At 45.9% G+C, this 288358-nt stretch overlaps 4 protein-coding genes across 6 annotated transcripts; all 4 read left to right on the top strand.

Moving 5' to 3' along the window:
• Nucleotides 1-78579: 78579 nt before the first annotated feature.
• LOC141176147 (uncharacterized) lies at nt 78580-248366 on the top strand. The gene is made up of 9 exons (XM_073660145.1): nt 78580-78640; nt 176172-176311; nt 176441-176620; nt 176704-176827; nt 176911-177008; nt 177207-177301; nt 177664-177669; nt 194178-195370; nt 246267-248366. The coding sequence occupies exons 2-9, from the start codon at nt 176234-176236 to the stop codon at nt 247430-247432; spliced, it is 2940 nt and encodes a 979-aa protein (XP_073516246.1). The 5' UTR covers nt 78580-78640; nt 176172-176233; the 3' UTR covers nt 247433-248366.
• On the top strand, nt 79779-99868 carry LOC141176135 (uncharacterized). Of its 2 annotated transcripts, XM_073660132.1 has the most exons (7): nt 79779-79897; nt 91045-91097; nt 91593-92140; nt 92224-92347; nt 92431-92528; nt 92724-92814; nt 96942-99868. In XM_073660132.1, the coding sequence occupies exons 3-7, from the start codon at nt 91886-91888 to the stop codon at nt 98369-98371; spliced, it is 1998 nt and encodes a 665-aa protein (XP_073516233.1). In that variant the 5' UTR covers nt 79779-79897; nt 91045-91097; nt 91593-91885; the 3' UTR covers nt 98372-99868. The 2 variants fall into 2 exon arrangements, with proteins under 2 accessions (XP_073516233.1, XP_073516234.1); XM_073660133.1 differs by lacking the exon at nt 79779-79897 and having other exon boundaries at nt 91045-92140.
• On the top strand, nt 112112-130689 carry LOC141176142 (uncharacterized). Of its 2 annotated transcripts, XM_073660141.1 has the most exons (8): nt 112159-112197; nt 114015-114150; nt 123613-123752; nt 123882-123986; nt 124069-124192; nt 124276-124373; nt 124570-124660; nt 128188-130689. In XM_073660141.1, exons 3-8 carry the CDS (start codon nt 123684-123686, stop codon nt 128976-128978), a joined length of 1278 nt encoding a protein of 425 aa, XP_073516242.1. In that variant the 5' UTR covers nt 112159-112197; nt 114015-114150; nt 123613-123683; the 3' UTR covers nt 128979-130689. The 2 variants fall into 2 exon arrangements, with proteins under 2 accessions (XP_073516241.1, XP_073516242.1); XM_073660140.1 differs by lacking the exon at nt 114015-114150 and having other exon boundaries at nt 112112-112197.
• LOC141176161 (oocyte zinc finger protein XlCOF8.4-like) lies at nt 240570-243247 on the top strand. The gene is made up of 5 exons (XM_073660158.1): nt 240570-240650; nt 242389-242526; nt 242656-242835; nt 242919-243042; nt 243126-243247. Exons 1-5 carry the CDS (start codon nt 240597-240599, stop codon nt 243245-243247), a joined length of 618 nt encoding a protein of 205 aa, XP_073516259.1. The 5' UTR covers nt 240570-240596.
• Nucleotides 248367-288358: the final 39992 nt, after the last annotated feature.

Here is a 288358-nt window from a genome sequence, read left to right as displayed (position 1 = left end):
GTGTTTGGGGTCATAAATAAATGCAAACCGGATGGAATAGCATGCCGCTGCAAGTTGCTGTTGTAGCCATGCTGGTTCAGTATGCCTTCAATTTTGAATAAATCCCCAACAGTGTCACCAGCAAAGCACCCCCACACCATCACACCTCCTCCTCCATGCTTCACGGTGGGAACCAGGCATGTAGAGTCAATCCGTTCACCTTTTCTGCGTCGAACAAAGACACGGTGGTTGGAACCAAAGATCTCAAATTTGGACTCATCAGACCAAAGCACAGATTTCCACTGGTCTAATGTCCATTCCTTGTGTTCTTTAGCCCAAACAAGTCTCTTCTTCTTGTTGCCTGTCCTTAGCAGTGGTTTCCTAGCAGCTATTTTACCATGAAGGCCAGCTGCACAAAGTCTCCTCTTAACAGTTGTTGTAGAGATGTGTCTGCTGCTAGAACTCTGTGTGGCATTGACCTGGTCTTTAATCTGAGCTGCTGTTAACCTGCGATTTCTGAGGCTGGTGACTCAGATAAAGTTATCCTCAGAAGCAGAGGTGACTCTTAGTCTTCCTTTCCTGGGGCGGTCCTCATGTGAGACAGTTTCTTTGTAGCGCTTGATGGTTTTTGCAACTGCACTTGGGGACACTTTCAAAGTTTGCCCAATTTTTTGGACTGACTGACCTTCATTTCTTAAAGTAATGATGGCCACTCGTTTTTCTTTACTTAGCTGCTTTTTTCTTGCCATAATACAAATTCTAACAATCTATTCAGTAGGACTATCAGCTGTGTATCCACCTGACTTCTGCACAGCACAACTGATGGTCCCAACCCCATTTATAAGGCAAGAAATCCCACTTATTAAACCTGACCGGGCACACCTGTGAAGTGAAAACCATTTCCGGTGACTACCTCTTGAAGGTCATCAAGAGAATGCCAAGAGTGTGCAAAGCAGTCATCAAAGCAAAAGGTGGCTACTTTGAAGAACCTAGAATATAAGACATATTTTCAGTTGTTTCACACTTTTTTGTTAAGTATATAATTCCACATGTGTTAATTCATAGTTTTGATGCCTTCAGTGTGAATGTACAATTTTAAAAGTCATGAAAATGCAGAAAAATCTTTAAATGAGAAGGTGTGTCCAAACTTTTGGTCTGTACTGTATATTGCAATAATTTTGAGTGACAAACTCTTTACTACTAATATCCTAGCTGACTTTCAGTTCAGGGACCACTGAGTCAATCATTTTTACATTTTGCTACTATATTTCTAGTTTTAATCGTGAAAAAATAAAAGTTAATTTTTACCCTTTACTCCAATTGGATTAGTCTGTGAATTTTGGAAATATAAGTTTTGGAGATATATAATAATTTGTCAGAGCAATGAGTGGATTTACAGATCTGGGCAGTTAACAGTCAGCATCTACTAATCCCAGGGGGTAGGTGGATCCTCCAGGTTGTAAATTCTATAGAAAAGGACTTTCACAATTTCATAAAGTCATTTGAACAGTTTTAGGTGGAGGACAATGTTGTACTTTAACGGCAAAATGGTGATCACATGACCAATAAAGCAGCCACAGCCGGTGTCTGAGAAGAATCTGTGATTTCTCTGCATTTAGTGGTTAGTACTCACCTGGGTAGTCATATGTAGGAATCTCCTCTTTACACCGCTCATCACCCCTCACATATGTCTCTGTAGTATTAATATGGGTCAGATCTTCACCCTGAAACAAATATTGTAAAAGTCACAGACAGATGGAGAAGTCCCATCTATGATCAGCTCTAATCCTGCCATCTCCACCGTTCTCATTACACAAGTATAAAACATGTAATACTGGTGGATAAAACAAGACTGAACACAAGACCTTCACAGCCGTCTACACATCATAGGGGAGATCTCATGACACCTTCTCTCCATCTACCTGATGATCCTGAGGAACATTGGGATCTTCTTGTTTACAGTCCAGTGGAAGAAGAGGACGGGGACATCTCTCTGGTGTTGTCCTCTTACTGGATAGATCTGGAGGAAACACATACAGGGGCTGAATTCATTCTTTACATACAGATAATTATAGGCCATGTGTATTTAGTCCTGTCTATTACCTGGTGATGTGAGGGGCTGGGGAACCTCCATCATGACGTTCTTGTACAGATCTTTGTGTCCTAAATACTCCCACTCCTCCATGGAGAAATAGACGGCGATATCGTGACACCTTATAGGAACCTGACACATACAATGATACTGTCATCCCTCAATCCCTTCATAGCGTTACTGTATAATGTCCCAGCATTCCCAGCAGTGTCACCTCTCCAGTCAGCAGCTCAATCATCTTGTAGGTGAGTTCTAGGATCTTCTGGTCATTGATGTCATCATGTATCAGGGGGTGAGATGGAGGTCCGGTTTTTGGGCTCAGGGGTCTTCCCCATCCCTCAGACACAGGGTCCTGACAGCGCTCTCTAGAGGTCTTCTTCACTACTGTGTAATCCTGGTTATGGAGAGACACATTAATAAATCTCCCTCCAGACATTTCCAGAGTCCTCACCTCTCCAGTTCTGTCCATCTGTTATTCCCATAGATAAGAATGATGTAACGTGACGTCATCAGAATCTCTCACCTCTCCAGTAATACGGAAGAGGATCTCTAGGGTGAGGTATAATATCCTCTCCGCCATCTAGTCTCTATCCATATCCATCCTTGATGGGTAAATCAGAAAAATTTGCTTATATAGAAGATATTCACTGAGAGGATCTGATATTGTAGAGATCTGAATGAGAAGATGATGAGCAGATGTAACGTCATAAAAATCCTGTGTAATAATACAATTACTGGAGATAATAAGGGAAACATATGAGGAGATTTATTATTTTACAGTATTTAGTTTTCTTATATACATATACTAATAAAACATATATAATTTAAGCCACAAACAACAAGCAGTTTCTTCCTCGGAGTCTGTAGCTGAATACGTTTCTCATAGACTCATCTTCCATAATGCTAATTCTCGCCTCATTTACAGACACCGGAATCGGCATTGGTAATACTGCAGGAGATTTTACACGTGACATGAGAAATAACTACTTCATGATGAGGACATCTTCATCTTCTACTTTGGTTCTAGAAACATATTTGGCCAAAGTCCGTCACTGACTACATCTCCACCGGCCGTCTATATGAATGTTTCCCGTCTTCGAACTGTAATGTTCTATCACGTTAGATCTCAGGTCTGATTCAGACATAGAAATTTGAGACATTTATAAAAGCTTGTTTGTAAGAACACAAAGACAAGAGATATTTAATGCCAAATACTCCATGTACAGTGTATTTTTCTCTCTGGATATGATGGGATTTTTTTTTAGCATTTTCGCATAGGTTTCCATATGATACATGAAAAACACCCCAAAAAAATAAAATTGGGGATGGAGGTACCGTCGAAATATTATACAGTGTGTGGGTGGATGGCGATACTAGGGGAACAGTATACTGTGTGTGGGGGCCAAGAAAGGGGCACTGTACTATGGGAGCAATACATGATTCCTTCATAAAAACACCCTAAATGTAACATTTTTAAAACAACCCCACAATTTGTGAATCTTCAGGGTAAATCGCTATCTAACCATTTGATTAGAGCTGATACTATTACGCTAAAGTGTCTAAACAGACTTTCTTTCAGATCCATAAAGGGGCACTTTTCCGTGTTTGTCATGTCAGAACTGTTGGAGGATTATTACAGGTGACAGTTTTCCCACCAATTAGAAGGGACACCTGTGGAAATTGGTGTTTTTTTACCAGCTACAGTTCTGATGTGATTTACTCTGTAAAGTGCCTTGTGGTAAAGTGGACAAAAGTCATGATCAATTACAATCAGACTGAAGGAACATCGCTCCTCTATTCAGCTCTATGAACCTAGGATGAAATCCACTGCGGCCACTGCAAGAAAAAGAATGAAGAAGAGCAGAAGTTTGGTGAGACCACCGTGGCCAGACATTTCTTGGATGGTGATAAAAGTTCTGATCTCCGATGGTCGGTGTTAGAAGAGACGACCCCCGCAGATTCACAATCACAACGCAGTAAACTTCTACAGAGATGTGTTCTGAATTTACTCCCTGGAATCACTTTCTCCCAAAGGGTTAAATGACGTCTGTAACTTCATTGTCTTTCTATGAAGCTTCTTCTCTGAACTTTATTGCTCTGTTTTCTGAAGTATTTATATTACTCTCCAGAGTTCAGGAATGTATTAAGTCCTATATAAACTTCTGAGTAATAATTCTCTCTAATTCTGTGTTTCCAGGATTATTCTTGTGGGAATTGGCTGCGATATCCCCTGAGCAATATATTTCTAGTATTAACCCCTTTACGACCTTGCCTGTAATATTACGTAGCTGCGCCCTGGGCTTTATTGACCAGCTATGTACTATTACGCGTGCGGTGATGGGGCCCGCACACAAGCGGTGCGGGGCGATCGCCGCCTGGTGTCAGCTCATGGTCACAGCTGACACCCGGTGCTATGTGCAAGGAGCGGTCCCGCACCGCTCCCGGCACATTAGCTCCCACAATGCTGCAATCGAAGTTGATCGCAGTATTGCGGAAGTAAGAATCGGTACTCACCTCCTCTCCCGGCGTCCCGTGGCATCTGAGTCTGGTCTCGGATGTTGTCATGACGGCTCGATGTCGTCATGACAACATCCGGGTCAACAGGAGGCAGGAAGTTACTTTGGTCATGCGCAGTGCATGACCAAAGTAACCTCCCTGTGTGCAGCGCTGACAGGCTGCATAGCATAGGGAGCTGCTGCTGTTCTCTATGCTATACAGCCGATCAGGCTGCAAAAAGTGAAAGTCCCATAATGGGACAATGTAAAAGCAAAAAAAGTGTAAGAAAGTTTAAAAAAAAAAATTAAAAGAAAAAAAATTGTAAAAATATAAAAAAAAAATGAAAAAAATAATACCCAAAAAATAAAAATATAATATACCCATCAATAAGTATTATTATGAAAAAAACAAAACAATAAAAAGTACACTTATTTAGTATCGCCGCGTCTAGAATGACCTGACCTATAAAACTGTCCCACTAGTTAACCCCTTTAGTGAACACTGTAAAAAAAATTAAAAAAACTAAGCAAAAAATGATGCTTTATCATCATACCGCCAAACAAAAAATGGAATAAAACGCGATAAAAAAAACGAATGTAAATAAAAATGGTACCGCTGAAAACGTCATCTTGTCCCGCAAAAAAACAAGGCGCCATACAGCTCCATCAGCCGAAAAATAAAAAAAGTTATAGCTCTCAGAATAAAGCGATACAAAAAAATTATTTTTTTTATAAAATAGTTTTTATTGTGTAAAAGCGCCAAAACATAAAAAAAACTATATAAATGTGATACCGCTGTAAACGTACTGACCCGAAGAATAAAGCTGCCTTATGAATTTCACCATACGCGGAACGGCATAAAAAAACAAACCAAAAAACAATTCCTGAATTGTTGGTTTTTGTTTATTCTGCCTCCCAAAAATCAGAATAGAAAGCGATCAAAAAATGTCACATGCCTGAAAATGGTACCAATAAAAACATCAACTTGTTCCGCAAAAAACAAGATGTCACATGACTCTGTCGGCCAAAATATGTAAAAATTATAGCTCTCAAAGTATGGCGATGCAAAAAATAGTCTTTGCAAAAAAATGCATCTTTAGTGTGTGACACCTGTCAATCATAAAAACCCGATATAAATCTGGTATCGCTGTAATCGCACTGACCCGAAGAATAAAGTCGTCTAATCACTTATACCGCACAAGGAACGGTGTAAAAAATAAACTCTAGGGTTAGGGTTGTGCTAGGGTTAGGGTTCCGCTAGGGTTGGGATTTTTTCAAAAGTAAAAAAAAAAGAAAAAAAAAATGATGACGATATGGCGACTAGTGTTGAGTGCCAGGTGCTTCGGTATGCACTGAGTATCGCGGGTGCTTGACTAACATGCTCGAGTTTCCGCCTCATATGCTTCGTGGCCAAAAAAACTCGCGGGGATTGCCTGCCATGCATGAGCGAACCCCGCGTGTTTTTTTTTGGGTGTCTAATAACCGTGAAACATGCGGGGCGGGGACTCGAGCATGTTACTGCATACCTGGTGCAAACTCAAGTAGCGAGCACTTGCGCTCAAGACTGATGACAACTTATTCAATATGATGACTTAATGTTATCAAATTCTGTGTCGTACCTCTGGGTTCAAAATGTTCACTACACCCCTTGATAAAATCCTTGAGGGGTTTAGTTTCCAAAATGGGGTCACTTGTGGGGGGTTTCCACTATTTAGGCACATCAGGGGCTCTCCAAACGCGACATGGCGTCCGCACTCAATTCCAGCCAATTTTGCGTTCAAAAAGTCACACAATGCTCCTTCCCTTCTGAACTCTGCTGTGCGCCCAAACACTGTATTTTCCCCACATATGGGGTATTGGCGTACTCAGGAGAAATTGCACAAAAGTTTTTGGGGTCCATTTTCTCCTCTTGCCCTTGTAAAAATATAAAAATTAGAGCTAAAACATAATTTTTGTGGAAAAAGTTTGATTTTTTTATTTTCACAGCTCCGTGTTATAAACTTCTGTGAAGCACCTGGGGGTTCAGGGTGCTCACCACACATCTAGATAAGTTCCCTGGGGGGTCTAGTTTCCAAAATGGTGTCACTTGTGGGGGGTTTCCACTGTTTAGGCACATCAGGGGCTCCCCAAACGCGACATGGCATCTGCTAATTATTCAAGTAAATTTTACATTCAAAAAGTCAAATGGCACTCCTTCCGTCCAAACCCTGCCATGCGCCCAAACAGTGGTTTTTCCCCACATATGGGGTATCTGCGTGCTCAGGAGAAATTGCATAACAAATTTTGTCCATTTTTTCCTGTTACTCTTGCGAAAATAAAAAAATTGGGGTGTAAAGTAACATTTTTGTGAAACAAGTTAAATGTTCATTTTTTTCTTCCCCATTCCAAAAATTCCTGTGAAGCACCTGAAGGGTTAATAAAGTTCTTGAATGTGGTTTTGAGCACCTTGAGGGGTGCAGTTTTTAGAATGGTGTCACTTTTGGATATTTTCTGTCACAAAGACCTCTCAAAGTGACTCCAAATGTGATGTGGTCCCTAAAAAAATGGTTTTGTAAATTTTGTTGGAAAAATGAGAAATCGCTGGTGAAATTTTAACCCTTATAGCTCCCTAACAAAAAAAAAATTTTGGTTCCAATATTGTGCTGATGTAAAGTAGACATGTGGGAAATGTTATTTATTAAGTATTTTGTGTGACATAGCTCTCTGATTTAGGGGCATAAAAATTAAAATTTTGAAAATTGCACAATTTTCACCAAATTTCCGTTTTTTTCACAAATAAACGCAAGTGATATCGAAGAAATTTTTCCACAATCATGAAGTACAATATGTCACAAAAAAACAATCTCAGAATCAGGGGGATCCGTTGAAGCGTTCCAGAGTAATTACCTCATAAAATGACAGTGGTCAGAATTGTAAAAATTGGCCTGGTCATTAACGTGCAAACCACCCTCGGGGTGAAGGGTTTAATGCGCCAATAATGGGGGTCTCCACATACCTCCACCTGCAGAGCCGCCACCACATATATGGCTGCTCTGTGCGCACAGGAGCTGTGATGAGGTCACAGGAGGGGAGGAGTCAGGGGTCACATGATCAGGGGCCTCAGTGGATGCAGGACTCTGCTGTGCTGGTTGTCATGGTGCTGGATGAGCTGAAGTTTATGTGTGGGGTCAGGAGGGGTTTACAGTGTGGATGTAGCAGAGCCGCGTGTGTACGAGGTGTACGGAGCGGAGCCGTGTGTGTACGAGGTGTACGGAGTAGAGCCGTGTGTGTACGAGGTGTACGGAGCAGAGCCGTGTGTGTACGAGGTGTACGGAGCAGAGCCGCGTGTGTACGAGGTGTACGGAGCAGAGCCGCGTGTGTACGAGGTGTACGGAGCAGAGCCGTGTGTGTACGAGGTGTACGGAGCAGAGCCGCGTGTGTACGAGGTGTACGGAGCAGAGCCGTGTGTGTACGAGGTGTACGGAGCAGAGCCGCGTGTGTACGAGGTGTACGGAGCAGAGCCGCGTGTGTACGAGGTGTACGGAGCGGAGCCGTGCGTGTACGAGGTGTACGGAGCGGAGCCGCGCGTGTACGAGGTGTACCGAGCGGAGCCGTGTGTGTACGAGGTGTACGGAGCAGAGCCGTGTGTGTACGAGGTGTACGGAGCAGAGCCGTGTGTGTACGAGGTGTACGGAGCAGAGCCGTGTGTGTACGAGGTGTACGGAGCAGAGCCGCGTGTGTACGAGGTGTACGGAGCGGAGCCGCGTGTGTACGAGGTGTACGGAGCGGAGCCGCGTGTGTACGAGGTGTACGGAGCGGAGCCGCGTGTGTACGAGGTGTACGGAGCGGAGCCGCGTGTGTACGAGGTGTACGGAGCGGAGCCGCGTGTGTACGAGGTGTACGGAGCGGAGCCGCGTGTGTACGAGGTGTACGGAGCGGAGCCGCGTGTGTACGAGGTGTACGGAGCGGAGCCGCGTGTGTATGAGGTGTACGGAGCAGAGCCGCACGTGTACAATGTGTACGGAGCAGAGCCGCGTGTGTACGAGGTGTACGGAGCAGAGCCGCACGTGTACAATGTGTGCGGAGCAGAGCCGCGTGTGTACGAGGTGTACGGAGCGGAGCCGTGTGTGTACGAGGTGTACGGAGCGGAGCTGCGCGTGTACGAGGTGTACGGAGCAGAGCAGCGTGTGTACAAGGTGTACGGAGCAGAGCCGTGTGTGAACGAGGTGTACGGAGCGGAGCCGCGCGTGTACGAGGTGTACGGAGCAGAGCCGCGTGTGTACGAGGTGTACGGAGCAGAGCCGCGTGTGTACGAGGTGTACGGAGCAGAGCCGCGTGTGTACGAGGTGTACGGAGCCGTGTGTGTACAAGGTGTACGGAGCGGAGCCGTGTGTGTACGGAGCGGAGCCGTGTGTGTACGAGGTGTACGGAGCGGAGCCGTGTGTGTACGGAGCGGAGCCGTGTGTGTACGAGGTGTACGGAGCGGAGCCGTGTGTGTACGAGGTGTACGGAGCGGAGCCATGTGTGTACGAGGTGTACGGAGCGGAGCCACATGTGTACTAAGTGTAGGGAGCAGAGCCGTGTGTGTACAATGTGTAGGGAGCAGAGCCGTGTGTGTACGAGGTGTACATAGCGGAGCCGTGTACGAAGTGTACAGAGCGGAGCCGTGTGTATACGAGGGTTATGGAGCGGAGCCGGGTGTGTGCGAGGTTTTTGGAGCGGAGCCATGTGTGTACAAGGCGTGCGGAGTGTAGCCATGTGTATAAGACATGTACAGAGCAGAGCTTTGTGTATAAGACATGCACGGAGCGGACCCATGTGTGTACGCTGTTTACGGAGCAGAGCCGTGTGTGTATGAGGTGTGCGGAGCGGAGCCGTGTGTATACGAGGTTTATGGAGCGGAGCCGGGTGTGTGCGAGGTTTTTTGAGCGGAGCCATGTGTGTACGAGGCGTGCGGAGCGTAGCCATGTGTATAAGACGTGTACGGAGCAGAGCTTTGTGTATAAGACATGCACGGAGCGGACCCATGTGTGTACGCGGTTTACAGAGCAGAGCCGTGTATGTACGAGGTGTACAGAGCGGTGCCGCGTGTGTACGAGGTGTACGGAGAGGAGCCGCGTGTGTACGAGGTGTACGGAGAGGAGCCGCGTGTGTACGAGGTGTACGGAGCAGAGCCGTGTGTGTATGAGGTGTACGGAGAGGAGCCGTGTGTGTATGAAGTGTACGGAGCGGAGCCGCGTGTGTACGAGGTGTACGGAGCGAAGCCGCGTGTGTACGAGGTGTACGGAGAGGAGCCGCATGTGTACGAGCTGTACGGAGAGGAGCCGTGTGTGTACGAGGTGTATGGAGCGGAGCCGCATGTGTACGAGGTGTACGGAGCGAAGCCGCATGTGTACGAGGTGTATGGAGCGGAGCCGTGTGTGTACGAGGTGTACGGAGAGGAGCCGTGTGTGTACGAGGTGTATGGAGCGGAGCCGTGTGTGTGCGGAGTGGAGCCGTGACTATAATCAGCTTTTGGGGGCTAAATGGTTTTCTAACCTTGAGGGGCTTACTACAGTTTGATTTGCACCAAGAACGGTGATGAATGGAAAATAGAGTTTTTAACGTCTGAGGGTTTACTCGATAATCTCGTTCTGCTATTTGGATTCTCCAATGCACCAACAGGATTTCACAGCTTTCTGAATAATATTTCTCTGATTACATTGGGAGATTTCTTGTGATTTTCCTTGATTATATATAATTTTTTCTCGTGATTTGGATTCTCATCAGGAACATGTCCGTGTTTCTTCTCCAGAACCTACATCCTCCAGTCTACCTAAAGGCACTGCGGTTTTCTGTGGTATCCTTGGAGTTGGAAGCTGAGATCCGTAAAGTCCAGTCATTGGCCCCTTCCGCCACTTCTGGGTCCAAATTATTTGTAGCTTTGTACCTAAGATTGCGTCTGTTGCAGGAGTTTCATGATTCCATCTTGAATGGTCATCCTGAGGTCACAGCTATGCAGAAAGCTATTGCTAGGCTTTTTGGTGGCTATCTATGAATAATGATATGAAAGGTTTTGCATCCACTTGTGAAGTTTGTGCACACGATAAAGTCTGTCATAACTGACCGGCCGGTAATTGGCTCCATTGCTAATTCCTGAAAGACAGTGGACTCATCTGTCCATGGATTTCATCATGGATTTGCCTCGGTGTGGTGAGAAGACTGTTATTTGGGTTGTGGTTGACTGATTCAGTAAACAGGCTCATTTTGTTCCTTTGTCAGGGTTACCTAATGCTGAGACACTCTCCAGGTTGTTTATTCGTCATGTTGTGAGATTGCATGGAATTCCTCTTAACACTGTGTCTGATAGGGGAGTACAATTTGCTTCCAAATTCTGGAGAGCGTTTTGTAAAACACTGGGGATTGACTTGTCATGTTCCTGTGCCTACCACCCTGAAACCAACGGTCAGACAGAAAGGATAAATCAATCTTTGGAACAAATTTTAAGGTGTTTTGTTGCGGCTCAGCAGGAGGACTGATCTTCATTCTTACCTATTGCTGATTTTGCCTTTAAGAGTCAGATCAATCAGTCCACTGGAACCTCACTGTTTTTTTCAATTATGGTTTTCATCCCCATTTTGGTGTATTTTATAAGATAAGTTCTGAATGTCCTGGGGTGGAGAACGCTATACAGAAAGTTGGGGATGTTACCTATGTTGAAAAAAGACCTAAGTCCATCAAGTTCAAGCTTTCTCCACCAATTATACATTTGTTGTCACTAAATTATCTATAATCCACAATGTTATGTTTACTGAGGAAATCATCCAGCTCTTTTTTAAAAGTTGTTATAGTGTCTACCATTACTACCTCTTATAGTAAAGCGTTCCACAGTCTGACTGCTCTAACTGTAAAAAGCCCTTTCCTGTTTGCCGGAATGATCATTCTGCCACCTGTAATGAGTGCCCACTAGTCCTTAGCATCTTTGGAAGAAATAAGTCCGCTAGAGACTTATTCCTTATACCATTGTGCTGTCCAGAGACCCCCGAGCATACCCTAGGTATAAGAGTAAACGGCATACAATGGGTCCCATATTTAAATAAATTTATCTAATTACTGCAGCAAGAACTTCAATTGCTATTGCAAACAGTAAGGAAGACAGGGGGCATCCTTGTCTTGTACCTCTGTGCAATAAAAATCGATTAGTGATAGAGCCATTCGCTCTTATTTTAGTCTTTGGGTCTGAATAAAGCAATTGCACCCATTATATAAATTTGTCACCAAAGCCAATCTGCCTCAACGTAGCCCACAAGTATTGCCATTCTACACTGTCAAAGGCCTTAGTGGCGTCCAAAGACAGGATCACCCTTTGACCAATATTATCAGCCCTTGCTTGCATATTAATATAAAGCTTTCCGAGATTGATCGTGGTGGACATATTGGGCATAAACCCAGACTGACCCAGATGTATTATTGAGATCACTTTTCAGAGTCTGTTTTCTAGCACCAGGGTCGGCTCCAGGTTTTCGTGGGCCCCGGGACGAAAGAGTGGGCCCCTTTAATACTTACCACAATTCATGATGCACAGATAAGAAATATAAATAGTACAATGCCAAAGATTGTACTATTTGTCGCACAGTGTGTGCCCTGGGGGGAGTCAAACGTTTTCATTTTAGACCGGACAATATAGTCCTCCATACAGTATAATGGACCCCAAATATTGCTCCATACAGAATAATGGACCCCATATAATGCTCCATACAGTATAATGAGCCCCATATAGTACTCCATACAGAATAATGGACCACATATAATGCTCCATACAGAATAACGGACTGCATATAATGCCCCATACAGAATAATGGACCCACATAATGCTCCATACAGAATAACGGACCCCATATAATGCTCCATACAGAATAATGGACCCCATATAATGCTCCATACAGAATAATGGCCCCCATATATTGCTCCATGCAGAATAATGGACCCCATATATTGCTCCATACAGAATAATGGACCCCATATATTGCTCCATACAGAATAATGGACCCCATATAATGCTCCATAGAGAATAATGGACCCCATATATTGCTCCATACAGAATAAGGAGCCCCATATAATGCTCCATACAGAATAATGGGCCCCATATAATGCTCCATACAGAATAATGGGCCTCATATAATGCTCCATACAGAATAACGGACTCCATATAATGCACCATAAAGAATAATAGACCCACATAATGCTCCATACAGAATAACAGACCCCATATAATGCTCCATACAGAATAATGGCCCCCATATATTGCTCCATGCAGAATAATGGACCCCATATATTGCTCCATACAGAATAATGGACCCCACATATTGCTCCATGCAGAATAATGGACCCCACATATTGCTCCATACAGATTAATGGACTCCATATAATGCTCCATACAGAATAATGGACCCCATATATTGCTCCATACAGAATAATGGGCGTCATATAATGCTCCATACAGAATAATAGACCTCATATAATACTCCATACAGAATAATGGACCCCATATATTGCTCTATACAGAATAATGGACCCACATAATGCTCCATACAGAATAATGGGCCTCATATAATGCTCCATACAGAATAAAGGACCCCTTATAGTGCTCTATACAGAATAATGGACCCCATATATTGCTCCATGAAGAATAATGGACCCCATATATTGCTCCATACAGAATAATGGACCCCATATATTGCTCCATACAGAATAATGGACCCCATATATTGCGCCATACAGAATAATGGGGCATCATATAATGCTTCATACAGAATAATGGACCTCATATAATGCTCCATACAGAATAATGAGCCCCATATAATGCTCCATACAGAATAATGGGCCTCATTTAATGCTCCATACAGACTAATGGACCCCAAATATTGCTCCTTACAGAATAATGGACCCCATATAATGCTCCATACAGAATAATGGGCCACATATAATGCTCCAAACAGAATAATGGACCCCATATAATGCTCCATACAGAATAATGGACCCTATATATTGCTCCATAGAGAATAATGGACCCCATATAATGCTCCATAGAGAATAATGGACCCCATGTATTGCTCCATACAGAATAATGGGCGTCATATAATGCTCCATACAGAATAATGGACCCCATATAATGCTCCATACAGAATAATGAACCCCATATAATACTAATTACAGAATAATGGGCCACATATAATGCTCCATACAGAAAAATTGGCCCCATATAATACTAAATACAGAATAATGGGCCACATATAATGCTCCATACAGAAAAATTGGCCCCATATAATGCTCCATACAGAATAGGCCCCATATAATACTCCCTACATGATGGGCCCCATATCATGCTCCATAGAAGATGGGCACAATATAATGCTCCATACATGATGGGCCCTCTATAATGCTCCATACATGATGGGCCCCATATAATGTTCCATGGAAGATGGCCCCCATATAATGCTGTGTACATGAAAAAAAATCAAATACTTCCCTCTCCTCGTTCCTTGCTGGCTGCAGCTCTGGACTCCTCAGCGTCGCCATCTTCCTACTCTCTGTGATGCTCATAGCACAGGGTGCGCTGATGTCATCGCTCCCTCTGACTTGAGAAGTCACAAGTCAGCAGACGCGGAAGAAGCTGGAGCTGTGGGGAACAGGGAGAGGTAAGTATTCCAAGTGCTGGCAGCCTGAGCAAGTGCGGCACTGGCACTGGGCTCTCCCAACTCACTGGCCCCATAGAGCGCCAATGTCCCCGACGGTGAGTGGGCCCGCCCCGCTGGCTCAGGGCTGACGCCAGCCCTGGATGGCAGCTTGGGAAGAAGTTTGACTTTACTGTTAAAAGAGGGATGGGTCTATAGGATGCCGGCAAGCTAGGGTCCTTGCCTTGTTTACGTAACACCATTATTATGGCTTCCTGCATGAATGTGGGCATTCATACAGGAAGCCATACAATTGCCTTCTACCCTCTTATCCCTCTATCCCAGTGAGAGTCCGGTATATTATTAAAGTCCTCTATTATAATATAGGGGATTTGTGAGAAGCCGGAAATAATAGTGAGAATTTTATGTATAATTCTCCTGGAATATAGTGGTGGTATGTAGATAGATTATATTAATAGAGATTTAGTAATTAATTTACAGAACAAACATATCTAGTGACCCTCTGTATCTCACTGTAAGACGCTCACATTGTGCACTAGGGTGTACTAATATACTGACTCCCCGAGAGTATGGAGAGCGCGTGGAGTGATAGTCGGCTGTAATCTCTTCTTGTTTAGTAGATGAAGTTTCTCAGAGGTAAGATGTGTTTTTTCCATTTAAAGATACTGAAAGATCACCTGTCTTTTAACACTAGAAGAAAGACCCCTTACATTCCAGCTATTTGCACTGACCCTGCCATATTTAATGTAGTAGATATGTCGTTTCCAATATCCTATCAGCAGAGCATTTCTGTTTTACATAGATAGTTAAGCGCTAATTACAAGATTGTCAACAAAATAAAACATACCCCAAAAAATAAAAAAGACCTCCACCCATAAAACCCCAACCATAATAGTCAGATATAAAACACCTTTCTCCGGGTGAGGGACTGGGCGAAGTATTTCCATTTTTAAAGTATAAAAAATGGCGGCTCAGTCACTGTTGAACATATGGGAAAATCCCCCCTAGAATTTACGTCTCCTTGGGAGATAATTCAACCCCAATTATACATAAGGACTGTGATAAAATCATAATAGAACCTGAAGAAAAAACAACATTTGTAAAGAACTGTCCAACAAGCAGGGACACACTTCTTCCCATATACTCACGGATCACTGTGGTTTTGAAGAATTAGTGTTTGTACCACAGGATCTACAACTTGTAACATCCTGAATGTGATCCCGGTGTATTTCATATTTGATCCTCTCATTCATATCCAGCCAGTGAAGGGCTTATGAAGCTTGAATAAAGTGCACAGTACCTCGGGCTAGCACCCTTAACTTGGCAGGGTAGATCATTGAATATCAGGATCTGGAGATATTTGTGGATACTTCCCAGGCTGCTGGTTTATTCAAGACGTCAATTCAGAAAGGTTTATTAAATTTCTGTTTTTATTCGAGGAGTTTCAAAGTGACAAGCACTTCTTCTTCAGGAGACAACCACATACAGACAAAATCCTGCAAGACAATGTGAAGGCTTGAGGTTTGAATTAAGACACCAAATCAACACATGACTGTCTGAGTTGTGTCAAAGTTCACTGGATTGGCAAACGATTACATCGGAAAATAACAAAATTGTGTGTATTTCAATTATACAAAGAAATTCCTCCTAAAAATGTATCACGATTCATATACTATAAACCTATTCAGCATTATTTAAAAATTGTATATATATAAGTTCAAATGTTCACTAAAATAAATGTATTTATTCACTTATTCTAATAGCAGGAGTTGGGCTAGAACCTATGTCTCTATAGGGAAAACCACTGTGTCCTGTGTTCTTTACTCGTTAAGCCGCTATGTGTATTTAGGAATTAACAGAAGATTAAAAAGAAAAGCAAATCCAAGGGTCGGAGAAAAGTGTGTAAAAAAACTTGTAGCTCATTGTATGTCAATAAATTCTTGATTTATTTTATTTAATGTCTTTTTGATGAGCTAAAATGCTCTTATCCGAATTCCTCTAAATATTATTTTAGTTTATTATATTGGTTACAGGCCATTTGTCATGTTTCATATCTCAGAATATTATTTTGTGTCATTATACTGATATCAGTGTGTTTTATCAATTCCTGTATAATTTTATTAGAGGAAAAATAAATATCATTATAAATAATTTCCACGCTTCCTTTTTTAATTAATTAGTTTCTCATACAATGTGATGGTGAAATATGGGGAGAGTGTGGTTTACCTCTGTCCGTGAATACGGCCGCTGGAGTAAATATATGGCCATGTGCTTAACTTGGAAGGATTTCATCTGCTGAGGGGTCACCTAGGGCAGTGGTGACGTCACGGGGGGATCCGGTCAGGGAGATCTTTCTTTTTACTACAAGCCTTCGTTATCAGGGACTGTAGGTAATAGAGGACGGGGAACATCAGAGGAATCCCGTGCTTGCTACATGGATTCTCTCAGAAGGTAAAACGGTAGTGACTGGAATTACAATGAGTGGAGTTTTATACTCTGAGAAAAAAAGACAATCACTTCATGGAGATCTAAATGCTCGATGTTCCGGGAGTTTGATAAAATTGTGACATCTAAAAAATATACAGGGTGGGCCATTTATATGATACACCTAAATAAAATGGGAATGGTTGGTGATATTAACTTCCTGTTTGTGGCACATTAGTATATGGGAGGGGGAAAACTTTTCCAGATGAGTGGTGACCATGGCGGCCATTTTGAAGTCAGCCATTTTGATCCAAACTTTATTTTTTTCAATGGGAATAGGGTCATGTGACACATCAAACTTATTGAGCATTTTATAAGAAAAACAATGGTGTGGTTGGTTTTAACATAACTTTATTCTTTCATGAGTTATTTACAAGTTTATGACCACTTATAAAATGTGTTCAAAGTGCTGCCCATTGTGTTGGATTGTCAATGCAACCCTCTTCTCCCACTCTTGACACACTGATAGCAACACCGCAGAAGAAATGCTAGCACAGGCTTCCAGTATCTGTTGTTTCAAATGCTGTACATCTTGTATCTTCACAGCATAGACAATTGCTTTCAGATGACCTCAAAGATAAAAGTGTAAGGGGGTCAGATCGGGAGACCTTGGTGGCAATTCAACTGACCCACGACTACCAATCCACTTTCCAGGAAAATGTTCAAGTAGGAATGCTCAGACCTGACACCCATAATGTGGTGGTGCACCATCTTGTTGGAAAAACTTAGGGAACATGCCATCTTCAGTGCATAAAGAGAGCAACACATCATCATGTAGCAATTTCAGATATTCAGTGGCATTGAGGTTTCCATTGATGAAGAATGGCCCCACTATCTTTGTACCCCATATACCACACAATACCATCAATTTTTGTGTTCCAACAGTCTTGGAGGGATCTATGAACTGTGCGCTAGTGTCAGTGTGTGGTTTTGTGTGTGGTTTTGTTCACCATTCACAAAAAAGTTTGCCTCATCATTGAACATAATGTTCTGTGTAAACTGAGGATCCTGTTCCAATTTTTGTTTTGCCCATTCTGCAAATTCAGTGCGCCGATCTGGGTCATCCTCGTTGAGATGCTGCAGCAGCTGGATTTTGTAAGGGTGTCATTTGTGAGTAGCTAATATCCATCGAAGCGATGTTTGACTGATGCCACTCTCAGGTGACATGCGACGAGTGCTACGCTGTGGGCTCTTGCTGAATGAAGCAAGGACAGCCACTGATGTTTCTTCATTAGTGACAGTTTTCTTGCATCCACATTTTGGCAAATCCAACACTGAACCTGTTTCATGAAATTTGGCAAGAATTTGCTAAATGTAGCATGGGAGATGGGTGGTCTCATAGGGTGTCTTGCATTGAAATCTGCTGCAATGACCCGGGTACTGCATTCACCAAACATCAACACAATTTCTATCCGCTCCTCACGTGTTAACCTCTGTGACATGTCAATGGCTGTAAACAAAGAGAAACTTGTAATAACTCATGAAAGAATAAAGTTACGTTAAAACCAAGCACACCATTGTTTTTCTTATGAAATTCTCAATAAGTTTAATGTGTCACATGACCCTCTTCCCATTGAAAAAAATAAAGTTGGATCCAAAATGGCCGACTTCAAAATGGCCGCCATGGTCACCACCCATCTGGAAAAGTTTTTCCCCTCCTATATAGTAATGTGCCACAAACAGGAAGTTGATATCACCAACCATTCCCATTTTATTTAGGTGTATCCATATAAATGGCCCACCCTGTACATAGGATATTAAAAGATTATCATTGTACCATAGTTAAATGTCTTAATCATAGGAAATATATCTATATAAGAACGAAATATTAAAATTTGAAAGGTCGAGGGTTTTATCTAAAATAATTAATTTATTTTAATTGGTTAATAAAACCATGTCACAGATCATGGATAATATTGTAGTAAATAGATATTACAATAAAATATCTTATTAAAGATCATGTAAATTATTACAATTAATACTAATGTTAAGGGAGCTTCCACATCAGACTTTCTATCTCCAAAATGACCATATATGTAGATTTCTTACCATCTAAAGCAATGGTCTCAAACATGCGGCCCGCGGGCCACATGCGGCCCCTGAGGCAGGCATCTGCAGCCCGCGGTGCACCACAAGTCTCACCCTAGCAGAGAGGATGAGTGCGCCGCTCTGTAGTGGCTATGGCCCTGCGTTATGACATCCCTCTGGCGCTGCGTTATGACATCCCTCTGCAAGGAGGTGAGCACTGCTATAGAATAGTGAGCAAAACGGGGTGCTACAGTAACCTGATATAATAGTATAATATAGTTTGGAAGAAAAAAGACTCAGGATATACAACCGTGCACACCCAATATTAGAAAAATGAAAAAATCTTTATTACATGATTATTACATGATTACACACTGACAACACAAGAAAAAATAAAAACATTTAAAAACAGACAAGGCATAACAATATTCATGGGGGAAGAACAATAATAGTGTTCCAAAGCAATAAATCCCCCCTTAGGCCACAGGTATAATATATATAATTTTAATATCTCATAATACAATAATGGTTTTTAACCAAGCTATGTCGCCCTAGTGGAGGGTAGCACACCAGTAAATGAAAAGTCCTCATTTATACCCCTAGGGGCCACTGTATCAAGAACAAAGATCCACCTAGATTCAGATCTCAATAGATCCTTGGTGTGATCTGAATTACGAGAATTGGGCCTCATCTTCTGGAGGCCCATGACTCGCAATTTATTGGGGCTACCAGCGTGGCATTGGAAGAAGAGCAGAGCCACCGAAGAGATGGCTTTGCCCTTCTTCAAATCCTGTTCAGCAAGATGGATGTTGGAAACATGTTGCTGTACCCGTCTACGGAGTTCCTACGACGTTTGACCAATATAAACCTTCGGACAGGGACAGGTCAATGCATATACAACATTAGTGGACCTACAATTGATAAAGTCCCTCAAAGGGTATTGATGGTTGTCAATCGGATTAGTGAAAGTTTTACCAGAAGAGAGAAATGGACAAGCAGAACAATCGCCACAAGGGAATGAGCCCTTAAATTTACTGCCGCCCGAGGTACTACAACTGGGGCGTGTATAGTGGCTATGCATAAGTTTATCCCTTAAATTTGGGGCGCGTCTAGCCGTCAACAACGGTCTCTCTGGTAAAATGCTAGAAAGACGACTATCCGTCTTAAGTATATTCCAATGTTTCCGAAATAGACTACCCACTTCATTCCATTGATTGTTAAACCTGGTGATAAATCTAATATGTGTATCCTCCATATTGACACGTGATTGTAGCAACATCTCCCGTGGTTTGACCAAAACCTTCTGGTGAGCCTTGGAAATTACCGCTTTAGGATATCCGCGCTCCCGAAAACGTGAGGTTAAATTGCTGGCCTCGGTTTTGTAATCCTCCTGTGTTGTACAGTTCCTTTTGGCCCTTGAGAATTGTCCCACCGGTATGCTGTCTCTCAAGTTTCTAGGATGAAAACTTTAGTAGTGTAAGAGACTGTTTGTGGCAGTCGATTTCCTATGTAATTTGGATACAAGTGAGACACCCACTTTCCTGATCTCCAGATCCAGGAAGTTAACTGCAGAGGAAGATATACAATGGGTAAGATGAATGTTAAAATCATTAACGTTCAGCCTATCAATGAAGGTAAGTGCCTCGGCTTCCGTGCCCGTCCAGATAATCAAGATATCATCTATGAAGCATAGCCACTTGAAGACCCCCCGATTGTATGCCTGTGAGGGGTACTGTCACGCTGTCTCCGTATACTGGAGGTAGGGGGCCTAAGCTGACCCTAAGCTGGGACCCTGACTAATCCCTCAACCTGGAGGTACTGTTAAAGGTACAGAGGTCCAGGCCGCCAGTGTAACCCCTACCTCCTGAAGATCCCTGCACCACAGTAATCTAGTCCTGAGAAGGACCCCGATCACAACCAAAGGGAACAAGACATAATATGCCCAAACACAATACTTAGACGAACGAGACAGTACAAGGGAAAAACCAAAACCACCTTGCATACAAACAACTACTCAACTACAACAGAGGGAAAACCAACGGGAAAGGAGATAAATGATAAAGCGAGGAAAGGGAAAAACACTTCCAAATACACTTATCTCAGCAACTCCAAACACCACGATCCGCTCTGTCAGTCTGAATGAAATGCTTTCACCGACACCTCCCAAACAGACCAGCAGGTATATGAAGGAGTCTCACTACAGAAGTATTGATTGCAGCTGGGCGAGGCTGGACCTCATCTAGCCCAGAGAGAGAGAGAATTAACTCCCTCACTGCCGAGAGACACAAAGCACCAACAAGTCAGCTGCGAGAAGTCAGGCTGTGTACTCGTGACGATCTTCGTGGCAACACACCCGTGACAGTACCCCCCCTTCTACGAGGGGCCTCCGGACCCTCAGGGCCAGGTTTATCCGGGTGAGTCGTGTGGAAGGCCCGAACTAATCGGTCTGCGTTAATATCCGACGCAGGAACCCACATCCTCTCCTCAGGACCATACCCCTTCCAATGAACCAGGTACTGAAGGGACCGGCGATTAAAGCGTGAATCAATGACCCTCGATACCTGGAACTCCAAGTTACCATTGACAACCACTGGAGGGGGAGGTAAAGGTGACGGTACCACCGGCGCCACATACCTCTTAAGCAATGATCTGTGAAACACGTTGTGAATTTTAAACGTAGGGGGGAGATCAAGACGGAATGCCACCGGATTAATAATAGAACTGATTCTGTACGGCCCAATGAACCTGGGACCCAATTTCCAGGAGGGAACCTTAAGTTTAATATTCCTGGTAGACAACCATACCCGATCGTTCACAGTTAGGTCCGGACCAGACACTCTCCTCCTATCAGCCATACGTTTGTATCGGTTCCCCATAGTATTCAGATTCTTCAGCACCCCTCTCCATACTGAAGCGAGTGATGAGGAAAATCGTTCCTCCTCAGGAACCCCCGAAGAGCCCCCCCTACTGAAAGTACAAAACTGGGGGTGAAAACCATATGCCCCAAAAAACGGGGACTTACCAGTGGACTCGCTCCGCCTATTATTAAGAGCAAACTCTGCCAGAGGTAAGAAAGAAGCCCAGTCCTCCTGGTTCTCTGACACAAAACACCGGAGATATGTCTCCAAGCTCTGGTTCATACGTTCCGTCTGACCATTGGTCTGAGGATGAAAAGCCGAAGAGAATGACAACTGCATCCCCCGCCGTGCACAAAACGCCTTCCAGAACTTAGACACAAACTGAGACCCCCGATCAGACACCACCTCGGAGGGTACCCCGTGAAGCCTCACAATCTCCCCAATGAACACCTGCGCAAGAGTTTTAGCATTAGGGAGAGCCGGAAGAGCGATAAAATGTGCCATCTTGCTGAACCTGTCCACTACAACGAGTATGACCGTTTTACCCGAAGACGGAGGGAGGTCCGTAATAAAGTCCATAGACAGATGAGTCCAAGGATGCTCCGGGATCTTCAAAGGTAAGAGGGCCCCAGACGGACGGGTATGTGAGGTTTTAGAGCGCGCACAAACCCCACAGGATGCGACAAAAGTTACCACCTCCTTATGTAAGTTAGGCCACCAAAACCGACGCGAGAGGAGATCCACAGTTGCTTTACTCCCCGGGTGTCCTGCAAAAACAGAGTTATGGTGTGCCTCGATCACCTTTTGTCGCAACTGATCTGGAACAAACAGTCTCCCTGGAGGTCCAACAGGGGCGTCCCCCTGAGCCTCCAATACCTCCTCCTCCAGCTCAGAGCATACTGCCGAAACCACCACCCCCTCCTGAAGGATAGGAATCGGGTCGTCCGTATTCCCGGCCCCCGGGAAACTACGAGATAAGGCATCCGCCTTTACATTTTTTGACCCAGGACGATATGTAACGACAAAATTAAACCTGGTAAAAAACAATGACCACCTAGCTTGTCTGGGATTCAGACGTTTCGCGGACTCCAGATATAGCAGGTTCTTGTGATCGGTGATGACGGTGACCGGATGAACTGCCCCCTCCAAAAAATGGCGCCACTCCTCAAAAGCTAACTTAATGGCCAAGAGTTCCCTATTGCCGACATCGTAATTCCTCTCAGCGGACGACAATTTTTTAGAGAAAAAGGCGCACGGATGCCACTTACCAGGGGACGAACCCTGTGACAATACTGCTCCCACCCCTACCTCAGAAGCGTCTACCTCTACAATGAATGGCTGAGACGCATCAGGTTGAATGAGTATGGGCGCCGAGGCAAAACATTTTTTCAAAGAGGAGAATGCTTGACAAGCCTTGTCAGACCACCTAGAAAAATCCGTCCCCTTTTTAGTCATGTCTGTGAGAGGCTTAACCATGGACGAGAAATTACGAATGAACTTCCGGTAATAATTAGCAAACCCCAGGAAACGTTGTAGTGCCTTAAGATTCTCTGGCCGATCCCACTCAAGAACTGCCCGCACTTTCCCAGGGTCCATACGAAAACCGGACGCTGAAACCAGGAAGCCTAAAAACTGGAGTTCCTGTACGGCGAACACACACTTTTCCCACTTGGCATACAGTTTATTATCCCGCAAGATCTGTAACACCTGCCTAACGTGCTCCTGATGAGACACCAGATCCGGCGAGTAAATTAAGATATCATCCAGATATATGACAACAAACTGTCCCACCAGGCGGCGAAAGATGTCATTAACAAAGTGTTGAAACACCGCCGGGGCATTAGTCAGACCGAATGGCATGACAAGGTTCTCATAATGCCCCTCCGGAGTGTTAAACGCCGTCTTCCACTCATCCCCCTCTTTCATCCTAATCAGATTGTACGCCCCCCTGAGATCCAACTTAGAGAACCATTTGGCGCCCACGATCTGATTAAAGAGATCGGGAATAAGTGGGAGCGGATACGGATCTCGGACCGTAATCCGATTAAGTTCACGGAAATCCAGGCAAGGGCGTAGGCCTCCATCTTTCTTCTTAACAAAGAAGAACCCCGCAGCCACCGGTGAAGATGAAGGTCTAATATGCCCCTTAGCCAGACTTTCTGAGATATAATCCTTCATGGCCTGCCTCTCAGGACCAGAAAGGTTATACAACCTAGCTTTAGGTAACTTGGCCTCAGGGAGCAGTTTTACAGAACAGTCATACACGCGATGAGGAGGTAGTTCCTGACACCCTTTCTCCGAGAATACATCCTCAAAGTCCGCCAGAAATGGAGGTAAGACCCAAGGAGTAACCGCACCAATGACCGTGTTCATGCAGTTTTTATTACAGAATTTACTCCATTGGCTTATCTCCCTGGTTTGCCAATTAATAACCGGGTTATGCTTAGCTAACCAAGGAAGGCCCAACACAATAGGAGTGGGAAGACCCTCCAACACGTAGCAAGACAACAGTTCTTTATGTATTGCCCCCACTTGAAGTTTTACGTCATGCACAGCTTGCAAAAAACTTCCCTGACCGAGAGGCCTGGCATCGATCGAGAATATGGGGATGGGTTTAGCCAACTCACTCAACCGCATACCTTGGACCCGGGCAAACCGAGCATCAACCAGATTAGCCCCGGCCCCACTATCCAGAAGAACAGATATCCTCTCAGTTCTCGTACCCACCACCACCTCCGCCGGTACGAGAAACTGAGACGAACCTAGGGACGAAATACCTACTCCCAGATTGCCGTCCACCACACAACCTGGGATTAACAGTTTTCCGACGACTCTTCACTCTGCAAGGGACGGGATGGACACCCCCCAATAAAATGTCCCTTTCTCCCGCAGAAGAAACACCTTCCTGCCTTATGGCACACCACCGGTCCCCTCCCCCGAAATGATGTCCCTCCTAATTGCATAGGCTCCTCTGGACTGACCAGGGGAACCACCATATGAGGGGACCTTGTAGGAGGTGGAGTCATCACAGGGGGTAGAATTATCCCGCACCTCTCCCGAAGCCGTCTGTCCACGCGAATAGCAAGGGCCATAGCGGCTTCCAGTGACACGGGAGAGTCATACTGTGCCAACACATCCTGTAATTTGTCGGATAAACCATGACAAAACTGGCTCCTAAGAGCCGGGTCATTCCACTGGGTGTCCGTGGCCCACCTACGGAACTCCGAACAGAATTCCTCCGCCGGACGATCTCCCTGCTGGATCCTACGTAACTTAGACTCAGCAAGGGAGATCCGATCTGGGTCATCATATACGAGTCCCAGAGCAGCGAAAAACCTATCCACTGCCTGGAGAGCCGGGGAACCCGGGGGAAGAGAGAACGCCCAGGATTGTGGGTCCCCTTGTAGGAGCGAGATGACAATTCCCACCCTTTGTTCTTCACTCCCCGATGACCGAGGCCGCAGCCGAAAGTACAATTTGCATGCCTCCCGGAAAACAAAAAACTTGTCCCGCCCCCCAGTGAACCTATCAGGGAGAGCTACTTTAGGTTCTGGTCCGGCTTGCTCCTGAGGATGCCAAACCTTGGACCTAACGTCCGCCAGCTCCATGGACAAACTCTGCAATTGCCGAGCTAGACCGGCTACTGGATCCATGGTAGCTGGAGAAAAACTAAGTTGGGTCGGTGAAAATGTCACGCTGTCTCCGTATACTGGAGGTAGGGGGCCTAAGCTGACCCTAAGCTGGGACCCTGACTAATCCCTCAACCTGGAGGTACTGTTAAAGGTACAGAGGTCCAGGCCGCCAGCGTAACCCCTACCTCCTGAAGATCCCTGCACCACAGTAATCTAGTCCTGAGAAGGACCCCGATCACAACCAAAGGGAACAAGACATAATATGCCCAAACACAATACTTAGACGAACGAGACAGTACAAGGGAAAAACCAAAACCACCTTGCATACAAACAACTACTCAACTACAACAGAGGGAAAACCAACGGGAAAGGAGATAAATGATAAAGCGAGGAAAGGGAAAAACACTTCCAAATACACTTATCTCAGCAACTCCAAACACCACGATCCGCTCTGTCAGTCTGAATGAAATGCTTTCACCGACACCTCCCAAACAGACCAGCAGGTATATGAAGGAGTCTCACTACAGAAGTATTGATTGCAGCTGGGCGAGGCTGGACCTCATCTAGCCCAGAGAGAGAGAGAATTAACTCCCTCACTGCCGAGAGACACAAAGCACCAACAAGTCAGCTGCGAGAAGTCAGGCTGTGTACTCGTGACGATCTTCGTGGCAACACACCCGTGACAGGTACACGTGTGTGTCCTCCCACCAACCCAGAAAAAGGTTGGCAAAGGAGGGCGCACACCGTGCCCCCATGGCGGTCCCAGAGATTTGTCGATAGAAGATATGATCAAACACAAAATAATTGTGGGTAAGAATGAAGTTCAAGAGGTCCACAATGAAAGAGTCATGTAAACGATTACCTCCACTTGTAGCATTCAGAAAATAGAGGACTGCTGCTATGCCATCTTTGTGGGCTATATTTGAATATAGCGATTCAACATCAACAGTGATGAATAAGAACTGGTCAGGTAAGCAAAGAGAGTTGAGAGTCCGTATCAGATGAGATGAATCTCTGAGATAAGAGGGTAAACTGGTAACGAGGGGCTGCAAGAAAAAATCTATGTAAATACATGCCTTTTCACAAATGCTTCCTATGCCTGACACAATAGGTCGACCCGGTGGACATTCCAGATTTTTGTGGACTTTGGGCAAGACATAGAAAGTGGGTATGGTAGGTTTCCTCACTATCATAAATTCCCTCTCTTGTTTATTAATGGTTCCCAAAGAGAAAGCCTTCAAAAGTAGTCGTTCAAGCTTAGCCGAGAAGACCTGTGTGGGGTCCGAGGGAAGTCTCAAATAAAATCTGGTGTTATTGAGCTGTCTATGTACTTCAGCAGTGTACATGCCACGAGGCCATAAAACAATATTTCCCCCTTTGTCTGCTTCCTTTATCAGGAATTCCTGGTTTTTCTGCAGGCAAAGGAGGGCACGCCTCTCCATCATGGTTAAATTTTGATGAGATATGTTATTGACAGGTAATCTCCTGATCTCATCTTTCATAACCTCAAAAAATGTAGAAACTGCTGGAACCAGGGGCGGAACTACCGCCCGTGCAGCCGGTTCATTGAACGGGGGCCCCGAGGGAGAGGGGGCCCCTCCAGCCTCCAGCAGGGCCGGCATCAGGGCATGACTGCCCTGACTCTAGTATGGGGCCCGGCCGGTAGGGGCCCCCTCGGGGGCCCCCCTCTTGTGCGTCTCTCTCCTCATGGGGCCCCCGGCCCCATGCTATGCGCCGGGTCCGGGACATTTCAGCGCTGAGCTGCGCTGTTGCAGCAACGCCTTCATGATTCCCCTGACTTCCGGTCATGTGACGGTGCCGTCACATGGCCGGAAGTCAGGAGAACCTGCTGTCAGCGATTTGGACGAGCGCCAGGATTCTGCAGGGATCGCATGGGGGTAAGTATAACAAGTTTTATTTTTTTTAAAATACAATTAACTAGGAGTGGAGAGATGGGAGAAGCACATGTGTGTGTGTGTGTGTGGGGGGGGAGATGGGAGATGCACATGTGTGTGTGTGGGGGGGGAGATGGGAGATGCACATGTGTGTGGGGGGGGGAGATGGGAGATGCACATGTGTGTGTGTGGGGGGGGAGATGGGAGATGCACATGTGTGTGGGGGGGGAGATGGGAGATGCACATGTGTGTGGGGGGGGAGATGGGAGATGCACGTGTGTGGGGGGGGAGATGCACATGTGTGTGGGGGGGGAGATGGGAGATGCACATGTGTGTGGGGGGGGAGATGGGAGATGCACATGTATGTGGGGGGGGAGATGGGAGATGCACATGTGTGTGGGGGGGGAGATGGGAGATGCACATGTGTGTAGGGGGGGGAGATGGGAGATGCACATGTGTGTGTGGGGGGATGGGAGATGCACATGTGGGGGGGATGGGAGATGCACATGTGGGGGGGGGGATGGGAGATGCACATGTGTGTGGGGGGGGATGGGAGATGCACGTGTGTGGGGGGGGAGATGGGAGATGCACATGTGTGGGGGAGATGGGAGATGCACATGTGTGGGGGGGAGATGGGAGATGCACATGTGTGGGGGGGGGAGATGGGAGATGCACATGTGGGGGGAGATGAGAGAGGTGCACATGTGGTGGAGGGGGATGAGAGAGGGGCACATGTGGGGGAGGGGGATGAGAGAGGGGCACATGTGGGGGAGGGGGATGAGAGAGGGGCACATGTGGGGGAGGGGGATGAGAGAGGGGCACATGTGGGGGAGGGGGATGAGAGAGGGGCACATGTGGGGGAGGGGGATGAGAGAGGGGCACATGTGGGGGGGAGGGGGTGAGAGAGGGGCACATGGAGGGGGATGAGAGCTGCACATGGGGGGGTTTGAGAGCTGCACATGGGGGAATTGGGAGTAGGGGGATAATGAGCTGCACATAACGAATGTGGGGTGGGGGAGAGTAAATGATAAATGATGATGGGGTGGGGAGAGCACGGACATGATATAATGAATTGGGGCAGGGGGTGCATGTAAATATTGAATGCGGGGAGCAGGAAGTATAGAGTAGGGGGCGTTGCGGATGCAGGAGTGTGACTGGTAACAAATTGGCGGAAAGAGTAGAGGTTCTAATTAAATTATATATTAAGTGCCTATTTACAGTTAATGGGGGCACAGTGGTGGATTACAATTTATATTTGGAATGGTAGGTTGCCTAATAACTAACCATATATTGATGGTGGATGCACGTCTGTATTCAGCTGCGTAATGTAGAAGTTGGGGAATGTGCTCTAGATAACTGTGTTATTTTATGCAGAGACGAGTCCTGGCTGGAAGACGTGATGGCGGTCTGTGCTGGATGAAGGAGAAAAGCGAAGATGAAGGACTTCACCTAGAGACGTCACCGGTGAGTCAGTCTATTACATGTACACTGTGTATAATGTCACTGGTGATCACTGTATTACCTGTACACTGACACTATATACAGAGCTCCTGTGTATAATGTCACTGGTGATCACTGTATTACCTGTACACTGACACTATATACAGAGCTCCTGTGTATAATTTCACTGGTGATCACTGTATTACCTGTACACTGACACTATATACAGAGCTCCTGTGTATAATGTCACTGGTGATCCCTGTATTACCTGTACACTGACACTATATACAGAGCTCCTGTGTATAATGTCACTGATGATCACTGTATTACCTGTACACTATATACAGAGCTCCTGTGTATAATGTCACTGTATTACCTGTACACTGACACTATATACAGAGCTCCTGTGTATAATTTCACTGGTGATCACTAGATTACCTGGACACTTACGTTATACATACCATGTATAGAGCTCCCGTGTATAATGACACTTATGGTAATATTAGTAATGTGGTGGTAATATTAGTAATGTAGTGGTAATATGTGGTCTGGTCATGGTGTGGCAGTTTTTCTCCCTTCTGTGTGGTATTATTCGGTCACTATGTTGTGGTAATATGTGGTCTGGTCATGGTGTGGCGGTATTCCCTGTATGTGGTATTATTGGTCATTTAAAAAAAAAATGTATATGACACATTCCCTTAAAGAAAACTAAATAAAAATATATCTAAAAAGAGTATTGGATATTTTAAGAAAATTTTAATAGGTTAGAGTAGGGCCCGTCCAGAAGAGTCTACCTTATCGTGGTGGCGGCTTTAAAAATCTTTTGGCCAAAACAAAAGCTGATGGCTATGTATGTGGCGCCGTCACATGGCCGAACGTCAGGAGAACCTGGTGGCAGCGACGTGGACGAGCGCCAGGATTCTGCAGGGATTGCATGGGGGTAAGTATAACAAGTTTTATTTTTTTTAAATACAATTAATTAACTAGGAGTGGGGGGAATCAGAGATGCACGGGGGGGATGAGAGATGCACATGGGGGGGGTGAGAGATGCACATGGGGGGGTGAGAGATGCACATGGGGGGGTGAGAGATGCACATGGGGGGGATGAGAGATGCACATGGGGGGGATGAGAGATGCACATGGGGGGGATGAGAGATGCACATGGGGGGATGAGAGATGCACGGGGGGTGAGAGCTGCACATGGGTGGGATGAGAGCTGCACATGGGGGGGTGAGAGATGCACATGGGGGGTTATGTTTACATAACTTTGTTGCCTTATGAAGGGCAGGGGGGGCCCCCCAAAATTTCTTGCACAGGGGCCCACTACAGTCTGTGTCCGCCCCTGGCTGGAACCAAAGACAGGGATGGTAGAATATTAGAAGGTAATCGATGCGGAAACTTTTTCCTACCTTGGTGTGACTGGTTGTCCTCTAGGAGTTCAAGTAAGTCACGGAAGACCTGTTTATCAGTAGGGGAAGAGAGGTCTGAGAATGAATCAGATTTAGTGTAGATGACTTTGAGAATAATTCTCCTACAAAAAAGATACAAGTCTTTTAGCAAGATAAATTTATCGACCGGTACCATGGGAGAGAAAGAGAGACCCTTCTGTAATACAGACCTTTCAACATCATTTAATGTATAAGTAGAAAGGTTGATGATCTGAAGTTGGTCAGAGTTCTGACTTAAAATCTGTTCCTCTTCTTGTATATCCTGGTGGCCATGGTCCTCACAGAATTTGATCCTGTTTTTTTGCTGCCGTTGCTTACATTTCCCCCGTCTCGGCCGCCGTCGGTATCGCTCGTTTCTGAGCTTAAAAAATGATCACTATGGCCTATACTTGACAGAGATCCTCCTTCCGTATATTTTACAGATGAAGGTTTACGCAAGTTACCCCTATGTTTCCATTTATAGGCTTGGTTCCTGTCATAATCAGCTTTATCCCTGTTTAACTTTGCTCTTTTCCTCTCCATGGTATCTTTATCAAGACGATCAATGGTGTCCCTCAACTCAGTTTGGAAGGGCACTATAAATTTATTATAATCATATTTGGACATCTGTGTTTCCAATGATTTAATACGAATTTTCAATGTCTGAAAAAGATCCCTGTCATGTTGGATTAGCATATTGACTAGGACATTAGAACACTGTGATAGACCTGATTCCCATGTGGCCTTAAATTCTGGGGTAGGTTCCCAGGCTGGAAATATCTGGACTCTCAATCCACGTGGATAGATAGAGAGTCTCTGATATTTAATTGTCTCGCACGGGATTTGACGGATCTGCACAAGTCAGTCATACGAGTCTGGTGGAACATATCTAGCCTTGAGGAATATCAGAGACTCTCTATCTATCCACGTGGATTGAGAGTCCAGATATTTCCAGCCTGGGAACCTACCCCAGAATTTAAGGCCACATGGGAATCAGGTCTATCACAGTGTTCTAATGTCCTAGTCAATATGCTAATCCAACATGACAGGGATCTTTTTCAGACATTGAAAATTCGTATTAAATCATTGGAAACACAGATGTCCAAATATGATTATAATAAATTTATAGTGCCCTTCCAAACTGAGTTGAGGGACACCATTGATCGTCTTGATAAAGATACCATGGAGAGGAAAAGAGCAAAGTTAAACAGGGATAAAGCTGATTATGACAGGAACCAAGCCTATAAATGGAAACATAGGGGTAACTTGCGTAAACCTTCATCTGTAAAATATACGGAAGGAGGATCTCTGTCAAGTATAGGCCATAGTGATAATTTTTTAAGCTCAGAAACGAGCGATACCGACGGCGGACGAGACGGGGGAAATGTAAGCAACGGCAGCAAAAAAACAGGATCAAATTCTGTGAGGACCATGGCCACCAGGATATACAAGAAGAGGAACAGATTTTAAGTCAGAACTCTGACCAACTTCAGATCATCAACCTTTCTACTTATACATTAAATGATGTTGAAAGGTCTGTATTACAGAAGGGTCTCTCTTTCTCTCCCATGGTACCGGTCGATAAATTTATCTTGCTAAAAGACTTGTATCTTTTTTGTAGGAGAATTATTCTCAAAGTCATCTACACTAAATCTGATTCATTCTCAGACCTCTCTTCCCCTACTGATAAACAGGTCTTCCGTGACTTACTTGAACTCCTAGAGGACAACCAGTCACACCAAGGTAGGAAAAAGTTTCCGCATCGATTACCTTCTAATATTCTACCATCCCTGTCTTTGGTTCCAGCAGTTTCTACATTTTTTGAGGTTATGAAAGATGAGATCAGGAGATTACCTGTCAATAACATATCTCATCAAAATTTAACCATGATGGAGAGGCGTGCCCTCCTTTGCCTGCAGAAAAACCAGGAATTCCTGATAAAGAAAGCAGACAAAGGGGGAAATATTGTTTTATGGCCTCGTGGCATGTACACTGCTGAAGTACATAGACAGCTCAATAACACCAGATTTTATTTGAGACTTCCCTCAGACCCCACACAGGTCTTCTCGGCTAAGCTTGAACGACTACTTTTGAAGGCTTTCTCTTTGGGAACCATTAATAAACAAGAGAGGGAATTTATGATAGTGAGGAAACCTACCATACCCACTTTCTATGTCTTGCCCAAAGTCCACAAAAATCTGGAATGTCCACCGGGTCAACCTATTGTGTCAGGCATAGGAAGCATTTGTGAAAAGGCATGTATTTACATAGATTTTTTCTTGCAGCCCCTCGTTACCAGTTTACCCTCTTATCTCAGAGATTCATCTCATCTGATACGGACTCTCAACTCTCTTTGCTTACCTGACCAGTTCTTATTCATCACTGTTGATGTTGAATCGCTATATTCAAATATAGCCCACAAAGATGGCATAGCAGCAGTCCTCTATTTTCTGAATGCTACAAGTGGAGGTAATCGTTTACATGACTCTTTCATTGTGGACCTCTTGAACTTCATTCTTACCCACAATTATTTTGTGTTTGATCATATCTTCTATCGACAAATCTCTGGGACCGCCATGGGGGCACGGTGTGCGCCCTCCTTTGCCAACCTTTTTCTGGGTTGGTGGGAGGACACACACGTGTACCCCTCACAGGCATACAATCGGGGGGTCTTCAAGTGGCTACGCTTCATAGATGATATCTTGATTATCTGGACGGGCACGGAAGCCGAGGCACTTACCTTCATTGATAGGCTGAACGTTAATGATTTTAACATTCATCTTACCCATTGTATATCTTCCTCTGCAGTTAACTTCCTGGATCTGGAGATCAGGAAAGTGGGTGGCTCACTTGTATCCAAATTACATAGGAAATCGACTGCCACAAACAGTCTCTTACACTACTAAAGTTTTCATCCTAGAAACTTGAGAGACAGCATACCGGTGGGACAATTCTCAAGGGCCAAAAGGAACTGTACAACACAGGAGGATTACAAAACCGAGGCCAGCAATTTAACCTCACGTTTTCGGGAGCGCGGATATCCTAAAGCGGTAATTTCCAAGGCTCACCAGAAGGTTTTGGTCAAACCACGGGAGATGTTGCTACAATCACGTGTCAATATGGAGGATACACATATTAGATTTATCACCAGGTTTAACAATCAATGGAATGAAGTGGGTAGTCTATTTCGGAAACATTGGAATATACTTAAGACGGATAGTCGTCTTTCTAGCATTTTACCAGAGAGACCGTTGTTGACGGCTAGACGCGCCCCAAATTTAAGGGATAAACTTATGCATAGTCACTATACACGCCCCAGTTGTAGTACCTCGGGCGGCAGTAAATTTAAGGGCTCATTCCCTTGTGGCGATTGTTCTGCTTGTCCATTTCTCTCTTCTGGTAAAACTTTCACTAATCCGATTGACAACCATCAATACCCTTTGAGGGACTTTATCAATTGTAGGTCCACTAATGTTGTATATGCATTGACCTGTCCCTGTCCGAAGGTTTATATTGGTCAAACGTCGCAGGAACTCCGTAGACGGGTACAGCAACATGTTTCCAACATCCATCTTGCTGAACAGGATTTGAAGAAGGGCAAAGCCATCTCTTCGGTGGCTCTGCTCTTCTTCCAATGCCACGCTGGTAGCCCCAATAAATTGCGAGTCATGGGCCTCCAGAAGATGAGGCCCAATTCACGTAATTCAGATCACACCAAGGATCTATTGAGATCTGAATCTAGGTGGATCTTTGTTCTTGATACAGTGGCCCCTAGGGGTATAAATGAGGACTTTTCATTTACTGGTTACTTGGCTTAAACTCCCATGGTATCCTTGCTATTGGAATCCCGCTTTAGATTGAGGGCTCTCTGGTTCAACCTTTTTCCTCTTTATCCTTTTTATCCTTCCATCTCTTCTCGTGTGGCTGGCTTGTGCATTTCCTCCATCCCATAACAAGTTAATCCCCAGCATTCTTATCATCTTAAATGCCAGGTCCTTATTTATAATTGTACGTATATCCATATATGTTGCTGTTTGGCTTCATTAGCCACCTTTGTAATGGCCCACAATTTGTACATGATTGTTGTTTGTTCTATGTTTGTTTGTGGTTGGTTTGTCTGGTAAGTCTTTTATGTTTTTGTTTGTATTGTTATTATTGGTCACACTTTTATGCACATTTGGTGACTTTCTGACTCCAATCACACTTTTCATCTTGCTCTTTGGCCTGGCCAGGCACTTTCCTTGATCAGGGCCAGCCCTCTTTTCTTTGTACCGGTAATTTTTTGTAGCGGACGCGCTACTTCCGGGGGTATACATATATTTTTTGCGTTCTATCTTCCCCGGGAATGCCAACTTCTTTCCTATTGTGACCATCCCAAGGGACTACATCCCTCTTGATCTCTGAGGGGGCGGTTTCCAAAACCGGATATGATCTTTTACCTAGTTCCGGTTGCGTTCCACCATAGCGTCTGGGTGGAACGCATGAGAGATAGGAAGGGGCGGCGGTTCGCCGACCGGATATGACGTCTTATCCAGTTCCGGTTGCGTTACATCACAGCACGTGGGCGGCACGCTGTGGAAACAGGAAGTTACCGTCCGATTTGCCACGATGCTGGAGAGACTTTCTGAGGGCATCTATACTCACCTGAAGGGAATCACACTAAATTGGATAGATTATTTAATGTACACATGTGTTCACTGACAACATACCCCTGACGAAGCTGCGGTCCAGCAGCGTAACGCGTAGGGTCTTCGGTGCCAACAGGTAACTATGTCAATTTATTATTTTTGATTTATCCCTTGACTACTCAGGAGTGCCCGTTTTGCCATACATGATTTAACTCATGATCCGATGTCGTACCTTACGTGGGATGACACTTTTTGGTAAATGCTGATACTATACGGGCCCCTAGTGCTAGCAGGTTATTACTCCCACTCATTCCTTCATTCCTTGATCTATTATGATGTATAGTCTGATTATTTGGGAGTGCCTGGTCCATTACCTATGTTTGGTCTAGTGGTGCTGTGCTACCCTCCACTAGGGCGACATAGCTTGGTTAAAAACCATTATTGTATTATGAGATATTAAAATTATATATATTATACCTGTGGCCTAAGGGGGGATTTATTGCTTTGGAACACTATTATTGTTCTTCCCCCATGAATATTGTTATGCCTTGTCTGTTTTTAAATGTTTTTATTTTTTCTTGTGTTGTCAGTGTGTAATCATGTAATAAAGATTTTTTCATTTTTCTAATATTGGGTGTGCACGGTTGTATATCCTGAGTCTTTTTTCTTCCAAACTATATTATGACATCCCTCTGGCGCTGCGTGATGACATCCCTCTGGCGCTGGGTGATGACATCACGCCAGTGCACAGAGAGCAGAGGCGTGACTTTCCCCCACATTGCTGGATTTTGTAGGTGACATATGCTGTGGCTGTACATGTACAGCAAGATGATAGCGCCGGCTCACATGCAGAGCCGACCCTATCATCCGCTGAGGTAAGCTGTACATCACAGCTGACAACCTACTTTAATGGCCACAATTGGTATTAACACCGATCGCAGCCGTTTAACCCTTTAGATACCGCCATCAATTGTGACAGCGGCATCTAGATGGCTATTTTCAGGGGAGGGGCTTACTCTTAAGCCTATGGTAACCTGAGGCCAAGTAATGGCCTTTAGGTTAGCCATCTTTGGGGCCTGGAATATGCAGGGTCCTACATGTGAACTGTCAATATAAGACAGACAGACAGACCTAATATTCTGCAGTACAGAAGCATTGCAGGATATTAGATCAGTGACTGTAAAGTAAAAGTTAAAAGCTACATAAAAAAATCTAAATAAAATATGAAATAAAAGTATTCTGCTACTAAACTTGAAAGTGAAAAAAAAAAGTACACATTTGTGGTATAAATCTGTACCATATCCCTGGCTTACTGTGCCTTCACATTACGCTCAATGTCCCCATCGGGGCATACGTCCGGACCCCCCCACAAAACGGGATTCAGACATATGTGCCTATGGGGCCATATACTGTAATGGTGCCGACACAGCGAACGTGCGTTCTGCTGGCATCATTTTCGGAAGTGTACACATACTGGAAGCGCACATTCAGATGCAGTCTATTATGTCTGACTGTCCGCCTCCTGTAGGCGTGCACTCCCTAAAAAATTATGCAGAGCACACGTTTGCTCTGCCGGCATCATTACAGTCTATGGCCCTGTAGGCACAAATATCCGTATCCCGTTTTCTTGTAGGGTTTGAACGTATGCCCCAATGGGGACATTGAACAAAAGCGTTTTTGCAGCGTTTTTCACCCATAGCAATAAGAAAGTGGGAAAACACTGATTTTGCAGGTTTTTTGGTGAATAAAACTGACTTTATTAAACGTACTGTAGATTCCTATAATCTCCACCAAAAAACGCCACAAAACCTGTTTTTTAGGCCGGTTTCGCATATATTTCCGTTACCGGAGATATCCGTTTTACATGTTGCATCCGTGTGCGGCCCATGTGCTGCATCAGGATCACACATACCGGCACCAGGGAATCAGCGTACAGCTAACGCTGTTCCCAAGCGCCGGGTGCTGAATGCTGCACTCATCATGATTCCTTGCCTGCGCTGCAATCAGCACCAGCAGGGACAAGGATGAGGGTAGTAGTAGTGTCTGCTCCCGCTGTGTCCCTGTGTAAAACAAAGAATAAAACAATAAAATCCATATACTCACCTCTTCTAGGTGTCCCCCGCTGTAATCCTCTGATACCAAGGAGCCAGGGAGAATGAGTGGCTCCGGAGCTGAGCTCAGGAGCCGTGTCCTGTCACTCACTGAGCGCAGCTCCAAAGCCGCTCATTCTCCCCGTGGAGCGCACTGACACATGGTCTGTGGAAACACATTGAGATGTGCACAGACCAATTCATTCATCGTGTATCGATGTCTCCAGCACGTGTGGAAACTGTCTCCACTCGTACTGGAGATACTGACGTGTGAAAGAGCCCTTATAAGCAAGAGCAAATTTTGGTTGCAGAGAAAACACTGCAAAAACGTAATGTATGATCATAGCCTCATGATGAATAAAAAATAATAAACGCACCAAAAATGTAGCTTTTCCATCATACTGACAGAAAATAGAATAAAAAATGATCAAAAAGCCATATACCAAAAATGGTATAGCTGAAAACGTCAGATACAGGAATAATCTGCAGGTAAATAGTGTTACAACGTTTCCTGGCAGCTTTTCTAAAAGTTCAGCTGCTGGGACACTGAACTATATTTCTTTCAAGAGCCATCGGCTTTCAGTCATGCAAGGAGTTGCTTAAGCCGGCTTACTACACTATGAGTAGTTGCTGTAAGCACGCTCCAGCACTTGGATTGCCAGCTCAGTGTGCAGCGCATCTGTGCGGAGAAAATCAAAAGTTCTGGGGCGTGCTTACAGTATAGTGAGCAGTGCTGTGAGCCATGAATGTAACTTCTATGACTGAAAGCCCATAGCTCCCGGGAGGAAATAAGTTACTTCTTTCCTGGTAGCTGCACTTACAGTAAGACGGCCATGTAGCATTGTAAAGATATTTACCTGCAGATTGACTCTATATCACCAGGTAAATAGCGTTTTCTGACATTACAGGTTCTCTTTAATATTGACATGTATGGCATTGCTATGGTGAGAAGCTACATAAAGAGATTCTGCAGGACTTAAAGGGATTGTCCATTGCTTTTATATTGATGGGCTATCCTTTGTAATGGCTGCAACTGGGTAATGCAAATCTACGCCTAATCAATAAGAGTGGATATGAAGGGCCCAGCCGTGGCCACTATGCAGTTGATGGAGCTGTGTAGTTCCCTCCGCAAGTGAGCACATACCACGGGCACCGGGAACTGCTGATCAGTGGGGGGAGCTGGATGTTGCATCCCACCGATCAGATATCAATCACCTGTTCTAATGATAGGCCATCAAAATAAAATTGTCTGACAACCCCTTTAATGATTAAATGGCCACTTCATTGAATAAATCAGTGATATGAAATCAGTGGGGTGCGGGCGCCCGGCACACCCCTTTATCAGTTGAAAACTGCTCTGGCAGTGAACTAAGCAATGTATGGGCAGAACACAGCAGCCTCATATATTGCTGATGCCCCTTTCACATTGTGTTCTTGCCCATGTGTGTTGGTCCCGTCGGGGCTTATGTCCGAACCAATATAAAATGGGATTTGGACATATGTGCCAACGAGGATCATAGAATATATAATGGTGCTGACAGAGTCAACGTGTGCTCTGTCCTGCATCATTTTCGGGCGTATACACCTACTGGACGCAGTCTACTATGTCCGAGTGTCGGCCTCAAGTAGGCGATGCACGACAGAGCGCATGTTCACTCGGCCAGCACCATTATAGTCCATACTCTGCATACGCCCGCAGACTATGATGCATTTCTATGGGAGCAGGACGGAGTTGCTAACAGACATATTTTTCTATACACAGAGCACCAGTTTAACATCATAAATGGCATCGTCATCAAAAAAAGCGCAAGATTGCTGATGAAAAACGAATATTTCAGGAAAAGTGGGAAAACTTATATTTTGTCACAGAGGTCGGAGAGAGAGCCCAGAGTCTGATTTGTCTTCATTTGTCGCAGCTTAAGGACTACAATGTGCGTCGCCATTACATGACGCAGCATGGAGGACAGTATGGAGCAATGTCTGGCAAACAGAGAGGAAAAGCTTCAGCAGATGAAAGTGTCTCTTCAAAAACAGCGAAACTTCTTCCCAAGTATTAACGGGTCAAGTGAAGCTTCTGGAAAAGCGAGTTACTCAGTAACATGAGAGCAAATCATTCACGACCATTTACTGAGGGTAACAGATACTCCATACTGTGCTGTGTTCATTCGTGGGGTTGATGAAAACCTAAACATAACCGAGGAATTATTGGATTTATTACCAATGAAAGGCACAACGACCGGTCGGGACATTTTTAAAGAGCTTGAAGGTTGTATTAACCCAGCAGGACCGCCATGGGATAAACTGGTGTCTGTGGTAGCGGATGGGGCACCAGCAATGTGTCCTGAAAACATTGGTGTTGTGGGATTATTGAAAGCAAAACGAGGCCAGCGTTCATTGTCAGGTCCTTTCAGTGCTATACACTGCATTCTGCATCAGGGGGCGCTGTGCGGAAAAAGTGTACAAATGAAAGAAGTTATGGACTTTGTGCTTAAGACTGGTAACTTTATACGGGCAAGAGGTCTTAACCATAGGCCGTTCACTTCATTCCTGTCTGATCTGGACTGTGAATATGGAGACTTGCCTTAGCATACCGAGGTCAGATGGTTGAGTCGGTGAAGAGGGTTGGAAAGATTTTTTGCTTTGAGACAGGAGATAGATTTTTATGGCGCTGAAAGATAAAGACGCTTTCCAACTTTCCTTCCCAGCTTTTCTATCTGACTTAGCGTTTCTAACAGATGTCACAGAACACCTCAACGCACTCAACCTAAAGCTCCGAGGCCCAAAGCAGATGATTACAATGATGTTTGCTGGTATAAAAGCAATCAGATGTAGCTGTCTTTGTGGCCCAGCAGCTGCAGTCAAGCAATTTGCCTCATTTCTCAGCTATGCAGTCGCTGGTACGAGCTGAACCAGAACGCTTGAACTACTCTTCCAATATAATTTCTCAGTTACTACAAGAGTTTGATAGACGTTTTCATGGGTTTCAGGATCTTGAAGCTGAATTTACACTCTTTGCCACTCCGTTTGCGGTAGACATTGCTTGTGTTTCAGAAGATCTGCAGATGGAGATTGTGGACTTGCAATGCGACGCTGTTCTTAAACAGAAGTATATGGTCCCCACAGCTCCCTATGCATTGCATAATGGTCCCCACAGCTCTCTATGCTCTGTATGAGGGTCCTTATACACTTTATGATGGTCCCCACGGCTCCTTATGTACTGTAAGTTTCAATATCTGAAGTGTTCCCTCCAAGCAACAAATACCGTTGAGTATCCCCTTTAAGTAATAATGCCCCCTTAAAGCCACAATCAAACTACACCCAACTACAAAGTTCTTCTTCAAGTCTATGGACGATGATTTCTGGGAGGTGAAAGAAGAAATTTCTGATGATGCACCCATTTAAAATAAATAATGTCCTTAGTGCCCCCATAGCACCCTGTATATTGTATGATAGTCCAACAGCTCACTACACACTGTATGATGGTCCCCACAGCTCCCTACGCTCTGTATGATGGTCCCCACAGCTCCCTATACACTGTATGATGGTCCCCACAGCTCCCTAGACACTGTATGATGGTCCCCACAGCTCCTTAGACACTGTACGATGGTCCCCACAGCTCCCTAGACACTGTACGATGATCCCCACAGCTCCCCCATGCACTGTATGATGGTCCCCACAGCTCCCTATGCATTGCATAATGGTCCCCACAGCTCTCTATGCTCTGTATGAGGGTCCCCACAGCTCCCTATGCTCTGTATGATGGAACCCACAGCTCCCTATGCACTGTATGATGGTCCCCACAGCTATCTAAGCTCTGTATTATGGAACCCACAGCTCCCTATGCACTGTATGATGGTCCCCACAGCTATCTACGCTCTGTATGATGGTCCCCACAGCTCACTATGCACTGTATGATGGTCCCCACAGCTCCTTGCTCCTTAGATACTGTATGATGGTCCTCATACTTCCCTATACACTGTATGATGGTCCCCACAGCTCCCTACACACTGTATGATGGTCCCCACAGCTCCTTAGATGCTGTATGAGTGTCCCCACAGCTCCCTAGACACTGTATGATGGTCCCCACAGCTCCCTATGCTCTGTATGATGGTCCCCACAGCTCCCTATGCTCTGTATGATGGTCCCCACAGTGCCCTATGCACTGTATGATGGTCTTCACAGCTCCCTATGCATTGTATGATGGTCTCCACAGCTCCCTATGCATTGTATGATTGTCCTCATAGCTCTCTACGCACTGTATGATGGTCCCCGCAGCTCCTCATGCACTGAATGATGGTCCCCATGGCTCCTTATACACTGTATGATGGTCCCCATGGCTCCTTATGTACTGTATGATGGTCCCCGCAGCTCCCTACGCTCGGTATGATGGTCCCCACATCTCCCTATGCACTGTATGATGGTCCCCACAGCTCCTCAGGCACTGTATGATGGTTTCCACAGCTCCCTATGCATTTTCTGATGGTCCCCACAGCTCTTTACGCATTGTATGATGGTCCCTGCAGCTCCTTATGCACTGTATGATGGTCCTCACGGCTCCTTATACACTGTATGATGGTCCCCACGGCTCCTTATACACTGTATGATGGTCCCCACGGCTCCTTATACACTGTATGATGGTCCCCACGGCTCCTTAAGTACTGTATGATACTCCCCACAGCTCCCTACGCTCTGTATGATGGTCCCTACAACTCCCCTATGCACTGCATAATGGTCCCCACAGCTCCACATGCACTGCATAATGGTCCCCACAGCTGCCTACGCACTGCATAATGGTCCCCACAGCTCCCTATGCACTGCATAATGGTCCCCACAGCTCCCTATGCACTGCATAATGGTCCCCACAGCTTCCTATGCACTGCATAATGGTCCCCACAGCTCCCTTTGCCCTGTATAAAGGTCCCCACATCTCCCTATGCACTGCATAATGGTCCCCACGCTCCCTATGCACTGCATAATGGTCCCCAAAGCTCCCTATGCACTGTATGATGGTCTCCACAGCTCCCTATGCATTGTCTGATGGTCCCCACAGCTCCCTATGCACTGTATGATGGTCTCTATAACTCCTTATAACTGGCATGATTGTCCCTACAACTACCTATATCCTGTATAATGGCCCTCACAGCCCCATATATACAGTACTGTATGATGGCCCCCGCAGCCCAATATATACTGTATGATGGCCCCCACACCCACTTGTACACTATATTATGGCCCTTACAGCTCCCTTTATACTGTATGATGGCCCCACGGCCCCTTATAAACTGTATTCTGGCACCCACTCCCCATTTTATATAATATGATGGCCCCACTGCCCCTTATATATAGCATGATGACTCTCATAGCCCCTTATAGTATGATGGCACCCACACCCCTTATATATACAGGTGCATCTCACTAAATTACAATATCATTAAAAAGTTTATTTATTTTAGTTCTTCAATGGTGAAAATGAAACTCCTATATTCTATAAAGTCATTACAATCAAAGTGATCTATTTCAAGTGTTTATTTCTATTAATGTTGATGATTATGGCCAGGGGCGCACATAGAAATCATGAGGCCCCATAGCAGAAGCTCTAATTGGACCCCCCCCCCCCACCAAAAAAATAAAGAAATATTTGTCTGTGTCACAGAAGAGCCGATCTCACAACTTTCCAGCCTTTACTTCGTTTTTCTAATTTTCCTCCTACTGAAGTCCTAGATCCCTCTTTCATTGCCCCCATGAAGTATGATGCCAATAAAAGTGCCCCCCAAACACAGTATGATACCCCATGGTGCATTCCTCCACATTAGCCTCTACATGAACAGTATAATGACCTTATTGTACCCCACTTCAACTCCCAAGGCAAAGTATGGTGACCCTAACACTGTATGATTCCCCCAACTGTGACTCCCACACAGCCCTCCATACAGTATAATGGGCCTACATATAGTATAATGGCCCACACTAGCCCTCCAAACAGTATAATGGCCCCACACAGCCCTCCATACAGTATAATGGACCCCACACAGCCCTCCATACAGTATAATGGGCCTACATACAGTATAATGGCCCACACTAGCCCTCCAAACAGTATAATGGCCCCACACAGCCCTCCAAACAGTATGATGGACCCCACACAAACCTTCACACCGTATAATTGCTTTCATACAGTATAACGGCCCCCCACATAGCCCTCAAAATATCATAATGACCCCACATAGACTTCCATATAGTATAATATGCCACCCATAATCCTCCATATAGTATAATGCACCCTCCAAAATCCTCCATATAGTATAATGCACCCCCCATAATCCTCCATATAGTATAATGCACTCCCCATAGTCCTCCATACAGTATATTTCACACCCCAAAGGGTAAAATGCAGCCCTCATATAGTATAATGCACCACACAGTCCTGCAGTATTATGGGCACCACATACTCACTGATTTTAAAATACCATATGTTTTAAATAAGACGACCCGAGTATAAGCTGAGGCCCCTAATTTTACCACAAAAAAACTGGGAAAACGTATTGAGTTGAGTATAAGCCAAGGGTAGGAAATGCAGCAGCTACTGTAAAATGTCACCATCCTGGTATGTATGGCTCCCTCATCACCAATCCTGGTATGTATGGCACCCCTCATCCCTCAATCCTGGTACATATGGTACCCCTCATCCCCCAATCCTGTTATGTGTGGCCCCCTCATCCCCCAATCCTGGTATGTATGGCTCCCTCATCACCAATCCTGGTGTGTATGGCACCCCTCATCCCCCAATCCTGGTACATATGGCACCCCTCATTCCTGAAAACCCCTTTAATCTGACTTTATAGAAAAAGTCTATATCCGGCTACTGTCCTCCCCTCATGTATCACAAAATATGCCAAGTGTGAACAACTTCTGTCCCCAAATGAGGACTTGCAGGCGATCAGTTGATAGTCGGGGATCTGGCAGTGAACACCCTCAGGCCACACCACTGCTATGTAGCACGTGAGCCTCGGGGCAGCGAGGAGGATAGGTGAGTATTGGGGGGTGGGAGGTTGCGGCGGCGGAGGAGCGAGCACACTCAGTAGCGGCTGCTGTAGCTACCACGTGTGCCCGCTGCTAAAGGGACATGAATATTACCTCTTCTCCACTTCCATGGGCGTGGAGAAGAGGGAATATTCATTCTCTTTAGTAGCGGGCACGCAGGAGCGCTGAGCCGTGGCTCCTGCTTACAGTGCCTGCTACTAAAGAGAATGCATATTCACGCTTGTCAATGCTCATAGTCCCGGCGTGGAGAGGAGTGAATATGCCAACAGGTGAACGGCTCAGCGCTCCTCCGTGCCCGCTACTAAAGAGAATGAATATTCCCTCTTCTCCACGCCCATGGAAGTGGAGAAGAGGTAATATTCATGTCCCTTTAGCAGCGGGCACACGTGGTAGCTACAGCAGCCGCTACTGAGTGTGCCTGCTCCTCCGCCGCTGGAACCTCCCACCCCCCAATACTCACCTATCCTCCTCGCTCCCCCGAGGCTCACGGGCCCCATAGCAGTGGTGTGGCCTGCCATCATTGGCGGTACGCCACTCATTATGGCTTATAGCCAATGAAATCACAAAAGTCATTATCTCAGTAAATTAAAATACTTTATAACATCAGCTTGAAAAATGTTTTTAAAATCCGAAATGTTGGCCTACTGAAATGTCTGTTCAGTAAATGCACTCAATACTTGGTCAGGCTCCTTTTGCATCAATTACTGCATCAATGCGGCGTGGCATGGAGTAGATCAGCCTGTGGCACTGCTGAGGTGTTATGGAAGCCCAGGTGGCTTTGATAGCAGCCTTCAGCTCGTCTGCTTTGTTGGTTTGGTGTCTCTTATCTTCCTCTTGACAATACCCCATAGATTCTCTATAATAGATTCTCTATGGGGTTAAGGTCATGTGAGTTTGCTGACCAATCAAGCACAGTGATACTGTTGTGTAAACCAGGTATTGGTACTTTTGGCAGTGTGGACAGGTGCCAAGTCCTGCTGGAGAATGAAATTTCCATCTACAAAAAGCTTGTCAGCAGAGGGAAGCATGAAGTGCTGTAAAATTTCCTGGTAGACAGCTGCGCTGACTTTGGTGTTGATAAAACACAGTGGACCTCCACCAGCAGATGACATGGCTCCCCAAACCATCACTGATTGTGGAGACTTCACACTAGACCTCAAGCAGCTTGGATTGTGGCCTCTCCACTCTTCCTCCAGACTCTGGGACCTTGATTTCCAAAGGAAAATTGGAACTCTGGGACCTTGTGGATGGTGTCAATGACTGCCTTCTTGGCATTTGTCAAGTCAGCAGTTTTCCCCATGATTGTGGAGCCTACTGAAACAGACTATGGGACATTTTTAAACACTTAGGAAGCCGTTGCAGGTGTTTATGTTAATTATTCTAATTTACTGAGATAATGACTTTTGTGTTTTCATTGGCTGTAAGCCATAATCGTCAACATTAAAAGAAATAAACACTTGAAATAGATCTCTCTGTCTGTAATGACTCTATATAATATAGGAGTTTCACTTTTTGTATTGAAGAACTCAAATAAATTAACTTTTTGATGATATTCTAATTTAGTGAGATGCACCTGCATATGATGACTGTTGCCCCCAGTGGAATATGTGCGGTGTCTATTTTGGGATATTTTAGTACACCCATGATGATACTATAGACAGCCATTATACCTGGAATGGCCCCTTCCTTGCGTGCCTTGCTTTTTTTGGCTTACACGTCTAACAATCACATATGTGTTGCGTCTCTTCCCCCATCATCTTATTGTTCTATTGCTGAATAAATATGATAGATTTTATACTCCCTGGACTCCTTTGATGGTCTTTTACTCTGCGGGGTTTTCTTTCATATATGGACTCACTGTGTGGTGGTGATGGTAGAGGACATTGTGTAGCAGGATCATTTTGGCCTTGTATAGTAGTAATTTTGGTAATATTGGTCTTTGTATAGTGTATTTTAGATTAGTAACAGTGGTATACTGTAATTATACAAGTATAAATCCTCTTTTAAGTGGCAGGGAGGTTATATGGGGAAACATGTACTTTGGGGCTGGGGTCCCTGATCTCTTAGGACCCCAGCAACGCTCCTGCACTGGGGAAAAGCAGGGTCTGGAGGCCACTTTAATATCATCATTTTATGGATATGACGCCAAAGAAACTAATGAAGTGCTTTGCAAAGTGCCATAATTAAAAAAATAAAATGGCGCAATTTTACAAGACCCGTAGCGTCTCCATTTTTTGGGATCTGGGACCGGGTTTATTTTTTGCACACCGAGCTGAAGTTTTTATTGATACCATTTTGGGGTAGATCCGATGTTTTGATCACCCGTTATTGCATTTTATTGCAATGTTGCGGCGACCAAAAAACATAATTCTGGCGTTTAGAATTTTTTTCTCGTTACGCCATTTACCGATCGGATTAATTCTTTTTTATATTGATAGATCGGGCGATTCTGAACACGGCGATACCAAATATGTGTATGTGGGTGGTATTTTTAGAATTTTATTTTGAATGGGAGGAAAGGGGGGTGATTTAAACTTTTATATATTTTTTATTTTTTTTTAATATTTTCAAAAACATTTTTTTTGTACACTTTTTGCTTGCTTCTATAGTCTCATTAGGAGGCTAGAAGCAGCAACTGTCCAATCACCTCTGCTACATAGAGGGGATGAGCAGGTCAGCTCTATGTAGCAGAAATGCTCCTGTGCTATGAGCGCCGACCACTAGGTGGCGCTCATAGAGTCAGTACATGACAATCACTGGGGTCTGCTGCAGACCCAGAGTTGTCATGCCCACCCATCAGTGACCCGCGATTACGTGACGGGGTCACCGATGGGCGGGGTAAGTGATGCGCTTCCGGCGCAGCGCTGTTAAATGCCGCTGTCAGAGATTGACAGCGGCATTTAACATGTTAACAGCCGCGGGTGGATTGCGATTCCACCCGCGGCTGTTGGGGGCACATGTCAGCTGTATAAATCAGCCGACATGTGCCCGGTTCAGTGGGGGCTCAGCGCCGGAGCCCTCACTGAACCGGGGGTGATAGCCTAGTGCGTACTATTACGCCCCATGCTTTAAAGGGGTTAAATGGAGTATAATATTTGACAGTTCCCAAAAATTTCAGGATGTTTACGGCAGTAATATGAGATCACGTCTGATGACCACGGTTTTAGGCACTGGCCTTGTAGTGTGGTATTGGTCTGTGACCAAGTGTGAATAGGTTCAAGAAAACACAGCTGGCAGACTTTAAATGGAGAGTAGTATTTGGCACGCTCCACAAAATGTCACGGTTATTAGGTAAGGTGTGTATAGGAAAATGTTATTTAAGGAAATAAAATGTACATTTTATTGGGGATTCCACCGCAGTCAGTGATTTTAGTCCAGTGTTTTCCTGTAACTCACATAGCAGTAGAAGACAAAGACAGAAACACAATACACAAATCCCCTACAGTAAAATAAACCGCAATAGTGCATGAAAATAACAAAGGGGACTTAGTTAACAGAATTGTGATCAAAATAATGTGAAAGCCATCGGTAAAGTTTTAAATATTAGAGTTAGGACTGTCCCATAAGGGTCGCCGTGACGAGGCGGGATGGCTTTCGCATTATTTCAATCAAAATTATGTTAACTAAGTACGCTTTATTATTTTCATGCACTATTGCGATTTATTTATTTACTGCAGGGTGTTTGTGTATTGTATTTCTGTCTTCGTTTTTTTTCTGGCTAGTGGCCATGTGTGAACATGCTCTTACATGCTGCATGCACGACAATTAAAATTCCAGTTCAGGTCTCGAGTGTTTTTCATATAGCAGTAGATTATATGGATTAAAATAAAGGTTCATTTAAATAGCTGTCATGAATTATAACATGGGGCTGTGGGATATTTGCAGTCTGTGACTTTTTTATTAAGTAATTTATTTCCTGAAGTGTAAACTTGATACATAAAACAGCAGTGTCTGTTATGATGACATCACAAAGCACATTACAGCACCGAGAACATGACATCATAGACCTCACATGACATCATAACTGCTACAGAATGTACAAAGTTCTATTCCTGAGCCATCTTGTGTCACAGCTTGAAGAGGACCAGTCCAGGTAAGTAGCTCATCACTGAACGCTGGGGATCGGGTCACATCGGAAAGGGAGGAGGACTGGCTGCACAGCATTGTGTCACAGCACAAACAGCAGAGTAGGATCAGGAAGAGATCTGCAGTGTGTGCTGTATGGACTGTGTCCTCATCCCCATGATATTTCCAGATGATTATTAGCTGCATTGTTTTCTTTCTTCCTGACCTTCCTCAAGGCTGTTCTGAGATCTGTGGAGTAACTATCATACGTCTGGCAATTATCAAGTGAGTAGACTTTTTGGGATTCAGCAAGAAGGTAGGTGTGCGTGCATGTGACTGTGTGTGTAGGCACAGCATTGAAGGTTTGTGTGACCCCAGATCTAAAGGGAAGTGTGTCTGTGACCCCAGCACTAAAAGGATGTGTGTCTGTGACCCCACCAATAAAGGCATGTGTGTCTGTGACCCCAGCACTAAAAGGATGTGTGTCTGTGATCCCACCAAAAAAGGGATGTGTGTCTCTGACCCCACCAATAAAGGGATGTGTGCCTATGACCCCACCAATAAAGGGGTGGCTGTGTGATGGTTTGTGTGTCCCTGCACTAATGGGGTGTGTGTTTGTGTTCTCAACACTGCAGCACTGAAGGGGTGTGTGCACGTGTGTTTGGCACATGTGTACATGTCCCTGACATGCAGCACTGAAGGGATGTGTGTGTGGCCCCAGCACTGAAGGTGTGTGACTGTGTCTGTTTGTGTGACCTCAGCACCAAAGGGATGTGTGTCTGTGACCCCAGCAATAAAGATGTGTGTCTCTATGGCCCCATCAATAACGGGGAGGCTGTGTGATGGTTTGCGTGTCCCTGCACTAATGGGGTGTGTGCTTGTTTCCTCAACACTGCAGCACTGAAGGGGTGTGTGCACGTGTGTTTGGCACACGTGTACATCTCCCCTGAAATGCAGCACTGAAGGGCTGTGTGTGTGGCTCCAGCACTGAAGGTGTGTGTCTGTGTCTGTTTGTGTGACCTCAGCACCAAAGGGATGTGTGTCTGTGACCCCAGCAATGAAGGGCTGTGTCTCTATGGCCCCATTAATAAAGGGGTGGCTGTGTGATGGTTTGTGTGTCCCTGCACTAATGGGGTGTGTGTTTGTGTCCTCAACACTGCAGCACTGAAGGGGAGTGTGCACGTGTGTTTGGCACACATGTACATGTCTCCAGAAATGTAGCACTGAAGGGCTGTGTGTGTGGCCCCAGCACTGAAGGTGAGTGTCTGTGTCTGTTTGTGTGACCTCAGCACCAAAGGGATGTGTGTCTGTGACCCCAGAAATGAAGGGGTGTCTCTGTGACCCCATCAATAAAGGGGTGCATGTGTGATGGTTTGTGTGTCCCTGCACTAATGGGGTGTGTGCTTGTTTTCTCAACACCGCAGCACTAAAGGGGTGTGTGCACGTGTGTTTGGCACATGTGTACATGTCCCTGAAATGCAGCACTGAAGGGATGTGTGTGTGGCCCCAGCACTGAAGGTGTGTGACTGTGTCTGTTTGTGTGACCTCAGCACCAAAGGGATGTGTGTCTGTGACCCCAGCAATAAAGATGTGTGTCTCTATGGCCCCATCAATAACGGGGAGGCTGTGTGATGGTTTGCGTGTCCCTGCACTAATGGGGTGTGTGCTTGTATCCTCAACACTGCAGCACTGAAGGGGTGTGTGCACGTGTGTTTGGCACACGTGTATATTTCCCCAAAAATGCAGCACTGAAGGGCTGTGTGGGTGGCCCCAGCACTGAAGGTGTGTGTCTGTTTGTGTGACCTCAGCACCAAAGGGATGTGTGTCTGTGACCCCAGCAATGAAGGGGTTGTGTCTCTATGGCCCCATTAATAAAGGGGTGGCTGTGTGATGGTTTGTGTGTCCCTGCACTAATGGGGTGTGTGTTTGTGTCCTCAACACTGCAGCACTGAAGGGGTGTGTGCACGTGTGTTTGGCACATGTGTACATGTCCCCTGAAATGCAGCACTGAAGGGCTGTGTGTGTGGCCCAGCACTGAAGGTGTGTGTCTGTTTGTTTGACCTCAGCACTAAAGGGATGTGTGTCTGTGACCCCAGCAATAAAGATGTGTGTCTCTAGGGCCCCATCAATAACGGGGAGGCTGTGTGATGGTTTGCGTGTCCCTGCACTAATGGGGTGTGTGCTTGTTTCCTCAACACTGCAACACTGAAGGGGTGTGTGCACGTGTGTTTGGCACACGTGTACATCTCCCCTGAAATGCAGCACTGAAGGGCTGTGTGTGTGGCTCCAGCACTGAAGGTGTGTGTCTGTGTCTGTTTGTGTGACCTCAGCACCAAAGGGATGTGTGTCTGTGACCCCAGCAATGAAGGGCTGTGTCTCTATGGCCCCATTAATAAAGGGGTGGCTGTGTGATGGTTTGTGTGTCCCTGCACTAATGGGGTGTGTGTTTGTGTCCTCAACACTGCAGCACTGAAGGGGAGTGTGCACGTGTGTTTGGCACACATGTACATGTCTCCAGAAATGTAGCACTGAAGGGCTGTGTGTGTGGCCCCAGCACTGAAGGTGTGTGTCTGTGTCTGTTTGTGTGACCTCAGCACCAAAGGGATGTGTGTCTGTGACCCCAGAAATGAAGGGGTGTCTCTGTGACCCCATCAATAAAGGGGTGCATGTGTGATGGTTTGTGTGTCCCTGCACAAATGGGGTGTGTGTTTGTGTCCTCAACACTGCAACACTGAAGGGGTGTGTGCAAGTGTGTTTGGCACACGTGTACATCTCCCCTGAAATGCAGCACTGAAGGGCTGTGTGTGTGGCTCCAGCACTGAAGGTGTGTGTCTGTGTCTGTTTGTGTGACCTCAGCACCAAAGGGATGTGTGTCTGTGACCCCAGCAATGAAGGGCTGTGTCTCTATGGCCCCATTAATAAAGGGGTGGCTGTGTGATGGTTTGTGTGTCCCTGCACTAATGGGGTGTGTGTTTGTGTCCTCAACACTGCAGCACTGAAGGGGAGTGTGCACGTGTGTTTGGCACACATGTACATGTCTCCAGAAATGTAGCACTGAAGGGCTGTGTGTGTGGCCCCAGCACTGAAGGTGTGTGTCTGTGTCTGTTTGTGTGACCTCAGCACCAAAGGGATGTGTGTCTGTGACCCCAGCAATAAAGATGTGTGTCTCTATGGCCCCATCAATAACGGGGAGGCTGTGTGATGGTTTGCGTGTCCCTGCACTAATGGGGTGTGTGCTTGTTTCCTCAACACTGCAGCACTGAAGTGGTGTGTGCACGTGTGTTTGGCACACGTGTATATTTCCCCTGAAATGCAGTACTGAAGGGCTGTGTGGGTGGCCCCAGCACTGAAGGTGTGTGTCTGTTTGTGTGACCTCAGCACCAAAGGGATGTGTGTCTGTGACCTCAGCAATGAAGGGGTTGTGTCTCTATGGCCCCATCAATAAAGGGGTGGCTGTGTGATGGTTTGTGTGTCCCTGCACTAATGGGGTGTGTGTTTGTGTCCTCAACACTGCAGCACTGAAGGGGTGTGTGCACGTGTGTTTGGCACACGTGTACATTTCCCCTGAAATGCAGCACTGAAGGGCTGTGTATGTGGCCCCAGCACTGAAGGTGTGCGTCTGTGTCTGTTTGTGTGACCTCAGCACCAAAGAGATGTGTCTGTGACCCCAGCAATAAAGATGTGTGTCTCTATGGCCCCATCAATAACGGGGAGGCTGTGTGATGGTTTGCGTGTCCCTGCACTAATGGGGTGTGTGCTTGTTTCCTCAACACTGCAGCACTGAAGGGGTGTGTGCACGTGTGTTTGGCACACGTGTATATTTCCCCTGAAATGCAGCACTGAAGGGCTGTGTGGGTGGCCCCAGCACTGAAGGTGTGTGTCTGTCTGTGTGACCTCAGCACCAAAGGGATGTGTGTCTGTGACCCCAGCAATGAAGGGGTTGTGTCTCTATGGCCCCATCAATAAAGGGGTGGCTGTGTGATGGGTTGTGTGTCCCTGCACTAATGGGGTGTTTGTTTGTGTCCTCAACACTGCAGCACTGAAGGGGTGTGTGCACGTGTGTTTGGCACATGTGTACATTTCCCCTGAAATGCAGCACTGAAGGGCTGTGTGTGTGGCCCAGCACTGAAGGTGTGTGTCTGTGTCTGTTTGTTTGACCTCAGCACTAAAGGGATGTGTGTCTGTGACCCCAGCAATAAAGATGTGCGTCTCTATGGCCCCATCAATAACGGGAAGGCTGTGTGATGGTTTGCGTGTCCCTGCACTAATGGGGTGTGTGCTTGTTTCCTCAACACTGCAACACTGAAGGGGTGTGTGCACGTGTGTTTGGCACACGTGTACATCTCCCCTGAAATGCAGCACTGAAGGGCTGTGTGTGTGGCTCCAGCACTGAAGGTGTGTGTCTGTGTCTGTTTGTGTGACCTCAGCACCAAAGGGATGTGTGTCTGTGACCCCAGCAATGAAGGGCTGTGTCTCTATGGCCCCATTAATAAAGGGGTGGCTGTGTGATGGTTTGTGTGTCCCTGCACTAATGGGGTGTGTGTTTGTGTCCTCAACACTGCAGCACTGAAGGGGAATGTGCACGTGTGTTTGGCACACATGTACATGTCTCCAGAAATGTAGCACTGAAGGGCTGTGTGTGTGGCCCCAGCACTGAAGGTGTGTGTCTGTGTCTGTTTGTGTGACCTCAGCACCAAAGGGATGTGTGTCTGTGACCCCAGAAATGAAGGGGTGTCTCTGTGACCCCATCAATAAAGGGGTGCATATGTGATGGTTTGTGTGTCCCTGCACTAATGGGGTGTGTGTTTGTGTCCTCAACACTGCAACACTGAAGGGGTGTGTGCACGTGTGTTTGGAACACGTGTACATATCCCCTGAAATGCAGCACTGAAGGACTGTGTGTGTGGCCCCAGCACTGAAGGTGTGTGTCTGTTTGTGTGACCTCAGCACCAAAGGGATGTGTGTCTGTGACCCCAGCAATAAAGATGTGTGTCTCTATGGCCCCATCAATAACGGGGTGGCTGTGTGATGGTTTGTGTGTCCCTGCACTAATGGGGTGTGTGCTTGTTTCCTCATCACTGCAACAAGGGGTGTGTGCACATGTGTTTGGCACACGTGTACATGTTACCTGAAATGCAGCACTGAAGGGCTGTGTGTGTGGCCGCAGCACTGAAGGTGTGTGTCTGTGTCTGTTTGTGTGACCTCAACACCAAAGGGATGTGTGTCTGTGACCCCAGAAATGAAGGGGTGTCTCTGTGACCCCATCAATAAAGGGGTGCATGTGTGATGGTTTGTGTGTCCCTGCACTAATGGGGTGTGTGTTTGTGTCCTCAACACTGCAGCACTGAAAGGGAGTGTGCACGTGTGTTTGGCACACATGTACATGTCTCCAGAAATGTAGCACTGAAGGGCTGTGTGTGTGGCCCCAGCACTGATGGTGTGTGTCTGTTTGTGTGACCTCAGCACCAAAGGGATGTGTGTCTGTGACCCCAGCAATAAAGATGTGTGTCTCTATGGCCCCATCAATAACGGGGAGGCTGTGTGATGGTTTTCGTGTCCCTGCACTAATGAGGTGTGTCCTTGTTTCCTCAACACCGCAGCACTAAAGGGGTGTGCGCACGTGTGTTTGGCACACGTGTACATATCCCCTGAAATGCAGCACTGAAGGACTGTGTGGGTGGCCCCAGCACTGAAGGTGTGTGTCTGTTTGTGTGACCTCCGCACCAAAGGGATGTGTGTCTGTGACCCCAGCAATGGAGGGGTTGTGTCTCTATGGCCCCATCAATAAAGGGATGGCTGTGTGATGGTTTGTGTGTCCCTGCACTAATGGGGTGTGTGTTTGTGTCCTCAGCACTGCAGCACTGAAGGGGTGTGTGCACGTGTGTTTGGCACACATGTACATGTCTCCAGAAATGCAGCACTTAAGGGCTGTGTGTGTGGCCCCAGCACGGAAAGTGTGTGTCTGTGTCTGTTTGTGTGACCTCAGCACCAAAGGGATGTGTGTCTGTGACCCCAGCAATAAAGATGTGTGTCTCTATGGCCCCATCAATAACGGGGTGGCTGTGTGATGGTTTGTGTGTCCCTGCACTAATGGGGTGTGTGCTTGTTTCCTCAACACCGCAGCACTAAAGGGGTGTGAGCACGTGTGTTTGGCACACGTGTACATGTCCCCTGAAATGCAGCACTGAAGGGCTGTGTGTGTGGCCCCAGCACTGAAGGTGTGTGTCTGTGTCTGTTTGTGTGACCTCAGCACCAAAGGGATGTGTGTCTGTGACCCCAGAAATGAAGGGGTGTCTCTGTGACCCCATCAATAAAGGGGTGGATGTGTGATGGTTTGTGTGTCCCTGCACTAATGGGGTGTGTGTTTGTGTCCTCAGCACTGCAGCACTGAAGGGGTGTGTGCACGTGTGTTTGGCACACATGTACATGTCTCCAGAAATGCAGCACTTAAGGGCTGTGTGTGTGGCCCCAGCACGGAAAGTGTGTGTCTGTGTCTGTTTGTGTGACCTCAGCACCAAAGGGATGTGTGTCTGTGACCCCAGCAATAAAGATGTGTGTCTCTATAGCCCCATCAATAACGGGGAGGCTGCGTGATGGTTTGCGTGTCCCTGCACTAATGAGGTGTGTGCTTGTTTCCTCAACACCGCAGCACTAAAGGGGTGTGTGCACGTGTGTTTGACACACGTGTACATGTCCCCTGAAATGCAGCACTGAAGGACTGTGTGGGTGGCCCCAGCACTGTAGGTGTGTGTCTGTTTGTGTGACCTCAGCACCAAAGGGATGTGTGTCTGTGACACCAGCAATGAAGGGGTTGTGTCTCTATGGCCCCATCAATAAAGGGGTGGCTGTGTGATGGTTTGTGTGTCCCTGCACTAATGGGGTGTGTGTTTGTGTCCTCAACACTGCAGCACTGAAGGGTTGTGTGCATGTGTGTTTGGCACACATGTACATGTCTCCAGAAATGCGGCACTTAAGGGCTGTGTGTGTGGCCCCAGAAACTGAAAGTGTGTGTCTGTGTCTGTTTGTGTGACCTCAGCACCAAAGGGATGTGTGTCTGTGACCCCAGCAATAAAGATGTGTGTCTCTATGGCCCCATCAATAACGGGGTGGCTGTGCGATGGTTTGTGTGTCCCTGCACTAATGGGGTGTGTGCTTGTTTCCTCATCACTGCAACACTGAAGGGGTGTGTGCACGTTTGTTTGGCACACATGTACATGTTCCCTGAAATGCAGCACTGAAGGGCTGTGTGTGTGGCCCCAGCACTGAAGGTGTGTGTCTGTGTCTGTTTGTGTGACCTCAGCACCAAAGGGATGTGTGTCTGTGACCCCAGCAATGAAGGGCTGTGTCTCTATGGCCCCATTAATAAAGGGGTGGCTGTGTGATGGTTTGTGTGTCCCTGCACTAATGGGGTGTGTGTTTGTGTCCTCAACACTGCAGCACTGAAGGGGAGTGTGCACGTGTGTTTGGCACACATGTACATGTCTCCAGAAATGTAGCACTGAAGGGCTGTGTGTGTGGCCCCAGCACTGAAGGTGTGTGTCTGTGTCTGTTTGTGTGACCTCAGCACCAAAGGGATGTGTGTCTGTGACCCCAGAAATGAAGGGGTGTCTCTGTGACCCCATCAATAAAGGGGTGGATGTGTGATGGTTTGTGTGTCCCTGCACTAATGGGGTGTGTGCTTGTGTCCTCAACACTGCAGCACTGAAGGGGTGTGTGCACGTGTGTTTGGCACACGTGTACATGTCCCCTGAAATGCAGCACTGAAGGGCTGTGTATGTGGCCCCAGCACTGAAGGTGTGTGTCTGTGTCTGTTTGTGTGACCTCAGCACCAAAGGGATGTGTGTCTGTGACCCCAGCAATAAAGATGTGTGTCTCTATGGCCCCATCAATAACGGGGAGGCTGTGTGATGGTTTGCGTGTCCCTGCACTAATGAGGTATGTGCTTGTTTCCTCAACACCGCAGCACTAAAGGGGTGTGTGCACGTGTGTTTGGCACACGTGTACATGTCCCCTGAAATGCAGCACTGAAGGGCTGTGTGTGGGGCCCCAGCACTGAAAGTGTGTCTGTGTCTGTTTGTGTGACCTCAGCACCAAAGGGATGTGTGTCTGTGACCCCAGCAATAAGGATGTGTGTCTCTATGGCCCCATCAATAACCGGGAGGCTGTGTGATGGTTTGCGTGTCCCTGCACTAATGGGGTGTGTGCTTGTTTCCTCAACACTGCAGCACTGAAGGGGTGTGTGCACGTGTGTTTGGCACACGTGTACATGTCCCCTGAAATGCAGCACTGAAGGGCTGTGTATGTGGCCCCAGCACTGAAGGTGTGTGTCTGTGTCTGTTTGTGTGACCTCAGCACCAAAGGGATGTGTGTCTGTGACCCCAGCAATAAAGATGTGTGTCTCTATGGCCCCATCAATAACGGGGAGGCTGTGTGATGTTTTGCGTGTCCCTGCACTAATGAGGTGTGTGCTTGTTTCCTCAACACCGCAGCACTAAAGGGGTGTGTGCACGTGTGTTTGGCACACGTGTACATGTCCCCTGAAATGCAGCACTGAAGGACTGTGTGGGTGGCCCCAGCACTGAAGGTGTGTGTCTGTTTGTGTGACCTCAGCACCAAAGGGATGTGTGTCTGCGACCCCAGCAATGAAGGGGTTGTGTCTCTATGGCCCCATCAATAAAGGGGTGGCTGTGTGATGGTTTGTGTGTCCCTGCACTAATGGGGTGTGTGTTTGTGTCCTCAACACTGCAGCACTGAAGGGGTATGTGCACGTGTGTTTGGCACACATGTACATGTCTCCAGAAATGCAGCACTTAAGGGCTGTGTGTGTGGCCCCAGCACTGAAAGTGTCTGTGTCTGTTTGTGTGACATCAGCACCAAAGGGATGTGTGTCTGTGACCCCAGCAATAAAGATGTGTGTCTCTATGGCCCCATCAATAACGGGGTGGCTGTGTGATGGTTTATGTGTCCCTGCACTAATGGGGTGTGTGCTTGTTTCCTCATCACTGCAACACTGAAGGGGTGTGTGCACGTGTGTTTGGCACACGTGTACATGTTCCCTGAAATGCAGCACTGAAGGGCTGTGTGTGTGGCCCCAGCACTGAAGGTGTGTGTCTGTGTCTGTTTGTGTGACCTCAGCACCAAAGGGATGTGTGTCTGTGACCCCAGCAATGAAGGGCTGTGTCTCTATGGCCCCATTAATAAAGGGGTGGCTGTGTGATGGTTTGTGTGTCCCTGCACTAATGGGGTGTGTATTGTGTCAACACTGCAGCACTGAAGGGTTGTGTGCACGTGTGTTTGGCACACATGTACATGTCTCCAGAAATGCAGCACTGAAGGGCTGTGTGTGTGGCCCCAGCACGGAAGGTGTGTGTCTGTTTGTGTGACCTCAGCACCAAAAGGATGTGTGTCTGTGACCCCAGAAATGAAGGGGTGTCTCTGTGACCCCATCAATAAAGGGGTGGATATGTGATGGTTTGCGTGTCCCTGCACTAATGGGGTGTGTGCTTGTTTCCTCAACACTGCAGCACTGAAGGGGTGTGTGCACGTGTGTTTGGCACACGTGTACATGTCCCCTGAAATGCAGCACTGAAGGGCTGTGTGTGTGGCCCCAGCACTGAAGGTGTGTGCATGTGTCTGTTTGTGTGACCTCAGCACCAAAGGGATGTGTGTCTGTGACCCCAGCAATAAAGATGTGTGTCTCTATGGCCCCATCAATAACCGGGAGGCTGTGTGACGGTTTGCGTGTCCCTGCACTAATGGGGTGTGTGCTTGTTTCCTCAACACTGAAGGGGTGTACGCACGTGTGTTTGGCACACGTGTACATGTCCCCTGAAATGCAGCACTGAAGGGCTGTGTCTGTGGCCCCAGCACTGAAGGTGTGTGTCTGTGTCTGTTTGTGTGACCTCAGCACCAAAGTAATGTGTGTCTGTGAACCCAGCACTGAAGGGGTGTGTCTCTATGGCCCCATCAATAAAGGGGTGGCTGTGTGATGGTTTGTGTGTCCCTCCTCTAATGGGGAGTGTGTTTCTGTCTTCAACACTGCAGCACTGAAGGGGTGTACGCACGTGTGTTTGGCACACGTGTACATGTCCCCTGAAATGCAGCACTGAAGGGCTGTGTGTGTGGCTCCAGCACTGAAGGTGTGTGTTGGTGTCTGTTTGTGTGACCTCAGTACCAAAGGGATGTGTGTCTGTGACCCCAGCACTGAAGGGGTGTGTATCTGTGACCCCTTCAATAAAGGGGTGGCTGTGTGATGGTTTGTGTGTCCCTGGACTAACGGTCTGTGTGTTTGTGTACTGAGCACTGCAGCACTGAAGGGGTGTGTGCACGTGTGTTTATTGTATGTGTATAGAGGTGAGTGTGTATTTGTGTCTGTGTGTTTGTGTGTGTATGTATGTGTGTGTTGAAGTGAGTGTGTATGTGTGTGAATGTTCATGTATGTATTAAAGGTAACCCATCACTTCATTTCAGGCCCCTAAACCACCACCATTGTGAAATACCACTGTGTAATGAGTTTATAAAGATGCCCCTGTATAAATCATTCATTTCTGCATTGTGTAGACAATGAGCTTATAATGAACCAACAGTTTATACAAGGACATATTTATTATTCTGTTGAGTGGCTTGGTGGTGATTTCATTCCCAGTCCCCTTAAAGGGTTATTTGGGACTTAAGAATTGATGACCTATCTGTAAGATAGCTCATCAGTATGAGATCGGAGGGTCTGACACCTGGCACCCCCACGATCAGCTGAAATCTGCTCCGGCAGGTGCCAGACACATGATAAGCATACTTGATAGGACGCTGCTTCTGGTCTATAGGACGCACACAATACTGAGCAAGATTTTTTGTTGTTAAAAAGTGCGTCATATAGTCTAGAAAATACAGTTAATGACGGTCACTCTTTAACTAAGAAATGCATCTTAACTTATGAAGGACTATATCCGTCATAATTCTGCTCCCCGCATTTCTTGCAGGCTCACACGCCGAGTCTGCATCTTTCTCGGCAGATGATGGCTGTGTTATTCAGCAATCATATGCCTCTAACAGTCGCAGGTTGAGCGGAGCTCTGCCCACGACAGTTAGCCTATTAAATCTTGATATCAGTGTGTGACAGCGGCATTTAATGTGCGCCAGCAGGGGGTGCACCATTCCATCTCTTCATTGGCGCACCCGTGACTTGATCACTGAAGATCCCTGTGTCTGTCATCACTGGATTCCTGTGACAGCCAGCCTGCTGCTAGTGTTCATAGGAGACCGTGATCTCTGCTATATATAGCAATGCTGTATATAGCACAAGCAATCAGATGATCGCAGGTTCAAGCCCCCTAAAGAGACGAACAAATACACTGAAAAGTAAAAAAAATTTAAAAAGTATAAAAGTTCAAATCATCCCAGTTTTCCCTCCATTAAAAATTAAGAAATATAAAACATTTAAACAATACACATATTTGGTATCGCTGCGTTTGTAAAAGTCAGATCCATCAAAATCTAAAATAAATTAATCCATTTAGTAAACGGCGTAACTAGAACATTACATAAAATGCCAGAATTACAGATTTTCAGTCGTTGCAACAAGAAAAAAATATATAATAACAGACAATCAAAACATTGTATATACCCCAAAATGATATCAATATAACCATCACTTTGTGGTGCAAAAAACTCGCCCTCACGCAGCCCCATTCCCGAAACATGAAAACGCCGCGGCTTTCAGATCTCGGAAAGTGGCGACACAAGCAAATTATTTTTCATCACTTAAATATAAATCCTATAAATCGTCACTTAAGTAGAAGAGATGAAGCTTTACTACCTCCTGCTCCAGCTCCAGCACTTCACCGCTGCCGCTGATCTTTAGTCACTGGCTTCAAGGGTGACATCATGACTGCAGCTCTGCAGCCAATCACTTGGCTCAGTGGGCCACGCTGACAGAGCTTCTAAGCTCAGTGATTGGCTGCAGCAATGATCTGTGTTAGAGCACAGGAAGCGCTGAAGATCCAGAGCTGGAGCAGCAGGAGAAAGTAAAGCTCTGTGTGTTTTCTCTACCACTGGGAACCTCCTATATATTACATAAAAACATTCCTGAAAACCCCTTTAATCTGACTTTATAGAAAAAGTCTATATCCGGCTACTGTCCTCCCCTCATGAATCACAAAATATGCCAAGTGTGAACAACTCCTGTCCCCAAATGAGGACTTGCAGGCGATCAGTTGATAGTCGGGGGTCCGGCAGTGAACACCCTCAGCAATCAGCTGTGTTTTGCTGGACGTAGCGGCCTCTCCAGGACACATGTGGTATTACATGGTGCTCTTTCAGAATAATATGTAATATGTAATACATGATATCTTGAAGTCTTCCAGAAGAAGATATTGGCAGACAGGTAATGACTTATTACCTACCAGCCATTGTCTCCTTTATCACTCGCTAGTTCTTATACACATTTGGATGATGTCACATCTTCGTTGGAAGCCGTATTAGGAACCTCCATCGCAGATTTTATCATACAGGACGAGTTTTCAGCCAACAGCTATTTGGCCATTGTTCACATGACGTAAGCCTATGTTATATACAGCAATATGCAGCAGGATACACGAGATCCAGGGAAATATCCGATCGCCAGAAATGGGGTCAGGAACGAATTTTTTTCCCCCCTGAATCAGGATTCTTTTGGGGGGGTTTCTTTGCCTTCTTCTGGATCTTTGGGTCCCAATGACTCTCAGGTGGTCCCCAATGAAAGCAGCTCATTTTGTGGTCTCCACCGGTGTCAATCTGAGAGTGACTGTGACCATAGTTTAATTTCTTAAAGGACCAGTAATATTTTCATTACAATGTTGCTTATTGCTATTTCAATAAAAAAAATAATTATATATATATATTGTTTTGTGTGTTTTTTTTCCTGGATTTCACCTTACACAGTGAGAATGATAAGAGTAATCACAAAATATGGGGGCTCCATACACAGAGAGAACTCTGGTGCCAAATTCCATGACAATTGTTCTGGGGTTCAGTCTGTGATGGAGCAGTAACATTGTATCCAGGACGTCGTACACACCAGGGGCGGAACTACCGCCCGTGCAGCCGGTTCATTGAACGGGGGCCCCGAGGGAGAGGGGGCCCCTCCAGCAGGGCCGCCATCAGGGCATGACTGCCCTGACTCCAGTATGGGGCCCAGCCGGTAGGGGCCCCCTTGGGGGCCCCCCTCTTGTGCGTCTCTCTCCTCATGGGGCCCCCGGCCCCATGCTAAGAGCCGGGTCCGGGACATCTCAGCGCTGCGCTGCTGCGGCAGTGCTTTCATGATTCCCCTGACTTCCGGTCATGTGACGGCGCCGTCACATGACCGGAAGTCAGGAGAACCTGCTGTCAGCGATTTGGACGAGCGCCAGGATTCTGCAGGGATCGCATGGGGGTAAGTATAACAAGTTTTTTTTTTTTTTTAAATACAATTTACTAGGAGTGGGGGGAATGGGAGATGCACATGTGGTGGAGGGGGATGAGAGAGGTGCACATGTGGGGGAGGGGGATGAGAGAGGTGCACATGTGGGGAAGGGGGATGAGAGTTGCACATGGGGGGGATGAGAGAGGGGCACATGGGGGGGATGAGAGAGGGGCACATGTGGTGGAGGGGGATGAGAGAGGTGCACATGTGGTGGAGGGGGATGAGAGAGGTGCACATGGGGGGGATGAGAGAGGGGCACATGTGGTGGAGGGGGATGAGAGAGGTGCACATGTGGTGGAGGGGGATGAGAGAGGTGCACATGTGGTGGAGGGGGATGAGAGAGGTGCACGTGTGGTGGAGGGGGATGAGAGAGGTGCACATGTGGTGGAGGGGGATGAGAGAGGTGCACATGTGGGGGAGGGGAATGAGAGAGGTGCACATGTGGGGGAGGGGAATGAGAGAGGTGCACATGTGGGGGAGGGGGATGAGAGAGGTGCACATGTGGGGGAGGGGGATGGGAGAGGCGCACATGTGGGGGAGGGGGATGAGAGAGGTGCACATGTGGGGGAGGGGGATGAGAGAGGTGCACATGTGGGGAAGGGGGATGAGAGAGGTGCACATGTGGGGGAGGGGGATGAGAGATGTGCACATGTGGGGGAGGGGGATGAGAGATGTGCACATGTGGGGGAGGGGGATGAGAGATGTGCACATGGGGGGGATGAGAGAGGGGCACATGTGGGGGAGGGGGATGAGAGATGTGCACATGGAGGGGTGAGTGCTGCACATGGGGGGATGAGAGCTGCACATTGGGGAATTGGGAGAAAATGAGCTGCACATGGGGGAATTGGGAGTAGGGGGATAACGAGCTGCACATAATGAATGTGGGGTGGGGGACAGTAAATGATAATTGATGATGGGGTGGGGAGAGCACGGACATGATATAATGAATTGGGGCAGGGGGTGCATGTAAATAATGAATGCGGGGAGCAGGAAGTATAGAGTAGGGGGCGTTGCGGATGCAGGAGTGTAACTGGTAACAAATTGGCGGAAAGAGTAGAGGTTCTAATTAAATTATATATTAAGTGCCTATTTACAGTTAATGGGGGCACCGTGGTGGATTACAATTTATATTTGGAATGGTAGGTTGCATAATAACTAACCATATATTGATGGTGGATGCACGTCTGTATTCAGCTGTGTAATGTAGAAGTTGGGGAATGTGCTCTAGATAACTGTGTTATTTTATGCAGAGACGAGTCCTGGCTGGAAGACGTGATGGCGGTCTGTGCTGGATGAAGGAGAAAAGCGTAGCTGAAGGACTTCACCTAGAGACGTCACCAGTGAGTCAGTGTATTACATGTACACTTACACTATATACTATGTACCGGGCTCCTGTGTATAATGTCACTGGTGATCACTGTATTACCTGTACACTATATACAGAGCTCCTGTGTATAATGTCACTGGTGATCACTGTATTACCTGTACACTGACACTATATACAGAGCTCCTGTGTATAATGTCACTGGTGATCACTAGATTACCTGGACACTTACATTATACATACCATGTATAGAGCTCCCGTGTATAATGACACTTATGGTAATATTAGTAATGTGGTGGTAATATTAGTAATGTGGTGGTAATATGTGGTCTGGTCATGGTGTGGCAGTTTTTCCCCCTTCTGTGTGGTATTATTCGGTCACTATGTTGTGGTAATATGTGGTCTGGTCATGGTGTGGCGGTATTCCTTGTATGTGGTATTATTGGTCATTTTAAAAAAAAAATGTATATGACACATTCCCTTAGAGAAAACTAAATAAAAATATATCTAAAAAGAGTATTGGATATTTTAAGAAAATTTTAATAGGTTAGAGTAGGGCCCGGCCAGAAGAGTCTACCTTATCGTGGTGGCGGCTTTAAAAATCTTTTGGCCAAAACAAAAGCTGATGGCTATGTATGTGGCACCGTCACATGGCCGAACGTCAGGAGAGCCTGGTGGCAGCGACGTGGACGAGCGCCAGGATTCTGCAGGGATCGCATGGGGGTAAGTATAACAAGTTTTATTTGTTTTAAATACAATTAATTAACTAGGAGTGGGGGGGATGAGAGATGCACATGGGGGGGTGAGAGATGCACATGGGGGGGTGAGAGATGCACATGGGGGGGATGAGAGATGCACATGGGGGGGATGGGAGATGCACGGGGGGGTGGGAGATGCACGGGGGGGTGAGCTGCACATGGGGGGGGCGAGAGATGCACATGGGGGGGTTATGTTTACATAACTTTGTTGCCTTATGAAGCGCAGGGGGGGGCCCCCAAAAATTTCTTGCACAGGGGCCCACTACAGTCTGTGTCCGCCCCTGGTACACACCATGCTACAGAAAGAAGACTGAAGAACGGGACGCAGCCGCCGAATACAGGAGACACAGGGGCTTGTGTAACAGTAAAAAACAGGAAAGATGTTCAACAAGTGGCCGGGGGGCTCCAGGACCAAACCAGGAGGGAGGCCTCAGTCATCAGTGGCCAATATTCCCATGAAGTGGCCACATTTACCAACAGCTCTGCAGCCACTCGTTTACCTTTGTCCAACACCTCCGTCGCTCCTTGCAGTTATTAGGCCACCACTGAAATTCTTTTCTGACTACACACAGACACGTACATAGAAACCGTGCATGCCACCATCACCAGACACAACCAGAGTCCTGGTCCAGACCAGTGGCCTTTCCAATTCAAGTCTACTTGGGTTTAAACAAGGGTCCTGTCTCTAAGAGAACCATGTGCTTGCCACTTGGAACAGCAGTAATACAGTAACACCAGGATAATATTCTTCGGGCACAGAGATGCACAGACAGTGAACCCTCTTAAAAAGAAGAATTGGACTGGCATTCCCTAAGCAATAAGTACCCACACAATTGGAGGGACAGATTGCTAGCCCTTGCTGCACCATGGTGTATGCCCAGTGGTGGCCACTCTTAGTCTAAGTTGGCTCTTCAGATTGCATGGTGATAAAGAACCTGAGGGCCATATACCTTCAAGAAAAAGATCTCATAAGGACACGTCGCCTTGAATTGTGAAGAACACAATAATGTTTTCCATACAATTCTATTGTGTTCTATTCAGGATATATTAAAAAAAAGTCTGGTCCTTAGAAGTTATAAAATGAGGTCAATACAACCTCAGGTGAACAACACATCACAAATTACACCAGGTCATCGAATATTTACCAAAAAATAGACTTAAATGCAGAAACAGGGTGTGAAAAATTAAAGGGGTTGTCCAATGAAAACAAGCTCCAATCTACAGGAACCTTCATCCCCTTTAGATTGGAACGGTGGTCCGCATGCTAAAATGCTGCTCCATTCATTCTATATGAGGCGGCCATGAAGTGCGCCCGACTTTTTTGGACCGATGAGACAGATTGGCCTTACAGAGAAGGGTCCTTGGATTGGAGGCTGAGTTACGGACCCCAAAGCAGCACTGAATATGATGTAGTAGTGGGAGTCACGACTGCAAGGGTTCAAGGGCGCCAGTAGTGAAAGACATAGTGCGCGAAACCGAAGAACAAGTAAGCAGACCTGCTGATCAGCACTGCAGTGCTGAGGCCGAGTTATGGTGAAATAGGGAGCGACAGTGCGCCTCACCAGTCCTGGAGTGTATTACACAGAAAGGATACTGTGCGGAAAATGCTTCATACTGTAAAGGAAACGTCCAGAACACTTTGTGCCCGATATCCCTTGTATGCCGGGACGTTGCTAGGGTCCTAAAAGATCAGGGGCCAAAGCCCCAAAGTAGGTGTTTCCCCATACAACCTCCCCGCCACTTAAAAGAGGACCTATACATATATAATTACAGTACACCATTGCCCTCTACCATCAACACTACACAGTGAGTACATAGTATTATGATATGACCATTGCCTCTACATAAAAAACACACCGTACAAAGACCATCTGACTTCTCACATTTCCAGCACCGTCCCCATCTATTCCCACCCTGCACAACCTCCCCATGCTGCCTGCTCTTCCGATGTGGAATAGGAACCTCAATACTTCAAAAATTATGTCATTACTATGATTACACTCCACCAATTAATGCTACAAAGACTGTGTGCCAGATAGAGGGGACCTATAAAAATAATAGCGTCCCATAGAAAGTAGTAAAGACCCCACTGTGCTACCTAGTAAGTAATAATGCCAGATATGCTCTTATGAAAGTTTCAATATCTGAAGTGTTCCCTCCAAGCAACAAATACCGTTGAGTATCCCCTTTAAGTAATAATGCCCCCTTAAAGCCACAATCAAACTACACCCAACTACAAAGTACTTCTTCAAGTCTATGGACGATGATTTTGGGGTGGTGAAAGAAGAAATTTCTGATGATGCACCCATTTAAAAGAAATAATGTCCTGAGTGCCCCCATAGCACCCTGTATATTGTATGATAGTCCCACAGCTCCCTACACACTGTATGATGGTCCCCACAGCTCCCTATGCACTGTATGATTGTCCCCACAGATCCCTATACACTGCATGATGGTCCCCACAGCTCCCTAGACACTGTATGGATGGTCCCCACAGCTCCCTATGCACTGTATGATGGTCCCCACAGATCCCTATACACTGCATGATGGTCCCCACAGCTCCCAAGACACTGTATGATGGTCCACACAGCTCCCTACGCACTGTATGATGATCCCCACAGCTCCCTACACCCTGTATGATGGTCCCCACAGTGCCCTATGCATTGTATGATGGTCTTCACAGCTCCCTATGCATTGTATGATGGTCTCCACAGCTCCCTATGCATTGTATGATGGTCCCCGCAGCTCCTTATGCACTGAATGATGGTCCCCACGGCTCCTTATACACAGTATGATGGTCCCCGCAGCTCCCTACGCTCGGTATGATGGTCCCCACAGCTCCCTATGCACTGCATATGGTCCCCACAGCTCCCTATGCCCTGTATGATGGTCCCCACATCTCCCTATGCACTGCATAATGGTCCCCACAGCTCCCTATGCACTGCATAATGGTCCCCACAGCTCCCTATGCCCTGTATGATGGTCCCCACATCTCCCTATGCATTGTATGATGGTCCCCGCAGCTTCTTATGCACTGAATGATGGTCCCCACGGCTCCTTATACACAGTATGATGGTCCCCACGGCTCCTTATGTACTGTATGATGGTCCCCGCAGCTCCCTACGCTCGGTATGATGGTCCCCACAGCTCCCTATGCACTGAATAATGGTCCCCACAGCTCCCTATGCCCTGTATGATGGTCCCCACATCTCCCTATGCACTGTATGATGGTCCCCACAGCTCCTTAGGCACTGTATGATGGTCTCCACAGCTCCCTATGCGTTGTCTGATGGTCCCCACAGCTCTCTACGCACTGTATGATGGTCCCCGCAGCTCCTTTTGCACTGTTTGATGGTCCCCACGGCTCCTTATACACTGTATTATGGTCCCCACGGCTCCTTATACACTGTATGATGGTCCCCACAGCTCCTTATGTACTGTATGATAGTCCCCACAGCTCCCTACACTCTGTATGATGGTCCCCACAACTCCCTATGCACTGCATAATGGTCCCCACAGCTCCCTATGCCCTGTATGATGGTCCACACAGCTCCCAATGCACTGCATAATGGTCCCCACAGCTCCCTATGCACTGCATAATGGTCCCCACAGCTCCCTATGCACTGCATAATGGCCCCCACATCTCCCTATGCACTGTATAATGGTCCCCACAGCTCCCTATGCACTGCATAATGGTCCCCACAGCTCCCTATGCATTGTATGATGGTCTCCACATAATGGCCCCCACAGCTCCCAATGCACTGCATAATGGTCCCCACAGCTCCCTACGCACTGCATAATGGTCCCCACAGCTCCCTACGCACTGCATAATGGTCCCCACAGCTCCCTACGTACTGCATAATGGTCCCCACAGCTCCCTATGCACTGCATAATGGTCCCCACAGCTCCCTACATACTGCATAATGGTCCCCACAGCTCCCTACGCACTGCATAATGGTCCCCACAGCTCCCTATGCCCTCTATGCTGGTCCCCACATCTCCCTATGCACTGCATAATGGTCCCCACAGCTCTCTATGCACTGCATAATGGTCCCCACATCTCCCTATGCACTGTATAATGGTCCCCACAGCTCCCTATGCACTGCATAATGGTCCCCACAGCTCCCTATGCATTGTATGATGGTCTCCACATCTCCCTATGCACTATATGATGGTCCCCACAGCTCCCTATGCACTGCATAATGGTCCCCACAGCTCCCTATGCATTGTATGATGGTCTCCACAGCTCCCTATGCACTGTATGATGGTCCCCACAGCTCCCTATGCGCTGTATGATGGTTTCTACAGCTCCCTATGCATTGTCTGATGGTCCCCACAGCTCCCTATGCACTGTATGATGGTCTCTACAACTCCTTATAACTGGCATGATGGTCCCTACAACTCCCTATATCCTGTATAATGGCCCTCACAGCCCCATATATACAGTACTGTATGATGGCCCCTACAGCTCCCTTTATACTGTATGATGGCCCCCGCAGCCCAATATATACTGTATGATGGCCCCCACACCCACTTGTACACTATATTATGGCCCCTACAGCTCCCTTTATACTGTATGATGGCCCCACAGCCCCTTATAAACTGTATTCTGGCACCCACTCCCCATTTTATATAATATGATGGCCCCACTGCCCCTTATATATAGCATGATGACTCCCATAGCCCCTTATAGTATGATGGCACACACACCTCTTATACAGTTAGGTCCATATATATTTGGACAGAGACAACATTTTTCTAATTTTGGTTCTAGACATTACCACAATGAATTTTAAACAAAACAATTCAGATGCATTTGAAGTTCAGACTTTCAGCTTTCATTTGAGGGTATCCACATTAAAATTGGATGAAGGGTTTAGGAGTTTCAGCTCCTAAATAAAGAAATATTTGTCTGTGTCACAGAAGAGCCGATCTCACAACTTTCCAGCCTTTACTTTGTTTTTCTAATTTTCCTCCTACTGAAGTCCTAGATCCCTCTTTCATTGCCCCCATGAAGTATGATGCCAATAAAAGTGCCCCCCAAACACAGTATGATACCCCCATGGTGCATTCCTCCACATTAGCCTCTACATGAACAGTATAATGACCTTATTGTACCCCACTTCAACTCCCAAGGCAAAGTATGGTGACCCTAACACAGTATGATTCCCCCAACTGTGACTCCGCACAGCCCTCCATACAGTATAATGAGCCTACATACAGTATAATGGCCCACACTAGCCCTCCAAACAGTATAATGGCCCCACACAGCCCTCCAAACAGTATGATGGACCCCACACAAACCTTCACACCGTATAATTGCTTTCATACAGTATAACGGCCCCCCACATAGCCCTCAAAATATCATAATGGCCCCACATAGACTTCCATATAGTATAATATGCCACCCATAATCCTCCATATAGTATAATGCACCCTCCAAAATCCTCCATATAGTATAATGCACCCCCCCATAATCCTCCATATAGTATAATGAACTTCCCATGGTCCTCGATAGAATATAATGCACTCCCCATAGTCCTCCATACAGTATATTTCACACCCCAAAGGGTAAAACGCAGCCTCCATATAGTATAATGTACCACACAGTCCTGCCGTGTTATGGGCACCACGTACTCACTGATTTTAAAATACCGTATGTTTTAAATAAGACGACCCGAGTATAAGCCGAGGCCCCTAATTTTACCACAAAAAAACTGGGAAAACATATTGAGTTGCGTATAAGCCTAGGGCGGGAAATGCAGCAGCTACTGGAAAATTTCACCATCCTGGTTTTTATGGTCCCTCATCACCAATCCTGGTATGTATGGCACCCCTCATCCCCCAATCCTGGTACATATGGCACCCCTCATCCCCCAATCCTGGTATACATGGCCCCCCCTCATCCCCCAATCCTGGAATGCATGGCCACCCCTCATCCACCAATCCTGGTATGCATAGCACCCCTCATCCCCCAATCCTGGCATGCATGGCCCCCCCTCATCCCCCAATCCTGGTATGCATGGTCTCTTCATTCCCCAATCCTAATATGAATGGTCTCCTCATCCCCCAATCCTGGTATGTATGGCCTCTTCATCCTCCAATTCTAGTATGCATGGCCTCTTCATCCCCCATTCCTGGTATATATGGCCCACCTCATCCCCAATCCTGGTATGCATGGCACCCCTCATCCCCCAATCTTGGTATGCGTGCCCCCCCTCATCCCCCAATCCTGGTATGCGTGCCCCCCCCCCTCATCCCCCAATCCTGGTATGCGTGGCCCCCTCATCCCCCAATCCTGGTATGCCTGGCCCCCTCATCCCCCAATACTGGTATGTATGGCCTCCTCATCCCCCAATATTGGTATCTGTGGCCTCCTCATCCCCCAATCCTGGTATGTGTGGCCTCCTCATCCCCCAATCCTGGTATGTGTGGCCTCCTCATCCCCCAATCCTGGTATGTGTGGCCTCCTCATCCCCCAATCCTAGAATGTGTGGCCTTCTCATCCCCCAATCCTGGTATGCATGGCCCCCTCATCCCTCAATCCTGGTATGTGGGGCCTCCTCACAATGCCAATCCTGGTATGTGTGGCCCCCTCAACCCCCAATCCTCGTATGCATGGCCCACTCATCCTCCAATCCTGGTATGTGGGGCCTCCTCACCCCCCAATCCTGGTATGTGTGGCCCCATCACTGCACACTGTCTGTCATCACTGTATTCCTGTGACAGCCAGCCTGTTGCAAGTGTTCATAGGAGACCGTGATTTCTGCTATATATAGCAATGCTGTATATAGCACAAGCAATCAGATTGCAGGTTCAAGCCCTCTAAAGAGACTAACAAATACAGTGAAAAGTAAAAAAAATGAAAAAAGTATAAATGTTCAAATCATCCCAGTTTTCCCCCCATTAAAAATTAAGAAATATAAAACATTTAAAAAATACACATATTTGGTATCGCTGCGTTTGTAAAAGTCAGATCCATCAAAATATAAAATAAATTAATCCATTTAGTAAACTGCGTAACTAGAACATTAAATAAAATGCCAGAATTACAGATTTTCAGTCGTTGCAACAAGAAAAAAATATATAATAACAGACAATCAAAACATTGTATATACCCCAAAATGATATCAATATAACCATCAGTTTGTGGTGCAAAAAACTAGCCCTCACGCAGCCCCATTCCCGAAACATGAAAACCCCACGGCTTTCAGATCTCGGAAAGTGGCGACACAAGCAAATTATTTTTCATCACTTAAATATAAATCCTATAAATCGTCACTTAAGTAGAACAGATGAAGCTTTACTACCTCCTGCTCCAGCTCCAGCACTTCACCGCTGCCGCTGATCTTTAGTCACTGGCTTCAAGGGTGACATCATGACTTCAGCTCTGCAGCCAATCACTTGGCTCAGTGGCCACGCTGACAGAGCTTCTAAACTCAGTGATTGGCTGCAGCAATGATCTGTGCTGAAGTTGAGCCATCACCGCTGCAGCCTGTCACAATAGAGCACAGGAAGCACTGAAGATCCAGAGCTGGAGCAGCAGGAGAAAGTAAAGCTCTGTGTGTTTTCTCTACCACTGGGAACCTCCTATATATTACATAAAAACATTCCTGAAAACCCCTTTAATCTGACTTTATAGAAAAAGTCTATATCCGGCTACTGTCCTCCCCTCATGAATCACAAAATATGCCAAGTGTGAACAACTCCTGTCCCCAAATGAGGACTTGCAGGCGATCAGTTGATAGTCGGGGGTCCGGCAGTGAACACCCTCAGCAATCAGCTGTGTTTTGCTGGACGTAGCGGCCTCTCCAGGACACATGTGGTATTACATGGTGCGCTTTCAAAATAATATGTAATATGTAATACATGATATCTTGAAGTCTTCCAGAAGAAGATATTGGCAGACAGGTAATGACTTATTACCTACCAGCCATTGTCTCCTTTATCACTCGCTAGTTCTTATACACATTTGGATGATTTCACATCTTCGTTGGAAGCCGTATTAGGAACCTCCATCGCAGATTTTATCATACAGGACGAGTTCTCAGCCAACAGCTATTTGGCCATTGTTCACATGATGTAAGCCTATGTTATATACAGCAATATGCAGCAGGATACACAAGATCCAGGGAAATATCCAATCGCCAAAAATGGGGTCAGGAATGGTATGTGTGGCCTTCTCATCCCCCAATCCTGGTATGTGTGGCCCCCTCATCCCCCAATACTGGTATGCATGGCTCCCTCATCCCCCAATCCTGGTATGTATGGCCTCCTCACCCCCCAATTCTGGTATGTGTGGCCCCATCACTGCACACACAAAAAATAAACACTTATACTCCCCTTCCTTCCTCACCTCTGCTCCAGAGCTGCTGTGTTCTGTCTGCCAGCAGCTCATGTTGGTATCTGAGCAGCGCGCGCTCTTAGTTGTCGAGGTGAGCTGCTGCTGCTGCCGGCATATTCACTCCTCTCCACGCCGGGACTATGAGCGTTGACAAGCGTGAATATGCATTCTCTTTAGTAGAGGGCACTGTAAGCAGCAGCCACGGCTCAGCGCTCCTCCGTGCCCGCTACTAAAGAGAATGAATATTCCCTCTTCTCCACGCCCATGGAAGTGGAGAAGAGGGAATATTCATGTCCCTTTAGCAGCGGGCACACGTGGTAGCTACAGCAGCCGCTACTGCGTGTGCCCGCTCCTCCGCCGCAACCTCCCACCCCCCCAGTACTCACCTATCCTCCTCGCTCCCCCGAGGCTCACGGGCCCCATAGCAGTGGTACGCCACTGATTATGGCTTACAGCCAATGAAATCACAAAAGTCATTATCTCAGTAAATTAGAATACTTTATAACATCAGCTTGAAAAATGTTTTTAAAATCCGAAATGTTGGCCTACTGAAATGTATGTTCAGTAAATGCCCTCAATACTTGGATGGGCTCCTTTTGCATCAATTACTGCATCAATACGGCGTGGCATGGAGGCGATCAGCCTGTGGCACTGCTGAAGTTATGGAAGCCCAGGTGGCTTTGATAGTAGCCTTCAGCTCGTCTGCTTTGTTGGGTTTGGTGTCTCTTATATTCCTCTTGACAATACCCCATAGATTCTCTATAATAGATTCTCTATGGGGTTAAGGTCATGTGAGTTTGCTGACCAATTAAGCACAGTGATACTGTTGTGTGTAAACCAGGTATTGGTACTTTTGGCAGTGTGGACAGGTGCCAAGTCCTGTTGGAGAATGAAATTTCCATCTCCAAAAACCTTGTCGGCAGAGGGAAGCATGAAGTGCTGTAAAATTTCCTGGTAGACGGCTGCGCTGACTTTGGTCTTGATAAAACACAGTGGACCTCCACCAGCAGATGACATGGCTCCCCAAACCATCACTGATTGTGGAAACTTCACCCTAGACCTCAAGCAGCTTCGATTGTGGCCTCTTCACTCTTCCTCCAGACTCTGGGACCTTGATTTCCAAAGGAAAATTGGAACTCTGGGACCTTGTGGATGGTGTCAATGACTGCCTTCTAGGCATTTGTCAAGTCAGCAGTCTTCCCCTTGATTGTGGAGCCTACTGAAACAGACTATGGGACATTTTTAAACACTTAGGAAGCCGTTGCAGGTGTTTTTTGTTAATTATTCTAATTTACTGAGATAATGACTTTTGTGTTTTCATTGGCTGTAAGCCATAATCATCAACATTAACAGAAATAAACACTTGAAATAGATCTCTCTGTTTGTAATGACTCTATATAATATATGAGTTTCACTTTTTGTATTGAAGAACTGAAATAAATTAACTTTTTGATGATATTCTAATTTAGTGAGATGCACCTGCATATGATAACTGTTGCCCCCAGTGGAATATATGCGGTGTCTATTTTGGGATATTTTAGTATACCCATGATGATACTATAGACAGCCATTATACCTGGAATGGCCCCTTCCTTGCGTACCTTGCTTTTTTTTTGCTTACACGTCTAACAATCACATATGTGTTGTGTCCCTTCCCCCATCATCCTATTTTTCTCTTGCTGAATAAATATTATAGATTTTATACTCCCTGGACTCCTTTGATGGTCTTTTACCCTGCGGGGTTTTCTTTCATATACAGTACAGACCAAAAGTTTGGACACACCTTCTCATTTAAAGATTTTTCTGTATTTTCATGACTATGAAAATTGTACATTCACACTGAAGGCATCAAAACTATGAATTAACACATGTGGAATTATATACTTAAGAAAAAAGTGTGAAACAACTGAAAATATGTCTTATATTCCAGGTTCTTCAAAGTAGCCACCTTTTGCTTTGATGACTGCTTTGCACACTCTTGGCATTTTCTTGATGAGCTTCAAGAGGTAGTCACTGGAAATGGTTTTCACTTCACAGGTGTGCCCTGTCAGGTTTAATAAGTGGGATTTCTTGCCTTATAAATGGGGTTGGGACCATCAGTTGTGTTGTGCAGAAGTCTGGTGGATACACAGCTGATAGTCCTACTGAAAAGACTGTTAGAATTTGTATTATGGCAAGAAAAAAGCAGCTAAGTAAAGAAAAATGAGTGGCCATCATTACTTTAAGAAATGAAGGTCAGTCAGTCCGAAAAATTGGGCAAACTTTGAAAGTGTCCCCAAGTGCAGTTGCAAAAACCATCAAGCGCTACAAAGAAACTGGCTCACATGAGGACCGCCCCAGGAAAGGAAGACCAAGAGTCACCTCTGCTTCTGAGGATAAGTTTATCTGAGTCACCAGTCTCAGAAATCGCAGGTTAACAGCAGCTCAGATTAGAGACCAGGTCAATGCCACACAGAGTTCTAGCAGCAGACACATCTCTTCAACAACTGTTAAGAGGAGACTTTGTGCAGCAGGCCTTCATGGTAAAATAGCTGCTAGGAAACCACTGCTAAGGACAGGCAACAAGCAGAAGAGACTTGTTTGGGCTAAAGAACACAAGGAATGGACATTAGACCAGAGGAAATCTGTGCTTTGCTCTGATGAGTCCAAATTTGAGATCTTTGGTTCCCACCACCGTGTCTTTGTGCGACGCAGAAAAGGTGAATGGATGGACTCTACATGCCTGGTTCCCACCGTGAAGCATGGAGGAGGAGGTGTTATGGTGTGGGGGTGCTTTGCTGGTGACACTGTTGGGGATTCATTCAAAATTGAAGGCATACTGAACCAGCATGGCTACGACAGCATCTTGCAGCGGCATGCTATTCCATCCGGTTTGCGTTTAGTTGGACCATCATTTCTTTTTCAACAGGACAATGACCCTAAACACACCTCCAGGCTGTGTAAGGGCTATTTGACCGAGGAGGAGAGTGATGGGGTGCTACGCCAGATGACCTGGCCTCCAAAGTCACCAGACCTGAACCCAATCGAGATGGTTTGGGGTGAGCTGGACCGCAGAGTGAAGGCAAAAGGGCCAACAAGTGCTAAGCATCTCTGGGAACTCCTTCAAGATTGTTGGAAGACCATTTCCGGTGACTACCTCTTGAAGCTCATCAAGAGAATGCCAAGAGTGTGCAAAGCAGTCATCAAAGCAAAAGGTGGCTACTTTGAAGAACCTAGAATATAAGACATATTTTCAGTTGTTTCACACTTTTTTGTTAAGTATATAATTCCACATGTGTTAATTCATAGTTTTGATATCTTCAGTGTGAATGTACAATTTTCATAGTCATGAAAATACAAAAAAATATTTAAATGAGGTGTGTCCAAACTTTTGGTCTGTACTGTATGTACTCACTGTGTGGTGGTGATGGTAGAGGACATTGTGTAGCAGGATCATTTTGGCCTTGTATAGTAGTAATTTTGGGAATATTGGTCTTTGTATAGTGTATTTTAGATTAGTAACAGTGGTATACTGTAATTATATATGTATAAATCCTCTTTTAAGTGGCAGGGAGGTTATATGGGGAAACATGTACTTTGGGGCTGGGGTCCCTGATCTCTTAGGACCCCAGCAACGCTCCTGCACTGGGGAAAAGCAGGGTCTGGAGGCCACTTTAATATGATCATTTTATGGATATGACGCCAAAGAAACTAATGAAGTGCTTTGCAAAGTGCCAGAATTTTCACAATTCTGAAAATAAATTGTAAGTTTAGTTCCACTATAAGTGATGTTAATTCTGTTATGAGAGCTAACCTTCTGAGACAATTTATCAATGCGGTGTGTGAATTGTCACATTAAGCTTTGCTACATCTATACATAGTGAAGTTCAGGATCAAAATGCTGCAGGTCCCATCTCTTCTACAGAACAATCCCATGGAAATAAAGCTGATCATTTTATCAGATGGGATCATTAGAACTTACCTGGTTGGATCTTTTGTTTCTGGTGGTTTCTTTCCCAGGTCGTCATTAAGGCCCTTTACAATAAGCTCCAAAAACTCATCGGACTTTCTGAATCTTTCAAGCGTTTTCTCAATCACAGAAAGGACAGAAAGGCCGCGCTTATCCTGGCAGAAGAGAATCAGAGATATATTGTTCTACATCTTCCAGATGTTTGGATTTATTTACAGACTAATGATTAATCTCGCAAGAAGAATGATAATATTATAACAGATCAAAATTTTGGGGTAAAATTATTCAATTTTAAAAATATATATAGCAATTACATTATTCTGACAAGACCAATTTTTTATTTTTTTCCTCACGCTTTTCCCAAAAAAACTATAACTTTGTTTTTTCATTCACATAGACGGAGGGCTTGTGTTTTGTGGGACTAGTTGTTGTTTGGAATGACAACATTCAATTTACCACATAAAGTATTGAAAAATGGGGAAAAATCAAAGTAAGGTTATTATTTTTGTTTGTTTGTTTTTTATGAACATTTTAAAAAAATGTGGTTTGTGAGACCATTTTCATCTTGCGAAGACCTAATTTTATAAAATGATCCCATTGATGGAGTTGTCGGCTTTTTCTTGTGGAGAGATCAGTAGTTACAAGTTTCTGATTACATTTTTGGGAGGGAAGTAGAGAGACCCAAAAACCACAACCACAACCACAACCATGGCACTTTACTGTCCTTTACAGCATTGACCCGACGTGTAATAGATTTATATGTTATGAAAGATTGTACTTATGTCAATGCAGCAGAAACAAATATTGTTTTACGCTTTTTCTTTTTTATAGTTGGCCAGAAAACCGCAGAACCTTAAGCAGAAAATGACATGAATGAGAACATCTGCCCGGCTTGTACCGGATCCGGGGGTGTTACGTACAAGGCGAAGCTCCCAGAATAAGGATTAGCTTCATTTTGGTGCAGAGTTTCTAGTAGTTTCTGGTTACTACTGTTACAGGCAGATGCCGTCTGCATAATACAGCCAGCACCGCCTCAACCCCCTCCATGCATGTGGACCCCGGCACAAACACTCAGGTACATCCTTTTATGCTAAGACATTAATAATTCTACAATTATCACACACAACTTATATACAGAAACCCCCCAACCGTCCCCGATCCAATGGGACTGTCCGGCTGTCGCTGGAGGTCGGGGCTATGTCCTGACGAGCTGTGTTCTGTCAGGACAGTCCGTGTAGTACAAGAATGTCTCATGCCGTGCATGCTGCTGTGATCGCTCCTGGAGAGGGGCAGCATCCACTCCGTACGCCTCGTACACGCCCGGCTCCGCTCGGCACGCCTCGTACACGCCCAGCTCCGCTCCATACACCTCGTACACACCCGGCTCCGCTCCGTACACCTCGTACACGCGCGGTTCCGCTCCGTACGCCTCGTACACACGCGGTTCCGCTCCGTACGCCTCGTACACACGCGGCTCCGCTCCGTACGCCTCGTACACACGCGGCTCCGCTCCGTACGCCTCGTACACACGCGGCTCCGCTCCGCACGCCTCGTACACACGCGGCTCCGCTCCGCACGCCTCGTACACACGCGGCTCCGCTCCGTACGCCTCGTACACACGCGGCTCCGCTCCGTACGCCTCGTACACACGCTCGGCTCCGCTCCGTACGCCTCGTACACGCGCGGCTCCGCACCGTACGCCTCGTACACACGCGGCTCCGCTCCGTATGCCTCGTACACACGCGGCTCCGCTCCGTACGCCTCGTACACACGCGCGGCTACGCTCCGTACGCAACGTACACACGCGCGGCTCCGCTCCGTACACCACGTACACACGCACGGCTCCGCTCCGTACGCCACGTACACACGCGCGGCTCCGCTCCGTACGCCACGTACACACGCGCGGCTCCGCTCCGTACGCCTCGTACACGCGCGGCTCCGCTCCGTACGCCTCGTACACGCGTGGCTCCGCTCCGTACGCCTCGTACACGCGCGGCTCCGCTCCGTACGCCTCGTACACGCGCGGCTCCGCTCCGTACGCCTCGTACACGCGCGGCTCCGCTCCGTACGCCTCGTACACGCGCGGCTCCGCACGCCTCGTACACACGCGGCTCCGCTCCGCTACACCTCGTACACACGCGGCTCCGCTCCGTACGCCTCGTACACACGCGGCTCTGCTCCGTACACCTCGTACACACGCGGCTCCGCTCCGTACACCTCGTACACACGCGGCTCCGCTCCGTACACACGCGGCTCCGCTCCGTACGCCTCGTACACACGCGGCTCCGCTCCGTACACCTCGTACACACGCGGCTCTGCTACGTACACCTCGTACACACGCGGCTCTGCTCCGTACACCTCGTACACACGCGGCTCTGCTCCGTACACCTCGTACACACGCGGCTCCGCTCCGTACGCCTCGTACACACGCGGCTCCGCTCCGTACACCTCGTACACACGAGGCTCTGCTCCGTACACCTCGTACACACGCGGCTCTGCTCCGTACACCTCGTACACACGCGGCTCTGCTCCGTACACCTCGTACACACGCGGCTCTGCTCCGTACACCTCGTACACACGCGGCTCTGCTCCGTACACCTCGTACACACGCGGCTCTGCTCCGTACACCTCGTACACACGCGGCTCTGCTCCGTACACCTCGTACACACGCGGCTCTGCTCCGTACACCTCGTACACACGCGGCTCTGCTCCGTACACCTCGTACACACGCGGCTCTGCTCCGTACACCTCGTACACACACGGCTCTGCTCCGTACACCTCGTACACACACGGCTCTGCTCCGTACACCTCGTACACACGGCTCTGCTACATCCACACTGTAAACCCCTCCTGACCCCACACATAAACCTCAGCTCATCCAGCACCATGACAACCAGCACAGCGGAGTCCTGCATCCACTGAGGCCCCTGATCATGTGACCCCTGACTCCTCCCCTCCTGTGACCTCATCACAGCTCCTGTGCGCACAGAGCAGCCATATATGTGGTGGCGGCTCTGCAGGTGGAGGTATGTGGAGACCCCATTACTGGGCGCAGGGGGCATTAACCCCTTCAGCACGGAGACTCTTTTGGGGTCTTGTGTTGCCCCTTTATAAGAATCATAAGGTTTTTGTTCTGTTTCCTGTAATAGATACATACGACCCAACTATGGAGACAGGAAGGGGGGAAACGTATTGTTCTCATAGTACAGGACCCCTTTACTGGCCCCACAGTGTAATGCCCCCATTATGCCCCTTATGCAGGATGTATGATGCCCCACACAGTGTAATGCCCCCATTATGCCCCTTATGCAGGATGTATGATGCCCCCACACAGTGTAATGCCCCCATTATGCCCCTTATACAGTATGTATGATGCCCCCACACAGTGTAATGCCCCCATTATGCCCATTATACAGTATGTGTGATGCCCCCACACAGTGTAATGTCCCCTTTATGCCCCTTATACAGTATGTATGATTCCCCCACACAGTGTAATGCCCCCATTATGCCCCTTATGCAGTATGTATGATGCCCCCACACAGTATAATGCCCCCATTATGCCCCTTATGCAGGATGTGTGATGCCCCCCACACAGTGTAATGCCCCCATTATGCCCCTTATGCAGGATGTGTGATGCCCCCACACAGTGTAATGCCCCCATTATTCCCCTAATGCAGTATGTATGATGCCCCCCACACAGTGTAATGCCCCATTATGCCTCTTATGCAGGATGTGATGCCCCCCACACATTGTAATGCCCCCATTATGCCCCTTATGCAGTATGTATGATACCCCCACACAGTGTAATGCCCCCATTATGCCCATTATACAGTATGTGTGATGCCCCCACACAGTATAATGTTCCCCCCTTAGCGCCTGAAGTCCTGTAGTTGGAATAATCCCTCTGGAGTTGGTTTTACCTTTGGCTGCTCCCCTACATGTAGACCCTCGAGCATGTATACATGCATGTAGGGGAGCAGGCCTTACTAGATATCGAGGCTTTGTACAGTAATATACCGCATGAGGATGGTATCAGAGGGGTAAGACATTTCTTGAAATAGAGATCAGTAGAGTGTAGCAGACAGAATGACTTCATGGAGGATCTTCTAAAATTCACTCTTACTCATAACTTCTTTCTTTTTGACAGGAAATACTTCCACCAGCTCAGGGGTACTGCGATGGGGAGCCTCTGTGCCCCTTTGTATGCTAACCTATTCTTGGGCTCATAGGAGGAAACCACAAAATTCAGGGATGATCATAAGTGGTGGCATCCATATATTGGAGTATGTTATAAATATATTGACAACATTTTTATCATCTGGTCAGGGACGGCCAGGTGTTATCCGAGCGCGCTCGGATGCTAAGAGTATCTTCTGCGTGGTTGAAAAATATGTTTGCCTCGTCACAGTTGCATAAATTGCGGCTGCTAGGCATCTGCAACACATGCAGGGATTGTCTGTTATACTAGAGAGGAAGCTATAGTGTCACCAAACTGGGACACAAGTTCTCCTACACAGAGCTGAATATGCAGTGCCACAACCAGTAGTGTGTGGCCCTCATCGAATGGACTTTGAGAGTCGTACCGACAGCCTCGGACTGGCCTGGCGGGGTGCCGGGAAATTTCCCGTTGGGCCCCCTGCAGAGAAGACAGAGGAGAAATTTTTTTTTGAAAAAAAAAAGTGGTCGCGGGCCCTTTAAGGGCGCGCGCACGCACTCTCACCGTCGCGATTCCCAGGACAGTAGCGGGAGGGGCCTGGGAGCAGGAGAGCCGAAGAGCAGAGCAGGGGCTGCACTGCTGCGTCACACTCGGCAGACAGGGCCGCATGTCTGCTAAAAGTGACGTCACAGCGTGCCCTGCCCTGCAGTCTCCCGCCTTAGGAGCGCGTCTGTACTGTACAGGTAGTGTAATATTTGTGTGTTTGTATGAATTTTTATGTATATGCCTGTGTGTGTGTGTGTGTATATGCCTGTGTGTGTGTATATGCCTGTGTGTGTGTGTATGCCTGTGTGTGTGTATATGCCTGCCTGTGTGTGTGTATATGCCTGCCTGCGTGTGTGTGTAAATGCCTGCCTGCATGTGTGTACAGTGTGTGTGTATATTCCTGTGTGTGTGTAAATGCCTTCCTGCGTGTGTGTGTATATGCCTGTGTGTGTACAGTGTGTGTGTATATGCCTGTGTGTATATGCATGTGTGTGTGTATATGCCTGCCTGCGTGTGTTTGTATATGCCTGCATGTGTGTGTGTGTGTATATATACCTGCATATGTGTGTGTATATACCTGCTTATGTGTGTGTGTGTGTATATGCCTGTGTGTGTGTATATGCCTGCATGTGTTTGTGTGTATGTATTTGAGTGCCAGCCTGTCTACGTGTGTATATGTGTCTTCACACATGTGTGCGTTCTTCCCTGCGTGTCTGCATTTTTGTGTGTGATTGTCTGAGTGTGTCTGTGCATTTCTGCGTGTGCTTGCTGTGTGTGTACGTGTCCCCATTTCTGTGAGTGTGTATCTGCGTGTGGATATTAGGGCTCTTTCACATGTCCTGACATTTACGGGACTGGAGATATCATTGTCCACCTGTGTGTCATCCGTGTGACACATACCAGTGCTTGGGAATCAGTGTACAGTTAACGCTGTTCCCAAGAGCCGGGTGCTGAGCGCTGCCCTCATCATAGATCCCTGCCGGTGCTGCGATCAGCAGAAGCTGGGTCAATGATGAGAGTAGTAGTCTACTCATGCCGTGTCCACCTGTAAAAATAGGAATAAAATAAAAAAAATCCTTATACTCACCTCTTCTAAGTGTCACTCGCTGTAATCCGTGCGAGTGCTCACGCCGAGGGGAATGACTCCTGCAGCGAGCGGGCCCCGGAGCTGCGCTCAGTGATTGACAGGGCACCGCTTGTTGAGCACAGCTCCGGGGCCCACTCGCTGCAGGAGTCATTCCCCTCGGCGTGAGCGCTTGCACGGATTACACTGGGTGGCGCTTAGGAGAGGTGAGTTTAAGGATTTTTTTATTTTATTCCTATTTTTACAGTTGGACACAGCGGGAGTAGACTAAAATTCATCATTGACCCTGCTGCTGCTGATCGCAGGACCGGCAGGGATCTATGATGAGGGCAGCGTTCAGCACCCGGTGCTTGGGAAGAGCGCTAACTGTCATCAGTGTGCTTGATGTTTTGCTGGAGGTGCAGCAGGTAAAAAACAGACATGTCAGCGTGTTTTGCCCACGGACACCACATGGTCTGTGGAAAGTGGAAACACACTGACATGTGCACATTCATTTGAATGGGTCTACATGTACCAATGTCTCTGGTACGTGTGGAAACTGCCACCGCATGTACTGACGTGTGAAAGAGCCCTTAGTATGTGTCTGTGTGCGCTTGTGTTCGTGTGTGTAAGCGCTCTTCTGCATGTCTGTGTGCTCTTCCGAAGATTTATTATATTTAGGGAGAGATGGGAGAGAAATTTTAGGCGACCGAATGGGGAGATGTGTGAAGAAACAGTATGGTGAACTAGGGGAGGGGTGGGAATGAGTGCAGGAACAGAATACGGAACGGGGATGTGTGAGGAAACAGTATGGAGAGTGGGGGAATAGTGTGAGGAGACAGTATGGAGGGAGAAAAGTGTGAGGTGACACAGCACAGAGACTAGGTAGTGTGGGGGAAGGTACAGAGATGCGGCAGTATGGGGAGAACAGTGTGAGGGCACAGCAAGGAGGGAACAGTATGCTGAGGATGGGGAGTGTGATGAAGGGGCACAGTATAGAGACTGGGCAGTATAGGGGGGACACAGTGTGAGAGGACAATGTGAAGAGGGGGCCCAGTATAGTAAGGAGAGGACAGTGTGGAGAGGGGGCCCAGTATGGTAAGGAGAGGACAGTGTGGAGAGGGGGCCCAGTATGGTAAGGAGAGGACAGTGTGGAGAGGGGGCCCAGTATGGTAAGGAGAGGACAGTGTGGAGAGCAGGTACCATAAGAGGGGTACAGTGTATGTCATGTTTTGTGCAGGGAGCATTGTAAGAGTTAGGTTTATTCAGGGGCTCAGTGTAGATATTTTTATTCAGGAGCATTATAATAACTCTGCTATCTTTAAGGGCATTGTGTGGGGATGATCTGCAGAAGACCGGAGAAGATGGAAGTCTGCAGAGACGAGCTGTGGATGAGAAAAGTCATCATGGAGTCTGGACAAGAGGAAGAAAAGAAAGAGAACGACTCTAATCAGAGAAGACGTCTCAGGTAAGATACCTGGATGTAAATGTTCATTTGTGATCCTGCCTGCGTCTCATCAGTACTGTGCTTCTTGTATGGTCCGCAGTCTGATGATGACTGATAACAACTCCCAGTATCTCTATTGTTAATTACATACTGGGAGTTGTAGGTTTATGCGATACAAAGATATATGGGGCTGACCTGACATTACAATTGATGGTGATTCAGATGATGTATTCATGTACTGATGTGTTTGTGCGCGTCTGCGTATCTGGAATAATATGTATTTTTGTAAGATGTGTGTATGTAACTGTGCATTGTGGTGTGTAATAACATTCATACGCTTGGGGCACCTTTACTAAATCTTTTAGGTCTCTTTCACATGTGTTAGGGAATTCCATTTGTCTTTCCCCATTTAGGAACAGACAAGTGAAATTTGCTAACCTTGTCATAACTGTCACCATTGGGATGTGCTTGTATGGAGCGGGTTCAGGAGCTGAGCCTGCTCCATACCGGGCAGATGTCGGCTGTGTTACATAGCCGGCGTCTGCCTGTAACTACAAAGTGAGGGTGCTGCAATAACATCCGGCACCTTGATTGTGACACTTCCATGGAGCCCAACCTCAGGCTGAGCTTCATTGAATGACTAACATGGCAGCAGCACCTGGCAACTAGTGCTGAGTGAGTGTGGTCGGATAAGGTCCCCAGGGTAGCATGTTTTGCAGCGGTAGACAGACGCAACACATGCAGGAATTGCCTGTTTGTTAGGTAATCCCTGCACGTGTTGCTTCTGTCTACCGCCGCAAAACATGCTACCCCGGGGACTCGAGCATATTAGCAGAGCACTACAAGATACTCAGATAACACCTGAGCATGCTGGGATAACACCTTATCCGACCACGCTCGCTCAGCACTAGTTGCCAGGTGTTGCTGCCATGTTAGTCATTCAATGAAGCTCAGCCTGAGGTTGGGCTCCATGGAAGTGTCACAATCAAGGTGCCGGACGTTATTGCAGCACCCTCACTTTGTAGTTCGCGGTGACTGTAATGTCTCCGTCCTTGCACCGACCCAATAACAGGAAGTGAGTGGCGACAGGGAGAATAAAATGTAATTTTCTCCCTGTAGCCAATGCTTTTCCATTAAGCCGTCTAATCAGGCTTTAAACCCTATTTACCTGCAGATTACCCCTATATCTGCAGATAAATATCATTTTTCAAGGTGACAAGTTACCATTAAAGGGACTCTGGCAGTACGGAATGACTGTTCGAACAAAGTCCTGCCGCTTGGTGCTCCACATACAGCCAATCATGTAATTATAGTAGATTATAGAAAAGCATAACAAGTAATAAAACAGTTTATGGTGGGCTGTAGTGTGGGCCCCTAGAGTCAGTTCCCCTTGTGGGCCCTAGACACCCCAGTCCGACCCTGCGTACCGATGCACCTCAGCCAGTGAGGTCCTCACAAATCAACTGGGAGCTGAGAGTAGCTGTGAGGAACTGTAGCGACACATCTCAACCCATATGGTCCCCATAGGAGATTATAGGCCTTACCATAATGGTTTGTTGGACTGTTGTAGCTTGTAACAATAGTTATGTACTTCTACATATAACCAGAAAGTTCTTGACTCTGCATAATGCAGAAGTACAGTGTCCATTTTTGACAAGTGATTCTGACAAGTGACTTTTACTACTGTAATAATAATAAAAAAATATTCACTGTTCACTTATGGGACTTGAACCCAAAACTCTACGTCTAGAAGAGTACCCCTGTAGTTTGTGTGCTAAATAGGCATAATTACAAAAAAACACAAAACATTCCTATTGGGATTTGAACCGAGCCATTGTAGTTTCAGAGGCTGATGCCTTACCATTGAGCTATCCAGCCATGACATAATGCCTGGGAGCTTTTCTTGTCTTATGAGATCAACCATGAAAATACCCAGGATGACTAAAAGTTATTGTGATTCTGATGTTTGAAGAAAGTCACACATCAAAATCACACATCATTTGAATTTGGCTTGGAGCAGGTGTTTCTGAAAGTCCCAATCAGTTTCAGATACTGTAGGTTTGCACTGAAAATCATATAACCAAACCGAACGCTTAGCTTTCATCACCTGAGTTTATAGCTCAGTGGTTCGTGTACTGACTTCTGGACAGAATTTTGGGTTCAAGTCCCATCAGCGAACAGTGACTTTCTTTTATAATTATTACAGTTGTAAAAGTTACTTGCCAGGATCAATTGTCAAAATCACTTGTCAGACAGGGTATTTAGCCTCAGGCTGACATCATTCTGATGTTTTTGATATCTGATTATGTCCTAAAATGGACACTGTACGGAAGAAGCATTCATAAAGTATTGTGCCTGCTATCTGATATATGTACTTATCGTCAAGTTCTTGTTAGGTAAGAAAAGTTTTTTTTGGACTTTGGCGGCCAATTACAGCTATTGCTGTGGGACCTGTGATTTTTATCTATACCACTGTTTATAGGATAATAGAGTAAAATAAAGTTGTTATGGACATGATTTACCTAACATTGTGCAGTGAGTCTGTTTTCCCTATAGTGACCGATATTTCTTGTTATTAAAGCTGTGATATATTTTTTCATTTTAAACCTTTTTTTAACTTTTTTAAACAACTCTCCTTAGTGCGATCATACAACACAGAAGCCTCTGATTGCTCAGATAATGCACTGTTCTACTGTAGTGCCGTGTATTATCCCTGCCTGTCAGTGTAATACCAACGGCCCCATACACATGAGATAAATGTTGACTGATTGGTCATTAGGCAGATGACTATCTCTCCCGACTCTCCCATACACACAAATATTCCAGCTTTCCTGTGGTGTGTATGAGAGTCTCCTCCAGACTCCTCTAGCGGAGGATTATCTACAGGAAGAACAAACTTATTAGCCTCTGAAATTCTCTGCCCTGACATCATCTGACAGGAGGTCCCCAAATACATTATATAGTCAACCAAACCCCCAAAATCAGTGCTTTCATGCAACTTTAGTCTAATATTTATGGAGGCGTTAAAAGGTAACTTATTGGACGCTGCCTTTGGCCCGTCCTAATAGACTTTCGTACATTGCAGGCCCAGACACTATTATTAGGCATTTTAAGTATCATAGTAACTAGTCAGCCCCATACTATCGAGTACTTGGGGGAGGAGGGGCACTGAGCCGGACTCTGTCAAACCTTCTTAGATGCCATGTTTCCTTTGGACAACAAGTGGTTAAACTGCCAGGGTTTTTGTTGCAGCCGCACCTGTGCCATCCCTGCGGTGTACATCTATGTTCTGGTGCGCAAAAGTGTGAATTTTTTTTAAAACAAATGTTTAACGTGTTAAAAAATAACAAAATGTGTCTTTATGCTTTTTTTTTTTTTTTTTTTTCAAATATCTTTTTAGTCAAGATTTTCAAACATTACAATACAGAAAAGATACAACTGAGTAAAACGTTTGACATTCCATGTCAGCATTACATCATATACATTATAACTTGTATAAGGAAAGGAAAAGAAGAGAAAAAAAGGAGGGGAGAGAGGAGGTAAATGTATTTAGTGGGGAAGTGGTGGAAAGGGTAGAAAAGAGAATATCTCCCACTGCAAACATTTGTACACACTGTTAATATACTTAAACCTTCAACTGGAATATGGGACCTGAAGAATCCCCAGCGTAGCCCCCAGATCCTCCAAACAATACCACTCAGTACAGGGCCACCAACAGGGCATTACTGCCCTTACTGGCGTATGGGGCCCGGTGCTCACCGGGCCCCTGGGAACTGAACTTGTGTCCTCACTTGGACACAGGTTCACTTTAAAGCTATTGCCGTGCGGGAGTCTTCCCGCATGTCAATAGTTAACGGCCACCAGCCAATCATAGGCCTCAGGCTGACGTCACGCGCACGTCGCTGGTGTATGACGTCAGTTCCGGCCTGTGACATGGCAATACTCGTTTTACAATATTACAGTAAGTCCCCCCCCCCCCCCCATGGAGACCTTTCTTTCTTTCTTTTTTTTATTTTATCCCCCCCCCTCTTTCCTTTCCTTTTCTTCCTTACTTTACTCCTTTTCTTTTCTTCCCCTACTCCCTTTCCTTCTCTTCCCCTTTTCTTCTTTCCTTCTTCCCTCTCCACTCCGCCATGCAGTTTTTTACTCTACAGTAGTATATATAGGTGTTACTCTAATTAATCCTTTCCAACCATGGCTGCCATAATTTATGGAAGTATTCCTGCCTATTCTTCTTGGTGTAAATACTTTTTTCAAGTTGAATTATATAGTTCGTTTGGGCAATGAATTCACGTCTGGACGGGGGCTCTTCTCTAATCCAATATTTTGCAATCAATTTTCTGGCAATAAACAATAATCTCGCAATTGCTATTTTGGTTATGTTGTCTGTTTTTATTTCTAAACAAAATAGATTAGGGACAAACTTTTAATACCCTTTCTTCATTTTAATGGAATAATTAAATAAAAGTGAAAATTTATAACCTTATAGTGAGGGATATTATATGGGGTTTTCCCCATTTGGTTAATAATCGAGTGTACATCACTCCGGGCTATTGATAGTCCTATTTTGATTTTGGTAATTTTATTAATAGTTATTTTTATTTCTCAGTATAGTAGTGATAGGGAGGACCCAGGGTCAGCCCGCCAGAGCGTTACAAGAGGGAAGTAGAGAGGGGGAAGACATCACTACATGGGGGAAACCCCAAACCCTTAACAATTAACCACTTAACTGTTTATGCTCTGCAGTAAGTTGCCCTGCTAATAGTATTTGCACCACTGACCACGCTGTGGACTTCTCTTTTTTTCTGGTGAGTTGGACCTCAGAATATTAAGCTAAATTAAAAACTAAGGGAAAAGAAGAGACTCTTCCCGCACCTGGGTCAACCCGTTCACCAACAGGGTGCATGTAACTTCATAGCCTTAATCATTTATGTAGCATTAATGACTCTAAGAGCTTTATATACTATGTCTATAAATGCTACTGTGAATTATTTAGCAGCAATGTTCCTATGATAGAAAAGACAAAGAAAAAATATATAGCATCAACATTGAGACTGTTTTTCAAAGAGAACAATAAACAATATTGGTCCCTCTCATTAAAGCCAAGAAAAATAATGGAAGGGTATGTGCACACGATGCAGAAATGAAGCAGAAAATTTCTGCATCATTTCTGCATCTCCCTGGCAGAAAAAACGCATGCAGATTGTGCATGCGTTTTTCCTGCAGAATACATGCGGATCCACATGCAGATTCACATGCGTTTCCGCATGCAGATTGACAAGCGCTTTCCAGGCGATGTTAGCATCACCTGGAAAGTGCTTGACAACTAGGTCACACTATATAAATCCATGCAAACAGCATGGATTTATATAGTGTGACCCGAGAGAGTGTATATACTTACCTCCGATGGCCCGCGCTGTCCTGCTCACTCCGTTCTCCCTCGCCGGCAACTTTGAATTGAAAGACCTGCCGACGTCAGCGTCACGTGACCCGTCACATGACTCTGACGTCACCGCAGGTCCTACAACTCACTGCAAGTGCCGGGAAGCAAGCAGGAGCGGTGCGCGGGCCGACAGATGGTAAGAATACATTTCTTTTTTATTTTATTCTTTTTTTTACAGCTTTTTAATGGTACCTGGGTGTGGATGAGACTCTCCTCTCCACACTCGGGTACCATCCGCACATTAGAACGCGCCAATAACGCAAGTACAAATGCTGTCTTGCGGAATTGGCGCGTTCTAATGCAAGTCAATGGCGGCGAAATCGCCGCGTTTCCGCAAAATTAATTGACATGCTGCGGATTTTTGACCGCAGCGTTAACGCTGCGGAAAAATCCGCATCATGGGCACAGCACATGCGGATTTCCATTGAGGAACATTGCTTCCCTTCTACCATGCGTTTTTCATGCGTTTCCGCGGCGTTTACGCAACTGCAAAAACGCCGCGGAAACGCATGAAATACGCATCGTGTGAACTCAGCCTAAATCTCTACATGAAGAATTAAGATGATGTAAACAAGCAATTCACTTCCTGACATGTAAACCAGTCGGAGACATAACTTTTTCAACATTTACGAATCTTTTGAATAGGCAGAAAAGAATGGCTGACTTGTGGAAAGTGATTACCATTCAAGTAGGTGATCTGCTCCGGTGTCTATGCTGTCCTTGGGCCTTTGGTGTTGAGTAGTGTCTGGCTTCTTCTCATTCACTTCTTTCCTAACCTCCATGTCTCGATGATTTGGAGAGTGAAGTGTCCATGTCCCTTTCAGCCTCTTGAGGCGACTTAAAAGTAATAACCTTTCCTGGAAAATTCTTAGTACAGCAGGATACTGGAGTGTGAACCTCCACTTTTACTGGAATAAAGTTAAACAGATTTTTTTTAAAGGACCTCTTGTGTTTGGTGACATCTTCCGAATAAAAAAGGGCTGGATGATTTCCTCACTACGCATAACATTGTGGGTTATAGTTAAATTAGTGACAAAATGTACAATTGGGGGAGGAAGGTTGAACTTGATGGACCTAGGTCTTTATTCAACCTATGTAACTATGTAATCTTCAAATAGTAAGAGCCGCATTACTTTCATTATCGAAAGGCGATAGTCATGCAAGGTGTGAGAAAGACTTGGTGCAACACAAAGGGAAGAGGAAAAGGGAGCCCAGACTCTATGGAAAGGGGGAAGTGGAGCCCTCCTAGGCTGATCTAGTATCACCCTGTCTCCACTAACGTCCCTACATTTTCTCTTCACCAATTGCCGCACGCAAACCTCACCCTGTCTTTCCCTGGTGTTTGGCCCTGGCTAGGGAAGGGAGCGGGATGAGCGCTAGTCAATCCCCACTGACTACTATTAATAACAAGGGGTAACAAACAAGGGAAGATAGCTTAGCTTTTAGTCAACTTCAGAGAGATGAATACCCTTCCTCATAGCTCCAGAGAGGATGAAGTAATGCACTTTGCTCCGAGCCTTCACAAAGGGTAATGTGAGTGTCGCCGGCACCTCCCTCTAGCAGACAGCAGGTATTTATACACCCAGGCCAGGGTGTTAATTAGCCAGAGGAAGATAGCCGCTGGGTCCTAGAGAGACAGCCTCTAAGAAGGTGTCTGTAATGCCAAACGTAGAGATCTCCTGCAACCAGCTGTAGGGCGACTGTCTGTCACTTCTGACACACCCGTGACAGTGATACCTTTTTCTGTAAGCTCTCATAATGTCTGCTTTGTCGTAATCTAAGAATTTCATTGTTGGTGAGAACGTATATCCAGTCCCACTCTCTGTGCTCTTTCAACTCTGCCGCTATGGCTGAGACCCAGTGATTGAGGCATATCTCTCTCACAGAGTCGCTGTAATTCTGAGGCAGGAACCGACTCCATTAGCCTTATTAGTCTCAAGTTACTGTGTCTGTATCTATTCTCTAGATCTTCCACCTTTTGGACTCTCTGTCACTTGTGATTAATTCGGACGAATGCAATCCAGTAAAACATTGGATTGCATTAGGTCCAGTGTTAATTTTTGAGTGTGTGCCCACATGCGTTTTTTTTTTCCAGCTCCGATCGGATTGCGATTGGACTATAAAAAAAAAAATGCAATATGGTGCCATTGCATGCTGAATTCGGATCACACGCACCCATACAAGTCTATGGCTGCATGTGAAACATCGCACTGCACTCTGATATCACCCTAATGCATTGCGATTCCCGCCGGCACCAGCAAAAGATGAGATGGAGAAATTAATTTCTCCATCTTCTCCGCAACTGTGCTACAATCCTCTCATGTGAGAGGATCGGAGCACTGACACTCGGCTGTCGCTCTCAGCAGAGCAGGAGCCGAGTGTCATTCGCATATCGCTCTCGCATCGGATGCCACACGCTAATGGGACTCCGGCCTTTCACTGAGGCGGCTGGATTCTGTAGACATTTCTTTAACGTAACATAGTACATCGTAACATAGGTTAAATAAAGACCTAGGTCCATCAAGTTCAACCTTCTTTCCCCAATTGTACCCCCTACAGTAACACTACACTAACTTACTAACTAACTGGGACTAGGCCTCACAAATGTATTATTATTACCATTTTTATTATTGCTTCTCTTTTACAATTAAAAATAAACCAGTTTATAATTTTTTAATTAGTTTTATATTTTATGTTACTCTAGTGATTTAATAAAAGTATTAATAAAATCCCTATGTAAGTTTTCATTTAACTATTTGCATCTTTCAATTGCAGGACCCGTTGTTCAAGCTCTGCGATTCTATCTTTGTGGCCACCTAGTTCTCACTGTAAGTGGTTGAGGGAGGTTTGGATGGTTGCTCCAGAATCTTTTGAATATCAGGAGCAATTCTGCTTTCAACAGCCAGTTATTTATAGTCCAGCAAATTGGAGGGTACCTTTGTTAATGATGCATCCTCAGTATATTCACTGTTAGACGGAGGTAAAGCTGTTTGCGTTGCTGAGACGCATTCTGGGGTCAGCGCCATATTGTCCCGCCATCCGTTCGTCAAAGCAGATACTGGTTCATGGAAGAGTAGGGCAGGTTTGTCAAGGTTTTTACCCATTGGTAGGCTTGTCTAGGCCATTTATCGGTGCTTATGTCTGGTTTTATTTAAGTCGGGTGCACGAGCTTTTCACTTGCATCCTACTTGACTAGTGCCGTATACTGAAATCCAACTTATGCTTTTTGCATGTTTTTTTCTTTTTACAAAAATTGTTGGTGCTAATTTTCTTTTGAAACATTTTAATATCTGCTTTTTTCTGGTGTTTTTCTTGTAATATAGGAAAGCCTAAGGCCAGAAACAAACCCCATAAAACACTGTACATGGAGATTTTGGTATCTAATAATTTCTGTGCACTGTGTTTGTACAAACAAAAAAGCTTTTAGAAATGCCTCAGTGAAGATCTTCTGTAGAAGAGAATTTTCCTCATTTACCGGTCAAAGATAGATATGGACAGAGACAAGATGGCGGAGAGGATATTACACCTCACCCTAGAGATCCTCTTCCGGCTTACTGGAGAGGTGAGAGATTCTGATGACGTCACATTACATCATTCTTATCTATGGGAATAACAGATGGACAGAACTGGAGAGGTGAGGACTCTGGAAATGTCTGTAGTGAGATTTATTAATGTGTCTTTCCATAACCAGGATTACACAGTAGTGAAGAAGACCTCTAGTGAGCGCTGTCAGGACCCTGTGTCTGAGGGATCGGGAAGACCCCTGAGCCCAATCACAGGGCCTCCACCTCAACCCCTGATACATGAGGACATCAATGACCAGAAGATCCTAGAACTCACCTACAAGATGATTGAGCTGCTGACTGGAGAGGTGACACTGCTGGGAATGCTGGGACATTATACAGTAATGCTATGAAGGGATTGGGGGGATGATTGTATCATTGTATCTGTCAGATTGCTATAAGGTGTCAGGATGTCGCCGTCTATTTCTCCATGGAGGAGTGGGAGTATTTAGAAGGACACAAAGATCTGTACAAGGACATCATGATGGAGGTTCCCCAGCCCCTCACATCACCAGGTAATAGACAGGACTAAATACACACGGCCTATAATTATCTGTATGTAAAGAATGAATTCAGTCCCTGTATGTGTTTCCTCCAGATCTATCCAGTAAGAGGACAACACCAGAGAGATGTCCCCGTCCTCTTCTTCCACAGGACCGTAAACAAGAAGTTCCCAATGTTCCTCAGGATCATCAGGTAGATGGAGAGAAGGTGTCATGAGATCTCCCTTATGATGTGTAGATAGCTGTGAAGGTCTTGTGCTCAGTCTTGTTTTATCCACCAGTATTATATGCTTTATACTTGTGTAATGAGAACGGTGGAGATGGCAGGATTAGAGCTGATCATAGATGTGACTTCTTCTGTCTGTGACTTTTACAATATTTGTCTCAGGGTGAAGATCTGACCCATATTAATACTACAGAGACATATGTGAGGGGTGATGAGCGGTGTAAAGAGGAGATTCCTACATATGACCACCCAGGTGAGTAGTAACCACTAAATGCTGAGAAGTCACAGATTCTTCTCAGTCACCGGCTGTGGCTGCTTTATCGGTGGTGTAGTCCGGCCGTATCACAATCGTGTGATCACCATTTTGCTTCTAGATCACAACATTCTCCTGCTGACCGTTACCTGTCCAGATCTGTAAACTATAAAGCCAAATGACAGTGTGCGTAGAATGTGCTGACAAGTTGGAAAATCACTTGAAGAAAAATATTATGATGGGCCTTTATTGAATGCTTTATTGAATAAGAAATATACCCCTCTTGTAAACAGAGCATAAGCCCAGAGCATGGGCCAACATTTCCACCGTTTTACCGGTCTTTTTCAAGGCAAATCCATCACTAAACAAAACAAACCAAAATTAATACAGGTATAACAGATATGGCAGGTTCTGCCTATTATAGGCTACAGAATATTATAGTGACAATTCCTAGAACCCCACCAAAAAAATAAATATAGAGGTAGAGGAGTGGTGTCAGAAGGATAAGCCAGGCGGACAATAGATCCTAGATAAGGTCCAACAGGGACGCGTGATATAGACAGAAACTATTAGAGTTATATATTGAGTTAATATTACCTAATATGAGGGTCTTTCTCAAACATCGCTAGAAGAAGAGAAATATACAAAGTTAGCCGTGCTGTACAAATATACATGAGGTCCTAAAAATTAACTGTACAGGAATAATATGTACAGAAATCATGGGGAACAAAAACCATATTACATTTATTCTATGCAACTACATGACATGAAGACAACAAAACAACGAAAAAGCAAACAAAAAAAATAAAGTAATAATTAGTGTTGAGCGAGTATGTTCTGTTCCGAGTATGCTCGGGCCATGCTCCAAGTAATTACAGCTGCTCGGTGATATGGTTGAATCGCTCCCGTGTGCATGATTTGCGACTGTTTGACAGTTCTAATACGTGGGAGGAATGTCTATTTCTTACACATTCTTCACATGTGTAGGAACACTAAAAGCAAGAATTTGAGGGATAAGGACTAGAGCCAAACATATGTGCACATATACACTGTGTGCAGAATTATTAGGCAAGTTTTATTTTAGAGGATTATTTTTATTATTGATCAACAACTATGTTCTCAATCAACCCAAAAGACTCATAAATATCCAAGCTTAATATTTTTGGAAGTTGGAGTGTTTTTTTTTTAGATTTGGCTATCTTAGGAGGATATCTGTTTGTGCAGGTAACTATTACTGTGCAGAATTATTAGGCAACTTAATAAAAACCAAATATAATCCCATCTCACTTGTTTATTTTCACCAGGTAAACCAATATCAGTGCACAAAATTTAGAAATAAACATTTCTGACATGCGAAAACAAAAAAAATTAGTGATCAGTATAGCCACCTTTCTTTATGATGACACTCAACAGCCTTCCATCCATAGATTCTGTCAGTTGCTTGATCTGTTTTCGATCCACATTGCGTGCAGCAGCCACCACAGCCTCCCAGACACTGTTCCGAGAGGTGTACTGTTTTCCCTCCCTGTAGATCTCACAGTTTATGATGGACCACAGGTTCTCTATGGAGTTCAGATCGGGTGAACAAGGGGGCTGTGTCATTATTTTTTTCTTCTTTTAGACCTCTACTGGCCAGCCACGCTGAGGAGTAGTTGGATGCATGTGATGGAGCATTGTCCTGCATGAAAATTATCTTTTTCTTGAACGATACCGACTTCTTTCTTTACCACTGCTTGAAGAATTTGTCTTCCAGAAACTGGCAGTAGGTCTGGGAGTTGGGCTTCACTCCATCCTCAACCCGAAAAGGTCCCACAAGTTCATCTTTGATGATATCAGCCCATACCAGTACCCCACCTCCACCTTGCTGGCGTCTGAGTCGGAGTGGAGCTCTCTACCCTTTACTGATCCAGCCTCTGGCCCATCAAGAGTCACTCTCATTTCATCAGTCCATAAAACCTTTGAAAAATCAGTCTTAAGATATTTCTTAGCCCATTCTTGATGTTTTATCTTATGTTTCTTGTTCAAAGGTGGTCGTTTTTCAGCCTTCCTTACCTTGGCCATGTCCCTGAATATCGCACACCTTGTGCTTTTTGATACTCCAGTAACGTTGCAGCTCTGAAATATGGCAAAACTGGTGGTGATTGGCATCTTGGCAGCTTCACTCTTGATTTTCCTCAATTCATGGGCAGTTATTTTGCGCCTTTTTTGGCCAACACGCTTCTTGCGACCCTGTTGGCTATTTGCCATGAAACGCTTGATTGTTCGGTGATCACGCTTCAAAAGTTTGGAAATTTCAAGACTGCCGCATCCCTCTGCAAGACATCTCACAATTTTGGACTTTTCAGAGCCCGTCAAATCTCTCTTCTGACCCATTTTGCCAAAGGAAAGGAAGTTGCCTAATAATTAAGCACACCTTATATAGGGTATTGATGTCATTAGTCAACACCCCTCCATATTACAGAGATGCACATCACCAGATTTACTTAATTGGTAGTTGGCTCTCAAGCCTATGCAGCTTGGAGTAGGACAACATGTATAAAAAGTATCATGTGATCAAAATACGCATTTGCTTAATAATTCTTCACGCGGTGTATATGTATCTAGGGAGGGTTTAGTTAATAGGTGAGACGGATATGTTCTGGAAGGGGGAGGGGGAAAGAAGACATTGAAATGGTACAAACCTAGGTATGGTAATGTCCGAAGTATAAGGAAGTTTTATGCTTGTTAGCAAAAATGTACTGTCCAACCGTGGTACGGTGGAGGCTGTTGGAAAAGACATAAACGTAGCTGAGATGTAATCAGTAGTATAAAGGAAAAGTGGACACCAGGAGTAATACTGACCATATGGAGCGTTGTCCAGGGGAGTTGGTGTGGAGCGCTGTGTGCACTTGCAGTGGTGCTCTGGTGCCATTGGTGTCAGTGGGAACGTGTATATACGCGCTTAGCTCGGTACTTCCGGTGTCAAGGCACCGGAAGTGACCCAGGATTGAGAGCCAGAACGAGGCTTCAGACGCAGTGTGTACCGAGCTAAGCGCGCATATACACGCTCCCACTGACACCAACGGCACCACAGCAAACGCACACAGCGCTCCACACTAACTCCCCTGGACAACGCTCCATATCGTCAGTATTATTATACAATATGGTTTTTGTTTTGTTTTTGTTCCCCATGATTTCTGTACATATCATTCATGTATAGTCAGTTTTTAGGACCTCATGTATATTTGTATAGCACGGCTAATTTTGTATATATCTCTTATTCTAGCGATGTTTCAGAAAGACCCTGATAGGGTTGAAACGTAACCCAGCATATGGCTTTGTTCTGTCACAATAAATCTATTACTAAGGATATCTCCATGAGTGCGGCTGATTATCTCTTATTTGGTGACTGAAGCAGGTGCAGATCCCAGAGGAGATGGGACACAACATTTACAGAAGCCCTAATATAATAAAATGTCAGAAAATCAGCAGTAGAAATCCCCATATAATGACTCCATTTTGGAAATTATAACCCTCATTGAATCAATCTTTAGAAGTTGTTACTATTTTGACTCCACAGGCACTTTCCGGAAATTAGCACTCACTGGATGTTTGAGAGTGAAAATTGCAAATATACCATTTTATTACCCAACACATAGTGCCCAGATTGTGCTGCAGGAGACACACACCGTAGATTAAGTGGGTTCTTCTCACTATAGTAATGCCAAATACATGGATGGTAAATGTGGTTTGGACGCACTGCAAGGCTCAGAAGTGAGGGGGAGATTTGACTTTGGGAGAGCGGATATTGCTGGATTGGTTTATGGAAGCCATGTTGCTTTTCAAGAGCCTTTGAGCCACTAGTGATGTGGAAACCCCCGTTTTTTTCCATTAACAGATGATGGATTTGAGTGGTATTATTTTCGCCTACATAACATTTTTTGGTGGCTTTTTATTGCATATTTGGGAGGCAGACTGAACAAAAAGTTGCACACCGTGCTCTACTGGTTCATCCTATGAGGTTTTCTTGGTGAATAATTCAATATGTTTTCATAACTTACCATTTTACAGTTTAAGTAGAAATGTTAAAAAATATAAAATTCAAAGATATTTTATTCTAAAATAATAATTGGTTTTATTCTTGGCAGATGTCTGTACCAGGAGATCAGAGGGACAGCTGACATCTTCAATTTTTAAATCGGATAATCTTGAGATCCCACAACAGACAACTGAAGTGAATGCCATTACTCCAGATATACCATCATCCCTTCACAGCAAAGATCTGTCATCTGATCCTCTGAAACACGTCATGTCTTCTGATTCATTACCGAATACTAAGGAAAATCAAAGTCACAAAATAAGCATTAAAAAACAAACTGCTCCTAATTCAAAGAAGCCATTTTCAAGTTCAGAATATGGAAATGGTTTTCCCCTCGAAAAGTCTTCTCTTAAACATCAAAAAATTCAAACAGCAGAGAACAGATTTTCTTGTCACAAGTATGGGAAATGTTTTAACCAGAAATCAGATTTGGTTAATCACCAGAGAACTCACACAGGGGAGAAGCCTTTTTCCTGTTCAGAATGTGGGAAATGTTTTAACCTGAAATCAGATTTGGTTAGGCACCAAAGAATTCACACAGGGGAGAAGCCTTTTTCATGTTCAGAATGTGGGAAATGTTTTAACCGGAAAGCGCATCATGAAATGCACCAGAGAACCCACACAGGGGAGAAGCCTTTTTCCTGTTCAGAATGTGGGAAATGTTTTAATCGGAAATGCAGTCTTTTTATACACCAGGGAACTCACACAGGAGAGAAGTCCTTTTCATGTTCAGAATGTGGGAAATGTTTCACACTGAAAGGGAATTTTGTTATACACCAAAGAACTCACACAGGAGAGAAGCCTTTTTCATGTTCAGAATGTGGGAAATGTTTTAACCTGAAATCAGATTTAGTTAGGCACCAAAGAATTCACACAGGGGAGAAGCCTTTTTCATGTTCAGAATGTGGGAAATGTTTTAACCGGAAAGCGCATCTTGAAATGCACCAGAGAACCCACACAGGGGAGAAGCCTTTTTCTTGTTCAGAATGTGGGAAATGTTGTAACCTGAAATCAGATTTGGTTAAGCACCAGAGAATTCACACAGGGGAGAAACCTTTTTCCTGTTCAGAATGTGGGAAATGTTTTAACCGGAAATGCAGTCTTTTTATACACCAGGGAACTCACACAGGAGAGAAGCCCTTTTCATGTTCAGAATGTGGGAAATGTTTTAACCGGAAAGCGCATCTTGGAAGACACCAGAGAACCCACATAGGAGAGAAGCCTTTTTCATGTTCAGAATGTGGGAAATGTTTTAACCGCAAAGGACATCTTGGAAGACACCAGAGAACCCACACAGGAGAGAAGCCTTTTTCATGTTCAGAATGTGGGAAATGTTTTAACCGGAAAGCGCATCTTGAAAGACACCAGAGAACCCACACAGGAGAGAAGCCTTTTTCATGTTCAGAATGTGGGAAATGTTTTAGCTGTCAATCAGCTTTTGTTAAGCACCAGAGAACCCACACAGGGGTTGTCCACTAGTAGGGCAACCCCTTCTCATTCCTCATGTTTGGTCTTGTTAAAATATAAACACTTAAACAAACCTCCCATGACGGCACAATTCCAGCGGTGTCAGGATTCTCATTCCCGGGGCTCATGTGAAGTTGTTACATCACGTGGGCCCTGTGCCCAATCAGCCCTGGCTTCACTGTCCCCGCCTTCAGACGTATTGAACATCAACAGGAAGCCAGGGCTGCAGCTTCTCTCTGACTTCGTCTCATTGTTCGATTTGTCCGAAAGTGAGAACAGTGATGCCAGCGCTGATTGGATGCAGGGCTCACATGACATAACAACCTTACATGAGCCCCCGGAACGCAAGTGCTGACACCGCTGGAACATCGCCGGCATGGGAGGTTAATATCTCACACACAGAGAAGCCATTATCATACCTAGATTGTAAAAAATTAATTACTGGAAAATCATATTTTGTTAACCATCAAAAATAACCCAGACGTGGAGAAACTATATATTTTATTTACGAATTGTAGAAAAACACATAAGACCGTCATATAATTAAATGAGAAAGGAAAATTACTTTAGAACTTACCGTATTTCTTGGACTATAAGACACTTTTTTCTTCAATCAGATCATTTTTATTAAGAAAATGACACAATAACGTTTTACAAAGAAAGATCAGTAGAACAAAGAGAGATTCAATGTTACATGGTATCATTATATATTATTGTTATACATAAAATACAATAAAATTGTCATCTGCTTCCAAGGATTCGATTTTTTTCATTCAAACAAACTAATACCCCCCCCCAATAACACTCCAGAGAAATCTATATTCATATGATTATTACTTTTTTATGATATGTATACATTAGAATATCTGCCATTCAGTTAGAATAATTCGTTTGCATGTGTACTGAACATACTTATATCTTTTAACCTGGAATGATCATACCACAAGTGTTCATGAAACCAGAAATTGCCATATGTTATTTCTCAGGAGTACTCCAGATGGCAGGTCTGGAATATTCAACCAGGGTCCGCAGATGTTGTCAAATTTCTTGGTTGCTTTTCTCTTTATATACCTTTATTTCTAACCAAATAATATTGTTTAGCTTATTTATTAACTTATAAATTGTCGGTGGTTGAGCGTCTAGCCAATGTTGTGCAATAAGTTTGCGTGCTTGATACAATGTTCGCAAAAGACCTATAGCCATCGGGGATTCAAAATCGACAGATTCTCTCCAATATACCAATATGCATATTTTGGGCTCTGCTTGGATTTGCACACCAAATACCCTTTATTAAAGATAGTGTTTTTCCAGTAGGAGCCCAATCTACAGAACTCCCAGAACGTGTAACAAATGCGCATCTCCTGTTGCACATCTTAGACAATCTGCATTTGGACATGGTCCAATTCTAAATAGAAGGCTCGATGTTCTATACAGTGGGTAAGGAAAGACCCCTTTACATTTTTCACTCTGTTTCATTGCAGCCATTTGGCAAATTCTAAAAAGTTCATTTTTTTTCTCATTAAAGTACACTCTGCACCCCATCTTGACTGAAAAAAAAACAGAAATGTAGACATTTTTTAAAATGTATTAATAAAGAAAAACTGAAATATCACATGGTCATAAGTATTCAGCCCCTTTGCGCAGTATTGAGTAGAAGCCCCCCTTTGAGCTAGTACAGCCATGAGTCTTCTTGGGAATGATGCAACAAGTTTTTCACACATGGATTTGGGGATCCTCTGCCATTCTTCCTTGCAGATCCTCTCCAGTTCCGTCAGGTTGGATGGTGAATGTTGGTGGACAGCCATTTTCAGGTCTCTCCAGAGATGCTCAATTGGGTCTAGGTCATGGCTCTGGCTGGGCCAGTCAAGAATGGTCACAGATTTGTTCTGAAGCCACTCCTTTGTTATTTTAGCTGTGTGCTTCGGGTCATTGTCTTGTTGGAAGGTGAATCTTCGGCCAAGTCTGAGGTCCAGAGCACTCTGGAAGAGGTTTTCATCCAGGATATCTCTGTACTTGGCCGCATTCGTGTTTCTTTCAATTGCAACCAGTCGTCCTGTCCCTGCAGTTGAAAAAACACCCCCATAGCATGATGCTGCCACCACCATGTTTCACTGTTGGGATTGTATTGGGCTGGTGATGAGCAGTGCCTGGTTTTATCCACACATACCGCTTAGGATTATCATCAAAAAGTTCTATCTTCGTCTCATCACACCAGAGAATCTTATTTCTCATAGTCTGGGAGTCCTTCATGTGTTTTTGAGCAAACTCTATGCGGGCTTTCATATGTCTTGCACTGAGGAGAGGCTTCCATCGGGCCACTCTGCCATAAAGGCCCGACTGGTGGAGGGCTGCAGTGATAGTTGACTTTGTGGAACTTTCTCCCATCTCCCTACTGCATCTCTGGAGCTCAGCCACAGTGGGGGTTCTTCTTTACCTTTCTCAATAAGGCTCTTCTCCCACGATTGCTCAGTTTGGCTGGACGGCCAGGTCTAGGAAGGCTTCTGGTGGTCCCAAACTTCTTCGATTTAAGGATTATGGAGGCCACTGTGCTCTTAGGAACCTTGAGTAATGCAGAAATTCTTTTGTAACCTTGGCCAGATCTGTGCCTTGCCACAATTCTGTCTCTGAGCTCCTTGGGCAGTTCCTTTGAGCTCATGATTTTCATATGGTCTGACATGCACTGTGAGCTGTGGGGTCTTATATAGACAGGTGTGTGCCTTTCCAAATCAAGTCCTATCAGTTTAATTAAACACAGCTGGACTCCAATGAAGGAGTAGAACCATCTCAAGGAGGATCTCAAGGAAATGTACAGCATGTGACGTAAATATGAGTGTCTGAGCAAAGGGTGTGAATACTTATGACCACGTGATATTTCAGTTTTTCTTGTTTAATAAATTTGCAAAAATTTCTACATTTCTGTTTTTTTTCACTCAAGATGGGGTGCAGAGTGTACTGTAATGCGAAAAAAATGAACTTTTTAGAATTTACCAAATGGCTGCAATGAAACAAAGAGTGAAAAATGTAAAGGGGTCTGAATACTTTCCGTACTCACTATATGTATCAAATTCTTCTCTCAGACTTTTGACAAAGTCTAACAAAGACTGAAGTAAAACTACAGCAGTATTTACATGCCTCTTGAAGGGACAGATTGGTTTTATGAAACCGATCCAAAATCTCATGCCTCCCTAGAAGAATGAGGATATGTGCACACGATGCTGAAATGCTCAGGATTTTTTCCTGAGCATTTCTGCATCTCCCTGGCAGGAAAAAACGCATGCGGATTGTACATGGATTTATATAGTGTGTGAATGTCAAAAAATAAAAAATAAATATATACTTTACCCTCTGATGGCCCCCGGTGTCTTGCTTCGCTCGGTCCCGGCTACCGGCAGTGAAGACTGAAGGATCTGCCGACGTCAGCGTCACATGACCCGTCACATGACTCTGACGTCAGCGAAGGTCCTTCTTCATTCAACCGCGAAGTGCGGGGAACCAAGCAGGAGCGCTGCGCGGGCCGTCAGAGGGTGAGTATATATATATTTTTTATTTTATTCTTTTTTTTTTTTAATGGTACCTGGGTCTGGATGAGAGTCCTCTCATCCACACCCGGGTACCATCCGCACATTAGACCGCATGAAAAGCGCATCAACATATACAGTGATGCGGATTCCATGCGGTCTAATGCAAGTCAATGGCGCCAAAAAAGCAGCATTTCCGCAAAATTAATTGACATGCTGCGGATTTTTGAGCGCAGCGTTTACGCTGTGGAAAAATCTGCATCATGGGCACAGCACATGCGGATTTCAATTGGGGAACATTGCTGCCCTTCTACCATGCATTCTTAATGCCTTTCCGCGGCGTTTTTGCAGTTGCGTAAACATATTAAAAACGCATCATGTGAACTCAGCCTCAAGGGAGAATCAAGGTCACTGAATTTCTCACCCAAAGCCTCAGACTTTACATGAACTGAAGTCAGGGTCTGTAGCTATGCTGTCTATAAGATTACATATTGGCTGGATCCTTTGTAGAAAGCTAAACCTGCGTCATATCTTGCTGACCGCCTTGTGGTAGAAAGCGATTTCACAACTGGTAACCAGAGAGGTTATAATTTTATTATCAGCAGATGTTGAAAAAAATACATACAGATTTTTAACACTTTGGAACAACTTTATGTCTCTGGAATAGTTTCATCACTATTTTTCCTGCCAGGTTAAGGGAATGGGCCGCACAGGGAATGAATTCCTAACATGTGCTTGGACCCCATTGTACTTCCCACTCATATTGGCAGCATTATCATAAGACTGACCCCTACAATCTTTAATATTAATACCATTTTTACAAGGCATACCAACAATCACCTCGGCTATTGGTTTGCCAGTGTGACCAATATCAGGAATGAATTGTAGAAATCTTTCAAGGAGTCCAGTGGGCAAAACATATCGGACAATAAATGTTAGCTGGTCACAGTTGGAAACATCTGGTGTAGAGGGATCTTTTTAAGACTTTACTCCAATATAATTTTTCACTTCCCATTTGCACAGCCCAATATCTGATGGAAACTCTGAAGCAGCTTCCACCCCTTCCTGAGCACACGCCATTTCGTCAATGCCATTTTCTGGCTCTGCGTCAGATGTTTGGGGCACTACAATGAAATAATCCGCGTGCTTGGAGCAGTGAGATGGAGATGGACATTTTCTGGCTCTGCGTCAGATGTTTGGGGCACTACAATGAAATAATCCGCATGCTCAGAGCAGTGAGATGGAGATGGACATTTTCACAGCTGTTGTTATTGACATCACATTCAGTCGGCCAATCAGATTCTGTAGATTTTCTTTTAAAGAAAGTCTGTAACTTGAGGAATTTTACAAATCTCTTCATTTATTTGTGGAGCTTTCTGTCGCTGCTCTTTTCTTTTCTGAGCACCCGATTTTAGTGAAGAATGCATCTACAGACATAGGACAATAAACTATAAGAATAGTTATAACAACTAAAAATGGCTGCCGTCAGTCTGTGTGTTTTGTGAGTAACTTACAGTTTGTCTGGTACTTTGAGGATGAAGAGGATAAAAGAAATGATGCAAAAACTAAGTTTTCTATAACAACATCTGCTTACACCTGGTGAATCTGATGGTGTCGTGTGTGTACTTGTGAAACACTTACTAGAAAGTCACTGGGTCTCTGTTCCTCTCTAGTTTTGTCTTTCTCCGAGCTTCTTGCTCCTGACACCTGTTCCATTGGTCAAAGCATGAGAGAAGTTCCTGTAGACCAGGGGTCTCAAACTCAGCTGGGCATATGGGCCGCACACGGAAAAACATTTAATTTGGGGGGCCGCATTATTTGTATGACAAAGTGACATTTTTAGTGATACCATTTTAATTTCTATACACCTTTTGAACTGGTCCTCATCTTGCAGACATGGTCTCCCATCCAGGTTCCCCATATTGCAGACATGGTCACCCATCCAGGTCCTTCATATTGCAGACATGGGCCCCCATCCAGGTCCTTCATATTGCAGACATGGGCCCCCATCCAGGTCCTTCATATTGCAGACATGGTCTCCCATCCAGGTCCCCCATATTGCAGACATGGTCTCCCATCCAGGTCCCCCATATTGCAGACATGGTCTCCCATCCAGGTCCCCCATATTGCAGACATGGTCTCCCATCCAGGTCCCCCATATTGCAGACATGGTCTTCCATTCAGGTCCCCCATATTGCAGACATGGTCTTCCATTCAGGTCCCCCATATTGCAGACATGGTCTCCCATCCAGGTCCCCCATATTGCAGACATGGGCCCCCATCCAGGTCCCCCATATTGCAGACATGGTCTCCCATCCAGGTCCCCCATATTGCAGACATGGTCTCCCATCCAGGTCCCCCATATTGCAGACATGGTCCCCCATATTGCAGACATGGTCTCCCATATTGCAGACATGGTCTCCCATCTAGGTCCCCCATATTGCAGACATGGTCCCCCATATTGCAGACATGGTCCTCCCATCCACGTCCTCCATATTGCAGACAGGGTCCCCCATCCTGGTCCTTATCTTGCAGACATGTCCCCTATCCAGATCTCCCCCATACTGCGCACAGGGTCCATCCATCCCCCATACTGTGCACAGGGTCTGTCCGTCCCCCCCCATACTGCGCACAGGGTCCGCCCCCCCCATACTGCGCACAGGGTCCGCCCCCCCCATACTGCGCACAGGGTCCGTCCGTCCCCCATACTGTGCACAGGGTCCGTCCGTCCCCCATACTGCGCACAGGGTCCGTTCGTCCCCCATACTGCGCACAAGGTCCGCCCCCCCCATACTGCGCACAGGGTCCCCTTCCCCCCCATACTGCGCACAGGGTCCCCTCCCCCCCCGTACTGCGCACAGGGTCCCCGTCCCCCCGTACTGCGCACAGGGTCCCCGTCTCCCCATACAGCGCACAGCAGGGTCCCCGTCCCCCCATACTGCGCTCAGGGTCCCCGTCCCCCCATACTGAGCGCTGTATTTCACATGACAGCGAAAAAGAAAAAAAGATTCTCACCTGTCCTCCGTTCCCTCGGCATCCTTTCTGCACCTGTGGCCCGCAGGCACAGACCCCGTAACGATCGCAGCTCTCTCCAGCAGCCGCCGACATCAGCGCTGTAATGCAGTGTATTGCCGCGCAGAGACCGGATCTCTGCACAGCAATACCAGTGCCAGCCGCCGGCCTATCGGAGGCCAGCAGCTGACATCTGCCCATGGCAGTGACGTCATATGCCGCTGCGCTGGGACGCAGATGTCAGCTGCTGGCCTCTGATAGGCCGGCGGCTGACACTGGTATTGCTGTGCAGAGAGCCGGTCTCTGCGCGGCAATACACTGCATTACAGCGCTGATGTCGGCGGCTGCTGGAGAGAGCCGCGATCGTTACGGGGTCTGTGCCTGCGGGCCGCAAGAAGCACACAACTATGGAAATCAAACACTTGCAGTTACGTGGCCACCATCAGAACCAGCAAGCACAGCCGAATTCTCACATATACTACTACACACTTAGTTATATGGTAACATGCATTGCTTGCCGAAAGTTTTCTGAGATGGAAAAGGGGTTGTACCACAAACAAAAGTACATTTTAATCAAATTGTCTCTTCATAGAGGAAGAGGACTAGAACTCTAGTGCCACCTATTGGAAGTAGCAATCCTAAAAGTCAATATTGACCCTATAACGAGCCTTATCACGTGACTTAGGATAGAAGCCAGAACCAGAAACTCAATATGCAGACACTGTGTTTCGAGCTACTGCCCCTCGTCAGTGCAAAGTGTGAGTTCTGGTTTGGCTGGGTGAGAGGCGTCAGACCGGTATCTAAGGGGTAACATTTCTCCTTGTGGAGAGTGACATGTTAAGCACATCACGGTGAGGAGACTTTTAAAGCCACAATGCTCCTCTGGGAAATATGCAAATTGTCTCTTCAGAGAGGAAGAGGACTAGAACTCTAGTGCCGGCTACAGGAAGTAGCAATCCTAAAAGTCAAGTGACCCTTTGACGAGCCTTATCACATGACTTAATATATAAGCCAGAACCAGAAACTCAATTTACAGACACTGTGTTTCGGGGTACTGCCCCTCGTCAGTTTAATCAACAGATCTTGGAATAATATGTTCCACAATTGGATGTGTTAAAAAAAATGTTCCTGTGCTGAGATAATCTGTGTCCTATCACTCGGTGAGCTCAGCGCAGTTCAGGGGCCTTCTCTCTGCAGCGAGTCATTCTCCTTCACTCCTCAGCGTGTGCGGTCACCTCAAGCCAGGTGAGTATAATGATTTTTTTTATTTTATTCTTATTTTTACAGGTTTTGGAGACATTAGGAGCTGAATACTACTCTCAACATTGTCCCTTGCTAGCACTGGTCATACACAAGCAGGGGACAATGATGACATATGCCTTCAGCACCAGGCGCATGGGAACAGCGCTAACTGTACCGCTGATTCCCAGGCGCCAGTACATGTGATCCTGATGGGTCACGCGTTTGCCACACAGGTACGTGGATATCTCTGGTATTGGTTTTTGCAGTACCGGAAATATCCAGACATGTGAAAGAGCCCTTAGTTCTGGCTTTAAGTCAGTGTAGGGGCGGAGTTACAGTTGCCGCTCACTATACACTGAGCGGTTACTGAAGCCTCCCAGCAGCACCTCTATGACTGAAATCTTGAGGCTGCTGGGAGGATTAAAGTTCATTTCCTCCTGGTAGCGGGGCTCTAAGTGTGGTGGTCACATGGCTTCAGAACGCTATTAGCCTGCAGATTAACCCCATATCTGTAGGTTAAATAGTGTTTATTTTACTAGACTGGCTCCCTTTAATGGGCTTGTCTGGTTCCTAACATTAGTCTGCAGTCACTCTATGTCACTGGAGCCCGTGAAATAATGACAGTAGTATAAGGCTGCGTGCACACGATCAGGAATAGTCACATTCTGGAGGTAGCTCACCTCCAAAACGCTGCATTCTACATTATAAGCACAGTGGATGTATTTATACAAATCCCATGCCCACTGTGCTTCTATTTGACGCTGTTGTCACGGTTGTGCCAGATGTGACAGGCAGTCGCCCTGCAGTTGGTTGCAGAAGATCCCTTCGTTTGGCATTACAGACACCTTCTTAGCTGTTTCACTCTAGGACCTAGCGGCTAACTCCTTCCTGCTAATTGACATCCTGGCCTGGGTGTTTAAATAGTTTTATTTTGCAGCAGGAAGGCGCCGGTGAGATTCACATGATACCCTGTGAAAGCTTGGAGCTCTCAGACTGCTATCTTCCTCTGTGGTGCTAGGAGGATGCTTGGAGTTATTACTCTTAAGTCGGCTAAAGCTAAGCTACTTTCCCTCGTGTTTGTCTACCTTGTTGTCTTTAGTCATTAGTGGGGATTGACTAGTGCTCACCCCCCGTTCCCTATACAGGGCCAAGCGCTAGAGAAATAAAGGGTTTAGGTGCGCGTGCGCGATTGATGAGGAACCAATATAGGGTCTATAGGGGAGACGGGGTGATTGTAGGTCAGCCTAGGAGGTCTCCACCCCCCTTTTCCCTAGTGTCTGGGCTCCCTTCTCCCATCTCTTCATGTTACATTAGTCTTTCCAACACCTTGCGTGGCCTCTGTGTAATCTCACTTGTGGTGCGGGGTTACGAGCTGCAGCATGTCAATTTCTCAATTTCTGTACCGGAGGTGCAAGTCTTGATGTGGAAACCTGGATAGAAAGTTTTAGGAGAAACGCAAAGGGTTTCACACAATTGCAAGTTTTGATCAAATCAGGGAGACAAGAGAAACACGACCAAATCTGTCTGTGTCTCAGGCTCATCTGCTCTCAGATGCCTGGTCACATATCTTTAGTACAAGCAAAGAGATAAGGAAAAAGGGGAAGGTATTTACAGGCTTTACCTAAAAAGGAATATTTAAGTTTGGGAAAAACAAGGTCGTAAATCATGGAAACTGTTAAATTCCTAGAAAACTGGTTCTACCCAGCTTTCTATGCCTTCTGTAACAAAGAAACCTAATACAAAGACATCTCTATATCAGAGACAACACCCTTTTATTTATGAATAACCCTTATAAAGCTAATATTAAAATACAAAATTATCAAAGATATATGAATTGCCTAAATAATGAAACTAAGCATAAATATTTACCATAACAGTCTTCACTCGTATTGTGACCAATAGCATGTCATTAGATGCGGTAAATCCGCATGTAACTAAACACAAGTGCGGTAATTAGAACGCAGCGTTTGGGATGCAGTGAAAATACGCTGCGTCCAAAACATTACCATTCCTGAATGTGGGCACATACAAGCAGAATTTCCAATGGCGCTCTGTAAGAGCAAGGAGCCTTTTTAGTGTAAAAAATGTAGGGGAGGGGAGTAGACTGAAACTACATGGGGCAAATGACCCGACACACTATGTGCCCCTCCACCTTGGAAATTTTACCAACATCATGTCAAATGCCCCTGCACACTGTGCCCATGTATCATGTATTTATATGAACACATGAGGCAAGCAACATTTCTAAGATGAGGGGAGGCACACAGTGTGCAGGGGCATTGTCTTTATGTAGTTTCAGTTCACTCCCATCCCCCACATTATATACAATTTTTAGAAATGACAATGGCCCCCTGCTCTTTCCTACAGATCGCTGCTGGCTGCCTACTAGTAGGAAAGAGCAGGGGGCCAGTATCATTTTGTTAATATATATAACATAGTTTTTAGGAAATTAGGACAGAATAATACAGGCAGGTGAGAGCAGGGCTCAGTCAGGACTGAGGGGCTCAGTCAGGACTCCACTCAGGAGACCAGGCAGCAGCTCAGCTAAACTCTGGGTGTGTGGGGTGGGACCGCTCCTGTTCTGCAGATCAGATTGATTCCTGGCGCGTGGGAGACATTTCAACTTTTAAATAGATACTCTGTGTATGCTGGGTCCTCTCTGCCTGACGTCATGAGGCAGGGTGGGCCCAGCATCACATAAACCACCTGCGGCCGCGCCGGTAACACTTTGAGCATGCGGCCGGTGCCAAAAAGATATGGGATTGAAAATTACAATGAGGCAATTCATGGGCCACCTAAAGCCTCGGGCAATAGCACAGATTGCCCTCATTATTATCTGCATATATATATATACACTACTCAAGAAAATAAAGGGAACTCTCAAATAACACATCCTAGATCAGAATGGTTGAAATATTCTCATTGAATACTTTGTTCTGTAGAAAGTTGAATGTGCGGACAACAAAATCACACAAAAATAATCAATGGAAATCAAATTTATTAACCAATGGAGGCCTGGATTTGGAGGCTCACCCAAAATTAAAGTGGAAAAGCACACTACAGGCTGATCCAACTTTGATGTAATGACCTTAAAACAAGTCAAAATGAGGTTCAGTATTGTGTGTGGCCTCCACGTGCCTGTATGACCTCCCTACAATGCCTGGGCATGCTCCTGATGAGGTTGCGGATGGTCTCTTGTGGGATCTCCTCCCAGACCTGGACTAAAGCATTCGCCAACTCCTGGACAGTCTGTGGTGCAACGTGACGTTGGTGGATGGAGCGAGACATGATGTCCCAGATGTGCTCAATAGGAGTCAGGTCTGGGGAACGGGCAGGCCAGTCCATAGCTTCAATGCCTTCATCTTGAAGGAACTGCTGACACAGTCCAGCCACATGAGGTCTGGCATTGTCCTGCATTAGGAGGAACCCAGGGCCAACTGCATCAGCATATGGTCTCACAAGGGGTCTGAGGATCTCATCTCGGTACCTAATGGCAGTCAGGCTACCTCTGGCAAGCACATGGAGGGCTGTGCGGCACTCAAAAGAAATGCCACCCTACACTATTACTGACCCACTGCCAAACTTGTCATGCTGAAGAATGTTGCAGGCAGCAGATCGCTCTCCACGGCGTCTCCAGACTCTGTCACGTCTGTCACATGTGCTCAGTGTGAACCTGCTTTCATCTGTGAAGAGCACAGGGTGCCAGTGGCGACTTTGCCAATCCTGGTGTTCTGTGGCAAATGCCAAGCGTCCTGCACGGTGTCGGGCTGTGAGCACAACCCCCATCTGTGGACGTCAGGCCCTCATACCACCCTCATGGAGTCGGTTTCTAACCGTTTGTGCAGACACATGCACATTTGTGGCCTACTGGAGGTCATTTTGCAGGGCTCTGGCAGTGCTCCTCCTGTTCCTCCTTGAACAAAGGCAGAGGTAGCGGTCCTGCTGCTGGGTTGTTGCCCTCCTACGGCCCCATCCACGTCTCCTGGTGTACTGGCCTGTCTCCGGGTAGCGCCTCCAGCCTCTGGACACTACGCTGACAGACACAGCAAACCTTCTTGCCACAGCTCGCATTGATGTGCCATCCTGGATGAGCTGCACTACCTGACCAACTTCTGTGGGTTGTAGAGTCCGTCTCATGCTACCACGAGTGTGAAAGCACAACCAACATTCAAAAGTGACCAAAACATCAGCCAGAAAGCATTGGTACTGAGATGTGGTCTGTGGTCCCCACCTGCAGAACCACTCCTTTATTGAGGGTGTCTTGATAATTGCCAATAATTTCCATCTATCGTCTATTCCATTTGCACATCAGCATGTGAAATTGATTGTCAATCAGTGTTGCTTCCTAAGTGGACAGTTTGATTTCACAGAAGTTTTATTTACTTAGAGTTATATTTATATATACATTACAAACATATATAATATACACAGTTACTTGGTTAGGTGCCGCTCAGATGTTTCGCCCCCTGAGCTGAACCCTGCGCTGCTACACAGAGCAAATATAATATTATTTTCACACAACCAAATGGTAAAGAAATCAGTGAATCACCTGTGGGATAAGAACACCCGTTACACCCTCAGATGACTTCCCTGATAGGTACAGTGTACAAAATGGGGTCACTTTAGGGGGTTGTATGTTGTTCACACCTCAGGGGCTTTGCTATTGGCCCCCACAAGCGAGGACCAGGGCTGTGGAGTCGGTAAGCCAAACCTTCGACTCCGACTCCTCAATTTCCATGACACCGACTCCACGACTCCCTCATACATGGCTCATGTTTAAGTGATACATTTATGGTAGGACACATTTTTTCAGCTAAAAGTCTAGACCCTTAGATCATGAATAGGACAAACATTTATAGGACATTTCATAACTTTCCCAAATTCTTATGAAAAATATTCCCCACAAACTGCATTGAACTACTGTACCCAATTTATTACATATTTTAGGAGTCGGAGTCAGTCCATTTTATACCAACTTCAACTCCGACTCCACCAAAATGGGATCTGACTCTGACTCCACAGCCCTGGCGAGGACTGCCAAACACACACGTCTCTGCTCTGTACACCTCATGCACGCGCTGCTCCGCTCCATACACCTCGTACACACGCGGCTCTGCTCCGTACACCTCATACACACACGGCTCCGCTCTCTACACCTCGTACACACGCGGCTCCGCTCCGTACACCTCGTACACACGCGGCTCTGCTCCGTACACCTTGCACACACACGGCTCCGCTCCGTACACCTCGCACACACGCGGCTCCGCTCCGTACACCTCGCACACACGCGGCTCTGCTCCGTAAGCCTCGTACACACGCGGCTCTGCTCCGTAAGCCTCGTACACACGCGGCTCTGCTCCGTACGCCTCGTACACACGCGGCTCTGCTCCGTACGCCTCGTACACACGCGGCTCTGCTCCGTACGCCTCGTACACACGCGGCTCTGCTCCGTACGCCTCGTACACACGCGGCTCTGCTCCATACGCCTCGTACACACGCGGCTCCGCTCCGTACGCCTCGTACACACGCGGCTCCGCTCCGTACGCCTCGTACACACGCGGCTCAGCTCCATACGCCTCGTACACACGCGGCTCCGCTCCGTACGCCTCGTACACACGCGGCTCTGCTCCGTACACCTCGTACACACGCGGCTCTGCTCCGTACACCTCGTACACACGCGGCTCCGCTCCGTGCACCTCGTACACGCGCGGCTCCGCTCCGTACACCTCGTACACACGCGGCTCCGCTCCGTACGCCTCGTACACACGCGGCTCCGCTCCGTACGCCTCGTACACACGCGGCTCTGCTCCGTACACCTCGTACACGCGCGGCTCTGCTCCGTACACCTCGTACACACGCGGCTCTGCTACATCCACACTGTAAACCCCTCCTGACCCCACACATAACCTTCCCCTCATCCAGCACCATGACAACCAGCACAGCAGAGTCCTGCATCCACTGAGGCCCCTGATCATGTGACCCCTGACTCCTCCCCTCCTGTGACCTCATCACAGCTCCTGTGCGCACAGAGCGGCCATATATGTGGTGGCGGCTGTGCAGGTGGAGGTATGTGGAGACCCCATTACTGGGCGCAGGGGGCATTAACCCCTTCAGCACGGAGACTCTTTTGGGGTCTTGTGTTGCCCCTTTATAAGAATCATAAGGTTTTTGTTCTGTTTCCTGTAATAGATACATACGACCCAACTATGGAGACAGGAAGGAGGGAAACGTATTGTTCTCATAGTACAGGGCCCCTTTACTGGCCCCACAGTGTAATGCCCCCATTATGCCCCTTATACAGGATGTATGATGCCCCCACACAGTGTAATGCCCCCATTATGCCCCTTATGCAGTATGTATGATACCCCCACACAGTGTAATGCCCCCATTATGCCCCTTATGCAGGATGTATAATGCCCCCATTATGCCCCTTATGCAGTATGTATGATGCCCCCAGACAGTGTAATGCCCCCATTATGCCCCTTATGCAGGATGTATGATGCCCCCATTATGCCCCTTATGCAGGATGTATGATGCCCCCACACAGTGTAATGCCCCCATTATGCCCCTTATGCTGGATGTATGATGCCCCCACACAGTGTAATGCCCCCATTATGCCCCTTATGCAGGATGTATGATCCCCCCACACAGTGTAATGCCCCCATTATGCCCATTATGCAGGATGTATGATGCCCCCACACAGTGTAATGCCCCCATTATGCCCCTTATGCAGGATGTATGATCCCCCCCACACAGTGTAATGCCCCCATTATGCTCCTTATGCAGGATGTATGATGCCCCCACACAGTGTAATGCCCCCATTATGCCCCTTATGCAGTATGTATGATGCCCCCACACAGTGTAATGCCCCCATTATGCCCCTTATGCAGGATGTATGATGCCCCCACACATTGTATTGCCCCCATTATGCACCTTATGCAGGATGTATGATGCCCCCCACAGTGTAATGCCCCCATTATGACCCTTATGCAGGATGTATGATGCCCCCACACAGTGTAATGCCCCCATTATGCCCCTTATGCAGTATGTATGATGCCCCCACACAGTGTAATGCCCCCATTATGCCCCTTATGCACGATGTATGATGCCCCCACACAGTGTAATGCCCCCATTATGACCCTTATGCAGTATGTATGATGCCCCCACACAGTGTATTGCCCCCATTATGCCCCTTATGCAGGATGTATGATGCCCCCCACACACTAATGCCCCCATTGTGCCCCTTATACAGTATGTATGATGCCCCCACAAAGTGTAATGCCCCCATTATGGCCCTTATGCAGGATGTATGATGCCCCCCACACACTGTAATGCCCCCATTATGCCCCTTATGTAGGATGTATGATGCCCCCCACACAGTGTAATGCCCCCATTATGCCCCTTATGCAGTATGTATGATGCCCCCACACAGTGTAATGCCCCCATTATGCCCCTTATGCAGGATGTATGATGCCCCCCACACAGTGTAATGCCCCCATTATGCCCCTTATGCAGTATGTATGATGGCCCCACACAGTGTAATGCCCCCATTATGTCCCTTATGCAGTATGTATGATGCCCCCCCACACAGTATAATGCCCCCACAGTACCACCTGAGGTCTTGCAGTTGGAATAATCCCTCTGGAGTTGGTTTCCCTTTGCCTGCTCCCCTCCATGAATACCCTCGAGCATGTATACAGGCATGTAGGGGAGCAGGCCTTACTAGATATCGAGGCTTTGTACAGTAATATACCGCATGAGGATGGTATCAGAGGAGTAAGACGTTTCTTGAAATTAAGGTCAATAGAGTGTAGCAGACATAATGACTTCATGAACGATCTTCTAAAATTCACTCTTACTCATAACTTCTTTCTTTTTGACAGGAAGTACTTACCCGAGCTCAGGGGTACAGCAATGGGGAGATTCTGTGCCCCCTAGTATGCTAACCTATTCCTGGGCTGGTGGGAGGAATCCACAATATTCAGGGATGATAATAAGTGATGGCATCCATATATTGGGGTATGGTACAAATATATTGGCTACATTTTTATCACCTGGTCAGGGACGAGTGAACAATCTTTTGAATTTGTCGGGGAACTCAACATCAATAGAGTGGGCCTTAGATTTACATCTGAATTTATTGTAATAATAATTTTTATTTTTATAGCGACAACATATTCCACAGCACTTTACAATTTTAGGGGGGGCTTATACAGACAATACAGACTTTACAGAATAAGCATAACTCAGATATTAAAAGGAGTGAGGGCCCTGCTCGCAAGCTTACAGTCTATAAGGAAATAGGTAAAATGTACATATATTGTATAATACTGCCTTAATATACTAAATAGGGTAAGTATATAACACTACATGAACTGGTCGCCAGCCAGTATGTGTACAGTACAGACAGAGGCTATTCAGTGCATGGATGGTATGAACATGATTTTGAAGAAAATTTTAATATGGGCCAAACTGGGACAGTTAGATAAGTGTGTTGAGGTGTTACGCCAGTCTAAAGAAATGGGTTTTTAGGGCACGCTTAAAACTGTGGGTATTGAGAATTAATCGAATTGTCCTGGGTAGTGCATTCCAAAGAATTGGTTCAGCATGTGAGAAATCTTGGAGACGGGAGTGGGAGGTTCGGATTACGGAGGATTTTAGTTTTAAGTCATTAGGAGAACGGAGGGCACGGGTAGGGTGGTAGACTGAGACGAGGGAGGAGATGTAGAGTGGTGCTGAATCGTGGATAGCTTTGTGGGTAAGAGCAATAAGTTTATATTGAACTCTTTACTGGATGGGCAATCAGTGCAATGACTGGCACAGGGAAGAGTCATCGTTGTGTCGGTTGGTGAGGAATATGACCCTGACAGCTGCGTTCAGGACTGATTGGAGATGGGAAAGTTTAGAATGAGGGAGACCGATAACTAAAGAGTTGCAATAGTCCAGACTAGAATGAATAAGAGCTACAGTAAGAGTTTTTACTGACTCAAAGGTAAGAAAAGTTCTGATTCTAGAGATGTTTTTGAGGTGTAGATGATACGAGCGAGGAGATGTGAGGAGTGAAGGAAAGATCTGAATCAAGTATGACCCCAAGACAGCGGGCATGTTGCTGGCGAGTAATGATGGAGTCACAAACAGAAATGGCAATATCGGGCATAGGTAGGTTAGTGGAGGGAGGAAATACGAGTAGTTCAGTTTTTGACAGCTTCAATTTTAGATAGAGGGAGGACATAGTGTTAGAGACAGCGGAAAGACAATCACTGGTATTTTGTAATAATGCAGAGGTGATGTCCGGAGAAGAGGTGTATAATTGGGTGTCATCAGCATAGAGATGATACTGAAAACCGAATCTGCTGATTGTTTGTCCAATAGGAGCGGTATATAATTAGAAAAGAAGGTCGTCTAGGACTGATCCTTGAGGAACCCCGACAATAATGGGAAGGGGAGAAGAAGAGGAGCCGGCAAAAGACACAGTGAAGGAGTGGTCAGAGAGGTAGATTCACAATGCTGCAGAGAGATCCAGGAGAATCAGCAGGGAGTAGTGACCATTAGATTTGGCTGTTAGTAGATCATTAGAGACTTTAGTGAGTGCAGTTTCAGTAGAATGTAAAGAGCGGAAACCAGATTGTAAAGGGTCAAAAAGGGAGTTATCTGAGAGATAGTGGATTAGACAGGAGTGGACCAGTTGTTCCAGGAGTTTAGAGATGAAGGGAAGATTGGAAACAGGTCTGTAGTTAGCAGCACAGTTCTGGTCAAGGAATGTTTTTTTAAGTAATGGATGTATGCTGGCGTGTTTAAAAGAGGAGGGAAAAATACCCGAAGAGAGGTAGAGGTTGAATATTTTAGTTAGGTGAGTGGTCACAGCTGGAGAAAGGGACTGAAAGAGATGTGAGGGAATAGGGTCACTGGTGCAGGTAGTAGGACGAATGGAAGCAAGGAGCCTTGTCACTTCTTCTTCCGTGACTGGTTCGAAGTCAGAAAATTAGCAAGTTGCTGTGTGGGAGGGAGGAGCATGCATAACATTTGGGGATTGGGAGAAAATTTCCTGTCGGATATGGTCAATTTTTTCTTTGAAATAATTGGCCAGATCATCAGTGCTGAGGTCGGTGGTCGGGGCCTGTGCTGTTTAATTAAGGAGAGAGTGAAAAGTGTCAAAAAGGTGTTTAGGATTATTGGACCGTGAGATGATGAGGTTGTTAGGCTATGTGCCCACGATGCAGAAATGAAGCAGAAAATTTCCAAACGGCATGAATTTATATAGTGTGACCGTAAAAATAAAAAAATAAAGCTATACTTACCCCCGATCCCCCGCCGCGTGTGCTGTCGCGCTCGTCCTGGCTTCTTCTGATTGCCGGCATCTCGCGAGACAGCCTGCGGTCACATGACCGCGACGTCATCTCAGGTCCTGGAAGGAGAAGCGCTGCACGGGCCGCCGGACAGGTGAATATAAACTTTATTTTTTATTTTATTCTTTTTTTCACAGGTACAATGGTACCCAGGTCTGGATGAGAGTCTTCTCTCCTCCAGAACTGGGTACCATCCGCACATTGAATCGCATATAATCCGCGTGTACAAATGTACAGACGCGCATTATATGCGTCTCAATGCAAGTCAATGGCGGCAATTCCGCTGCGCTTCCGCAAAATTAATGAACATGCTGCGGATTTATGAGCGCTGCAGAAATGCTGCGGAAAAATCCGCAGCATGTGCATTGACATTGCGGAATGCCATTGGGGACCATGGGGTGCGGATTACCATGCGTTTTTGATGCGTTTCCGCTGCGGAAACGCATGAAAAACGCATCGTGTGCACGCAGCCTTAAAGTAGGTTTGTTTGGAGAGGTGAAGGAGTTATAGGTTTTAAGCATAAATTTATAATGGAGGAAATCTTCGGCCAGATTAGATTTTCTCCACAGCCATTCAGCATACCTGGAGCACCGCTGGAGATAACATGTTTGCAGCATGTTCCAGGGTTGTCGCCGTCTGTGCCGAGTTGTTCTCTGTGCAGGTGGTGCGCCTTCATCCAGGGCGCATTGCAATGTTTCGTTATAATGCTTCAGTGCAGAGTCAGGGCATGAGAGGGAGGAGATTGGGGCCAATGATGATTGCAACGTTTTCAGAAATTTCTGGGTGTTAATGGCATGTATATTTCTATAAGTGTGGAAAGTGGGGGGTCTTGAGCAGGGTGACAGTTCTTGACAGAGAATGAAAGAAGGTTGTGATCAGAGAGCGAAAGAGGAGTTAGTAAAGTCATGTATTGAACAGAGCCGGGCAAAGATCAGGTCAAAGAGTATTTCCATCTTCATGTGTAGGAGAATTAGTAAGCTGTGAAAGGCCGAAGGAGGAAGTTAGCGATAAAAGATGAGCGGCAGATGGGGAGAGGGAATCGCCAATTGGGATGTTAAAGTCTCCCATGATTAGTGTGGGGATCTCATAGGATAGAAAGTTTGGAAGCCAAGTGGCAAAGTGATCGAGAAACTGACGGGAGGGGCCCAGAGGGCGATACACAACTGCCACTCACAGGGAGAAGGGCCGGTAGAGTCTGACTGTGTGGGTCTCAAAAGAAGGGAAGATAAGTGAGGGTACTGGGGATATAACCTGAAAAGTACATTTTATTTAAAGGAGCAGACCAACACCAATTATTACCAGTTGCCTTTGCTATATGTACTGATCAAGAAAGATTGGAATGGGACCCTAGGGACACTCATCTACCATAAACCTTCAAGCACTAATAAACTATTGAAGTGGGATAACCACCACCCCATCCCCATAAAAAGAGGAAAACCCAAGGGCCAATTTTTACGGTTGAGAAGGTACTGCTCAAATGTCACAGATTTTATTATACAGGCAATAGACCTGAACATCAGATTCAGGGAAAAAGGGTACTCTTGGTACATTTTGGATTCCGTATCATCGTTTGCAGAAAAATGGGAGAGACAGACACTCCTCCATACCTAACCAAGAGACCAAGAAGAAGATTGAACAACACGAGTAAGAAAAACTTACGACAATCAGAGTGACTGTATCTTTCATATCCTCAGAAAACACTGGGATATACTTGTGGCTGACCCGGCCCTGAGGGGTGCTGTGGGATCTACTCCCACAATAACTTTCAGAAAGGGTTGGTCAGTTAGAGACCATTTAGTGCATAGTTTCTATAAAAAACTTGCATCCAAGGGGACTTGGCTAGATAGAAGAATCTGTGGTTTCTTTAGATCTGGAGAATGTTGTACATGTAATTGGATGAGACAATGTAAATCTTTCTCAAGTTCCTCCATGGTTAAATTATTTTTCCAGTGGGATTATTCCAACTGTAAAACCTCAGGACTAGTAGATATGGCCACATGCACCCGCCCCCTAGAATATGTAGACTAGATCAAGAGGGTGTCTAGGATGAGAGTAGGGGAGCATTTGGGCGATATACGCCATGGTCGGTAGATCCCATTAGTGAGATACAAGAACAGTGTATATTGTGGTGAAACCGGAGATATCTCCTTTTGTATCATTGTGGTGGTTAAACCCAATGTCAGAGGAGGTGATCACAATAGATGTATCCTCAAAAAAGAAAGTGAGCGGATTTTTAGACTGCATTCACTGGCCTCTAAGGGACTCAATGAGCAAATTTCCTATACCTGTTTGATGTGAATACAGTCCCATTCTGGATTATAATTTTGGATTGTAAACTCTACCCATTGCTACTCAGTTCCCTGTGAATGGGGTTTACATATTGTGTCTGAGCTTCTATATCAGAATTATTTCTTATCAATTATATTCCACTTATACTATTTCATAATTAACAAGTGTGGTGATCCTTGTGTATCTCTAATTGTGCAATAGAGGGGAAATTTGATCATTTCGGAATATACTGTGGGCCACCATCCCAGATTTGTTGTAGTGATAAAGTAGATCTACATTTCTATTGCATTATGGGATGTGCAATACTTGTTTTTAGTCTCCCATGGTGCTGATCTCAGACATAGGACTTTTCTATGTTGGTGGAATGCAATCCAAAACCATTATGCGCTCCGGCGTGGAACGCATGCTTCCGGACATGTGCATTCGCAGATAGGAGACCGTGATGCACTCCGGCATGGACCGCACATGTCCGGGCACGTTTGAGCTTTCTTCCGGCCTGTTGTTTTGAGCTGAATTGCGGGGAGTACTTGAGAATTTATTTTTGTTCCGTCTTTAGTTGATCCCACTGATGCATCAGATAAGTCCTCAGAGAATTATAATTAGAGGAACCCATGGACACATTAGGATTTGTGAAGCTGACCTCCGCTCTCCTCTATTTCCTTTGAATTTGTTGTGTGACCTGTATTTCAGAACAGTGGCTCTTGGTTTGTTTCATTTCCATGTGTAAATTGAATTTGACTCGTTGTCTTTGATATCTCTTTCAAACTTGTTTTTTTTTATGTCTGAGATCGATCCTCCAGACTTTGTAAATTCTTTTACATATTTTGTTTGAGTTTTGTATCCAAAAAGGCTTCTACACTTGGCGGAAAACTTTCACCGAGTTTTTTTCAAGAAACAAATATCAAACGCCATGTGACTTGGTTATCCTATAAGGGTTTTTTTAAATGTGGACATACACCCTGTAAAGCATGCAACTATGTTAATAAAACCGACACATTTGAAGAAAACCTAACGTGACAGCAATTTGCAATACACAATTTCATCAATTGTACCACTATAGGGGTCATCTATTTAATAGAGTGTATAGAGAGTTACCTGCAATATGTGGGATGGATGTCAGATCTGCTATAAACATGTATTAGAAGACATTTATCTGATGCAATCAATCCCACAGCATTAAACCTGTCTGTGGTTTCGAGATGCTTTTCACAAAAACATAAAGGGGATATCAGATCCTTCAGATATTAGGAATAGAAAAGTCTTATAAACCATTAAGAGGTGGAGATATGAAAAGAAAAATCTTAAATAGAAAGTTATATTGGATATTTAAATTATACACTAGAGCCCCACAGGGAATGAACATCAGACAGGATTAATATTACAGTACAATTAATTATATTTGTTTTTGATTTCCTGTGATTTTATTGAATGTCTCATGCATGAGTTGTATTTGTGTATTATCTTTTTCTTCCATACAATACAGGGTTAAATTGTCTGAGAAGTGCTCAGTAATCAATGGACACCCAGGCTTTGGAAAGGGAAGGATATAAAAGTATCACAGAGACTCACATGTTACAAATCAGGAATAAGCATTGGTTTGGTCGGCACTTGGTGGTATGCCATCACAACAGTGTTTATGAATTCACAATAAATGTGAGGTTTTAACAATATAGACAATGCTGGAGAATCCATCTCTCCTCCTTTCTCTACTTGAACCTTGAAATTTCCCTGTGACGATACAGGGTAAAATCTGAATAAGCCAGGCGATTAGATTTGTTCAGTCAAGAGAAATACACTATCTTGTTGTGTTGACTTACAAATGTATTTGTATTTCTCTTGCTGATCAATAAGGTCATAGTATTTGTATAACCCTTGTAAGGTAGCGCTTTTCATCACGCTGGGGGACACTCGCTTCACGGGGTCAATTATAGCACACCAGCCACGTTTTCCGGTAACACGACATCCAGCAGTTTATTACACTTCATAACTGCACATAACATAGTCCATCTCAGTGGCTCACCGGCATGGTTATACACATAACATCCAGGAGACCTTTCCAATTGCAGACATGCCCGCTTGGCTCCAGTTACAGCCTTCAGCAAAGTAACTATCAATGTCCATATAACACACTGCTTCACCTTAGTCGTGTGTCAGCTGCTTTCTTCAGGCTAGTAGGTTCCCATACACAGGGACGAGGCTTCTTGCCTCACCAGGCCTCACTCCGTCCAAGGCTACTGGCATCCCCCACACCCAGAGATCCAGCCTTCGCCCTCCAGGACTACACAAGGCTTCACCAGGCCTGGCTCTCTCTTCAGGCCTCACCAGGCCACACTAGGCCTCACACTAGGCCACACACTCCCTGGACCATTACAGTAATGCTGCAAGCCACTGCATTACACGCTGAATGCTGAATTCTATTCATTTGGAAACATTCATGTTTACTATGCTAATGACAAATTGTACTAAGTTTCCTGAAAGTTAATTTACAACAGCCCCTGTGATACCAACTATGTAAATAGATTAGCTCAAACAATGATAGGTGATCCCTGCACCTTTACCTCTTTTACCTGGGCCTGATGACCTGACACAGATGTAAATATAAACAGGGATGTCTGTAGTGCTGTAGACAGAATGAGACTTGGGACAGAGAATCAAGGAACATCAGAAGGACTTTGGAAGGAGAATGGGAGACATCCTTCAGGAAAGTAGATGGATTGCATGTCATCTAAAGAGACACAGATTTGTATTCTGCATGATTCTAGTCTAAGGGTATCGACCTTGACTGGAAAGATTCCATCGCTACTTTTGGGGAGTCCAGGAGAAGACGAAAAAGTCACTTGGCCCCATGTATATGTTTTGGGGTTGCTAGGAGGGACCCACCAGTCGCCTAGAACCCATGGAGGCATTTGGAGTTGCCAGGAGGGACCCACTGGTCACCTGGCCCCATGAAAAGTCTCGGAGAGGCCAGGATGGGACCATCGGGTCTCCTGGTCTTGTACCTCGATGGACTGTTGGCTTCTTAATCTTGTCGCTACCTTCTCTCTGTGGGGGGCCGCCAGAAGCAGGGGGCCACTGGTAGAGGTAGTCGGCCCTGGAAGACTTCCAAAGTCGCAGCTGTTCTGTCCCAGGTGGGTGGAGAAGGAAGTGTGAGACTGTGTAATGTTGTACAATTTTGGGTATTTGCTGGGACTGTTCTGTGTGTTTATTGTCCACTTTGTGGTTCAATAAAGTATTGCCACGCTGTTTTACCCTCACCCTGTGTTGTTTGAGTAGCATTACGCCCATGGAAGACCCCTGGTCTTCACAGTCCCTGACCAGGGCGGTTCCATGCGGTGATCTTCAGACAAGGTGGATTGAATAAACAGTGAGCTGACCTCCCTCTCCATTTTACCATTATATGCAAGTTTTCACTATAGTGACGAATATTTATTTTTGCTAAAACTGTGATATTTTCACTTTAAAACTTTTTTTTAAACTTTTTTATAAACTTTATACAACTCTCATTAATGCGATCATATAACACAGAAGCCTCTGATTGCTCAGGTGATGCACTGTACTACTGTAGTGCCGTGTATTATCACTGCCTGTCAGTGTAATACTAACGGCCCCATACACATGAGATAAGTGTTGGCTGAACGGTCATTTGGCAGACGGCTATCTCTCCAGACTCCCCCATACATAAATATTCCAGCTTTCCTGTGATTTGTATGACTGACTGCATCTGTAGGGAGGCCCCCAAATACATTATATAGACTACCAAAATCAGTGCTTCCATGCAACTTTAGTCTAATGTTTATGGAGGCGTTAAAAGGTAACTTATGGAACGCTGCCTCTGGCCCGGCCTAATAGACTTTCGTACATTGCAGGCCCAGACACCATAATTAGGCATTTAAGTATTGTAGCGACTAGTCAGCCCCATACTATCGAGTACTTGGGGGAGAAGGGCATTCAGCCGAACTCTGTCACACCTTCTTAGATGCCATGTTTGCTTTTTGCAGGAGCAAGTGGTTAAACTGCCAGGGATTTTATTGCAGCCGCACCCATGCCATCCCTGCGGTGTACATCTATGTTCTGGTGCCCAAAAGAGTTCATATATACACAAAAACAAATGTTTAACGTGTTAAAAAATGACAAAATGTGTCTTCTGCTTTTTGCATGTTTTTTCTTTTTACAAGAATTGTTGGTGACAATTTTCTTTTGAAACATTTTAATATCTGCTCTTTTTTTCTGGGGGTTTTCTTGTAATATAGGAAAGCCTAAGGCCAGAAATAAACCCCATAATACACTATACATGTAGACTTTAGTATCAAATCATTTCTGCCCTCGGTGTTTGTGCAAACAAAACAGCTTTTATAAAAGCCTCAAACTTCTGTGTGTGAATCAGACATGAGATCTAACTTGATGGAAGATTACAGTTCGGGGAAGACGGGAAACATTCATATAGACAGCCGGTGGTGATGTAGTCAGTGACGGACTGTGGCCAAATATGGTTTTAGATCCGTAGTGGAAGATGTTGCCTCATCATGAAGTAGTTATTTCTCACGTCACGTGTAATGAATATCTCCTGCAGTATTGCTAATACCGATTCCAGTGTCGGAAAATGAGATGAGAATTAGCTTTATGGAAGGTGAGTCTATGAGAAACTTATTCAGCTGCAGACTCCGAGGAAGAAATTGCTTGTTGTCTGTGGCCTAAAATATAAAGGTTTTATTACTAGATGTAAAGAAAAAACTAAATACTGTAAAATAATAAATCTCCTCCTATGTTTCCCCTTATTATCTCCAGTAATTTTATTATTACACAGGATTTTTATGATGTTCCATCAGCTTATCTTTTTCTCATTCAGATCTCTAAAATACCGGATCATCTCAGTGAAGATTGTCTATATAAGAAAATTTTCCTGATTTATCCAGGAAAATGATGAACAAGATGGTGGAGAGGATATTACACCTCACCCTAGAGATCCTCTTCCGGCTTACTGGAGAGGTGAGAGATTCTGATGACGTCACATTACATCATTCTAATCTATGGGAATAACAGATGGACAGAACTGGAGAGGTGAGGACTCTGGAAATGTCTGCAGTGAGATTTATTAATGTGTCTCTCCATAACCAGAGATTAATCATGGGGCCTCCATCTCACCCCCTGATACATGAGGACATCAATGACCAGAAGATCCTAGAACTCAACTACAAGATGATTGAGCTGCTGACTGGAGAGGTGACACTGCTGGGAATGCTGGGACATTATACAGTAATGCTATGAAGGGATTGGGGGATGACGGTATCATTGTATGTGTCAGGTTCCTATAAGATGTCAGGATGTCACCGTCTATTTCTCCATGGAGGAGTGGGAGTATTTAGAAGGACGCAAAGATCTGTACAGGGACTTTATGATGGAGGTTCCCCAGCCCCTCACATCACCAGGTAATAGACAGGACTAAATACACACGGCCTATAATTATCTGTATGTAAAGAATGAATTCAATCCCTGTATGTGTTTCCTCCAGATCTGTCCAGTAAGAGGACAACACCAGAGAGATGTCCCCGTCCTCTTCTTCCACAGGACTGTAAACAAGAAGATCCCAATGTTCCTCAGGATCATCAGGTAGATGGAGAGAAGGTGTCATGAGATCTCCCCTATGATGTGTAGACGGCTGTAAAGGTCATGTCTTCAGTTTTGTTTTATCCACCATTATTATGTTTTATATTTGTGTTATGAGAACGGTGGAGATGGCAGGATTAGAGCCGATCAAACTTGTGACTTCTCCGTCTGTCTTTGACTTTTATAATATTTGTTTCAGGGTGAAGATCTGACCCATATTAATGCTACAGAGACATATGTGAGGGGTGATGAGCGGTGTAAAGAGGAGATTCCTACATATGACTACCCAGGTGAGTAGTGATCACTAAATGCAGAGAAGTCACAGATTCTTCTCAGTCATCGGCTGTGGCTGCTTTATCGGTGGTGTAGTCCGGCCGTATCACAATCGTGTGATCACCATTTTGCCGCTAGACCACAACATTCTCCTCTGTCCGAAAATATTCAAATTACTTTGTGTAATTGGGAAAGCCCTTTTCTGTAGAACTTACAATCTGGAGGATCCACCTACCCCCTGGGATTAGGAGACACTGACCGTTACCTGCCCAGATCTGTAAACTACAAAGCCAAATGACAGCGTACGTAGAATGTGCTCACAAGTTAGAAAATCACTTGAAGAAAAATATTATGATGGACCTGTAAGAGAAAGCGGAGGGTAATGATGCTGTTGGCTTCCTAGAACCCTGATATCTTATTGGATGAATCTACCTTCTCTCCCTTCTGTGCTGATGAATGTGCTCATATGGTCCCTACAAGACCAGGTCCAGTCTTTCTGGCCAAACTTCATTTTTATGATTGACAACATTAAATGTGCAGTGAGGCCAAGTGTGAATTTCTGTACAATAACAGCAGAGTTTCCCTTTATCCTGACTGTTCAATTTCTTTTAAAACCGACTAACTTCAAACAGGATTGCAATAAAGGAAGAATTTACAATTGTTTGGTGGATTTTATTTTATTAATCATAAACCACTATTTAGAGATGTCATGGATACATAAATTAGTATAAAACCAAGGGTTAAAAATAGACCATTTGGTAAGTCCTCCAGGGATCCAGAGCTGTTTGGGACCTGTAGTAGGATATATAAGGACTGTAGTTACTGGCCTGTATAGATTAGTTGCTTTTTTGTAAAGCTACTGTGCATGTATTTACCTTGGATTGCGAGAGGATCTTACTGGATAATGAAGAGGAGAATAGGAACAGGATAATGGATCTTCTTATTAAATAAGATGTTGGAATGAATGCTGTAATGAAAGAATTTTCAGTAAATAACAAGCTCCATCTATAAAACCGCTTTTTAAATGGCTTACATAGAAAGCACGAACCTAGATGTTCAATAAATACCCAGGGGTGTGCCAGGGTATCGATTCAGACCATAGGTTCTACCAGTTTTATAAACCAGAATCAAGCCTCTATAACCCCACAGAGGCGTATACTCGTCCCCCTGGGGCACACGCCTGGGTATTTATTGAACATCTAGGTTCATGCTTTCTATGTAAGCCATTTAAAAAGCGATTTTATAATCGAAGGCAAGATGAAGCTTGTTATTTAATGAAATTATTTCATTACAGCATTCATTCCAACATCTTATTTAATAAGAAGATCCATTATCCCGTTCCTATTCTCCTCTTCATTATCCAGTAAGATCCTCTCGCAATCCAAGGTAAATACATGCACAGTAGCTTTACAAAAAAGCAACTAATCTATACAGGCCAGTAGCTACAGTCCTTATATATCCTACTACAGGTCCCAAACAGCTCTGGATCCCTGGAGGACTTACCAAATGGTCTATTTTTAACCCTTGGTTTTATACTAATTTATGTATCCATGACATCTCTAAATAGTGGTTTATGATTAATAAAATAATAAAATCCATCAAACAATTGTAAATTCTTCCATTACTACTCCCTACAATCCTCACTTATCCTCCTCAGTACATCAGCGCAGTGGTTTTATATAATTGATTCTATTCCCCTAGTGGTTTATGGTGACACAAACCATTTGCAGCAGACCTACTGAGTTCACTTACCAGCGCCCCAATTTTTAGATAGAATTGCAATAAATATTACACCTGTGCCATGATATATGTCTAAGCTGTGCGTGGCTGATGGCTGTAATATACATTTATTCACGCCTGCAGGAGATGTGTTGGCTCGAGCCCTGGTTTCATGGATTCACTCCATGTCATAAATTCCATTATGTTTTCAATCCTAAGGAATTCAGATTACTGCACAATCTCTCCTGAAATGGGGGCGCTAATACTTTCTCTACTCTTCTGGTCAGGACTCATAGTAGCTCCAATGGTCCACCATATATGAGTGCGACTCCGGTTTAGTGTTGGATTTCTCCCTTCATACATACGTTGTTGTTGGGGATGTTACATGTTTATATATTCTTTCTTTTTTTACACCTTCATTCTGTATGATGGTTTCATTGTGGTGGGATCGGCCGGCCTCACTTATGTGACTCTGTAACTCCCTGGTAGTCTTTCAAAAAGATCTCCATTGCCTCTTCCAAATGCCCGAGATCTAAATTTAAGACACCTCAGCTCTGCACTATTATAAAAGAGTTCACTTTAAATGTCTAATATTTCTTCTTGAAACTCATCTGACAGAAAATATTGTCTCTTACGATAGTTTAGATTGCCAAGAGCCACCGAGCCCCATACTCTAATTACCCCAGAGAGGTTTCTCCACTTGTTACCTGTTTTTCTCTGATGGAGACTGTTCAGTTTGATCGCTTCAGTAGATGTTTTATTGTCTATCATCACAGTTTTTGACTTCAGTAATCCTCTGATTTAACCCCTTCCTGCAGCCAGTTTTATGATTCTAATCAGACCCATTTTTCATATTTGACGTGTGTCACTTTATGTGGTGATAACTTTGGAATTCTTCACAAAAGATAATGGGAAACAAATGGACCTTACAAATTATTTTCCAACTTATTTTGAATCCGACAATACCCTATATACGGTTGTACACTACTGTCTGGGCACATAGCAGGTTAAGAAGGGAAGGAGCGCCATTTATCTATTAGGAATGCAGATCTTGCTGAAATAGTTCCCAGACACAATGTATTGGGGGAGCTGGTCTTGGTCACCTGGAAGCTTAAAAGATGGCTACCACAAACAGGCTTGTCACTATCTACCCTGTTTACAGATTTCACAAATTACTTTGCTCTTCACCCCTCTACATGGATCTGGACCTACACAGAGACCCCAAGGTTTGGGCTACGGTGTTACCGGCTATTCAGTGGAGTGAGATGGGAAGAAGAATAGTCATGTAGCTTAGTCAGAAAATAGCAGAGAAAATACAAAATCAGAAGACACAAGAGTAGTCAGTAAATGGGCCGAGGTCACAACAGGAAACAAATACACAAGCCGGGAGCTGAGCACAGAGGACTGACCCAGAGGAGAACAAGGCTGTATCTGGCAGCTTCCTGCAATATACTTCCAGCTTTAGTAGGGTGCGGTGCTTTCCAATTGGCTGAAGCAGGGAGCAGATTACTCCAGCTGGACAGCACACACACCCATACTGTCAGACTCGATGGTATTACAGGTACCAGCAACCCTAATCTTAGTGGCTGGACAGAAGCTGTACCTTTAACTCCTTATTTGGGAGGCAGAATGAACAAACAGTTGAACACCACGCTCCACTGCTTCATCCTATGAGGTTTTCTATTAGATAGTCATTGTCCTGGTGAATAAGTGATTTTTTTTATATAACTTGCCTTTTTTACAGACAATTTAAGTAGAAATGTTCAAAAATATAAAATTCAAGGATTTTTTATTAAAAAATAATAATTGGTTTTATTCTTGGCAGATGACTGTACCCGGAGATCAGAGGGACAGCTGACATCCTCAATTTTCAAATCAGATGACCTTGAGATCACACAGGATACAATTCAAGTGAATGCCATTACTCCAGATATACCATCATCCCTTCACAGCAAAGATCTGTCATCTGATCCTTTGACACAGGTCCTGTCTTCTGATTTATTACCGACTCCTAAGGAAAATCAAAGTCACAAAATAAGCATTAAAAAACAAACTGCTCCTAATGCAAAGAAGCCATTTTCACATTCAGAATATAGAAATAGTTTTCCTCTTAAAAAGTCTTTTCTTAAACATCAAAAAATTCACACAGCGAAGAATAGATTTTCTTGCTCCAAGTGTGGGAGATGTTTTAATCAGAAAAAATGTCTTGTTAGGCACCAGAGAACTCACACAGGAGAGAAGCCATTTTCCTGTTCAGAATGTGGGAAATGCTTTACAGAGAAATCATATCTTATCACACATCAGAGAACTCACACAGGAGAGAAGCCATTTTCATGTTCAGAATGTGGGAAATGTTTTACAGTGAAATCAAATCTTAACAAACATCACAAAACTCACACAGGGGAGAAGCCTTTTTCATGTTCAGAATGTGGGAAATGTTTTACAGACAAATCTACCCTTATCAAACATCAGAGAACTCACACAGGGGAGAAGCCTTTTTCATGTTCAGAATGTGGGAAATGTTTTACAGACAAATCTACCCTTATCAAACATCTGAGAACTCACACAGGGGAGAAGCCTTTTCCATGTTCAGAATATGGAAAATGTTTTAACTAGAAATCTGATTTTGATAAGCACCAGAGAATTCACACAGGGAAGAAGCCTTTTTCATGTTCAAAATCTAGGAAATGTTTTAACCAGAAAGCGCATTTTGATAACCACCGGAGAACCCACACTGGAGAGAATGCCGCAACTACACCCAACTAGTCTCTGTACAGACAAGAAAGGCCCTAACTGCACAACTAAAAACGCCACCACAGACCTAACTCCCTAATTAGTCGTTGAGGAGTTTGTCATACCTCCTGAGGAACCAGAGGGGAGGCTGCAACAAGGGGAAAGGAAAGTATGAAGTAAAATACGAAAAACCTGAATGAGAAACAAAAACACATTCATATAGGGCAAAGAAGGCAAGCTAAGGAGAACGACAAATAAAAGGAACAAGTATAATCTCCCAGAAACCTAACATTGTTAGAATTAAAAGGTACTGGGAGGGAAAGCAAACTGACCGGGAGGATAGTTTCACCTTTGTGGTGAAACTTACAAAATTCATCCTCACCAACTGTAAATGTAAAACCCGTCCATTTATAATGACCACGGACAAGATAAAGATTCCCAACTTACATCAGGACCACAAGATCCCAGGTACTTTCAGCTGCATAACGTCTAATGTAATGTACGTAATTATATGTACCAAATGTCCAACTGGGGGTCTGTATGTAGGGCAGATGGGGCAAAAACTTAAAAGAAAGATGAATTCTTATCACCACACAAAAAAAGAAAAGATGAATAGATCTACTTGTGTCCACACATATTTACGGCCACAACTGCTTCTCCCTTTCCCATACTGATAGTTCTGCTTCACATCACTTGTCTTATCTATTGCATTATTCCTGTGCCCTGTTGTGTATAAATATGTGACTCTTCAGATTTTGTGTTATACTATGTCTGATGAAAGACCTGAGTAGTCTCGAAAGTTTACTGACTAATGGCTAACTGAAAAGATGGTGATGGTATCCTCCACTGAGGACTCTCAAATTTTAATATTTTTATCCATACAGCAATTTTAAGATCTCTCCACAGGTGTTCAATGGGATTTAGATCCAGACTCATTGCAGGTCAGAACTCTCCAGCACTTTGTTTCCATCCATTTTCTGGGTGTTTGAGGTCATTGTCATGCTGGAAGACCCATGATCTAGGACACAAACCCATCTTTCCGACACTAGGCACTACATTGTGACCCAGATTTCACGATGCCTTGCACATAGTCAGAGGCAGCAAAACAACCCCAAAACACCTTTGAACCTCCACCATATTTGACTGTATGGGTTGTAAATTTATTGATTATGCTGCGCACCTTCTACAAAGGAACATGCGGATCTCTAAAGATGGACTTATAACCTTGAAATTATTGATATTTTTGAACAATTTTGGTTCTCAAGTCCTCAGACAGTTCTCTTCTCCTTTTTCTGTTTTCTCCATGCTTAGTGTGGCGCACATGCATGCACACAATGAAAAGATTGAATCAACTTCTCCCTTTTTTATCTGGTTTTAGTTGTGATTTTCATATTGACCACACCTGTTACTTGCCACGGTTGCGTTTGAACAAGCTTCACATGCTTGAAACAAAGTTGTTTACCCACAATTTTGGCAAAGTGCCAACAATTTTGTCCGGCCTATTTTGTGTGAAATTATGTTCAATTTGCTTTTTTTTCTCTGTTTTCTTGTGTTGTTCCAATACACACAAAGGAAATAAACGTGTATAACAAAACTTGTAATTTCAATAATTTTCTGGGAGAATTACTTCATTTTCTGAAACAATTTCAAGGGATCCAACACTTTGACCATGACTTGTTTTTGTTGCTTTTTTAATATGTTGCAGCGTATCATCCTCTACGTGTTCAGCTATATTAGGAGGCTTGTAGCAAAGTCCAATTAACAGCTTTGCATTATTACCATTTCCATGTACATTACCCATACAGATTGTACATCAGGGATGCAAAACTCAAAACATGCAGAGGGCCAAAATGAAAAACTTTGACAAATTCGTGGGCCAACCAGTATACAGTATAATGGGCCCCACATACTCCTCCATACATAAGAAACAAGAGGAAAAAACTTCAAGTCAGAGTCCCATATAATAGTGAAAAAATTACAAAATTTTATTAATTATAATTTATACAGGAAAAAAATATGAATCACAGAAACAGTTAATAGTAAAACAATGGAGGATCACTAATGAGGAGCATGAGACAAATTAACATGATTCTTTTCTGATGTAAATACATAATTGGGCTGCCAAAAAAATAAGAGTATATTGTTAAAATGCAGTGAAGCATTCCATAAAAGTGCAGGTGCTTATGAGGTAGGTCAGAAGTAGTTGCTATATAAGAGGTTAGTCATACTGCTGTCTATATATAGGTACTAATCTAGATGGCTCAAACCGGGGATAGCAGATCTTTATAAGTGGTATCAGTGCCCTGACCTCTTAGGCTACAGGGTAAAAGTACACTGCTCAAAAAAATAAAGGGAACACTCAACACATCCTAGATCTGAATGAATGAAATATTCTCATTGAATACTTTGTTCTGTACAAAGTTGAATGTACTGACAACAAAATCACACAAAAATCATCAATGGAAATCAAATTTATTAACCAATGGAGGCCTGGATTTGGAGTCACCCCCAAAATTAAAGTGGAAAAACATACTACAGGCTGATCCAACTTTGATGTAATGTCCTTAAAACAAGTCAAAATGAGGCTCAGTATTGTGTGTGGCCTCCACATGCCTGTATGACCTCCCTACAACGCCTGGGCATGCTCCTGATGAGGTTGCGGATGGTCTCCTGTGGGATCTCCTCCCAGACCTGGACTAAAGCATCCGCCAACTCCTGGAAAGTCTGTGGTACAACGTGACCTTGGTGGATGGAGTGAGACATGATGTCCCAGATGTGCTCAATCGGATTCAGGTCTGGGGAATGGACAGGCCAGTCCATAGCTTCAATGTCTTCATCTTGCAGGAACTGCTGACACACTCCAGCCACATGAGGTCTGGCATTGTCCTGCACTCAGAGGAACCCAGGGCCAACCGCACCAGCATATGGTCTCACAAGGGGTCTGAAGATCTCATCTCGGTACCTAATGGCAGTCAGGCTACCTCTGGCGAGTACATGGAGGGCTGTGCGGCCCTCCAAAGAAATGCCACCCCACACCATTACTGACCCAATGCCAAACCGGTCATGCTGAAGGATGTTGCAGGCAGCAGATCGCTCTCCACGGCATTTCCAGACTCTGTCACTGTCACGCTGTCTCTGCGTACAGGAGGTCAGGGGCCTAAGCTGACCCTAAGCTGGGGCCCTGACTAATCCCTCTACCTGGAGGTACTGTTAAAGGTACAGAGGTCCAGGCCACCAGCGTAACCCCTACCTCCTGAGGATCCCTGCACCTCAGTAATCTAGTCCTGAGAAGGACCCCGATCACAACAATAGGGGACAGGAAATAATATGCCAACACTCAGTACTTAGACGAACGAGACAGTACAAGGGTCAAACCAAAAACCACCTTGCATACAAAAACTACTCACAACAACAGAGGGAACACCAACGGGAAAGGAGATAAATGATAAAGCGAGGAAGGGAAAAACTACACCAAATACACTTAGCTCAGAACTCCAAAACACCACGATCCGCTCTGTTTGTCTGTATGAAATGCTTTCACCGACACTTCCCTAACAGACCGGCAGGCATTTGAAGGAGTCCCACTACAGCAGCATTGATTGCAGCTGGGCGAGGCTGGACCTCGTCTAGCACAGAGAGAGAGAGTTAACTCCCTCACTGCCGAAAAACACAAAGCACCAAAAACTCAGCTTCGAGAAGTCAGGCTGTGTAATCGTGACGATCTTCGTGGCGACACACCCGTGACAGTACCCCCCCTTCTACGAGGGGCCTCCGGACCCTCAGGGCCAGGTTTATCCGGGTGAGTCGTGTGGAAGGTCCGAACTAATCGGTCTGCGTTAATATCCGACGCAGGACCCCACATCCTCTCCTCAGGACCATACCCCTTCCAATGAACCAGGTACTGAAGGGACCGGCGATTAAAGCGTGAATCGATGACCCTCGATACCTGGAACTCCAAGTTACCATTGACCACCACTGGAGGGGGAGGTAAAGGTGACGGTACCACCGGCGCCACATACCTCTTAAGCAACGATCTGTGGAACACGTTGTGAATTTTAAACGTAGGGGGGAGGTCAAGACGGAATGCCACCGGATTAATTATAGAACTGATCCTGTACGGCCCGATGAACCTGGGACCCAGTTTCCAGGAGGGAACCTTAAGTTTTATATTCCTGGTAGACAACCATACCCGATCGTTCACACTTAGGTCCGGACCAGACACTCTCCTCCTATCAGCCATACGTTTGTATCGGTTCCCCATAGTATTCAGATTCTTCAGCACCCCTCTCCATACTGAAGCGAGTGATGAGGAAAATCGTTCCTCCTCAGGAACCCCCGAAGAGCCCCCCCCTACTGAAAGTACAAAACTGGGGGTGAAAACCATATGCCCCAAAAAATGGGGACTTACCAGTGGACTCGCTCCGCCTATTATTAAGAGCAAACTCTGCCAGAGGTGAGAAAGAAGCCCAGTCCTCCTGGTTCTCTGACACAAAACACCGGAGATATGTCTCCAAGCTCTGGTTCATACGTTCCGTCTGACCATTGGTCTGAGGATGAAAAGCCGATGAGAACGATGAATGCATCCCCCGCCGTGTACAAAATGCCTTCCAGAATTTGGACACAAACTGAGACCCCCAATCTGACACCACCTCGGAGGGTACCCCGTGAAGCCTCACAATCTCCCCAATGAACACCTGCGCAAGAGTTTTAGCATTAGGAAGAGCAGGAAGAGCAATAAAATGTGCCATCTTGCTGAACCTGTCCACTACAACGAGTATGACCGTTTTACCCGAAGACGGCGGGAGGTCCGTAATAAAGTCCATAGACAGATGAGTCCAAGGACGCTCCGGGATCTTCAAAGGTAAGAGGGCCCCAGACGGACGGGTATGTGGGGTCTTAGAGCGCGCACAAACCCCACAGGACGCAACAAAAGTTACCACCTCCTTATGTAAGTTAGGCCACCAAAACCGACGCGAGAGGAGATCCACCGTTGCTTTACTCCCTGGGTGTCCTGCAAAAACTGAGTTATGGTGTGCCTCGATCACCTTTTGTCGCAACTGATCTGGAACAAACAGTCTCCCTGGAGGTCCAACAGGGGCGTCCCCCTGAGCCTCCAATACCTCCTCCTCAAGCTCAGAGCATACTGCCGAAACCACCACCCCCTCCTGAAGGATAGGAACCGGGTCGTCCGTATTCCCGGCCCCAGGGAAACTACGAGGTAAGGCATCCGCCTTTACATTTTTTGACCCAGGACGATATGTAACGACAAAATTAAACCTGGTAAAAAACAATGACCACCTAGCTTGTCTGGGATTCAGACGTTTTGCGGACTCCAGATATAGCAGGTTCTTGTGATCGGTGATGACGGTGACCGGATGGACTGCCCCCTCTAAAAAATGGCGCCACTCCTCAAAAGCTAACTTAATGGCCAAGAGTTCCCTATTGCCGACATCGTAATTCCTCTCAGCGGACGACAATTTTTTAGAGAAAAAAGGCGCACGGATGCCACTTACCAGGGGACGAACCTTGTGACAATACTGCTCCCACCCCTACCTCGGAAGCGTCTACCTCTACAATGAATGGCTGTGACGCATCAGGTTGAATGAGTATGGGTGCCGAGGCAAAACATTTTTTCAAGGAGGAGAATGCTTGACAAGCCTTGTCAGACCACCTAGAAAAATCCGTCCCCTTTTTAGTCATGTCTGTGAGAGGCTTAACCATGGACGAGAAATTACGAATGAACTTCCGGTAATAATTAGCAAACCCCAGGAAACGTTGTAGTGCCTTAAGATTCTCTGGCCGATCCCACTCAAGAACTGCCCGCACTTTCCCAGGGTCCATACGAAAACCGGACGCTGAAACCAGGAAGCCTAAAAACTGGAGTTCCTGTACGGCGAACACACACTTTTCCCATTTGGCATACAGTTTATTATCCCGCAAGATCTGTAACACCTGCCTAACGTGCTCCTGATGAGACACCAGATCCGGCGAGTAAATTAAGATATCCAGATATATGACAACAAACTGTCCCACCAGGCGGCGAAAAATGTCATTAACAAAGTGTTGGAACACCGACTGGGCATTAGTCAGACCGAATGGCATGACAAGGTTTTCATAATGCCCCTCCGGAGTGTTAAACGCCGTCTTCCACTCATCCCCCTCCTTCATCCTAATCAGATTGTACGCCCCCCTGAGATCCAACTTAGAGAACCATTTGGCGCCCACGATCTGATTAAAGAGATCGGGAATAAGTGGGAGCGGATACGGATCTCGGACCGTAATCCGATTAAGTTCACGGAAATCCAGGCTAGGGCGTAGGCCTCCATCTTTCTTCTTAACAAAGAAGAACCCCGCGGCCACCGGTGAAGATGAAGGTCTAATATGCCCCTTAGCCAGACTTTCTGAAATATAATCCTTCATGGCCTGCCTCTCAGGACCAGAAAGGTTATACAACCTAGCTTTAGGTAACTTGGCCTCAGGGAGCAGTTTTACAGAACAGTCATACTCGCGATGAGGAGGTAGTTCCTGACACCCTTTCTCCGAGAATACATCCTCAAAGTCTGCCAGAAATGGAGGCAAGACCCTAGGAGTAACCGCACCGATGACCGTATTCATGCAGTTTTTATTACAGAATTTACTCCATTGGCTTATCTCTCTGGATTGCCAATTAATAACCGGGTTATGCTTAGTTAACCAAGGAAGGCCCAACACTATAGGAGTGGGAAGACCCTCCAACACGTAGCAAGACAACAGTTCTTTATGTATCGCCCCCTCTTGAAGTTTTACGTTATGCACAGCTTGCAAAAAACTTCCCTGACCGAGAGGCCTGGCATCGATCGAGAATATGGGGATGGGTTTAGCCAACTCACTCAATCGCATACCTTGAACCCGGGCAAACCGAGCGTCCACCAGATTAGCCCCGGCCCCACTATCCAGAAGAACAGATATCCTCTCAGTTCTCGTACCCACCACCACCTCCGCCGGAACGAGAAACTGAGACGAACCTAGGGACGAAATGCCTACTCCCAGATTGCCGTCCACCACACAACCTGGGATCAACAGTTTTCCGACGACTCTTCACTCTGCAAGGGACGGGATGGACACCCCCCAATAAAATGTCCCTTTCTCCCGCAGAAGAAACACCTTCCTGTCTTATGGCGCACCACCGGTCCCCTCCCCCGAAATGATGTACCTCCTAATTGCATAGGCTCCTCTGGACTGACCAGGGGAACCTCCATATGAGGGGACCTTGTAGGAGGTGGAGTCATCACAGGGGGCGGAGTTACCCTGCACCTCTCCCGAAGCCGTCTGTCAATGCGAATAGCAAGGGCCATAGCGGCTTCCAGTGACGCGGGAGAGTCATACTGTGCCAACACATCCTTTAATTTGTCGGATAAACCTTGACAAAACTGGCTCCTAAGAGCCGGGTCATTCCACTAGGTGTCCGTGGCCCACCTACGGAACTCCGAACAGAATTCCTCCGCCGGACGATCTCCCTTCTGGATCCTACGTAACTTAGATTCAGCAAGGGAGATCCGATCCGGGTCATCATATACGAGACCCAGAGCTGCAAAAAACCTATCCACTGACTGGAGAGCTGGGGAGCCCGGGGGAAGAGAGAACGCCCAAGATTGTGGGTCCCCTTGTAGGAGCGAGATGACAATTCCCACCCTTTGTTCTTCACTCCCCGATGACCGAGGCCGCAGCCGAAAGTACAACTTGCATGCCTCCCGGAAAACAAAAAACTTGTCCCGCCCCCCAGTGAACCTGTCAGGGAGAGCTACTTTAGGTTCTGGTCCGGCTTGCTCCTGGGGATACAAAACCTTGGACCTAATGTCCGCCAGCTCCATGGACAAACTCTGCAACTGCCGAGCTAGACTGGCTACTGGATCCATGGTAGCTGGAGAGAATCTTAGTTGGTCGGTGAAAATGTCACGCTGTCTCTGCGTACAGGAGGTCAGGGGCCTAAGCTGACCCTAAGCTGAGGCCCTGACTAATCCCTCTATCTGGAGGTACTGTTAAAGGTACAGAGGTCCAGGCCGCCAGCGTAACCCCTACCTCCTGAGGATCCCTGCACCTCAGTAATCTAGTCCTGAGAAGGACCCCGATCACAACAATAGGGGACAGGAAATAATATGCCAACACTCAGTACTTAGACGAACGAGACAGTACAAGGGTCAAACCAAAAACCACCTTGCATACAAAAACTACTCACAACAACAGAGGGAACACCAACGGGAAAGGAGATAAATGATAAAGCGAGGAAGGGAAAAACTACACCAAATACACTTAGCTCAGAACTCCAAAACACCACGATCCGCTCTGTTTGTCTGTATGAAATGCTTTCACCGACACTTCCCTAACAGACCGGCAGGCATTTGAAGGAGTCCCACTACAGCAGCATTGATTGCAGCTGGGCGAGGCTGGACCTCGTCTAGCACAGAGAGAGAGAGTTAACTCCCTCACTGCCGAAAAACACAAAGCACCAAAAACTCAGCTGCGAGAAGTCAGGCTGCGTAATCGTGTCGATCTTCGTGGCGACACACCCGTGACAGTCACGTCTATCACATGTGCTCAGTGTGAACCTGCTTTCATTTGTGAAGAGCACAGGGCGCCAGTGGCGACTTTACCAATCCTGGTGTTTTGTGGCAAATGCCAAGTGTCCTGCACAGTGTTGGGCTGTGAGCACAACCCCCATCTGTGGACATCGGACCCTCATGGAGTCGCTTTCTAACCGTTTGTGCAGACACATGCACATTTGTGGCCTGCTGCAGGGCGTCTGGCAGTGCTCCTCCTGTTCCTCCTCGCACAAAGGCGGAGGTAGCGGTCCTGCTGCTGGGTTGTTGCCCTCCTACGGCCCCCTCCACGTCTCCTGGTGTACTGGCCTGTCTCCGGGTAGCGCCTCCAGCCTCTGGACACTACGCTGACAGACACAGCCAACCTTCTTGCCACAGCTCGCATTGATGTGCCATCCTGGATGAGCTGCACTATCTGAGCAACTTCTGTGGGTTGTAGAGTCCGTCTCATGCTATCACGAGTGTGAAAGCACAACCAACATTCAAAAGTGACCAAAACAGCAGCCAGAAAGCATTGGTACTGAGATGTGGTCTGTGGTCCCCACCTGCAGAACCACTCTTTTATTGAGGGTGTCTTGATAATTGCCAATAATTTCCATCTATTGTCTATTCCATTTGCACAACAGCATGTGAAATTGATTGTCAATCAGTGTTGCTTCCTAAGTGGACAGTTTGATTTCACAGAAGTTTGATTCACTTGGAGTTATATTCTGTTGTTTAAGTGTTCCCTTTATTTTTTTGAGCATTGTATATCCTAATACATATTAAAGCCTAGAAAATGCACCTAAGTAGGAAAAAAGATTAAAGAACGACAGCAAAAAGAGTAGCATGAATCCTATAGAATACTTACAGCCACAGTACATACCAAAAGTTTAGACACACCTCATTTAAAGATTTTTCTGTATTTTCATGACTATGAAAATTGTACATTCACACTGAAGGCATCAAAACTATGAATTAACACATGTGGAATAATATACTTTACAAAAAAGTGTGAAACAACTGAAAATATGTCTTATATTCTAGGTTCTTCAAAGTAGCCACCTTTTGCTTTGATGACTGCTTTGCACACTCTTGGCATTCTCTTGATGAGCTTCAAGAGGAAGTACCCGCACAGCCAGCGCCGCTCCCCAATCCTCACTAACACGGTTCGCTGATTGGTCGCAGCCGCCGGCCGCGACCATTCAGCGATATTGGCACCAAATTTAAACACCGCTCTGCTGATTGGTCGCGGTCGCGACCAATCAGTGATATTGGCGCGAAATTTAAAATCTCGCTTCCGTGATTGGTCGCGGCCAGCCGGCCACGACCAATCAGCGACTGGCGCAGCCCGGCTGCGAATTGGCGTCGGATTTGAAACATGCAGGCCACCGTCGGGAGATCAGCGGCGATGCAGCTGGGAGATGAGCGGTGCTAAACGGTCATCTCCCGGCTGCTCGCAGCAGAAGTACCCCGACCGGCGGCCTCGCTCTGCGGTCCTCCCTTCACACTTGCCGTCGGGAGATCAGCGGCCCTGAAAGTGTACAAAAGGGTTTCCTAAGCAGTTGAAACAGCACACTGTTAAAGATTTGGATGGCTACCCATCCTACCGGCGACAATACATTGATAACATTGTACGCAGCAAAAAAATTATAAATAACTCATGGATAGTCCCATACAACCCGTACTTATTAAAACGCTACAACTGTCACATCAACGTTGAAATCTGCGCTTCAATAAAAAGTGTAAAATATCTTTTCAAGTACATCTACAAGGGGCATGACAAAGCTAACGTCGAAATACAACAGAAAACAGTCAATCACGATGAATCAAGTTTTGTTGACTCAAGATATGTGAGTGCTCCAGAAGCTGCTTGGAGGATATTTGCGTTTCTAATGCATTCACAGTCCCATGCCATTATACGTTTAGCTATTCATTTACCAAATCAACAGAAGCTTTATTTATTTGAAAATACTCAAAGATGTCTCAAAAACTTTAAGCACAACGTCAACATTAATGGAATGGTTTTAGCTGAACCAACATGAGGAAAACGTTAGGCAGTATTTGTATCGAGAGATTCCAGAGCATTACGTTTGGAATAAAACTTGGAATCCAAGACAACGAGGACTTAGCAGAATAATTAGACGCATGTATACTGTTAGTGTCAAGGATCAAGAAAGATATTGCCTACGGCTGTTGCTACTGCATGTCAAATAAGCTAGAAGTTACGACGATTTGAAAACAGTTAACGGAGTATTGCACGATACATTTAAAGCTGCAGCTTTAGCTTTAGGACTTCTATTGGATGATACTGTGTGGACACTTACTTTAGAAGACGCAGTTACCCTACATATGCCTAAGAAACTACGCGAGTTGTTTGCCTACATTTGTGTATTTGGACCACCTACAAATCCGGCTCAACTTTGGACAAATTTCAAAGAACATATAATAGAGGATTACTGCTTACGTCTTCACAACAGAAGTGGAAATTGTCAAAATTGCGAATCTTATGCCATGCAAGATGTCCAAAATGTCCTACTACTGCATGTAAAAACATTTTCAGACTTTAATTTGCCACAGCCTGCAAGTCAAGTTCCACAAATTCAAGAGTATGACGAAGCTTATGAATTATTGTTGGCAACAGAGAAGAAAAACTCCTTAAATCAACAACAACGGATTGCATATGACACTATTGTGAGCGCTGTAGAAAACCAAGCCGATCCAACGCTAAAATGTTTCTTTATTGACGGTCCTGGAGGCAGCGGTAAAACATACCTCTAGGAAGTTCTAATGCATCACGTTAGAGGGTTGGGAAAAGTCGTATTGCCATCGGCTACAACAGGTATTGCAGCAAACCTTTTACGAGGAGGTCGCACTATGCATTCACTCTTTGGGATACCAGTTCCAGTCAATGAAATCTTCGTTTCCAGAATCAAACAAGACACATTTGCAGGAAAACAGTTAAACAGTGCAAATCTTTTGATACTTGATGAGTGCACCATGGCACCCAAATATGCTTTGAGCTTAATTGACAGACTTCTGCGTGAAGTTATGACTACAAATGTTGCAGAAAAAAATGAAATTCCTTCTGGAGGTAAAGTTTTTGTCCTTGGCGGAGATTTTAGGCAATGCCTTCCAGTTGTACCAAATGGAACAAGAACAAATATTATCGAGTCCACCTTAAAAATGTCTGACCTTTGGAAACAGTTTAATAAACTCCAACTAATTAACAGCATGCGATCTTCTGACCCAGAGTACAGCAACTGGCTTCTTAAACTTGGTAATGGTGAACTTAGCAATGAATATAACCTTGGAGAAGACATTATTGAAATACCAAAAGACATGTTGTGCACTGACTGCATCGTAAGTGATGTTTTTGGACAACGTGTTGAAATTGATGTGAACGACAAAAGCAGTGTTGAGAGGGCCTCTTCCTAAGCAATTCTCTGTCCCAAGAACGATGACGTAGCTCTGCTAAATTCCCGTGTGATGGATAGAATGCCTGGAGAGTATAAATTATACAAAAGTGATGATTCGGTGGATGTAGACAATGAAGTTGAAAGAGAGCATTATCCAGTTGAATTTTTAAATAGTGTTACGCCATCAGGAATGCCATCCCACAGACTACAACTTAAAGTTGGAACAATCGTAATGTTGCTGCGGAATCTAAATACCAGAAATGGTCTATGTAATGGAACTCGCCTTATTGTTACTGGACTCCATTCCCACATAATTCAATCAAGAGTGATCACTGGATCTTCAAAAGGAGACGAAGTGTTCATTCCACGCATTGATTTATGTCCTTCGGACACCGGATTTCCATTTAGGCTTCGACGTCGACAGTTTCCAGTAAAACCAGCATTTGCCATGACAATAAACAAGTCACAAGGTCAAACTCTACACCGTGTTGGCATATATTTACCGGAGCCCGTTTTTGGTCATGGACAACTCTATGTTGCATTTTCAAGAGTTAAGATGAGATCCAATGTCAAGGTGCAAGTTTTGGATACCCATTTACAAGGAAAGTTGCTTACAGATAGTCCAAAAGTATTCACCAAAAATGTCATGTACAAAAATATTTTAGGTTGATATTGTTAAGCAATATATTCTAGGGTCGTACTTGTTTTGTCCGATGATTTATTTTAAAATAGTTATTCATGGAATAGTTTATATATTTCGATCATCTGTTTAATAATTTTGTTCAGTTGTATTAAGTTCTAGCAATAATATTTAATAATAAAGTATTGTTTTACACAGAAAATTCTGTGTATTCATTGTATTATTCTTAAATCTTCATAGCGGCATCTGCAGCATGTGCTACTAAACTGAATGCAGATTTGTGCCTCTCCACGCACTTAGTCCTGGCGTGGAAAGGACCGAATCTACAGACAGCAACAACTCAGAGCAGTATCTGAGAGCGCGTGCTGTGCCTCAGATCCTGCCAGGAGCTGCTGAAAACAGAACAGACAACGCTGGAGAGGAGAAAAGGAAGCAAGGTGTGTATTAGAGTTTAGTTTTTTAACTGTGCTGTGGAGATCGGGGAATGAGTAGGTCATACAAAACCACGATAAGGCGGCCATACAAGCTAGGATGAGGAAGCCATACAATCCAAGAAAAGGCAGCCATACAAACCAGGATTAGGGGAATGACGGAGCCATACAAACCACAATTAGGGAATGAGGAAGCCACACATACCAGCATATGGAAATTTAACAGTAGGTGCTGCATTTCCCACCCTAGGTTTATCCTCAAGTCAATAAATTGTCCCTTTTTTTTTGTTGAAAAATTATGGGTCTCGGCTTATACTCGGGTGACTGCGCACAGGCAGCATGTACCCCCGCCTGAAGCTGGCTCTTGCTTCCGCTTATGTCACAACTATTTGCACCTGCACCCAAGGAGTCTCCTGTTTCGCGTTCCATGGTGAGTGATGGTCTGTGGCCGGAGTTATCCACATCCCGTCACACCTGGCATTCACCGCACAAGCATACATTGACAGAGCGCGCGGTAGATGCTGGATGTGACATGATGGAGGATAAGCCCGGCCACAGCCCGTCATTCACTGTGGTACGCGGAACAGACCCCGGGCTGCAGACGCAAATAGTCGTGATGTAAGCGGAAGCAACAGCCGGCGGCAGCCGGGAGAATTACGTGCTGGCTGTGCGTCGTCAGCGATGTTGTAACAATCAGTATTGACAACATGACGTAATTACAAAATTCATTAGGGGCACCGAGGGGATACATTGTGAAGTTAATTTAAAGTAGTGCACAACCCATTTAAACACTGCTTCGCTGCTTAGTCGCGCCCGGTCGGCCGCATGCATATTCTAGAATACCCGATGCATTAGAATCGGGCCACCATCTAGAACAGTATAACGGCCCCCCACAGAGCCCTCAAAATATCATAATGGCCCCACATAGACTTCCATATAGTATAATATGCCACCCATAATCCTCCATATAGTATAATGCACCCTCCAAAATCCTCCATATAGTATATTGCACCCCCCATAATCCTCCATATAGTATAATGAACTTCCCATGGTTCTCGATAGAATATAATGCACTCCCCATAGTCCTCCATACAGTATATTTCACACCCCAAAGGGTAAAATGCAGCCCCCATATAGTATAATGCACCACACAGTCCTGCAGTATTATGTGCACCACGTACTCACTGATTTTAAAATACCGTATGTTTTAAATAAGGCGACTCGAGTACAAGCCGAGGCCCCTAATTTTACCACAAAAAAACTGGGAAAACGTATTGAGTTGAGTATAAGCCTAGGGTGGGAAATGGAGCAGCTACTGGAAAATTTCACCATCCTGATATGTATGGCTCCCTCATCACCAATCCTAGTATGTATGGCACCCCTCATCCCCCAATCCTGGTACATATGGCACCCCTCATCCCCCAATCCTGGTATGCATGCCCCACCCCTCATCCCCCAATCCTGGTATGCATGGCCACCCCTCATCCACCAATCCTGGTATGCATAGCACCACTCATCCCCCAATCCTGGCATGCATAGCCCCCCCCTCATCCCCCAATCCTGGTATGCATGGTCTCATCCCCCAATCCTAATATGAATGGTCTCTTCATCCCCCAATCCTGGTATGTATGGCCTCTTCATCCCCCAATCCTGGTATGCATGGCACCCCTCATCCCCCCAATCCTGGTATGTGTGCCCCCCCTCATCCCCCAATCCTGGCATACGTGGCCCCCTCAGCCCCCAATCCTGGTATGCGTGGCCCCTCATCCCCCAATCCTGGTATGCGTGGCCTCCTCTTCCCCCAATCCTGGTATGTGTGGCCTCCTCATCCCCAAATCCTGGTATGTATCGCCTCCTCATCCCCCAATCTTGGTATCTGTGGCCTCCTAATCCCCCAATCTTGGTATGTGTGGCCTCCTTATCCCCCAATCCTTGTATGTGTGGCCTCCTCATCCCCCAATCCTGGTATGTGTGGCCTTCTCATCCCCCAATCCTGGTATGTGTGGCCCCCTCAACCCCCAATCCTGGTATGCATGGCCCCCTCATCCCCCAATCCTGGTATGTGGGGCCTCCTCACCCCCCCAATCCTGGTATGTGTGGCCCCATCACTGCACACTGTCTGTCATCACTGTATTCCTGTGACAGCCAGCCTGTTGCTAGTGTTCATAGGAGACCGTGATTTCTGCTATATATAGCAATGCTGTATATAGCACAAGCAATCAGATGATTGCAGGTTCAAGCCCTCTAAAGAGACAAATACAGTGAAAAGTTAAAAAAAAAAGAAAAAAGTATAAAAGTTCAAATCATCCCAGTTTTCCCCCCCATTAAATATTAAGAAATATAAAACATTTAAAAAATACACATATTTGGTATCGCTGCGTTTGTAAAAGTCAGATCCATCAAAATATAAAATAAATTAATCCATTTAGTAAATGGCGTAACTAGAAAATTAAATAAAATGCCAGAATTACAGATTTTCAGTCGTTGCAACAAGAAAAAAATAAATAATAACAGACAATCAAAACATTGTATATACCCCAAAATGATATCAATATAACCATCAGTTTGTGGTGCAAAAAACTAGCCCTCACGCAGCCCCATTCCCGAAAAATGGAAACGCCACGGCTTTCGGATCTCGGAAAGTGGCGACACAAGCAAATTATTTTTAATATTTTTTTTACAAATTTCTGAATTTTTTTTTCATCACTTAAATATAAATCCTATAAATCGTCACTTAAGTAGAACAGATGAAGCTTTACTACCTCCTGCTCCAGTTCCAGCACTTCACCGCTGCCGCTGATCTTTAGTCACTGGCTTCAAGGGTGACATCATGACTGCAGTGCTGCAGCCAATCACTTGGCTCAGTGGGCCACGCCGACAGAGCTTCTAAGCTCAGTGATTGTATTAGGAACCTCCATCGCAGATTTTATCATACAGGACGAGTTCTCAGCCAACAGCTATTTGGCCATTGTTCACATAACGTAAGCCTATGTTATATACAGCAATAAGCAGCAGGATACACGAGATCCAGGGAAATATCCGATCGCCAAAAATGGGGTCAGGAAGGAATTACCCCCCCCCCTGAATCAGAATTCTTTTGGGGGGGTTTCTTTGCCTTCTTCTGGATCTTTGGGTCCCAACGACTCTCAGGTGGTCCCCAATGACCGCAGCTCGTTTTGTGGTCTCCACCGGGGCCAATCTGAGAGTGACTGTGACCATAGTTTAATTTCTTAAAGGACCAGTAATATTTTCATTACAATGTTGCTTATTGCTATTTCAATAAAAAAATAAATTATATATATATATATATATATATATATATATATATATATATATATATATATATATATTGTTTTGTGTGGTTTTTTTTTCCTGGATTTCACCTTACACAGTGAGAATGATAAGAGTAATCACAAAATATGGGGGCCCCATACACAGAGAGAAGATGTCATAATATCAACTCTGGTACCAAATTCCATGACAATTGTTCTGGGGTTCAGTCTGTGACGGAGCAGTAACATTGTATACAGGACGTCATACACACCATGCTACAGAAAGAAGACTGAAGAACGGGACACAGGGTCTTGTGTAACAGTAAAAAACAGTAAAGATGTTCAACAAGTGGCCGGGGGGCTCCAGGACCAAACCAGGAGGGAGGCCTCAGTCATCAGTGGCCAATATTCGCATGAAGTGACCCACATTTACCAACCGTTCTGTAGCCACTCGTTTCCCTTTGTCCAACACCTCCGTCGGTCCTTGCAGTTATTAGGCCACCACTGAAATTCTTTTCTGACTACACACAGACACGTACATAGAAACCGTGCATGCCGCCATCACCGTACGCAACCAGAGTCCTGGTCCTGACCAGTGGCCTTTCCAATTCAAGTCTACTTGGGTTTAAACAAGGGTACTGTCTCTAAGAGAACCATGTGCTTGCCACTTGGAACAGCAGTAATACAGTAACACCAGGTTAATATTCTTCGGGCACAGAGATGCACATACAGTGAACCCTCTTAAAAAGAAGAATTGGACTGACATTCCCTAAGCAATAAGTACCCACACAATTGGAGGGACAGATTGCTAGCCCTTGCTGCACCATGGTGTATGCCCAGTGGTGGCCACTCTTAGTCTAAGTTGGCTCTTCAGATTGCATGGTGATAAAGAACCTGAGGGCCATATACCTTCAAGAAAAAGATCTCATAAGGACACGTTGCCTTGAATTGTGAAGAACACAATAATGTTTTCCATACAATTCTATTGTGTTCTATTCAGGATATATTAACCCCTTAAGGAACAGAGCTTTTTCCGTTTTTGCTTTTTCGTTTTTTGCTCCCCTTGTTCCCAGAGCCATAGCGTTTTTATTGTTTGGGCAATATGGCCATGTGAGGGCTTATTTTTTGCGGGACGAGTTGTACTTTTCAGCGCCATTACTAGTTTTACCATATCATGTACGGGAAAACGGGAAAAAAATTCAAAGTGCGGTAAAATTGCAAAAAAAGTGCAATACCACAGTTGTTTTTTATTTATTTTTTTTACCACGTTCACTGAATGCTAAAACTGACCTGCCATTCTTATTCTACAGGTCATTACGAGTTCATAGACACCAAACATGTATAGGATTGAGTCATTCCATGTCAAGTGGACCAGTGGTCCCCACTCGACCTCCGATTTTGCTGAAAATTTATAAGGATGTACATGTAGGGCCAGTTCTCAAATACATTGGGCACTGTTGACCTTTCACTGGAGGTTCCACCAAGCCTGCGGCTTCAGCTAAGAGGATTTTGCAAACTTTGGCACATAGCCATTAGAGTTCTATACTGGCTATGATGCTGAAATTTGGTATACTAGCTCAACTTTTGCTGCTAAACACGATAAAATTATTACCGGCTATGACAAAACAATATTTCGGCCTCAATTTTGTGTCAAAGTAGCTTGTAAAACGTGTCGCATAAAATTTATGCCAAACTTTGCTCATATATAACTCAAGACCAAAAACCAATAGTAACTGGTGCTTTGCCCTGTACATCAAACATCTCCATGACTTTGCATTGCTGCAATATCACGGTCAAATCATATGTATTTGTGGAAATATTCACACACACATATGATGAAAAACTTAAAAAAAACGAATTTTACCTATTTTTAGGTCAAATTTCTCAAAAAGGGTACCCATAAAATATATTAATTCTGATATCATTAGAAAGAGCACATTTTTCTCTACAAGGATCATTGTTTTTTTTTTTTTGGAGTCTCTCAGTTTAAGAAAAGAAAAATGCCACTGAACATGGTGTTATTTATTAATAAGCAATGAATGGTAACTGCACTATTCAAACCCTTGCGTTGGTCCATGGTGGTTATACCACAACCAATTCCCTAAGAATTGGTATTATAATCCTATTAAGAATTGTAATAATGCTGTCTTTCGAGAATTGGCAGCCCCATCACCTAGGAGCCATGGCCGATAGCCGTGCAAGGCCAGCCGCGGGCGGTCTCTTTATCGCAGGTTCCGAAGCCTGAGGGTGGGTGTCTTTGCCTAGGATCCCAAGCCTAATATTGGGTATCTTTTGTTGGTTCCAAAACCATAATGTTCAGTCTAAGTGATCTGGAATTGTTGCTGAATTTGCAACATAATCGGTTCAGAGAAGCTGTATTGTCGGCCCACTGCTGTTGCAGCTGGTGCTGGAATTATTGCAATGATTGACTGCTCGGGAATCCAGCATGTATCATTTCTCACAGGCCAGTGAAAGAAGCTAGCTGGTCCATGAGGATGCATAAAATTTATTAATGCATCATGGTCGTCGACTGAAATTTCAGAAATATTTCCAATCCACCAGTTCCTATCGTAAATGCAGGCAATGTATTGCCCTGGCTGGAGGTTTGCAATTGGCACAAAAGGCATTTCTGATCTGACAGATCTATCTACATGGGCAATGAAAGATGATGGGTCATTTGACACCCTTGAAATGTGAATCTTTTTGTCATCAATTGGCACAAACTGGTGATTTTCTCTTGTTCCAGCAATTGTATGTCCATCTTTGAACCTTTCCTCTTGAACTACCCGTATTTCATCAATTTTTTCTTTTGGAACAAAAAAAAAATTTGATTCCATGCATTTGCTCGTTGCAAAAGTTGAATAAATCCACCGGGGTCAGTATTTGGTTTTCAGTTGGGCGTTGAAGACTGGTACGAGCTGCCAACCTCTTTGCTGTCCCTCCAATCCCATCACAGGGTGACTTTCCATGACTGGTACCAAAAAAATTCCATTCAGCGCTGATATTGAAATCAGCATTGTGGTGGCACAAGTTGAGAAAATTTTTTACATTTTTGTACTGGGCTGCAGATCCATCGCTGAAGTAGTGGATATGACGAATCCCATAGATGAGAGTCTTGAGATACTCCACAATTACTGTTAAGAAAGTGTGGACTGCAACTGTGTCATGTCGTGAGCAATCACTGATTATGCACAAGCTGATGTTCTGCGCAGCTTCACCATTTAACTCCTTGAAGTAAATTACAAATGGGTGTACTGTAGCTTGACTATTTTCCCAGTGGAAACCTTGAATGGCATCTTGAACAATAAATGAGTAATTTTCAGCAAAGTCCATAAGGATCACAAGCTCTCCAGGTCTCAGATTTTCCTTCAACGATTTCAAATAGCTACTTTGGTGCTTGGCGATGTAGTGATGGCTACAAAGTTTAGAAATTTTCAAAACCAATTCTTCAATGAAATCTTCTATAGTCAGTTGTTTGGTATCAAGCGTGCCTCGATGAGTATAAATCCATTATTTGAACTCAATAATATCTTCAGGGTCACTGTTGACAAACACATTGACTAGAAATTCTTTTAAAACTTCAGGACCCGGGCATTTATCACAACGGCCAAGCATACAGTCCTTGGATTCAATTCCACAGACCATTTTGCATATGAGCTCTTTGTAGTCATCATTGATTGGGCATGCTGCAAGCATTAGTTTGACATTTTGGTGAATGGTACACACACAAACGGAATGTGTTCCAGCAGATCCAACGGTTACGCACCACTTTGGCCGAAGCTCACAAAACTTGGAAAATCCAATTTCAGGGCCTTTCCGATCCTGATAGGCAACAAACATTTCCCTCATATTGCTCAGTAATAGTCGCTTTTGCATCTGCTTTTTTTCTCCTGCTATTCGCACTGATACATAGTCTTTTTTACCAGGGCACATTCGACTGAATTCATCATCCTCAAAAAAGCCTGCACCTTTTTCTTCACTTCCTCAGAAACTTTCTTGCCACACTTGATTCTAGGTAAGGCTAAGATCCCATGTTCACATTTAAGCTTTCGAGCTTGTTTGACCATTCGTTCAGAGACACCGAATTCGTCTGATATAGCCTTAATGGACCAACTTTTAGGTGCCAATGTCAAGATTTGGACCTTTTCTGCCCGACTGGACACCTGCAGCTTTTGCTTCAAATCTGCCAAAAGGTGATTGTAATCCAGACACATTTTGCACTGTGCTGTTTTTGTTTGCTCAATGTCTTTCGGCTCAAGCCCTCCAATTGAAGCAATCTTGCTAGGAAATGCATTTTGCACCTGGCTTATCTTTCTCCTTGCATATCCAAGTGAATCCCGCTGGCTTACCCGTGGATATTTCAGAGGAGAGACGCCAATGGATGTTAAGCTTGAATTTAGGATTTCAGGAGAACATTCCATTCCATCTGGATCTGATTCAGAGGAAACTGGATCAGCTGATTTTTTCCTGTTAGCAAATTCTTTTCGACATGATGCACACATCTTCTGGCCAGGCTTCACATCATTCTTTGTAAATTCGTTCAACTGGTCAGCTGCTAACAAATTGATAGCTCGCAAATTCTTTTTGGTGTTATGACCTTTCTTCCCAAAAGGATTGCAACACGATTTTTGCAAATGCTCATATTTGGTCAAGAATGAAGCTTCACGGTGTAAACAGATTTGTGAATGTTCGTCAAAATTTAGTCCCACTCGTCGACGCAGCAATTTCTGTACATCCAATCCAAAGCTTGTAAACAATTTCAACTCATCCTTGCTATGGGTGAATGTCTTAAGGTGGCACTTCGAATTGTTCGCAAGGCCGATAGAGCACTGGGCCGATTCTTCATCAATTTCTTTCTCCAACGCTAAAAAATAAATAATATATGCATTAAAATGTAACAATAGTCAATAACTTTTCATAAACAAAAAGGTTTATAGGTTTTTGATTATAATAGACATTGCTAGCAACAATACAACTCTGTAACATGTGATAAGAATCTGAAAATCAAACACAAAATCAATGCATTACGCGCATAAATAACACCATGTTCAGTGGCATTTTTCTTTTCTTAAACTGAGAGACTCCAAAAAAAAAAACAATGATCCTTGTAGAGAAAAATGTGCTCTTTCTAATGATATCAGAATTAATATATTTTAGGGGTACCCTTTTTGAGAAATTTGACCTAAAAATAGGTAAAATTCGTTTTTTTTAAGTTTTTCATCATATGTGGGTGTGAATATTTCCACAAATACATATGGTTTGACCGTGATATTGCAGCAATGCAAAGTCATGTAGATGTTTGGTGTACAGCGCAAAGCACCAGTTACTATTGGTTTTTGGTCTTGAGTTATATATGGGCAAAGTTTGGCATAAATTTTATGCGACGCGTTTTACAAGCTACTTTGACACAAAATTGCGGCCGAAATATTGTTTTGTCATGGCCGGTAATAATTTTATTGTGTTTAGCAGCAAAAGTTGAGCTAGTATGCCAAATTTCAGCATCATAGCCAGTATAGAACTCTAATGGCTATGTGCCAAAGTTTGCAAAATCCTCTTAGCTGAAGCCGCAGGCTTGGTGGAACCTGCAGTAAAAGGTCAACAGTGCCCAATGTATTTGAGATCTGGCCCTAAAAATTTACAGAACCTCTATTCAAACCTACATGTACATCCTTATAAATTTTCAACAAAATCGGAGAAGGTCGAGTGGGGACGATTTTTAAAACTGGTCCACTTGATGTGGAATGACCCGGCTTCTTTTATATTTAAGTGGTGAAAAAAAATTCCAAAATTTGGTAAAAAAAAAAAAAAAATAGCGCCATTTTCCAAGACCTGTAGCGTCTCCATTTTTCGTGATCTGGGGCTGGGTGAGGGCTTATTTTTTGCGCGCCGGGCTGATGTTTTTATTGATAACATTTTGGGGTAGATCCGATGTTTTGATCGCCCGTTATTGCATTTTATTGCAATTTTGCGGCGACCAAAAAACGTAATTCTGGTGTTTAGAATTTTTTTCTCGTTACGCCGTTTACCAATCGGATTAATTCTTTTTTTATTTTGATAGATCGGGCGATTCTGAACATGGTGATACCAAATATATGTATGTGGGGTTTATTTTTTATTATTTTATTTTGAGTGGGGCAAAAGGGGGGTGATTTAAACTTTTATATTTTTTTCATTTTTTTTATTTTTTTAAAAACTTTTTTTTTCACTTACTGCATGCTTCAATAGTCTCCATAGGAGACTAGAGGCAGCAGTTGTCTGATCGGCTCTGCTACATACAGGGGACCAGCAGGTCCCCTGTATGCAGCAGAAATGGTCCTGTGCTATGAGCGCCGACCACTAGGTGGCGCTCATAGCGACGAGATCATGACAATCACAGGCGTCTGCTGCAGACCCTGGGTTGTCATGCACGCCCATCGGCGACCCGCGATCACGTGGCGGGGTCGCCGGTGGGCGGGGCTTATGACGCGCTACCCGGAAGCGCGCGTTAAATGCCGCTGTCGGAGATTGACAGCGGCATTTAACAGGTTAACAGCCGCGGGTGGATCGCGATTCCACCCGCGGCTGTTGCGGGCACATGTCAGCTGTAATAATCAGCTGACATGTGCTCGGTTCAGTGAGGGCTCAGCGCAGCAGCCCTCACTGAACGGGCAGTACGCAAAAATGCGTACTAATACGGCATGGGTTGGAAAGGGGTTAAAAAAAAGTCTGGTCCTTAGAAGTTATAAAATGAGGTCAATACAACCTCAGGTGAACAACAACACATCACAAATTACACCAGGTCATCGAATATTTACCAAAAAATAGACTTAAATGCAAAAACAGTGTGTGAAAAAATAAAGGGGTTGTCCAATGAAAACAAGCTCCAATCTACAGGAACCTTCACCCCCTTTAGATTGGAACGGTGGTACGCATGCTAAAATGCTGCTCCATTCATTCTATATGAGGCGGCCATGAAGTGCGCCCGACTTTTTTGGACCGATGAGACAGAGTGGCCTTACAGAGAAGGGTACTTGGATTGGACGCCGAGTTATGGACCCCAAAGCAGCACTGAATATGATGTACTAGTGGGAGTCACGAGTGCAAGGCTTCAAGGGTGCCAGTAGTGGAAGACATAGTGCGCGAAACCGAAGAACAAGTAAGCAGACCTGCTGATCAGCACTGCAGTGCTGAGGCCGAGTTATGGCGAAATAGGGAGCGACAGTGCGCCTCACCAGTCCTGGAGTGTATTACAGAGGAAGGATACTGTGTGGAAAATGCTTTATACTGTAAAGGAAACGTCCAGAACACTTTGTGCCCGATATCCCTTGTATGCTGGGACGTTGCTAGGGTCCTAAAAGATCAGGGGCCAAAGCCCCAATACAACCTCCCCGCCACTTAAAAGAGGACCTATACATATATAATTACTGTACACCATTGTTGCTAACCTAAAATACACAACTAAAAGACCAATATTCCCAAAATTACTTCTATATAAGGCAATAATAATCCCGCTACACAATGCCCTCTACCATCAACACTACACAGTGAGTACATAGTATTATGATATGACCATTGCCTCTACATAAAAAAACACACTGTACAAAGACCATCTGACTTCTCACATTTCCAGCACCGTCCCCATCTATTCCCACCCTGCACAACCTCCCCATGCTGCCTGCTCTTCCGACGTGGAATAGGAACCTCAATACTTCAAAAATTATGTCATTACTATGATTACCCTCCACCAATTAATGCTACAAAGACTGTGTGCCAGATAAAGGGGACCTATAAAAATAATAGCGTCCCATAGAAAGTAGTAAAGACCCCACTGTGCTACCTAGCAAGTAATAATGCCAGATATGCTCTTATGAAAGTTTCAATATCTGAACTGTTCCCTCCAAGCAACAAATACCGTTGAGTATCCCCTTTAAGTAATAATGCCCCCTTAAAGCCACAATCAAACTACACCCAACTACAAAGTTCTTCTTCAAGTCTATGGACGATGATTTCGGGGTGGTGAAAGAAGAAATTTCTGATGATGCACCCATTTGAAAGAAATAATGTCCTGAGTGCCCCCATAGCACCCTGTATATTGTATGATAGTCCCACAGCTCACTACACACTGTATGATGGTCCCCACAGCTCCCTATGCACTGTATGATGGTCCCCATAGATCCCTATATACTGCATGATGGTCCCCACAGCTCCCTACGCTCTGTATGATGGTCCCCACAGCTCCCTATGCACTGTATGATGGTCCCCACAGCTCCCTATGCACTGTATGATGGTACCCACAGCTCCATATGCACTGGTATCATGGTCCCCACAGCTCCCTACGCTCTGTATGATGGTCCCCACAGCTCCCTATACACTGTATGATGGTCCCACAGCTCCATACACACTGTATGATGGTCCCCACAGCTCCCTACGCTCTGTATGATGGTCCCCACAGCTCCCTATGCACTGTATGATGGTCCCCACAGCCCCCTATGCACTGTATGATGGTCCCCACAGCTCCTTAGATACTGTACGATGGTCCCCACAGCTCCCTAAACACTGTATGATGGTCCCCACAGCTTCCTACACACTGTATGATTGTCCCCACAGTTCCATAGATACTGTATGAGGGTCCCCACAGCTCCCTAGACACTGTATGATGGTCCCCACAGCTCCCTGTGCTCTGTATGATGGTCCTCACAGCTCCCTATGCATTGTATGATGGTCTCCACAGCTCCCTATGCATTGTATGATGGTCATCATAGCTCTCTACGCACTGTATGATGGTCCCCGCAGCTCCTTATGCACTGAATGATGGTCCCACGGCTCCTTATACACTTTATGATGGTCCCCACGGCTCCTTATGTACTGTATGATGGTCCCCGCAGCTCCCTACGCTCGGTATGATGGTCCCCACAGCTCCCTATGCACTGCATAATGGTCCCCACAGCTCCCTATGCCCTGTATGATGGTCCTCACATCTCCCTATGCACTGTATGATGGTCCCCACAGCTCCTTAGGCACTGTATGATTGTCTCCACAGCTCCCTATGCATTGTCTGATGGTCCCCATAGCTCTCTACGCACTGTATGATGGTCCCCGCAGCTCCTTATGCACTGAATGATGGTCCCCACGGCTCCTTATACACTGTATGATGGTCACCACGGCTCCTTATACACTGTATGATGGTCCCCACAGCTCCTTATGTACTGTATGATAGTCCCCACAGCTCCCTACACTCGGTATGATGGTCCCAACAACTCCCTATGCACTGCATAATGGTCCCCACAGCTCCCTATGCACTGCATAATGGTCCCCACAGCTCCCTACGCACTGTATAATGGTCCCCACAGCTCCCTATGCCCTGTATGATGGTCTCCACATCTCCCTATGCACTGCATAATGGTCCCCACAGCTCCCTATGCACTGCATAATGGTCCCCACAGCTATCTATGTATTGTCTGATGGTCCCCACAGCTCCCTTTGCACTGTATGATGGCCCCCGCAGCCCAATATATACTGTATGATGGCCCCCACACCCACTTGTACGCTATATTATGGCTCCTACAGCTCCCTTTATACTCTATGATGGCCCCACAGCCCCTTATAAACTGTATTCTGGCACCCACTCCCCATTTTATATAATATGATGGCCCCACTGCCCCTTATTTATAGCATGATGACTCCCATAGCCCCTTACAGTAAGATAGCACCCACACCCCTTATATATACAGGTGCATCTGTAGCGCCCCGAGGGCTCGGTTGCTACAGAGGTATTGCACCTCATCCAGATGTGCGGTATCTCACTCTCAGGTAAGGATGGAGTGTGGATCAGGACCCCGACACCTGCATGCATTACACCACAAGTCAGCAGTCTTCCCCATGATTGTGGAGCCTACTGAAACAGACTATGGGACATTTTGAAACACTTAGGAAGCCGTTACAGGTGTTTTTTGATAATTATTCTAATTTACTGAGATAATAACTTTTGTGTTTTCATTGGCTGTAAGCCATAATCATCAACATTAACAGAAATAAACACTTGAAATAGATCTCTCTGTGTGTAATGACTCTATATAATATAGGAGTTTCACTGTTTGTATTGAAGAACTGAAATAAATTAACTTTTTGATGATATTGTAATTTAGTGAGATGCACCTGCATATGATGACTGCTGCCCCCAGTGGAATATATGCGGTGTCTATTTTGGGATATTTTAGTACACCCATGATGATACTATAGACAGCCATTATACCTGGAATGGCCCCTTCCTTGCGTGCCTTGCTTTTTTTTGCTTACATGTCTAACAATCACATATGTGTTGTGTCCCTTCCCCCATCATCCTATTCTTCTATTGCTGAATAAATATGATAGATTTTATACTCCCTGGACTCCTTTGATCGTCTTTTACCCTGCGGGGTTTTCTTTCATATATGGACTCACTGTGTGGTGGTGATGGTAGAGGACATTGTGTAGCAGGATCATTTTGGCCTTGTATAGTAGTAATTTTGGGAATATTGGTCTTTGTATAGTGTATTTTAGATTAGTAACAGTGGTATAGTGTAATTATATATGTATAAATCCTCTTTTAAGTGGCAGGGAGGTTATATGGGGAAACATGTACTTTGGGGCTGGGGTCCCTGATCTCTTAGGACCCCAGCAACGCTCCTGCACTGGGGAAAAGCAGGGTCTGGAGGCCACTTTAATATCATCATCATTTTATGGATATGACGCCAAAGAAACTAATGAAGTGCTTTGTAAAGTGCCATAATTTTCACAATTCTGAAAACAAATTGTAAGTTTAGTTCCACTATAAGTGATGTTAATTCTGTTATGAGAGCTAACCTTCTGAGACAATTTATCAATGCGGTGTGTGAATTGTGACATTAAGCTTTGCTACATCTATACATAGTGAAGTTCAGGATCAAAATGCTGCAGGTCCCATCTCTTCTACAGAACAATCCCATGGAAATAAAGCTGATCATTTTATCAGATGGGATCATTAGAACTTACCTGGTTGGATCCTTTGTTTCTGGTGGTTTCTTTCCCAGGTCGTCATTAAGGCCCTTTACAATAAGCTCCAAAAACTCATCGGACTTTCTGAATCTTTCAAGCGTTTTCTCAATCACAGAAAGGACAGAAAGGAGGCGCTTATCCTGGCAGAAGAGAATCACAGATATATTGTTCTACATCTTCCAGATGTTTGGATTTATCTACAGACTAATGATTAATCTCACATGAAGAATGATAATATTATAAGAGATCACAACTTTGGGGTAAAATTATTCAATTTTAAAAATATATATATATAGCAATTACATTATTCTGACAAGACCAATTTTTTGTTTTTTTCCTCCCCTTTTTCCCAAAAAATATAACTTTGTTTTTTCATTCACATAGACGGAGGGCTTGTGTTTTGTGGGACTAGTTGTTCTTTGGAATGACAACATTCAATTTAGCACATAAAGTATTGAAAAATGGGGGGAAAATCAAAGTAAGGTTATTATTTTTGTTTGTTTGGGTTTTTTTATGAACATTTAAAAAAAATGTGGTTTGTGAGACCATTTTCATCTTGCGAAGACCTAATTTTATAAAATGATCCCATTGATGGAGTTGTCGGCTTCTTCTTGTGGAGAGATCAGTAGTTACAAGTTTCTGATTGCATTTGCGAGGGAAGTTGAGTGACCCAAAAACCACAACCACAACCATGGCACTTTACTGTCCTTTACAGCATTGACCCGACGTGTAATAGATTTATATGTAATGAAAGATTGCACTTATGTCAATGCAGCAGAAACAAATATTGTTTTACGCTTTTTCTTTTTTATAGTTGGCCAGAAAACCGCAGAACCTTAAGCAGAAAATGACATGAATGAGAACATCTGCCCGGCTTGTACCGGATCCGGGGGTGTTACGTACAAGGCGAAGGTCCCAGAATAAGGATTTGCTTCATTTTGGTGCAGAGTTTCTAGTAGTTTCTGGTTACTACTGTTACAGGCAGATGCCGTCTGCATAATACAGCCAGCACCGCCTCAACCCCTCCATGCATGTGGACCATGGCACAAACACTCAGGCACATCCTTTTATGCTAAGACATTAATAATTCTACAATTATCACACACAACTTATATACAGAGACCCCCCAACCGTCCCTGATCCAATGGGACTGTCCGGCTGTCGCTGGAGGTTGGGGCTATGTCCTGACGAGCTGTGTTCTGTCAGGACAGTCTGTGTAGTACAAGAACGTCTCATGCCGTGCATGCTGCTGTGATCGCTCCTGGAGAGGGGCAGCATCCGCTCCGTACGCCTCGTATATGCCCGGCTCCGCTCCGCAAGCCTCGTACACGCCCGGCTCCGCTCCGCACGCCTCGTACACGCCCGGATCCGCTCCGCACGCCTCGTACACGCCCGGCTCCGCTCCGTACACCTCGTACACGCCCGGCTCCGCTCCGCACGCCTCGTACACGCCCGGCTCCGCTCCGCACGCCTCGTACACGCCCGGCTGCGCTCCGTACGCCTCGTACACGCCCGGCTCCGCTCCGTACGCCTCGTACACGCACGGCTCCGCTCCGTACGCCTCGTACACGCGCGGCTCCGCTCCGTACGCCTCGTACACGCGCGGCTCCGCTCCGTACGCCTTGTACAAGCCCAGCTCCGCTCCGCACGCCTCGTTCACGCCCGGCTCCGCTCCGCATGCCTCGTACATGCACGGCTCCGCTCCGTACGCCTCGTACACACGCGGCTCTGCTCCGTACGCCGTGCTCCGTACGCGTCGTACACACGCGGCTCCGCTCCGTACGCCTCGTACACATGCGGCTCCGCTCCGTACGCCTCGTACACACACGGCTCCGCTCCGTACGCCTCGTACACACGCGGCTCTGCTCCGTACACCTCGTACACACGCGGCTCCGCTCCGTACACCTCGTACACACGCGGCTCCGCTCCGTACACCTCGTACACACGCGGCTCTGCTCCGTACACCTCGTACACACGCGGCTCTGCTCCGTACACCTCGTACACACGCGGCTCCGCTCCGTACACCTCGTACACACGCGGCTCCGCTCCGTACACCTCGTACACACGCGGCTTCGCTCCGTACACCTCGTACACACGCGGCTCTGCTCCGTACACCTCGTACACACGCGGCTCTGCTCCGTACACCTCGTACACACGCGGCTCCGCTCCGTACACCTCGTACACACGCGGCTCTGCTCCGTACACCTCGTACACACGCGGCTCTGCTACATACCCCCTGTAAACCCCTCCTGACCCCACACATAAACTTCAGCTCATCCAGCACCATGACAACCAGCACAGCAGAGTCCTGCATCCACTGAGGCCCCTGATCATGTGACCCCTGACTCCTCCCCTCCTGTGACCTCATCACAGGTCCTGTGCGCACAGAGCAGCCATATATGTGGTGGCGGCTCTGCAGGTGGAGGTATGTGGAGACCCCATTACTGGACGCAGGGGGCATTAACCCCTTCAGCACGGAGACTCTTTTGGGGTCTTGTGTTGCCCCTTTATAAGAATCATAAGGCTTTTGTTCTGTTTCCTGTAATAGATACATACGACCCAACTATGGAGACAGGAAGGGGGGAAACGTATTGTTCTCATAGTACAGGACCCCTTTACTGACCCCACAGTGTAATGTCCCCATTATGCCCCTTATGCAGGATGTATGATGCCCCCACAGTGTAATGCCCCCATTATGCCCCTTATGCAGGATGTATGATGCCCCCACACAGTGTAATGCCCCCATTATGCCCCTTATGCAGGATGTATGATGCCCCCACACAGTGTAATGCCCCCATTATGCCCCTTATGCAGGATGTATGATGCCCCCACACAGTGTAATGCCCCCATTATGCCCCTTATGCAGGATGTATGATGCCCCCACACAGTGTAATGCCCCCATTAAGCCCCTAATGCAGGATGTATGATGCCCCACACAGTATAATGTTCCCCCAGTACCGCCTGAGGTCTTGCAGTTGGAATAATCCCTCTGGGATTGGTTTTCCCTCTGCCTGCTCCCCTCCATGTAGACCCTCGAGCATGTATACATTCATGTATGGGAGCAGGCCTTACTAGATATCGAGGCTTTGTAGAGTAATATACCGCATGAGGATGATATCAGAGGAGTAAGACATTTCTTGAAATCGAGATCAATAGAGTGTAGCAGACATAATGACTTCATGGAGGATCTTCTAAAATTCACTCTTACTCATAACTTCTTTATTTTTGATAGGAAGTACTTCCACCAGCTCAGGGGTACTGCGATGGGGAGCCTCTGTGCCCCCTCATATGAAAACCTTTTCCTATGCTGGTGGGAGGAATCTACAATATTCAGGGATGATCATAAGTGGTGGCCTTCATATATTGGGGTATAGCTAAAAATATCATTAATATACAGGTGCATCCCACAAAATTAGAATATCATCAAAAAGTTAATTTATTTCAGTTCTTCAATATAAAAAGTGAAACTCCTATATTATATAGAGTCATTACACACAGAGTGATCTATTTCAAGTGTTTATTTCTGTTAATGTTGATGATTATGGCTTACAGCCAATGAAAACACAAACGTCATTATCTCAGTAAATTAGAATACTTGATAACAACAGCTTGAAAAATATTTTTAAAAGCTGAAATGTCTGTTCAGTAAATGCACTCAATACTTGGTCAGGACTCCTTTTGCATCAATTACTACATCAATGTGGCATGGAGGCGATCAGCCTGTGGCACTGCTGAGGGGTTATGGAAGCCCAGGTGGCTTTGATAGCAGCCTTCAGCTCGTCTGCATTGTTGGGTTTGGTGTCTCTTATCTTCCTCTTGACAATACCCCATAGATTCTTTGTTTGGTTAAGGTCGGGCGAGTTTACTGGCCAATCAAGTACAGTGATACTGTTTTTAAACCAGGTATAGGTACTTTTGGCCGTGTGTACAGGTGCCAAGTCCTGCTGGAGAATGAGATTTCCATCTCCCAAAAGCTTGTCGGCAGAGGGAAGCATGAAGTGCTCTAAAATTTCCTGGTAGATGGCTGAGCTGACTTTGGTGTTGATAAAACACAGTGGACCTACACCAGCAGATGACATGGCCCCCCAAACCATCACTGATTGTGGAAACTTCACACTAGAGCTCAAGCAGACTCTGGGACCTTGATTTCCAAATGAAAATTGGAAATCTGGGACCTTGTGGAGTATGTCAGTGTCTGCCTTCTGGACATCTGTCAAGTCAGCAGTCTTCCCCATGATTGTGGAGCCCACTGAAACAGACTGTGGGACATTTTTAAACACTTAGGAAGCCGTTGCAGGTGTTTTTTGTTAATTATTCTAATTTACTGAGATAATGACTTTTGTGTTTTCATTGGCTGTAAGCCATAATCATCAACATTAACCGAAATAAACACTTGAAATAGATCCCTCTGTGTGTAATGACTCTATATAATAGATCCCTCTGTGTGTAATGACTCTATATAATAGATCCCTCTGTGTGTAATGACTCTGTATAATAGATCCCTCTGTGTGTAATGACTCTATATAATAGATCCCTCTGTGTGTAATGACTCTGTATAATAGATCCCTCTGTGTGTAATGACTCTATATAATAGATCCCTCTGTGTGTAATGACTCTATATAATAGATCCCTCTGTGTGTAATGACTCTATATAATATAGCAGTTTCACTTTTTGTATTGAAGAACTGGAATAAATTAACTTTTTGATGATATTCTAATTTAGTGAGATGCACCTGTATCATCTGGTCAAAGATGAGTGAACAATTTCTTGAATTTGTCAGCGGAATCAATAGAGTTAAGTAGATTTACATCAGAGTTGAGTTATAAACAGTTGCCTTTCCTGGATGTACTAACATTACAATAAAATGCAATAACGGGCGATCAAAACATTGTACCTACCCTAAAATGGTATCAATAAAAACGTCAGCCCGGCGCGCAAAAAATAATCTCTCAGCCGGCCCCAGATCCTGATAAATGGAGACGCTACGGGTCTTGGAAAATGGCGCCATTTTTTTTTTTTTTTGCAAACTTTGGATTTTTTTCATCACTTAAATAAAAAAGAACCTTTACATGTTTGGTATCTTCGAACTCGTAATGACCTGGAGAATAATGATGGCAGGTCAGTTTTAGCATCCAGTGAACGTGGAAAGAAAAAAAAACAAAAAACAACTGTGGGATTGCATTTTTTTTTTTGCAATTTCACCGCACTTGGAATTTTTTTTCCCATTTTCCAGTACACGATATGGTAAAACTAGTAATGGCTTAAAAGTACAACTTGTCCCTCAAAAAATAAGCCCTCACATGGCCATATTGCCCAAAAAATAAAAACGCTATGGCTCTGAGAACAAGGGGAGCAAAAAAACAAAAATGCAAAAACGGAAAATCCCAAGGTCGTAAAGGGGTTAATAGACAGGCAATAAACATGAACACCAGATTCAGGAAAAAGAGTCCCCACAGTACATTTTGTATTCCGCACCATCGTTTGTAGAAAAACGCGAGAGACAGACACAACATTTATTTAAAAATAAACAACACAGGTATACTTACCTAACACCTAATGCCTCATGCCCTTGTCCATTGTAAATGAGAACAAATAAAAAAACACCATAATAATCAACTGTCGGACGTAATCCACATCAGCAGTCACTAATGTGACTGCTCTACATGACCGCCAGCTGCACACTGACACAGACAGTGTCAGTGTGTAAATAAATAAATGACAGGCAGTGTGTAGTGCTGAGCTGCTGTTAGAAAGTTCAGTTCAGCTGATGAACCCAAGTGATCTCACGGCACCGCAGCTGACCCTGACCGCAGTGGCTGTTGTGTAGAACAGTCACATCAGTGACTGCTGATGTGGATTAAACCCGACAGGCAAGTATTATGATGGTTGTCATGGAAGTATTAAGAAAATATTAATAATTTCCCCCAACTTTTCACCCCTCCTCCCCTATAGTATTTGTTAGAAGAGAGGAGCTGACAATCCACCATCTGTCTGTATGCAAATTATCACCCACAGCAGAAGTAGCTTGGACAAATGATAGCACAAAAGGTGCTAAGTAGTGATGAGCGAACGTGCTCGCTACTACTCGGTACTCGCCCGAGCATCATGGTGCTCGACAATTTCGGCGAGTATTTCCGGGTTGCTCAGGCGGGAGCTCGGGTCCCCTCCCTGCATGTTTGGCGCTCTTTACAGAGCCAATGAACATGCAAGGATTGCCTGCCATGCACTGTGATGCCATAGCCATGTTGGTTGTGGGCATTACAGTGATTGGCTGGCCGCACAGCGTCATCAGGTGTATATAAGACCTGGCGCCGCCATGCTCGTCACAGTCACTCCAGATCAGAGAGTGTAGGGAGCTGCTGCTGCGTCAGGGAGAGATTTGCTTGTGTATTAGGTAATGTAGGGAGAAAAACCGTACATTACACATATCCATCTTAACAAACAGTCCTTCTGAGGACTAATCCATCTGCAGAGATGGCAGGCAGGCAGTGTATATAGCAGACTGCAGTGCATATAGCACAAGAGGCTCCATTCCAATTCTGCCTTCTGCTGCTGTTACATATTTGTATACAAAGGCCCTAGGTCTCAGGGCCAGGAATACTTTTCTTTGGATCTTAATCCTCATTATTTGCTTATAAAGCAATCCAGAGAACACCGTTTTTCTGCGCCATTTGCTTGTTGGCACTGCAGAATACAGCCAGGTCCTTTCCATATTACAGCGCTAAAAATCCATCTATTTAAAACTGTATTTTCTCCATCACATGGCTCACATATACGTTGTCAGAAAATACTGCCATTTCTGGCCTCCATTAAAAAAAAATTTCAGTGTGTCAGTGAAGCAATTCACAGCAGTTTGCTGATCAAACTACTTACCTACAGGCCAGGTATTTAAAACTGGTTTCTCCATCACACGGATCACATATAAGTTCGCTCCAAACTCAGTCATTTGTAGTGAGCGTGGAAGATACTGTCCTCCATTTAAAATGGGCAAGGCACGTGGCAAAGGACGGGCAACTGGACGTGATGGTAATGGTGCATGCAGAGGACAAGGCCGTGGGCAAGCCGAAATTGTGCCACAACAAACACCCACATCTTCTCGCCTGACCTTCCTGTCCCAATTTTCTAGGCGACCGCAGCACACCACTATTTAACCCAGAGCAGTGTCAAAAGGTTGTTGGTTGGATAGCGGATAATGCTTCCAGTCACTTAGCCACCACCACCACCACCCTGTCTTTCACACGGTCAAGTCTCAGTAGCCGTGAGTCTGGACCACATATTCCTCACCCTGATCCTCCTTCCTCCCACCAGGCCGAGTACCCAGAGACAACTGATCCCACACTTGGACACTCTGAAGAGCTATTCACTCTTCCATTTATAGATTCGGGCCTCTCTCCCGGTCCACTTGAAGCGGGGCAAGAGGAGATCGCGTGTAGCGATGCCCAAATATTTGAGCAGCCATGGTTACAAAAAGGCGACTTTGGGAAAGTGTCACAAGAGGTGGACGATGATGAGACACAATTGCCAGAAAGTCAGGAGGAGGACCAGGGTGCGGAAGTGGAAGACGAGGTGGTGGATGATATAGTAACTGACCCAACCTGGCATTAGGACATGCAGAGCGAGGACAGCAGCACACAGGGGGAGGGAGGCAGAGCACCCCAACAAGCAGGAAGAAGCAGTGTGGTGGCCGCAGACAGAAGGCAGGCCACCGTTCCCCGTAACACAAACACGAAGGAAGTTGCCAGTACAACTGTTATGTCTTCCCGAATCTGGTTGTTTTTTAAAGACTCTGCCGATAACCTCAAAAAGGCCATTTGCACCACCTGCCAGGCCAGCATCAGCTGGAGTGGCAAAACGACCAGCCTGACCACCACCAGCATTATCAGGCACATGGCAGCAAAGCACCCGACTTTGGGGGTCGAACCCCGGGTCCAGGAACAGTGTCTGTGGGTGGCACTGTTGCTTCTTCCGCTTTTGTGCATGCAAGCCAATCCCCTGCCCATGGTGCATGCGAAGATGCCTCCTGCCCTGCACCTGTTGTTGCAAATTCTCAAGTAGCAGCATCAGGAAGCATGTCCACGTCCTTGTCCCAGCGCAGCGTTCAGTTGTCCATACCCCAGTCCTTGGAACGCAAGCGCAATTATGCAGCCAACGCCCCACAGGCTACACTACTAAGTTCTCACATTTCACAACTGCTTGTGCTCGAAATGTTGCCTTTTAGGCTCGTGGAGATGGAAGCATTCTGCAACCTGATTGCGGCGGCCGCCGTCCCTCGGTACTCAGTCCCCAGCCGCCACTATTTCTCCTGGTGTGCCGTCCCCGCATTACTCAAGCACGTGTCCCAAAATATTAGCCTTGCTCTCAACAACGCAGTTACCGGTAAAGTCCACCTAACCACGGACACTTGGACAAGTGCTTGTGGGCAGGGACAGTACATCTCGCTGACGGCACACTGGGTTAATATAGTGGAAGCGGGGACCCAGTCGGACCTTGGGACGAAACATGTCCTCCCGACGCCAAGTATTGCGGGCCCTAGGTCAATCAGGGTTGCCCCCACGGTCTACAGCTCCTGCACCTCATCCTCCTCAGCCTCTTCAGTCTCCATCTCCGAAATGATCACATCAGTTACAAGCTGGAAGCACTGCAGCACTGCCTCGGCCAAGTGGCAACAGGCTGTGCTGAAGCTAATATGCTTAGGTGAAAAACCGCACAATGCTGAAGAGATGTGGACAGCTCTGAAAGACCAGGCAGATCTGTGGCTCACACCGCTGAACCTACAGCCAGGCCTGGTCGTGTGTGACAATGGCCGGAACCTGGTGGCGGCTCTGAGGCGAGGGGAGCTCGCCTGGCCCATGTGCTTAACCTCGTGGTTCAGCGGTTTCTCAAATCCTACCCGGAGCTGCCGGATCTGCTTGTTAAAGTACGGCGCCTGTGTGCCCATTTTAGAAAGTCAGCTTCCACCGCCCTTGCCGTGTTTCAGCAGCATTTGCAGCTTCCGGCTCACAGACTGGTGTGATGTCCCCACGCTTTGGAACTCTACACTGCAGATGTTGGAAAGGATTTATAGTGACGGCTGGGGACCGAGTATGGACACGAGGCATGAGGCATGTGGTTGTGAAAAACTTCCGCCTCCACGAGCCTAAAAGGCCACGTTTCAAGTGCAAGCAGCTTTACAAGACTTCCTGGGAGAAATGACACGCAGGGTAGATATGGTTTCCCTCTATGCCAGTCCTTTCACCGAGCTAAATACAACTGTCAGCAAAAAAAGTTGTGGACTGGCTCCGTACTATCCCTGGCCACATTCACATTTTTGTGGTTAGGCGGTCCTTCCCAGTAAGTGCACTGGGGAGGGAACGGGTAATGTTGTGGGACCCGTGCTTGTGGAAGGCGGAGGCGATACCGGGAAATATAGTGGCGGCTGGGGACCAAGTATGGACACCCGGCCGCCGCCGGCATGAGGTTGTGAAAAGCTTCCACCTCTATGAGCTTAAAAGGCCATATTTCAAGTGCAAAGAGCTGCAGTATAGTATTGCAGCCTGTGGGTGGATGGGTGGGTGGCTGCCTGCATACTTGTGCTTGCATTCCAAGGAATGGGGTAGGGACAACTGAACGCTGCACTGGGACAAGGACGTGGACGGTGATTGTTGCAAGTCTGCAATGACAGGTGCATGGCGGGAGCCATCTTTGCATGCGCCAAGGATCACTTATGATGGGCATGCTTTTAGGCAGTGACCTGGGAGTCAGAGATGCTTCCAGAGGTCTTCCCCATGCTGTTCCCATGACTTTTCAGCACTGTATGCATGTGTCTGATGATGTGTCACACACCACATGGCCAGATAAGGTTGTAAAATGTAAAAATGACATTTCCTGGTGAATGCATTTATCTTGGTTGAAAGCAATACAAAAGTGCAAAAACGCATGAAAAACGCTACAAGTGAACATAGCCCAAGGTGTGGAGGAGTATTTTTGGTTTTGGTTATTTATTTTGCCTTCTATACAAGTCATTACCCTGGAAAGGATGTTCCTTGACATATATCCCAGGAAAATCCATTTTGGTTTCGTTTTTGTATGTTTTATTGTGAGTCTGTAAAAGTGGCGTAATACTTTGACAACGTTGTTGACAGCAGTGACCTGGGAGTCAGAAATCCTTCCAGGGGTCTTCCCCATGCTGTCCCCATGTCATTTCAGCACTGTTCTCATCGATTTGGGCAATTTTTAGGCCCTCTGCAGACCGCCGGGGGGGAGCCGCCTGAAAAATGCTCGAGTTTCCCATAGACTTACATTAGGCTCGTTGCTCGGGTCGAGCACCCGAGTATTCCAACAAGTACCCGAGCATTTTAGTGCTCGCTCATCACTAGTGCTAAGTACAAACCCAATTAGCACTCGCAGGCGAAGTGGCTTGCATTTGACTCCCATAAGTGTTATGTTTGTGACATCAGCCTTGTCTGCAGAAGATGAACACCACATCTGAGGCCCTAAGGCCTACTGCAGCCATTCTTTTTGTGGGTGGGGCGGTTGGCAGGGTCCAGGAGAACTTACAACCGGTTACTGTGGGCAACACAGTTACTGTTGGCCTTAAGGATACTGGCGCAGAATTTACCCTCATCCCCCATCCTTCATCCTCCCTTAGTTTGTGTTAATAGAAGAACTCATTCCTGGGAAGATCCTGACTGTCACTGGGTTTGGGGGTGTTCGCCGTCCCATACCGATGGCCCGAGTATTCCTGGACTTGGGTGCGGGAGGGGGTTAAGGGAAGTGGGGGTGTACACAAATTATCACCCACAGCAGAAGTAGCTAGGAGACATGGTAGCACAAAAGGTGCTACAAACCCAATTAGCACTCGCAGTCGAAGTAGCCTGTAAGCAGATCCCAGTACTGAGAGAGGTGGCAAACCCAATTAACAGAGACTTGTGATAAATGTACATCTAGCCAAGGAAGATTAGTTCCCAGGGATTCAACAGAGCTCTGCAGTTGGACCGGAGCCGACACAAAATATGGAATAACTAAGGTTCCATACTTTCGATAATAATGGGGCCCATATTTTTAGTGACAGGGTCAGCTAAGGAACAATATGCTTATTTTTCCATTGCTGTAAGCACCTTCAGGGAGCTGTGGCTCAAAAGTAACTATTTAACAGACCGCAGCTATATCGTGTGTGGTCTCTAACGGAAGGTAAATTCATAACAGAAAAAAACTGTATCACTTTCGGGCCTCTACGATCAACCAGCGATAAATTATCACAAAAGCCAGATATTTTAATAAAAATGTGAAGGCTGGAGCCCAGCCCATGTAATGTCAGCACAGGTGGTGTGTGGGCAGGTTTCACCCTTCAGCATAAAATAATCCACTGGGGATGGATCAGTATTCATTGTCGGGGGGGTATAGAGAGAGACTATAAGCAACAGATCACAATCGATAACGTTCAAATCAAAGTGGGCCTCCTCCCCCTCGAGCTATAGTGAATCGTCTCTGCGGGCTTATAGTAAGTTTCTTCCTTAATCCTTATTATTTTGTGTAACTGCATATGTATTGTATTGTCTCCTTTTGTAAAATCTCTGTCAATTTTTCCTAAACACTGCCTCCCTTTTGGATTAAATATAAAATTTAATAGTCCTGTTTCTTTTGTTCTGTAATCGTTCCCTCCCCCGAAGCCATACGCTACCAGAACGCAGATTTCTGACCAGTCCTATAATATATTTCAAACTGGCCGGTGGTGTAATCGTAATTGGGCTATCGTGAAGCTGGCAGTAACCGAACGGGGCGTAGACACATATTCCATGCGTTGGAATCCGGAGGTGTGACGCCATACGCTTTTTGCTCGCTTGCCGATAGCGACGTAGCGTACTGTTCAGGTTTGCCCATCTCAACTCATGGGCCAGTAAAGCTCTAATAAAACGCAACAATATCGTCAGCTGTGAGAATCAGCTGACACCTGGCGGCGAGCGCCCCGCACAGAAGCTATGATCACATTGTGCAGAATAGTAAGTACCTGGTCCATTAGGCCCAGGGCACAGGGACGTACTATTACTGACAATGTCAGTAATGGGTTGATGCAAAGGCCAGGCTTCTCAGTGCAGGTTTCATAATGGTAAATTGTGTCTTTTCGGATTCCTCTCTTTGAGCACACTATGCAGCGTTTTTGTGATCTTCCTTTCTTTGCTGTTTGGGAAGCCTCTCCTGGAAAATTTTTGACCTGGGACGATATGGGCACTATCATTTCAGAAGAACTGGAACCCTCACCTTCCTGAGTGCCAAACATTAGGGCCTTGATGACTACATCCTGAAACTGAAGGAAGGTCCCCATATTGCCTGCAGGTCGAAACAACACAAAAGCATCGTACAGTGCCATCTGTACAATGTGCTTGGCCAATTTTTCGCACCATACTTTAGCTTTTCACATGGCATCATATGATTAAAGGACCTGATCTGAGAGTTCTATACCGACCATGTACTTATAATCCAAGATACAATCTGGCTTTGGGACTTGTGTTGTGGTACCTCGGACAGTGACAAGGGAAGTGTTGTCTCAGTTTATGGTGGTCAAAATAAGGACACCCCTATTCTCCTTATATTTGACCATGAGCATGTTGTCACTGCATTGGGCTCTGCTTTCTCTCTTTCTCATTAGAACTATGGACTGAAAAAACGATCAAAAAAATCGCACGTGACTCTGACATTGCTCCACACATGATGTTGAAGCCGCGGGTCACCCTGACTACCATGACGCGGCATGCGTCGTTTGTGGTCACCAACACGGCGTGATTGGTGAACTTAAGTTTAACTAGATTTTCCCTCCATTTGTGCACTGTTTCCCTGACGAAGGTTCCGCCGAAACTAGAGTTGGGGTGGACATGCGCCCACCCAGGGAGTCCATCACCCGCAGCCATATCACAATCGTGTGATCACCATTTCGCCTCTAGACCACAGTACAACAGGTATACACTATCCCTATTTAATTATTTTTCCTATTATATCATCAGTAGTCTTTTTGACATTGTTGGATTGGCCAGTGGTGTACTAACGTGATTGTATGCTGAAGGGGAGTGTGGTAATAGCATTTAATTATTATTATTATTATAGCATTTATTCCATGGCGCTTTACATGTGAAAGGGGTATACGTAGCAAAAATAATTACAATAATTTTGAACAATAAAAGTCAGCAACTGGTACAGGAGGAAAGAGGACCTTCCCGTGAGGGCTCACAACCTACAAGGGATGGGTGAGGAAACAGTAGGTGAGGGTAGAGCTGGTCGTGCAGCATTACGGTGGAGCGGTGGTTACTGCAGGTTGTACGCTTGTCAGAAGAGGTAGGTCTTCAGGTTCCTTTTGAAAGTTTCCAGGGTAGGCGAGAGTCTGATATGTTGGGGTAGAGAGTTCCAGAGTAGGGGGGGGGATGCATGGGAGAAATCTTGTATGCGATTGTGGGAAGAGGAGATAACAGGGAAGTAGAGAAGGAGATCTTGTGAAGATCAGAGGTTGTGTGTAAGTAAGAGGAGACTAGGTCACAGATGTATGAAGGAGACAAGGGGTGGATGGCTTTTTATTCCATGGTTAGGGTTTTCAACTGCAGTCTCTGGGTAATGAGGGGCCAGTGAAGGTATTAACATAGAGGAGAGACCGGGGAATAGCGGGGAGGACAGGTGGATTAGTTGGGCTGCAGAGTTTAGGATAGATTGGAGGGGTGCGAGAGTGTTAGAGGGTAGTCCACAGAGCAGGAGGTTGCAGTAGTTGAGACGGGAGATGATGAGTGCGTGCACTAGTGTTTTTGCAGATTTGTGGTTGAGGGATGTGTGTATCTGGGAAATTGTTTTGAGTTGGAGTCGGCCGGAAGTGGAAAGGGCTTGGATATGTGGTTTAAAGGAGAGATTAGAGTCTAGGGTTACCCCAAGGCAGTGAGCTTGCAGGACTGGGGAGAAGGAGCAGCCATTGACTATGATGGATAGGTCAGATGAGGGGGTTGAGTGAGATGGTGGAAAGATGATGAATTCAGTTTTATCCATGTTTAGTCTTAGAAATCTATCAGAGAAGAAGGATGAAATAGCGGACAGACATTGTGGGATTCTGGTTAGTAAGGAGGTGATATCAGGTCCAGAGACGTAGAACTGTGTGTCATCAGCATTGAGATGATACTGAAAGCCATGGGACTCTTTCCTAGGCCGAAGGTGTAGATGGAGAGGAGCAGGGGTCCTAGAACTGAACCTTGGGGGACACCGACAGATAGGATGCGAGATGAGGAGGTGGTGTGTGAGTGGGAGACACTGAATGTCTGAGAGTCTGTAGTAAGAGGGAATGGTCCACTGTGTCAAAGGCTGATGACAGGTCCAGGAGGAGGAAGACAGAGTAGTGTCGCTTGGATTTGGCAGTTAGTAGGTCTTTGGTGACTTTAGTCAGGGCAGTTTCAGTGGAGTGATGAAGTCTTAAGCCAGATTGTAAACAGTCAAAGAGGGAGCAAGAGGAGAGGTGAGAAGACAGTTCAGAATGGACGTGTTGTTCCTGTAGTTTTGAGGCATAGGGGAGAAGTGATATGGGGCAATAGCTAGTCAGAGAGGATAGGTCAAGGAAGGGCTTTTTGAGGATGGGTGTGATCGAGACATGTTTGAAACATGAGGGGAAGACACCAGTTTTGACAGGTTGAAAAGGTGGGTTAGGGTTGGGATGGAGACTGTGGTGATGTTAGGGATGAGGTGGGACGGATTGGGTCAAGTTCGCAGGTGGTGAGGTGTGATTTGTAGAGTAAAGAGGAAACTTGATTGTCTGTAATGGTGGAGAAACTGGTTTTAGAGGAGGAGGGTTGAGTAGATATGAGAAGGAGCTATGGGGACTTTAACCCCTTTACCCCCGAGGGTGGTTTGCACGTTAATGACCAGGCCAATTTTTACAATTCTGACCACTGTCACTTTATGAGGTAATTACTCTGGAACGCTTCAACTTATCCCCCTGATTCTGAGATTGTTTTTTCGTGACATATTGTACTTCATGATTGTGGTAAAATTTCTTCGATATCACTTGCGTTTATTTGTGAAAAAAACAGAAATTTGGCGAAAATTTAGCAATTTTCAAAATTTGAAATTTTATGCCCTTAAATCAGAGAGATATGTCGCACAAAAGAGTTAATAAATAACATTTCCCACATATCTACTTTACATCAGCACAATTTTGGAACCAAATTTTTTTTTTTGTTAGGGAGCTATAAGGGTTAAAAGTTGACCAGCGATTTCTCATTTTTCCAACAAAACCATTTTTTTAGGGACCACATCACATTTGAAGTCACTTTGAGAGGTCTTTATGACAGAAAATACCCAAAAGTGACACCATTCTTAAAACTGCACCCCTCAAGGTGCTCAAAACCACATTCAAGAACTTTATTAACCCTTCAGGTGCTTCACAGGAATTTTTGGAATGTGGAAGAAAAAAATGAACATTTAACTTTTTTCACAAAAATGTTATTTTAGACCCAATTTTTTTTATTTTCACAGGGGTAACAGGAAAATATGGACCCCAAAATTTATTGTGCAATTTCCCCTGGGCACGCAGATACCCCATATGTGGGGAAAAACCACTGTTTGGGCAAACGGCAGGGCTCGGAAGGCAAGGAGCGCCATTTGACTTTTTGATTGTAAAATTTGCTTGAATAATTAGCGGACGCCATGTTGCGTTTGGAGAGCCCTTGATGTGCCTAAACAGTGGAAACCCCCCACAAGTGACCCCATTTTGGAAACTAGACCCCCCAAGGCACCTATCTAGATGCATAGTGAGAACTTGGAACCCCTAGGTGCTTCACAAATTGATTCGTAAAAATGAAACAGTATTTTTTTTTCCACTTTTTCATTTTTACGAATCAATTTGTGAAGCACCTGAGGGTTCCAAGTGCTCACTATGCATCTATATAGGTGCCTTTGGGGGTCTAGTTTCCAAAATGGGGTCACTTGTGGGAGAGCTCCACTGTTTAGGCACATCAGGGGCTCTCCAAACACGACATGGTGTCCGCTAACAAATTGAATGAAAAATCGGCTCAAATTGTTAGCGGACACCATGTTGCGTTTGGAGAGCCCCTGTGTGCCTAAACATTGGAGCTCCCCCACAAGTGACTCCATTTTGGAAACTATACCCCTCAAGGATTTTATTAAGGGGTATAGTGAACATTTTGAACCCAGAGGTACGACACAGAATTTGATAACATTAGGTCATCATATTGAATAAGTTGTCATTACTCTTGAGCGCAAGTGCTCGCTACTTGAGTTTGCATCGGGTACTCAGGTATGCACCATGTATCACGGGTGCTCAAGTGAAATGCTTGAATCCCCGCCTGCATGTTTCACGGTTATTAGACACCCCAAAGAAAACATGCGGGGATCGCTCGTGCATGGCAGGCAATCCCCGCAAGGTTTTTTTGGCCGCGAAGCATATGGGGTGGAGACTCGAGCACCCGCGATACTCAGTGCATACCCGAGCACCCGATGCAAACTCAAGTAGCGAGCGCTTGCGTTCAAAACTAGTTGCCATATCGTCATCTTTTTTTTTTTTTTTTTACTTTTGAAAAAAAAAACAACCCCAACATTAGGACAACCCCAACCCCAGCCCTAGCGTTTATTTTTTACGCCGTTCCTCGTGCGGTATAAGTGATGAGATTACTTTATTCTTCGGGTCGGTGCGATTACAACGATACCAGAATCATATCGGGTTTTTATGATTGACAGCTGTCACACACTAAAAGACACATATTTTGTAAAATCTAGTTTTTGCATCGCCATATTTTGGCCGACAGAGTCATGTGATGGCTTGTTTTTTGCGGGATGAGTTGACATTTTTATTGGTGCCATTTTCAGGCATGTGACATTTTTTGATCGCTTTCTATTCCAGCTTTTGGGAGGCAGAATAAACAAAAACCAACAATTCAGTAATTGTGTTTTTTTACATTTTTTTATTCTGCTCCGGGTGTGGTAAAATTGATAAGGTAGCTTTATTGTTCGGGTCAGTACGTTTACAGCGGTACCACATTTATATAGTTTTTCTATGTTTTGGCGCTTTTACACAATAAAAGCTATTTTATAGAAAAAATTATTTTTCAGCATCGCTTTATTCTGAGAGCTGTAACTTTTTGATTTTTCGGATGATGGAGCTGTATGGCAGCTTGTTTTTTGCAGGACGAGATGATGTTTTCAGCAGTACCAGTTTTATTTATATTCTTCTTTTTGATCGCGTGTTATTCCATTTTTTGTTTGGTGGTATGATGATAAAGCATTGTTTTTTGGTTTGTTTTTAATTTTTTTTTTTACCGTGTTCACTGAAGGGGTTAACTAGTGGAACAGTTTTATAGACCAGGTCGTTACAGATGCGGCGATACCAAATATGTGTACTTTTATTGTTTGTTTGGTTTTTTTTCATAATAATATTTATTGATGGGTACATTATATTTTTTTTTGTTAGTGGATTATTTTTTTAAAAATATTTTTACAAATTTTTTTTTACTTTTTTACTTTGTCCCACTATAGGACTTTCACTTTTTTTATTCTGATTGCCTGCATGGCACAGGAATGCAGCACCATCCCTGTGCCATGCAGGCTGTCAGCGCTGGACAGGGAGAAGATAGTTTGGAGATGCACTGCGCATGTCCAAACAATCTTACTGCTGTCTTGTGACCCGGATGTTGTCATGACAACATCGGGTTATCATGGCAACACCCGGGAAGCCGCGGCAGACGGCGCTGGAGGCCGGAAGAGGAGGTGAGTATACCGATCACCTCCCCTTGCCACCGCAATGCTGCGATCGACTTCGATCGCAGCATTGCGGGGGTTAATGTGCTGGGAGCTGTGCGGGACCGCTCCCTGCACATAGTACCGGGTGTCAACTGTGACAATCAGCTGACACCCTGCGGCGATCGCTCCCGCACAGCCTGTGTGCGCGCGCGATGATGTACTAATACGGGTCAGGCTCTTAAAGCCCAGGGCACAGACGCGTATTAGTACATCATGGGCTTTAAAGGGGTTAAGCAAAAGCTTTGTCTGATGGTGTCAATCTTCTGCTTGAAGGATGAGGCAAAGTCTTCGGCTGAGATGAGAGGAGAGGGAGGAGGCACTAGGGGATGGAGGAGAGAATTGAAAGTGTTGAATAGCTGCTTAGGGTTGTGAGACGGAGAGAGGATATGAGAGCTGAGAAGTAGGTTTGTTTTTCTGCAGGAAGTGGGGGCTTGAAAGAATTGAGGGACTATTTGAACGCGATGAATTGCTCGTTGGAGTGGGACCTTTTCCATCTCCGCTCAGCAACCCTGGAGGCCCTTCGTAGTTCTTTAGTCAGGTTGGTGTGCCAGGGTTGCCTGTTGAGCTGTGGTATGTGTGAGGGGGTAAGGAGAAAACTTAGTCCTCTACCATGCTTGCCATTGGAGAGGGGTGTGTGAGAAAGATGGAAACCACCGTACGAAAGTACAGCTGGAGAGACCGTGTCAGAGGGGTTGAGCCACGTTTCAGTGATGCCGAGGAAAGAAAGTTTGTTGGTAATGAAAAGATCATGGATGTAGGAACGTTTGTTGCAAATGGAGGGAGCGTTGATGTTTATAATTATCTGTACTATACAAATATTTCCTGTGTGATCTCTGGGTAATACGCACATCCTTTTTTCATGTGCATGTCACAATCCCTGTCGCCATTTCCAATTACATGTATTATATAGATTTTAAACATGCCTTAATAAAGGCTTTATCTCTTATATGATACTCTGTCACTTGGGATTTTTTCGATCGTCTTTTTTTTCAGTCCATGGTTCTGATGTTTTCTAGCGATTTTGTCCCCTTACTCTGTAGTCTGCAAGTGCACCTAATCAGAGGATTTTTACTGTACAATAATTATTATGAAGCACCTATACTGGTTGAGTAGTTTAATTATTTCTCCCTTTCTCAGCAGTTGCCCAATTAGCGGCTTAGGGAGGCCTTTCTGATTTTTTTTGCTCGTTGCCTCATGCAACTGCACCTCTGACAGAGAGGGTCTTGAAGAGTGGAATGCTGGTGTAAAAGTTATCAATGTAGAGGTGATAACCCTTATCCAGCAGTGGGTGCAGCAATTCCCACACAATTTTCCAACTTGTTAATTTGAGTGTAATTTAGTTAATTTGGGCGTTCTTTCCTTCGTAGACCCTAAATCTGTGGGCGTTCCCTGAAGTACTCTCGCACAGCTTGTACTGTTTAATTCCGTACCTTGCCCTCTTACTGGGCAGGTGTTGTTAGAATTTTAACATCCCTTTGAAATAAACCAGAGATTCATCTATAGAGATGTCCCTTTGGGGGTTGTACGCCTCTTGGGGGTTGTACGCCTCTGCAAATTTTCTGCTGAAGTGTTCAACTACTGGCCGAATTTTGTATAGACGATCAAAGTTAGGATCATCTCAGGGAGGACACAGTGCATTATCACTATAAGGCCACGGCCGCACTATCAGTATTTGGTCAGTATTCGGTCAGTATTTTTTCTCAGGAGTGGGTGATAAATGCAGAATTGGTGACTTGTTTCTATTATACTTTGTCTCTGATTGTCCCTCACCTGGTTTTGGCTCCGACTCCTGAGAAAAAAATGCTGACCAAATACTGATAGTGGGGCTAGGGCCTAATGCAAACATTTTTTTCATAGCCAAACAGAATACCGGTGTGTTGTAGAGAATATCAGTACTCCAGTATTACCGAATCTCTGATTTTCTAACTATGTTTCCCTTATTATCTGCAGTAATTGTATTATTACACAAGATTTTTATGATATTACATCGGCTCATCATCTTCTCTCTACAGTGTCGGATCCTCTCAGTGGAGATATTCTATATAAGAGAATTATCCTTATTTATCTATCAAAGATGGATATGGGCAGAGACAAGATGGCGGAGAGGATATTACACCTCACCCTAGAGATCCTCTTCCGGGTTACTGGAGAGGTGAGAGATTCTGATGACGTCACATTACATCATTCTTATCTATGGGAATAACAGATGGACAGAACTGGAGAGGTGAGGACTCTGGAAATGTCTGCAGTGAGATTTATTAATGTGTCTCTCCATAACCAGGATTACACAGTAGTGAAGAAGACCTCTAGTGAGCGCTGTCAGGACCCTGTGTCTGAGGGATGGGGAAGACCTCTGAGCCCAATCACAGGGCCTCCACCTCATCCCCTGATACATGAGGACATCAATGACCAGAAGATCCTAGAACTCACCTACAAGATGATTGCGCTGCTGACTGGAGAGGTGACACTGCTGGGAATGCTGGGACATTATACAGTAACGTTATGAAGGGATTGGAGAGATGACGGTATCATTGTATGTGTCAGGTTCCTATAAGGTGTCAGGATGTCGCTGTCTATTTTTCCATGGAGGAGTGGGAGTATTTAGAAGGACACAAAGATCTGTGCAAGGATGTCATGATGGAGGTTCCCCAGCCCCTCACATCACTAGGTAATAGACAGGACTAAATACACATGGCCTATAATTATCTGTATGTAAAGAATGAATTCAGTCCCTGTATGTGTTTCCTCCAGATCTATCCAGTAAGAGGACAACACCAGAGAGATGTCCCCGTCCTCTTCTTCCACAGGACTGTAAACAAGAAGGTCCCAATGTTCCTCAGGATCATCAGGTAGATGGAGAGAAGGTGTCATGAGATCTCCCCTATAATATGTAGATGGCTGTGAAGGTCTTGTGTTCAGTCTTGTTTTATCCACCAGTATTATATGTTTTATACTTGTGTAATGAGAACAGTGTAGATGGCAGGATTATAGCTGATCATAGATGTGACTTTTCCATCTGTCTGTGACTTTTACAATATTTGTTTCAGAGTAAAGATCTGATCCATACTAATACTACAGAGACATATGTTAGGGGTGATGAGTGGTGTAAAGAGGAGATTCCTACATATGACTACCCAGGTGAGTACTGACCACTAAATGCAGAGAAGTCACAGATTCTTCTCAGTCACCGGCTGTGGCTGCTTTATTGACGGTGTAGTCCGGCCATATCACAATCGTGTGGTCACCATTTTGCCTCTAGACTACAGTACAACAGGTATACACTATCCCCATATAATTATTTTTCCTACTATATCATCAGTAGTCTTTTTGCCATTGCTGGATTAGCCAGTGGTATACTAACGTGATTGTATGCTGAAGGGGAGTGTGGTAATAGGATTTAATTATTATTTAGTATTATAGCGCCATTTATTCCATGGCGCTTTACATGTGAAAGGGGTATACATAGCAAAAACAATTACAATAATTTTGAAGAATACAAGTCAGCGACTGGTACAGGAGGAAAGAGGACCCTGCCCGCGAGGGCTCACAACCTACAAGGGATGGGTGAGGATACAGTAGGTGAGGGTAGAGCTGGTCATGCAGCGGTATGGTGGAGCGGTGGTTACTGCAGGTTGTACGCTTGTCGGAATAGGTAGGTCTTCAGGTTCCTTTTGAAGGTTTCCACAGTAGGCGAGAGTCTGATATGTTCGGGTAGAGAGTTCCAGAGTAGCGGGCATGCACGGGAGAAATCTTGTATGCGATTGAGGTAAGAGGAAATAAGAGGGAAGTAGAGAAGGAGATCTTGTGAGGATCGAAGGTTGTGTGCAGGTAAGTACCGGGAGACTAGGTCACAGATGTATGGAGGAGACAAGTTGTGGATGGCTTTTTATGCCATGGTTAGGGTTTTCAACTGTAGTCTCTGGGTAATGGGGGGCCATTGAAGGGATTGACAGAGAGGAGAGGCCAGGGAATAGCAGGGGGGGGGAGGTGGATTAGTCGGGCAGCAGAGTTTAGGATAGATTGGAGGGTGCGAGAGTGTTAGAGGGTAGGCCACAGAGCAGGAGGTTGCAGTAGTTGAGGCAGGAGATGATGAGTGAGTGCACTAGTGTTTTTGCAGATTCGTGGTTGAGGAATGTGCGGATCCGGGAGATATTGTTGGAGTCGGCCGGAAGTGGAAAGGGCTTGGATATGTGGTTTAAAGGAGAGATTAGAGTCCAGGGTTACCCTGAGGCAGCGATTTTGCGGGACTGGGGAGAGTTAGCAGCCATTGACTATGATGGATAGGTCAGACGGTGGGGTTGAGTGAGATGGAGTAAAGATGATGAATTCAGTTTTATCCATGTTAAGTCTTAGAAATCTTTCAGAGAAGAAGGATGAAATAGCGTACAGACATTGTGGGATTCTGGTTAGTAATTAGGTGATATCAGGTCCAGAGACGTAGAACTGTGTGTCATCAGCATTGAGATGATACTGAAAGCCATGGGACTCTATGAGCTGTCCCAGGCCGAAGGTGTAGATGGAGACGAGCAGGGGCCCTAGAACTGAACCTTGGGGGACACCGATAGATAGGGGCCGAGATGAGGAGGTGATGTGTGAGTGTGAGACACTGAATGTCCGGTCTGTTAGGTATGAAGAGATCCAAGATAGGGGCAAGTCTGTGGTGCCAAGACATGAGAGAGTCTGTAGTAAAAGGGAATGGTCCACTGTGTCAAAGGCTGATGACAGGTCCAGGAGGAGGAGGACAGAGTAGTGTCTCTTGGATTGGGCAGTTTGTAGGTGACTTTGGTGACTTCAGTGAGGGCAGTTTCAGTGGAGTGATGCGGTCTTAAGCCAGATTGTAAGCGGTCAAAGAGGAAGCGGGAGGAGAGGTGGGAGGACAGTTCAGAATGGACGTGTTGTTCCAGTCATTTTGAGGAATAGGGGAGAAGTGATATGGGGCAATAGCTAGTCAGAGAGGATAGGTCAAGGGAGGGCTTTTTGAGGATGGGTGTGATCGAGATATGTTTCAAACATGAGGGGAAGACATCAGTTTTGACAGGTTGAAAAGGTGGGTTAGGGTTGGGATGAAGACTGTGGTGAGGTTAGGGATGAGGTAGGATGGATTGAGTCAAATTCGCAGGTGGTGAGGTGTGATTTGGAGAGTAAAGGGGAAACTTGATCGTCCGTAATGGTGGAGAAGCTGGTTTTTGAGGAGGAGGGTTGAGTAGATATAAGGAGTGCCTGTGGGGACTTTAGGCAAAAGTTTGTCTGATGGTGTCAATCTTCTGCTTGAAGAATGAGGCAAAGTGTTCGGCTGATACGACAGGAGAGGGAGGAGGCTCTGGGGGATGGAGGAGAGAATTGAAAGCGTTGAATAGCTGTTTAGGGTTGTGAGACAGGGAGGATATAAGAGCTGATAAGTAGGTTTGTTTTGCTGCAGGAAGTGGGGACTTGAAAGAATTGAGGGACCATTTGAATGATGAAATGCTCGTTGGAGTGGAACCTTTTCCATTTCCGCTCAGCAGCCCTGGAGGCCCTTCATAGTTCTTTAGTGTGCAAATTGAAGTGGTCAGTGGGGCACTAGAAACTGGATAAGGCGCTGGAAAAGGATAAAACAAACCTCTTTATTGAAGTATTAATGCCCACAATGCGTTTCTGCAGCGGTCTGCTGCCTTCATCGGGTGGAGTTATGGGAAAATGGCAGAAACAGGCACTTTTATACATAAAACAAAGGAACTCAATGGGAGGTGCCAAGGGAGAATTTGGTACTTAACCCCTTAATCACCATTAAAAAAGACAATTGCAATTAAATAACAAAGGGACTTAAAAAAGCATTACAGGTCAATAACTACACATTATAAACTTACTATGAAGATGCAAGAGGCAGACATTAACGGCAATGCTTTAAAAATACATACATATAAAAATGCATATATAAATGAAGCATATTACATAAAAATTGGTGAGGCATATTCTGAGTATACCCCTCAACCAGTTTTTATCCCCCCAAAAATATATAAATATTAATAATTCATCTGCACACATTATCAATCGCTAAATTCAAACCTTTTCTACCCCACCCCCTTTTTTGTCTTCATAGTTCTTTAGTCAGGTTGGTGTGCCAGGGTTGCCTTTTGAGTGTGCATGCTGTGGTATGTGTGAGGGGGGCGACCGACGAGAGCTGCAGCTGTTGTAGTGTTATATAAGTGGCAGCAGCATCTGCATTGTGTAATGAACTTATGTCTGTAAGAGGGAGGAGGGATTTAGTGAGTGTAGGTCAAGGTGTTTGAGATTTTTGCGAGAGTATGCTAGTTTGTGAAGTAAGGATTGTCACCTGGAGAGGAGAGGGAAGAGAATGTAAGTAGGTTGTGATCAGACAGGGGGGGAGTTGAGTTAGAGAAGTTAGATAGGAAACAGAGGTGGGTGAAGATGAGGTGCAGTGTGTGGCCATCTTTGAGTGGGGGCAGAAGACCATTGAGCAAGGCCGAAGGAGGAACTGAGGGATAGAATCTTAGAGGCAGATGAGTGGGAAGTGTCAGTGGAGATGTTGAAGTCACCCATGATGATAGTGGGGATGTCAGCGGAAAGGAAAAGAAGGAGCCAGGTGGTGAAGTGGCTGAAGAAAGTGGTGGCTGGTCCTGGGGGGTGGTAAATGACAGCCAGTTAGAGGTGGAGGGGGAGTAGATGCGCACAGAGTGCACCTCAAAAGGGGGGAGAGCATCGGAGGGTGGCAGTGGGATTTGAGTGAAAGAGCGGTTATCTGACCGGAGTAAACCTACTCCTCCACCATGCTTGGTGTTGGAGCGGGGTGTGTGAGAAAGATGTAATCCACCGTATGAAAGTGCAGCTGGAGAGGCTGTGTCAGAGGGGTTGAGCCACGTTTCAGTGATGCCAAGGAAGGAAAATTTGTTAGTAATGAAAAGATCATGGATGTAGGAACGTTTGTTGCAGACGAAGCAAGCGTTCCATAGAGCTCCTGTTAGTGGGACTGGAGAAGCGGGGGCTGGACGGATGAATATAAGATTTCAAAGGTTGTGAGAGTTTTTGACAGTGGATAGGAGGCGGAAGTGACTGTGGGTATGTGCTGAGGAGGGCCAGGATTTGGAGAGATATCGCTGGCAGTCAGAAGGAGCAGGGAAAGTGTTAGCAGGTGGGAGCAGGAGAGAGCCTTAGGTGGATGTCTTGTGTTTGGAGACTCAGGAGTAAATATTGAGAAATAGTTCCGAGGAAGAGGTGAGGTGAATGGGGATGATGGAGGGAGAGATGAAGAGTTCATTACTTGGTGTAGAGATTAGGGGGGTTAGTAGAAAGTGGAGGACTATAGGAGAGAGAGTGAAAACAAACAGAAACATTGTTTTCTTTGCCTGGGTATCTAGTTTCTTTCGGTTCACTTCAGGTTCAATTCAGGTCTAATTCTTCAATATACTGTTCAGCTAACAAACATACCGAGTTAGGCAACATAGGAGAGGCAAGATATGTCACACACATGGAAAGTTGGGTGCTGTATCTGCAAGAAGAATAGACAAATGGACATGCTGATTAGAGTGTGATGATCATAGATGACAAGATGCAAACTATATACATAGTATTAAATTCAGGTCTAATTCTTCAATATGCCACACTTGTATGATTTCACACTTGGTGAATTCACCATTGGCAGACTAACATTTTGATGTTTATAATTATCTGTACTTCACAAATATTTCCTGTGTGATCTCTGGGTAATACGCACATCCTTTTTTCATGTGCATGTCACAATCCCTGTCGCCATTTCCAATTACCTGTATTATATTGATTTTAAACATGCCTTAATAAAGGCTTTATCTCTTATATGATACTCTGTCACTTGGGATTTTTTCGATCGTCTTTTTTTCAGTCCATGGTTCTGATGTTTTTTAGCGATTTTTGTCCCCTTACTCTGTAGTCTGCAAGTGCACCTAATCAGAGTTTTTTTCACTGTACAATAATTATTATGAAGCACCTATACTGGTTGAGTAGTTTAATTATTTCTCCCTTTCTCAGCAGTTGCCCAATTAGCAACTTAGGGAGGCCTCCCTCATTTTTTTCGCAAAGTGCAGCATGAAACTGTACCTCTGACTGAGAGGGTCTTGAAGATTGGAATGCTGGTGTAAAAGTAGAGGTGATAACCCTTATCCAGCAGTGGGTGCAGCAGTTCCTACACAATTTTCCCACTTGTTAATTTGGGTGTAATTTGGTTAATCTGGGTGTCCTTCCCTTCTTAGACCCTAAATCTGTGGGTGTACCCTGAGGTACTCTCGCACAGCTTTTACAGTTTAATTCCGTACATGCCCCTCTGTAACGGGTCTGGGAGGCGGAACCTCTGAGCTACTATACAAGGGGGCGGTCCTTGTAAGGGAGCGGGTGGCGACCAGGCAGGCAGTCACAGCAGGTGACCGGGACAGTCTCTAGAAGAACGGGCAGGAGGTCACGGCAAGTGACCGGGGCAGTCTCTGGATGAACGGGCAGATGGTCACGGCAAGTGACCGGGGCAGTCTCTGGGTGAACGGGCAGATGGTCACGGCAAGTGACCGGGGCAGTCTCTGGGTAAAGGGTTGGTACGACCTGTGGCGGCTGATGGTAGACGTGAGCTCCCAGGTGAGCAGGCGAGAGTCTCTGGATAAACGGGTGGTCACAGCATGTGACGGCGGAGCCTCCAGGAAGACCAACAGACAGGCGGCAGATGAGCGCTCCCAGGTGAGCGGGCAGAAGTCTCTGGACAGGCGGGTGGTCACAGCACGTGACGGCAGAGCCTCCAGGTAGGCTAGCAGACAGGCAGCAGATGAGCGCTCCCAGGTGAGCAGGCAGGAGTCACTGGACAGGCAGGTGGTCACAGCACGTGACGGCAGAGCCTCCAGGTAGGCTAGCAGGCAGGTAGCAGATGTGCGCTCCCAGGTGAGCGGGCAAGCTGGTCCATAGACAGACTGACAAGAGTTGGAAGGCAGACCGTCGGACCTCAGGCAAGCAGGCAGGTAGCTGATGTGCGCTCCCAGGTGAGCGGGCAAGCTGGTCCTTAGACAGACTGACAGGAGTAGTAAGGCAGACCGTCGGACCTCAGGCTAGCAGGCAGGTAGCAGAATATCAGGCAGGAATAAGACAGCAAGCTGGCAGGAATCTGGCAGGTATCTGGCAGGTAACTGGCAACGGGACCTGAGGGCTGAAGCAGAGTAGTGAACAGTGCAACAACATTGCTCGGGCACCTCCATTTTGGAGGAGGTGCCTTATATATGGTGAAGTCCTCCGGCCATTGGCCGGGGACTCCTTAGGACGGCGCGCGCGGCCCCTTTAAGAGGGAGGGAGAGCGCGCGCGCGCGCCCTAAGCACAGTGGCCGGGAAGGAGCGCGCGCTGCCAGCAGAGCGGGAGGAGGACGCCGGGCACGGAGCAGAGAGGTGAGGGGAACAGCGTCCCTGCCTAGCAGAGGGCAGGGACGCCGGCGCTACAGTACCCTCCCCTTTAGGCCCCCCCTTTTTTAGGCCAGACAGAAATTTAGCAAGGATGAGCGGGGCATGGATGTTCTCTCGGGGCTCCCACGTTCTCTCCTCAGGACCAAACCCCTTCCAATCTACTAGAAAAAAGGTCTTTCCTCTTACCCTTTTGGTGGCAAGAATGTTCTCTACCTCAAACTCGTCCTCAGCAGAAACCGGAGCAGGAGGCGTACCTGTAGACTTGGAAAAAGAGTTAAGTACCACAGGTTTGAGGAGAGATACATGGAAGGAGTTAGGGATCCGTTGGCCGGGAGTTTCAATTTATAGGCCACCGGGTTGATCTGACTGATGACCTCCAGAGGACCGATGAACCGAGGCCCTAACTTGTAAGAAGGTATCTTGAGTCGGACATATTTAGATGAGAGCCAGACTTTATCTCCAGGACGAAATTGTGGAGGATCCAGGCGTTTTTTGTCAGCGTGTCTTTTCATCCGTTCGGACGACTGAAGGAGTGCGGATCGGGTACTCTCCCAAATGGAGGAAAATTTGCTAACGAGAGATTCCACAGCCGGGTTGTCCACAGAGGTGGAGACAGGAAAAGGAATCCGAGGATGCTGACCGAAGACTACAAAAAACGGGGATTTGGAGGAGGATTCGCTCTCGTGATTGTTATAAGAGAACTCGGCCCATGGTAGGAGATCCACCCAGTCTGAATGATGGGCATTAACGAAGTGCCGGAGGTAACTGGTCAGGTTCTGATTGATCCGCTCCACTTGACCATTGGACTGTGGGTGGTAAGCGGAAGAGAAGTCCAGGGTGACGTCTAGCAGTTTACAAGTGGCTCTCCAGAAGCGTGAGGTGAACTGTACCCCACGATCCGACACGATGTGGAGGGGCAGGCCATGAAGACGAAAGATGTGACGAATAAAGTCTTTCGCTAGCTCGGGTGCAGACGGGAGGCCTGGCAGGGGAACGAAATGAGCCATCTTGGAGAAGCGGTCAGCGACCACCCAAATGACCGTACAACCGGCAGAGACTGGGAGGTCAGTTATAAAGTCCATTGCTATATGCTGCCAGGGGGCAGCAGGTACAGAAAGCGGAAGGAGGCGACCGGCTGGTAGATGTCTCGGAACCTTATTGCGGGCGCAGGACACACAGGCAGAAACAAAGTCTATTACGTCCTTGTGCAGGGTAGGCCACCAGTAGTGCCGGGTAATAAGCTGGAGGGTCTTTTTCTGACCGGCGTGGCCAGCCAGTTTAGACGAGTGACCCCAGTGAAGGATCTTCTCCCGATCAGGTACTGATACGAACGTCTTTCCGGGAGGGAGACGATTTAGACTCACGGGAGCCACCTGCATTACTCTGGCGGGATCGATGATGTGTTTCGGATCTTCCTCGAGATCAGACACCAGAAAGGATCGAGACAAGGCGTCCGCCTTGACGTTTTTGTCAGCCGGGCGAAAATGAAGAACAAAATCAAAGCGAGCAAAAAACAAGGACCACCGGGCTTGGCGCGGGTTAAGTCTCTGGGCATGCTGGAGGTAAGCCAAGTTCTTGTGGTCAGTGTAAATTATTACCGGGTGAAGAGCCCCCTCGAGCAGGTAACGCCACTCCTCCAATGCCAGTTTGATGGCCAATAACTCTCGGTCTCCTATGGAATAATTGCGCTCTGAGGAGGAGAAGAGTTTAGAGAAGAAGCCGCAAGTTACCATCCTCCCGGAAGATGATTTTTGAGTAAGTACCGCTCTGGCTCCAGAGGAGGAGGCGTCAACTTCCAGGAAGAACTGCTTGTTGCCGTCCGGGCGATGCAGCACCGGGGCGGAAGAGAAGGCCTGTTTTAAGGAAAGAAAGGCCTCCTCTGCTTCGGGCGGCCACTCTTTGGGATTAGTACCCTTACGGGTGAGCGCGGAAATTGGGGCAGTCCGGGAAGAGAAGTGCGGTATGAAGAGGCGGTAGTAGTTGGCGAAGCCCAGGAACCGCTGAATGGCCTTCAACCCCTCCGGTCGAGGCCATTTCTCGATGGCAGACAGTTTCTCTGGATCCATTCGTAGGCCGGTCTGAGAAATAATGTAGCCCAAAAACGGAAGCGAGGTCTGCTCAAAGAGGCACTTCTCGTATTTAGCGAAGAGGTGATTCTGCCTGAGCCTGAGCAGGACCTGACGAACGTCCCTCCGGTGAGTCTGGAGATCCGGAGAGAAGACCAAGATGTCGTCCAGGTACACCACTACGCAGGAGTAGAGAAGGTCCCGGAAGATGTCATTGACCAACTCTTGAAAGACGGCAGGAGCGTTACAGAGACCAAAGGGCATTACCAGATATTCATAGTGGCCGTCCCGGGTGTTGAATGCCGTCTTCCATTCATCCCCCTGACGGATACGAACCAGGTTGTACGCCACACGGAGGTCCAGTTTGGTGAAGATTCTAGCCCCCCTCAGACGATCAAATAACTCCGGAATGAGCGGAAGGGGGTACTTATTCTTCACCGTGATCTGGTTAAGGCCTCTATAGTCTATACAGGGACGGAGAGAGCCGTCCTTCTTTTTGACGAAAAAGAAGCCTGCTCCCGCCGGGGAGGTAGATTTCCGGATGAATCCCCTGGCCAGATTCTCCTCAATATATTCGGACATCGACCGGGTCTCAGCAGCGGATAATGGATAAATACGCCCACGGGGAGGAGTAGTACCAGGTAACAGGTCGATAGGGCAGTCGTATGGTCTATGAGGGGGTAGTGTCTCTGCCTCCTTTTTATTAAAGACATCAGCATAAGACCAATAAGGAATCGGAAGTCCAGGTAGATTAGCTGGGGTAGGAGAAGGACGGACGGGATGGACGGGAACCAGACAGGTCTTATGGCAGTCCTGTCCCCAGCGAAGGACTTCTCCGGTCTGCCAGTCAAGCACGGGTGCATGTCTCTGGAGCCAAGGTAGACCTAGCAAGAGGGCGTGAGAGAGTCCAGGCAGAACATGAAAGGAGATGCTCTCAGAATGCAGCATTCCCACCTGCAGAGTAATGGATTCGGTGATGAGTTGGATGGGGCGTGGTAAGAGACCCCCATCCACGGCAGCAACAGACAAGGGTACAGCCAGAGGTTTGGTGGGGATGCGGTATTTCTCTACCAGGGACTGTGAAATAAGATTCCCGGCTGCTCCAGAGTCAAGTTGGGCTAGTTCGAAATAACGGTTCTTCCCGCAGACAATTGAGACTGACAGCAGCAGAGATGGAGAGGATTTATTCTTGTCTAGGTCGACCTCTCTGAGCGAACCTAGACACAGGCGTTTCCCGACCTCTCCGGGCAGGCACGGATCCGGTGCTCCTTACTGCCACAGTAGAAGCAGCTCCCCTCGGCACGGCGTAAGTCCTGACGGGTTTTGACCATCTTGGTCTGGTCGACCTGCATAGGCTCAGGAGAGTGTACCTGGGGAGAGACGGATTTCTGAAAAGTAGGAGCTAGACGTGGAAACCTCCTCTCACGGGTGACCTCTTTGGCACGCTCCTGGAACCGTAGGTCAATCCGGGTGGCAAGAGTTATTAGGTCATCGAGAGTGGTAGGAATGTCCCGACCGGCAAGTTCATCTTTAATACGGCCGGACAGACCCTCCCAGAAGACGGATACCAGAGCGTCGTTATCCCAGGCCAGCTCCGAGGCAAGGGTACGGAACCGTATGGCATATTGGCCCACGGTGAGACTTCCCTGACGGAGGCGTAGCAGTGATGATGCGGATGAGGTCTTCCGTCCGGGTTCGTCGAAGACTTTCCGGAAAGCCATGAGAAAGGCAGGCAAGTCGGACACCAGGGGGTCTCCTCTCTCCCATAGAGGATTTAGCCAGGCCAGGGCCTCCCCGGTGAGATGGGACATGATGAAGGCAATTTTGGCCCGGTCGGAGTTAAACTGGTGGGACAGGAGTTCAAAGTGCAGGGTGCACTGATTTATGAAGCCCCGAGCCTGGGCGGAGTCGCCTCCGAAGCGAGGAGGTGCAGAAAGCCGGGGTCCGGGGTAGGATACCATGGTATTAGTGGACAGCGGAGCTGCCGGATTGCGAGTCATGGCACTGGCGGAGGTTGCTGGCGGAGCAGTCAGAGTGTCCAGGCGAGAATTGACATTCCGCAGGTGACCCAGGATGGACTCCTGTTGGGACCTCTGACGGGACAGTTCATGACACAGGTCCGAGAGCGAGGGAGCTTGGGTGCCACCGGGTTCCATGGCCCGAGCAAACTGTAACGGGTCTGGGAGGCGGAACCTCTGAGCTACTATACAAGGGGGCGGTCCTTGTAAGGGAGCGGGTGGCGACCAGGCAGGCAGTCACAGCAGGTGACCGGGACAGTCTCTAGAAGAACGGGCAGGAGGTCACGGCAAGTGACCGGGGCAGTCTCTGGATGAACGGGCAGATGGTCACGGCAAGTGACCGGGGCAGTCTCTGGGTGAACGGGCAGATGGTCACGGCAAGTGACCGGGGCAGTCTCTGGGTGAACGGGCAGATGGTCACGGCAAGTGACCGGGGCAGTCTCTGGGTAAAGGGTTGGTACGACCTGTGGCGGCTGATGGTAGACGTGAGCTCCCAGGTGAGCAGGCGAGAGTCTCTGGATAAACGGGTGGTCACAGCATGTGACGGCAGAGCCTCCAGGAAGACCAACAGACAGGCGGCAGATGAGCGCTCCCAGGTGAGCGGGCAGAAGTCTCTGGACAGGCGGGTGGTCACAGCACGTGACGGCAGAGCCTCCAGGTAGGCTAGCAGACAGGCAGCAGATGAGCGCTCCCAGGTGAGCGGGCAGGAGTCACTGGACAGGCAGGTGGTCACCGCACGTGACGGCAGAGCCTCCAGGTAGGCTAGCAGGCAGGTAGCAGATGTGCGCTCCCAGGTGAGCGGGCAAGCTGGTCCTTAGACAGACTGACAGGAGTAGTAAGGCAGACCGTCGGACCTCAGGCTAGCAGGCAGGTAGCAGAATATCAGGCAGGAATAAGACAGCAAGCTGGCAGGAATCTGGCAGGTATCTGGCAGGTAACTGGCAACGGGACCTGAGGGCTGAAGCAGAGTAGTGAACAGTGCAACAACATTGCTCGGGCACCTCCATTTTGGAGGAGGTGCCTTATATATGGTGAAGTCCTCCGGCCATTGGCCGGGGACTCCTTAGGACGGCGCGCGCGGCCCCTTTAAGAGGGAGGGAGAGCGTGCGCGCCCTAAGCACAGTGGCCGGGAAGGAGCGCGCGCTGCCAGCAGAGCGGGAGGAGGACGCCGGGCACGGAGCAGAGAGGTGAGGGGAACAGCGTCCCTGCCTAGCAGAGGGCAGGGACGCCGGCGCTACACCCTCTTTCTGGGCAGATATTGTCGAAATTTTACCCTCCCTTTGAAATGAACCAGAGATTCATTTATAGAGATGTTCCTTTGGGGGTTGTACGCCTCTGCAAATGTTCTGCTGAAGTGGTCAACTACTGGCCGAATTTTGTATAGACGATCAAAGTTAGGATTGTCTCAGGGAGGACACAATGCATTATCACTATAAGGCCACAGCTCAGTATTTTGTCAGTATTTTTTCTCAGGAGTGGGAGCCAAAACCAGGAGTGGGTGATAAATGCAGAATTAGTGACCTTTTCTCTGATTGTTCCTCACTTGGTTTTGGGTGAGAAAAAAATGGGTAAAAATTGATGGGCATAAAAATTTGTCTGGGCCACCATAAGATTTACTATTTTGTCTCTGAAAAAGAATTTTAAAAAGTCAATTTCAGTGAGGCGTGTGACATCAAATTGGATTCCTGAGCGTCCGATGAAATCCAGAAATAACAGACTGACCATTTTTGGGGGTGTAGGCCATATGGGATCAATTGCAGTAGGGGTTGCCTAGGTCTTAAGGTGCCTTGTTGGGGTTCATTCCTCACTAGATGAGGAGGAATAGAGGAATGTGGAATCCATTACTGATTCCAGTGTCGATAAATGAGATGAGAATTAGTGTCATGGAGGATGAGTCTATGAGAAACGTATTCAGCTGCAGACTCCGAGGAAGAAACTGCTTGTTGTCTGTGGTCTAAAATATATAGGTTTTATTACAAGATGTAAAGCAGAAAACTAAATACTGTAAAATAATAAATCTCATGTTTCCCTTATTATCTCCAGTAATTGTACTATTACACAGGATTTTTATGATATATCGGCTCATCATCTTCTCTCTACAGTATTGGATCCTCTCAGTGGATATCTTCTATATAAGAGAATTTTGCTGATTTACCCATCAAAGATGGACAGAGACTAGATGGTAGAGAAAATATTACACCTCACCCTAGAGATCCTCTTCCGGGTTACTGGAGAGGTGAGAGATTCTGATGACGTCACATTACATCATTCTTATCTATGGGAATAACAGATGGACAGAACTGGAGAGGTGAGGACTCTGGAAATGTCTATAGTGATATTTATTAATGTGTCGCTCCATAACCAGGATTACACAGTAGTGAAGAAGACCTCTAGTGAGCGCTGTCAGGACCCTTTGTCTGAGGGATGGGAAAAACCCATGAGCCCAATCACGGGGCCTCCACCTCACCCCCTGATACATGATGACATCAATGACCAGAAGATCCTAGAACTCACCTACAAGATGATTGAGCTGCTGACTGGAGAGGTGACACTGCTGGGAATGCTGGGACATTATACAGTAACACTATGAAAGGAATGGGGGGGATGACTGTATCATTGTATGTGTCAGGTTCCTATAAGGTGTCAGGATGCCGCTGTCTATTTCTCCATGGAGGAGTGGGAGTATTTAGAAGGACACAAAGATCTGTACAAGGACATCATGATGGAGGTTCCCCAGCCCTTCACATCACCAGGTAATAGACAGGACTGAATACACACGGCCTTTAATTATCTGTATGTAAAGAATGAATTCAGTCCCTGTATGTGTTTCCTCCAGATCTATCCAGTAAGAGGACAACACCAGACAGATGTCTCCATCCTCTTCTTCCAAAGGACTGTAAACAAGAAGACCCCAATGTTCCTCAGGATCATCAGGTAGATGGAGAGAAGGTGTCATGAGATCTCCCCTATGATGTGTAGACGGCTGTGAAGGTCTTGTGCTCAGTCTTGTTTTATCAACCAGTATTATATGTTTTATACTTGTGTATTGAGAACGGTGGAGATGGCAGGATTAGAGCTGATCATAGATGTGATTTCTCCATCTCTCTGTGACTTTTGAAATATTTGTTTCAGAGTAAAGATCTGATCCATATTAATACTACAGAGACATATGTGAGGGGTGATGAGTGGTGTAAAGAGGAGAGTCCTACATATGACTACCCAGGTGAGTAGTGACCACTAAATGCGGAGAATTCACAGATTCTTCTCAGTCACCGGCTGTGGCTTCTTTATCAACGGTGTTGTCCGTCTGTATCATAATTGTGTGATCACCATTTTGCCTCTGGACCACAAGATTCTCCTCCACCCAAAACTGTTCAAATGACTTTGGGCATTGAAAGCCCTTTTCAATAGATCTTACAAGGTGGAAGTACCACCTACCCTCTGGGCTTAGAATAAAATACTATGATGGGACTGTAAGAGAAAGCGGAGGGTAATGATGCTGTTGGCTTCCTAGATCCCTGATATCTTATTGGATGAATCTACCTTCTCTCCCTTCTGTGCTGCTGAATGTGCTCATATGGTTCATACAAGACCAGGTCCAGTCTTTCTGACCAAACTTCACTTTTATGATCTACAACATTAAATGTGCAGTGAGGGCCCAGTGTGAATTTCTGTACAATAACAGCAGTTTCCCTTTATCCTGACTTTTCAATTTCTTTTAAAACTGACTAACTTCAAACAGGATTGCGATAAACTACATAAAAAACATTACACCTGTGCCATGATATATCTCTAAGCTAAATTTAAAACACCTCAGCTCTGCACTAATATAAAAAGTTAAAGACAAAAGCACAATACACAAATGCCCAAAAGTAAATGGATAAATCGCAAAGTGCATAAAAGTAATGATAAATAATAAAGGGTATTTAGTTAACCCTTATATGCACTAATGCTTATTAGACTACAACGAAAAAACCTGGGAGTCTGAACTGAAACGTAAATTGGTGTGCATGCAAAATGTAAATACATGTTCACATAAGGCCATTAGACAGAAAAAAACAAAGACAAAAGCACAATACACAGATACCCACAAGTAAATTGCAAAGTGCATAAAAGTAATGATAACTAAATACCCTTTATTATTTAACTTAAATTTTGATCAAAATAATGTAAAAGCCATTTTAAAGAGTAAAAAGACTCCCAGGTTTTTTCTTTGTAGTCTAATGTTTATTAATGCATATAAGGGTGTGGCCGCCCTTTTTCTGAGCTGGAAGGTTCATTCTGCCTCTCGGGTCCATGCTTCTACTAAGGGTTCAGTCTCTCAGCCCTTATCCATATATGTGTCACTTGACAAATGGTAATGTTTTAATATTAGAGTTAGGACTGTCCCATAAGGGTTGCCATGACGTGGCGGGATGGCTTTTACATTATTTTGATAAAAATTTATGTTAACTAAATACCCTTTATTATTTATCATTACTTTTATGCACTTTGCAATTTATCGATTTACTTTTGGGTATTTGTGTATTGTGCTTTTGTCTTTGTTTTTTTCTGTCTAATGGCCTTATGTGAATTTGCATTTACATTTTGCATGCACACCAATTTACGTTTCAGTTCAGACTCCCAGGTTTTTACTAATATAAAAAGTTCTCTTTGAATGTCTAATATTTCTTCTTGAAACTCATCTGACAGAAAATATTGTCCCTTATGATCATTTAGAATGCCAAGAGCCCCCAAGCCCCATACTCCAATTACAACAGAGAGGTTTCACCACTAGTTACTCACTACTTACTGATGGAGACTGTTGAGTTTGATCATTTCAGTAGATGTGTTATTGTCTATAGTCACAGTTTTTGACTAAAGTAGTTAGTGCCCAAAATACTATTTAACCACTTTCTGTAGACAGCCTTATGAGGCCCTATTCTTCAAATCTGACGTGTGTCACTTTGTGGTGATATCCTTTGTGAAGAATTCCAAAGTTAATAAGAAACAAATGGACCTTACAAATTATTTTCCAACTTCTCTTGAATCCAACAATACCCTGTATACAGTTGTACACTACTGTCTGGGCACATGGCAAGTTAAGAAGGGAAGGAGCGACATTTAGCTATTTGAATGCAGATCTTGCTGGAATAATTTGCAGACACAATGAATTGGGGCCACCACGAACAATCTTGGCGCTATCTACCCTGTTTTCCAGATCTCAAGTATTGCCTTAACCCTGATCCTTTAACCCCTCTACATGGATCTGGACTTACACAGAGACCCCTAGGCTTGGGCCACGGTGTTACCTGCTGTTCTGTGGTGTGAGATTAGAAGAAGAATAGTCAGGTAGCCGGGTCAGAACCAGGAGGTTAAAGAAAATACAAAATCAGAAGACACGAGTAGTCGGTAAACGTGTTGAGGTCACAACAGGAACCAAATACATAATCCGGGAGCTGAGCACAGAGGACTGAACCAGAGGAGAACAAGGCTGTATCTGGCAGCTTCCGGCAATATGCTTCCAGCTTTAGTAGGGTGCGGTGCTTTCTGATTGACTGAAACAGTTAGTAGATTACTCCAGCTGGACAGCACACACCCATACTGCCAGACTGGATGGTACTACAGGTCCCAGCAACCCTAATCTTAGTGGCTGGACAGAGCCTGCGCCGCCCAGAGCTTCTGGTTCTGATGTCTCTTCCATCACCAGCACCGCCTGTAAAATGAATAAGGTGGTGACTGGTGACAGAAATACCTGCGTCCCAGAGGAGATGGGACACACCATTTGCAGAAACCCTAATATGACAAAATGTCATAAAAGCAATAGAAATCCACATAAAGTGACTCCATTTTGGAAATTTTAACCCTCTGTGAATTAATCTATAGGAGTAGTGACTATTGATTCCACAGGCACTTTCCGGAAATTAGCATGCAGTGGATGGTGGAGAGTGAAAATTGCAAATATACCATTTTTTTACCCAACACATAGTGCCCAGATTGTGCTCCAGGAGACACACACACCGTAAATTAAGTGGGTTCTTCTCACTATAGTAATGCCAAAAACATGGATGCTAAATGTGGTTTGGGCACACTGCAAGGCTCAGAAGTGAGGGGGAGATCTGACTTTAGGAGGGCGGATATTGCTGGATTGGTTTATGGAAGCCATGTTGCTTTTCAAGAATCTTTGAGCCACTAATAATATGGTAACCTCTGTTTTTCCATTGACAGATGATGGACCTGAGTGGGGGCTTTTTTTGTGAGATGAGTAGAAGTTTTTATTGGTATTATTTTTGCCTACATAACATTGTTTGTTGGCCTTTTATTCCATATTTGGGGGGGAAGAATGAACAAACAGTTGGACACCACGCTCTACTGGTTCATCCTATGAGGTTTTCTATTAGACTGTGAACTGTCATTTTCTTGGTGAAGAATTCAGTATTTTTACATAACTTGCCATTTTTACTGATAGTTTAAGTAGAAATGTTCAAAAATATACATTTCAAGGATATTTTATTCAAAAATAATGATTGGTTTTCTTCTTGGCAGATAACAGTACCAGGAGATCAGAGGGACAGCTGACATCTTCAATTTTTAAATCACATGATCTTGAGATCCCACAGGATACAATTGAAGTGAATGCCATTACTCCAGATATACCATCATCCCTTCACAACAAAGATCTGTCATCTGATCCTATGAAACAGGTCCTGTCTTCTGATTCATTACCGACTACTAAGAAAAATCAAAGTCACAAAATAAGCATTAAAAAACGAACTGCTCCTAAAGCAAAGAAGCCATTTTCACATTCAGAATATGGAAATAGTTTTTCCCTCGAAAAGTCTTTTCTTAAACATCAAAGCATTTACACAACAGAGAATAGATTTTTTTGTTCCAAGTGTGGAAAATGTTTTATCCAGAAATCAGTTTTTGTTAGTCACCAGAGAACTCACACAGGGGAGAAGCCATTTTCATGTTCAGAATGTGTGAAATGTTTTACAGAGAAATCATCTCTTGTTAAACATCTTCGGACGCACACAGGGGAGAAACCATTTTCATGTTCAGAATGTGGAAAATGTTTTACACAGAAATCAAGTTTTGTTATGCACCAAAGAACTCACACAGGGGAGAAGCCATTTTCATGTTTAGAATGTGGGAAATGTTTTAGCCAGAAATCCGATTTTGTTATACACCAGAGAACCCACACAGGGGAGAAGCCTTTTTCCTGCTCAGAATATGGAAAATGTTTTAACCAGAAATCACAATTTGTTAGGCATCAGAGAACCCACACAGGGGAAAAGCCTTTTTCCTGTTCAGAATGTGGAAAATGTTTTAAGAGGAAATCAACTCTTTTTACACATCAAAGAACTCACACAGGGGTGAAGCCATTTTCTTGTTCAGAATGTGGGAAATGTTTTGTGAAGAAATCATCTTTACTTTGTCACTGGAGAACTCACACAGGGGAGAAACCATTTTCATGTTCAGAATGTGGAAAATGTTTTACACAGAAATCAAGTCTTATCAAACATCAGAGAACTCACACAGGGGAGGAACCATTTTCATGTTCAGAATGTGGGAAATATTTTACAGAGAAATCAAGTCTTATCAAACATCAGAGAACTCACACAGGGGAAAAGCCCTTTTTCTGTTCAGAATGTGGAAAATGTTTTATGAGGAAATCAACTCTTTTTACACATCAAAGAACTCACACAGGGGTGAAGCCATTTTCATGTTCAGAATGTGGGAAATGTGTTGTGAAGAAATCATCTTTACTTTGTCACCGGAGAATTCACACAGGGGAGAAACCATTTTCATGTTCAGAATGTGAAAAATGTTTTACAGAGAAATCAAGCCTTATCAAACATCAGAGAACTCACACAGGGTATAAGCCATTTTCATGATCAGAATGTCGGAAATGTTTTACAAAGAAATGAAATTTTGTTAAGCACCAAAGAACTCACACAGGGGAGAAGCCTTTTAGATGTTCAGAATGCGGGAAATGTTTTGTCAAGAAATCATCTCTTCTTAGTCACCAGAGCAATCACTCAGAGGAGAAGCTTTTTTATATTCTTAATGTGGCAAATGTTTTACTTGTAAAGACACACTTTTAGCAAGAAAAAATCTTGCTAATAAGTGAGTGCGTCTTACAGACTGGTGGCAGCTTCCTGTGACAGAGGAGAACGCTGAGACAGTGTCCTTCCTGATCACTGAGAGAACTGCGCTCTCCTCCAGCCCCACACTTATCTAACTGAGCAAAGCAGGAGAGGAAGTTACCGGTATCTGCACAGAGGCTGCACGAGTGAGCAGCTGAAGAACCTTCCACCCGACGAGCTCAAGGACTTTTCTGATCATGTATAACTGTTCTACATATTTTCAAAAGTTGTCAAGTTCAGTTATGAAATGAGCCATTTCTTAATGATTTTAATGACTTGTTTCTATGATATCGAAGCGTTTTCCTTTTACTGCTACATATAATTAATGATAAAAGTTTCAATACTTTGAAACATTAATTTTGCAAATATAAAGATTCTGAATTTTTTGTTATGCCAATTTTCTGATATTTATTTAGAGGAAACGTAGCAACAATTCAAATAACTAAAACCTGTTTAAACCCTATTGGGAAATATAGACAGTTACAGAAATTGCACTACAAAATTTGGTCCTCATTCAGTGACAACTTTTTCACTTGTCTCTTGTAGTCCTGCATCGGATCATTTCTTACAATTGTCCAACAGTAACTTGCAAGCATTGATGGATTCCAATTTCCTTGATATCTTTTCTCCATAAACACAATACCTTGGTGAAATCTCTCACTGTGCTTGTCCCTCATTGCTCCGCAGTTTGGTGGTTCAAAGTCTAGATGCGAATTTAAGAAATTAATCTTTAAGGACATGTTACAGCCAAGATCTTTATATGTTTATAGGTGATTTTCCACCAACTCTTCAGTTACCTGCTCTTCAGTTTCCCAAAAATTATTTACCACTAGTGATGAGCGAGCATACTCGTTACTCAAGATTTACGTGCATGCTCAGGTGTTTTCCGAGTATCTTCGGCGTGCTTGAATGTTATGTTTGAGTCACTCCGTGTGCATGATTTTCGACTGTTTGAAAGCTTTAATACATGTGAGGAATGCCTGTTTGTTAGGAAGTACTTAGCTGCGGGGGAGAAAAAAGACCAGGAAATCCACAGAAAGATGGCGGAGAAGCGGGCTCTAAGCGCCAAGATGACACTGCAGTCATCATGCTGAAGATATATTGAACATGGAAGATGAAGAGGAGGGAAGTGGTGGTCAGGCTGGAGCGATTTGCCTGCACAGAAACACAGGTCTTAGCAGGTGACGGTGGCCTTCATATAGCAGCTACCCCGCAGCTGTGCATGGGCTCCGGAGCAGAGGAGTCGGGTGAGGAGGAGATGGAAAAGGCAGCTGCATTGATGATGTGAAAAGACCACAAAACTACATGTGGCACAGTTCTCACTGCCCCACAGTCTAATTTGCACCAAGGTGACATACAGATGCCTAAGGAACCTCCTTTAACCCCTTTCTGACATGCCCAGTAATAGTACGTCATACTGACCTAGGCTTATTGGACTAGATACGTACTATTACGCGATCTTCGATCGTGCCCACACACAAGCGGTGCAGGCGATGGCCGCCGGGTGTCAGCTGATTCTCACAGCTGACACTTGGTGCTATGTGCCAGGAGCTGTGCCGTGAAGTCGATCGCAGCATTCCGGAAACAAGGGGAGATAAGCGTGACCTACTTACCTCCTCTACGGCGTCCCGAGCTGTCTGTGCCGAGTCTTGGTAATTGTCATGGTGACCCAATGTCGTCATGACGACATCCGGGTCACCAGGCATCATGAAGTTGCCTGGTGACATGTGCGCGATCAAAGTAACTTCTGCCTGTGCAGCGCTGACACGCAGCATAGCATAGAGATGCTGCTACATCTCCATGGTATACAAGCGATCAGCTTGCAAAAAATGAAAGTCCCATAGTGGGACAAAGTGTAAAAGTAAAAAAAAGTATCAAAGTGAAAAAAATATTTTAAAAAATTGTAAAAATATTTAAAAAAATGAAAAAAAATAATCAAAAAATATACTATACCCATAAAAAATATTATAATGAAAAAAAACAATAAAAGTACCCATATTTGGTATCAACGCATCCTGAACAACCTTAACAATAAAATTGTCCCACTAGCTAACCCCTTTAGTGAATACGCTAAAAAAATAAATAAATAAAAAATGAAGCAAAAACTATGCTTTATCATCATACCACCAAGCAAAAAATAAAATAAACGTGATCAAAAAGACAAATGTAAATAAAAATGGTACCGCTGAAAACGTCATCTTGTCAAGCAAAAAAACAAGCTGCCATACAGCTCCATCAGCTGAAAAATAAAAAAGTTATAGCTCTAAGAATAAAGCGGTATTTCTATAAAATAATTTTTGTGTAAAAGTGCTAAAACATAAAAAAAAATATTAATGTGGTACCGCTGTAAACTTACTGACCCAAAGAATAAAGCTACCTTATCAATTTTTACCACAAGCGGAACAGCAAAAAAAAAAAAACAACAATTCCTAAACTATTAGTTTTTGTTTATTCTGCCTCCCAAAAATCAGAATAGAAAGCAATTAAAAAAGTCACATGCCCGAAAATGGTACCACTAAAAACGTCAACTTGTCCCGCAAAAAACAAGTCCTTACATGACTCTGTCGGCCAAAATATGGAAAAATGATTGGAAAAACTAGTCTTTGCAAAAAAAAGCATCTTTTAGTGTATGACAGTTGCCAAACATAAAAACCTGATATGAATCTGGCATCGCTGTAATCGCACCGACCTGAAGAATAAAGTTGTCTAATCACTTGTACCACACGAGGAACGGTGTAAAAAATAAACTCTAGGGTTAGGGTTGTGTTACGGTTAGGGTTGTGTTGGGGTTGAAATTTTTTCAAAAGTAAAGAAAAAAAAATGACGGTGTGACGACTAGCGTTGAGCGCAAGTGCGCGCTACTTGAGTTTGCATCGGGTGCTCAAGTGACATGCTCAAGTCTCCGCCCCATATGCTTTGCAGCCAAAAATACCTTGCGGGGATTGCCTGCCATGCACGAGCGATCCCCGCATATTTTTTTTTGGGTGTCTAACAACCGTCAAACATGCGGGGTGGGGACTCGAGCATGTCACTCGAGCACCCGTGATGCATGGTGCATTCCTGAGCACCCGATGCAAACTCAAGTAGTGAGCACTTGTGCTCAAGATTGATGACAACTCATTGAGTATAATGACCTAATGTTATCAAATTCTGTGTCGTACTTTCTGGGTTCAAAATGTTCACTATACCCCTTGATAAAATCCTCTAGGGGTCTAGTTTCCAAAATGGGGTCACTTGTGGAGGATTTCCACAATTTAGGCGCATCAGCTGTTCTCCAAATGCGACATAGCATCCGCTCTCGATTCCAGCTAATTTTGCTTTCAAAAAAGTCACTCAGTGCTCCTTCTCTTCTGAACCCTACCGTGTGCGCAAGCAGTGTATTTTCCCCACATATGGGGTATCGGCGTACTCGGGAGAAATTGCACAACAGTTTTTGGGGTCCATTTTCTCTACTTACACTTATGAAAATAAAACATTTTGGGCTAAAAGATAATTTTTTTGGAATAGTTTGATTTTTTTTAATTTCACGGCTCCATGTTATAAACTTCTGTGAAGCACCTGGGGGTTCAGGGTGCTCACCACACATTTAGATAAGTTCCCTGAGGGGTCTAGTTTCCAAAATGATGTCACTTGTTTGGGGTTTCCACTGTTTAGGCACATCAGGGGCTCTCCAAACACAACGTGGCATTCGCTAATTATTCAAGCAAATTTTACATTCAAAAAGTCAAATGGCGCTCCTTCCCTTCTGGACACTACCGTGCGCCCAAAAAGTGTTTTTCTCCCAGATATGGAGAATCGGCGTGCACAGGAGAAATTGCACAACACATTTTGGGGTCCATTTTTTCTTGTTACCCCTGCAAAAATAAAAACATTGTGGTCTAAAGTAACAATTTTGTGAAAAAAGTTAAATGTTAATTTTTTTCTTCCGCATTCCAAAAATTCAAGTGAAGCACCTGAAGGGTTAATAAACTTCTTGAATGTGCTTTTCAGCACCTTGAGGGGTGTAATTTTTAGAATGGTGCCACTTTTGGGTATTTTCTGTCATAAAGACCCCTCAAAGTCACTTCAAATAAGATGCAGTCCCTAAAAAAATGGTTTTGTAAATTTTGTTGGAAAAATGAGAAATCGCTGGTCAACTTTTAACTGTTATAACTTCCTAACAAAAAAAATGTTGGTTCCAAAATTGTGCTGATGTAAAGTAGACATGTGGGAAATGTTATTTATTAACTATTTTGTGTGACATATCTCTCTGATTTAAGGGCATGAAAATTAAAATTTTGAAAATTGCTAAATTTCACATTTTTTTCAATAATAATTGCAAAGCATATTGAATAAATTTGTACCACTATCATGAAGTACAATATGTTACAAAAATATAATCTCAGAATCAGTGGGATCAGTTGAAGCGTTCCAGAGTAATTACCTCATAAAGTGACAGTGGTCAGAATTGTAAAAATTGGCCTGGTCATTAATGTGCAAACCACCCTCGGGGGTAAAGGGGTTAAAGGAAGTTTTCATTGCAGAGGTACATTGTAAATCCTCTCTATCTGCTTTGTTTGTACAATTTGGTGGTCTTAAAGATTAAATAACAGGTATACGCCACAAACTGCAGAAAACAGAGCAGGGGCAGTGGAAGGCAGAGGAATGAGAGCAGGCTTGCAGCACAGCAAGTATCAGCACAGATGACCTTGAAAATAGATCAAGAGCAATAATATACAACTTATTGGTGTGCCTGAAAAAATAGAAGGCTCCTCTCCTACTGAATTATTTGAATACTTGCTGAAATTAATAATCGGACCTAAAATCTTAGGATCTAGAACAAGCTAATAGGGTGCCGACCCGTCCTCTTCCTCCTGGGCTTCCACCAAGACCTGTGCTCGCTAAAATTTTACACTATCGGGACAGAGATATTATCCTGCGACAGGAAAGGGATCACCCAGATCTAACAATGGATCCAAAATCTCAATCTTTCCAGATTATTCTATAAAAGTGCAGAGTAAAGAGCCAAATTCTTTGATAACAAAAAACATCTGAGAGATCTGCACGTTCCATATTCAGTGACATTCCCTGCCAAGTTAAGGACGGTAGCCGGATACTGTGCCCTTCGCTGGCTGGATATGAATGAGAGGCAAATACGCTGGGATCAAATTCGGGATGTTACAGGTTGAAGATCCTGTGGTACAAACACTAATTCTTCAAATCTTCAAAAACACAGTGATCCGTGAGTATATGGGATGAAGTGTGTCCCTGCTTGTTGGATAGTTCTTTATGATTTTTTTATTTTTTTTCAGGTTCTATTATGATTATATTGCAGTCCTTGTGCCTAACTGGAGTTGAATTCAAGTTGGAGTTAAGTCCAAGGAGACTTAAAGAGGACCTATCACTATTTTTTTTTTATTTAACTTAAAAGCAGAGGTAATAATATTAATGAGTTGACAAAATTATGAACAAGGCAGATACCAATTGGGTGAAAAAATCCTCTTCTTGGCAGAAGCCTCTGAGTCAGATGAGCCGACTTCAGCTGAAGTCCCCACCAAGGGAATCCCCACTTTCCCCTGCTCAGCTGATGTCACTCTCCCATGATGCACAGCATAGAGGAAAGTGAGTAGCAGTCTGCCTATCAGTACCCAGGCTCTGTGACTGATCTGGTTGTGCTCATGACGCACCCCTGGGCCTGTGTCGCACAGCGTTGCGCATGCAGGTGCTTACCCGGAGCCGGATCTGTTGAGGGTTGTAGTCTCGTGGCGGTGACCCGGTCCGTGCCCAGGGAGTCAGACTAAGTGGCGTTGTATTAGCGGTAGATGTTGGACGACTACGCCACCCGTTGAATGCAGCGAAGGAGCTGCCGCTGCAGGGCAGACCGCTGAGGCCGGTGGTAGGATTGTGCAGCGTGGTAGTATCACCCCCAACGGGAGGGGTATGGCCTCAGGGCAGCCGACGTGGATGATGGGGGTATCAGGAATCACTCAGAGACGATGCGGTGTAGTTCAGGGTCTTTACTGGTGATAAAGATAGACCCTCCCGGAGTACTGGCTAGCGATCGGGGCCTGGTCAGTCCTTGAGCAGATGGGATCTCCCCTGGCCAGGCGGAGTTGTAGGCCTCCCAAACTGACTGTACTCATCTGGCTACCTTGCTAGAGGCGGGTATAAGTAGCCCTCGTCCCTGAGTGTACCGTGTGGTGCTCACCCGTATGGCCGGTGACTCGGGGCCTTCTAGTGGCGTCCGCTCCACGACGGCAGTGCTGGTCCCACGCGTGTGACCGTGCCTTCGGGTTTCTTGGCCAGAGGACCTGAAATCCCCTGCCGGGCGGTTTCTGCTGCTGGGTAAAGATTAGTCCCCACAGCCTCGGACTCCGGGTCCGGTGATAGCTTCTCAGTCAGGGCGAGCTCTGCAGCTGCCAGCCCCTGACTCCTTATAGCACTGCTCCCACAGAGCTCCTGATGTTCTTCTCCTATATCTGCTGCTCTTCTCTGTCTCTACTTCTTCTCTACTCACTAACCCTGCCTCAGCCCTAGGTTTATATAGGGGAAGTTCTTCCCCTCCCAGGACTGGGCAGTAGGTGTGGCATGCATCGGATCCCTGACCAAGAGACCTCCCACCTGCTCTCAGACATAACATTGCTGTTACTGTGGAAACCAGACCCCTGGGGTGCCACACTCAGAGCTGCTGACATTTATGTGAAAGGTAAGCAGTGCTGCTCCAGATGCAGCACAGGTCAGCAATAACCCAGCGATCCTGCTCTGCAGCTGCTGGGTGGATCAGTCTTGGTGCAGCTCTGTGTCTGCAAAGGATCTGAACTGCTGCCCCTGCGTTTCTTCCTTATACCTCCCTTTTCTGTAAAGCCCAGCTTGATGTCCTTGTTGTGGGCTGGCTATTAGCCCCCCACATGATCCTGCACTGCCAGTGTACTCATTGTGCCCCTCCCCACAGCCAACAGGGGTGAGAGGAGAGGTGCTGGAAACAGAAACTACCTACTGAAAGAAGAGGTATGCCAGACAAGATGGGCTTTATTTATTTCCAATATCTGTATATGGGCAGTGTATGTGTGTGCGCATATATAAACATCTTTGAGATGCTTGCATATGTGTAAAGTGCATGCATTAGTGTATAGTGTATGTAAGAGCTGTATGTAAACATGTGCAATGCGTATGTATGTATACTGTGTGTGCACAGCGTATGTGTATAGACATATATATACTGTGTGTGTGTGTGTGTGTGTATATATATATATATATATATATATATATATATATATTATACAGTACAGACCAAAAGTTTGGACACACCTCATTTAAAGATTTTTCTGTATTTTCATGACTATGAAAATTGTACATTCACACTGAAGGCGTCAAAACTATGAATTAACACATGTGGAATTATATACTTAACAAAAAAAGTGTGAAACAACTGAAAATATGTCTTATATTCTAGGTTCTTCAAAGTAGCCACCTTTTGCTTTGATGACTGCTTTGCACACTCTTGGCATTCTCTTGATGAGCTTCAAGAGGTAGTCACCGGAAATGGTCTTCCAACAATCTTGAAGGAGTTCCCAGAGATGCTTAGCACTTGTTGGCCCTTTTGCCTTCACTCTGCGGTCCAGCTCACCCCAAACCATCTCAATTGGGTTCAGGTCTGGTGACTGTGGAGGCCAGGTCATCTGGCGTAGCACCCCATCACTCTCCTTCTTGGTCAAATAGCCCTTACACAGCCTGGAGGTGTGTTTGGGGTCATTGTCCTGTTGAAAAATAAATGATTGTCCAACTAAACGCAAACTGGATGGAATAGCATGCCGCTGCAAGATGCTGTGGTAGCCATGCTGGTTCAGTATGCCTTCAATTTTGAATAAATCCCCAACAGTGTCACCAGCAAAGCACCCCCACACCATCACACCTCCTCCTCCATGCTTCACGGTGGGAACCAGGCATGTAGAGTCCATCCGTTCACCTTTTCTGCGTCGCACAAAGACACGGTGGTTGGAACTAAAGATCTCAAATTTGGACTCATAAGACCAAAGCACCGATTTCCACTGGTCTAATGTCCATTCCTTGTGTTCTTGAGCCCAAACAAGTCTCTTCTGCTTGTTGCCTGTCCTTAGCAGTGGTTTCCTAGCAGCTATTTTACCATGAAGGCCTGCTGCACAAAGTCTCCTCTTTACAGTTGTTGAAGAGATGTGTCTGCTGCTAGAACTCTGTGTGGCATTGACCTGGTCTCTAATCTGAGCTGCTGTTAACCTGCGATTTCTGAGGCTGGTGACTCGGATAAACTTATCCTCAGAAGCAGAGGTGACTCTTGGTCTTCCTTTCCTGGGGCGGTCCTCATGTGAGCCAGTTTCTTTATAGAGCTTGATGGTTTTTGCAACTGCACTTGGGGACACTTTCAAAGTTTTCCCAATTTTTCAGACTGACTGTCCTTCATTTCTTAAAGTAATGATGTCCACTCGTTTTTCTTTACTTAGCTGCTTTTTTCTTGCCATAATACAAATTCTACCAGTCTATTCAGTAGGACTATCAGCTGTGTATCCACCAGATTTCTGCACAACACAACTGATGGTCCCAACCCCATTTATAAGGCAAGAAATCCCACTTATTAAACCTGACAGGGCACACCTGTGAAGTGAAAACCATTTCCGGTGACTACCTCTTGAAGCTCATCAAGAGAATGCCAAGAGTGTGCAAAGCAGTCATCAAAGCAAAAGGTGGCTACTTTGAAGAACCTAGAATATAAGACATATTTTCAGTTGTTTCACACTTTTTTGTTAAGTATATAATTCCACATGTGTTAATTCATAGTTTTGATGCCTTCAGTGTGAATGTACAATTTTCATAGTCATGAAAATACAGAAAAATCTTTAAATGAGAAGGTGTGTCCAAACTTTTGGTGTGTACTATATATAAAAGAATTTTTTTTAACAAACTATTGGAAATAAAAATGAATACATTTTAAACAATTGTATTTATATCTTCCTTTAAAACTAGGCTGATTTAGCCTGAGTTTATTTGTTGATGTTGTTTCCTAAACTGGAAGTTGCAAGCTACTGACCCCCCTGTTTTTTGACATATTTGGGAGGACACTAGATTCGCACTTCTTCAGTCCTCCGAGCGGATGAAGAAACATGCTGATAATAGACGTCTGGATCCGCCTCAATTCCGTCCGGGAGACAGGGTCTGGCTCTCCTCCAAACATGTTGGTCTCAAAGTACCATCGTATAAGTTGGGTCCGCGGTTCATTGGTCCGTTTGAGGTTCTCAACCAAATCAATCCCGTGGCTTACAAGCTCAAACTCCCGGCCACCTTACGGATTCCCAACTCTTTCCACATATCTGTCCTCCACCCAGATGTTCTTAATTCCTTCTCTGACGATCCAGGTACCTCTCCAGCTCCAGTCTCCGCTGAGGACGTCTATGAGGTAGAGAACGTTTTGGCCACCAAAAAGGTAAGAGGAAAAACCTTTTTTTGGCAGATTGGAAGGGGTTTGGCCCGGAGGAGAGGTCTTGGGAACCCAGGAAGAACATCCATGCCCCTCTTCTTCTTAAAGAATTTCTTGCAGGCCTAAAAAAGAGGGGCCGTAAAGGGGGGGGGGGGTACTGTAGCACCGGCGTCTTTGCCAGGCCGAGACGTCGTTTCCCTTACCGCCGCGCTCCTGGTCCGGCGTCTTCCGGCCTCCCTGCTGCTGCTGGTGCATGCAGCTTCCCGTGCATTGTGCTTAGGGAGCGCGCGCTGCCTCTTAAAGGGGCCACGCGCACCATCCTAAAAAATCCCCGGGCCGGGGGACTTTCCCTATTTAAAGCACCTCCTCCAATATGGAGGTGCCCATGCAAGGTTGTTGCTCTGTTATTCTTACTGTTGCTTCAGCCCTCAGGTCCCTCTGCAAGTCAGTCCTGTCCGCCAGTCTGTTCTTCAGTCCAGTCCGCCAGTCTGACTACTACCCAGCCCGACAGTCTGTCTACAGTCCAGTCCGCCAGTCTATCTATGGGCTCTGCCCGCCTGCTTACCTGGAAGCACCTGCCTGTTACCTGCCATGCCCGCCAGCCTGCTTACCTGGAAGCACCTGCCTGTTACCTGCCGTGCCCGCCAGCCTGCTTACCTGGAAGCACCTGCCTGCTACCTGCCTTGTCCGCCAGACTGCTTACCTGGAAGCACATGCCAGTTACCCGTTGTGCTCGCCAGCCTGCCTACCCGGAACACCCATCTGGCTATCAGCCGAATCAGCCTGCTTGTCTACCCGGACCACCCGTCAGCCTTCCTGCCGTGCTCAACCGCTGTACGGTCAGTCCCTGCGATCTGACCCGTGGGAGTCACCTGCTCTCATACAAGGTCGGTCCCAGAGTGGCATCTGGTCCCTCTGCTCGGTCACTCCCTGGTTAACAGAGTCTATTGAGCGGTGCAACCTTGGTCAGGCCGATTAGATACTTAGTCACTCCCCTCTGGTCTCTCCTTGCACCGCAGCACAGAGGTTCCACCACCCGGATCTGTAACATAAGGGTTATACATACATAATGGTCAGAGTTGCAAACACAATAGTAGTGGTACAAAAGAGATAAAGCAGTTACTAAGAGTCAATTACCAGTCAGATGGATGGTCTGGCTTGTGGGGGAGGTGTTGCCACATGGGAGGCTAGTGGTCCCCTTTGTTGCAGGACTTCTCCCACATGACGTCACAACCTCCCAGGGAAAAAGTAAATGGAGCTAGGGCTGCTGGGCTCTTAACCCCACTGAATCACTCCCCCTCTTGCCTCCTGGCTGAACCTCAATCTCCACCCCTGGCCTCTCTGGAGCTAAAAACTCCAAAAACTAAAATGGGCTATACTTCCTTAATGGACAGTCCTAAGTAGCCGGTTCTGGTGTCATTGGATCCAGATGGGCCCCTGCAAGGCTGTGCCGTGTATCTCCCTTTCCCTACGTGCTGGACTGTGCTGAAAGCCGGGGTGAGATTCACGCAGTTCGTGTGTTTCCAAAAATCTATTTAGTGTATCACTGGGATGTATTGTCTTCCCGTAATCCCATGTCAATCATTGTGCCCTGTTTGGTGGGGGATTATAGAGATCTTCAATGTAGAGTGCATTTGGACACTTCTGTAGCAAGAAGAAGGGAGGAGGCCGAGAGTCTGAGTGACATCCATCACCGCAGCTGTGAGCTGCCACAGGAAGGCCCCCTGTGGTTTCCAAGCCATGTGGCATGTTCTTTGTATCAGACAATTATAACAATTATAATTCAACACCAAGTTATGGGTACGGAAAGTATTCAGACCCCTTTTAATTTTTCACTCCTTGTTTCTTTGCAGCCATTTGGTAAATTCTAAAAAGTTCATTTTTTGTTCTCATTAAAGTCCACTCTGCACCCTGTAAGGAAGCGCTATTCATCACGCTGAGGGGTACTCGCTTCACTGGGTCAATTAAAGCACACATGCAACGTTTTCCGGTAATTCACAGTCCAGCAGTTTAAACCGCTCATAACATAGTCCATTTCAGTGGCTCGCAGGAATGTTACACATGTATCCTAGAGCCTTTTCAGTGGCAGTAATGCCTGCCTGGCTTCAAATACAGACTTCAGCAAGGTACAGCATCAATATTCACTTAAAGCACCGGTTTACCTTTGCCGGGTCTCAGCTGCTTCTATCAGCTCGGTTCTGCCACAGCTGTGGCTTTAAGGCTCCCCAGACGTAGTCTCCAGGCCACGTGCCTTCCAAGGCTACTGGTATCCCAGACACAGAGATCCAGACACAGAGATCCAGCCTCTGCCTTCCAGGCTAATGGAGTCCCAAACACAGGGACCAAGCCTCTTGCCTTCCAAGGCTACTGGTATCCTAGACACAGGGATCCAGCCTTTGCTTTCCAGACCTCTTTCTCTCTATTTCAAAATCCACCAGGATTTATATATCCTTTTGTGCACACAGGACCTGTGATGATGTCACAATCATGTGATCAGTCACCTGAGGGGGAGGTAAATGGTCAGTCAGAACACACCCCCTGGACATTTTAGCAATGCAGCAAGCTGCTGCATTATAACCCCATCTTGACTGGAAAAAAACAGAAATGTAGACATTTTTGCAAATTTATTAAAAAAGAAAAACTGAAATATCACATGGTCATAAGTATTCAGATCCTTTGCTGAGTATTGAGTAGAAGCACCCTTTTGAGCTAGTACAGCCATGAGTCTTCTTGGGAATGATGCAACAAGGTTTTCACACCTGGATTTTGGGATCCTCTGCCATTCTTCCTTGCAGATTCTCTCCAGTTCCGTCAGGATGAATGGTAAACGTTGGTGGACAGCCATTTTCTGGTCTCTCCAGAGATGCTCAAATAGGTTTAGGTTAGGGCTCTGGCTGGGCCAGTAAAGAATGGTCACAGAGTTGTTCTGAAGCCACTCCTTTGTTATTTTAGCTGTGTGCTTAGGGTCATTGTCTTGTTGGAAGGTGAACCTTCAGCCAAGTCTGAAGTCCAGAGCACTCTGGAAGAGGTTTTCATCCAGGATAACTCTGTACTTGGCCGCATTCATGTTTCCTTCAATTGCAACCAGTTGTCCTGTCCCTGCAGCTGAAAAACACCGCCATAGCATGATGCTGCCACCACCATGTTTCACTGTTGGGATTGTATTGTGCAGGTGATGAGCAGTGCCTGGTTGTATTGTTCTCACCAGCTGTGTGTAATCTGTCTGATCAATCAGAGTGGTTGCGGCGCATGCGTCAGTTACATAGGTGCCCTCTGAACAAAAGGGACTTCCAGACTCACTGCGCCTGACATGCATGCGATGGAACGCATGCCGTGTCTATTGCGCAGGACCGGAAATCAAACGTGCCCGTTCACGTGCACATGCGCATTCTCTGTTGGAAATCCCCATGTGGTGGTGGCGGAGTTTAGAGGGGGTGTGCTTAGGCACTGGAGTTATATACAAAACATCTAAACCCATTTAAGTCCATAAACATTCTTTGCAATAACATAGTATATGTTTTTATAATAATTTTAGTTGAGAGATGTCTGTAGTGATTGATTGGTATACATTTTTGATTGAAGAATATTATCAGTGTTTTTGTAATAATTTCTATTAAAAAAATATCTAAAAATATTAATTAATGAATATTATCAGTGATCGGATTGTGTGAATTTGGTGTAATCAAAAATGTGTGAATGAGTGTAAACAGTGTAAATAATAAAATAGTGAATAGTATGAATTGTATAGTGGAAATAAGTGAAGTGCCAGAATAAAAAATGTCATAACAAAAATTATAGGAGGTGTATAATGTAATAATGGTAAAATATTGTGCAGAAAAATATATATATAAAAACTATACACATGTGATAGGATGTAGGGTGTATTTCATACCACAATGTGTCCTGCAAAAATATTTTGCAGTTCACATGAATACACCCCACATCCTAGAAAATGTAGTTGTAATTGGGATCTGACTTTGTGATTTTGAAAGTCCCTGTGTTTTATATATATATATATATATATACATATATATATATATATATATATATATATATATATATATATATATATATATATAAAAGAATTTTTTTTAACAAACTATTGGAAATAAAAATGAATAAATTTTAAACAATTGTATTTAGATCTTCCTTTAAAACTAGGCTGATTTAGCCTGAGTTTATTTGTTGATGTTGTTTTCTAAACTGGAAGTTGCAAGCTACTGACCCCCCTATTTTTTTGACATATTAATCATTTACTGTTTTTTGAACAGATGGTCATATAATAGAAATGGATCTCAAAGCCAGGGAGACAGCCTGGAGATCTAAAGCATTGGACATGTTTAAACAGGGCTTTCCAGGTGCTCCACAGGATGTAGTAAGAGAAAACAGGGATTTAATGTTTCAATATAAAACGGCTATCCAGAGGAAACTTAAAATATGGTGGAATAGGATTACTTTGGAAAATTACTGTGAACAAAAAATCATTCCCAGAGGATTAAGAGTACAGGTGTACCCATCATTTGATCTGGAAGAGACGGAATTAATTAATAGGCGGAAGGTTGCAGCCACCAATTGCTCCATGGAATTCTTAAAAATCATCATTGAAAAAAATACTTTGTCTCTGAGTATAATTGACCAAAAAATTGAGGATCTACACAAAAATCTAAAAAAAGAACTTAATAATGAGAGACTCAAAATATATCTAAAAAGCATTAAAGGTGATATCAACAAATGGGAAACAGATATTTGTAAAGTGAAACATAAAAAATACCTACGTGATGTACAGGATTATGAAAATAATAAGGTCTTTAAATGGCAGCTACCAAAGAAACGAAGTCAAAACCAACTAAATACAACAGTTTCCTCTAATCATGAACCATCATGCTCTGAAAGCAGTGCTTCATGTAGTGAAAGTGAAGATGCAGTTGAACACACTAGACCAAATACTAGACAACACCAAAAGAGATATCCTGAAATGTTTACCAAGAAATTCAACAAGAGACAGAATGACCGCCTGAAGGTAGTTAACTTATCTGATCACATATTAAGAGACACAGGTGAAAGTTTTGGAAAAAGGTTTAACCTTCTCCCCGTCCTCTCACTTAGATCAGTTCACGGTTGTGAAGGACTTGCACCTTTGCTAGAAAAATCATCTTACAAAAACTACACTTTAGACCAGACTTGGACATACTTTTTCCCACTGAGTTGGAAAAAAGGGCCTTAAAAGATCTGGAAGACCTGGAAGCAGAAAATTAACAAATTGATGGAGGTAAGTTTCCTATTCACTTAATCAAAAAATCTAAAACCTTCCCATCATTATCTACTTGCTCAGCAGTAGACATTTTTACTAAAATGGTAACAACAGAAATCGCAACACTTCCTCACAGTCCTAGAGGTAGATCGAATATGAGCAAGGAGGAGAGGGTGGCTCTTGAACATCTTAAAAACTTGCCTAATGTAGTCATAAAACCTGCTGATAAAGGCGGTAACCTGGTTATTTGGCCACATGATCTATATGAAAAACAAGCCGCCAAGATATTAGAGTTCCCTGGTTGTTATCAGAAATTGACATTTAATCCATTAACTCAATTTCAGTCTCAACTGATTGAAATATTAGAAAAAGCATTTGAGGACAATGTAATTCCTAGAAGGTTGGTAGACTTGATAAAAAAGGTGCGACCAAGACTGCCAACCTTTTATTTATTACCAAAATTACACAAGGATCAACTAGATCCTCCTGGGAGACCCATTATCTCTGGAAATGGTAGTCTGTGCAAAAGTATATGCACCATAATAGACTTCTATTTACAACCTTTGGTACTTACCCTACCATCTAACATTAGGGATTCAACGGAAGCATTGAGAAGACTAGACTCATTACATTTGGAGGCTGGATCTGTAATGGTAACTACTGATGTGGAAGCCTTATATTCATCAATAAAACACAAGGATGGACTAAAAGCAGTATCCCTTTTTCTTGAGGAGAGCAATCTGGACAAGTCAATGGCCACTCTAATTTTAACCTTATTATGTTTTGTACTGGAGCACAATGTTTTTGTTTTCAATAAAAAAAGTCTACTTACAAAAACAAGGAACTGCGATGGGGGCCTCGTGTGCCCCTGCATACGCAAACCTGTTTTTGGGGGCGTGGGAAAAATATATCTTCCAAAGTGAGGAAATCGATGACATCCACCTCGTTCAAGGGTGGATGAGGTTCATCGATGATATTTGGTTTATTTGGGAAGGACCAACAAAGCAACTAAGTAGAATCATGGATCAGCTGAACAAGAATAATCTTAATATTAAGCTCACCTACCAATATGGAAAAGCAGTGGATTTTCTAGATCTGCACATCACCACTACTCCTAGTGGTTACATCATGACTGATGTGTATAGAAAATCCACAGCTACAAATGCATTACTACATGGACCTTCTTCCTACCTCCCTTCTACAATCCAGGGAATCCCCACCGGACAATTTTTGAGATTGAAAAGGATATGTACCAGTAATGAATCATTTCAGCAACAAGCCCAAGACCTTACGAGACGTTTTAAGGACCGGGGCTACAGCAACAGAAACATTAAAACTGGATTTAAAAGAGCTGTGAATACCAGCAGAGAACAACTGTTATATAGCAATAAAAAACAAAAAGGTGATGATAAGGAATGCGCTATAAGATTTATATCTAATTACAATGATCAGTGGCCAGAGCTTACCGGAATTATCAGGAAACATTGGAATTTGTTATTAACAGATCCAACATTACAAAAAATTCTACCTCAAAGCCCCATAATGGTTGCCAAACGATCAAGATATCTGAGGGATTCTTTAGTACACAGTCACTATGAAACAAGATCACATCTACAAATGGCAGATAAATCCAAATTTGGCTTTTCTACATGTGGAAAATGTAAGGCCTGCAAAAATCTGACAAAAGGAAAACACTTTAGCAATTATAACAACAGTAAAATATTTGAAATTAGAAAAACTCTCTCTTGAAATTCTAAAGGCGTAATATATTACGCCCAATGTCCGTGTGAAAAAATCTACATAGGCTTGACAACCCGTGAACTCAGAGTGAGAACAAGGGAGCATGTACTTGACATAGAAAAATAAATTTCGGTAGATGATGTGACTACCCTGAGAACCCTACCTAGGCACTTTAAACTTCACCATAACAGTGATCCTAGGGGGTTGAGAATAAAGGGGATCAATCAAATTGATATGGGCATTAGGGGTGGTGATTTGAGTACAGCATTAGCGCAATTAGAAAGCAAGTGGAGATTTAGGCTTGGTACATTGTCCCCACAAGGATTGGATGAACATTTTAGATTTAGTGCTTTTCTATAAATCTTTGGACTGGTCCTTTGGAGGCTTTTATTACACCCCTTGATGCTTCGTACTTCTCTCCGAGCTATATTATCCTTCCTTCCGCTAACCTCATTTTCCTATTTCATTGGAACTTCTTTCCGGGTTGAAAAAAGTATACACTATCGGTGAAATTCTTTCCCTGGTTAAAAAAGTATATACTTCTGATGAATATCACCTATTATCTTATATCCTGTGGCGCCCCTCTTTTAAATCCGTCTTTTATTAGTGATTTTAATTATTATTATATTATACCTAGTTCTCATCTGTTGGTACCTGCTTGACATCAGGGCGGCTGTTAGAGTTTGGAGTGACGTATGCTCTGGAGAGAGACCTCAGGAAATGACAGTCATGAAGTTTGAACCATACTTTGCGAGGACCTCTTAACAACAAAAGAGAAAATAATGAGAGAAAAAGAGATAAGAAGACTGATAAGTATGGACTTCCTTGGCCCGGTTACTGTATTATTTTTGTTGAGCCCTTCTTCTTCTCCCACTCCCTCTCTCCCCCCTTGTCATATATTATCGCAAATGTCTTTCACTGCTCTTCCAGATTCATTTCACATTGTATTTTCGTATTTAATGTATACATATGTTTAATATTTCACGTTTAATCATTCACCTTTTAATCATCAAACGCCACACACCCTGCAATGGATATTCTATTGCAGGGTACTTAATGCACTTTTTATTTTTATTTTTTTCCATAACTTACATTTTCTAGGATGTGGGGTGTATTCATGTGAATTTTGCAGGACACATTGTTGTATGAAATACACCCTACATCCTATCACATGTGTATAGGTTTTATATATATATTTTTCTGCACAATATTTTACCATTATTACATTATACACCTCATATAATTTTTGTTATGACATTTTTTATTCTGGCACTTCACTTATTTCCACTATACAATTCATACTATTCACTATTTTATTATTTACACTGTTTACACTCATTCACACATTTTTGATTATACCAAATTCACACAATCCAATCACTGATAATATTCATTAATTAATATTTTTTGATATTTTTTTAATTAAAATTATTACAAAAACACTGATAATATTCTTCAATCAAAAATGTATACCAATCAATCACTACAGACATCTCTCAACTAAAATTAGTATAAAAACATATACTATGTTATTGCAAAGAATGTTTATGGACTTAAATGGATTTAGATGCTTTGTATATAACTCCGATGCCTTGGCACACCCCCTCTAAACTCCGCCACCACCATATGGGGATTTCCAACAGAGAGTGAGCATGCATAGTAACATAGTTTTTAAGGTTGAAGGAAGACTAAGTCCATCTAGTTCAACCCATAGCCTAACATGTTGATCCAGAGGAAGGCAAAAAAAAACCCCTGTGGCAAACACTAAGCTCCACATTGGGGAAAATAATTCCTTCCCGGCTCCATACGACAATCAGACTAGTTCCCTGGATCAATGCCCTATCATGGAATCTAGTATATATAACCTGTAATATTATACTTTTCAAGAAAGGAATCCATGCCCTTCTTAAATTTTAACAGTGAATCACTCATTACAACATCATGCGGCAGAGAGCTCCATAGTCTCACTGCTCTTACAGTAAAGAATCCCCGTCTGTGATTATGATTAAACCTTCTTTCCTCCAGACGTAGAAGATGCCCCCTTGTCCCCGTCTCAGGCCTCAGAGTAGAAAGATCAGTAGACAGGTCTTTGTACTGTCCCCTCATATACTTGTACATAGTAATAAGATCACCCCTAAGCCTTCGTTTTTCCACAGTAAATAACCCCAAGTGTAATAACCTGTCTTGGTATTGCAGACCCCCCAGTCCTCTAATAACCTTGGTCGCTCTTCTCTGCACCCGCTCTAGTTCAGCTATGTCTTTCTTATACACCGGAGACCAGAACTGTACACAGTATTCTAAGTGTGGTTGCACTAGTGACTTGTATAGAGGTAAAATTATGTTCTCCTCATGAGCATCTATGCCTCTTTTAATGCATCCCATTATTTTATTTGCCTTTGCAGCAGCAGCCTGACACTGGCCACTAAACGTGAGCTTGTCGTCCACCAATACACCCAGGTCTTTTTCAGTTACAGTTTTGCTCAGTGTTTTACAATTAAGCATATAATTATACATTTTATTTCCTCTACCCAAGTGCATTACCTTACATTTATCCCCATTAAAGCTCATTTGCCATTTATCAGCCCAAGCTTCTAGTTTACATAGATCCTCCTGTAATATAAAATTGTCCTCCTCTGTATTGATTACCCTGCAGAGTTGAGTGTCATCTGTAAATATTGAAATATTACTCTGTATGCCCCCTACAAGGTCATTAATACATATGTTAAAAATAAGGGGGCCCAATACTGACCCCTGTGGTACCCCATTGTTAACTGAGACCCAGTCTAAGTGTTTTCCATTAATAACCACACTTTGTTTACTATCACTGAGCCAATTCCTAACCCACATACATATATTTTCCCCTATCCCCATTGTTCTCATTTTATGTATCAACCTTTTGTGTGGAACCGTATCAAAAGCTTTTGAAAAGTCCATATACACAACATCCACTGCATTTCCTTGGTCCAGTCCAGAACTTGCCTCCTCATAAAAGCTAATCAGATTAGTTTGACAGGAACGGTCCCTCGTAAACCCATGTTGATATTGGGTCATGAGGTTATTCTTCTTCAGATACTCTATTATAGCATCTCTCAGGAAACCCTCCAGGATTTTACCCACAGTAGAGGTTAAGCTTACTGGCCTATAATTTCCAAGTTCAGTTTTTGTCCCCTTTTTGAATATTGGCACCACATTTTCTATACGCCAGTCCTGTGGTACAGACCCTGTTATTATGGAATCTTTAAAGATTAAAAATAATGGTCTATCTATGACGTTACTTAATTCCTGCAGTACTCGCGGGTGTATCCCATCCGGGCCCGGGGATTTGTCAACTTTAGTGATTTTTAGACGCCGCCATACTTCCTGCTGGGTTAAGCAAGTGACATTTAATGGAGAATTTTTGTTATCACTAATCATGTTTTCTGTCATGCGATTTTCTTGTGTAAATACAGTTGAAAAAAAATCATTTAGCATATTGGCTTTTTCCTCATCCTCATCCACCATTTCACCCAGACTATTTTTAAGGGGGCCAACACTATCATTTTTTAGTTTTTTACTATTTATGTAGTTAAAGAATATTTTAGGGTTATTTTTACTTTCTCTGGCAATGATTCTCTCTGCCTCAATCTTTGCTGCCTTGATTTGTTTTTTACATAATTTATTTAATTTTCTATATTTATTTAATGCCTCATCACTACCTACTTGCTTTAGTTCTCTAAAGGCTTTCTTTTTGTCACTTATTGCGCCCCTTACAGCTCTATTTAGTCATAGTGGTTTCCTCCTATTTCTAGCATGTTTATTCCCAAGGGGTATATATTGTGCACAGGTCCTATTCAGGATGTTAATAAATGTCTCCCATTTGCTTTGTGTAGCTTTATGTCTCAGGATATCGTCCCAGTTTATTGCACTAAGATCATCTCTTAACCATTGGAAATTTGCCTTCCTGAAGTTTAGTGTCCTTGTAACCCCTCTACTACACATCTTATTAAAGGTTACATGAAAACATATTATTTTGTGATCACTATTACCCAAGTGACCCCCAACTCGTATATTTGATATGCGGTCTGGCCTATTGGTTAATATTAGGTCTAGCAGTGCCCCCCTTCTTGTTGGGTCCTGAACCAGTTGTGAAAGGTAATTGTCTCTCATAGTAGTCAAAAACCCATTTCCTTTGCTTGAACTACATGTTTCTGTCCCCCAATGTATTTCAGGGTAATTGAAGTCTCCCATAATAATGGCTTCTCCTTGAGTCGCTGCTTCATCTATTTGCTTTACGAGGATATTCTCCGCTGCTTCCATTATTTTTGGAGACTTATAACAAACCCCTATCAGTAATTTATTATTATTTCCCCCTCCCCTTATCTCCACCCACCGGGACTCTACATTTCCATTAGATTCACATATATCCTCCCGCAAGATGGGTTTTAAGGATGATTTTACATATAAACACCCCCCCCTCGATTGTTTGTACGGTCATTTCTGAACAGACTATAGCCCTGTAAATTAACTGCCCAGTCATGGCTCTCGTCCAGCCATGTCTCAGATATCCCCACCATGTCATAATTATTTTCCAACAAAATTAATTCTAATTCCTCCATTTTGTTGGTGAGGCTTCTGGCATTAGTGTACATGCATTTTATGTATCTCTCTGTACCTCTATTCCTTCTTACTTTATTGACTGTTCTAACCCCATTTGGACCCCGTTTGACTTCCGGTCCTGCGCAATAGACACGGCATGCGTTCCATTGCATGCGTGTCAGGTGCAGTGAGTCCGGAAGTCCCTTTTGTTCAGAGGGCACCTATGTAACTGACGCATGTTCCGCAACCGCTCTGATTGATCAGACAGATTACACACAGCTGGTGAGAACAATATAAAAACGGTACATTGTGAACATTAAATAACGCCCCCTATTGAAGAAGCCCAAGGCGAAACAGCGTCGTCGGGGTAGATCTTGGTCTCATCCGCAGGAGCTATACATTGAGCCATGTAAGTACTCTCATTTGAATCACTTGTGTGCTACATGCGAACTCTAATTGATTTTGCCTCTATAAGCACAGCACCTTAACTATGAGATGAATTAATCGCTGCTAGTCTTATTCCCCCATTTTTTTACATTACTTTGTCTGGAAAACTCCTTAATCATGAAATTAATTAATTGCTATCAGTTATATTCCCCCTTTTTTGATATTATTTGGTCTGGAAAATACCAAAAAGAACCAAGCATTTATATACTTGTATACATCTATATCTAGTTAAACTTTATTATAGAGAAGAAAAAAAAAAGACTCTTTGCACTTGCACTTTATACTTTTTTGAATTTTTGAGTAAGGGGATTTAATTCATATTTAGAAAAAAGTATATCTTTTTCAGCACTTTATGATTAGGGGATGAGTGCAATAGAAATGGAGTAAAAGCATTTTTTTACATAAATTATTTAAAGAGATAACGTACTATAATAATAGAAGCTTGTAATTGGGATCTGACTGTGATTTTGAAAGCACCTGTGTTTTATATATATACAGTACAGACCAAAAGTTTGGACACACCTTCTTCTTTAAAGATTTTTCTGTATTTTCATGACTATGAAAATTGTACATTCACATTAAAGGCATCAAAACTATGAATTAACACATGTGGAATTATATACTTAACGAAAAAGTGTGAAACAACTGAAAATATGTCTTATATTCTAGGTTCTCACTCTTGGCATTCTCTTGATGAGCTTCAAGAGGTAATCTGTTAGAATTTGTATTATGGCAGGAAAAAAGCAGCTAAGTAAACAAAAATGAGTGGCCATCATTACTTTAAGAAGTGAAAGTCAGTCAGTCCGAAAAATTGGGAAAACTTTGAAAGTGTCCCCAAGTGCAGTTGCAAAAACCATCAAGTGCTACAAAGAAACTGGCTCACATGAGGACCGCCCCAGGAATGGAAGACCAAGAGTCACCTCTGCTTCTGAGGATAAGTTTATCCGAGTCACCAGCCTCAGAAATCGCAGGTTAACAGCAGCTCAGATTACAAACCAGGTCAATGTCACACAGAGTTCTAGCAGTAGACACATCTCTACAACAACTGTTAAAAGGAGACTTTGAGCAGCAGGCCTTCATGGTAAAATAGCTGCTAGGAAACCACTGCTAAGGACAGGCAACAAGCAGAAGAGACTTGTTTGGGCTAAAGAACACAAGGAATGGACATTAGACCAGTGGAAATCTGTGCTTTGGTCTGAGGAGTCCAAATTTGAGATCTTTGGTTCCAACCACCGTGTCTTTGTGCGACGCAGAAAAGGTGAACGGATGGACTCTACATGCCTGGTTCCCACCGTGAAGCATGGAGGAGGAGGTGTGATGATGTGGGGGTGCTTTGCTGGTTACACTGTTGGGGATTTATTCAAAATACTGAACCAGCATGGCTACCACTGCATCTTGCAGCGACATGCTATTCCATCCGGTTTGCGTTTAGTTGGAACATCATTTATTTTTCAACAGGACAATGACCCCAAACACACCTCCAGGCTGTGTAAGGGCTATTTGACCAAGAAGGAGAGTGATGGGGTGCTACGCCAGATGACCTGGCCTCCACAGTCACCAGACCTGAACCCAATCGAGATGGTTTGGGGTGAGCTGGACCGCAGAGTGAAGGCAAAAGGGCCAACAAGTGCTAAGCATCTCTGGGAACTCCTTCAAGATTGTTGGAAGACCATTTCCGGTGACTACCTCTTGAAGCTCATCAAGAGAATGCCAAGAGTGTGTAAAGAAGTCATCAAAGCAAAAGGTGGCTACTTTGAAGAACCTAGAATATAAGACATATTTTCAGTTGTTTCACACTTTTTTGTTAAGTATATAATTCCACATGTGTTAATCCATAGTTTTGATGCCTTCAGTGTGAATGTACAATTTTCATAGTCATGAAAATACATAAAAAGTCTTTAAATGAGAAGGTGTGTCCAAACTTTTGGTCTGTACTGTATATAAAAGAAATTTTCCCCTCACCCATGACAGCACACCTTGAGAGAGGGATCCCCCCACCAAGGACAGGAAACCGTCTGAAATAAAAGGGCGGTACCTCTCCCTCGCTTCAGTTGGTTTCCTGTCCTTGATGGGAACCTGTCTGAAGAAAGGTGTCTTTTTACCTGGGCCCGTTCCGGTGTGGAAGAGCGGGCACCTGCCTGTGCACCGGGTTCCAGGTCCCAGAAGCGCCGTCCGCGGTTCCCTGGAGCCGTGTCCGAGCGAGGCGCAGGCGGTGAGGAGGGCTCCGGCTCCCCGCAGACCGCTGCGCTGTCGTCTCCCTGCCGCAGGCTCCTGGCTGGTCGCACGCTGGGAGCAGTGTCTTCCGCTGGGAGAGGCGTGCCCGATGACGTCGGGGGCGGCACCCGGAACCAAGATGGCGGCGCCCTGTAAACGCTTGCCGGCCGTTTTTTTTTCCAAAGATCGGCCGGTGGGTGTCAGGAGGGGGAGGACACATGGACCGGAGGAGGTCCGGATGTGCCCTATTTAAGGTGGGGGGGCTCCTGACAAGTGCTGCTTATACTCAAGCTCGGGTGTAGCAGCTATGGCAGACCAGGACAGCCAGGAGCAGCAGCAGCAGCAGCTGACCCGTCCACCCCATCAACGCCAGCGGAAGAAGCAGTCGGACACCTCGCACATGGACGGCCGCTCCAGCAACCGCAGCGGCAGCAGGAGGAGTAAGGTGTTGGACGCTTCAGGGCCATCCAGAAGGGATTCGTCTTATGTCCCGCCACAGCCTCCAAATCCAGTACCCTTTTGTGACTTCAGGGGTGAGTGATCTTCGTGAATGTCACTTAATAGTAATGGAAAGTTATTATGTGCTTCATTCCTTAGAAACCTAAGAAGAGTAGCGCCAACAAGAAGCACAGGGTTTGCGCCTTATGCCAGGCCCCCCCCCTTTCCATAGATTGGCAAAAACTGCTTTGTGCAAGCTGTATTAACCAAACGATAGCAGAGAGCTCCCCGGATTTCGCTTCTAATTTGAGGTCCGTAATCCGTTCAGAGGTGCAGGATTCCCTGAAAGGCCTACTAAAGGGGAAAAAGAGATCCCATAAAGATATCTCCTCCGACTATGATTTATCCTCCCAGTCAGAGGATCTTTGCCTCAGTGATTCAGCATCCTCCTCTTCATCAGACAGTGGTAGGCCCTGTTTCCCTATTGAGGATACTGACAAGTTGGTCAGAGCGGTCAGATCTACCATGGGGTTGAGGGAGGAGAAGGCAGCCAGGTCCCTGGAAGATATTATGTTCGCAGGCCTGGAGGAAAAAAAGAGACGCTCCTTTCCAGTGAATCCCCAAATTCAGACCCTTATAGACCGGGAATGGAGGAAGCCGGAGAAATCAGGAGTATTGCCCTCATCCTCTAAAAGGAGGTACCACTTCAAGGATAGTGTCTCTGAGTCCTGGGACAAAGTTCCTAAAGTTGACGGGTCTGTCATCCGATCATCCAAAAGATTGTCCCTACCCCTGGAAGATTCGGGCAGTCTAAAGGATGCTCTGGATAAGAAGGCAGATTCCTTCCTGCGTTACACCTGGGAAGCAGCGGCAGGGGGCCTGAAGCCAGCAGTAGCAGGCACTTGTGTCGCTAGGTCACTTATTGTGTGGCTTCAGCAATTAGGAGACCAGCTCAACGATAAAAAGATGTCCAGAGATAAAATCCTCTCCAATCTGCCTTTGCTACAAGCAGCATCTGCTTTTTTGGCTGACTCCTCAGCGGATTCAGTTAAACTCGCTGCCAGGTCGGCAAATTTGTCTAATGCTGCCAGACGAGCCCTGTGGCTCAAGGGTTGCCCAGGAGACCTACAATCTAAGCATAAGCTTTGTTCTCTTCCTTGTGATGGTAAACTTTTGTTTGGCCAAAAACTGGACGAGCTTTTGGAGAAGGCTGGCGACAAAGAGAGGTTTCCCAGGGTTCACGGGGGAAATAAAAAGGTCCTATTTTCGGAGGAAGAGGTTTAACTGGGGTCGCCCTCCGGGAGAAAAGAAAAGATGGGAGCCCAGATCTAAAAAGGACTCTGGTTACATGTTTGGAGGACCATCCTCCAGTTCCAAAAAATCTCCCAAATGACGCGAGGCTAGAGGTCGGGTGGAAGGCTTTCCCATTTTATCCTAGCTTGGGAAGCCATCACTTCAAATCCCTGGGTGTTAAGTATCATAAAGAACGGCCTAAAAATACGCTTCTGTCAGGTCCCTCACCGAACCTTCATGATCACCTCCAGGAGGAAGTCCAGGGAGGAGCAGATGGCTCTAGAATCAGAGGTATTAGACTTAGTCAACAAGCAGGTCCTTCACGAAGTTCCAGTTTCACAATGGGGACGGGGATTTTATTCCCCCCTGTTTGTGATAAAAAAAACAAATGGGTCCTTAAGGACCATTATCAACCTCAAAAGTCTAAATCAGCTGATAATCAACCAGACTTTCAAGATGGAATGAGTGAACTCTGCAGTGAAACTCTTACACCACAATTGTTTCATGGCAGTCATCGACCTAAAAGATGCCTACTATCATGTCCCAATCCATCCAGACTACAGGAAGTACCTAAGGGTAGCCCTGTTCATCCAAGGGCAATTAAGACATTTCCAATTCACTGCCCTACCTTTTGGACTCTCGATAGCACCGAGAGTATTTACAAAGGTTATAGCGGAGGTGACAGCTTTTCTCCGAATCAAGAACATGGTGATTGTTCCCTATCTGGACGACTTTCTGATAATAGGGAAATCGGAGGACCACTGTTCCTCTCAACTTTTAGAGGTCAGGACAGCTTTACATCACCTGGGGTGGTTAATAAATATTCAAAAATCAAAGCTATCCCCCTCAAGGACTCAGATCTTTCTGGGCTTGACCCTAGATTCCCAACGCTAATCCTGTTTCCTCCCGGAAGACAAGGTTTGCAAAATAGTCAGCCTGGTCTCAAGGGCCGTAAGGTCTCCCGTGATGTCCTTGAGAGAAGCAATGTCCCTACTAGGCTCCATGACTTCCTGTCTTCCGGCAGTCAAATGGGCCCAGAGTCATATGAGGCTTCTTCAGTGGAAGGTCCTGTCAGCACAGAAATCCTTCAACAGACATTTAGGGAAAAAACTATCTCTTTCTATGGAGACAGTAAACTCCCTCTCCTGGTGGACAAACAGGGAGAATCTGACCGCAGGCTTACAATGGTCCAAACCAGTCGACCACACAATTACAACAGATGCAAGCGGCTCCGGCTGGGGGGGTCATCTGGCAGAGCTCTCAGTTCAGGGGCTCTGGCTACGTCACGAAAAAGAAGCGTCATCAAACCTAAAAGAGCTTCTGGCAGTGGAGAAATCCCTGATAGGTTTCCTTCCCCGCATACAGGGTCGCCATGTCCAGATCAGGTCCGACAATCGGACGACAGTGGCGTATATAAATCACCAGGGAGGATCAAGATCTCGCTCCCTTATGGTAGTGGCAAACAGGATCCTGCATCTAGCAGAACAGCATCTTCCATCCCTCAGTGCTCTTTTCATCCGGGGGGGTAGAAAATTCAAGAGCAGATTTCCTCAGTCGCCACACTTTAAGACAGGGAGAGTGGGCTCTAAACCCGATAGTCTTCCAACAGATTATCCAGCTATGGGGGTCACCGGAGATAGATTTGTTCGCCACCAGGGCGAACAGGAAGGTGGAGAGATTCTGTTCACTAAATCCAACAGAGAATCCCTATGCTGTAGACGCTCTCCAGATACCCTGGAAGTTCGGGAAGGCCTACGCGTTTCCACCGATAGTGATGATCCCGGCAGTTGTGAGGAAAATTCGGGAGGAGGGGGCGAGGATAATTCTCATAGCCCCCTTTTGGCCCAAAAGACCCTCATAGAATCATAGAATCATAGAATCATAGAATGGTAGAGTTGGAAGGGACCTCCTGGGTCATCTGGTCCAACCCCCTGCTCAAAGCAGGATTCACTAGATCATCTCAGACAGATGTCTGTCCAGCCTCTGTTTGAAGACGTCCATTGAAGGGGAACTCACCACCTCTCGTGGCAGCCTGTTCCACTCATTAATCACCCTAACTGTCAAAAAGTTTTTTCTAATATCTAATCTGTGTCTCCTCCCATTTAGTTTCATCCCATTGCTTCTAGTCTTTCCTTGTGCAAATGAGAATAAAGATGATCCTTCTACAATGTGACAGCCCTTGACATATTTGTAGACAGCTATTAAGTCTCCTCTCAGTCTTCTTTTTTGCAAGCTAAACATTCCCAAATCCTGCAACCGTTCCTCATAGGACATGGTTTGCAGACCAGTCACCATTCTGGTCGCTCTTCTCTGAACTTGCTCCAGTTTGTCTATGTCTTTTTTAAAATGTGGTGCCCCTGGTTCTCCCTGTTTCGCATAATGTTGGTCTCAGATCCTTGGGTCCTGCCGGACAGGCCGGACCTTCTCATCCAGGGGCCAATATTCCATGCACAAGCCAAAGGTTTCCATCTGGCGGCTTGGAATTTGAGAGGTTGTTACTGAGCAATAGGGGGTTTTCACCATGCCTAGTTTCTACCCTGTTGGGTAGTAGAAAGCCCATAACAACTAAAATTTATTCCAGAATCTGGGGAAAATTCCTGCATTTTATAGACTCCCCATTGTCGGATAAACCTCCAGTTAGAGAAGTCCTAGAGTTTTTACAAAAGGGACGTGACCTAGGGTTGGCTACGGGAACACTTAAAGTTCAGGTGTCCGCCCTGGGGGCGCTCTATAATTGTAACCTGGCAGGGAACAGATGGGTCTCTAGATTCATTAAATCCTGTTCCAGTTCAGGCTCTGAGTTCCTCCCTGGGACCTGAATTTGGTTTTAAATGCACTCTCTGGCGACCCATTTGAACCCCTGCAGGTTATTTCTCCAAAGATCCTCACCCTCAGAAACATCCTCTTAGTGGCCCTAACATCGGCCCGTAGGGTGAGTAACCTGCAGGCCCTTTCTGTTGATCCCCCATACACCCAAATTCATGAGGACCGAATCGTCCTACGTACAGATCCGGCGTACCTTCCAAAAGTTGTATCCAGATTCCACTGTAATCAGGAGATTGTACTTCCCTCTTTCTGCAGTAACCCTAAAAACCCCGGGGAGGTTAGGTTCCACAATCTAGATGTTAGAAGGGCTTTACTACAGTACATAGACATGACTAGTCAGTGGAGGAAGGACAAGTCCTAGTTTCTGGCCTTTCAGGGGAGTAGGAAAGGTCACGGGGTATCAAAGGGAACTATTGCTAGGTGGCTTAGGGAGGCCATTTGTCTAGCTTATACATCTACAGGTGTTCCGGCACCGGACGGTATTAAAGCTCATTCCACCAGAGCTGTCGCAACCTCCTGGGCAGAGAGAGCCGATGTCTCGATTGACCAGATATGTAAAGCTGCTACTTGGTCTGCACCATCGACCTTCTACAAGCACTATCGGTTGGATCTATCCTCCTCTGACCTTACCTTTGGGAGAAGGGTACTTCAGGCGGTGGTCCCTCCCTAGGGTGCTCATATTCTCCAAAATTCTCTCAAGGTGTGCTGTCATGGGTGAGGGGAAAACACCAAGGTTACTTACCGGTAACCAGTTTTTCCTGAACCCATGACAGCACCCGTAGTTTCCCCCCCCCCTATTTTTCTCACGCCCTGGTGAAGCACTTTACATTTTGGGTGATTATATACAGTCATGGCCAAAAGTATTAAGAATGAGACAAATAGTAATTTTTCCAAAGTTTACTGCTTCATTTTTTGTAATGACAATTTGCATATACTCCTGAATGTCAAAGAGTGATCAGCTTAACAGCAATTACTGTACTTTCAAAGTCAATATTTGCCCAGAAAATGAACTTTAACCCCCAAAACACATTTCAACATCATTGCAGTCCTGCCTTACAAAGGAGCAGCTAACATCGTTTTAGTGATTGATCCATTAACACAGGTGTGGGTGTTGATGAGGACAGGGCTGGCGATCAATCAGTCATGATTAAGTAAGAATGACATCACTGGACACTTTAAAAGGAGGCTGTTTCTTGGTATCATTGTTTCTCTTCAGTTAACCATGGTTATCTCTAAAGAAACACGTGCAGCTATCATTGCACTGCACAAAAATGGCCTAACAGGGAAGAGTATCACAGCTACAAAGATTGCCCCTCAGTCAACAATCTATCGCATCATCAAGAACTTCAAGGAGAGAGCTTCCATTGTTGTCAAAAAGGCTCCAGGGCGCCCAAGAAAGACCAGCAAGCGCCAGGACCGTATATTAAAACTGTTTCAGCTGCGGGATCGGACTACCAGCAGTGCCGAGCTTGCTCAGGAATGGCAGCAGGCTGGTGTGAGTGCTTCTGCACGCACTGTGAGTGGACTGCTGAGGACTGGGGCAAAGTCATTTTCTCTGATGAATCCCCTTTTCGATTGTTTGGGACATCTGGAAAACAGCTTATTTGGAGAAGAAGAGGTGAGCGCTACCACCAGTCTTGTCTCATGCCAACTGTAAAGCATCCTGAAACCATTCATGTGTGGGGTTGCTTCTCAGCCAAGGGAATCGGCTCACTCACAGTCTTGCCTAAAAACACAGCCATGAATAAAGAATGGTACCAGAATGTCCTCCAAGAGCAACTTCTCCCAACCGTCCAAGAGCAGTTTGGCGCCCAACAATGCCTTTTCCAGCATGATGGAGCACCTTGCCATAAAGCAAAGGTGTTAACTAAATGGCTCATGGAACAAAACATAGAGATTTTGGGTCCATGGCCTGGAAACTCCCCAGATCTTAATCCCATTGAGAACTTATGGTCAATCATCAAGAGACGGGTGGACAAACAAAAACCAACAAATTCTGGCAAAATGCAAGCATTGATTATGCAAGAATGGACTGCTATCAGTCAGGATTTGGTCCAAAAGTTGATTGAGAGCATGCCAGGGAGAATTACAGAGGTCTTGAAGAACAAGGGGCAACACTGCAAATATTGACTTGCTGCATTAACTCATTCGAACTGTCAATATAACCTATTGGTACTCATAATATGATTGCAATTATATTTCTGTATGTGATATAAACATCAGACAAACACTAATAAAAACCAGAGGCCAGCAGATCATGTGAAAATATAATTTTGGTGTCATTCTCAAAACTTTTGGCCATGACAAACATATATTGTAGGTGTTGGTTATGTGTCTAACCTTTTCTGGAGGTCCTCTCAATGCCCTGTAATCCAACTGAAGCGAGGGAGAGGTACCGCCCTTTTATTTCAGATGGTTTCCTGTCCTTGGTGGGACGGATCCCTCTCTCAAGGTGTGCTGTCATGGGTTCAGGAAAAACCGGCTACCGGTAAGTAACCTTGGTGTTTTTTTAACAAACTATTGGAAATAAAAATGAATAAATTTTAAACAATTGTATTTATATCTTCCTTTAAAACTAGGCTGATTTAGCCTGAGTTTATTTGTTGATGTTGTCTTCCCAAATAGTAGAAAATTCGCTGACCAGAGACTCCGCGACAGGATTGTCCACTGAAGCGGAGACGGGAAATAGAATCCGGGAGTGTTGACCGTAGACCACAAAGAACAGGGATTTGGAAGAAGAGTCTCTCTCATGGTTGTTATAGGAGAACTCGGCCCATGGTAGGAGCTCAACCCAATCGTTATGGTGAGCGTTGACGAAGTGCCGGAGAAAGCTGGTAAGGACCTGGTTGATGCGTTCCACTTGACCATTGGACTGAGGATGATAAGCAGAGGAGAAATCCAAGGAGACATCCAGCAGCTTACACGTAGCTCTCCAGAAGAGTGAAGTGAACTGGACCCCGCGATCAGACACAATGTAGAGGGCTAGGCCATGGAGACGAAAGATGTGAAGGATGAAGTCCTTAGCCAGCACAGATGCAGACGGGAGACCAGGCAGAGGGATGAAATGGGCCATTTTAGAAAAGCGGTCAGCGACCACCCAAATGACAGCACAACCGGCAAAAATCGAGAGATCAGTAATAAAGTCCATAGCAATGTGTTGCCACGGAGCGGAAGGTACTGGAAGAGGAAGGATACGGCTGGCTGGAAGATGCCTGGGAACCTTGTTACGGGCACAGGAGGAACAAGCCGTGACGAAATCCACAACATCCTTGCGTAGGGAAGGCTACCAGTAATGCCGGGCGATGAGCAGGAAGGTATTCCTCTGGCCAGCATGGCCGGCTAGTTTGGATGAATGGCCCCAGAGAAGAACCTTCTTACGATCTGGAACCGCTACAAAAGTCTTACCCAGTGGAAGACGAGACAGGTCAAACGGAGCCACAGTCATTACTTTGGAGGGGTCGATGTTATGCAAAGGCTCCTCCTCTAGGTCGGAAGACAGGAATGAGTGGGATAGAGCGTCGGCTTTAATGTTCTTGTCCGCAGGGCGGTAATGTAGAGTAAAACAGAATTGGGCAAAGAACAGAGACCACCGGGCCTGACGCGGATTGAGTCTTTGGGCGTTTTGTAAATAGGCCAGGTTTTTGTGGTCAGTGTAGATGACCACCAGGTGCAGTGCCCCTTCCAGCAGGTAGCGCCACTCCTCCAGCGCCAATTTGATGGCAAGCAGCTCTCGATCTCCTATGGAGTAGTTACGCTCGGACGAGGAGAAGAGCTTGGAGAAGAAGCAGCAAGTTACCATTCTCCCGGACGGGGATTTCTGGGTGTGCACCGCTCCGGCTCCGGAGGAGGAAGCATCAACCTCCAGGAAGAACTGCTTGTTGCAATCCGGACGGTGCATCACAGGGGCGGAGGAGAAGGCTTGTTTTAGGGAGACGAAGGCCTCCTCCGCTTCAGAAGTCCATTCCTTGGGATTTGCTCCCTTACGGGTGAGCGCGGAGATGGGAGCGGTCCAGGAGGAGAAATGAGGGATGAAGAGGCGGTAATAATTTGCGAAGCCCAGAAATCGCTGAATCGCCTTCAACCCCTCCAGTCGGGCCCACTTTAAGATGGCAGAAACCTTCTCGGTATCCATCCGAAGACCAGTCTCAGAGATAATATATCCCAGGAACGGAAGGGAAGTCTGCTCGAAGAGACATTTCTCAAATTTTGCATAGAGGCGATTCTGCCGGAGCCTAGGCAGAACCTGACGAACATCCCTCCGGTGTGTGGGCAGATCCGGAGAGAAGACCAAGATATCATCCAGGTACACCACCACGCAAGAATACAGGAGATCACGTAAGATGTCGTTAACCAGCTCCTGGAAGATGGCTGGAGCATTACAGAGACCAAAGGGCATCACGCGGTATTCGTAGTGACCGTCCCGGTTGTTGAATGCCGTCTTCACCTCGTCTCCCTGGCGGATCCGGACTAAATTGTACGCCCCACGAAGATCGAGCTTGGTGAAGATTTTCACGCCTTTAAGGCGGTCGAACGGCTCCAAGATGAGAGGCAGGGGGTACTTATTCTTGATGGTGATCTGGTTAAGACCCCTGTAGTTGATACACGGACATAGCGAGCCATTTTTCTTCTTAACGAAGAAGAATCCTGCTGCAGCCGGGAGGTAGATTTCTGGATGAATCTCCTAGCAAGATTAACTTCTATGTACTCAGACATGGCCCGGGTCTCAGCCAGCGACAAGGGGTAGATACGCCTGCGGGGAGGTGAAGCACCGGGAACCAGGTCGAATGGGCAATCATACGGCCTATGAGGTGGTAGTGTCTCAGCTTCCTTCTTGTTGAAGGCGTCCGCATAGGACCAGTAGGGTGCCGGCAGACCAGGTAGATTAGACGGGGGTCGAGCTGGACGAACCAGAACCAGGCAGGACTCATGGCAATCCTGCCCCCAACAGAGCACCTCACAGATCGCCAATTCAGGACGAGTTCACGTCTCTTTAACCAGGGTAGATCAAGCAAGAGGGAGTGAGAGAGACCAGACAGCACATGAAAGGAGATCTTCTCCGAGTGCAGCATTCCCACCTGAAGGGTTACAGGCTCTGTGACAAGCAAGATGGTCTCCGGAAGAAGTCTCCCATCCACGGAAGCGACTGCCAATGGTTCAGCCAGACGTATGGTAGGAATCTGATACCGCTCCACAAGGGCCTGAGAAATGAGAGTCCCAGCGGCTCCAGAATCCAGGTGGGCGGTCTCGAACAAGCGGATCTCACCACTGGAAATAGAAACAGATAGAGTCAAGGACGAAGAGGATTTATTCTTGCCTAGGACGACCTCTCCGAGCGGTCCTAGACACTGGAGTTTCCCGGCTTCAATGGGCAGGAATGGATCAGATGCTCCTTACTGCCACAGTAGAAGCAACTCCCTTTGGCTTGGTGCGTCTCCTGGCGAGACTTGACCATCTTGGTTTGGTCAATTTGCAAGGGTTCAGGTGAGCGCGCCCAGGAAATTGCTGGTTGGGAGGCAGGCTTTTGGAATACAGGAGCGAGACGCGGAAACCTTCTCTCCTGGGTAGTCTCCTTAGATTGTTCCAAAAAACGGATGTCAATCCGGGTAGCTAATGACACCAGGTCGTCCAGGGTGGAAGGGATATCACGACCGGTTAGCTCATCCTTGATCCATCCGGAAAGACCCTCCCAGAAGGTGGACACCAGGGCCTCGTTGTTCCAGGCAAGCTCAGATGCGAGGGTACGGAAATGTATGGCATACTGGCCCACGGTGAGACTCCCTTGGCGGAGACTGAGAAGTGAGGAGGCAGTAGAAGTCTTTCGTCCGGGCTCATCGAAGACCTTCCGGAAGGCAGTGAGGAAAGCCGGAAGATCAGACACCAGGGGATCCCCTCTCTCCCACAGAGGGTTTAGCCATGCCATTGCCTCCCCGGTGAGGTGAGACATGAACGCCACCTTGGCCCGGTCGGAGGGAAACTGATGTGCCAGGAGTTCAAAGTGCAGCATGCACTGATTTAGAAAACCCCAACATAAGACAGGGCCACCACCAAAACGTTGAGGCGCAGAGATCCGGGGGCCAGAGCTGGATGCCATGGCACTAGTAGACTGAGGCGCTGCCGGAGTGGGTGCCGCTCGGCTCAAGACAGACACAGATGGGATGGGCAGCGTGTCCAGGCGGGAATTGACTGACCGCAGGTAGGTCAGGATAGTTTCCTGTTGGAATCTCTGATGAGAAACCTCCTGGTACAGGTCAGAGAGCGAAGTAGCCTGGGGGCCACCGGGTTCCATGGCCCGTGCAAACTGTTACGGATTCGGGTGGTGGAACCTCTGTGCTGCTGTGCAAGGAGGGACCAGAGGGGCGTGACTAAGTATCTACTCGGCCTGACCAAGGTCGCACAGCAGCTCAGTCGACTCCGTGAACCAGGGAGTTACGAAGCAGAGGGACCAGGTGCCACTCTGGGACCGACCTTGTATGAGAGCAGGTGACTCCCACGGGTCAGATGGAAGGAACTGACCGGTACAGCGGATGAGCACGGAAGGAAAGCTGACGGGTGGTCCGGGTAGACAAGCAGGCTGATTCGACTGATAGCCATGCGGGTGCTCTGTGTAGGCAGGCTAGCGGGCATAACGGTTAACTGGCAGGTGCTTCCAGGTAAGCAGGCTGGCAGGCATGGTAGGTAACAGGCAGGTGCTTCCAGGTAAGCAGGCGGGCAGAGCCCATAGACAGACTGGCGGACTGGACTGTAGACAGACTGTCGGGTTGGGTAGTAGTCAGACCGGTGGACAGGACTGACTTGCAGAGGGACCTGAGGGCTGAAGCAACAGTAAGAATAACAGAGCAACAACCTTGCACGGGCACCTCCATATTGGAGGAGGTGCTTTAAATAGGGAAAGTCCTCCAGCCATTGGTCGGGGACTTTTTAGGATGGCGCGCGCGGCCCCTTTAAGAGGGGAAGCTGCGTGCACCAGCCGCAGCAGCAGCAGGGAGGCCGGATGACGCGGTGGTAAGGGGAACGGCGTCTCTGCCTGGCAGGGGGCAGAGACGCCGATGCTACAACTTATGTATATAGTGTATTGTCTAGTATGCCCTTAAGGTGATTAAATATATAATTTAACCTTGGGCTGCTCTTTTATCTTGATCCACGAACTCTCATGTCCAATGTTCGGTCCAACGAACACGCTACCGGGCTAGTTTCTAGCCTGATATAAATCCGTTACATCTAATAGAAACTGGTGGCAGCTCTCCCAGGCCAACAAAGTTCTGCTTCACTGGAGCCTGTCAGGGATGTTAATCACTGACGTGGCACCACACTCGCTGAGTGGGCCACTTCTTCTCACTCCCGGTGCCTACTTGTACCGTGTGGACAGGGGGTGTCTGTGTAGAACTGTACCAATCTGACCTTACTCATCCTTGAGGGGGTGCGGAATGTTACGTTGGTGCAGAGGGCGGATCCATATCACGTGATCAGTCTGACGTAATAGTGACGTCAGGCTGGTGGCGGGGTGTGGAACCATCACAAGTGGTGGTAGTGGTGGGATTCTGCAGCGTCCCTCTGGTGCCATTCTTCACATTGGTGGCAGCGGTGGAATTCTGCAGGGTCTCTTTGGTGGCATTTATTACAAGTGGTGACAGCGGTGGGATTCTGCAGGGTCCCACTACTGCCATTCTTCACATTGGTGGCAGCGGTGGGATTCTGCAGGATCTCTCTGCTGCAATACTTCACAACAGGCAATCGTTCATTATCTTTAGGCGGAAAACCTGCTGACTTGTCTGCAAGAAACACATCTTACCTCTGAGAAACTTTTATAATAGTTAGTATCTCCAAGGATCCTAAAAGCTTCATTTACGTAGTCGCCGTAATTTTGGATGACAATCCCCCCGCCCTTATCTGCTGATATAATTATAATATTTTTGTTGTTCTTAAGACTTATGAGAGCTTTTCTTTCCGGATTGCTCAAATTTCCATTTTTAAAATTAATAGGATGCTCTGATAATTTTTTAAAATCCTGTAAGGTTATATCATTAAACGTTTCTATCTGATGACTCTTGCTTTCTACCGGGTAAAAATTGGATTTGTTTTTCAGACCAGTGTGTATGGTATCCTCCATAGTCCCTATTGTAAGGTTTTCTTTGTTTGATATGTTTATAGGGGTGATGGCATAATGTCTTTTGAGAGTGATCTTTCTAATGAAAGCTTGAAGGTCCAAGAAGAAATCAAAATCTTTGATTTTGTATGTGGGGCAAAAAGAAAGCCCCCTAGAGAGCACACGATTTTCGTCTGAGTTAAGTGTATAGGTTGACAAGTTGTATATGCTAGTTTTGTTACACTTGTTGGTGTCCTTATTTGTTATCCATTTATTAGCTTTCTAAAAAAAAAAAGAAAAAAAAAATGTTTTTTTTTTCTTTCATGCATGTTTGTATTTAAGCTGCACTAAAGAAGTCTGTATACCAGCTACTCACTGAGGAAGCGGATAGGACGTCCGCGAAACGTGTTTGAATGTGACTTTTGTTTCATAAAATTCTTACATCTATCCATCGGACACGAGATCATCCGTGTATGCGGAGGAGCGCGGTCATTTAGACACTTTTTTTCTTCTACATCGGTTCGTTGATACATTTTGGAAACTCTGCTAGGGTTGGTGTTATCTGCAGCTCTCCACATTAGCTCTTATATGTGTTGTGCATCATCACAACACGACAAGGTGAGCGTCCTTTTTATTGTTCAACCATTGTTTCATTGAGTAACAGCACCATTTGCGCCCCTATTCTATTTTGTTTTATAGTATTTCCTTCTACATATTGAAAGTGATAGAGAAATTGAATTTAGAGAAAAATAAGGACCATCTGGCCTGTCTAGGACTTAGCCATTTAATGGATTCAATATACGCTAAATTCTTATGGTCAGTGACCACAGGGACTTAGAATCATAGAATCATAGAATGGTAGAGTTGGAAGGGACCTCCTGGGTCATCTGGTCCAACCCCCTGCTCAAAGCAGGATTCACTAAATCATCTCAGACAGATGTCTGTCCAGCCTCTGTTTGAAGACGTCCATTGAAGGGGAACTCACCACCTCTCGTGGCAGCCTGTTCCACTCATTAATCACCCTAACTGTCAAAAAGTTTTTTCTAATATCTAATCTGTGTCTCCTCCCATTTAGTTTCATCCCATTGCTTCTAGTCTTTCCTTCTGCAAATGAGAATAAAGATGATCCTTCTACAATGTGACAGCCCTTGACATATTTGTAGACAGCTATTAAGTCTCCTCTCAGTCTTCTTTTTTGCAAGCTAAACATTCCCAAATCCTGCAACCGTTCCTCATAGGACATGGTTTGCAAACCAGTCACCATTCTGGTCGCTCTTCTCTGAACTTGCTCCAGTTTGTCTATGTCTTTTTTAAAATGTGGTGCCCAAAACTGTACACAGTATTCCAGATGAGGTCTGACCAAAGAGGAGTAAAGACCGATAATGACTTCACGTGATCTAGACTGTATGCTTCTGTTAATACATCCCAGAATTGTATTTGCCTTTTTTGCTGCTGCATCACACTGTTGACTCATGTTCAGTCTATGATCTATTAGTATACCTAAGTCTTTTTCACATGTACTGTTGCTTAGCTCTATTCCTCCCATTCTGTATATGCTTTTTTCATTTTTATTGCCCAGATGTAGTACTTTGCATTTTTCCCTGTTAAAAACCATTCTGTTGGTTGCTGCCCACTGCTCCAGTTTATTTAGGTCTTTTTGAATCCTCTCTCTCTCTTCTCTAGTATTAGCTATCCCTCCTAGCTTTGTGTCATCAGCAAATTTAATCAGTTTACCCTCAATTCCTTCATCTAAATCATTGATAAAGATGTTGAACAATACAGGTCCCAGGACGGAGCCCTGTGGTACCCCACTTGAGACATTCATCCAGCTGGATGTGAAGCCATTTACAACCACCCTTTGAGTCCGATCACTAAGCCAGTTATGAATCCACCTAACAGTTGCCTGGTCCATTGCATACTTGGTCATTTTTTCAATAAGGATGGTGTGAGATACTTTGTCAAATGCTTTGCTGAAGTCAAGATATACTATATCTACAGCATTTCCCTGATCCACCCAGTCAGTGATTCTGTCATAGAAGCAAATTAAGTTAGTCTGACATGACTTGTTAGTTACAAACCCATGCTGACTCTGGTTAATCACTTCATTCTTATCCAGGTACTTACATACATGTTGTTTAATAATTTGTTCAAAGATCTTTCCTGGTATAGAAGTCAGACTCACCGGCCTATAGTTCCCTGGGTCCACCTTCTTCCCCTTTTTGAAGATAGGAACAACATTTGCTCTTCTCCAGTCTTCTGGGACTTCTCCTGTTCTCCAAGAATTTTCAAAGATTATGGAGAGTGGTTCTAAAATTTCTTCTACGATCTCCTTCAGTACTCTGGGGTGTAATTCATCTGGACCTGGAGACTTGAACTCATTTATGTTAGCTAAATATTCCCTCACAATCTTTCTGTTTACAGATAACTTGGATTCCTCTATTCCTTTAAAAGGACAGTGAAGATCAGTTGATGTTACATTTTCTTTCTGAGAGAAAACAGATGCAAAATAGGAATTAAAAAGTTCGGCCTTCTCAACATCCTCTCTTACCATTTCTCCATTTTCATCCTGTAAAAATCCTATAGCATCTTTGACTTTTCTTTTACTTTTGACATACCCCCAAAATCCTTTTTTATTGCTTTTGACATCTCTTGAAAGCCTTAATTCATTGTCAGCTTTAGCTAACCTGATACGTGCCCTGCAGGATCTGCAGACTGCATTATAATCTTCTTTAGATATGCCTCCCTCTTTCCATTTAATAAACATTTCTTTCTTTCTTTTTAGCATGTGTTTAAGTTCTGTGTTCATCCATCCTGGTTTCCTTAAATGCTTCCCATTCTTCCTACTTTTCGGGATTGTTAACGATTGTGCTTTGAGAATCTCATTTTTAAAAATTTCCCATCCTTCCTGGACATTTTTGTCCTTAAGGACATCCAGCCATTGGATCCCTCCTATTCTCTTTCTGAGTCTCTTAAAATCTGCCTTTCTAAAATCTAACCTTGAAGTTTGAGTCTTCACATGTCTTCCTCCTCTAGTTATCCAAAATTCTATAATAGCATGATCGCTGCCTCCTAGGGTCCCAGCCACCTTTACCTCCTCAACCATTTCCTCCCTGTTTATAAGGATTAGATCCAAAGTAGCAGATCCCCTTGTTTTCTCCCCTACCTTTTGGAAGATAAAGTTGTCAGCAAGAGAGGATAAGAATTTGCTTGACCTGTTAGTTTTACTTGAGAGAGATTCCCAACAAATGTCTGGATAGTTGAAATCTCCCATGACCACTACGTCATATTTTTTGGAGAACTTGGTCATTTGATACATAAAGAGTTCATCCATATCTTCAGCTTGCCCAGGTGGCCTGTAGTAAATGCCTACAATGGTGTCCTTTCCGTTGTTCTCTCCTTGTATTCTTACCCAAACAGTTTCCACAGAACTCCCAGTCTCTGAAGCTTCAATGTCTGTGCAGATATACGCTTTTCTAACATACAATGCAACACCTCCTCCTCGTTTATCAAGTCTGTTTCTTGCAAATAAGTTGTATCCTTTTAGCCTTTTATTCCAATCATGTGTATCGTCCCACCAAGTTTCAGTGATTCCAATGACATCATATTCCTTTTCCTGCACTTGATGAACTGCCCCCTCCAGAAAATGTCTCCAGTCCTTAACGGCTAATTTAAAAGCAAGTAATTTACAATTCCCAACAGCATAATTTCTTTCAGCAGACAAAAGTTTTGGAACCCTGACATAAAATGGCCCCTACCTTCGAAGCATCCAGAACAGTAGCAGATATAAAACACTCTTTCAATTTTTCAAAAACCCCAATAGTCCTGTGGCCAAACCTTGAGATCTGCCCCCTTATGTGTGATGACAATAAGAGGTTCAGCAATCTGAGAAAAACCCCTAATGAATTTCCTATAATACACTGTGTGCCGAATTATTAGGCAAGTTGTATTTTAGAGGATTATTTTTATTATTGATCAACAACTATGTTCTCAATCAACCCAAAAGACTCATAAATATCCAAGCTTAATATTTTTGGAAGTTGGAGTGGGTTTTTTTTTAGATTTGGCTATCTTAGGAGGATATCTGTTTGTGCAGGTAACTACTGAAATATTAGGCAATTTAATAAAAAACAAATATAATCCCATCTCACTTGTTTATTTTCACCAGGTAAACCAATATCAGTGCACAAAATTTAGAAATAAACTTTTCTGACATGCAAAAACAAAAACCAAAAAAATTAGTGATCAATATAGCCACCTTTCTTTATGATGACACTGAACAGCCTTCCATCCATAGAATCTGTCAGTTGCTTGATCTGTTTTCGATCAACATTGCGTGCAGCAGCCACCACAGCCTCCCAGACACTGTTCCGAGAGGTGTACTGTTTTCCCTCCCTGTAGATCTCACATTTTATGATGGACCACAGGTTCTCTATGGGGTTCAGATCAGGTGAACAAGGGGGCCATGTCATTATATTTTCTTCTTTTAGACCTTTACTGGCCAGTTACACTGTGGAGTAGTTGGATGCATGTGATGGAGCATTGTCCTGCATGAAAATCATGTTTTTCTTGAACGATGCTGACTTCTTCCTGTACCACTGCTTGATGAAGTTGTCTTCCAGAAACTGGCAGTAGGTCTGGGAGTTGAGCTTCACTCCATCCTCAACACGAAAAGGTCCCACAAGTTCATCTTTGATGATACCAGCCCATACCAGTACCCCACCTCCACCTTGCTGGCATCTGAGTCGGAGTGGAGCTCTCTGCCCTTTACTGATCCAGCCTCTGGCCCATCCATCTGGCCCATCAAGAGTCACTCTCATTTCATCAGTCCATAAAACCTTTGAAAAATCAGTCTTAAGATATTTCTTGGCCCATTCTTGACGTTTTATCTTATGTTTCTTGTTCAAAGGTGGTCGTTTTTCAGCCTTCCTTACCTTGGCCATGTCCCTGAGTATCGCACACCTTGTGCTTTTTGATACTCCAGTAATGTTGCAGCTCTGAAATATGGCAAAAGTGGTGGCGAATGGCATCTTGGCAGCTTCACGCTTGATTTTCCTCAATTCATGGGCAGTTATTTTGCGACTTTCTTGGCCAACACGCTTCTTGCGACCCTGTTGGCTATTTGCCATATAACGCTTCATTGTTCAGTGATCAAGCTTCAAAAGTTTGGAAATTTCAAGACTGCTGCATCCCTCTGCAAGACATCTCAGAATTTTGGACTTTTCAGAGCCCGTCAAATCTCTCTTCTGACCCATTTTGCCAAAGGAAAGAAAGTTGCCTAATAATTAAGAACACCTTATATAGGGTGTTGATGTCATTAGTCAACACCCCTCCTCATTACCGAGATGCACATCACCAGAATTACTTAATTGGTAGTTGGCTCTCAAGCCTATGCAGCTTGGAGTAGGACGACATGTATAAAAAGTATCATGTGATCAAAATACTCATTTGCCTAATAATTCTGCACACAGTGTAGTTGGTGAATCTTACAAAATGTTGCAACGCTTTCAGGTCACTAGGTCGGACCCAATCTGTTATAGCTTTGACCTTCCCAGGATCCATCGTAAACCCATCAGCCGATAAAATTAACCCCGGGAATGAAATTTCCTAAACAGAAAAAAACATTTCTCAATTTTAGCAAACAAAGAATTCTCCCTCAATCTTTGTAATACAACACGGACATGTTCCTGTTGAGAATCAAAATCAGGAGAGAAAGTTATATATCATCAAGGCAAATCACAAGAAATCTCCAAATGTAATCAGAGAAATATCATTCAGAAAGTTGTGAAATCCTGTTGGTGCATTGGAGAATCCAAATGGGAGGACGAGATTTTCTAAAAAAAAACCTGCTCCGTACACCTCGTACACATGTGGCTCCGCTCCGTACACCTCGTACACACGGCTCCGCTCCGTACACCTCGTACACACGCGGCTCCGCTCCGTACACCTCGTACACACACTGCTCCGCTCCGTACACCTCATACACACACGGCTCCGCTCCGTACACCTCGTACACACACGGCTCCGCTCCGTACACCTCGTACACACACGGCTCCGCTCCGTACACCTCGTGCACACGCGGCTCTGCTCCGTACACCTCATACACGCGTGGCTCCTCTCTGTACACCTCGTGCACACGCGGCTCTGCTCCGTACACCTCGTACACACACGGCTCTGCTCCGTACACCTCGTACAAACACGGCTCTGCTCCGTACACCTCGTACACATGCAGCTCCACTCCGTGCACCTCGTACACACGTGGCTCCGCTCCGTACACCTCGTACACACGGTCTGCTCCGTACACCTCGTACACGCACGGCTCCGCTCCGTACACCTCGTACATGTGCGGCTCCGCTCCGTACACCTCGTACACACACGGCTCCGCTCCGTACACCTCGTACACACGCGGCTCCGCTCCGTACACCTCGTACACATGCAGCTCCACTCCGTGCACCTCATACACACGTGGCTCCGCTCCGTACACCTCGTACACACGGTCTGCTCCATACACCTCGTACACGCACGGCTCCGCTCCGTACACCTCGTACACGCACGGCTCCGCTCCGTACACCTCGTACACGCACGGCTCCGCTCCGTACACCTCGTACATGTGCGGCTCCGCTCCGTACACCTCGTACACACGCGGCTCCGCTCCGTACACCTCGTACACACGCGGCTCCGCTCCGTACACCTCGTACACGCGCGTCTCTGCTCCGTACACCTCGTACACACGCGGCTCTGCTCCGTACACCTCGTACATGTGCGGCCCCGCTCCGTACACCTCATACACACGGCTCCGCTCCGTACACCTTGTACACACGCGGCTCCGCTCCGTACACCTCGTACACGCGCGTCTCTGCTCCGTACACCTCGTACACACGCGGCTCTGCTCCGTACACCTCGTACACACGCGGCTCTGCTCCGTACACCTCGTACACACGCTGCTCCGCTCCGTACACCTCGTACACACGCGGCTCTGCTCCGTACACCTCGTACACACGCGGCTCCGCTCTGTACACCTCGTACACACGCGGCTCCGCTCCGTACACCTCGTACACACGCGGCTCCGCTCCGTACACCTCGTACACACGCGGCTCTGCTCCGTACACCTCGTACACACGCGGCTCTGCTCCGTACACCTCGTACACACGCGGCTCTGCTCCGTACACCTCGTACACACGCGGCTCTGCTCCGTACACCTCGTACACACGCGGCTCTTCTCCGTACACCTCGTACACACGCGGCTCTGCTCCGTACACCTCGTACACACGCAGCTCCGCTCCGTACACCTCGTACTCGCTCGGCTCCGCACACCTCGTACACGCACGGCTCCGCTCCGTACACCTCGTGCACACGCGGCTCTGCTCCGTACACCTCGTACACACGCGGCTCCGCTCCGTACACCTCGTACACATGCAGCTCCACTCCGTGCACCTCGTACACACGCGGCTCTGCTCCGTACACCTCGTACACACGCGGCTCTGCTCCGTACACACGCGGCTCTGCTCCGTACACCTCGTACACACGCGGCTCTGCTCCGTACACCTCGTACACGCGCGGCTCTGCTCCATACACCTCGCACACACGCGGCTCTGCTCCGTACACCTCGTACACACGCGGCTCTGCTCCGTACACCTCGTGCACGCGCGGCTCTGCTCCGTACACCTCGTGCACGCGCGGCTCTGCTCCGTACACCTCGTGCACGCGCGGCTCTGCTCCGTACACCTCGTGCACGCGCGGCTCTGCTCCGTACACCTCGTGCACGCGCGGCTCTGCTCCGTACACCTCGTGCACGCGCGGCTCTGCTCCGTACACCTCGTACACACACGGCTCTGCTCCGTACACACGAGGCTCTGCTCCGTACACCTCGTACACACGCGGCTCCCCTCCGTATACCTCGTACACGCGCGGCTCCGCTCCGTACACCTCGTACACACGCGGCTCCCCTCCGTACACCTCGTACACACGCGGCTCCCCTCCGTACACCTCGTACACGCGCGGCTCCGCTCCGTACACCTCGTACACACGCGGCTCCCCTCCGTACACCTCGTACACACGCGGCTCCGCTCCGTACACCTCGTACACACGCGGCTCCCCTCCGTACACCTCGTACACACACGGCTCTGCTCCGTACGCACGCGGCTCTGCTCCGTACACCTCGTACACGCGCGGCTCCGCTCCGTACACCTCGTACACACGCGGCTCCCCTCCGTACATCTCGTACACACGCGGCTCTGCTCCGTACACCTCGTACACACGCGGCTCTGCTCCGTACACCTCGTACACACACGGCTCTGCTCCGTACTCCTCGTACACACGCGGCTCCGCTCCGTACACCTCGTACACACACGGCTCTGCTACATCCACACTGTAAACCCCTCCTGACCCCACACATAAACTTCAGCTCATCCAGCACCATGACAACCAGCACAGCAGAGTCCTGCATCCACTGAGGCCCCTGATCATGTGACCCCTGACTCCTCCCCTCCTGTGACCTCATCACAGCTCCTGTGCGCACAGAGCAGCCATATATGTGGTGGCGGCTCTGCAGGTGGAGGTATGTGGTGGCGGCTCTGCAGGTGGAGGTATGTGGAGACCCCCATTACTGGAGCATTAATACTAGATATATATTGCACAGGGGATATCGCAGCCGATTCCCTCTAGAATAATCCTGGAATCGCAACATTAGATGATTATTTCTCTGCAGTTTCTATAGGACATAATACATTCCATTCCCTTTTGTTGGTTCATTATCGGATCTCCTATCTTTATAGTGAGCCTATGCGGTGACATCCAGGAGGCTCCACACAATTCAGGAACCCCAATGGGGACATTACAGCTTGTTCACCATCCATGACTGAATCAGTGGACATGTCTGTGGTCTCTGGACCGGGCGTCTCTTCTGTATTTGTAGGTTTATGGAGCTGACACTATAGTTTTTAGGGCCTAGGATTGTGCGTTCACAAAGCCACTGATGATTGTTAAAATTGTTACAAATATCGGAGAAAACTTGATTAATAATCTCCAGTACTGAGGACGTCATTTTGTAAAAGTTTTCCGGGAAGGAGATTAAGCCGGTAGTGGAATCTGTAGGGAACCTGTCGTTTCTGAGGCTTAGCAGGTGGGGTGTAAATTGGTCCGCAGTAGAACCCACATATTAGTATTCAGAGTGGCTTCTGAATATGTCTCCATCCTGAAAAGGGTCACCTTGCCATGGTGGGATGGCTGTGATGCTTTTTTAATTAAAACATGTGTTCACTAAGAACCCTATATTATTTAAATGCACTTTTGCTTTTTTACTTATTTAGTTACAGCAGGGTTTATGATCACTTTGTTCCTTGTAGGTTTTGCATATGTCTCCATAGATGAGAAGATATTAAACAGGCATTCAGCTCTTCTGCTGGTGTTGCTCCCTTAAGAACAGGTAACATTTGGCATTTGGCAGAAGTCACCTGTAAAAAGTACAATTTCCCCCATTAAGCGATTGGATCCCTGCAGATCTTTCAAAGTGCGATCGAGGGCCTTGACAGCTTTCTTGTGCGCCATAGTAGATTCCTCCCAAACAAATAATTTGCAAGTCTGTAATTCTTTAGCTTTCCTTGAGCCCTTAGTGATATTACAGCCAAGAGTTTCCAACAGCACTAGATTCAAGGGCAATCCTAGTGCTGAATGAGCCGTGCACCCTCCATCTAGAAGAGTGGCCGCAATCCCAGACGAGGCATCGGCCAGAGCAATATTATTTGAACGAATTTCTGTGAGCAGCAAATTAATTAAGAATGTTTTACCGCTACCTCCTGATGCATCAAGGAAAAACAGTCTCCCATTTCCACGTGAAATCTGATCCGTAATTGCCAAATACGCCGATCTTTGGTCATCAACCAAAAGAGGCATATTTAATGTGACAAATTCTTTCAACCTTTCCAAATCATAACTTTAGTTTCACAGAATATCTCTGTCCATAAGATCAAAGGCTGGTCGAACTGGTGCTGGTAAACCGAATTCTATTAGAGTTTTACTATTGATACACTTGCACCTTTCTTCTAGCATCAAGAGGATTTGGTGAATATGTCAGCAGTGAAATTGAAGCCTAAATCTGGACTAACTCTCCTGTGCACTCTATGACAAGAATCTTAAGCTGCAGACTTCGAGGAAGAAACTGCTTATTGTCTGTGGCCTAAAATATATAGGTTTTATTACTAGATGTAAAGCAGAAAACTAAATACTGTAAAATAATAAATCTCATATGTTTCCCTTATTATCTCCAGTAATTGTATTATTACACAGGATTTTTATGATGTTACATCGGCTCATCTTCTCATTCAGGTCTCTACAATATTCGATCCTCTAAGTTTACCCATTTTTACCCAAATTTACCCATCAAAGAAAGATATGGACAGAGACAAGATGGCAAAGGGGATATTACACCTCACCCTTGAGATCCTCTTCCAGCTTACTGGAGAGGTGAGAGATTCTGATGATGTCACATTACATCATTCTTATCTATGGGAATAACAGATGGACAGAACTGGAGAGGTGAGGACTCTGAAAATGTCTGGAGTGAGATTTATTAATGTGTTTCTCCATAACCAGGATTACACAGTAGTGAAGAAGACCTCTAGTGACCGCTGTCAGGACCCTGTGTCTGAGGGATGGAGAAGACCCCTGAGCCCAATCACAGGACCTCCATCTCACCCCCTGATACATGAGGACATCAATGACCAGAAGATCCTAGAACTCACCTACAGGATGATTGAGCTGCTGACTGGAGAGGTGACACTGCTGGGAATACTGGGATATTATACAGTAACGCTATGGAGGGATCGGGGAGTTGACGGTATCATTGTATATATCAGGTTCCTATAAGGTGTCAGGATGTCGCCGTCTATTTTTCCAAGGAGGAGTGGGAGTATTTAGAAGCACACAAAGATGTGTACAAGGACATCATGATGGAGGTTCCCCAGCCCCTCACATCACCAGGTAATAGACAGGACTAAATACACACGGCCTATAATTATCTGTATGTCAAGAATGAATTCAGTCCCTGTATGTGTTTCCTCCAGATCTATCCAGTAAGAGGACAACACCAGAGAGATGTCCCCGTCCTCTTCTTCCACAGGACTGTAAACAAGAAGATCCCAATGTTCCTCAGGATCATCAGGTAGAAGGAGACAAGGTGTCATGAGATATCCCCTATGATGTGTAGACGGCTGTGAAGGTCTTGTGTTCAGTCCTGCTTTATCCACTAGTATTATATGTTTTATACTTGTGTAATGAGAACGGTGGAGATGGCAGGATTAGAGCTGATCATATATGTAACTTCTCCATCTGTCTGTGATTTTTACAATATTTGTTTCAGGGTGAAGATCTGACCCATATTAATACTACAGAGACATATGTGAGGGGTGATGAGAGGTGTAAAGAGGAGATTCCTACATATGACCACCCAGGTGAGTAGTGACCACTAAATGCAGAGAAGTTACAGATTCTTCTCAGTCACTGGCTGTGGTTGCTTTATCAGTGGTGTAGTCCGGCCGTATCACAATCATGTGATCAGCATTTTGCCGCTAGAGCATAACTTTCTTCACTAGTTACTCATTTTTTGCTGATGAAGACAGTCGAGTTTGGTCATTTCAGTAGATGAGTTATTGTCTATACTCACAGTTTTTGACTACAGTAGTTAGTGCCCAAAATACTCTGATTTAACCACTTCCCGCAGACAGTTTTGTGCTCCTAAACCGTACCCCATTTTCAAATCTGACGTGTGTCACTTTATATGGTGATAACTTAAGAATTCTTCACAAAGGATAATAGGAAACAAATGGATCTTAGAAACTATTTTCCAACTTCTCTTGAATCCAACAATACCCTATATACGGTTGTACACTACTGTCTGGGCACATGGCAGGTTAAGAAGGGAAGGAACAACATTTAGATATTTTAATCAGATCTTGCTAGAATAGTTTGCAGACACAATGCATTGGGGGCACTGTTCGTGTTCACCTGGCAGCTCAAAAGATGGCTACCACGAACAGGCTTGGCGCTATCTACTCCATTTTCCAGATCCCAAGGATTGCTTGGCTCATCATTCCTTAATCCCTCTACATGGATCTGGACTTAGACAGAGACCCCCTAAGCTTGGAACATGGTGTTATCTGCTGTTCTGTGGAGTGAGATGGCAAGAAGAATAGTCAGATAGCCGGGTCATAACCAGGAGGGCAGAGAAAATACAAAATCAGAAGACACAAGAGTAGTCAATAAACGGGTCGGGGTCACAACAGGAAACAAATACACAAGCCGGGAGCTGAGCACAGAGGACTGAACCAGAGGAGAACAAGGCTGTATCTGGCAGCTTCCGGCAATATGCTTCCAGCTTTAGTAGGGTGTGGTACTTTCCAATTGGCTGAAACAGGGAGCAGATTACTCCAGCTGGACAGCACACACACCCATACTGCCAGGCTGGATGGTACTATACTGGTCCTAGGCACCCTAATCTTAGTGGCTGGACAGAGCCTGCACCGCCCAGAGCTTCTGGTTCTGACGTCTCCTCCATCACCAGCGCCCCCTGCAGGATGAATAAGGCGGCTCCTGGTGAGAGAAGCAGACGTCGCAGGAGAAGATCCCAGAGGAGATGGGACACACCATTTGCAGGAGCCCTAATGTGACCAAATTGCAGAAAACCAGAGCAGTAGAAATCCCCATAAAGTGACTCCATTTTGGAAATTTTAACCCTCAGTGAATTATTCTATAGCAGTAGTGACTATTTTGACTCCACAGGCACTTTCCGGATATTAGCACGCAGTGGATGTTGGACAGTGAAAATTGCAAATATATAATTTTATTACCCAACACATAGTGCCCAGATTGTGCCCCAGGAGACACACACCGTAAATTAAGTGGGTTCTTCTCACTATAGTAATGCCAAATACATGGATGCTAAATGTGGTTTGGGCACACTGCAAGGATCTGAAGTGAGGGAGGAGATCTGACTTTGGGAGAGCGGATATTGCTGGATTGGTTTATGGAAGCCATGTTGATTCTCAATAGCCTTTGAGTCACTAATAATGTGGAAACCTGGTTTTCCATTGACAGATGATGGACCTGAGTGGGGACTTGTTTTTTGTGAGATGAGTAGAAGTTTTTATTGATATTATTTTCGCCTACATAACATTGTTTGGTGGCTTTTTATTCCATATTTGTGAGGCAGAATTAACAAACAGTTGAACACTACGATCCACTGGTTCATCCTATGAGGTTTTCTATTAGACTGTGAACTGTTATTGTCTTGGTGAATAATGATGGCTAACATAGTGCAAACTTTAAAAAAAATCACTGAAAAAGATACAGCCTTACCAACACCAAATCATATAGCAAATGCACTAGCAGGATGCTGCAGACCCCCATGATAAAGGTGGGGGCAGCGCAGGTGCAAAATACTGATGGAGCAACCATTCACAAACCTACCAATTCATGGAGGGGGTGGCTGCCTAGTATTAAAGATGCACACAGATGAAGCTTGAATAGGACGCCAGTCACACAGGTAGATGTGATGCACAGTGTCTGGCTTACAGCCTAATGATGATGTCCATACTATTAGATCAGGAGGGCTGCCCAGCACTATATAAGTGCACCCCACATGGACCCACACCCCAGTACACCCAACCAACACTAAAATGCTACTGCATTTGATATCTGATTTGGTGTAAGGCTGATTTTTCTGCGATGGTTTCTTGGTAGATAATGATACTTTTATATAAAGTGCATTTTTACGGAGAGAAATGTTCATCAATATAAATTTTAAGGATATGTTATTCATAAATAATAATTGGTTTTATTCTTGGCAGATGACTGTACCAGGAAATCAGAGGGACAGCTGACATCTTCAATTTTTAAATCCGATGATCTTGATATCCCACGGGATATAATTGAAGTGAATGCCATTAACCCAGATATACCATCATCCCTTCACAGCAAAGATCTGTCATCTGATCATTTGAAACAGGTCCTGTCTTCTGATTCATTACTCACTACTAAGGAAAATCAAAGTCACAATATAAGCATTAAAAAACAAATTGCTCCTAAAGCAAAGAAGCCATTTTCATGTTCAGAATATGGAAATAGTTTTCCACTCCAAAAGTCTTTTCTTAAACATCAAAGCATTCATACAACAGAGAATAGATTTTTTTGTTTCAAGTGTGGGAAAGGTTTTAACCAGAAATCAAATCTTGTTAATCACCAGAGAACTCACACAGGGGAGAAGCCATTTGCTTGTTCAGAATGTGGAAAATGTTTTACATTGAAATCAAGTTTTATCAGACATCAGATAACTCACACAGGGGAGAAGCCTTTTTCCTGTTCAGAATGTGGGAAATGTTTTAACCAGAAATCAGATTTGGTTAAGCACCAGAGAACTCACACAGGGGAGAAGCCTTTTTCCTGTTCAGAATGCGGAAAATGTTTCAGCCAGAAATCAGATTTGTTTATACACCAGAGAACTCACACAGGGGAGAAGCCTTTTTCCTGTTCAGAATGTGGGAAATGTTTTAGCCAGAAATCAGCTTTGATTAAGCACCAGAGAACCCACATAGGGGAGAAGCCTTTCTCCTGTTCAGAATGTGGGAAATGTTTTAACCAGAAATCAGATTTGATTAATCACCAGAGAACTCACACAGGGGAGAAGACTTTTTCCTGTTCAGAAAGTGGGAAATGTTTTAACCAGAAATCAGATTTGATTAATCACCAGAGAAATCACACAGGGGAGAAGCCTTTTTCCTGTTCAGAATGCGGAAAATGTTTCAGCCATAAATCAGATTTGGTTATACACCAGAGAACTCACACAGGGGAGAAGCCTTTATCCTGTTCAGAATGTGGGAAATGTTTTAACGATAATTCAGATTTTATTAAGCACCAGAGAACTCACACAGGGGAGAAGCCTTTTTCCTGTTCAGAATGTGGAAAATGTTTCAGCCAGAAATCAGCTTTGGTTATACACCAGAGAACTCACACAGGGGAGAAGCCTTTTTCCTGTTCAGAATGTGGAAAATGTTTCAGCCAGAAATCAGCTTTGGTTATACACCAGAGAACTCACACAGGGGAGAAGCCTTTTTCCTGTTCAGAATGTGGGAAATGTTTTAGCCAGAAATCAGCTTTGATTAAGCACCAGAGAACCCACACAGGGGAGAAGCCTTTCTCCTGTTCAGAATGTGGGAAATGTTTTAACGATAATTCAGATTTTATTAAGCACCAGAGAACTCACACAGGGGAGAAGCCTTTTTCCTGTTCAGAATGTGGAAAATGTTTTGTGAAGAAATCATCACTTCTTAGTCACCATAGTACTCACACAGACGAGAAGCCATTTTCATGTTCTTAATGTGGGAAATGATTTACATAGAAATCAACTCTTAATAAACTTCTGAGAAGTCACATGGGGGATAAGCCATTTTTAACCGAAAATTGTATCTTCATAAAGAGGCTGTCCACTACTAGGACAACTCATTCTCATTCCTCATGTTTGGCCTTGTTAAAATAAAAACACTCATACGCACCTCCCATTCTTGTGCTGTTCCATTAGTGTCACAACTCATGTTCCCGGGCATCACACAAGGTTGTTACATCACACAATCCTGCTCCCAATCAACGCCTCCTTCGGATGTATTGAACATCATCAGGAAGGACATGGCCTGGACATAGCATCGAGAGAAGGCACACACTGAGAGCACTCTTCAGACTGTGTTCCTGGGGGAATTCTAAGCAATTTACAGCCTCAAACATGACGTCCGATATGGGAAAGAAAGACAAGATATCAGAGATTAATCTGAGGTCCTCCACCTCTGTCAGCATGTCTGGTATGCAGTGTTTCTCTAATAACCCCCCACTACAGCACACAGGAGGATGTAACCCCACCCTAATAGGGACAGGAAATACGAAGAGGTTTAAATAGCCCCTCCCACATCCTCCCTCCAGTGCTATTTCCTGTCCCTATCAGGGATGAAGAGGTCATCCCCGGTGTGCTGGGCCGGCGACAGGCACTGGGGGAAAGCTACTAGGCGGGCAGCGGAGGATCGAGCTATCTTTACTAGTGTTGAGCAAGCACTAAAATGCTCGGGTACTCGAAGCTCGGGCCGAGCTCACCGTGATACTCGGGTGCTCGACCCGAGCAACGAGTCCATTGTTAGTCTATGGGAGACCCGAAAATTTTTGCGGCCGCACCCCCAGCAGTCTGTAGAAAGCCTAAAAAGTGCCCAAAACGATAGTGACAGTGTTCAAATGACATGGGGACAGTATGGGGATCGCCCCAGGAAGCATTTCTGACCCCCATGTCACTGCTGTCAACAACGTGGTCAGATATATTAAGCCACTTTTACGGGCTCACAATAAAACGTTCAAAAACAAAACTGAAACTGTTTTCCTGTGAAATATGTTAAGGAACTTCTTTTCCAGGGTAAAGACTTGTGTATAAGGTAAAATAAATAACCAAAAACAAAAATACTCCTCCACACCTTGGGCTATGTACACAAGTTACATTTTTTTATGCGTTTTTGCACATTTGTATTGCTTTCAACCGTGACAAATGCATTCACCAGGAAATGTCATTTTAACATTTTACAACCTTATCTGGCCATGTGCTTTGTGACACATGCATACAGTGCTGAAAAGACATGGGAACAGCATGGGGAAGACCCCTGAAAGCATCTCTGACACCCAGGTCACTGCCTAAAAGTGTGCCCTTCAGAAGTGATCCTTGCCGCATCAGAAGATGCAGACTTGCAACTTACTCGGTCCGGGTGCCCACAGGACAGCCTTACCACAAACACGTGAACAAGTGAATGTGGCCAAGGATGGTCCATCTGACTGACGCCTTCACGCTGGGTTAATATTGTGGAAGCCGGGACACAGTTGGACACTGGGATGCAACACGTCCTCCAGACATAGAGGATTGCGGGTCCTGGGTCAATCAGGCTTCAACAAAGTTCAGAAGGTAGACAGCAGCAGTGGTTGGCCTCCTACACAACGAGTAAATTATTCATGATCATGAGGCCATCCATCTCCTTAACTTTCTGTTCCTTGGAATGCAAGTGCATGTATGTAGTAGCGGCTAGGCCTGAGGTGGTCAGCGTTTTGGCGCATATTCTACCTCCTCCGAAGATTGCTGGATGTTTTCCTGCTACTATCCCAGTTCTATGACTCCCGTTAAAACAAAGCTTCAGGTGATGAATGATGGATGAGGTGGTGGCAAAGGAGAAAGAGCAGGAGGAAAAGGGACCATTCACATCAATATCAGGCCAGTCAACCACACATGTCTTGTAGGATATGTTTCTGTACGAAAAGGAGCGGTTCGGCTACACAGTTATAGGGCATACAGTGAGTGCAATGCCTACCAAAAATTTCGAGGCACTCCAATGCCCCTTGGAAGTGACATGGAGGTCAGAGGGCCTTAACTAAACCGTTTTTTCCATTTATAGCAACTGGGTCTACTGTACACTGTTGGCCTAAGCAGTGAATGGAAGGCTTTCCAAAAATTATGAGGAACTGCAAGGCCCCTTGAAACAGACGTGGATTACAGTGTACTAAAAACCTTCTACCCATTATTGGGGAGTCGGTCTCCCTTAGTGTTCGCCTATGCATTGAAAAGCAAAAGCTGACTAAAATTATGAGGAAATGCAATGCCCGTTGGAAGAGTCGTGGAGGTTAGAGGTAATTAAAAACAACATTTCAATGCCCCTTGGAAGAGCTGTGGAGTTCAGAGTGGTTTAACAAGACAGTTTTAATGCCCCTTGGAAGAGTGGTGGAGGTCGCAGTGGAATAAAAAGACAATATCAATGCCCCTTGGAACAGTGGTGGAGGTCACAGTAGCTTAACAAGACAGTTTTAATGCCCCTTGGAAGTGTGGTGGAGGTCACAGTAGCTTAACAAGATGGTTTTAATGCCCCTTCGAAGAGACGTAGAGGTCACAGTAGCTTAACAAGACAGTTTTAATGCCCCTTGGAAGAGTGGTGGAGGTCGCAGTGGAATAAAAAGACAGTATCAATGCCCCTTGGAAGAGTGGTGGAGGTCACAGTAGCTTAATAATACGATTTTAATGCCCCTTGGAAGAGACGTGGAGGTCACAGTAGCTTAACAAGACCGTTTTAATGACCCTTGGAAGAGTGGTGGAGGTCGCAGTGGAATAAAAAGACAATATCAATGCCCCTTGGAAGAGTGGTGGAGGTCACAGTAGCTTAACAAGACAGTTTTAATGCCCCTTGGAAGAGTGGTGGAGATCGCAGTGGAATAAAAAGACAATATCAATGCCCCTTGGAAGAGTGGTGGAGGTCACACTAGCTTAACAAGACCGTTTTTTATGCCCCTTGGAAGAGCTATGGAGTTCAGAGTCGTTTAACAAGACGGTTTTAATGCCCCTTGGAAGAGTGGTGGAGGTCACAGTAACTTAACCAGACAGTTTTAATGCCCCTTGGAAGAGTGGTGGAGGTCGCAGTGGAATAAAAAGACAATATGAATGCCCCTTGGAAGAGTGGTGGAGGTCACAGTAGCTTAACAAGATGGTTTTAATGCCCCTTGGAAGAGTGGTGGAGGTCACAGTAGCTTAACAAGACGGTTTTAATGCCCCTTGGAAGAGCGGTGGAGGTCACAGTAGATTAACAAGATGGTTTTAATGCCCCTTGGAAGAGTGGTGGAGGTCACAGTAGCTTAACAAGACTGTTTTAATGCCCCTTGGAAGAGACGTGGAGGTCACAGTAGCTTAACAAGACAGTTTTAATGCCCCTTGGAAGAGTGGTGGAGGTCACACTAGCTTAACAAGATGGTTTTAATGCCCCCTGGAAGAGTGGTGGAGGTCACAGTGGAATAAAAAGACAATATGAATGCCCCCTGGAAGAGTGGTGGAGGTCACAGTGGAATAAAAAGACAATATCAATGCCCCTTGGAAGAGTGATGGAGGTCACAGTAGCTTAACAAGACAGTTTTAATGCCCCTTGGAAGAGTGGTGGAGGTCACACTAGCTTAACAAGATGGTTTTAATGCCCCTTGGAAGAGTGGTGGAGGTCACAGTAGCTTAACAAGACCGTTTTAATGACCCTTGGAAGAGTGGTGGAGGTCGCAGTGGAATAAAAAGACAATATCAATGCCCCTTGGAAGAGTGGTGGAGGTCACAGTAGCTTAACAAGACAATTTTAATGCCCCTTGGAAGAGTGGTGGAGATCGCAGTGGAATAAAAAGACAATATCAATGCCCCTTGGAAGAGTGGTGGAGGTCACACTAGCTTAACAAGACCGTTTTTTATGCCCCTTGGAAGAGCTGTGGAGTTCAGAGTCGTTTAACAAGACGGTTTTAATGCCCCTTGGAAGAGTGGTGGAGGTCACAGTAACTTATCCAGACAGTTTTAATGCCCCTTGGAAGAGTGGTGGAGGTCGCAGTGGAATAAAAAGACAATATGAATGCCCCTTGGAAGAGTGGTGGAGGTCACAGTAGCTTAACATGATGGTTTTAATGCCCCTTGGAAGAGTGGTGGAGGTCACAGTAGCTTAACAAGACGGTTTTAATGCCCCTTGGAAGAGCGGTGGAGGTCACAGTAGATTAACAAGATGGTTTTAATGCCCCTTGGAAGAGTGGTGGAGGTCACAGTAGCTTAACAAGACTGTTTTAATGCCCCTTGGAAGAGTGGTGGAGGTCACAGTAGCTTAACAAGACAGTTTTAATGCCCCTTGGAAGAGACGTGGAGGTCACAGTAGCTTAACAAGACAGTTTTAATGCCCCTTGGAAGAGTGGTGGAGGTCACACTAGCTTAACAAGATGGTTTTAATGCCCCTTGGAAGAGTGGTGGAGGTCACAGTGGAATAAAAAGACAATATGAATGCCCCCTGGAAGAGTGGTGGAGGTCACAGTGGAATAAAAAGACAATATCAATGCCCCTTGGAAGAGTGGTGGAGGTCACAGTAGCTTAACAAGACAGTTTTAATGCCCCTTGGAAGAGTGGTGGAGATCGCAGTGGAATAAAAAGACAATATGAATGCCCCTTGGAAGAGTGGTGGAGGTCACAGTAGCTTAACAAGACAGTTTTAATGCCCCTTGGAAGAGCTGTGGAGTTCAGAGTGGTTTAACAAGATGGTTTTCATGCCCCTTACAAGAGCCATGCAGTACAGCATATTAAAAACATTATTCCCATTATTGGGGAGTGGGTCTCCCATAGTCTTTGCCTGTGCCTTCTGCCAAAAATTAGGACGGAGGAACTTGCAATGCTGGCAACACGGACCACTTTCACCCTGGTGGTATAGTGGTGGTGGAGGCTGAGGATAAGGAGAAGAGCAAAATACTGCTGAAATGAGGAAGCCCTGGGGGGGAGTCCTGAGGAGATAATTTGCATATTCCCACTGCATTTTGGGGTAAGTGAAGAGTCTCCGCGAGCTCAAAGAACACTGGATTTTGGCTGTTGGAGCTGAAAAGAGGACATCGGTAAACCAGGGGAGGAGTCCTGAGGAGATAATTTGCATATTCCCACTGCATTTTGGGGTAAGTGAAGAGTCTCCGCGAGCTCAAAGAACACTGGATTTTGGCTGTTGGAGCTGAAAAGAGGACATCGGTAAACCAGGGGAGGAGTCCTGAGGAGATAATTTGCATATTCCCACTGCATTTTGGGGTAAGTGAAGAGTCTCCGCGAGCTCAAAGAACACTGGATTTTGGCTGTTGGAGCTGAAAAGAAGACATCGGTAAACCAGGGGAGGAGTCCTGAGGAGATAATTTGCATATTCCCACTGCATTTTGGGGTAAGTGAAGAGTCTCCGCGAGCTCAAAGAACACTGGATTTTGGCTGTTGGAGCTGAAAAGAAGACATCGGTAAACCAGGGGAGGAGTCCTGAGGAGATAATTTGCATATTCCCACTGCATTTTGGGGTAAGTGAAGAGTCTCCGCGAGCTCAAAGAACACTGGATTTTGGCTGTTGGAGCTGAAAAGAGGACATCGGTAAACCAGGGGAGGAGTCCTGAGGAGATAATTTGCATATTCCCACTGCATTTTGGGGTAAGTGAAGAGTCTCCGCGAGCTCAAAGAACACTGGATTTTGGCTGTTGGAGCTGAAAAGAGGACATCGGTAAACCAGGGGAGGAGTCCTGAGGAGATAATTTGCATATTCCCACTGCATTTTGGGGTAAGTGAAGAATCTCCGCGAGCTCAATGAACACTGGATTTTGGCTGTTGGAGCTGAAAAGAGGACATCGGTAAACCAGGGGAGGAGTCCTGAGGAGATAATTTGCATATTCCCACTGCATTTTGGGGTAAGTGAAGAGTCTCCGCGAGCTCAAAGAACACTGGATTTTGGCTGTTGGAGCTGAAAAGAAGACATCGGTAAACCAGGGGAGGAGTCCTGAGGAGATAATTTGCATATTCCCACTGCATTTTGGGGTAAGTGAAGAGTCTCCGCGAGCTCAAGGAACACTGGATTTTGGTTGTTGGAGCTGAAAAGAGGACATCGGTAAACCAGGGGAGGAGTCCTGAGGAGATAATTTGCATATTCCCACTGCATTTTGGGGTAAGTGAAGAGTCTCCGCGAGCTCAAAGAACACTGGATTTTGGCTGTTGGAGCTGAAAAGAGGACATCGGTAAACCAGGGGAGGAGTCCTGAGGAGATAATTTGCATATTCCCACTGCATTTTGGGGTAAGTGAAGAGTCTCCGCGAGCTCAAAGAACACTGGATTTTGGCTGTTGGAGCTGAAAAGAGGACATCGGTAAACCAGGGGAGGAGTCCTGAGGAGATAATTTGCATATTCCCACTGCATTTTGGGGTAAGTGAAGAGTCTCCGCGAGCTCAAAGAACACTGGATTTTGGCTGTTGGAGCTGAAAAGAGGACATCGGTAAACCAGGGGAGGAGTCCTGAGGAGATAATTTGCATATTCCCACTGCATTTTGGGGTAAGTGAAGAGTCTCCGCGAGCTCAAAGAACACTGGATTTTGGCTGTTGGAGCTGAAAAGAGGACATCGGTAAACCGCGCGCCGATAGGCGCGCGCATTTTGAAGCTTTTTTTTTAAGCTTTTTTCACTGTTTTCAGAACATTAACAATAAGAACATGGAAGAGTCCAGGAGCCATTTGGTGAGCTGCATATCCTGCTACATGTTCACAGACTTGCCAGTGGAAAAGCCAGACTTCACATGCCAGAAATGCAAGCTTGTGTCCCTGTTGGAGGAAAAGTTGCGAAATCTAGAAGAGAGGTTAACTACCTTGAAAATCATTAAGGAAGGTGAAGAGTTCTTAGACAGAGCAGAATTATCTCTTCATGATTCAGAAAGAGAAGAAATTCAAACTGCACCTGACGAAACAGAGGAATGGAAGCATGTGACCCACAGAAGCAGGAGGATCGAGAGGCAGTCAGCACCCATGCTGCTCAGGAACCAGTACCAGGCTCTCACACAGGAGAACCATGAAGAAATACAGCAAGATAAGACTTTGCCAGCAATGAATAACCTTGTAAGCCCTCAGAATCCTCCTGGATGGAGAAAGAAGAATGTTGTGAAGAAAAAACGGAGAGTGGTGGTCATGGGGGATTCCCTGTTAAGAGGAACAGAGGCCGCTATCTGCAGACCAGACATAACCTCAAGGGAAATGTGCTGTCTTCCAGGAGCAAAAATTAAAGATGTGTCTGACAGGATATCAAGACTCTTCAGACCTACAGATCACTACCCATTCCTGCTAATACATGTGGGGACAAATGACACCGCAAGAAAGGACCTGGAAACCATCTGCAGTGACTTTGAAGACTTAGGCAAGAAAGTGAAAGAATTGGGAGCGCAGGTGGTCTTCTCATCCATCCTCCCAGTGGATGGCCATGGAACAATGAGGTGGAATAAGATTCTACAGGTGAACAACTGGCTACATCGATGGTGCCGTCAACAAGGATTTGGATTTCTGGATCACGGAATGAATTACCTATACGATGGACTACTTGCTAGAGATGGGGTGCACCTTACGAAGACTGGAAAACATGTATTTGGAAGTCGCCTTGCTACACTCATCAGAAGAGCTTTAAACTAGAACAATGTGGGAAGGGAAGCAAAAGGCCAGAAAAAGCCATACAGCTGACAAATACTATTGAGATCTCTGCTACTGAAAGTGGAAAAGAAGAACAAAGACCAAAAAATCTAAATAATAAAAATATGGGAGGAAGAGAAACCAATCACAAACTAAAATGTTTTTATACAAATGCACAAAGCATGGGCAACAAACAAGGAGAATTGGAACTACTAATGCAGGAAAAGGAATATGATGTCATTGGAATCACTGAAACTTGGTGGGACGATACACATGATTGGAATAAAAGGCTAAAAGGATACAACTTATTTGCAAGAAACAGACTTGATAAACGAGGAGGAGGTGTTGCATTGTATGTTAGAAAAGCGTATATCTGCACAGAGATTGAAGCTTCAGAGACTGGGAGTTCTGTGGAAACTGTTTGGGTAAGAATACAAGGAGAGAACAACGGAAAGGACACCATTGTAGGCATTTACTACAGGCCACCTGGGCAAGCTGAAGATATGGATGAACTCTTTATGTATCAAATGACCAAGTTCTCCAAAAAATATGACGTAGTGGTCATGGGAGATTTCAACTATCCAGACATTTGTTGGGAATCTCTCTCAAGTAAAACTAACAGGTCAAGCAAATTCTTATCCTCTCTTGCTGACAACTTTATCTTCCAAAAGGTAGGGGAGAAAACAAGGGGATCTGCTACTTTGGATCTAATCCTTATAAACAGGGAGGAAATGGTTGAGGAGGTAAAGGTGGCTGGGACCCTAGGAGGCAGCGATCATGCTATTATAGAATTTTGGATAACTAGAGGAGGAAGACATGTGAAGACTCAAACTTCAAGGTTAGATTTTAGAAAGGCAGATTTTAAGAGACTCAGAAAGAGAATAGGAGGGATCCAATGGCTGGATGTCCTTAAGGACAAAAATGTCCAGGAAGGATGGGAAATTTTTAAAAATGAGATTCTCAAAGCACAATCGTTAACAATCCCGAAAAGTAGGAAGAATGGGAAGCATTTAAGGAAACCAGGATGGATGAACACAGAACTTAAACACATGCTAAAAAGAAAGAAAGAAAAGTTTATTAAATGGAAAGAGGGAGGCATATCTAAAGAAGATTATAATGCAGTCTGCAGATCCTGCAGGGCACGTATCAGGTTAGCTAAAGCTGACAATGAATTAAGGCTTGCAAGAGATGTCAAAAGCAATAAAAAAGGATTTTGGGGGTATGTCAAAAGTAAAAGAAAAGTCAAAGATGCTATAGGATTTTTACAGGATGAAAATGGAGAAATGGTAAGAGAGGATGTTGAGAAGGCCGAACTTTTTAATTCCTATTTTGCATCTGTTTTCTCTCAGAAAGAAAATGTAACATCAACTGATCTTCACTGTCCTTTTAAAGGAATAGAGGAATCCAAGTTATCAGTAAACAGAAAGATTGTGAGGGAATATTTAGCTAACATAAATGAGTTCAAGTCTCCAGGTCCAGATGAATTACACCCCAGAGTACTGAAGGAGATTGTAGAAGAAATTTTAGAACCACTCTCCATAATCTTTGAAAATTCTTGGAGAACAGGAGAAGTCCCAGAAGACTGGAGAAGAGCAAATGTTGTTCCTATCTTCAAAAAGGGGAAGAAGGTGGACCCAGGGAACTATAGGCCGGTGAGTCTGACTTCTATACCAGGAAAGATCTTTGAACAAATTATTAAACAACATGTATGTAAGTACATGGATAAGAATGAAGTGATTAACCAGAGTCAGCATGGGTTTGTAACTAACAAGTCATGTCAGACTAACTTAATTTCCTTCTATGACAGAATCACTGACTGGGTGGATCAGGGAAATGCTGTAGATATAGTATATCTTGACTTCAGCAAAGCATTTGACAAAGTATCTCACATCATCCTTATTGAAAAAATGACCAAGTATGCAATGGACCAGGCAACTGTTAGGTGGATTCATAACTGGCTTAGTGATCGGACTCAAAGGGTGGTTGTAAATGGCTTCACATCCAGCTGGATGAATGTCTCAAGTGGGGTACCACAGGGCTCCGTCCTGGGACCTGTATTGTTCAACATCTTTATCAATGATTTAGATGAAGGAATTGAGGGTAAACTGATTAAATTTGCTGATGACACAAAGCTAGGAGGGATAGCTAATACTAGAGAAGAGAGAGAGAGGATTCAAAAAGACCTAAATAAACTGGAGCAGTGGGCAGCAACCAACAGAATGGTTTTTAACAGGGAAAAATGCAAAGTACTACATCTGGGCAATAAAAATGAAAAAAGCATATACAGAATGGGAGGAATAGAGCTAAGCAACAGTACATGTGAAAAAGACTTAGGTATACTAATAGATCATAGACTGAACATGAGTCAACAGTGTGATGCAGCAGCAAAAAAGGCAAATACAATTCTGGGATGTATTAACAGAAGCATACAGTCTAGATCACGTGAAGTCATTATCGGTCTTTACTCCTCTTTGGTCAGACCTCATCTGGAATACTGTGTACAGTTTTGGGCACCACATTTTAAAAAAGACATAGACAAACTGGAGCAAGTTCAGAGAAGAGCGACCAGAATGGTGACTGGTCTGCAAACCATGTCCTATGAGGAACGGTTGCAGGATTTGGGAATGTTTAGCTTGCAAAAAAGAAGACTGAGAGGAGACTTAATAGCTGTCTACAAATATGTCAAGGGCTGTCACATTGTAGAAGGATCATCTTTATTCTCATTTGCACAAGGAAAGACTAGAAGCAATGGGATGAAACTAAATGGGAGGAGACACAGATTAGATATTAGAAAAAACTTTTTGACAGTTAGGGTGATTAATGAGTGGAACAGGCTGCCACGAGAGGTGGTGAGTTCCCCTTCAATGGACGTCTTCAAACAGAGGCTGGACAGACATCTGTCTGAGATGATCTAGTGAATCCTGCTTTGAGCAGGGGGTTGGACCAGATGACCCAGGAGGTCCCTTCCAACTCTACCATTCTATGATTCTATGATTCTATGATAAGCGTATACCCATGTGTGGGTGTGAAGCGGTGCGTGGGAATACACCTCCCGAAATAACACAGTGGATTTCAGTTTATGTTACTCTGCTGTCATTTGGTGGTGATGAGAAGTCTGGCCCAATCCAGCCCTTGTTCATTTTGATAAGGGTCAGTTTGTCAGCATGGTCAGTTGACAGGCGAGTGCGCTTATCCATTATAATTCCCCCAGCGGCACTAAAAACACGCTCCGATAACACGCTAGCAGCAGAGCAGGCGAGGACCTCCAAGGCGTGCAGAGCGAGTTCATTCCAAGTGTCCAGCTTGGATACCCAATAATTAAAGGGCATAGAGGAATCACGGAGGACGCTGGTATGGTCGGCTAGGTACTTCCTCACCATCTTTTGAAACTTTCCACTCCTTGTGAGAGTACCCCGCGCCTCAGGGCCTGTAAGCTGGACGGGTCTCAGAAAACTGTCCCAGAACGTTGACAGTGTTCCCCTGCCTCTGCTGGATTGGAGGTGCATCTCTCTCGCCTGTACGCCTTGGTTAGGCAACGAACTATGACCTCTGCCGCTAGAGTGTTCACATGGGAATTTTTTTAACAGTTCTGCAGCAAGGGCCTTCTGGTACTGCCGCATTTTTGTAGACCTCTCCACCTCAGGAATAAGAGAGTGAAAGTTCTCCTTGTAGCGGGGGTCTGAAAGTGTCACCAACCAGTAATGACTGTCACCCAACATTTTGACAACGCGAGGGTCACGGTTAAGGCAGCGTAACATAAAGTCAGCCATGCGTGCCAGACTGGTAACGGGCAAGACTTCCATGTCCTCACCAAGATGACGACTGACCATGCTCTCCTCCTCCTCCTCCCCCCTGTCCTCAGGCCACCCACGGTGAACCGACGGTATGACAGTTGTACAGGTACTACCGTCTACAGCACATGATACCAGCTCCTGTTCTTCCTCCTCCTCCTCTCCCTCATTGTCCCCCAATGCACGTTGGGATGAGATGAGGCTGGGCTGTGTGCAATCGCCTGTTACGGCTTCTTGATCCATCTCATCATACTCTGGCTGCAATGCCTCCTCTTTAATTCTCTGCAGAGAGCTTGCAAAAGACAGGCAAGTGGGATGCTGATGCTAATGATGGCATCATCGCCACTCACCATCTTGGTGGACTCCTCAAAGTTTGTCAGGATGGTACTGATGTCAGACATCCAGGTCCACTCCTGAGGTCTTATGTGTGGAGTCTGACCTGAATATCGACGGCCTTGTTGCAGCTGGTACTCCACAACTGCTCTCTTCTGCTCACAAATCCTTTGCAACATGTGAAGGGTAGAGTTCCAACGTGTGGGGACATCACACACAAGTCGGTGTGCCGAAAGCTGCAAACACTGCTGCAGCACTACAAGGGCGGCAGAAGCTGTAGCCGACTTCCGAAAATGAGCTGACAGGTGGCGTACTTTGACGAGCAGATCTGGCAACTTGGGGTACGATTTAAGAAACCGCTGAACCACGAGGTTAAGCACATGAGCCAGTCATGGTACGTGTGTGATCTCGCCTCGCCTCAGAGCCGCCACCAGGTTACGGCCATTGTCACACACGATCATGCCTGGATGTAGGTTCAGTGGTCTCAGCCACAGATCTGCCTGCTCTTTCACAGCTGTCCACAACTCACAAGCAGTGTCAGGTTTATCACCTAAGCTTATGAGTTTCAGCATAGCCTGTTGCCGCTTGGCTGAGGCAGTACTGCAGTGCTTCCAGCTTGTAACTGATGTGGTGATATCGGAGATGGAGGCTGAACATGAGGAGGATGATGCGCAGGAGCTGTACACTGTGGTGGCAACTCTGACTAACATAGGGCCCGCAATCTTCGGTGTGGGGAGGATGTGTTCCATCCCAAGGTCCGACTGGGTCCCGGCTTCCACTAAGTTTACCCAGTGTGCCGTCAGGGAGATGTACCGTCCCTGGCCACAAGCACTTGTCCACGTGTCCGTTGTCAGGTGGACTCTCCCAGTAACTGTGTTGTTGAGGGCACGGCAGATGTTTTGTGACATGTGCTTGTGTAGTGCGGGGATGGCACACCGGGCAAAATAGTGTCGGCTGGGGACCAAGTACCGAGGGGCGGACACCACCACAAAGTTGCGGAAGGATTCCGTCTCCACCAGCCTAAAAGGCAGCATTTCCAACGCAAGCAGTCGTGAAATGTGCGAATTTAGGACTGTGGCCTGTGGGGCGTTAGCTGCGAATTTCCGCTTTCGTTCAAAGGTCTGGGATATGGACAATTGAACGCTGCGGTGGGACGTGCACATGGACATTGATGCTGTTTCTTGAGAAACTGCCATAACAAGTGAAGACTGAGAGGAGGGGGCATCTTTGCATGCAGTATGGACAGGGGATTGCCTTGCACGCACAACAGGGGATTCTCTTACACGCACAACAGTGGAAGAAGCAGTGGTGACACCCGCTGACACTGGTCGTGGACCTGTAGAAGCGTGCTAGACACGCGAAACGGCCGTCGTCCATAAAAGGTGCCGCTTCCCTGCATTTTTAATGGAAATGGAATAAAAGAAGATTTCATTACATCGGTGTGCCACCTCGCTTTCTTCATGTATGAATTGTGGCTTACTTTGTTTCTGGAGGGAGTTGCACCCGATGGTAAAACTGATTGCTCCAGCTGATGAGGTTGAGCTTCTGGAGTCTCTGCACAAGGACTGAGTCACTGCAGTGCTGGTTGCCTGTGCATTTGTATTTGGACCCTGGGGTTCGCCCCACAAAGTCGGGTGCTTTGCTGACATGTGCCTGATCATGCTGGTGGTGGTCAGGCTGGTAGTTTTGTCACCCCAGCTGATGCTGGCATGGCAGGTGGTACAAATGGCCTTTTTGGGGTTATCAGCAGAGTCATTAAAAAAATTCCAGACTCTGGAAGACCTACCGGTTGTACTGGCAACATCCCTCGTGTTGGTGTTACGGGGAACTGTTGCCCGCCTTCTGTGTGCGGCCACCACACTGCTTCTTCCTGCCTGTTGGGGTACTGTGCCTCCCTCCCCCTGTGTGCTGCTGGCCTCGTTCTGCATGTCCTCCTGCCACGTTGGGTCAGTTACTAGATCATGCCCCATCTCCTCCTCTTCCACTTGCGCACCACGATCCTCCTCCTCACTTCCTGGCAATTGTGTCTCGTCATCGTACACCTCTTGTGACAAATTGCCAGCGTCGACTTCCTGTGGCCGTGGCTGTTCAAATATTTGGGCATCACTACATGGGATCTCCTCTTCCACCACTTCAAGCTGAGCAGGCGAGGGGTCACAAATATGGAAATGGACCAGTGAACAGCTCTTCAGAGTGTCCAACTGTGGGATCAGTTGCTGTCTGACGACACTCGGCATGGTGGGAGGAAGGAGCATCAGGGTGAGGAGGAGTATGCGGTCGAGACTCACTGCTACTAAAACTTGACCGTGTGGAAGACAGACCGGAGGTTGTGGTGCCCAGGTAACTGGAAGTATTATCTGCTATCCAATTAATAACCTGCTCACACTTATCAGTTCGTTATACTGGTGTTGTAGTGTGCTTCCCTAGTAATTCGGTCAAGAAGTGGGAGCGAGAAGATGTGGCTATTGGTTGTGGCACATTTTCACCTTGGCCACGGCCCCGTCCTCTACATGCACCATCACCAGAACGTCATGTTCCACGTCCCTTGCCATGCGCCTTGCCCATTGTAAATAAAGTAAAATAGCTTACACTCGCACTATCAATGGAAAAAGGGTAATAAAAAGGAGATTAGAACCGTGGAAGAGGAAAACCACAGTTTTATTTCTCTGGCCTACACCAGAATCTTTTAAACAGATATATTTGTGTCTGAACACTGAGCGAGACACTCAGTTTTTTTTTTTTATCTAAAAAAGGCAAAAAGGTGGATAATACAGAGATTTGAACCGTGGAACTGCAAAACCACAGTTATAGTTATGTGGCCTACACCAGATTCTTTTAAACAGATATATTTGTGTCTGAACAGTCAGGGAGACACTATTACTGTTTTTTTTTACGAAAAAAGGCCAAAAGCTGGAAAATACTGAGATTTGAACCGTGGAACTGCAAAACCACAGTTCTAGTTATCTGGCCTACACCAGAATTTTTTAAACAGATATATTTGTGTCTGAACAGTCAGGGAGACACTATTACTGTTTTTTTTTACGAAAAAAGGCCAAAAGCTGGAAAATACTGAGATTTGAACCGTGGAACTGCAAAACCACAGTTCTAGTTATCTGGCCTACACCAGAATTTTTTAAACAGATATATTTGTGTCTGAACAGTCAGGGAGACACTATTACTGTTTTTTTTTACGGAAAAAGGCCAAAAGCTGGATAATACAGAGATTTGAATCGTGGAACTGCAAAACCACAGTTAGTTATGTGGCCTACACCAGAATATTTTAAACAGATATATTGGTGTCTGAACAGTCACAGACACACTCAATTTTTTTTTTTTTTTGGGGGGGGGGGGGGGGACCAAAAGGTTAATAAGACGCATATTTGTACAGTCTGACTGAGGAAAAAAAAAAATACAGGATTTAGATGAAAAAAAAAGGAATTTTGGTGTGCGCCCAGCCAATCACTGTAATGCCCACAAACAACATGGCTGTGGCATTACAGTGACTGGCTGGCAATCCCTACATGTTCATTGGCTCTGTAAAGAGCGCCAAACGTGCAGGGCGGAGACCCGAGCTCCCGCCCAAGTAACCCGGAAATGCTCGGTGCTCGCCGAACATCCCGAGTAGTGAGATGCTCGGGCGAGTACCGAGCAGTGTCTAGCATGCTCGCTCAACACTAGTCTTTACCTCTCCTCCTCAGGGCGCTGCTCCCGTCTCCTCCGGATTCGGGACCCCCTCCTGCAGTCCGCGCTATCGGGCAAGGTCTGCAGGATCTTCTGACCGGAGGTCTCTCTGAGCTCTCCGGTCCATCTCATCCTCCAGGATGTGGAGCGCACGCCGCGGCACCGGAAGTGTCGTTGGATGCCGGGCAGTGGATGATGACGTCACTTCCGGCAGTTTGCGTTCCACTGTGGACCGCATCAAAAAGCTATGGGGGAAAAAGAGCGGAATGCCACCGGTGATCAGAAATCTTCACCTGGACACTGGGGGAGGAGCCCTCTAAACAGAGGGAGGCGCTAGTCCGGTTGCCCATAAAAGGAGCCTTGGACAGGAAGACATCTACAGGTAGGACAAAACCATGTCTGTTGAAGCTTCTCGATCTGCATCTGTAGAGCCCAGCGCCGGTCCAGTCCCAGTAAGTATGGCACTGGTAGTCCATCTCCCAGATGCCGGAAATAGTGATTATAGCTCCCCTCCCCTTCTCCCCTCTCTTGTAGGGGGACAAGGAACCTGCATCTGGAGAAAGAGTTAAACTGTCACGCAGATGTCCCCTATGCAAGGACTATACGGAGAAGATTATCAGGCAGGAACAACCTTCCTCAATGGAGGAGATAAAGGGGATTGTACGTTAGGAGATCAAATCCTCCTTAGCCTCGGTCACTCTCCCTATTCCCTCACCTAGTCACGGTTCTACATCTACTCCTTCAGCAGCCAAAAAGAGGAAAATTAGCCCGCCAGAGGGAGGGGAGGAAGACTTTCAAGAGGAGATATATATCTCAGAAGATCTTCCAGAGGAAGGTGAACTAAGTCCAACCCCTGATAACTCCCAACGAGAGAGATATTACTTTCCATCAGATAGCTTGGAGGAACTTCTCATGGCAGTAAGGAGAACTATGGAGGTCGAGGAAGAAAAAGTGCCCCAAACAGTACAGGATCAGATGTTTGGGGGGCTCCATTCCAGGAAAAAATTGGTGTTCCCTATACACCAGAGTATTAGGGACTTAGTCTTAGAGGAGTGGGAATCTCCAGAAAAGAGATTAAATACCCCTACAGAGTTAAGGGATAGATTTCCTGTAGACAATGAGACGGCAGAATGCTGGTATGAAGTCCCAAGAGTGGATATCCAAATTACACGAGAGTAGCAAAGAAAACCACACTGCCCTTTGAAGATTCCTCTCAATTAAAAGACCCCTTGGAACGCAAAGTGGAAGTACTACTCAGAAAATCCTGGAGACCTCGGCAACACTCTTAAGCTCCAACTCAGTCTCTACGGGCGTAGCTCGATCAATGGCTCGTTGGCTAGATCAACTGGAGGAACACCTAGTTTCAGGCAACCCCCAGAGAAGACATCTTGGCATCCCTACCGCTTCTGCAGAAAGCTACGGGGTTTTTAGCAGACGCCTCTGCAGAATCCATGAGAGTGGCGGCAAGAGCATCTGGGCTATCAAACTCTGTAAGAAGGGCCCTATGGTTGAAATCCTGGAATGGCGACGTGGCATCAAAAATGAAGTTGTGTTCCATCCCCTTTAAGGGGAAATACATGTTCGGGCCAGCCCTAGATGATCTTCTAGAGAAGGCCTCAGACAAGAAGGCGGCCTTCCCGGAACCTAGGAATGTGAGGAAGAGGCCTTTTCGTCCCTCCCAAGAGCAGACCCCTCAATATAGGGGTAAAGGCAAAACAGGACGATGGAGCTACCAAAAAGGAAGAGGAGGCAAAAATCTTTTTCTCTCCCAAAACCAACGTCAGAACAGACCATGACGTCAGGACAGTCGGGGGCCGCATCTCGAATTTTCTCCCACAGTGGAAAGAAATCTGCTCAGACCCATGGGTCCTGAGGGTTGTCGAGTTGGGAGTAAAAATAAATTTCTCCTCCTATCCTCCAGAGAGGATAAGGTTAACACCGCTCTCCTCTCAGAGTCGTCAGGCCACCCTGATATCCGGTCTTACAGACCTATTGTCCTCAGGGGTGATATCCCTGGTTCCTACAAGAGAGATAGGCACAGGACATTATTCCAGACTCTTCCTAATAAAAAACCCAAATGGCTCACACCGAGTTATAATCAATCTAAGGCCACTGAATCAGTATATCCATTACCAACGATTCAAGATGGAATCCATCAGGTCGACGGTCCCCCTGATAGGACAGTATCATGTCATGGCCACAATCGACCTCCAGGATGCATATTACCACATCCCCATACATCCGCTTCACAGGAGGTTCCTAAGATTCGCAGTGGCTCAAGGGGATCAAATAGTCCACTATCAATTTAATGTTCTCACATTTGGAATTTCATCAGCCCTGCGAATATTTACAAAAGTCATGGCAGAAGTCATGGCTTATATCGGGTCAGAACATTTCAATAGTAACATACCTCGATGACCTGTTATTAATCGGGCCCTCAGTACCAGTACTCCGAGAACATCTACAGTTGACCACTCAGATCCTATCGTCTCTGGGCTGGTTAGTGAACCAGAAGAAATCAGATATGGTTCCCTCCATGACAAAAACATTTCTAGGAGTACTATTGGATTCCCACAGCCAGATGTCATTCCTGCCCAAACAAAAACAGGTCATGTTAAAAGCAAAAATCAATGTCCTAAGGAGCAGAGCATTAGTATCATTAAGAGACGCCATGTCGGTCCTCGGGTCTATGACATCCTGTATTCAGATGGTGGCCTGGGCTCAGGCGCATACCCGAACATTACAGACCCACATCCTTACGAATTGGGACGGATCCCCACAGTCTCTGAACAGGAGAATCCCTATACCACCACGAGTAAGGACCTCTCTATTCTGGTGGCTGAACGGAAAAAATCTGAACAGAGGAGTACCATGGATCCAGAATCCGCTGGTAACCATAAAGGTGGATGCCGGTGAAAAGGGATGGAGAGCCATGGTCTCCCAAGAGCTATTCCAGGGTATATGGACCAAAGAGGTGAGCTCATCAAATTTCAGAGAACTAAAAGCCGTAGAGGAAGTCCTCAGAGCAGCAGAGCCTCTGGTCCAGAAATCTTACATTCAGATATTTTCAGACAATGTCACCACGGTAGCCCACCTTCATCATCAAGGGGGCACAAGATACGAAAGCTTAAAAGCAATCTCAGCAAGAATATTCTCCTGGGCCGAAGAACATCTTCTATCCTTGTCGGCTCTTCATATCAAAGGTTCAGTCAATATCCAGGCCAACTTCTTAAGCAGAACAAAGATTCATCCAGGAGAGTGGAGCGTAAACCCAGACGTCTTCCAGATGTTAGTCAAGAGATGGGGCTATGCAGAGGTAGATCTCTTCGCCGGACACCAGAACGTGAAAGTACCTCAATATTATTCGTACTCCCATGACAGCACCACGAGAGAGAGAGAGGATCCACCCATCAAGGACAGGAAACCTACAGGTTAAAAAGGGCGGCACCTCTCTCCCACCTCAGTTTAGGTTTCCTGTCCTTGATGGGAGACCTATCAGGCTTACCTGAAAGAAGAAAAGGTCTCTTGCCCCAGATGGAATAGACAGGGTGCCTGGGGCGGTGAAGCTCCTGCCCTAGTCGTTTCTGAACTTCTGGAGACGCCACGGCAGGGCTCATTGGGGCACCTCCGTGTGCGTTGCGGTGAGCATGACATCCCCTCTTGCTGAGGTGGATGGTCCGCTATGTGTGGGTCCGCATGCGGGAAGCCCCCCCCCCCCGCTACACTATGCAGGAGACCTGGGCCGCGCTGGCGGGGAACATTACAGGGGAAGTGGGCGTGGTTCGTGCGCGGCCAGGAAGTATGGGACCACATGCGAGCGAGTGGGGATGCCGGAGCGGGAGCCTGTTCACTTATGTGAGGCGTCCTGCCAGTGCTGCTGGGAGGCAGTGATTAGCCCACCTGGGGGGGGGTTCCTTCCGGGGTACCCACCACACAGGTACCAGGTATGGCCAGTATAAAAGGACCTGGCAGCATACAGAGGTGCTTCCCAGCCCATAGTTTTTCTTTTTGCAACATGGGAGATTCACAAGAGCAGCTATCACCTCAGCAAGAACAACTGCTGCAGGAGCAGCCCTCTGGGGAGCCCTCACAACAGGCAGTGCAACGTCGCTCCCAGTCCGGGTCCAATCGTTCGACTAGGAAGTTCACCGCAAAAAGCAGGAAGGAAGGTCCTACTGATCGGCGTGATTCTCCGCTGGTTAAGAAGGATTCCTCTGCTTCTACGGTACCACATATTCCAGGGGGTAAGTGGAATCTTCGTGAACATTCTACTAATTCTTCTACTTCTCTGTCTATAATTTTTCCAGAGCAAGAAATGTTCATTTAAATCAAAACATAAAGAATGTGCCCTATGCAGCAATCCGCTACTTGATGCATATATTTAGAAATTATGCCAACCTTGTATTGACAAGGTGATGACAGAAGAAACCCAGGGGGTTTTCCTTATGTCTAAAAACTTTAATTAAAGTAGAAATAGGCAAGGCTTTGCAAGGGAATTCTGAGCCCAGGCAATCTCCTCAGGACCCTCAGCCAGGCGCAGACTCTGATATCTCAGACATTTCTTCCTCTTCCCTCTATTCCTCTAATAGCAAGTCTGATAGACAGTGTTTCCCTCTGCATGAGGTTGATGCCTTGGTGAAAGCTGTCCGAACTACCATGGGCATTGTGGACACTAGACCAGAAAAATCTTTGGAGGATGTAATGTTTGGGGAATTAGGTCAGAAAAAGAAGAGATGTTTCCCCATGAATACTAAAATTAAAGATCTCATTGATAGAGAGTGGCAAAAGCCAGACAGGAAGGGCAGCATCCCTCCCTCCTTCAAAAGGAGGTATCCGTTTGACGATGCCGCAAGTTCCTCTTGGTCAAAGGCACCAAAGCTAGATGTTGCCATTGCTAAGTCATCAAAAAAGTCTTCTCTCCCCTTCGACGACATGGGAGCATTAAGAGATCCCCTGGACAGACGAGCAGATACCTTTTTGAAAGTTGCATGGGAGACAGCTGCAGGAGCCCTGAAATCAGCAGTAGCAGCCACCTGCACATCCAGAGCCCTGATGGTCTGGCTGGAACAGCTAGACAACCAACTGAAGGAGGGTGTCTCCAGGATGGGTCTGCGGACTCAGACTGGCAGCGAAATCATCAGCTCTATCAAATGCTGCTCGGAGAGCCCTATGGATTAAATGCTGGCCTGGGGATGTACAAACGAAGTCTAGACTTTGTACAATTCCTTGTGAGGGGGAATATCTTTTCGGCCAAATCATGGATGAACATTTTGGAAGAAGCTGGAGATCCTAAGAAGGAGTTTCCATCTGTATCTCTACTCTCTTTTAAGAAATCATTTCGGAAAAAGAAGTTTGTCCGAAGAAGATTTTTTAGAGAACAGGAGAAATTCGAAGAAAGAGGTCGCAAAGGTAGAGGCCTACTCTTTGGTTCTTCTTCCAAAGATGAGCAGAAGCCAGGGGAATCACAATAATTGTCATTGTTTTTCCCGGCTTGGGAACTTATTTCACATAGCAATTGGATTTTGAGCCTAATTAGATTTGGTCTAAAATTTCAATTTCAAGCCCTTCCTTACAGGAGATTCATGATTATTCCCTCTAGTTCCTCCCCAGAGCGGCAGACTGCCCTCGTATCGGAGATTCAAGGCCTAATAAAGAAAAAACGTCCTGATTGAGGTTCCGAAAACAGAAGAGGGACACGAATTCTACTCCCCGCTCTTCCTGGTCCCCAAACCAGATGGGTACTTCAGGACAATCATATATTTAAGATCCTTAAATAGCTTTCTTAAAATAGATACCTTTAAAATGGAATAATTAAAAACGATAATAAAATTACTTTTTCCCTACTGTTATATGGTAGTCCTGGATCTTAAAGATGCATATTACCATGTTCCCATTCATAAGGATTATCAAAAGTATTTAAGGGTGGCCATTGAAATAAGAGGGGTAGTTAAACACTTCCAGTATACCTCCCTTCCCTTTGGGTTGGCTATAGCCCCTAGAGTTTTTACCAAACTAGTGGCAGAAGTTATGGCCCATATAAGAGAAAGAGACATCTTAATAATCCCTTACCTTGATGATTTCCTGATAGCGGGGAACTCCTTTGTACAATGCGAAGCCCACTTTCAGGTGACAATTTCTGTCCTAGAAGGCCTAGGTTGGTTTCTAAATCTGGAAAAATCTAGGTTGACCCCACAAAAGGCTCAACAGTTCCTGGGGGTCATTTTAGATTCAGAAAGACAGTTATGCCATTTATCAGAAGAAAAGATTGCAAAAATCCAGGGCCTATTGAAACATTGTATGGATAGACCCTCTATGTCACTCCATAAAGTCATGTCATTATTGGGGACCCTGACCTCAAGTTTTACCACGGTGCGTTGGTCCCAATTTCACTCAGGGGCTCTTTAATGGGACATCTAGACCAGGAATTTAGCTTGGCCCCTCGCTCCTTACAATCCCTTCGTTGGTGGTTAGTATACACTAATCTTTCTAGGGGAGTACCTTGGGAAAGTAAACCTACCGCAGTCTTGACTACGGATGCAAGTGCTACAGGTTGGGGAGCTCATTTTGAATATAACTCAATTCAGGGGACCTGGTCAGAGAATGAGGTACAGTTTTCCTCGAATGTTAAGGAACTTTTGGCGGTTGATCATGCGCTCAATGGGTTCCTTGTATATTTACAGGGCCAGGATGTCCGTATACTCTCATACAATCAAGTCACAGTAGCATATATAAACCATCAAGGGGGAACCCGTTCAAAAGACTTAATGAGAGTAGCAGACAGACTTCTTTAGAAAGCAGAAGATCATTTTCTCTCCCTTTCTGCTGTACATCTAAGAGGAAAAGAAAACGTCAGAGCAGATTTTCTCAGCCCCAATTCCCTAAAAGAAGGAGAATGGTCCTTGAACCCTCATATATTCTCCAAGATTGTGGCAATGTGGGGTCTTCCAACAGTGGACTTGTTCGCGACAAAATACAATCGGAAGGTGGCAACGTTTTGTTCTCTAAACTCCAGAGAAAGGCCCCTGGCAGTGGACGCCTTCATGATTCCCTGGGAGTTTTCTTTGGCATATGCATTCCCTCCCATGGTCCTGCTTCCGTCAGTCATAAGGAAAATCAGGGCAGACAAAGCCAGAATAATCCTCATATGCCCCTTTTGGCCCAAGAGACCATGGTTCTCTTGTCGCCGGAGAATGTCAATATCAGACCCCTGGGTTCTTCTGGAAATTCCGGACCTTCTCACTCAGGGTCTGGTTTCCCATCCTCCAGCCTCAAATCTCCATTTAACGGCATAAAATTTGAAAAGGCACTGTTAACCAGCAAAGGGTTTTCCACAAATGTAGTAAACACTCTCCTATGTAGCAGAAAACCCGTTACTACCCGCATCTACGCTAGAACTTGGAGGAAGTTACTGTCCTTTTCAGAATTCAAACCAGAGGATGGGGTCCCTATTGGGAAGATACTAGAATTTCTACAGCAGGGTTTAGAACAGGGTCGTACCACTAGTACATTGAAAGTACAAGTTTCGGCTTTAGGAGCTTTATTTTCTTTCGATATAGCAGCTAATTATTGAGTAGCGCGGTTTTTATAAAAGCCTCTTTTAGGTGTAGACCTATTGTTAAATTCAGATCCTCTCCCTGGGATTTAAACCTGGTCTTAAATGCCTTGACTAACCCTCCCTTCGAACCCCTAGATTCAGCCTCCCATAAAATTCTTCTTCTTAAGACAGCCCTGTTAGTTGCCCTGACTTCAGCCAGAAGAGTAAGTGACATACAGGCTCTTTCTATATCCCCACCATTTACTCAAATTCTGGATGATAGAATTGTATTAAGGCCTGACCCAGCCTTTCTTCCAAAGGTAGTCTCACCATTTCATAGGACTCAAGAGGTAAATCTTCCAACTTTTTGTTTTCCCCCTAAAAATCAGAAAGAGGAGAAACTACACACATTGGATGTTAGGAGGTGCATGCTTAAATATCTGGAGGTCTCACGGAGTTTTACGAAAGATAGTTCCCTATTTATATGCCATCAGGGGGCTAGGAAAGGTTGAAAAGCTTCAAAATCTACAATTGTGAGGTGGATTAGAGAGGTCATCACCCTCGCCTACTCTTCGGGAGATAAGGAAGTATCGGAGGGGTTGAGGGCACACTCCACCAGAGCAGTAGCAACCTCCTGGTTCTGAGAAGACGGGGGTTTCCATCGAAGACATATGTAAGGCTGCCACCTGGTCTTCTCCCTCCACCTTCTATAAGCATTATAGGTTAGATTTGGGTGATTCCTCTGATCTCACCTTTGGGAGAAGGGTGCTTCAGGCTGTGGTCCCTCTCTAATCTCCTTTCGTCTCTGTAATTCTCTCGTGGTGCTGTCATGTGAGTACGAATAAAGCCTTAGTTACTTACCGGTAACGGGATTTTTCGGAACCCATGACAGCTCCCTTATATTCCCTCCCTACACTGGTGTTTTGCACCCCCGTAGAGTAATTTTCCTTTTTTGCACCCTCGGGGGAAGTTAGTTAAAGTCATTGGCTTAAAATGAATTTGTCTTATTGTAATTAACCTTGGCGGTCCTCTCATGCTCTGTTAACTTAAACTGAGGCGGGAGAGAGGTGCCGCCCTTTTTAACCTGTAGGTTTCCTGTCTTTGATGGGCAGATCCTCTCTCTCTCTCGTGGTGCTGTCATGGGCTCCGAAAAATCCCGTTACCGGTAAGTAACTAAGGCTTTTCTCCCTAGATCCAAACGGCCCCTGCCTGGGCGTAGACGCATTCGCTTACAAATGGGAATTCAAACTAGCTGTAACGGGTCCGGGAGGCGGACTGTAACGGGTCCGGGAGGCGGAACCTCTGAGCTACTATACAAGGGGGCGGCCCTTGTAAGGGAGCGGGTGGCAGTCTCTGGGTGAACGGACAGGGAGTTACGGCAAGTGATCAGGGCAGTCTCTGGGTAAGGGGTAGGTACGACCTGTGATGGCAGAGCCTCCGGGTAGGCTAGCAGGCAGATGGTAGATGTGTGCTCCCAGGTGAGCAAGCGAGAGTCTCTGGAATAGCAGGTGGTCACGGCACGTGACGGCGGAACCTCCGGGCTGGCAGGCAGGTAGGTAACGGAGAAGCGCTCCCAGGTGAGCGGGCAAGAGTCTCTGGAATAGCTGGTGGTCACCGCACGTGACAACGGGACCTCCGGGCTGGCAAGCAGGCAGGTAACGGAGATGCGCTCCCAGGTGAGCGGGCAAGAGTCTCTGAGATAGCTGGTGGTCACAGCACGTGACAACGGAGCCTCCGGGCTGGCAAGCAGGCAGATAACGGAGAAGCGCTCCCAGGTGAGCGGGCAAGCTGGTCCATAGACAGACTGACCGGAGTAGTAAGGCAGACCGTCGGACCTCAGGCAAGCAGGCAGGTAGCTGATATGCGCTCCCAGGTGAGCGGGCAGGCTGGTCCTTTAGACAGACTGACAGGAGTAGTAAGGCAGACCGTCGGACCTCAGGCTGGCAGACAGGTAACAAGTATTCAGGCAGGAATCAGGCAGGAATCAGGCAGGTAACTAGCAGGAAACTGGCAGGTAACTGGCAGGTAACTGGCAGGTAACTGGCAACGGGACCTGAGGGCTGAAGCACAGGTGAGACACAGGTGCAAACAACATTGCTCGGGCACCTCCATTTTGGAGGAGGTGCCTTATATATGATGAAGTCCTCCGGCCATTGGCCGGGGACTCTTTAGGGCGGCGCGCGCGGCCCCTTTAAGAGGAGGGGAGCGCGCGCGCGCGCGCCCTAAGCACAGAGGCCGGGAAGGAGCGCGCGCTGAGAGCAGAGCAGGAGGAGGACGCCGGGACGGAGCGCGCGCTGACAGCAGAGCGGGGGGAAGATGCCGGGCACGGAGCAGAGCGGTGAGGAGAGCAGCGTCCCTGCCTAGCAGAGGGCAGGGACGCCGGCACTACAGTACCCCCCCCTTTAGGCCCCCCCTTTTTTAGGCCAGACAGAAATTTAGCTAGGATGAGAGGGGCATGGATGTTCTCCCGGGGCTCCCACGTTCTCTCCTCAGGACCAAACCCCTTCCAATCTACCAGGAAAAAGGTCTTTCCTCTTACCCTTTTGGTGGCAAGAATGTTCTCTACCTCAAACTCGTCCTCAGCAGAAACCGGAGCAGGAGGCGTACCTGTAGACTTGGAAAAAGAGTTAAGCACCACAGGTTTGAGGAGAGACACATGGAAGGAGTTAGGGATCCGTAAGTTGGCCGGGAGTTTCAATTTATAGGCCACCGGGTTGATCTGACTGATGACCTCCAGTGGGCCGATGAACCGAGGCCCTAACTTATAGGAAGGGATCTTGAGCCGGACATATTTGGACGAGAGCCAGACTTTATCCCCAGGGCGGAATTGAGGAGGGTCCAGACGTTTTTTGTCAGCGTGTCTTTTCATACGCTCGGATGACAGAAGGAGTGCGGACCGGGTACTCTCCCATATGGAGGAAAATTTGTTAACAAGAGATTCCGCAGCCGGATTGTCCGCCGAGGTGGAGACGGGAAACGGGATCCGAGGATGCTGACCGTAGACTACAAAAAACGGGGATTTGGAGGAAGACTCGCTCTCGTGATTGTTGTACGAGAATTCGGCCCATGGCAGGAGATCCACCCAGTCAGAATGGTGGGCATTAACGAAGTGCCGAAGGTAACTGGTCAGGTTCTGATTGATCCGCTCCACTTGACCATTAGACTGTGGGTGGTAAGCGGAGGAGAAGTCCAGGGTGACGTCCAGCAATTTACAAGTGGCTCTCCAGAAACGGGAAGTGAACTGTACCCCACGATCCGACACGATGTGACGGGGCAGGCCATGAAGACGGAAGATGTGGCGGATAAAGTCTTTAGCCAGCTCGGGTGCAGACGGAAGACCTGGCAGTGGAATGAAGTGAGCCATCTTGGAGAAGCGGTCAGCGACCACCCAAATGACCGTACAACCGGCAGAGACGGGCAGATCAGTAATGAAGTCCATCGCTATATGCTGCCAGGGGGCAGCAGGTACTGGCAGAGGTAGGAGGCGGCCGGCCGGCAGGTGTCTCGGAACTTTGTTGCGGGCGCAGGACACACAGGCAGAAACAAAGTCTATTACATCCTTGTGCAGGTTAGGCCACCAGTAGTGCCGGGTAATAAGCTGGAGGGTCTTTTTCTGACCGGCGTGGCCAGCTAGTTTAGACGAATGACCCCAGTGTAGGATCTTCTCCCGATCAGGTACTGGTACGAACGTCTTACCAGGAGGAAGACGATTTAGACTCACGGGAGCCACCTGCATTACTCTGGCGGGATCGATGATATGTTTCGGATCCTCCTCGAGATCAGACACCAGAAAGGACCGAGACAAGGCGTCCGCCTTGACGTTTTTGTCAGCCGGGCGAAAATGAAGGACAAAATCAAAACGAGCAAAAAACAAGGACCACCGGGCTTGGCGCGGGTTAAGTCTCTGGGCATGCTGGAGGTAAGCCAAGTTCTTGTGGTCAGTGTAAATTATTACCGGGTGAAGAGCCCCCTCGAGCAGGTAACGCCACTCCTCCAATGCCAGTTTGATGGCCAATAACTCTCGGTCTCCTATGGAATAGTTGCGCTCAGAGGAGGAGAAGAGTTTAGAGAAGAAGCCACAAGTTACCATCCTCCCGGAAGATGATTTTTGAGTAAGTACCGCTCCGGCTCCAGAGGAGGAGGCGTCAACTTCCAGGAAGAACTGCTTGTTGCCATCTGGGCGATGCAGCACCGGGGCGGAAGAGAAGGCCTGTTTAAGGGAAAGAAAGGCCTCCTATGCTTCGGGTGGCCACTCTTTGGGATTAGTACCTTTACGGGTGAGCGCAGAAATTGGGGCCGTCCGGGAAGAGAAGTGTGGTATGAAGAGGCGGTAGTAGTTGGCGAAGCCCAGGAATCGCTGAATGGCCTTCAACCCCTCCGGTCGGGGCCATTTCTCGATGGCAGACAGTTTCTCAGGATCCATTTGTAGGCCGGTCTGAGAGATAATGTAGCCCAGAAACGGAAGCGAGGTCTGCTCAAAGAGGCACTTCTCAAATTTAGCGTAGAGATGGTTCTGCCTTAGCCTGAGCAGGACCTGACGAACGTCCCTCCGGTGAGTCTGGAGATCCGGAGAGAAGACCAAGATGTCGTCCAGGTACACCACTACGCAGGAGTAGAGAAGGTCCCGGAAGATGTCATTGACCAACTCTTGAAAGACGGCAGGAGCGTTACAGAGACCAAAGCGCATTACCAGGTATTCATAGTGGCCGTCCCGGGTGTTGAATGCCGTCTTCCATTCATCCCCCTGACGAATACGAACCAGGTTGTACGCCCCACGAAGGTCCAGTTTGGTGAAGATCCTAGCCCCCCTCAGACGATCAAATAATTCTGGAATGAGCGGAAGGGGGTACTTATTCTTCACCGTGATCAGGTTTAGGCCTCTATAGTCTATACAGGGACGGAGAGAGCTGTCCTTCTTTTTGACGAAAAAGAAGCCTGCACCCGCCGGGGAGGTAGATTTCTGGATGAATCCTCTGGCCAGATTCTCCTCAATATATTCGGACATTGACCGGGTCTCAGCAGCGGATAAAGGATAGATACGCCCACGGGGAGGAGTAGTACCGGGTAGCAGATCGATGGGACAGTCGTATGGTCTATGTGGTGGTAATGTCTCTGCCTCCTTTTTATTAAAGACATCTGCATAAGACCAATAAGGAATCGGAAGTCCAGGTAGATTAGCTGGGGTAGGAGAGGGACGGACGGGATGGACGGGAACCAGGCAGGTTTTATGACAGTCTTGTCCCCAGCGAAGGACCTCTCCGGTTTGCCAGTCTAGCACGGGTGCATGTCTCTGGAGCCAGGGCAGACCTAGCAAGAGGGCGTGAGAGAGTCCAGGCAGAACATGAAAGGAGATACTTTCAGAATGCAGCATTCCCACCTGCAGGGTAATGGATTCGGTGATGAGTTGAATGGGGCGAGGTAAGAGGCCCCCATCCACGGCAGCGACAGACAAGGGTACAGCCAGAGGTTTGGTGGGGATGCGGTATTTCTCAACCAGGGACTGTGAAATAAGGTTCCCGGCTGATCCAGAGTCAAGTTGGGCTAGTTCGAAATAACGGTTCTCCCCGTAGATGATCGAAACTGACAACAGCAGGGATGGAGAGGATTTATTCTTGTCTAGGTGGACCTCTCTGAGCGAACCTAGACACAGGCGTTTCCCGACCTCTCCGGGCAGGCACGGATCCGGTGCTCCTTACTGCCACAGTAGAAGCAGCTCCCCTCGGCACGGCGTGAGTCCTGACGGGTTTTGACCATCTTGGTCTGGTCGACCTGCATAGGCTCAGGAGAGTGTACCTGGGGAGAGATGGAGGGAATGACGGGTTTCTGGAAAGTAGGAGCTAAACGTGGAATCCTTCTCTCACGGGTGACCTCTTTGGCACGCTCCTGGAACCGTAGGTCAATCCGGGTGGCAAGGGTTATTAGATCATCGAGAGAGGTAGGAATGTCCCGACCAGCAAGTTCATCTTTAATACGACCGGACAGACCCTCCCAGAAGACGGATACCAGAGCGTCGTTATCCCAAGCCAGCTCCGAGGCAAGGGTGCGGAACCGTATGGCATATTGGCCCACGGTGAGACCCTCCTGACGGAGGCGTAGCAGAGAGGATGCGGATGAGGTCTTCCGTCCGGGTTCGTCGAAGACTTTCCGGAAAGCCGAGAGAAAAGCAGGCAAGTTGGACACCAGGGGGTCTCCTCTCTCCCATAGAGGATTTAGCCAGGCCAGGGCCTCCCCGGTGAGATGGGACATGATAAAGGCAATTTTGGCCCGGTCGGAATTAAACTGATGGGACAAAAGTTCAAAGTGCAGGGTGCACTGATTTATGAAGCCCCGAGCCTGGACGGAGTCGCCTCCGAAGCGAGGAGGTGCAGACAGCCGGGGACCGGGATAGGTTACCATGGTATTAGTGGGTAGCGGAGCTGCCGGGTTGCGAGTCATGGTACTGGCAGTGGCTGCAGGTGGTGCAGTCAGAGTGTCCAGGCGAGTATTGACATTCCGCAGGTGACCCAGGATGGACTCCTGTTGGGACCTTTGACGGGACAGTTCATGACACAGGTCCGTGAGCGAGGGAGCTTGGGTGCCACCGGGTTCCATGGCCCGAGCAAACTGTAACGGGTCCGGGAGGCGGACTGTAACGGGTCCGGGAGGCGGAACCTCTGAGCTACTATACAAGGGGGCGGCCCTTGTAAGGGAGCGGGTGGCAGTCTCTGGGTGAACGGACAGGGAGTTACGGCAAGTGATCAGGGCAGTCTCTGGGTAAGGGGTAGGTACGACCTGTGATGGCAGAGCCTCCGGGTAGGCTAGCAGGCAGATGGTAGATGTGTGCTCCCAGGTGAGCAAGCGAGAGTCTCTGGAATAGCAGGTGGTCACGGCACGTGACGGCGGAACCTCCGGGCTGGCAGGCAGGTAGGTAACGGAGAAGCGCTCCCAGGTGAGCGGGCAAGAGTCTCTGGAATAGCTGGTGGTCACCGCACGTGACAACGGGACCTCCGGGCTGGCAAGCAGGCAGGTAACGGAGATGCGCTCCCAGGTGAGCGGGCAAGAGTCTCTGAGATAGCTGGTGGTCACAGCAGGTGACAACGGAGCCTCCGGGCTGGCAAGCAGGCAGATAACGGAGAAGCGCTCCCAGGTGAGCGGGCAAGCTGGTCCATAGACAGACTGACCGGAGTAGTAAGGCAGACCGTCGGACCTCAGGCAAGCAGGCAGGTAGCTGATATGCGCTCCCAGGTGAGCGGGCAGGCTGGTCCTTTAGACAGACTGACAGGAGTAGTAAGGCAGACCGTCGGACCTCAGGCTGGCAGACAGGTAACAAGTATTCAGGCAGGAATCAGGCAGGAATCAGGCAGGTAACTAGCAGGAAACTGGCAGGAAACTGGCAGGTAACTGGCAGGTAACTGGCAACGGGACCTGAGGGCTGAAGCACAGGTGAGACACAGGTGCAAACAACATTGCTCGGGCACCTCCATTTTGGAGGAGGTGCCTTATATATGATGAAGTCCTCCGGCCATTGGCCGGGGACTCTTTAGGGCGGCGCGCGCGGCCCCTTTAAGAGGAGGGGAGCGCGCGCGCGCGCGCCCTAAGCACAGGGGCCGGGAAGGAGCGCGCGTTGAGAGCAGAGCAGGAGGAGGACGCCGGGACGGAGCGCGCGCTGACAGCAGAGCGGGGGGAAGATGCCGGGCACGGAGCAGAGCGGTGAGGGGAGCAGCGTCCCTGCCTAGCAGAGGGCAGGGACGCCGGCACTACACTAGCGTATGCCTTTCCCCCACTACCTATCCTTTCAAAAACCTTACAGAAGATAAGGATCGAAGGGGCCAGAGTAATCCTAGTGGCCCCTCGCTGGCCAAAAAGAAGTTGGTTCGGAACGTTAACCAGTCTGAGTGTGGAGAGCCCTCTAATCCTTCCTCCCATCAAGGATCTCCTTCTCCAGGGACCGATTCACCATCTGGATCCCGAGACACTACACCTAACTGCCTGGCTTCTGAATTCCTGATATTAAAAACAAGAGGCTTCTCAGAGAAAGTCATCAAAACTCTCCAGAAGAGCAGGAAACCTGTAACGAACACCATTTACCATAAGATCAGGAAAACCTTCTTAAGGTGGTGTGGCCAGACCCTCATAGGGCTGATGTGGCTCAGATTGTAGACTTTTTACAAGAAGGTCTGGACAAAGGTCTCAGACCTAGTACTCTTAAGGTCCAGGTAGCGGCGTTAAGTTCATACTTTGATCAAAGACTAGCGGAACATCAGTGGGTGTGAAGATTTATGACAGCAGCTACCCGCATCCACCCTAGAGTAACAGACCTGGTTCCCCCCTGGGACCTTAACATTGTTCTGAAAGGGTTAACCCTTCCACCCTTTGAGCCCTTATCAACCATAAGACTGGACAGGCTAACCTGGAAAACGGCTTTTCTGGTGGCAATAACTACAGCCAGAAGAGTGTGTGAACTACAGGCCATTTCGGTCAACGAATCCTACCTGAGAATCCTGGAAGATCGTCTAATTTTCCAACTTGACCCTTCATTTCTACCTAAGGTGGTCTCAAATTTCCACAGATCTCTGGATATAATCCTTCCATCTTTTTGTGACAACCCAAAAGACAAAAAAGAGATGGAATTCCACACTATTGACATTCAGAGAATAGTACTACACTATCTTCAGGAAACAGAAGAAGGAAGGAAAGACAAGAACCTAGCCAACTGGATTAAGAGGGAGATTACGGAGGCTTATCAGATCCAGGATCTACCTCCTCCAGCAAAGCTCAAGGCCCATTCTACAAGGGCGATATCTGTCTCCTGGGCTTAAAAAGCCAGTGCATCCATCGAACAGATTTGCAGAGCTGCCACATGGTCCTTAATTCATACTTTCTCCAAACACTACAGACTAGACCTAATGTCTCTTGGAGATTTAGCCTTCGGAAGGAAGGTCCTTCAGGCTATTGTCCCTCCCTAGTATATCTTTGGTATACCTCCTGTGTGCTGTTGTGGGGGGTTATTAGAGAAAATAGAATTAGACTTCCCGGTAATTCGGTTTCTAATAACCCACCACAACAGCACGGGTAATTCCCTCCCCCTCGCTTATTGTTTCTACGACAGCTTGATCAGCAGAAATAAAAATTAATTTGAAGCATCTATACTCTTGTGGTCCTTTGTAATAACACTGGAGGGAGGATGTGGGAGGGGCTATTTAAACCTCTTCGTATTTCCTGTCCCTATTAGGGTGGGGTTACATCCTCCTGTGTGCTGTCGTGGTGGGTTATTAGAAACCGAATTACCGATAAGTCTAATTCTATTTTCTTATCAAAAGTCTTATCTTCCTGCTCCGGAGCCATTACTGCCTCATCTCAGCTTGGAAAAAGAAGCAGTCTTAACCCTCATGATGCCAGACAGCTCCAGCCTGTAAGTGACGCGCCCCTGGGCCTGTGTCGCGCTGCGTTGCGCACGCGGGAGCTTACCCGGAGCCGGATCTGTTGAGGGTTGTAGTCTCGTGGCGGTGACCCGGTCCGTGCCCAGGGAGTCAAACTGAGCGGCGATGTATCAGCGGTAGATGTTGGACGACTACGCCACCCGTTGAGTACAGCTAAGGAGCTGCTGCTGCAGGGCAGACCGCTGAGGCCGGTGGTAGGATTGTGCAGCGTGATAGTATAACCCCCAACGGGAGGGGTATGGCCTCAGGGCAGCCGACGTGGATGATGGGGGTAGCAGGAACCACTCGGAGACGGTACGGTGTAGTTCAAGGTCTTTACTGGTGACAAAGATAGACCCTCCCGGAGTACTGGCTAGCGATTGGGGCCTGGTCAGTCCTTGAGCAGATGGGATCTCCCCTGGTCAGGCGGAGTTGTAGGCCTCCCAAACTAACTGTACTCTTCTGGCTACCTTGCTAGAGGCGGGTATAAGTAGCCCACGTCCCTGAGTGTACCGTGTGGTGCTCACCCGTATGGCCGGTGACTCGGGGCCTTCTAGTAGCTTCCGCTCCACGACGGCGGTGCTGGTCCCATGCGTGTGACCGTGCCTTCGGGTTTCTTGGCCAGAGGACCTGGAATCCCCTGCCTGACGGATTCTGCTGCTGGGTAGGAGTTAGTCCCCACAGCCTCGGACTCCGGATCCGGTAAGAAATCTTCTCAGTCAGGGCGAGCTCTGCAGCTGCCAGCCCCTGACTCCTTGTACCACTGCTCCCACAGAGCTCCTGATGTTCTGTTCCTATATTTGCTTCTTTTCTCTGTCTCTACTTCTTCTCTACTCACTAACCCTGCCTCAGCCCTAGGCTTATATAGGGGAAGTCCTTCCCCTCCCAGGACTGGGCAGGAGGTGTGGCATGCATAGGATCCCTGACCAAGAGACCTCCCACCTGCTCTCAGACATAACATTGCTGTTACTGTGGAAACCAGACCCCTGGGGTGCCACATTCCCCCCTAGTGAAATTTAGTACTCCGGGACTAAACATATTTTTAGAAAAACATAACAAGGTATAAACAATAATAATACAATAAGAAAAACACATAAAGATGGTTACGGCGTGTCCGCAACCGGGTGCAATTTTGAAGAAAAGCAAGGTGTCCATTTCACCAAAACAGGGAGACGTAACCAGGTAGGGGTCTGTCCTGCCCCGAGTCCTTAACAGTCTTTAGTCCGTCCTGGGTTACGCTCCAACTATGTACACAGGATTCCCGGTAAATCCACCAAAGACTCCTATAAACAACTAGAAGCACATAATTATACACAAGCAACAAGAAAAACAGGTAACCACAAATAAAACAATTTATACACTTCAAATCCTCCTACGTGCGGGTAACTGGCCTCTAGTGGACCTACGGAGCTGACTGTCTGGCCCTGAACTACAGGGTGTAGGAGCTGTTAAGGGTAAACTGGGCAGCGGTCTACGGGCCCTTTGGCTCACTAGGGATATGGCAGGCTCACTGCAAGCAGAGGGTTGATCCTCCGGGTCTGCTGGTGTGGGGTCTTCTGCCTCCTGGACCGGCTGTTCTTCCAGCTCTACCTGTTGCTCCGTAGGTGCTTGGGATGCTGGTTGGAGGAAGGTGAGTACGGGTACCACAACTGCACCATTGACTTGAGTCCAAGACCGAGGGAAGTCTCCGAGCACAGTACTAACCATATCTTCCCTTTCCTCTACGGGTCGATGGTCTTCTTGTTCCTCTTCAGGGTTCCGTAGCTGTTCGGGACACTTCTTCAGGTGATCCCGGGATACAATGGCTGTGGTCTCCCCTCCGTCTTTACTGATGGTACAGACCTTCGGGTTCTCGTGGCTTGAGGGCAGTACGGTGTACGGGTCCTTCTCCCACTGGTCGTCCAACTTGTGGAGCCGTCTTTTCCTCTTCAAGACCTGCTCTCCGGGCACCAGGGGAACAGCGGGAGCATACTGGTTGTAAGTTTTCTCTTGTCTCTCCCTAGCCTGACAGAGACTTCGCTCCACGCTCTCCTGTACTTTCCGGTACTGCTGCTGCCTCTCGGTGTCCCAGTCTGCTTCTGGTGAAGTGTCCTCGGGTGTCAGGACTCCCATTTCCAGGTCAACAGGTAACTTACCAGGTCTCGCCCTCATTAGGTAAGCCGGGGTACAGTTGGTGGAACCTACCGGGATGTGGTTGTATAGGTCCACCAGATCGGGCAGCTTCTCAGGCCACAGACTGCGTTCTTCCAGGGGCAACGTTTTCAGAAGATCCATTACCACCTGGTTCATTTTCTCACAAAGTCCATTAGTTTGCGGATGATAGGGTGTCGTCCTTATCTTCCGGCAGCCATACAGATTGCAGAATTCCTGGAAGACCTCCGCTTCAAAGGCAGGTCCCTGGTCCGTCAGCATTTGGTCCGGGTACCCGTGTGGACGGCAGAAGTGCTGCTGGAAGGCTCTAGCTGCTGTTTGAGCCGTTAAGTCCTTGACGGGGATGACAACCAAGAACCGGGAGTAATGATCCATGATGGTTAACGCGTAGACGTAGCCACTTCTGCTTGGGGTCAGTTTTACATGATCCAAGGCTACCAGTTCCAACGGCTGCCGGGTGACGATGGACTGCAGGGGAGTCTTCTGGCTGGCACGGTCCTTCCTCCTCAGGTTGCACGGGCCACAGTCTCTGCACCACCTCTCGATGGTTCCCCTCATGCCTACCCAATGGAACCGCCCGCGCAGCAGGAACTCCAGCTTCTTCCATCCGAAATGCCCAGCTCCATCGTGGTATGCCTCCATCACCATGGCTGCGTCTCGTCGTGGCACCACTACTTGCCAGATTAGTTCATGCGTCCGGGAGTTAACCATCCTGCGGCACAACTTCCCCTTGTAAAGGAACAGTCTACTCTTTTCTGCCCACAGTTGCTTGGCTTCCTCCGGAGCGTCTGGGTCAAGGCGAGCCTCTGGCTGAGTCAGCATCTCCTTCACCAGCCGGACAGCAGGGTCACTGTCTTGCGTTTCCGCCCAGTTGTAGTGAGGTAAGGGGTTAAGCGTAGCGCCTTGCTTACTCCTTACCCGATGGGAATACTGGATAGTCCCATGACGGTGAAACGCGGGGAGTTCGACTTCTTCCAGTCCCTCTGGATCTTCTCCTACGTCCGGTAGGTTTGGCATCCTGGACAGGGCGTCCGCGTTGGTATTGGAGCGTCCTGCCCGGTATTTGATGGTGAACTCGTAGTTGGACAGGCGGGCCATCCATCTCTGCTCTAGGGCACCGAGTCTTGCCGTGTCCAGGTGTGTCAACGGGTTGTTATCCGTGTACACGACGAACCGGGAAGAAGCGAGGTAGTGCTTAAAGCGTTCGGTGACTGCCCACACCACTGCCAGGAACTCTAGCTTAAATGAGCTGTAATTCTCAGGGTTTCTTTCGGTGGGTCGCAGTTTTCGGCTGGCGTAAGCGATTACTCGCTCTTTCCCCTGCTGGATCTGGGACAGCACGGCTCCTAGCCCGATGTTACTTGCGTCGGTGTAGAGGATAAAGGGCTGGCTGTAATCCGGGTACGCCAGGATTTCATCCCCCGTGAGGGCCATCTTCAGCTGGCGGAAGGACTCTTCTTCCAACTTCTCCCATCTGAAGGGCGGCTTCTGGTTCTTGGCCTTCCGGGACTGGCCTATCAGGAGGTCCTGCATAGGAGCTGCCTTTTTGGTGAAACCGGGGATGAACCTGCGGTAGTAGCCTACCAACCCGAGGAACTGCCGCACTTCCTTTACACTGGAGGGACTTGGCCATTCCTTAATTGCGGTGATCTTATCAGGGTCGGGAGCCACTCCGTCAGCGCTCACCACGTGTCCCAGGTACTGCACCTTTGGTTTCAGGAGGTGACACTTGGAGGGTTTCACCTTTAGGCCGTAGCTTGCCAGAGCTTCGAACACTTCCGCCAGGTGTTTCAGGTGGTCCTCATAAGTCTTAGAATATACGATGACATCGTCCAGGTACAACAGGACCGTCTCGAAGTTTCTGTGGCCCAGACAGCACTCCATTAATCGTTGGAAGGTTCCTGGTGCGTTGCAGAGTCCGAACGGCATGCAGGTAAACTCGCTAAGTCCCATGGGGGTGGTGAATGCGGTCTTCTCCCGGTCCGCCTCTGCTACAGGAACCTGCCAGTACCCACTAGTGAGATCCAAGGTAGAGAAGAAGTTAGCAGATCTTAAAGCAGCCAAAGACTCCTCTATCCTTGGTAAGGGGTACGCATCCTTGTGTGTGATACGGTTGATTTTCCGGTAATCTACACACATCCTCATGGTGTTGTCTTTCTTTTTGACTAAGACTAGTGGAGCTGCCCAGGGGCTACAGCTATCCCTGATCACCCCAGCCTCCTTCATGTCTCTAAGCATCCCCTTGGCGTGTTGGTAGTGTGCAGGGGGTACGGGTCGATACCTCTCTTTTATGGGAGGATGGTCTCCCGTGGGGATGTGGTGTTCTACCCCCTTGACTCGCCCGAAGTCTAACGGGTGTTTACTAAACACTCTCTCGTACTCTTGAACCACCCGATAGACTCCCTGTTTCTGGTGTGAGGGAGTGGAGTCAGTACCCAAATGTAGTTGCTGACACCAGTCCTCCATTGTTTTCTTAGAGCCGTTACCTTCCTCCGGGTGAGATGGAGGCAAGGGTTCCACAGATTGTATAGCATTTTGGTTAATGGTATATAATTTGGCTAGCGTGGCATACCGGGGCAGGTACACTTCCCTCTTCCCGATATTGATTATGCGAACGGGCACCCTCCCATGGCGTACATTAACCACCCCCCGTGCTGTCAAGATGGTGGGCCTACTGTCTGAGTAAACTGGTTCTACCATTGCCTGGTAATCTCTACCTCTCAGACCAATAGCTGCCCGGCACCAAATCATCATTTCACTTTTTGGGGGCATGGCAATAGGGAAAGGGTCACACATTCTCACGCTACCAATCTCACCGCCGGAGAGTTCCACCTGTTGCCGTCGCATCAGTGCCCGGATCTCTTTTTGGAGCACTCGCTGCTCGCCGGAGCTGGCGTTCTTGGCAACCTGCTGTAAAAGGAAAATCACCTCTGCAAGACAATTTTCAATTACATTAGTTCCTAGAGTTATCTTTGGGTGACTCTCGTGTTTGTCAATGTCTACAATGATCAGTCCCTGTGCTGCCAGTTCAACTCTACCAATTTTAATGGTCACCTCTTTAAATCCGATCTGTGGCACGGGCTGACCATTGCTGGCGATGATACTCAAGTCGTCGTCAGGGTAGCGGGTAATATCCGAGTCATTCCAGTACTGCTTGAAGAGCACGTACGGGATGGTGGTGACCTGTGACCCGGTGTCCAGTAGGTCACTCATAGGAATGCCATCCAGTACCACAGGCAAGACTGGACGTCCTCCCACATATTTGTCGCGCCAGTTCGATGGGCCTGATGATCTTTTTCCTAGGGGTTGGCCCTCTACCCTAGGTTGTGCCAGTTTAAAGGACAGTACCTTGCCATATGTCCGGGTTGATTACAGCGGCGGCAGATGGGTCGTCCGTCCTGGTTGTATCGGTCGCTGGGTCTTCCTCTGGCCGGTGGGGTCCTCCTTGGTCGACGCCACGGGATGTCCTCCGGTCCGGATGCCAGCTGGATCTTCCCTGGAGTAGAAACCTGTAAAGACTGCACAGTTCGGGTTAGCGCAGCAACGCTTTTAGCTAGCTCTTGGACCTGATGGTGCAGGTCTGGAGCCGGGTCATTGCTCAAAGCCTGCGCATCAGCTCCCACAGGCCCTGCCGACAAGGGCGCCGCCTCCTGGTGGTAAGTAGTAGTGGGGCGTCTGTGGGTCACAACGCCACCTGGTGCCGGTTCTCGGAGCACCCGGATGGCTCTGTCCTTGAACTGTGCAAATCCTAGATGAGGGTCCTGTAAGGCCATTGCCCGCAACTGGGTTCGGTGGGCATTGCAATATAAACCCTCTATAAATTGTTCAGTCAACAGCCTGTCCTCGTCTCCCACGCCGTCAGGGTCGGTCTGCTTAATGGCTCTCAGGGCCTCTTGTAGGTTCAGGGCATAGTCCCTTATACTCTCATGTGCCCGCTGTTTGCACCCGTAGAATCTAAGCTTGATCTCGGCTGAGGTGCGGGTATCAAAGGTGTCCCTCAGCCGGGTTAGTATCCCTGCGACAGTCCTCCCCCCAGGTGGCCAGGACTTTACCTCCCTTTGGGCTGCCCCAGTTAATTGGGCCACCAGGATGCTCACTTTTTGCTCTTCTGTGAGGGGGTACACCTGGAAGAGGCTATCCAGCTTTTCTCTAAAGTCATGCAGGGTATGTGACTCCCCTGAGTACTGGGGTAGCCAGGCCGCTCCCGGGATATAGGGCATGGTGAAAGGCATGACTGCAGCAGCGATGGCGCTGGCGGGGGTTGAGGCAGTGAAGCTCTCCTCCGTATCCGACATCCTCCTCCCCCCTAGTGGACCGTGGCCTACCTTGCGATGATCCTCTTCCGTAGGCCGCGGCTCCGCAGTAGATCGTCAGGGTTGAGGACCTTCCGTCGCGCTCCTGTGACGTCGGCGTCTGCTGGGCTCCTTCCAGGACCTTACGCGACGTCCGGGCGTGAGGCGGGGCTTCAGTTCTCGCGCGCTTTCGGAGTCCACGCCCCTCTTCTTCCCGCGCGACGTCTTCAAGATGGCGTCCAACGGCGGGAAAACTCCACGGAAGGCGGGAAGAAGGCTGAAAATGGCGCCGGATGGCGGGAATCTTCACCGATGGCGGGAAGAAGGCTGAAGATGGCGCCGGATGGCGGGAATCTTCACCACAGGTAAGTTTGAACAGTCTCTTTCAGGCACGCAGTACCCGGTGGTTGCGGGCACGAAATCCTGCCGACTACACCAAAAGTTGACGCGCCCCTGGGCCTGTGTCGCGCTGCGTTGCGCACGCGGGAGCTTACCCGGAGCCGGATCTGTTGAGGGTTGTAGTCTCGTGGCGGTGACCCGGTCCGTGCCCAGGGAGTCAAACTGAGCGGCGATGTATCAGCGGTAGATGTTGGACGACTACGCCACCCGTTGAGTACAGCTAAGGAGCTGCTGCTGCAGGGCAGACCGCTGAGGCCAGTGGTAGGATTGTGCAGCGTGATAGTATAACCCCCAACGGGAGGGGTATGGCCTCAGGGCAGCCGACGTGGATGATGGGGGTAGCAGGAACCACTCGGAGATGGTACGGTGTAGTTCAGGGTCTTTACTGGTGACAAAGATAGACCCTCCTGGAGTACTGGCTAGCGATTGGGGCCTGGTCAGTCCTTGAGCAGATGGGATCTCCCCTGGCCAGGCGGAGTTGTAGGCCTCCCAAACTAACTGTACTCTTCTGGCTACCTTGCTAGAGGCGGGTATAAGTAGCCCACGTCCCTGAGTGTACCGTGTGGTGCTCACCCGTATGGCCGGTGACTCGGGGCCTTCTAGTAGCTTCCGCTCCACGACGGCGGTGCTGGTCCCATGCGTGTGACCGTGCCTTCGGGTTTCTTGGCCAGAGGACCTGGAATCCCCTGCCTGACGGATTCTGCTGCTGGGTAGGAGTTAGTCCCCACAGCCTCGGACTCCGGGTCCGGTAAGAAATCTTCTCAGTCAGGGAGAGCTCTGCAGCTGCCAGCCCCTGACTCCTTGTACCACTGCTCCCACAGAGCTCCTGATGTTCTGTTCCTATATTTGCTTCTTTTCTCTGTCTCTACTTCTTCTCTACTCACTAACCCTGCCTCAGCCCTAGGTTTATATAGGGGAAGTCCTTCCCCTCCCAGGACTGGGCAGGAGGTGTGGCATGCATAGGATCCCTGACCAAGAGACCTCCCACCTGCTCTCAGACATAACATTGCTGTTACTGTGGAAACCAGACCCCTGGGGTGCCACATAAGTCCTGCACCAACTTCTCTATTAATGTAGGCCTCACAAGCAAACAGCTCCACCAATCTCCCTGTACTCTCATCAAAGCCCCCATGCTGAGCAGTGCTTGCTTCACAGGGACATTTACTCCCCACCCTGAGCCACAGGGGATTCTGATATGGGGAACGCCATAATTGATTTGTATTTCATATTTGGTGTCTATCCCTACTAAACAAGAGATAGAGCAATATATACAAAGGCTGGAGACGACCTAAAAAACTGAAATACGTCCCCTCGCTTCTATCCTGTCACAGCTTACTGACAAGGTACAGAGATAAGAGGATAATGTCGTCCAAGTTGTGGGTCATCAAAATGCTCACAAACAAACACTGGATATTCACAGGCAGCAAATAAACCATCTGTTTAATATCATTGATGACCAAGAAAATCACAATAATATCTGGATAAGGGGTATACCTGAAAGCATCAGTGCACAAGCGATTATGCCAACACTGTGGACATTATTCATAATATCCTTGGTGATCCTATTGATAAGGAGCTGGAGATCGACAGGGCCCACCGTACATTAGGCAAACATGGCCCAAATGCTGAGCGTCCAAGGGACATTATCTGTCACATACATTTTTTTCAATGTAAAAGAGGCCTTTGTGAGGAAAGCAAA

Source organism: Phyllobates terribilis, unplaced genomic scaffold (genome assembly GCF_046119375.1).
Source record: "Phyllobates terribilis strain yellow unplaced genomic scaffold, ASM4611937v1 Scaffold_17__1_contigs__length_24005725, whole genome shotgun sequence".
NCBI lineage: Eukaryota > Metazoa > Chordata > Amphibia > Anura > Dendrobatidae > Phyllobates > Phyllobates terribilis.
The sequence above is the reverse complement of the archived record's forward strand: the minus strand, read 5'-3'. Positions and strand labels throughout refer to the sequence as shown.

Bases quoted from the DNA above. Each gene is read 5' to 3' on its own strand.
- LOC141176135 (XM_073660132.1), top strand. From the start codon at position 91,886: ATGGACAGAACTGGAGAGGTGAGGACTCTGGAAATGTCTGTAGTGAGA. The intron at 92,348-92,430 runs GTAATAGACAGG...TGTTTCCTCCAG, and splicing joins CCAGCCCCTCACATCACCAG to ATCTATCCAGTAAGAGGACA. The intron at 92,529-92,723 runs GTAGATGGAGAG...TATTTGTCTCAG, and splicing joins ATGTTCCTCAGGATCATCAG to GGTGAAGATCTGACCCATAT.
- LOC141176142 (XM_073660140.1), top strand. From the start codon at position 123,684: ATGATGAACAAGATGGTGGAGAGGATATTACACCTCACCCTAGAGATC. The intron at 124,193-124,275 runs GTAATAGACAGG...TGTTTCCTCCAG, and splicing joins CCAGCCCCTCACATCACCAG to ATCTGTCCAGTAAGAGGACA. The intron at 124,374-124,569 runs GTAGATGGAGAG...TATTTGTTTCAG, and splicing joins ATGTTCCTCAGGATCATCAG to GGTGAAGATCTGACCCATAT.
- LOC141176147 (XM_073660145.1), top strand. From the start codon at position 176,234: ATGGATATGGGCAGAGACAAGATGGCGGAGAGGATATTACACCTCACC. The intron at 176,312-176,440 runs GTGAGAGATTCT...CTCCATAACCAG, and splicing joins TCTTCCGGGTTACTGGAGAG to GATTACACAGTAGTGAAGAA. The intron at 176,621-176,703 runs GTGACACTGCTG...TGTATGTGTCAG, and splicing joins TTGCGCTGCTGACTGGAGAG to GTTCCTATAAGGTGTCAGGA.
- LOC141176161 (XM_073660158.1), top strand. From the start codon at position 240,597: ATGTGGTGGCGGCTCTGCAGGTGGAGGTATGTGGTGGCGGCTCTGCAG. The intron at 240,651-242,388 runs GTATGTGGAGAC...CTTCTCATTCAG, and splicing joins TGGCGGCTCTGCAGGTGGAG to GTCTCTACAATATTCGATCC. The intron at 242,836-242,918 runs GTGACACTGCTG...TGTATATATCAG, and splicing joins TTGAGCTGCTGACTGGAGAG to GTTCCTATAAGGTGTCAGGA.